This window comes from Triticum urartu, chromosome 1A (assembly GCF_056163025.1).
Source record: "Triticum urartu cultivar PI428250 chromosome 1A, HENAU_Tu73, whole genome shotgun sequence".
NCBI lineage: Eukaryota > Viridiplantae > Streptophyta > Magnoliopsida > Poales > Poaceae > Triticum > Triticum urartu.
The window spans coordinates 4,945,668-5,234,025 of NC_141873.1; the positions used below are offsets into that span (position 1 = coordinate 4,945,668).

At 45.4% G+C, this 288,358-nt stretch overlaps 8 protein-coding genes, 1 long non-coding RNA gene and 6 pseudogenes across 13 annotated transcripts; 9 read left to right on the forward strand and 6 right to left on the reverse strand.

Moving 5' to 3' along the window:
* Positions 1-764: 764 nt before the first annotated feature.
* Positions 765-2,980, forward strand: LOC147988181 (uncharacterized). The gene has a single exon (XM_087543382.1). It carries the CDS (start codon positions 801-803, stop codon positions 2,976-2,978), a length of 2,178 nt encoding a protein of 725 aa, XP_087399508.1. The 5' UTR covers positions 765-800; the 3' UTR covers positions 2,979-2,980.
* An 8-nt stretch (positions 2,981-2,988) lies between these two features.
* On the forward strand, positions 2,989-4,680 carry LOC125541438 (MDIS1-interacting receptor like kinase 2-like). The gene is made up of 2 exons (XM_048704855.2): positions 2,989-3,976; positions 4,070-4,680. Exons 1-2 carry the CDS (start codon positions 2,989-2,991, stop codon positions 4,354-4,356), a joined length of 1,275 nt encoding a protein of 424 aa, XP_048560812.2. The 3' UTR covers positions 4,357-4,680.
* Positions 4,681-15,702: 11,022 nt separating this feature from the next.
* On the reverse strand, positions 15,703-17,969 carry LOC147988182 (uncharacterized). The gene is made up of 3 exons (XR_015615880.1): positions 17,748-17,969; positions 17,410-17,645; positions 15,703-16,720 (listed from the first exon to the last, which is right to left on the reverse strand). It is a non-coding gene; the product is annotated as an uncharacterized LOC147988182 (long non-coding RNA).
* A 49,054-nt stretch (positions 17,970-67,023) lies between these two features.
* LOC125541456 (uncharacterized) lies at positions 67,024-81,233 on the forward strand. The gene is made up of 9 exons (XM_048704870.2): positions 67,024-67,225; positions 67,360-67,469; positions 67,688-67,870; positions 67,969-68,221; positions 68,425-68,647; positions 68,721-68,844; positions 77,525-77,728; positions 79,267-80,782; positions 80,901-81,233. Coding segments are annotated over exons 3-9 (2,484 nt in total). The 5' UTR covers positions 67,024-67,225; positions 67,360-67,469; positions 67,688-67,708; the 3' UTR covers positions 80,903-81,233.
* Positions 81,234-90,348: 9,115 nt separating this feature from the next.
* On the reverse strand, positions 90,349-92,833 carry LOC147988183 (uncharacterized; annotated as a pseudogene).
* Positions 92,834-105,889: 13,056 nt separating this feature from the next.
* LOC147988184 (disease resistance protein RGA5-like) lies at positions 105,890-226,149 on the reverse strand. Of its 5 annotated transcripts, XM_087543425.1 has the most exons (5): positions 225,067-226,145; positions 223,524-223,607; positions 223,352-223,409; positions 223,223-223,266; positions 105,890-105,979 (listed from the first exon to the last, which is right to left on the reverse strand). In XM_087543425.1, exons 1-2 carry the CDS (start codon positions 225,891-225,893, stop codon positions 223,583-223,585), a joined length of 852 nt encoding a protein of 283 aa, XP_087399551.1. In that variant the 5' UTR covers positions 225,894-226,145; the 3' UTR covers positions 105,890-105,979; positions 223,223-223,266; positions 223,352-223,409; positions 223,524-223,582. The 5 variants fall into 5 exon arrangements, with proteins under 5 accessions (XP_087399551.1, XP_087399550.1, XP_087399555.1 ...); XM_087543426.1 differs by lacking the exon at positions 105,890-105,979 and having other exon boundaries at positions 222,920-223,266; XM_087543424.1 differs by lacking the exons at positions 223,352-223,409; positions 223,524-223,607 and having other exon boundaries at positions 105,960-105,979; positions 225,067-226,149.
* On the reverse strand, positions 146,652-156,658 carry LOC147988185 (uncharacterized; annotated as a pseudogene).
* Positions 156,754-158,507, forward strand: LOC125540952 (disease resistance protein Pik-2-like). Its single transcript, XM_048704469.1, has one exon. The coding sequence runs from the start codon at positions 156,754-156,756 to the stop codon at positions 158,401-158,403; it is 1,650 nt and encodes a 549-aa protein (XP_048560426.1). The 3' UTR covers positions 158,404-158,507.
* LOC125541502 (disease resistance protein RGA5) lies at positions 163,616-173,811 on the reverse strand. Its single transcript, XM_048704898.2, has 5 exons — positions 173,034-173,811; positions 168,000-168,263; positions 167,598-167,686; positions 164,436-166,307; positions 163,616-164,344 (listed from the first exon to the last, which is right to left on the reverse strand). Exons 1-5 carry the CDS (start codon positions 173,594-173,596, stop codon positions 164,331-164,333), a joined length of 2,802 nt encoding a protein of 933 aa, XP_048560855.2. The 5' UTR covers positions 173,597-173,811; the 3' UTR covers positions 163,616-164,330.
* Positions 180,954-189,618, forward strand: LOC147988186 (uncharacterized). Its single transcript, XM_087542602.1, has 3 exons — positions 180,954-182,418; positions 189,013-189,527; positions 189,571-189,618. The coding sequence occupies exons 1-3, from the start codon at positions 181,479-181,481 to the stop codon at positions 189,616-189,618; spliced, it is 1,503 nt and encodes a 500-aa protein (XP_087398728.1). The 5' UTR covers positions 180,954-181,478.
* Positions 204,154-205,982, forward strand: LOC125529169 (AAA-ATPase At3g28580 pseudogene; annotated as a pseudogene).
* Positions 226,150-243,519: 17,370 nt separating the features above from the next.
* On the forward strand, positions 243,520-245,369 carry LOC125539000 (AAA-ATPase At3g28580 pseudogene; annotated as a pseudogene).
* A 745-nt stretch (positions 245,370-246,114) lies between these two features.
* LOC147988187 (uncharacterized) lies at positions 246,115-253,662 on the forward strand. Its single transcript, XM_087534202.1, has 2 exons — positions 246,115-246,468; positions 253,504-253,662. The coding sequence occupies exons 1-2, from the start codon at positions 246,124-246,126 to the stop codon at positions 253,660-253,662; spliced, it is 504 nt and encodes a 167-aa protein (XP_087390328.1). The 5' UTR covers positions 246,115-246,123.
* On the forward strand, positions 246,586-249,867 carry LOC147988188 (uncharacterized; annotated as a pseudogene).
* A 23,134-nt stretch (positions 253,663-276,796) lies between the features above and the next one.
* Positions 276,797-281,249, reverse strand: LOC125538941 (putative disease resistance protein RGA4; annotated as a pseudogene).
* Between the last annotated feature and the right edge of the window lie 7,109 nt (positions 281,250-288,358).

Below are 288,358 nucleotides of genomic sequence, written 5' to 3' on the forward strand. Positions count from 1 at the left end.
ACGCACATGAATGATAGCACCAGCAGATTCGACTCAATTGATGTGTGTTGAGTGTTGACTGACTTAGAGGACCTCAATATAAATAGAAGTTCCGTGTGCACCTCAATATAAATGCATGCCTTGCCTGATTGCAGGTCAAAGTCCTTCATGGACTCACCCGCAAAAAAAAAAAAGTCCTTCATGGACTGGCACCGGACGGACCAGACTCCCTGTGTTACAATCTCTGGTACATTAATTTGATTTCTAAACCTCAGCCTTTTAAAATCTATAAGCAACATATAATATGGTTTTGCCTATGTGAAAAATGTGATTGCTCATATGCCTCTTAGTTTAATAATAATATAATAGATACATTTTAATTTGTGGGCACATAAAACTATCGCAATAAACCTGATGATCGAGATTGTATCAATCATCTTTCCAAAAAAAATAATGAAGTACTGTGTGTACCATTCGGTGCTGGTGTGAAAAGGCAGGACTTCTGGTCTTGTTGTCATGTGTGTATGGAAAGGACCAAGACTTCAGCAAGGTTTATGGTCTGGTCTTCGCATTCATGCAGGCTGGCAGATCACCATTATTTGATGGGCCAATGATAGAGGGCTAAGCTAGCTAGCTATATTGGCAATTGCCATGCAACAGACTTGTGCAGCACAAGTGACGCCCACATGAATGATAGCACCAGCACCTTCGCCTCAATCGCTGTGTGTTGACTGACTTAGAGGGCCTCATGGACGACACATACCTAAATATAAATAGAGGTTCCATTTGCACCAAAGCCACATCCCAAAACCAAACACAACATGCAAACACTAGGCTGCAAAATGCGAGCTCTGTTGCATCTCTGCCTGCTGCTCCTGCCGTGCCTTCTTCTCCTCGAAGAAGCACAAGCGGCACGGCACGGAGGGATCTCACTAAGGTCCCAACAAATGGCCCTCCTCCACTGGAAAGCTACTCTTGCGAGCCCACTGCTGCAGATGAGCTCTTGGCAGGAGAACACCAGCCCCTGCAACTGGTCGGGCATAATGTGTACGGCTGTTCGCCATGGTCGCCATATGCCCTGGGTGGTGACCAACATCTCCCTGCCGGATGCTGGCATCCATGGCAAACTTGGTGAGCTCAACTTCTCGGCTCTTCCATTCCTCACATATATCGACCTTCATAACAATAGCCTCCATGGTGCACTACCCACTAGTATCAGCTCCCTGTCAGCACTTTTAGAACTCAACCTTAAGCAGAACCAGCTCGCAGGGAAAATTCCTTGTGAGATTGGTGACCTCAAAAGTCTCATGTTGCTTGATCTCTCATTTAACAAACTCACAGGACATATCCCTGCATCTCTGGGTAACCTAACAATGTTAACTCAACTTGGAATTCACCAAAACATGGTATCCGGTCTCATCCCTAAAGAGATTGGAAGGCTTGTCAACCTACAAGTTCTACAACTAAGCAACAGCAGCTTAAGCGGTTTCATACCGAAAACCATTGGTAATCTGACCCAACTAAATACTTTGTACCTATTTGGTAATCAACTCTCAGGGCCTATACCCCAAGAATTAGGTAGGCTAGTCCATATGCAAAGTCTTGAACTTAATTCAAATGATTTATCGGGTCCAATTCCAGTCTCCATAACCAATCTCACTAAGATGAACACACTTTTTCTCTATGATAATCAAATAACAGGTTCCATCCCCCCGACAATAGGAAATCTTAATATGTTGAATATACTTTGTCTCTATCGAAATCAAATAACTGGTTCAATACCCCCGGGACTAGGAAACCTCACTATGCTAAATAAGCTTTTTCTCTATACAAATCAAATCACAGGGTCGATGCCTTCAGAAGTGGGTGGCTTGCTAAATCTCCAAGGATTATACTTGTCCGAGAACCAAATATCTGGCTCTCTTCCTAACAGCTTAGGAAATATTACCAAGTTACTTGCATTATCCCTCTCTGATAATCAGATAACCGGTTTCATTCCCCAAGAGATTGGCAATCTGATGAACCTCAAGTATTTAGGCTTGTATCTTAACCAAATTTCGGGATCAATACCAAAAACTTTTGGGAAGTTGCAAAGCATCCAAGAACTGCAACTCTTTGAAAACAATCTATCAGGTTCTCTTCCTCAAGAAATAGGACATCTCACAAGCCTTATTAAACTTGGGTTGTCTAACAACTCACTTTCAGGAACTTTACCCGCAAAAATATGTTCGGGTGGTAGACTTCAGTTTGTCGGCATATCTTCTAATATGTTCAGTGGCCTAATTCCAAAGAGTTTAAAGACATGTACGAGTTTGGTTGAAATCGACCTTCAGTGGAACCAACTAACAGGAGATTTATCTCAGCATTTTGGTGTGTACCCACAACTAAAAGACATGCGCTTGACATCGAATAGATTCTCTGGGAAAATCTCACAAAATCTAGGTGCATGTACCCAATTAACGGTATTACGGCTAGCACAAAATATGATCACTGGTTCCATACCTCCAATCCTTTCTAAATTGTCCAGCCTAGAAGAACTAACACTCGATTCTAATCATCTTAATGGTGAGATTCCACCAGAAATTTGTACTTTAGCAAATCTATATATACTGAACTTATCATCAAACCGACTATCTGGACCCATACCCATAGAAATACAAAAGCTAAGCAACATAGGATACCTTGATATATCTGGGAACAGATTGGGTGGATTAATACCTGAGGAACTAGGGGGCTGCACGAAATTGCAATCCTTGAAGATCAACAACAACAACTTCAGTGGGAGTTTGCCCGGTGCGATTGGAAATTTAGCAGGCCTGCAAATCATGCTAGATGTGAGCAACAATAACCTCACTGGTGTGTTGCCACGACAACTCGGGAAGTTGGAGATGCTGGAATTTCTGAATTTATCACATAATCAGTTCAGTGGCAGCATCCCATCATCATTTGCAAGCATGGTCAGCCTTTCAACAAATCATGCTAGATGTGAGCAACAATAACCTCACTGGTATGTTGCCACGGCAACTCGGGAAGTTGGAGATGCTGGAATTTCTGAATTTATCACATAATCAGTTCAGTGGCAGCATCCCATCATCATTTGCAAGCATGGTCAGCCTTTCAACGGTCGATGTGTCCTACAACGAGTTGGAAGGACCAATCCCAATAGCAAGGCTCCTAAAAAATGCTTCAACAAGTTGGTTTCTTCCCAATAAAGGTCTATGTGGTAACCTCTCTGGCATGCCACCTTGTTATTCAACCCCAGTAGCTGCTCACAAGAAGGGGAAGATACTTGGTTTGCTTTTGCCAATTGTTCTTGTGATGGGTTTCAGCGTTGTTGCTGCAACTGTTGTCATAATAATACTTGCTCGTATGAAGAGAAAACCACAAGAAAGTGTTACCAATGAAGCAAGGGGCCTATTCTCTGTTTGGAATTTTGATGGAAGATTAGCATTTGACGATATTATAAGGGCAACCGAAGACTTTGATGATAAGTACATCATTGGAATAGGAGGATACGGCAAAGTCTACAAGGCACAACTCCATGACGGGCAGCTAGTTGCTGTCAAGAAGCTTCATCGGGACGAAGAAGAGTTGGATGATGAAAGAAGATTCCGTAGTGAAATGGAAATCTTAACACAGATCCGACAACGAAGCATTGTCAAAATGTATGGATTCTGCTCCCATCCAACGTATAAATTTCTAGTCTACGACTACATTCAGCAGGGAAGCCTCCACAGGACATTGGAAAATGAGGAGCTGGCAAAGGAATTGGATTGGCACAAGAGAATTACTGTTGCAAATGATGTGGCTCAAGCAGTATCTTATTTGCACCATGAATGCAGTCCGCCTATAATACATCGAGATATCACAAGCAATAACATCTTACTTGATACATCCTTGAAGGCTTTTGTCTCAGATTTTGGCACAGCAAGGATTCTTAAGCCCGATTCATCAAACTGGAGCGCACTAGCAGGAACATATGGGTACATTGCTCCTGGTATGTAGTAGTATATCTTTCCTTCTCACGTCAGATGCATTCATCTCTATCCACTTTATTTCTAATTCTAATGTTTAATTTGGTATTGTGCAGAAATGGTGTACACATCTGTTGTGACTGAGAAATGTGACGTCTATAGTTTTGGCGTGGTTGTGCTAGAGTTAGTGATGGGCAAGCATCCAATGGATCTATTAGATGGTATCTCAAGCGGGGAACAAGATGTGCTGGTGAAAGATATTCTAGACCAACGGCCGACAACACCAACAAGAACAGAAGAGGATAGCTTGGCTCTGCTCGTCAGCCTCGCCTTTTCTTGCTTGGAATCTTCTCCGCAAGCAAGACCAACCATGCGGGAGGCATACCAAGCACTCATCCAGTGATCCTCCTCTAGTCATTGTCCAGTGTGCTGAATGAATCTACCACCGTGTCATGTTAATTGTAGATTTCATTTTCCCCTTTTACATATGAAAGAATGATCAATGTGGTAGACAATGTTGTGTAATCGCCGTGTCATAGTGTGGACGACTCCACGAGTTTGTTCGTGCAAAGTCTGAGTCTTGTCATGTTGTGAGTTGTGCGCCCGCGTGATCCCCGAGTCGCGGGGTGGCACGACTCGCACAAGGCCATGTTTACCGTTCTCTTGTTCAAGTTTTTTATGTTCAAATAAGAGAAGAGAAAAGACGAGAAAAGCTACAGAAGTTTGATCAGCGCAAAGCACTTGTGCCCCTCTCTCAAATTTCCTTGCACGCGAGTTCGTGTCTTTGTCGATTCGGTGCTGAAATTTGAAGTTTGGATGGTCTAGCGTCAATCACGAGAGTAGGCGTGGCAAGACTGCGAAGGACGTCGCAAACCTTTGGTTCGAAAGTCAAGCAAAACTATTCAGTACGTTTTATTTCTGGTACGTTTCAGCTATGTGCAGTTGGCTTGCGGTGGTTTGTGATGTTTGTCTGTGAACTGACATGTTTTGAGTGGACCAGGCGTGTATGACCCTACTGTTGAATTTGACCATTAGTAGAACTAGTACGTAGTACCATGCATCCAGTGTGAGGGAATTCAGTAAAACTAATAACTAGTATTAATTCAGCGTGAGAAAAATCATTGCTACATATATGCTGCAGCTGGGACGTTGTTGGACTCTTAATTAGCAGCACAAGTAGTACTATCATGGTGGCAGTGCTCTTGGCTTTGATGACTGCTATTATTATTATTTTTAACGGTCACCGGGGGGGAGAGGATCCCCACCTGAATATATTGCTCAAAAAGCTGCCAAAGCCAAGAGCAACCCCTTAAGCTTTGGTTGATCCAGTTTATAAGGGAAACCAGCTTAAAAACCTAAACAAGTTGACCCGTTTATGAGGGAAACCGGGCCGAAAACCGTATAGGTAACAAGGTTACAGGAGATGAGGAAAAAAATTGCCACCCAGGAGAAGGCATGACCTAGCTAGCAGGCAGAAAGACCAACACCACAAGAGACACAGGTAGATGTGGGGTGCTGTCGAGGGATCACAATACCAAGACTCTGCAAACAACCTAACGCACCGCACCAGCGTGCGTACCGAGCCCCACGGCACAACAGAGTATCATCTATAATCAACGAGTGTCAAACCTTAACACGAACCTTGACTGGGAGATCCGCCATGGGCGGTCGAAACGATTAGCAGGTTGGGGAGGCGTCATTGCATCGTCATTGAGCAAAGGTGAATCAAGACAACACCAAGAGCACAAAGCTCGCCACAGCACAACGGCAACCATGGGAGGGTCTTGAGCATGCACAACAACAGGACAGTGACCACGTGAAGGACAGCCGAAGAGAAACACATGAAGAAGAAAGCACACCACCGTCGGCCCCAAGCTGGCCCAACCACCACCACCAAACGCACCACCCTCAACCACGCACAACAACATGAGCCGTTGTTTGGGCCTCCAAGGAGGTAGTGCTGTCAAAGACACAACACCATCGTCCGATCCAGCGAGCCTGAACTTAGGTTTTCACCCGGTGACAACAAAGCAAAGTACCATAGGTGCTGGAGCTCCACAGCGGTACCTCCTGCGAGGAAGACGATGTCCATAGACGTCGTTGCCGTTAGCATCAACATAGTCGAAGCAAGGTTCTCACCTGGAGTTTGAGCATATCCCTACAGCAAGACGGCCTGTACCACGCCGGAGCAGATCCACCCGGAACAGCTCGAAGACCACACCTCTGAAAGGTGTAGGACGCCATGGTGGCGCCATCGTGGTCGGCTCACACAAAGTGAGCAGGGATTTCTCCCAGAGCACCGCCGCACAGACTCGATTCAGCCTCACCACTACACAGCCAGAGCCGGCACAATTCCTCCAGCCCCCAAACGCGTCGGTCGGCCGGCACACCGCGGACTGGATCTGGGCAGGTGAGGCCCAAAATCGCCACCACCGGATACCACCCCTCACCGCAGAACTGAGCATCGTCGGCCGCCGGGATGACCAGCACGAGACGACGAGCGCGCGCAGGCCGCGCCTCCACAGGTCTCGGTGCCCACACCGTCGCCGCAGGCCACCAGCACCGGCGCAAGGAGGTGGTCGAGGGGGGAGTGCAATTTGGACATGCGGGAAGACGATGAAGAGGGAGACAAGTGTAGGACACAAAGAGACGGTAGAACGGCAACCGCAAAGCTGAGCGGCGGTGCCCCAGGAGCACCGCGCGCGAGCTCAGTGAGGCAAGCCGGCGCGACCGCACCAGGTCGCAGAACGCGGCCAGGAGGACGGGCCGCGGGAGTCGCCCGAGCCTTGAAGGCGCCACCAGTCGACTGCAGCGGAGCACCAACTCGTCACATCCGGCCGACACGCCACCCTCGTGGCCACAACCAGCCGTCGTCGTCCGAAGAGCTCACAGGGCCGTCGCCCCGGATCCAGACATCCGCTGGTCGCACGGGACTACCCGGATGGCCCCTTTCCGTTTCGGAACAGGGGGGGCCTCCACCACCGCGGCCTAAGTCGCCGCCAGCGGCGGCAAGGAGACGGCTGAGGGGGAGGGCCGCCGGCGGCGCTAGGTTTTGCGCCCCCGGGTCGCCCAGCTCAGGAGAGGGGGGCGGGGGGATTGGCGCTCGCTATTACTATTTATCCAGTGTTATATATATACATACATATATATATATATATATATATATATATATATATATATATATAACTGAACTGGATATTTCAGTGCTCTTTAAGTGTATTATTATTATGGTGATGTCTGTCAAGTTTCCGTTTTGCTGCTTTTTGGCTCTTGTTTGCACAATGAAGGATGCGCCACTCATTCTAATATGCTAAATCTGTTTTCTGGTTCTTGGCTCTTTGCTTGCACAATGATTCAATCAATGAATGTTCAGAATGCGAGTTTGCTAAATTGCATGGATTTTTGATTTCATCAAGCAGTTACTTCTCTGCTTTCTGATCTCTTGATGTCAAGCTTTCGGCGGCCTGCTGTAAAACATGAGAAATGGACATTCTAGTCATTGTTTCTGCTACTGTGAATCAACATAGGGGCTTATATTTTAGCAGTTTTCAAGAGGCCTTAGTGTAAAGTACCCTGATTTAGTCAACATGATGAGCTCTTCAGTGTATTTCTCGCTGATGGTATAGTTTTGAGGGAGATTTTACGGTACATTATAATACACCAGAGCACGTGTATTATATGGTCGATCTAACGAATGAGACTAACTTGGCCTTTTTAGAGCCCAAGGGTATTTTTGACCTAAATTTTTTTATACCTTTAATTGGCCCAATTAGGTCCAGGGGTATTCCCGTCCTAAATTTTTCGATTAAATTAGTTGCATTAACATTGCACTTCATTATAACACCAATCATCGCGCGTACTCATTTGAATTCCGGTTCTAGCGGGTCGTCCACTCTCCTCTTCTCGAGCCCTAACCTCCGGCGCCCTCGATCGCCGCCGATCGCCTCCGGCGCCCTCGATCGCCGCCGATCCCACTCGCCGTGTCACTCCTTCCTCCTGCTCCTACTCCCCCCTCCCCCCTCCATCGTAAGTCACCCGCCTCGGGTCGCGACGCCAGATCTTCCGACGAGCCACTAATCCCCTCCTTCCCGAGCCGACGCCACCTTCCCCGACCCGAGAGGGCACATCATCCTCAACGACGTGCATCAACTTTTTCACGCCAGATCTTCCCTGTAAGTGCCTAGCCATCTCAAAACTTGTCTGGTCCCTTCTGCATATAGTACCAATAGTGGTCGGATGTGATTAGGGTTTAGGATATGTCATGTGAGGTTTAGGGTTTATGGTTTCGGAAAGTTGTGACGAGATTTTGATTGAAAGGAAGTGTAAGTCGGATTTAGCTAGGACATATCGAAGGACTTAGTTAGGGTTATGTGGTAGGAGAAAGTTGTCAGCAGATTTGGATTCAAAGAAAGTTATTTTGGGTATATCTATACTTTTGAATTGAGTTTCGAGATATTCTGGATTTAGTTAGGAGTTAATTATTTTTGTATGGAGTTTGGAGTTATTTTGGATTTAGTTAGGAGATAATTTGGATTTAGTTAGGAGATAATTTTGGATTTAGTTAGGAGATAATTTTGAATGGAGTTTGGATATAATTGATCTATCAGGGTGGATCTATCAGGGCATTTGAAGGATTCGTGGAGTTTGGATTTAGTTAGGAGATCATCAGTTACAGCAAGTACAATCAATTAAATATTTCTGGATTTAGTCAGGGCATATTTTATACTTACTTACAACTTTTGAAGGACTGAGTTTGCTACATGAATCCGATATGAAAAATTAAATCAATTATTTAAGCAGAGTGGTGCATAATTATTATGTATGCTATCCATCCGTAACATTGACTATCTGTTTTCGTTGGCAGCACAACGACATGGATGATAAAGGCAATGATGGTGAATACTTGGGTGATACAGGAAGGATGACAAGGACATGGGTGATAGAGGCAACGAAGGCAAAGGCATGGATGATAGGGACAATGATTTTGTAGCCATGAACCCCAAAGGAATGGATCGTATGTGCATGGATGATAAGAATAATGAGGATGCAGGCAAGGATGGCGTAGACATGGATGATGTACACATGCAAGGTAAAGAAATTGATAATAAATGCATGGCTGGTTCAGATCTGAATGAGTATATGTAATACTTAGAGATTGTGAAGAAGACTTTCAGGACTGAGGAAGAAGCCTACATGTTCTACGTAGGCTATGCGAGAAAAAAAGGGTTTGGTGTTAAAAAGGATGATCTGAAGTACAGGGGTCCGGGTCCGAAACAAAATGCATACAGAAGGACATACAAGTTCTACAAACATGGATGGTAGGCCCTAAGCACTTTAACAGAGATGAAAGAAAAAGAACACCGAGGGGTCTTTCTCGGTGTGGGTGTCCCGCTCTTTTTCAGGTTGAGCTACAAGATAGCTGTGGCCTCTGTTTCGTCAAGAATTTTGTGGACAAGCATAATCATCTGTTTGTCCCTGCTGACCTGACTCCCTACTTATCGGCTCATCGTAGAAAGATTGACGCACAAAAGGCCGATGTCATCGAGTATGTTGTCGGTCGACTTCAAACACATCAAATTATGAATGTAATGGAGAAGAATGCCGGAGGTCCCGACAAGCTTGGATTTATAGATCGAGACCTATACAACCATGTTTCAATATAGAAGAAGCGCAAGATAGAAGGCAGTGACGCTAGATATTTGCTCACCTATATGATTGCATAGAAAAAAGCAGACCCATAATTCTTTTTCAAATACACAAAAGACAGCAAAGGCCATTTGAGGAACATATTCTGGGCTGATTCACAATCCCGGATTGACTTTGTTGCCTTTGGTGGTATCGTGGTGTTCGATAGTACATATCAGTCTAACAAGTACAGGCTTCCGTTTGTTCCATTTGTTGGTCTGAACCATCACTGCAGCACACTTTTGTTTGGGGTCGGTCTATTGTTAGACGAGACAATTGCATCATACCAGTGGCTTCTTCATGTATTTTTGGAGGCAATGTCCCAGACGCCACCCATTTCAGCAATCACCGATGGGGACGGTGGAATGGGTAAAGCAATAGCTACAGTCTGGAGCAGAACAGATCATCGTTTGTGCACGTGGCATATCGAGGAGAATATGGTGATGCACCTCGGCAAGAAAAAGCTTGAGGAATTTAGGGAATTCATTTACCGTCGTTGGGATGTTGATGAGTTTGAGAAAATATGGGAGGCTTATAAGGTTCGATTCAAAATAAAACCAACGGGGAAGAGGTCGTCATGGGTTAACAGGATGTACGAGCTGCGACACAAATGGGCTGGTGCATACACAAAGGGTAGATATTTCCTAGGCATGATGACTAATCAGAGGAGTGAGTCTCTCAACTCAAGGCTTTACGTGCACCTGAACATGAAGATGCAACTTGTTGATTTGTTGCAGCATGTTGAGCACTGTGTATCCATAATGTGTAAGAATGAAGCAGCATACGATACCCTTCACTAAGCTGAATGCACACCCTCTAGAGATTCCTGCCTCTTATATTAATACAACTATGATGTTTCCTCGGATAAAGCGTCAGATTGTCGAAGGAACAAATTGGCAGGTCGCAGACTGGGTAGCGTGTGATGCTTTGGTCGTGTTTGGAGTTTTGTGCAAAGTCTCATATGATAAAGTCCCATATGGCAGGGATGCTATAGAATTGCAAGGTAAGGATGGTAAGGACTCGGATGCTAAGGTTGTTTTAGTCCTTTAGTTGTTGTTTTCAATTATTTTTAGTTAGTTCTTTTTGTAGATTTTAACATGTTGTAGTATGCTTCTGTTAGACAACAGTAGATAAATTTTTATAATTAATTAATATTAATTTTGCTACTGTTTTGTATTAATATTTGTTTAGCCTTTAATAATAGTTGATAGAATTAGTTTTGATATGTTAAAAAGTAATTCTTTTTGCCACTTTAATAGAACGTGACTCTGGCTGGCACGGTGCTAGCAGATGTAGTCGACGGTAGGATTGGATGGACACCATCCCGGACTAAAGGGAATCTGCAATTTTCAAAATGTACCCCCCCCCCCCCCCCCCCGGTATCGCCATTTCAGTTTTGAAAAAACAAAATAAAATGATATAAACTTCAAAAATTACAATCATTCGAGATGTAGTTATGTTACTACATCTACTAGTTAGTAAAATTAAAAAACATAAATTTTGACATGTTTTGAAAAAAAGTGTTATGAAAAAGTAAAACGGCTATAACTTTTGCATACGATGTCGAAAAAAACGTATAATATATCAAAATGTTCAGCACGAAAACCCGGTTTCGATTTCGATGGCTGTCGGCCGTTTCGCAAATTTTTAGAATCCTCAAATTCTTAAAGGAAAAAAATTATCCTCAAATTTAAGTTCTTTTGAATTTTTGGTCAAACTACTTATTCAAGAAATATTAGTGTTACTAAATAATTATTGCTTTTTAGAATAATAGTTTCAAACTCAAACGGTGCTTCATGCTCAAGTTCAACTCCTAAGGGTTAATATGATTGACAGCTTACTATTGTCAGGAAAACAACAAGTGCAGACTTGCAAACTAGAGGGAATAGAACTTGGAAGTTAAGCGTGCTTAGGCTGGGGTAGTGAGATGATGGGTAACCAGCCAGGAAGTTAGACGATTTGGAATGAGTGGTCCATGCTTGAGCAGTGATGAAGGGTGATTAGAAATTAAATTGTCAAATAATTCAGAAATTAGAAAATCAGAAAAAATATCAAAAATATCAAAAAAATTCAGAAAAATCAAATTTCAAAAAAATTGTTACCAACCGAGACTAAAGGTGGAGCTCCAGACAGCAGCCATGTGGAGCTCCTTTACTCCCGGTTCGTAAGCCAACCGGGACTAAAGGTTTTAGGCTTTAGTCCTGACCCTTTAGTCCTGGTTCCAGAATCGGGACTAAAGGCCCTCTGAAACCGGGACTAAAGGCCCGTTTTCTACTAGTGTTAGTCCAGGGAAAGCCAACCTAGTTGTACGCTTCCCTTGGCCCAGTATGTGTCCCCGAGCGCAGGTAGTGCCCATGTTAATTCCCCCAATTGTATCTACATTTTCTATACTTGTAGTTAGCATCGTCCTTGATTAGTCATATTGGGAGCTTTGGCTGTTTTGCTCTGCTCCTCACTAGAAAAAGATACCATTGGAGATTAGACTTGTAGAAGTATTCTGCTGTGGTGTGAACCGAACCTAATCCACGTTACAAGCAGAGGTGCTCATGTAACGACACCGATTAGTACAAACTATTTTGAATGATCACACCAGGAAACCCCAATAGATAGAGAAACTGATAAACAAAGTACAAAATATTTAGGAAGATAAGAAGATAAGAAGATCTTCCTAAAAGCAGTGCAATTCTTACAAGGTTATTATTTCTTCAGACTGAAAATAACAGCGTTGTTCCCACATGGAGCGCACAATTCTTGCAGGATGACACAGCCCAACATCTAACTAGCTAGAGCGTATCATGGATTCAATCATTCAGATAGCAAGCGAAAGCACTAAGCAGGAGACAGGTACCGGGGAGAAGGAGACGCCGGCATCGTCTCCATCTCCTTTTTGCGCCTTGCGGCTCGTCTCGTTCCACGAGGATTCCACGAGTGATGCAACTAGCTAGTGTCAGTGTGTACGTACTATTTTACAGAGCTGCTAGTAGCTGGTTCACTATGTTGGTTTGATGTTTAGTATATCGAGCTAGTAGAAATCATGGCCAGCTGTTGACAAATTCAGTAAGTTAAACAGAGTAGTCTGCTGTAAACATACTCTTCTAGCTAGGTAGTCCAAGCTAGTGTCAATCAGGTGCAACGCGGAGACGTACGTGAACACATGGACGTCGGTCGTCTAGGCTCTACTGTCTATACTGAATTATTATTAGCAAATCATGCATGATGAAATCAATGTTCCTGAATTCTCCTGGTGCTGCTGCTGGACGACATCGTTGTCCAGCGAAAACGCAACTGCATTGGCAAGGCACTAACTGTGTTAGCATAATCTTGGGTATTCTAATTAGATAGGTTTCTATGCACGTACGTGTTGTGCTGGCGTTGCTCGCCAGTCCGGCTAGAGTTGATCTTTAGCCATGTCCTAGTTGTGTACGTAGGCATACATGCAGGTGTGTAGTTCGTAGTGTGTTAAGAAAGAATTAGTAAGAGAGTCCGGTCAGGATTTGTTTGACCGTGTCCATGTATGCTTTTGGAATCCAAAAGCAAGTACGTCTAGGGTGGTGGGTCGGTGCTGGTTTGCATATATATATATATATATATATATATATATATATATATATATATATATATATATGCACCAGACGTGGAGTTTGTAACACAGGTCGTGAGAAAAAGAGAAAAAGAAATAAAGATAAAAGAAGGGCACGACAAAGGCCCTTGGCTATAAAAGTTTTTTTTGCGCGTGTTTGTTGTACTGTGATGCGATTGATCCTGTGGGCGAAATTCCAACAAACTGGGTCAGGGAGCAGAAGCAATTTGCAGAACATGAATTTGCCATCTGCTACACGCAGAGCATTTGAATAGCTGAACCGAAGGAGAAATCCAATGGTGCCAAACGAGTACAAGAGTAAGAACCCAACTCAACAAATTCAGACTTTCAAAAACAAACAAAAAAAGTCAACAGATTCAGAAGCAGACCAACATCTGTGCAAGTTCAAACGCATTAACTGGAGAGATTTACAGGACGCCATACTCGAACACACAAGAGAGAAGATTGCATGATAATGGACCAAACTAAGAAAATAAATAACTTGGTCAATAATACTAGGACACACCTTCCTAACTAAATTAGGACAAAAAGAAAACAAGAACCAACAACATTATTATTTATCCGGACTGAAATAACAGCATTGTTTTCACATGGAGCCCACAATTATTAAAAGATGACACCGTCCAACATGTAACTAGAGCGTACCATGGATTCAAACTCCACGAGAAAGCACCCAGAAACAGGAGACAGGGACTCTCCATCTTGCCCGGGGAGAAGAGACACCGACATCCTGGCGACGGCGGCAGCCTCGTCGTCTCCGTCTCCTCTCGTTCACCCTGGGCGGGGGATTCTACGGGAATTGCGGGATCGGACGGCCTGGCGTGGGAATTTTCTGGATTTCGAGGAACTCAGAATTCAGTCGTATGGACGCTACTCCCATCTGAAATCCTTCAGAACAGCTCGAGGACATCAAGAAGGGAGGGATTAAACTGAGCTAAGCAGAAGAGACCAAGACCGTCATGCAGCGACCGGAGCTTGACTGCCACGAGATCGTTGTTGTCACGGTAAATAATAATCTGAGAATAATTGAAAAAAGAATGAGCATGTGTATTGTTTGGAGAAATAGAATTAAGATATATCATACAAAAGAAACTTGAGAGAAAGGACTCACGATCTATAAAGGTACGAAGGGTGACATTTTTTTTTTCCATGTTTCAACCATCGACAGCTCTTCATGAGCACACCCTGATGGATGGAGTTGGAGTGTCATTGATCACAAATGGCAACATTAAATGACTTTGCTGGATAATCTAAAACCTTGTAACATGATTGGGTTCTCAAGCTTATTTTGGTTGATTTATAAACATTCCCATAGTAGTCCCTTCATTTCCGAAAATTTGATTCTGAGCCCGAGCTCAGATGATCTCGATATCTCTCCCGTTCACTCGCATGTGGATCCGCGCCGTTCAGTGTATTCAACGGTGTATTCGGGATGTATCCATCCAGGAAAATGCGGTAAAGCTGGAGCATTTAATGTGATGGCAGTTGTTAGGAGTGCCAGACGTTAGGAGTGCACGGATGTCGTAACGGCCATCCCGCACGGCCCGTCATTATCATATTTCGATTGACTTATCCGCTCGCTCGGAGGTTTTTTTTAAGGCAAACTCGCTCGGAGCTAACAAACTGATATGCGGGCATCTATGTTGAGCGCCTACTCCAACGTGACAATCTGATTTATCGGCTTAATATCTATCCAAAGCCCAAAGAAGACCCGAACATAATTTTGTGCAAGTCTTTTCTTCTTAAGAGAAAAGTAAGTAAAACTGACTTTGCTAAAAATCCTCTAAAAATCTTTCTCAAAATGTACCGCTTACCATAGTTATCCAAACAACCACCTAGTTAGACTGAGATCAGTGGTATTGCATCCTCTCCAGTTCTCTTAAAATATTTTTGCTCCATCCGTTCGTAAGCATGATTGGCATGGTTTGCTATTTTCCCTCTTCAATGATACTCCGTAGCTCTTAAATGAACCATAAACATTTTTGAGGGCTCCTCTATTTAAATGATTTTCATAAGAATTTTGAAGGATTAGAATCTTCAGGAATTTTTCCTACGTCCGTTGTTTGATTCATATGACTAATTCTTTTTATAGATAATGGGCTTTTTGCGACCTCTTGGTGAATGGCACCTTTTCAACCGAGCCAAAGAATCTCCCAATTATGTTGTACACCTTACAAACTTACCAAGGTTGACTTTGTTTTTCCTTAGGGCTTGTTTGGTTATAGGGGAACAAATACTCCAGTGGAAAAAATCCACCCAGGGATTGAATCAGTCCCTTCCAACCACCTTAATCCCTGCCACCCCAAATTTTGTTTGGATAGGGAAAAGTAACATTTTCAGTGAGTCTATCCTCGTTTGCTTTAGACTAATGACACTTGTGTGGTCAAATGACATTTGACATAGAAACATGGTGGCTGGAAAACTATAAGCAAACGAAGACTATGCTGACAACGAAAACTTTAAGCACACACTCATTTTGTGCTGTTTTGCCATCCAAACTGATTGGCGTATAAGCATCCAAACTGATTGTCCGTGGTCCATATAGACCAAATATAAATTGAGAAAAAAGAGTGAAATAATTGCAAATAAAAATAAAAATACACTGATATCTGACAGGACAAAAATGTGGCCTAATGCGACAATACAACCATAGTTCATCGGCTGGAATGCAAGTCATAAAGCATTTCTACACACTGCAATTGCTCGAATGGGAAGCACCATGTGGCAGCACTGATCTCTTCTTTCATCCTCAGCTCATCCAAATCAGTAAAGTTACTATGAATTCATAAAGTTGGAAACAAAAAGGAAACACTGTACTGGAAGAGAAAATTTAGACAATTTGATAATTCCGCAACGGATTAGCGATATGTAAACAACAAGGGTGAATTGCCAATATTAAACTGGAAAGAAGTATGGGATTCTTCATGACTTGTTGAGGTTCAAGAATATGGCAAGCTAATAATGATTAGAGAGGGTGAATCTCGATCCAATTATCCAACATTAAGAAGCAGCAGATTACTCCTAGTTTGATCCACTCTCGTATCCATATTAACACTAAATGAAAAGTGAATTCCTAATTAAGATATAACAACAGCTGAGAAAGACAAAAAAAAAAGCCATCAAACTGTTCGTCGTCTTCCGTTGTACCCGGGAGGGCGGTGATACAAGAAAGAAGAAAACGACTGACGAGAAATCGAGAATCTGCTGAATCAAGTGCCAGGAAGGCTTCAGCTATTTACATCAGCAAGGCATTGTTAAGAGGGTTGTGTCTTGTTTATACTTTTCTTGAGCCGAACTAGTTTGCACTTGTGTATAGTTCAAAACTTCAAATTGACACAAAAAGAGAGAAAAGATGGAGGCCTTACCAGAGAGCAGGCGATAGTCGTCGTCGCCGGCTGCACCGCGTCTTTCCTCGTAGTCGCTATTCCTCACCACCTCTTGTGCCACCGCTGAATAGTCTTGTAGTTTAGTAACTTCTGAACTACAATGAGGATGAACCATTATTAAGAATGTTCCTGTTACAGATTTACCAATGCCAAATACACAATAAGAAGGAAATAAACGGAAAGACAAGGTTAGAGCTGTGTGAGATACAGAAGAAAAATAAGTTACATGCCACAACTGAGGTACAAAAATAGTTTCTTGACCCTTCAATACAATTTTGCTCAATGATTGTCTACTGAACTTGAATGTCTCCTGACATAGGCAGGCACCTAATAGTACAGTTTTGTTCAATGCAAGTGTCCCTTCAATGCAGAGCAGATCTTTCACGATGAAGCCAAATCTAACAGCTATCATCACTTGCTCATGCAAGAAGAAGCAACGACAAAGACATTGAACCACACAGATTTCACATGACCACACTTCTAGTTCAGCGCACGCTGCACACTAACAAGCCGTAACCTGAATTCACAAACAAACGCTCATCTAATTATGCACGCTCGAATTAGGGGGACAATAGTAATTTTGATGCGCAGGCTGAACTAAGCTTACATACAAGTAAATCACAACAATAACTAGAACAAACTAGCAATTCCGTTTTGTTTTCGTTCTACAATCATTAAGACAAGTAATAACTAGCACATCACATAGCACGTAGAACTGGAGGAAACCATCACAGCAGTTGCAAAAAACAAGAACAGCTTAACAAAGCAAGGATGCAGGGCGTACCTTTTTGCCTAAGCCGGAGCCTCGGGTTCACCCTGTCCGTTGATTGAGCAGACCTTGTCGCCATTGATTGCCTGCGGCTCCCCCCACGACTGCGCACCCAACAGTTTTGCCCGCAACCTGAGCCGCCATTTGAGTCCACCTGAGCAGTAGGGGCGACATCAGCTCGCGGGAGCACCGCCAGAGGGACCGTATCAGGATGATCTGCACTGTCCACGAACCCTTCACGGAGCGGAATCCTGCAAGTTAGGCAAGCAAGGGGCGCCGGCCTCAGCAATCAGTCATCGGGGCACACAAATCCTTGAATTCACTAGATCTCCAATCGGGCAGGATTCAATTACCTGTCCACTGCATCAAGCAGGAACTCGAGCCTTTAATACAAAAATAGTTTCTTGACCCTTCAATACAATTCGCTCACCGGCCGGGGCTCCCGAAGCTCGCCGTACCCCGCTGGATCTGGGCAAGCCTTCCGCGGCGGCGGCAGGCTTCGAGAACGACCTAGTCAGGAGGGTTTGGTGGCTGACCTCTCTCGAGCCGAACCGTACGCACATGACGTCCGGTAGGCGCCGCGGACGGCCGTCACATACTGGCGAACTGTTCCACGGCTCGGCAAAAAAAGTAAACGTTCTGGTCCGTGGCCCATGAAAATCGGCGCGTCGACGGACGCCCAGCCATACGTTTCGGCCCCACTCTCGCGCACTGTTTCACGCCGTATCCGCTATTTCCGCTGCTTTTGCGCAGACATGCCAGTGCATGTTTCCCGAATCACGAGAGCTGAACTGACGCCAGCGATTTCGGGAGCAGCTGGGCTCGAGCACCGAATCGCTGCGTCCCTTCATTTCAGTCTATTAACAAGCCTGAGCAAAATCAGGCCACAAGTTATCAAAAGGCCTGCACTACTCAAATTGACAAAATGTGGTCTGGCATGGCAGTCTTCTGCTAGAGTGAATCTGTTTATATTCTAGCTTCAGCTTCAGCGACAGTCACTGCATGCAGTTTCCATGGATTAGCCCAAAAACGAAGACAAGTGACGAATATGGCTTTGGCAATGTGCATGGTGTTATGTTGGCAATTCTGAAGAAAGGAGACCAACAGTAAATCATAGTACGTATATCTTCCCTGTGGTCAGATGTGTAGAAGTAGAATTCAGATGAGAAACGCACATTCTAGTTGCTTCTGCTGTGACCAATACTCCGTACGAGATGACAAGTTCGGAACACGTTTGTCACTGAATTCAGCTCTCTACTGTTCTTCAGAGATTATATATCCTATATCCTACTATTAATCTCTTTGCATAGTTTCATTAGGAGTTTAAGATGCCTTGTAGATTTACAAGGAAACGCAACAAACATTCTGGCTTCGCACAGGCGCGCACCACTGCTGCGAAGTTATTTGCTGAAGAAATCACACTGCCAGTGTTAACTGACGAAGCTGAACAAACTGAAGACACTGTCAAACCGAACCTTAATGAGCTTAGACACTTGCTAGATTCAATCTATATTCTCACGGAAGAAAATGCATGTAAACTCTGTAGCTAAGAAATTGTATGAGAGCCAAAGGAAAGGAGTACTTGCGTTGCGAGCCAATCTTGAAACTGTTACGGGGAAGTTGTAAAGGCTCGCACTCTAAAATAAGGAGAATCAGCTCAAGATAAAAGGGCTCGCACTCAATTGATCCGGGTCAACACTTCCCGTATCTGGTTTCGGCTTTATTTTGACTCCTTGTAGGGGCTCATGACAGTCTTGTAGGGGATCCAAAGGCTTTCGAGCAGTAGCGGCAGCGGGGCAGGAGAGTTGGTTGACGGATAAGAGGCCTTTGATATGATGTAGAAAACCCGTTGCATTGATTGTAGTCTACGGTGAATGATTCATGTAAGACTGTATTACCCTTTGCTGCCTCTTTTTTTTTTCTGTAATTACTGCCATGCATGTAAGATGTTGCTACTGTGCCTACGTATGTATATGTTGGACAGCTAGTTAATCTCACGATAAGACTTTCCCGAAGATGATGCTGGCACGCTTTAGGACTTGAGAAGGGAATGTGCAGCCAGCGCGAAGATGAAGATGCATGCATGGCTTACAACTTGAGACATAGTAAGCCAAACTGCTGATAGGCCAAACCGTCTTAGCTACTCTGCTTTTGTTTTTCTTATCCTCGGCGTGCGTGCTAGAACATTGGCAGATCATCTTTTGGCACATTGACAATCGGTTGTACTAATACTGAATTACTGATACATCCAGAATGCATGAACAAATGGTGAACTTGAACCATTCATTCAGGCAAACACTGACCAGGCTGTTCCAGCTCCATTGCTTGGCAGCTAAAATATCACAGGAGATTTCGGAGTGCGAGTAATTTTCATTTTTTTCAAAAAGGAGGATACCCTATGGGCTATGGCCTCTGCATCGAGAGATGCAGATAACCATCTTTATTAAAATATTCAACAGAGTCTTACGAAATAAATACATGAAACAGACCAAAGCCACTTTTCTTGAGCGCCGGCGGAGACCGGGTGTCGGCGGTCGAAAAAAGTGTCGATTGCCTATTGCCTAGAAAAGTGGAAATAGAGTTCGTTTTCAGTTCCAGAGCATCTGAAGGACAGGAGCGCAGTTTTTGGAGTCCTTGTGAAGAAAAGCAGACGAGCTGGAGGATAGACATACATCATACACATGGTCCTCACAAATTTGCACTCTGGAGTCAGCACCCTCTGTTGGGTTTACCCAGGGAAGAAGGGATAGCCCTCATACACAAGAGGTCGAAGAAGAGCACATACACACAATCTTTTGGCACGCACACAACTTGTGCCTTTTCTGTATTCCTTCTTCACTAGCCGAGTTAATTGCAAAAAACCATCACATTTGAGGCTTCGTTTGTAGAAAAATACCTGATCCCTAATTAGTTGCAAAAATCACCGCGTATCTAGTAAACATTTAGCAAATTGCACTGATCAAGTTATTTAGCCCAATTGATCATTTTCTGACAAATGGGGCCGGATTGTAAGAAGCTCACTTAGCAACAAATTTACACACACATCCCTCGATCTCAAACCAGAAAAGCAATCCAGCCCTTAGCCCTTGTTCCCGGCTGGTTACCGTCCGACGGCGCACGCGGACTAGCACCTGAGCACGGATGCTACGTGTTGCCTCCCTGCTGATGCTGAGTGCCGCCGCTGCTGCTCGCTGCGGGCTGCTGCTGCTGCGCGTCGCTGCGTGTTGCTCCTCGGCGCCGCAGTTCCCGGCCGGTGTTGCTGCCCGCGGCTGCTGCTGCGCGCCGCCGTAGGTCCTCACCGCTGCGGCTGCTCGCCGCTACTCCCCGTGGCTGCTGCTGCTCGCCGCCAAAGGTACTCCCCATGGCCGTCGCTGAGCAGTGTGGCTCCCAGGCGAGTCGGGGTCATAGACGGGGGCGCGGCCGTGTGGTCCATGGCTTGCCGGAGCTTCAAAGTGCGACACAGGCGCGCCGAGCAGGAGGCCGAGGCGCTATGCCGCGGGCGTGCCGAGCTGGAGGCCGTGGGGCTGTGTCGCGGGCGCGCCGACCTACTCGCGCTCACCGTCTGCCACCGCAACGCGCTCGGGGGTGGGCACGCCACGCTCGACTGGTCGCTCCTGCCCATCTCCCACCAGCTACACCTCCTCCTCGTCTCTGTGTCCGCCCTGCCGGGCTCACGCTCCCCGCCACGGCATCCCGACGGTCGGCAGGGTCAGGGCGCCGCCGTGTCGGCCAAGCTCGTGCTGCTTCGGCAATAGCGCTGCTCCAAGGGGGAGGGGCCAATTGCTTTTCTATTTCAGATATAGGGGTGTATGTGTTAATTGTTTGCTGAGTCAGCTCCTTACAGCCGGGTCCCACTTGTCAGAAAGTGATTAAACGGGCTAAATCGTTCGGTCAGTGTTTTCTGCAAAATGTTTACCAGAAAGACGGTGACTTTCGCAAAAAATTAGAGATCAGGTAGTTTTCCGCAAAACCCCAAATATGATGGTTTTCTGCTTTTAACTCCCACTAGCCAGTAGCATGGCCATGAGTAACAATCTCTTTGACACGGCCACACGATTCAGCCAGCGTCACACTTATCTCCCAATTACTCGGTCCACATCTAATCCACTATCGGCTATACAGCACGTTCGTGCAACGGAAATATGCGTATGTGCATGCTACTACCCTGATGGACGCTCGCACATGCATCCATTCTCTACTGACTTCCTCTCAACTAACTAACTCACTCTATCGACCAGCTTTGCACCATGTACGTGATCACAACTTGAAGTACACCACCTGCCACAGCTTGGACTAAATGCATGACAAACAAATAAACATGACACTTAGCAACAAGGTTAACTATAACACCCTCCAGCATGGCGCCGCGGAGGTTCGGCGATGGGCGCGTATTGGAGATGGACTCGCGCAGGATGAGGAAGCTGCCTGGCGTCATGGTGAAGTTGATGGCAGAGAAGCCTGGCAAGGTCTGTGCAGTAGTTCTGCTCTGAGGATGGACCGAGGGAAGGTGGAGGTGACGACCCTTGTAGCGTGCGGTGTTCACTAGGAGTGTGCCAGGCCGGTGTGGGACCCAACTCAGGTAGTGGCTTGGATGGGACACCCGGCTTTAGATGTTAGGCTTTGATGCGATGTCTGTTTGGTATTAGGCCTGGACATTCGGCGCGCCTTCATCAAGGGGATAGGAGTAGCAATAACGTTGCCAAGATGGTGGCTTCAGGCTTATTAATGTATCACCTGGTATGGTCTTTGTGAATAATTAATAATATGGCTGCATGCATCGTCCAGATACAGACGCCGGAGGTACATCATCCTTTTCTAAAAATAAAAAAAAATCAGTGTGAGGGAATTCACTAGTACCAATGTGTGGCTATTGCTGCACCTGGGGCGCTGTTGGATTATTACATGTGTGTGGATGAAGTAGCATAACTACATCGGGCACCCAGTTGTTAGAAAGGAGATCAATCAAATCCGGAGACACGAACTTCGGACGTGGCCTCAACCAAGGGTTTGCTACTAAGCTCCTTAATCTGGATGAGCAGGCATCATTACTTCGGCGACACTTCACTTTGGGCTCTCGTCAAGTTGTTCCTCATCAGGGTAAGCCTTTTCGTCAGACCCAGTAATTCCTCCACCGTCAAGGTTTTGATCAATTTCTTCCTCAACGACATCCACAGCTACATCCGGAGTCTCATGCATCTCAAAATGCGAGTCACCAATCTGCATCGAAATACCATCCATGTCAGCATAGCCAGCATATGTCTCTGAATTAAATTTGAATATATGAAATAACTACTAGTTTTGAACGTCTTGTTTGGCTGGCTAGGCAGGTTCCATTCCGGTATTTACCCAAGAGGCCCCTCCCGAGTCACCCCCGTGCGACGGCTGGGAGGCCCCCCAGATCCCGTCGCCCCGACTCCCCCTCTCGTCCTCCTCCTCCCTCGCTGTCGCTCGAGGGCGCAGCCAGGCAAAGCCTTGCTGTCGCCTGCGGCGACGAGGACTAGGTGCCCTCCCGCTCGTGAGGAGCTGGCGCGGGCCGGCGCCCTCTGGCCGGAGCGTGGCGTGTGGTTGGACGTCATGACGGGGGCTGGCGGCGCTCCGGCGATCCCATTCCTCATGGCAGGCGGCTTCAAGATCTGGGGCGCCACGGTCGCCAGGGATGGCGGCGGCGTGACCAGATCGGTGGCGGCACGACCGGATCGGGGCTCAGGCGTGAGCTTGGTCTCTGGGTCACGGTCGGCGCGATGGCGAGTGCGACACATCGGCATCTGGTCCTTGACAACCCGGGCAACTCCGGGGGAAACCCTAGATCTCCATGGGATCGAGCGATGGCGGTGCTCTTGCGCCGTAGTCCCTCTTCGGGGCATCGTTTTGGAGTTTGCTACGGTCTAAGGAACCAGCAAGGCCCGCGGCATACGCCTGGTGGTGCAACTGCCGATGAAAATTGCGCCGACTACGGTCATGGCGGACGATGGCGGCGTCTTTGATGTCGTGTCCTTGTCGAGGCATCGTTGTTGCAGTTGGCGTCATCAGGCTCGGGATGCTTCGGGGGAAACCCTAGATCTGGGTCTCCCAGATCGAACGATGATGGCGTTTAAATTCTATGGACCCTTCGAAGTTTTGGAGCGCATCGGCGAAGTGGCTTATCGCCTGCGCCTCCCTCCTGCCAGCAAAGTGCACCCTGTTTTCCATGTGTCACTTCTCAAGAAAGTGATTGCTCCACACAACCAGGTGCTTCCGCAGCTTCCCTCTCCGGATGATCAGTTTCAGGTGCCAGAACAAGTGTTGCAGCAGCGGATAATACGCCGAGGCTCTGATTCCGTGCTCCAAGTTTTAGTCAAGTGGAGTTCGTCCCCGCTGGATATGGCAACCTGGGAGGATAAGATCACTCTGCAGCAAAAGTTCCCTCGAGCGCCGGCTTGGGGTCAAGCCGGGTTTAACAGGGGAGGGATTGTCGGCGATCAAGAGGAGCGCCAAGGTGAAGTTCAACCTGAAGGCCGGCCCAAGAGGCAGCCTCGTCTACCCGCTCGGCTAGCTGGGCCTGAGTGGGCCTAACCAAGCGGTACTTATACCTTGAAGTAGAAGCACTTAGTCTCAGGCTTAGGACAGACTTGGACTTCTTCACTTGAGCAGCAACTTGCTTGCCGTTCTTCTTGAAGTTCCCCTTCTTCCCTTTGCCCTTTTTTTGAAACTAGTGGTCTTGTTAACCATCAACACTTGATGTTTTTTTTGATTTCTACCTTCATCGATTTCAGCATCACGAAGAGCTTGGGAATTACTTTCGTTATCCCTTGCATATTATAGTTCATCACGAAGTTCTACTAACTTGGTGATGGTGACTAGAGAATTCTGTCAATCACTATTTTATCTGGAAGATTAACTCCCACTTGATTCAAGCGATTTTAGTACCCAAACAATCTAAGCACATGCTCACTAGTTGAGCGATTCTCCTCCATCTTTTAGCTACAGAACTTGTTGGATACTCCATATCTCTCAACTCGGGTATTTGCTTGAAATATTAACTTCAACTCCTGGAACATCTCATATGGTCCATGACGTTCAAAACGTCTTTGAAGTCCCGATTCTAAGCCATTAAGCATGGTGCACTAAACTATCAAGTAGTCATCATATTGAGCTAGCCAAACGTTCATAACGTCTGCATCTGCTCCTGCAATAGGTCTGTCACCTAGTAGTGCATCAAGGACATAATTCTTCTGTGTAGCAATGAGGATAAACCTCAGATCACGGATCCAATCCGCATCATTGCTACTAACATCTTTCAACACAATTTTCTCTAGGAACATATCAAATTAAACACAGGGAAGCAACAACGCGAGCTATTGATCTACAACATAACTTGCAAAATACTACCAGGACTAAGCTCATGATATATTTAAGTTCAATTAATCATATTACTAAAGAACTCCCACTTAGATAGACATCCCTCTAATCCTCTAAGTGATTACGTGATCCAAATCAACTAAACCATGTCCGATCATCACGTGAGATGGAGTAGTTTCATTTGTGAACATCGCTATGTTGATCATATCTACTATATGATTCACGCTCGACCTTTCGGTCTCCGTGTTCCGAGGCCATATCTGTATATGCTTGGATCGTCAAGTATAACCTGAGTATTCCGCGTGTGCAACTGTTTTGCACCCGTTGTATTTGAACGTAGAGCCTATCACACCCGATCATCACGTGGTGTCTCAGCACGAAGAACTTTCGCAACGGCGCATACTCAGGGAGAACACTTCTTGATAATTAGTGAGAGATCATCTTAAAATGCTACCGTCAAACTAAGCAAAATAAGATGTATAAAAGATAAACATCATATGCAATCAAAATATGTGACATGATATGGCCATCATCATCTTGCTTCTTTGATCTCCATCTCCAAAGTACTGTCATGATCTATATCGTCACCGGCATGACACCATGATCTCCATCATCTTGATCTATATCAATGTGTCGTCACGTGGTCATCTCGCCAACACTTGCTCTTGCAACTATTGCTATCGCATAGCGATAAAGTAAAGCAATTATTGGGCGCTTGCATCTTATGCAATAGACAGACAACCATAAGGCTTTTGCCAGTTGCCGATAACTTCAACAAAATATGATCATCTCATACAACAACTTATATCTCATCACGTCTTGACCATATCACATCACAACATGCCCTGCAAAAACAAGTTAGACGTCCTCTACTTTGTTGTTGCAAGTTTTACGTGGCTGCTACTGGGCTTAGCAAGAACCGTTCTTATCTACGCGTCAAATCACAACGATAGTTTATCAAGTTGGTGATGTTTTAACCTTCGCAAGGACCGGGCGTAGCCACACTCGGTTCAACTAAAGTTGGAGAAACTGTCACCCGCAAGCCACCTATGTGCAAAGCACGTTGGGAGAACTGGTCTCGCGTAAGCGTACGCGTAATGTCGGTCCGAACCGCTTCATCCAACAATACCGCCGAACCAAAGTGTGACATGCTGGTAAGCAGTATGACTTATATCGCCCACAACTCACTTGTGTTCTACTCGTGCATATTACATCAACGCATAAAACCTGGCTCTGATACCACTGTTGGGTAACGTAGTAATTTCAAAAAAATTCCTACGCACACGCAAGATCATGGTGATGCATAGCAACGAGAGGGGAGAGTGTTGTCTACGTACCCTTGTAGACCGATAGCGGAAGCGTTATGACAACGCGGTTGATGTAGTCGTAAGTCTTCACGGCCCGACCGATCCAAGCACCGTTACTCCGGCACCTCCGAGTTCTTGACACACGTACAACTCGATGACGCACCCCGGGCTCCGATCCAGCAAAGCTTCGGGGAGGAGTTTCGTCAGCACGACGGCGTGGTGACGATCTTGATGTTTAACCGTCGCAGGGCTTCGCCTAAGCACCGCTACAATATGATCGAGGTGTAATATCGTGGAGGGGGCACCGCACACGGCTAGGGAACAATCACAAAGATCAACTTGTGTGTCTATGGGGTGCCCCCTGCCCCCGTATATAAAGGAGTGGAGGAGGGGAGGGCCGGCCCTCTCTATGGCGCGCCCTAGGGGAGTCCTACTCCCACCGGGAGTAGGATTCCCCCTTTCCTAGTCCAACTAGGAGTCCTTCCATGTAGTAGGAGTAGGAAACAAGAAAGGGGCGCAGCCCCTCCCCCTAGTCCAATTCGGACTAGGCCTTGGGGGGGCGCGCGGCCTGCCGTAGGCAGCCCCTCTCTCTTTCCCGTATGGCCCAATAAGGCCCAATACTTCTCCTCCCGTATTCCCGTAACTCCCCGGTACTCCGAAAAATACCCGAACCACTCGGAACCTTTCCGATGTCCGAATATAGTCGTCCAATATATCGATCTTTACGTCTCGACCATTTCGAGACTCCTCGTCATGTCCCCGATCTCATCCGGGACACCGAAATCCTTCGGTACATCAAAACTCATAAACTCATAATATAACTGTCATCGAAACCTTAAGCGTGCGGACCCTACGGGTTCGAGAACAATGTAGACATGACCGAGACACATCTCCGGTCAATAACCAATAGCGGGACCTGGATGCCCATATTGGCTCCTACATATTCTACGAAGATCTTTATCGGTCAGACCGCATAACAACATACGTTGTTCTCTTTGTCATCGGTATGTTACTTGCCCGAGATTCGATTGTCGGTATCCAATACCTAGTTCAATCTCGTTACCGGCAAGTCTCTTTACTCGTTTCGTAATACATTATCCCGCAACTAACTCATTAGTTGCAATGCTTGCAATGCTTAAGTGATGTGCATTACCGAGAGGGCCCAGAGATACCTCTCCGACGATCGAAGTGACAAATCCTAATCTCGAAATACGCCAACCCAACATGTACCTTTGGAGACACCTGTAGAGCACCTTTATAATCACCCAGTTACGTTGTGACGTTTGGTAGCACACAAAGTGTTCCTCTGGCACACGGGAGTTGCATAATCTCATAGTCATAGGAACATGTATAAGTCATGAAGAAAGCAATAGCAACATACTAAACGATCGGGTGCTAAGCTAATGGAATGGGTCATGTCAATCAGATCATTCACCTAATGATGTGATCCCGTTAATCAAATAACAACTCTTTGTCCATGGTTAGGAAACATAACCATCTTTGATTAACGAGCTAGTCAAGTAGAGGCATACTAGTGACACTCTGTTTGTCTATGTATTCACACATGTATTATGTTTCCAGTTAATACAATTCTAGCATGAATAATAAACATTTATCATGAAATAAGGAAATAAATAATAACTTTATTATTGCCTCTAGGGCATATTTCCTTCACATGGCTCCCGCACTTCCTTTTTGTTAAAACAATGATAAGCGCGCAATCGGTAGCCAACAGCCACGGGTCCAAACCAAATCTAGAAATCGGGATAAGCACAATCGGCAGCCGCCATCTGCTGCGGGCGACGGCCTGGGAAATCATATCGGCACATATCGGTAGGTCTGTTCGGTTGAATCAACAGGATCTGTAAAGAAAGATCAAAACAAGCCGCATCAAAATGGAATAGAACGAAGCCGGGTCACCACCACCACCGCGAGCTAGGCCCAAGAAAGGCAACGACAAGGCAGGGACCGACCGGGAGCACGGCCTGCACGACAGACACCGCCCGGTGCTTCGCTCGACGAACCCGCAACGGGAGAGGAGGTCGGTCCGACCCAACCCCTCGCCGGCTCAGGCGTCCTCTCCTCGCACCAAGGATCATCAGGGCATAAGGGGAGGGGGAGGAGCTCGCCGGTCGTGTACGGATGCAGAGGCGGCCATGGGCTGCAGCGACCGGGCGCACGAGGTGAGGGCGTCGCAGCAGCAGCTGTTGCAGGAGATAGTAAGGGGCCCAACGGAGGATGCGGGGAAGGGAGGCCGAAGTAGGCAACCGCGGCGGCAAGCAGCAGCGGTGGCGCTATGGCCATCCGGTGAGCAGAGGACGGGCACGGCAGCAACGCGCGACCCGTGCGAGAGGAGGGCGGTGGGCCACGGCAGGATGGGAAGGGACGGAGCTCGAGCATAGCAGGAGGTCGGAGGAGAAGGTCGGGCGAGGCCTAGCGCACCCCTCCTCGCTGCAGGTCATGGCGGCGGCGAGGAGTGTTGCTGCTGCAGATCAGCTCACGTTGAAGGTTGCTGCTGCTTCGTGGATGCGTGGACGCGCTCGGAGGATCTAATCCAGCTCCCACGCACTTGTGAGGACCGGTGCGCTGGGCGTCGGCCGCCTCTCTTGAGCTACACACGCGTCCACTTGGTCCCACACCACCGCCTAGGCCTATCTCCTCTTCTGGTCTAGTAGTTTCTTATCCACACGCTCTCCTCCATAGGTTCATGCGCCCGTGGTTCCAAACTTGCTGCACAGCTGGGGAATTAGCAGGTATTTGCTTAGCCACTTGAAAATACAGAAGCTCAGGTTTTACCCGGCACCGATTGTTTTAACCACCAATACCGAATAAAATACTCACGCCGTTTCTAAATATAAGTTTTTAAAGATTCCAGTATGGACTATATACAGAGCAAAATAAATGAATCTACACTCTAACGACAAGTTTGGTTCAGCTCCCGTAATGACCTTCTCAAGGACCGGGCGTAGCCACACTCGGTTCAACTAAAGTTGGAGAAACTGACACCCGCTAGTCACCTGTGTGCAAAGCCCGGCAGTAAAACCAGTCTTGCACGCGTAAGCGTACGCGTAATGTCGGTCTGGGCCGCTTCATCCAACAATACCGCCGAACCAAAGTGTGACATGCTGGTAAGCAGTATGACTTGTATCGCCCACAACTCACTTGTGTTCTACTCGTGCATATAATATCAACACATAAAACCAGGCTCAGATGCCACTGTTGGGGAACGTAGTAATTTAAAAAAAATCCTACGCACACACAAGATCATGGCGATGCATAGCAACGAGAGGGGAGAATGTTGTCTACGTACCCTCGTAGACCGTAAGCGGAAGCGTTAGCACAACGCGGTTGATGTAGTCGTACGTCTTCACGATCCAACCGATCAAGCACCGAACCCACGGCACCTCCGAGTTCAGCACACGTTCAACTCGATGACGTCCCTCGAACTCCGATCCAGCCGAGCTTTGAGGGAGAGTTCCGTTAGCACGACGGCGTGGTCAAGATGATGATGTTCTACCGACGCAGGGCTTCGCCTAAGCACCGCTACGATATTATTGAGGTGGATTATGGTGGAGGGGGGCACCGCACACGGCTAAGAGATCCAAGGGATCAATTGTTGTGTCTCTAGGGGGTGCCTCCCTCCCTGTATATAAAGGAGTGGAGGAGGGGGAGGGGGCCGGCTACCCTTGGAGCGCCCCATGAGGAGTCCTACTCCCACCGGGAGTAGGACTCCCCCCTTCCATCTTGGAGTAGGAGAGGAGAAGGAAGGAGAGAGAGGGGGAAAGGAAAGGGGGGGCGCCACCCCCTATCCTTGTCCAATTCGGACTTGGGGGGAAGGGGCGCGCGCCTGCCCCTTGGCCGCCTCTCCTCTTCCACCACTTGGGCCCATGAGGCCCAATAACCTCCGGGGGGTTCCGGGGGGTTCCGGTAACCCCCCGGTACTCCGATATATATCCGATAACCCCCGGAACCATTCCGGTGTTCGAGTATAGTCGTTAAATATATAAATCTTCATGTCTCGACCATTTCGAGAGTCCTCGTCATGTCCGTGATCCCATTCGGGACACTGAACTACCTTCGGTACATCAAAACACATAAACTCATAATATAACCGTCATCGCACTTTAGCGTGCGGACCCTACGGGTTCGAGAACTATGTAGACATGACCGAGACATGTCTCCGGTCAATAACCAATAGCGGAACCTGGATGCTCATATTGGCTCCCACATATTCTACGAAGATCTTTATAGGTCAAACCGCATAACAACATACGTTTTTCCCTTTGTCAACGGTATGTTACTTGCCCGAGATTCGATCGTCGGTATCTCAATACCTAGTTCAATCTTGTTACCGGCAAGTCTCTTTACTTGTTCTGTAATACATCATTCCGCAACTAACTCATTAGCCGCAATGCTTGCAAGGCTTATAGTGATGTGCATTACCGAGTGGGCCCAGAGATACCTCTCCGACAATCGGAGTGACAAATCATAATCTCGAAATATGCCAACCCAACAAGTACCTTCGGAGACACCTGTAGAGCACCTTTACAATCACCCAGTTACGTTGTGACGTCTGGTAGCACACAAAGTGTTCCTCCGGTAAACAGGAGTTGCTTAATCTCATAGTCATAGGAATAAGTCATGAACAAAGCAATAGCAACATACTAAACGATCAAGTGCTAAGCTAACGGAATGGGTAAAGTCAATCACATCATTCTCCTAATGATGTGGCCCCATTAGTCAAATGATAACTCTTTGTCCATGGCTAGGAAACATAACCATCTTTGATCAACGAGCTAGTCAAGTAGAGGCATACTTGTGACACTCTGTTTGTCTGTGTATTCACACATGTATCATGTTTCCGGTTAATACAATTCTAGCATGAATAATAAACATTTATCATGAAATAAGGAAATAAATAATAACTTTATTATTGCCTGTAGGGCATATTTCCTTCAGTCTCCCACTTGCACTAGAGTCAATAATCTAGTTCACATCGCCATGTGATTTAACATCAATAGTTCACATCACCATGTGATTAACACTCATAGTTCACATCATCATGTGACCAATACCCAAAGGGTTTACTAGAGTCAATAATCTAGTTCACATCTCTATGTGATTAACACCCATAGAGTACTAAGGTGTGATCATGTTTTGCTTGTGAGAGAAGTTTAGTCAACGGGTCTGCCACATTCGAAGCTACTCTAGATAAATGCTCCCACTTTCAATATGTATCCAGATTGAGACTCAGAGTCATCTAGATTGGTGTCAAACTTTGCATCGTCGTAACTTTTACAACAAACTCTTTATCACCTCCATAACCGAGAAATATTTCCTTAGTCTAAGGATAATTTTGACCAATGTCCAGTAATCTACTCCTAGATCACTATTGTAGTCCCTTGCCAAACTCAGGGCAGGGTATACAATAGATCTGGTACATAGCATAGCATACTTTATAGAACCTATGACTAAGGCCTAGGGAATGACTTTTCATTGTCCTTCTATTTTCTGCCGTGGTTGGGTTTTGAGTCTTACTCAACTTCACACCTAGCAACACAGGCAAGAACTCCTTCTTTGACTGTTCCATTTTGAACTACTTCAAAATCTTGTCAAGGTATGTACTCATTGAAAAAACTTATCAAGCGTCTTTATCTATCTCTATAGATCTTGATGCTCAATATGTAAGCAGCTTCACCAAGGTCTTTCTTTGAAAAACTTCTTTCAAATACTCCTTTATGCTTTTCAGAAAATTCTACATTATTTCCGATCAACAATATGTCATTCACATATACTTATCAGAAAGGCTGTAGTGCTCCCCCTCACTTTTGTAAATACAGGCTTCACCGTAAGTCTGTATTAAACTATATGCTTTGATCAACTTATCAAAGCGTATATTCCAACTCCGAGATGCTTGCACCAGTCCATAGATGGATCGCTGGAGCTTTGCACACTTTGTTAGCACCTTTAGGATCGAAAAATCCTTCTAGTTGCATCATATACAACTCTTCTTTTAAGAAATCCATTAAGGAATGCAGGTTTGACATCCATTTCCCAAATTTCATAAAATGCGGCAATTGCTAACATGATTCAGACAAACTTTTAAGCATCGATACAAGTGAGAAAATCTCATTGTATTCAACATCTTGAACTTGTCAAAAACATTTTTGCGACAATTCGAGCTTTGTAGATAGTAACACTACTATCAGTGTCTGTCTTCCTCTTGAAGATCCATTTATTCTCAATGGCTTGCCGATCATCGGGCAATTCCACCAAAGTCCATACTTTGTTTTCATATATGGACCCTATCTCAGATTTCATGGCCTCAAGCTATTTTGTGGAATCTGGGCTCATCATCGCTTCCTCATAGTCCACAGGTTCGTCATGGTTTAGTAACATGACTTCCAGAATAGGCTTATTGTACCACTCTGGTGCGGATCTTACTCTGGTTGACCTACGAGGTTCGGTAGTAACTTTATCTGAAGTTTCATGATCATCATGATTAACTTCCTCACTAATTCGTGCAGGCATCACTGGAACTGATTTCAGTGATGAGCTACTTTCCAATTCGAGAGAAGGTCCAATTACCTCATCAAGTTCTACTTTCCTCCCACTCACTTCTTTCGAGAGAAAGTCCTTCTCTAGAAAGGATCCATTCTCAGCAATGAATATCTTGCCTTTGGATCTGTGATAGAAGGTGTACCCAACAGTTTCTTTTGGGTATCCTATGAAGATTTACTTCTCTGATTTGGGTCCGAGCTTATCATGTTGAAACCTTTTCACATAAGCATCGCAGTCCCAAACTTCAAGAAACGACAACTTAGGTTTCTCGCCAAACCACAATTCCTACGGTGTCATCTCCACGGACTTAGATGGTGACCTATTTAACGTGAATGTAGCTGTCTCTAATGCATAACCCCAAAACGATAGTGGTAGATCGGTAAGAGATATCATAGATCGCACCATATCTAATAAAGTATGGTTTACGACGTTCGGACACACCATTACACTGTGGTCTTCCAGGTGGCGTGAGTAGTGAAACTATTTCACATTGTTTTAACTGAAGGACAAACTCGTAACTCAAATATTTTACCTCTGCGGTCATATCGTAGAAACTTTTATTTTCTTGTTATGATGATTCTCCACTTCACTTTGAAATTCTTTGAACTTTTCAAATGTTTCAGACTTGTGTTTCATCAAGTAGATATACCCATATCTGCTCAAATCATCTGTGAAGGTCAGAAAATAACGATACCCGCCGCGAGCCTCAACACTCGTCGGATCACATACATCAGTATGTATTATTTCCAATAAGTCAGTTGCTCGCTCCATTGTTCCGGAGGAGTTTTAGTCATCTTGCCCATGAGGCATGGTTCGCAAGCATCAAGTGATTCATAATCACGTGATTCCAAAAGCCCATCAGCATGGAGTTTCTTCATGCGCTTTACACCAATATGACCTAAACGGCAGTGCCAAAAATAAGTTGCACTATCATTATTAACTTTGCATCTTTTGGCTTTAATATTATGAATATGTGTATCACTACGATCGAGATCCAACAAACCATTTTCATTGGGTGTATGGCCATAGAAGGTTTTATTCATGTAAACAGAACAACAATTATTCTCTACTTTAAATGAATAACCGTATTGCAACAAACATGATCAAATCATATTCATGCTCAACGCAAACACCAAATAACATTTATTTAGGTTCAACACTAATCCCGAAAGTATAGGGAGTGTGCGATGATGATCATATCAATCTTGGAACTACTTCCAACACACATCGTCACTTCATCCATAACTAGTTTCTGTTCATTCTTCAACTCCCGTTTCGAGTTACTACTCTTAGCAACCGAACCAGTATCAAATACCGAGGGGTTGCTATAAACACTAGTAGAGTACACATCAATAACATGTATATCAAATATATATTGTTCACTTTGCCATCCTTCTTATCCGCCAAATACTTGGGGTAGTTCCGCTTCCAGTGACCAGTCCCTTTGCAGTAGAAGCACTCATTTTCAGTCTTGGGTCTAGCTTTTGGTTTCTTCGCTTGAGTAGCAACTTGCTTGCCGTTCTTCTTTGAAGTTCCCCTTCCTCCCTTTGCCCTTTTCTTGAATCTAGTGGTCTTGTCAACCATCAACTCTTGATGCTTTTCTTGATTTCTACCTTCGTCGATTTCAGCAACACGAAGAGCTTAAGAATCATTTCCGTTATCCCTTGCATATTATAGTTCATCACGAAGTTCTAGTAACTTGGTTATAGTGACTAGAGAACTTTGTCAATTACTATCTTATCTGGAAGATTAACTCCCACTTGATTCAAGCAATTGTAGTACTCAGACAATCTGAGCACATGCTCACTCGTTGAGCTATTCTCCTCCATCTTGTAGGCAAAGTACTGTCAGAGGTCTCATACCTCTCGACAAGGGCATGAGTATGAAATACCAATTTCAACTCTTGGAACATCTTATATGCTCCGTGGCATTCAATTTTTTTTTGAAGTCCCGCTTCTAAGCCGTAAAGCATGGTGCACTAAACTATCAAGTAGTCATCATACTAAGCTTTTGTCAAAACGTTCATAACATCTGTATCTTCTCTTGCAATAGTTCTGTCACCTAGCGGTGCATTAAGGACATAATACTTCTGTTCAGCAATGAGGTTAATCCTCAGATCATGGACCAAGTCCGTATCATTGCTACTAACATCTTTCAACTTAGTTTTCTCTAGGAACATATCAAAAACATAAACGAGGAGCAACAACGCGAGCTATTGATCTACAACATAGATATGCTAATACTATCAGGACTAAGTTCATGATAAATTAAAGTTCAATTAATCATATTACTTAAGAACTCCCACTTAGATAGAAATCCCTCTAATCATCTAAGTGGTCACGTGATCCATATCAACTAAACCATGTCCGATCATCACGTGAGATGGAGTAGTTTCAATGGTGAACATCACTATGTTGATCATATCTACTACATGATTCACGCTCGACCTTTTGGTCTCAGTGTTTCGAGGCCATATCTGCATATGCTAGGCTCGTCAAGTTTAACCTGAGTATTCCGCATGTGCAACTGTTTTGCACCCGTTGTATTTGAACGTATAGCCTATCACACCCGATCATCACGTGGTGTCTCAGCACGAAGAACTTTCTCAACGGTGCATACTCAGGGAGAACACTTATACCTTGAAATTTAGTGAGAGATCATCTTATAATGCTACCGTCGATCTAAGAAAAATAAGATGCATAAAAGATAAACATCACATGCAATCAATATAAGTGATATGATATGGCCATCATCATCTTGTGCTTGTGATCTCCATCTCCGAAGCACCGTCATGATCACCATCATCACCGGCGCGACACCTTCATCTCCATCGTAGCATCGTTGTCATCTCGCCAACTATTGCTTCTACGACTATCGCTACCGCTTAGTGATAAAGTAAAGCAATTACAGGGCGATTGCATTGCATACAATAAAGCGACTACCATATGGCTCCTGCCAATTGCCGATAACTCGGTTACAAAACATGATCATCTCATACAATAAAATATAGCATCATGCCTTGACCATATCACATCACAACATGCCCTGCAAAAACAAGTTAGACGTCCTCTACTTTGTTGTTGCAAGTTTTACGTGGCTGCTACGGGCTGAGCAAGAACCGTTCTTACCTACGCATCAAAACCACAACGATAGTTCGTCAAGTTAGTGCTGTTTTAACCTTCTCAAGGACCGGGCGTAGCCACACTCGGTTCAACTAAAGTTGGAGAAACTAACACCCGCTAGTCACCTGTGTGCAAAGCACGGTGGTAAAACCAGTCTCACGCAAGCGTATGCGTAATGTCGGTCCGGGCTGCTTCATCCAACAATACCGCCGAACCAAACTGTGACATGCTGGTAAGCAGTATGACTTGTATCGCCCACAACTCACTTGTGTTCTACTCGTGCATATAACATCAACGCATAAAACCAGGCTCGGATGCTACTGTTGGGGAACGTAGTAATTTCAAAAAAATTCCTACGCACACGCAAGATCATGGTGATGCATAGCAACGAGAGGGGAGAGTGTTGTCTACGTACCCTCGTAAACCGTAAGCGGAAGCGTTAGCACAACGTGGTTGATGTAGTCGTACGTCTTCACGATCCGACCGATCAAGCACCAAACGCATGACACCTCCGAGTTCAGCACACGTTTAACTCGATGACGTCCCTCGAACTCCGATCCAGCCGAGCTTTGAGGGAGAGTTCCGTCAGCACGATGGCGTGGTGATGATGATGATGTTCTACCGACGCAGGACTTCGCCTAAGCACCGCTACGATATTATCGAGGTGGATTATGGTGGAGGGGGGCACCGCACATGGCTAAGAGATCCAAGGGATCAATTGTTGTGTCTCTAGGGGGTGCCTCCCTCCCCGTATATAAAGGAGTGGAGGAGGGGGAGGGGGCCGGCTACCCTTGGCGCGCCCCATGAGGAGTCCTACTCCCACCGGGAGTAGGACTCCCCCCCTTCCATGTTGGAGTAGGAGAGGAGAGGGAAGGAGAGCGAGGGGGAAAGGAAAGGGGGGCGCCACCCCCCATCCTTGTCCAATTCGGACTTGGGGGGGAGGGGAGCGCGCGTGGCCCTTGGCCGCCTCTCCTCTTGCACCACTCGGGCCCATGAGGCCCAATAACCTCCCAGGGGGGGGGGGGTTCCGGTAACCCCCTGGTACTCCGGTATATATCCGATAACCCCCGGAACCATTTCGGTGTCCGAATATAGTCGTCCAATATATCAATCTTCATGTCTCGACCATTTCAAGACTCCTTGTCATGTCCGTGATCACATACGAGACTCCGAACTACCTTCGGTACATCAAAACACATAAACTCATAATATAACCGTCATCGAACTTTAAGCGTGCGGACCCTACGGGTTCGAGAACTATGTAGACATGACCGAGACACGCCTCCGGTCAATAACTAATATCGGAACCTGGACGCTCATATTGGCACCCACTTATTCTACGAAGATCTTTATCGGTCAAACCGCATAACAACATACGTTGTTCCCTTTGTCATCGGTATGTTACTTGCCCGAGATTCGATCGTCGGTACCTCAATACCTAGTTCAATCTCGTTACCGAGTGGGCCCAGAGATACCTCTCCGACAATCGGAGTGACAAATCCTAATCCCGAAATACACCAACCCAACAAGTCCCTTAGGAGAGACCTGTAGAGCACCTTTATAATCACCCAGTTACCTTGTGACGTGTGGTAGCACACAAAGTGTTCCTCCGGTAAACAGGAGTTGCATAGTGTCCGGTAAACGGGAGTTGCATAGTGTTCCTCCGGTGAACGGGAGTTGCATAATCTCATAGTCATAGGAACATGTATAATTCATGAAGAAAGCAATAGCAACATACTAAACGATCAAGTGCTAAGCTAATGGAATGGGTCAAGTCAATCACATCATTCTCCTAATGATGTGATCCCTTAATCAAATGACAACTCTTTGTCCATGTATAGGAAACATAACCATCTTTGATCAATGAGCTAGTCAAGTAGAGGCATACTAGTGACACTCTGTTTGTCTATGTATTCACACATGTATCATGTTTCCGGTTAATACAATTCTAGCATGAATAATAAACATTTATCATGAAATAAGGAAATAAATAATAACTTTATTATTGCCTCTATGGCATATTTTTTTTCACCCGTCTTATGAAGACTTGCATATTTTTGGGTGCCTTTACTATCCCAGCACTGCCGACACTGCTTCTCACAAGCTTGCACCTTGATCTGTCGCTTGCATCTTCATCGGCTACCCCTCTAACTCCAAGGGATATCGGTGCTATGATCCCGTCTCCCACCATGTGTTCACCTCCCGGCACGTTTACTTTGATGAGCATGTGTTTCCGTTTCACCAGGTACCCCCGGCTGTTCCCCCCGCCACCGGTGACGCGGGCTCCTCGACGCCTCTCCCAGGGCGCTCGCGCGCCTCTCTTGGCCCGCCCCTGGCTTTGAGGCGCGCCCCCGCATGCGGCGCCTCCTACAGCCACGACGCTGGCGCCCCCAGTGACCCCGACGTTGGCGCTCGCGGCCCCCTCCGCGCCCGCGGCCCTCGCGGCCCCCCAGCGCCCCCGGTGCCTGGGGCCCTCTCGGCGCCACCGGTGTCCGCGGCCCCCCCGGTGCCTGTGGCCGGTCCGGTCACCCGCGCCCGTACGGGCGTTTTTCGCCCGAGCTCGCGCTACGCCTCGGATGACTATGTCCATGCGGCGTCCACCTTTGAGCCGTCGCCGTTGCCGTCCTCCGTTCGAGCTGCTCTTCGTGACCCGCTCTAGATGGCTGCGATGCAAGAGGAGTTTGACGCCCTATTGCGCAACCGGACGTGGCAGCTTGTTCCCCGTCCTCGGCATGCCAACGTGATTACCGGTAAGTGGGTCCTTAAACACAAGCTCCGTCCTGATGTTACCCTTGATCGCTGTAAAGCGCGCTAGATCATTCGTGGCTTTCGACAGCGTGCTGGCATCGACTTCACCGACACCTTCGCTCGGTCGTCAAGCCTGACACGATACGCACGGTTCTCCACCTTGCGGTCTCCCGTGCTTGGCCGGTGCACCAGATGGATGTCTCCAATGCCTTCCTCCATGGTCACCTCGAGGAGCAGGTCTTCTACCAGCAGCCCACCAGGTTTGTTGACCCGGCGCTGCTCGACCACGTATGCCTGCTTTCGCGGTCCTTGTACGGACTCAAGCAGGCTCCGCGCGCTTGTTACCAGCGCATCGTAGCATTTCTCCACCAGCTTGGGTTCTGCTCTACCCGCTCGGACGCCTCGCTCTTCGTCTAATATCAGGGCTCTGACACAGCCTACTTGCTGCTCTATGTCGACGACATCATCCTGACGACATGTACGGCTGGTCTCCTCAGTCAGCTCACAGCTCGTCTTCACGCACTACTTCCTCAATGTCGAGGTGGTGCGCCGTCCCGATGGCTTCTTCCTTCATTAGAGGAAGTACGCTCATGAGCTCCTGGAGCGCGCCGGCATGCTTAACTGCAAGCCCGCCGCTACGCCTGTTCATACGAAGGCCAAGCTTTCTGCCACGGATGGTTCTCCTGCTTCGGATGCTGCTTTCTATCGGTCTATTATTGGTGCTCTCCAGTACCTCACCCTGACTTGACCGGAGATCCAGTATGCCGTGCAGCAGGTGTGTCTTCATATGCATGCTCCTCGAGACGTTCACTGGGCTGCCCTCAAGCGAATTCTCCGCTATATGTGTGGCACTATGGATCTTGGCGTCACGCTTCACGCCTCCGCCGACACCGCCCTCACCGCCTACTCCGATGCAGACTGGGCGGGCTGCCCTGACACTCGTCGCTCCACTTCGGGCTATTGTGTCTACCTTGGACTCTCACTTATCTCGTGGTCGTCCAAGCGGCAGCCTACGGTCTCTTGTTCCAGTGCTGAGGCTGAGTATCGTGCGGTGGCCAACGCCGTCGCCGAGTGTTCGTGGCTTCGCCAGCTGCTTCAGGAGCTCTCTTGCCCTGTTGACCGTGCCACGGTGGTCTACTGCGACAACGTCTCAGCGGTCTACCTCTCCGCTAACCCGGTGCATCATCGACGGACCAAGCATATTGAGTTGGATATTCATTTTGTTCGGGAACAGGTGGCCTTGGCCATATTGGTGTTTTACACGTCTGTACTTCCCAACAGTTTGCCGATATCATGACCAAGGGCCTGCCTACGGCGTCATTTGAGAAGTTCCGGTCCAGTCTTTGCGTCAGCCGCGGTGCCGCTTCGACTGCGGGGGGGGGGGGGGGGGGGGGTGTTGAGTATATGCGTTATGTGCATATTGTGTATTGGGCCCGCCTCCTAGTTCCTTGTATAATTGGGGTCCGTGACCCACCTTTGTACATCATAGCTCATATACGTGCCTATGCACGATGAGCAATACATCATGCAATCATTTTGTCTTGGGTATACGTATATCTTATAATTTCCCATATCCTAACCCATGGGTCACAGATACGAGCATATTGTAACATGTCTTCAAAGTAACCCAGGAAAATGATCAAAATGCTTGATTTCATTTTAATCTTGATCTGCCATAATAGTACCACAACAATGACAAGGTGGCGCGATAAACATGTCACAAGCGGGGGTTTATGACATGCAGCCGAGAAGAAATGTTAGGTGTCTGCACGTACGGTTGTGTGAAATTAATGGAAGAGTTGCGTGTACTTCACACCCCCTGTTAGTTCACATTACTTACGTCAACTGGCCTACACATTATGTACGGGAGCATCTATTCCACTAATATTTGAACCCCACCTATATGTTTAACTGTTGCTCACTCTATTATCTCGGGGAGCATCATCAACCCGCGACAAAACATAAAAGGGTAAATAATAAAAGAAAATAAGGAAAAATAAAAATATCACGGTTTAGTGCATTAAGGGCATCTCCAATGCCGACCCTCGAAGGGGGCAACAAGACACCACCCAGCACACAACACGACTATATATTACATCACCAAAGACTGCAGCAATGCGAGAAAACAAAGCTTCGACAACGACCATTCTTTTCTTCTTCAGCTCCCCAGCCTACGAACTTCATATCTCCACCCGTGCGAAGCTCTGTAAATCTTACTTGCTAAATGTTTTAGCAGTTTTGCCCCCAGCATCAGCGTCTCTCTTAGCTCCTCCTTTATCTGCAAAATCGAGCAGCCCATGATCCAATAGCATATCAGCTTAATCAGAATCAATGGATCATTATTCATGTAGTTGTGTAAAGTTTTTTTTTTCTTTTTTTTTTGCGGGGGATGTAGTTGTGTAAAGTTAACGAAGGACTTGTGCGTTCACGAGTTGGTCTAGAGTTGCGATCAATCATGACCAGCCATAATAGTACAATAGCATCGACATTGGGGTCACGAGGAGGCTACTCGATAAACATGTGGGAGCAGGGGGATTTATGACATACAGCTGAGGCGAAATGTTTGGTGGTCTGCACATGCATTTGTGTAAAGTTAACGAAAGACTTGTGCGTTAATGGTTCATGGTTTGGTCCTCCGGCCGCCCTGTCAGTTCACATTACTCACATCAACCGGGCCAACCCCACATGTGGCATGTACTCTGTACTCCATCCATTAATCTTTGATTTGAACCCAACCCATGTTTAACTGATGGGCACTCTATTGTCTCACCAGACAGGTTGACAGCCTCCTCGGACGTGTTCGTACAGCCATGCAATGAACTCCATTAGTTATTGAACCCCACAGGCCCCTTCATGTCCAAACTTCCCTATTCCAAGTCATGAACCCACCACGATGAGCAGGGCTAACACAGCGACCACAGCCAATAATAGAGTCTGTTTTGGCGCTATCTCATTATACCATCAGCAGTCAATCTAGTAGCCCATCCATATAATAGTTATCTATATTTACAAGTTTTAATGTCCAACGGGATCCTTCTGTTTATATGGTGAAAATACAATACGTTTATCTCTCTTTTTGTTTCTCATTTGGTTTGCCACGAATTTGATGTGGATATATATGTATTACCTTCCGCGCTGTGGCAACAGATGTATCATTAAAACAAGATACTGTATGGAAACAGTGAGATGCATCCAGCCACAAACAACTGGCGAATGCAACCATTCTTTAAGGCAAACCATGTGCCAGATACTGATGTAATTTACTTTGAAGCATCTTCAGGTCAATCTCATGCAGGTTGCTCAGGGATGCAACCAGAAGAAAACAAAAATCTTTAGCCATGATTCATGTTGAATATTCGCTGTCACAAAATATAGTAGTTTTGGGTTTTCAATTCCCTATATAGTTAATTTTTAATTTGGGTACCTCTGATAACTTTCCTGTATCCATAACCATGGGTCATGGATGTGAGTCTATTGTAACAAATCTTAGAAATTAGGCCAGGAAAATGACAAAAATGGCTTGATGTCAGATCAATCACGACCAAGCATAATAATACCACCACAATGGCAAGGGGGTCATGTTGGGGATACACATAATAGATAGGCCCACGAATGGTCGAAATATCATAAAACATGGGGTCCACACAACATGTGGGTCCAGATAAATTTTATACAAGCATACTATCCACTCGGACAAGCAGCATACCATCCACTCGACCGTACGACTCACTCGGATATACGAAGACCAGCAGACAACAAAGCAGTCGGCATCATTCTCATAGTGAGGGCTTGGTAGTGGGCTGGTATTATGACATTCATGCCCCACTTTGTAACATAGGAGGTGTGGGGGTGGCGCACTCTATATAAGCCACCCCCCACCACTAGACGAGGGGGTCTTTTTTCTTCCACCTCTCTCTCTCTCTCTTTTCACCATTAGTCTCAGGACTTAGCTGAGGCATGGGATCTGTTCCCTTCTCTCACACATTGTAATCTCCGGATACATACTCAGATAATACAAAGCCTCTCCGGAGCACGAGACGTAGGGCTGTTATCTCCACCGTGAGAGGCCCGAACTCGCTAAAACCACCGTGTTACCCATATGCATCTCGATAGATCATGCTCCGTTACCCTATACCTTATTATTGTCGCAATCGTTCCCACGACAGTTGGCGCCCACCGTGGGGCATGTCGTCTATCGAGCCATGATGCCGATGGTTTTTTCATTCATCTGTGTTTAATTTCCTGTTCATTCTGGTCGTATTGCTCGTCTTCGCAGCAAGTAACCAAAGCATCTCAAAAGAAGAGGAGAAGAAACATCTTCACTTGATGCTGCAGGCGTGCATATCCATTGCAAATGGATTGATCACGAGATTTCTTTCTATGCTATCCTCTTATGATCTAACAATCATCATGGATCTTAATGAATCTGTTGTTTTCCTCCCTATACGAGCAGGTGCTCATCGGGGTCAACAACGAAATCTTGCGATGAATAGATCAGACAAGAGACGGGGAAGGGAAAAGGGCGTCGACGCGCTGCGTCAAGGGTCGTCGCCATTGTCCTCGCGCACGGCCGCCAGCACGGTGGTCCGCGCCTCCTGCTTCCTCTTCTTCGTCGACCTCAGCCCACCGTCAGCCGGCTGCAGCGATCGCAAGCGCTCGACAGTCCCTCGGCGGCACGGACGCTCGGCTGTGGTCGTTGCGACGTGCGATGTGCAGCGGCCACCTCGTCTCCGCGAGACCGCGACGGCCTAACACCGCGTTGCAGCGGCGTTCCTCGTCAACCGCGCGGCGGCGATCACCGCGGTCGTTGCACGGACCAGACGCGGCACCCACGACCGATGCCATCCACGTCCTCGACCACAACGGGACGGGAGCCGCCGGGTCGACTCGCCGCCGCCTCGCATAAGAACGCCATCCCGCACTCCGATTTGTCGCGGGCTGTCTCACCTCGCGGTGGACACATGTCAAAGCCGCCACCGCCGTGGCTGACCAGGGGGCTCTCTGCGCCTCACCATTTATTTCCTTAATTCCTTATCAATTATTTCCTTAATTCCTTCCCATTAATTCCTTGCATGCAGGGGATAAATGGCCGTGGAAAAAGGAAACGTTCTTTACATGCATGAACGGTTTTAACTCTTACTTAATTAGCGTTAACACCACTTGCATGCAGGTTGATTCTGTGCGACATGGGCAACTCCGCCCACGCACTTTGGATCAGGCCCATCAGCAAGCGATAAAGCGACCCACCTCCAGTGGGCACATTGAAGGAAATATGCCCTAGAGGCAATAATAAAGTTATTATTTATTTCCTTATATCATGATAAATTTTTATTATTCATGATAGAATTGTATTAACCGGAAACATAATACATGTGTGAATACATAGACAAACTGAGTGTCATTAGTATGCCTCTACTTGACTAGCTCGTTAATCAAAGATGGTTATGTTTCCTAACCATGAACAAAGAGTTGTTATTTGATTAACGGGATCACATCATTAGGTGAATGATCTGATTGACATGACCCATTCCATTAGCTTAGCACCCGATCGTTTAGTATGTTGCTACTGCTTTCTTCATGACTTATACATGTTCCTATGACTATGAGATTATGCAACTCCCGTTTGCCGGAGGAACACTTTGTGTGCTACCAAACGTCACAACATAACTGGGTGATTATAAAGGAGCTCTACAGGTGTCTCCAAAGGTAGATGTTGGGTTGGCGTATTTCGAGAATAGGATTTGTCACTCCGATTGTCGGAGAGGTATCTCTGGGCCCTCTCGGTAATGCACATCACATAAGCCTTGCAAGCATTGCAACTAATGAGTTAGTTGCGAGATGATGTATTACGTAACGAGTAAAGAGACTTGCCGGTAACGAGATTGAACTAGGTATTGGATACCGACGATCGAATCTCGGGCTAGTAACATACCGATGACAAAGGGAACAACGTATGTTGTTATGCGGTCTGACCGATAAAGATCTTCGTAGAATATGTAGGAGCCAATATGGGCATCCAGGTCCAGCTGTTGGTTATTGACCGGAGATTTGTCTCAGTCATGTCTACATTGTTCTCGAACCGTAGGGTCCGCATGCTTAACGTTACGATGATAGTTATTATGAGTTTATGCATTTTGATGTACCGAAGTTAGTTCGGAGTCCCGGATGTGATCACGGACATGACGAGGAGTCTCGAAATGGTCGAGACATAAAGATTGATATATTGGATGACTATATTCGGACACCGGAAGCGTTCCGAAGAAGTTTCGGATAAAACCGGAGCACCGGGGGGTTAATGGGCCTCATGGGCCTAAAGTGAAGAAGAGGAAGGGGCTGCCAGGGCAGGCCACGCGCCCCCTCTCCCCCTAGTCCGAATTGGACAAGGAGGGAGGGGCGGCGCCCCCCCTTTCCTCCTCTCCTTCCACCTCTCCTACTTGGACAAGGAAAAGGGAGGGGAGTCCTACTCCCGGTAGGAGTAGGACTCCTCCTGCGCGCCTCCATAGGGCCGGCCGCACCCCCCCTTGGATCCTTTATATACGGAAGCAAGGGGGCACCCTAGGACACACAAGTTGATCCTCGTGATCGTTCCTTAGCCGTGTGCGGTGCCCCCTTCCACCATATTACACCTTGGTCATATCGTTGTAGTGCTTAGGCGAAGCCCTGCGTCGGTGGAACATCATCATCGTCACCACGCCGTTGTGCTGACGGAACTCATCCCCGAAGCTTTGCTGGATCGGAGCCCGGGGAGCGTCATCGAGTTGTACGTGTGCTAAGAACTCGGAGGTGCCGGAGTAACGGTGCTTGGATCGGTCGGATCGGGAAGACGTACGAATACTTCCTCTACGTTGCGTCAACGCTTCCGCGTCGGTCTACGAGGGTACGTAGACAACACTCTCCCCTCTCGTTGCTATGCATCACCATGATCTTGTGTGTGCGTAGGAAAATTTTGAAATTACTACGTTCCCCAACAGTGGTATCAGAGCCTAGGTTTTATGGTTTGATGTTATATGCACGAGTAGAACACAAGTGAGTTGTGGGCGATATAAGTCATAGTGCCTACCAGCATGTCATACTTTGGTTCGGCAGTATTGTTGGATGAAGCGGCCCGGACCGACATTACGCGTACGCTTACGCGAGACCGGTTCTCCCGACGTGCTTTGCACATAGGTGGCTTGCGGGTGACTGTTTCTCCAACTTTAGTTGAACCGAGTGTGGCTACGCCCGGTCCTTGCGAAGGTTAAAACGGCATCAACTTGACAAACTATCATTGTGGTTTTGATGCGTAGGTGAGATTGGTTCTTGCTTAAGCCCGTAGCAGCCACGTAAAACTTGCAACAACAAAGTAGAGGACGTCTAACTTGTTTTTGCAGGGCATGTTGTGACGTGATATGGTCAAGACATGATGCTAAATTTTATTGTATGAGATGATCATGTTTTGTAACCGAGTTATCGGCAACTGGCAGGAGCCATAGGGTTGTTGCTTTATTGTATGCAATGCAATCGCGATGTAATGCTTTACTTTATCACTAAGCGGTAGCGATAGTCGTGGAAGCATAAGATTGGCGAGACGACAACGATGCTACGATGGAGATCAAGGTGTCGCGCCGGTGACGATGATGATCATGACGGTGCTTCGGAGATGGAGATCACAGGCACAAGATGATGATGGCCATATCATATCACTTATATTGATTGCATGTGATGTTTATCTTTTATGCATCTTATCTTGCTTTGATTGATGGTAGCATTATAAGATGATCTCTCACTAATTATCAAGAAGTGTTCTCCTTGAATATGCACCGTTGCAAAAGTTTTTCGTGCTGAGACACCACGTGATGATCGGGTGTGATAGGCTCTACGTTCAAATACAACGGGTGCAAAACAGTTGCACACGCGGAATACTCAGGTTATACTTGACGAGCCAAGCATATACAGATATGGCCTCGGAACACGGAGACCGAAAGGTCGAGCGTGAATCATATAGTAGATATGATCAACATAGTGATGTTCACCAATGAAACTACTCCATCTCACGTGATGATCGGACATGGTTTAGTTGATTTGGATCACGTGATCACTTAGAGGATTAGAGGGATGTCTATCTAAGTGGGAGTTCTTAAATAATTTGATTAATTGGACTTAAATTTATCATGAACTTAGTACCTGATAGTATCTTGCTTGTTTATGTTTGATTGTAGGTAGATGGCTCGTGCTGTTGTTCCGTTGAATTTTAATGCGTTCCTTGAGAAAGCAAAGTTGAAAGATGATGGTAGCAATTACACGGACTGGGTCAATAACTTGAGGATTATCCTCATTGCTGCACAGAAGAATTACGTCCTGGAAGCACCGCTGGGTGCCAGGCCTGCTGCTGGAGCAACACCAGATGTTATGAACGTCTCGCAGAGCAAAGCTGATGACTACTCGATAGTTCAGTGTGCCATGCTTTACGGCTTAGAATCGGGATTTCAACGACGTTTTGAACGTCATGGAGCATATGAGATGTTCCAGGAGTTGAAGTTAATATTTCAAGCAAATGCCCGGATTGAGAGATATGAAGTCTCCAATAAGTTCTATAGCTGCAAGATGGAGGAGAACAGTTCTGTCAGTGAGCATATACTCAAAATGTCTGGGTATAATAATCACTTGATTCAGATGGGAGTTAATCTTCCAGATGATTGCGTCATTGACAGAATTCTCCAATCACTGCCACCAAGCTACAAGAGCTTCGTGATGAACTATAATATGCAAGGGATGAATAAAGACTATTCCCGAGCTCTTCGCAATGCTGAAAGCTGCGGAGGTAGAAATCAAAAAGGAGCATCAAGTGTTGATGGTCAACAAGACCACTAGTTTCAAGAAAAAGGGCAAAGGGAAGAAGAAGGGGGACTTCAAAAAGAACAGCAAGCAAGTTGCTGCTCAAGAGAAGAAACCCAAGTCTGGACCTAAGCCTGAAACTGAGTGCTTCTACTGCAAGCAGACTGGTCACTAGAAGCGGAACTGCCCCAAGTATTTGGCGGATAAGAAGGATGGCAAGGTGAACAAAGGTATATGTGATATACATGTTATTGATGTGTACCTTACTAATGCTCGCAGTAGCACCTGGGTATTTGATACTGGTTCTGTTGCTAATATTTGCAACTCGAAACAGGGACTACAAATTAAGCGAAGATTGGCTAAGGATGAGGTGACGATGCGCGTGGGAAATGGTTCCAAAGTCGATGTGATCGCGGTCGGCACGCTACCTCTACATCTACCTTCGGGATTAATATTAGACCTAAATAATTGTTATTTGGTGCCAGCGTTGAGCATGAATGTTATATCTGGATCTTGTTTGATGCGAGACGGTTATTCATTTAAATCAGAGAATAATGGTTGTTCTATTTATATGAGTAATATCTTTTATGGTCATGCACCCTTGAAGAGTGGTCTATTTTTGTTAAATCTCGATAGTAGTGACACACATATTCATAGTGTTGAAACCAAAAGATGCAGAGTTGATAATGATGGTGCAACTTATTTGTGGCACTGCCGTTTAGGTCATATCGGTATAAAGCGCATGAAGAAACTCCATACTGATGGACTTTTGGAACCACTTGATTATGAATCACTTGGTACTTGCGAACCATGCCTCATGGGCAAGATGACTAAAATACCGTTCTCCGGTACTATGGGGAGAGCAACAGTTTTGTTGGAAATCATACATACTGATGTATGTGGTCCGATGAATATTGAGGCTCGTGGCGGATATCGTTATTTTCTCACCTTCACAGATGACTTAAGCAGATATGGGTATATCTACTTAATGAAACATAAGTCTGAAACATTTGAAAAATTCAAAGAATTTCAGAGTGAAGTTGAAAATCATCGTAACAAGAAGATAAAGTTTCTACGATCTGATCGTGGAGGAGAATATTTGAGAACTCACGCCACCCGGAACACCACAGCGTAATGGCGTGTCCGAACGTCGTAATCATACTTTACTAGATATGGTACGATCTATGATGTCTCTTACTGATTTACCGCTATTGTTTTGGGGATACGCTCTAGAGACGGCCGCATTCACGTTAAATAGGGCACCTTCAAAATCCGTTGAGACGACGCCTTATGAACTGTGGTTTGGCAAGAAACCAAAGTTGTCATTTCTGAAAGTTTAGGGCTGCGATGCTTATGTGAAAAAACGTCAACCTGATAAGCTCGAACCCAAATCGGAGAAATGTGTCTTCATAGGATATCCAAAGGAAACTATTGGATACACCTTCTATCACAGATCCGAAGGCAAGACTTTTGTTGCTAAATTCGGAAACTTTCTGGAGAAGGAGTTTCTCTCGAAAGAAGTGAGTGGGAGGAAAGTAGAACTTGACGAGGTAACTGTACCTGCTCCCTTATTGGAAATTAGTACATCACAGAAAACTGTTTCTGCGACACCTACACCAATAAGTGAGGAAGCTAATGATAATGATCATGAAACTTCAGGACAAGACACTACTGAACCTCGTAGATCAACCAGAGTGAGATCCGCGCCAGAGTGGTACGGTAATCCTGTTCTGGAATTCATGCTACTAGATCATGATGAACCTACGAACTATGAAGAAGCGATGGTGAGCCCAGATTCCGCAAAATGGCTTGAAGCCATGAAATCTGAGATGGGATCCATGTATGAGAACAAAGTATGGACTTTGGTTGACTTGCCCGATGATCGGCAAACAATTGAGAATAAATGGATCTTCAAGAAGAAGACTGACGCTAACGGTAATATTACTGTCTACAAAGCTCGACTTGTCGCAAAAGGTTTTCGACAAGTTCAAGGGGTTGACTACGATGAGACCTTCTCACCCGTAGCGATGCTTAAGTCTGTCTGAATCATGTTAGCAATTGCTGCATTTTATGATTATGAAATTTGGCAGATGGATGTCAAAACTGCATTCCTGAATGGATTTCTGGAAGAAGAGTTGTATATGATGCAACCGGAAGGTTTTGTCGATCCAAAGGGAGCTAACAAAGTGTGCAAGCTTCAGCGATCCATTTATGGACTGGTGCAAGCATCTCGGAGTTGGAATAAACGTTTTGATAGTGTGATCAAAGCATTTGGTTTTATACAGACTTTCGGAGAAGCCTGTATTTACAAGAAAGTGAGTGGGAGCTCTGTAGCATTTCTGATATTATATGTGGATGACATATTACTGATTGGAAATGATATAGAATTTCTGGATAGCATAAAGGGATACTTGAATAAGAGTTTTTCAATGAAAGACCTCGGTGAAGCTGCTTACATATTAGGCATAAAGATCTATAGAGATAGATCAAGACGCTTAATTGGACTTTCACAAAGCACATACCTTGACAAAATTTTGAAAAAGTTCAAAATGGATCAAGCAAAGAAAGGGTTCTTGCCTGTGTTACAAGGTGTGAAGTTGAGTCAGACTCAATGCCCGACCACTGCAGAAGATAGAGAGAAAATGAAAGATGTTCCCTATGCTTCAGCCATAGGCTCTATCATGTATGCAATGCTGTGTACCAGACCTGATGTGTGCCTTGCTATAAGCTTAGCAGGGAGGTACCAAGTAATCCAGGAGTGGATCACTGGACAGCGGTCAAGAACATCCTGAAATACCTGAAAAGGACTAAGGATATGTTTCTCGTATATGGAGGTGACAAAGAGCTCATCATAAAAGGTTACGTTGATGCAAGCTTTGATACTGATCCGGACGATTCTAAATCAAAAACCGGATACGTGTTTACATTAAACGGTGGAGCTGTCAGTTGGTGCAGTTCTAAACAAAGCGTCGTAGCAGGATCTACATGTGAAGCAGAGTACATAGCTGCTTCGGAAGCAGCAAATGAAGGAGTCTGGATGAAGGAGTTCTTATCCGATCTAGGTGTCATACCTAATGCATCGGGTCCAATGAAAATCTTTTGTGACAATACTGGTGCAATTGCCTTGGCAAAGGAATCCAGATTTCACAAGAGAACCAAGCACATCAAGAGACGCTTCAATTCCATCCGGGTTCTAGTCCAGGTGGGAGACATAGAGATTTGCAAGATACATACGGATCTGAATGTGGCAGACCCATTGACTAAGCCTCTTCCACGAGCAAAACATGATCAGCACCAAGACTCCATGGGTGTTAGAATCATTACTATGTAAATCTAGATTATTGACTCTAGTGCAAGTGGGAGACTGAAGGAAATATGCCCTAGAGGCAATAATAAAGTTATTATTTATTTCCTTATATCATGATAAATGTTTATTAATCATGCTAGAATTGTATTAACCGGAAACATAATACATGTGTGAATACATAGACAAACTGAGTGTCACTAGTATGCCTCTACTTGACTAGCTCGTTAATCAAAGATGGTTATGTTTCCTAACCATGAACAAAGAGTTGTTATTTGATTAACGGGATCACATCATTAGGTGAATGATCTGATTGACATGACCCATTCCATTAGCTTAGCACCCGATCAATTAGTATGTTGCTATTGCTTTCTTCATGACTTATACATGTTCCTATGACTATGAGATTATGCAACTCCCGTTTGCCGGAGGAACACTTTGTGTGCTACCAAACGTCACAACGTAACTGGGTGATTATAAAGGAGCTCTACAGGTGTCTCCAAAGGTAGATGTTGGGTTGGCGTATTTCAAGAATAGGATTTGTCACTCCGATTATCGGAGAGGTATCTCTGGGCCCTCTCGGTAATGCACATCACATAAGCCTTGCAAGCATTGCAACTAATGAGTTAGTTGCGAGATGATGTATTACGTAACGAGTAAAGAGACTTGCCGGTAACGAGATTGAACTAGGTATTGGATACCGACGATCGAATCTCGGGCTAGTAACATACCGATGACAAAGGGAACAACGTATGTTGTTATGCGGTCTGACCGATAAAGATCTTCGTAGAATATGTAGGAGCCAATATGGGCATCCAGGTCCCGCTTTTGGTTATTGACCGGAGATTTGTCTCAATCATGTCTACATTGTTCTCGAACCGTAGGGTCCGCATGCTTAACGTTACGATGACAGTTATTATGAGTTTATGCATTTTGATGTACCGAAGTTAGTTCGGAGTCCCGGATGTGATCACGGACATGACGAGGAGTCTCGAAATGGTCGAGACATAAAGATTGATATATTGGATGACTATATTCGGACACCGGAAGCGTTCTGGAGAAGTTTCGGATAAAACCGGAGCACCGGGGGGTTACCGGAACCCCCCGAGGGGTTAATGGGCCTCATGGGCCTAAAGTGGAGAAGAGGAAGGGGCTGCCAGGGCAGGCCACGCACCCCCTCCCCCCCTAGTCCGAATTGGACAAGGAGGGAGGGGCGGCGCCCCCCCTTTCCTCCTCTCCTTCCACCTCTCCTACTTGGACAAGGAAAAGGGAGGGGAGTCCTACTCCCGGTAGGAGTAGGACTCCTCCTGCGCTCCTCCATAGGGCCGGCCGCACCCCCCCTTGGATCCTTTATATACGGAAGCAAGGGGGCACCCTAGGACACACAAGTTGATCCTCGTGATCGTTCCTTAGCCGTGTGCGGTGCCCCCTTCCACCATATTACACCTCGGTCATATCGTTGTAGTGCTTAGGCGAAGCCCTGCGTCGGTGGAACATCATCATCGTCACCACGCCGTTGTGCTGACGGAACTCATCCCCGAAGCTTTGCTGGATCGGAGCCCGGGGAGCGTCATCGAGCTGTACGTGTGCTAAGAACTCGGAGGTGCCGGAGTAACGGTGCTTGGATTGGTCGTATCGGGAAGACGTACGACTACTTCCTCTACGTTGCGTCAACGCTTCCGCGTCGGTCTACGAGGGTACGTAGACAACACTCTCCCCTCTTGTTGCTATGCATCACCATGATCTTGCGTGTGCGTAGGAAAATTTTGAAATTACTACGTTCCCCAACACACATCCACACCGAACATCACCAACACCTCCGAGCCCAGCACTCCGCATCGGCCTGCTCAGCCAGCTCCACACCGACTGGATCACAACCCAACTGTGGTTCACTAGGACCAGCAGATGTACTTGGACGAGGTGTCCACTCGGACGACGTTCACTCGGTCGTACAACCCCTGGGTCCACTCGGCCAGATCACCTTATTTTCACTCGACCGGCTAACAACCAGATCACCACTGGCCGCCCCACGCGTCGCCATCGGTTGGTCACCTCATCACCACTCGGCCGCCCCGCGCGTCGCCCATCGGTTGGTCACCTCATCGCCACTCGGCCGCCCCGCGCGTCGCCATCGGTTGGTCACCTCATCACCACACTGATTTTAACAGTTTTTTCTAAAATAATTGTTGTTGCTTATACTTGTAACCAAAATCCCCAAGTGGCGACTTAGCTGCGAATCTGTTTCGCCTAAGTTCAAGAAATCCTACCGAGTGATGAGTCAGCCTCTCACTCGGCGACTTAGCTGCGAATATGTTTCGCCTAAGTTCAAGAAATCCTACCGAGTGATGAGTCAGCCTCTCACTCGGCGACTTAGCTGCGAATCTGTTTCGCCTAAGTTCAAGAAATCCTACCGAGTGATGAGTCAGCCTCTCACTCGGGGGCTTAGCTGCGAATATGTTTTGCCTAAGTTTGAAAAAAATCCTACCGAGTGGAGAGCAAACCTCCCACTCGGGGGCTTAGCTGCAATACAGTACTCGCCTAATTTTGAAAAAATCCTACCGAGTGGAGAGCAAACCTCCCACTCGGGGGCTTAGCTGCAGTCCAGTACTCGCCTAAGTTTGAAAAAAAAATCCTACCGAGTGGAGAGCAAACCTCCCACGAGGGGGCTTAGCTGCAGTCCAGTACTCGCCTAAGTTTGAAAAAATCCTACTGAGTGGAGAGCAAACCTCCCACTCGGGGGCTTAGCTGCAGTCCAGTACTCGCCTAAGTTTGAAAAAATCCTACCGAGTGGAGAGCAAACCTCCCACTCGGGGGCTTAGCTGCAGTCCAGTACTCCCCTAAGTTTGAAAAAAATCCTACCGAGTGGAGAGCAAACCTCCCACTCGGGGGCTTAGCTGCAGTCCAGTACTCGCCAAAGTTTGAAAAAATCCTATGAGTGGAGAGCAAACCTCCCACTCGAGGGGCTTAGCTGCAGTCCAGTACTCGCCTAAGTTTGAAAAAAATCCTACCGAGTGGAGAGCAAACCTCCCACTCGGGGGCTTAGCTGCAGTCCAGTACTCGCCTAAGTTTGAAAAAATCCTACTGAGTGGAGAGCAAACCTCCCACTCGGGGGCTTAGCTGCAGTCCAGTACTCGCCTAAGTTTGAAAAAAATCCTACCGAGTGGAGAGAAAACCTCCCACTCGGGGGCTTAGCTGCAGTCTAGTACTCGCCTAAGTTTGAAAAAATCCTACTGAGTGAAGAGCAAACCTCCCACTCGGGGGCTTAGCTGCAGTCCAGTGCTCGCCTAAGTGTTTGAAATCCTACCGAGTGGAGAGCAAGCCTCCCACTCGGAGGCTTAGCTGCAGTCCAAGGACTCGCCTAAGTAGCCAAAATCCGACTGAGACAAGAGCAAACCTCTAACTCAAGGAGCTGCATCACAAGTATAATGTGCGCTCCATCCCTATCCGCAAGGACACCGAGACGAAGGTCGACTGTCACCATCGCCTCGTCACCACTCGGCCACTCGCACGCCTTCAGACAGCTAAGTCATTTTACATCCTGTTATTTCCGTCTTCCCGAGTGCCCCGTAATTCACACATCACGTTCACTCGGAGGCCACGCCACCGAGTGTACCTCTATGCTCGGCTGCTTATTTTCACATACTTGCTTAGTACTGGTTATGTGACTCCCGAGTCCAACTTCCATTTTTTCGCATACATCATTCACGAACACCATGTGTCGTTCTTCATTTCGAGTTTGCATCGGTCCTCCGGGGCTGCAACTTAGTCGAAACACTACACTTTTGTTTTATTTGGGCCATTATTCCAATGAGTTCGATCGGATCCGTCGCTTCGACAAGTTTGAACGGATCCTTCGCTCTTTCAAACTCTTGCTGGTTAACCAGCAAGCCCCTTGCACTCCCAGCGGTGTCTATGGGTGTTATTCACACAAACCATTTTAGCACACATCAAATTTCCTCGAGAAATTATTTCATTGGCTTGTGTCATTTTTTTACACAAGTTACACGATCATTCGACGGCCCTATGCGCCAACTTCATTGCTGCTCGGACTTGGTCACCATACTGGTCCCAGTACACCACAACACCGACCTTGTCGCTCTGTTGACTTCAAACACATCCGGTCAACCCCTCTGCAGAATCCTCTTCATCATATCAATAATATAGACCTCGTCAGGCATGAGACAGATATGTCCCTTTTATAGTCAAACTTCACACTTCACTCCTTTGCGAGTTTGCCTCTTTCGAGCATCACTCGGAAGCTTCTCCTCATCTTTACCCATGTCCGACTCGATGGATTGCAAATCATCCATTCAAAACTATATTTCCCGTATTCCGACATGTCCGTTGTTGAAGCCTGTAGTACGCTCGGGAGCTACGCCACACTCGGGGGCTGCAACTCATTTGGAATGACACTCTCCTGAGTGGTCGAGTGCTTCATCACCAGTTAGATCCTTCACTTCAACAAGCGCATTCGACCCACACTTTGACACGTTTTATAATCACCCAGACGCTCTGCGCGCCATATTCATTCCTACTCAGACTCAGTTGTCACGCCGGTCTTGTTGCGTCGCAACCACACTACATCAACCTCGTCGCTACATTAACTTCGAAAGCATCTGACCAACTCCTTCGAAGACAATTTCATCTACTTGGCTGGAAACGTAGTCCTTCACTCGGCCACCTCACGTATCTTCACTCAGTCGTCCCGCACGTCGCCACTCGGTTGCGCACGTCTTCACCACTTGGCCGCTCCGCGCGTCGCCTCTCGGTTGTACATGCCTTCGTCACACGGCCGCCCCGTGCGTCACCACTTGGCTGGACACGTAGTCCTTCACTCGGCCACCTCGCGCATCCTCACTCGGCCGCCCCGCGCGTCGCCACTCGGTTGTGCACATCTTCACCACTCGACTGCCCCGCGCGTCGTCACTCGGTTGTACACATCATCACCTATCGGCCACTCGCGCGCCTTCAGACAGCTAAGTCGTTTACACCCCCCCCCAGCACAGGAACGACTAAGTTACTCATATGATCAAACCTCATATCACACTCTGTAGCAAACTTACCTCTTTCGAGCATCACTCGGGGGCTACGCGCAGCCGTTGGCCATGCTGCCCTCAGGGGTTATGCCCATTCGATCAACCCATTGATCGCATCAGGAATATCTTTCTGACCATACATGCTCGTTCCGCCAAAAATCTATAATGGTAATACTGTCCACTCGGACGATCGCCCAAATCATTTCTTGAAGTCATCTTCAGACTACAAAAGGGTGAAAACGACGCTCCTCTACGGATACACTTGGCCCTTATCCTAGGCCCCAAGACGTCAGTTTCACAAACTTGGACTTAGAGATGGCATGTGCTGGTGTTCCCCCGGGATAATGAGTGGCATCTCTCCGGAGAGTCAGCCCACACACTAGCCTCGCCACTCGGGTTTCATGGCACGTCCATGTCAGACCACTAGTCTATCTCCTCCGGGAGACATACGAGTGCCACCAAGTTTTTCCTTGCAGTCAACATACCCCGATCAGTTGGGAAGCACGTCCACTCGGACAAATACCCCTTTCACGCAAAATCTAACGGTCAATATAAGAAGTATTACTGGAACGATCACTCCCTGGAATGTCCAGCTTTTTTCTACAATCAGCAGTTTCAAAGCCGAGTTCATTCACCGTGCCGAGAGCACGAAGATTCACCTGCTTGACCAAGTTCCAGGCTCAATTTATTCTGTGCCGAGTGCACGAAGATCAGTCCGACTGACTCAGCTCCAGGCTGAGCTTATTTACCATGTCAAGCGTCTGAAGATGCATCCGATTCACTCAATTTCATCCTAAAAGATATTTACCGTGTCGACTGCATGGAGGTTTACCAGGAGACTTAAACCCTCTGCCCGACTCATCTAGTCCGACAGAGGCTCGGGGACTACACCCAGTGGGTGCACTCAGCGTGCCCCCACTTGAAGAGAACTCAGAAAGAAACATTTTTGCTCGGTCAAGACCAGCTCCAGATCACTCAAGTATTACTCGACTTCCGAGTCGAGGAGAAACAAGCTAGACCAATACCATATTATCAAGTACTACTCGACCTCTGAGTCGGAGAGGAACAAGTTCAATCGGTACCGACCAAGAAGATTTTTACTTTTCTCAGACCCCCGCCGACTGCCCGCAGTCGACGGCGGTCTCGGGGACTACACCCAGTGGGTGCACTCAGCGTGCCCCCACTGGAGTAATCTCCACTCGATACGACCTGACCAGTCCGAGTGATGAACAACAAACAAACAAGTTCTAAAGGCTCCCATCGGCTACCAAAAAAAATTGCTATAAGGTGAGTTTAACGCTCCTCTGTGGAACTGTCTTGAGCCTTCTCCTAGGACTCAAAGCGTGAAACTCATAAGTTTGGATCAAGAACTGACTCGTATTGACGTTCCTCCGGGATACGAATGGCATCTCTCCGAGAGAACAGTCCATGCGTCAATCTTGTTGCCCGGATTTAATGACACATCCATACTCTGATCACAAGTTAACCTCTTCCGAGAGATGATCGAATGTCACCAAGTTGCTCCTCGCGGGCACTTACCCCAGATCAGTCAGGAAGCACAGTAGCAGAATCCATTGAGATTTTGTTCAAACCTTGGTTGTCTGAAAGCACGATGACAAGTACCGAGTATTTCCGTAATCACTCGGACCAAATTGTGCCTTTCACAAACTCGTTCTGCAAAATCGCAATCGATTCGGGGGCTAATGTTGGGGATACACATAATAGGTAGGCCCACGAATGGTCGAAATATCATAAAGCATGGGGTCCACACAACATGTGGGTCCAGATAAATTTTATACAGGCATACTATCCACTCGGACAAGCAGCATACCATCCACTCGACCGTACGACTCACTCAGATATACGAAGACCAGCAGACAACAAAGCAGTCGGCATCATTCTCATAGTGAGGGCTTGGTAGTGGGCTGGTATTATGATATTCATGCCCCACTTTGTAACATAGGAGGTGAGGGGTGGCACACTCTATATAAGCCACCCCCCACCACTAGACGAGGGGGTCTTTTTTCTTCCACCTCTCTCTCTCTCTTCACCATTAGTCTCAGGACTTAGCTGAGGCATGGGATCTGTTCCCTTCTCTCACACATTGTAATCTCCGGATACATACTCAGATAATACAAAGCCTCTCTGGAGCACGAGACGTAGGGCTGTTATCTCCACCATGAGAGGCCCGAACTCGCTAAAACCACCGTGTTACCCATATGCATCTCGATAGATCATGCTACGTTACCCTATACCTTATTATTGTCGGAATCGTACGTTCCCACGACAGGTCATTCAATGGCTACTCGATAAACATGTCACAAGCGAGGGTTAGTTTTACGGTGTCTGCACGTACAGCTGTGTGAAAACATTTTGAGTACTTTGCGTGGTTCACACGTTCAGTGTTTCATAGTGTGATGGGTGGCACGTACTCAATTAATCTTTGAGCCCCACCCATGTGTAAGGGCTGCTCACTCTAATATCTCACTGGCCAGCATCCTCAGCGACGTCCCACCGTCATATACTCGACTCCATTAATCTTTGGGTCCCACAGGTCGTTTCATGTCCAACTGCCCACAGTGAGGATGGTTAACACAGCGAGCATAACTAATAATGGAGTTAGCTAGTGGTTATATCTCATTGTCATATCATCTGCAGTCAATTAACTGAATAGCGGTCTTGCCATATGATAGTTAACCATACGTACAATATACTCTGTTGTTAATACCTTATACAAAGCCTGTTCCCCGTGTTGCAGCTTACTATAAATCTATAGCCTGCTTTTGTTTTATCTCCTTTCATCTATCTCCTGAACTTATCATTTTTTTCCAAAAGGGGATATACCCCCGGCATTTGCATCTGGGTGATGCATGCAGCCATCTATCTATCTATCTATCTATCTATCTATCTATCTATCTATACCTATACTAATTAGGCACTTTCTAAAAATTCCCACGTTAATTAGAAAATATGAGCCGTTTATCTGGGGGGACCGAGTTATTACAGTGTAGATTAACCCATACAATTCTTAAAAAATTTCACGTTAATTAGAAAATATGAGCCGTTTATCTGGTGGGACCGAGTTATTATGGTGTAGATTAACCCATACAATTCTTTCGTGGTTTTATAAGAAGAAAAAAAGCAATATGACCTCGACGTTAAATCTCACGTTTAGTCTGTTTTACCCCGTCCAAAAAAAACGTTTGATCTATTTTAGAAAGAAAGAAAAGCACCATATGTGCTTTTAGGGGAAAAAAACAACATGTGACCTTCACGTTTAATCTGTTTTAGAAAGAAAAAAAAAACACCACATGACCTCCACGTTGAATCTCACGTTTACTCTTTTTTCTCCAACAAACTCCATGTTCTCCACGTCCACGATTCAATCTATGGATAACTTCTAATATTTTAAAAGGTCAACTGCCAAATCCTAACTTCTAGGGCCCGAGCACACCACCTTCCCCTGAATCAGTTCGTTTTGCAGTGTGCTGGAGGTGTTTGATGTATTATTAAGTTGCTAAAACATGAATTCGTACAGAAGAGTTTTGCTATACAATTTGTTCAAGCATATAAAGTTATAGTACAACACTAGGCAATATATATGATATGTACTTTCGCGGTACCTTCCATGTAATATTTTTGAGTATATAGCATGTTTGTTACACATGTGAATTAAGTCTTTCATGTACTACGTATTAAAACTGCTTTTGTGTGCACCAACAACAGTGATATTTACGACCAGCGGAGGTGCTTTACTTGTAGGAGGTACAGTTTGCAGCTAAAATGCATAGTAATGGCAACCAAACGCTCCATGTACAGCCCAACAAATGTCAAGCTTCAAGTTGTGCCTTTCTTCTTCTTTCCTTCTACCTCCATCCTCTCATCTCCAAACAAGCTGCTTCAACCATGCATTTTTATGTTGTTAGCACACCACCTGAAACATGAAGTACAAATCTACTTATCGTACCCGCAAAAAATAACTCTACTTATCTTAATAACTTACCTCAGTTTGAGATGCAAGAGTTGTCCTAATCATTAAAAGTTTCTAAAAGAGTATCCTTCGGTTTCTTTGTTGCTTATTGACCAAAAGGTATGTACTGTTTTGTTTTTAGTTCATTTTTTTAGATACTTCATTAGATAGGATCATTTGAAGAGTTAGCTGGTATATATGTATATGTTATGGACCAACGCACACATCGTACATTCAAGCCCTTAAGATGATTCTCTAAAATGCATAGAGTTAGTTTCAGATTTTCTGAGAGTACATCTGACAGTGATCTGTATAACTGAAGATGAAAATAATCATTATGTGTAGAGAGCATTTTAAAATGTTGTGCAGTAAATCATTCAAAATAGAATTATGACTATTTGTAGCATATTGTAGTGAAGTAGTGCCACTTCCAAGTATCAAATGTACCATATGTTCAGATAACTTTTTTTTAGAATATATATATCATGCGTTCCAGGATCAACTTCGTACACACAAGTGAATTACTTCTGTTGTTCCAGTGTTTACATTGGAGAGAGACACGATAGAATCTACTAATCCAGTAAGGTTTTCGATGAGCTCTCCCCTTTGGTTATAAATTGATTTCCATTGCATAATTAGTAGAGATGTCATAGTGCTTTTCCTTATTTAAGAAACAATAATTTCCACTACATATTTTGTACAGAAATGTAGAGTGCTTACTGTTAGCAATATCGCCTTTTGTTGACAACAGAATTTTGAAAGCAAACTAAATAACATGTATTTTCTACTCAGAATGGTTCCTCCGGCGGATAAAGATGTGTACTGCATACTAAACGGAAGCAAATAATGTGAATGTTGTATGGCTTTTTATCTTCGGCGCTGTGGCAACAGATGTATCATTAATACAAGATACTGTATGGAAATAGTGAGATGCATCCAGCCACAAACAAATGGCGAATGCAACCATTCTTTAAGGCAAACCATGTGCCAGACACTGATGTAATTTACTTTGAAGCATCTTCAGGTCAATCTCAAGCAGGGTGCTCAGGGATGCTACCAGAAAAAAAAATCATTAGCCATGATTTCATGTTGATTATTAGCTGTCACAAAATATAGTAGTTCTAGGTTTTCAATTCCCTATATAGTTAATTTTTAATTTGGGTATCTCTGATAATTTTCCTGTATCCAAATCCATGGGTCACGGATAGAGTCGGCCAGGAAAATGACCAAAATGGCTTGATGTCGGATCAATCACGACCAGCCAAAATAGTAACACAACAATGACAAGGGGGTCATTCAATGGCTACTCGATAAACATGTCACAAGCGAGGGTTAGTTTTAGCGTGTCTGCACGTATAGCTGTTGTTAGAAGGGAGAGAGGGTTTGGCAGAATATATGTTTGATATTGCTTGAGCCTCGTGGGCTATATATATAGGAGTACATGATCAACTTGGAGTACAAGACAAGATGGAAGAATTCTTAGTCCATCCTATGTTTCCTAATTAATCACGATACTCAACATCCCCTCGCAGTCACAACGGTAGAGAGGTAGACGGCGAGACTGGAGAAGAATCCGAAGGTAGCCGACGGACATCCCCCCCTGCACATTCGTAACGGCCGATGCATCGCGGAAGTCGTGGCTGGAGTGGAAACCGACGAGGTTGCTCAAACAAGCACTACTAGGGAAAACCCTAGCAGTAGCGCGTGTTTAAAGCCTATCAGTAGCGCGGGGTGCAGCGCTACTAGTAAGGCGCTACAGCTAAAGGTTAGCAGTAGCGTAGGTTGGACCACGCTACTGCTATATCGACTTAGTAGCAGCGCTTTGTACTATGAGCGCTACTGGTAATTAGTAGTAGCGCTTCTCCTAGCACGCGCTAATACTATTATTCCATATTTTTTTTTATTTCATGTTGTATTCATACATCTTTATACAAGTTTTCATACCGCAGCAATTTAGAGAATGATTTTACATCATAATGAGTTATTACATCACTGGGAGAAAGAACCGTGGACTAGTTTCAAGAGGATGGACATCCACTACTTGAAACTAATCCGCGGTTCTTTTACCCAATGATATAATATATCATCTTCATCATCATCATATCATGAACAACTTATCATCATAATACATCATTGTCATATAACACCTCCTCATGATCATCGTTTTCATCAATGAGACATCACATACAAGTTGGTCACTAGACATAATCACAACTACTCATCATCATCAACTCTCATAAACATATTGTACCTCATAGGACCTACTACATTCTCTTAGGACCTACTATATTATCTTAGGTAAATTAGCATAAAACAAGATAGCCCCTGACTCTCCATTATGGAGAATGGAGATTATCCTGTCTCCAATTCTTTCCTTTCGCACAATGTTGCTTCCAAGAACCTCCTTACGACTGTCCATACATTTTTCCATTCTTTGATTATCATGTGTTCACCAGTTTTAAAAATCCGGTATGGACAGGTGAGATTCGTAGGACGACCTGGCTGTATCTTCAAAACATCAAGGCGACCATTCTGATACATCAAATGAGGCACACAATCCATCAGGATTTTCTGTTGAAAAACATAGTAATAACTTCGTAGTTAGCAATGTAGTTTAGTTTTAGAAGTATGCAAAAGATGCACGGATGTTGTAATAGTAAAAAATCTTACCAGGATATCTCCATGGAAGTTATCGTGGTTCAACACGTGCACTAGTGGCACGTATTGACCATAATTTGGAGGAGTTCGATAAAAGGCATTGTAATTCTCAAGATCAGTACAATATGCGACCAGATGACTTTTCTCCTGATAAGTTAACTCAGAGTCATCGGTGTAGTTGGTTCTGTGTACCATCTTCTGCACATTCTTTGAAGAATGTAAGTAAGCTATCAATGGAAATAAGCTGTCAACTATTTTGAAATAAACAATATAAATTACTTAATAACTATGTTTGAGGAACTCACATAGTGGTATAATTGGAAGCGTATCAACAAGGACCCAAATGTCCAAATTGTCTTGGTCGATGTCAGGATCACCAAGATCCATGGTGACAAACATACCCTCTTGAAAATCATACATCTTGCAAAGTGTTTCCCAACCCAGGCAACCAAAATGGGATACGCTCTCAGAATTGTATAGATTTACCTCAAAATCCATACCATGATGGTCCTTAGGATAATTTTCTTTGTTTCATTCCTCTCGTGATCTTCAAAACCCATCCTATCCAAGACATAGCGTCTTGCATGGCATGGGATAAACTAGTCGAATTGTAAAAGACGAAAATTACACGTTGAAGTAGTAGAAGTCGAGCTTAATTACGAAAAAAACACTTTGCGTCGTAGCTTACCGTATCACAATCGAAGGCCTCCTCGAGCTTAATGCTGAAGCGCCGACCTTCGTCCAGGTGAGGCCTGTAACAGAAGCCCCAGGTGTCGCTGCACCAGGAGCACTCCCCGGGACCTTCTTCGTTCGACGACATTTCCTATGTTCATAATTCAAAGATTAAACTTGTACTATTAAAACTCTCAGCTTGTTCGTTATTCATCACGGGTTGACTATCGGTTTGTCTAGTCTTTTCTTGAAAACTCTCAGCTCACGTGGTGTATATATTCGACCGTCGGTGATGGTAGCTCCTCCTTTCGTTCCCGAGTGCATTACACCAAATTGTCTAGCACATGGGAACGAAGGAGAAGCTACCCCCACGACAACAGTCGCGGTAATTCGTCCTCTCATATATGGTGGAGACTCTCCCTCACTGATTCCTCTCTGTCATTTGCGACCGTCGGTGATGGTCATTACTCCTCCTTCCCCTAGTGCATAGCAAAGGTCTAGCACCCGGAGAAGAAGGAAAAACGACCCCCACGACAACAGTCGGGATTGTTCGGCCTCGACATACTTAAAGTCAACCCGAAATATCGTTTAATTATCTTTCTAGAAAATCCAGGCCACTCGATATTTCATACATATTCTAGCACAAGTTATGCCAAAATTGACGGAAAATTCCGGCATGACCTTTGCTAAAACAGGACATATCGAGCGCCTGAAATTTGCCGGAACGGAAATTAATCAACACTCCGGCAAAACATAGGCCACTCGGAGGTGTAACCTGAACATGACAGGCCACTTGGGCAACCACATATCCTATTTGAGCAAGACAAGATATACATGTTTTTATCTACATCATATCTTATAGGACTCATATTGACATGGAGATTTGGCTGGTCTCACCTCGAGGTCGGAGGGGGTCGGTGACGGGGACGATGGCGGGGATGATGGAGGGGCTCCTTGATTTCTCCAAAAACAAAAACCCTATAAGTTATCACTAATACATCCCGAATAGTATCATACATATAACATCACTAATACAACTAAAACCCTAGCGAACGATGGGTATCGACAACGAGGATGCGGGATATGCATCGTCGACGTCGATGCGGGAATAATTGTTTAAACTAAAAAATTAACAACAAATGTGACATGTTCAACTAGTTCTATTAATTCAACTAGTTCTTACTAAATATAAACTTACTATAAATATAAATAAACTAGTTCTTTCTAAAAATAAACTAGTTCAAGTAGTTATATTAATTTTCTTACTAAAAATACATTAGTTCTATTAATTCAACTAGTTCTTACTAAAACTAAACTAGTTCAACTAGTTTATTAATTTACTTACTAATTATTTTAAACACTTACTAAAAACAGTAAAAAAAACTACATTATACAATAGTAAAAAACTACAGTGAAAAACAGAAAGAAAAAAAGATGGAGGGAGGAGGGGAAGGGAGGAGAAAGGATAGAGGAGGAGGGGGAGGAGGCCGGTGGGATCGGAGGAGGGAGGGGGCGGGGGGAGGAGGGGAGGGGTCGGCCGGAGGAGGAGGAGGGAGGGGGCGGGGGGTGGAGGGGGAGGGGGCGGCCAGAGGAGGAGGAGGAGGGGGCGGCCGGAGGAGGAGGAGGGAGAGGGGCGGTGGGAGGAGGGCGGCCGGAGGAGGAGGGGAAGGAGGGAGGGGAGGAGGGAGTACCTCGGCGAGGAGCAGCGCGGCGGCGGTGGACGACGTACGGGTTCGGCGCGGGCGAGAGCGAGTGAGAGGGAGTGAGTTTGAGAGGGTGAACCGCTCCAGGATAAGGTAAGTAAGTAGTAGCGCGTTTCAGAGAAACGCGGTACTGCTACGGGCCGTAGCAGTAGCGCTGGTTAGTGGTACGCCTACTGCTAAGTGGGGCTAGCCATCTGCGCCCAGTACAAATATAGCAGCAGCGCGGTTTTGCAGAAGGCGCTACTACTAAAGTAGTAGCAGCAGCGCGGTCTATTTAAAAACGCTACTACTAAGTAGCAGTAGCGCCCTGTTTTGTCCAGCGCTACTGCTAAGATGCTGTGTATAAGGTTTTCCCTAGTAGTGAAGGCGGCTGCACTTTGTGCCGATGTCGATGTACCCGAGAGCATAGGGTGGTGTAGCCGTGATCGAGTTAGCCGTGCGAAGAACGTCGCGGTCGGTGTCCAACAAATTGCTGTGGCTCCGTGAAAGAAGAGCAGCGGTGGCGGCCTGAGGAGGCGGCGGCGGCTAGGGAAGGAGCGCGGCGTCGGTGCTCGAAGTAGGCGAGGAAGAACCCGACAGTATGACGAAGAACGGCGCAGACGGCGACACATATCACGTCGAAGTCCACGCGCGGGGACGACGGAGTGGACCGCGCGCCGCGACGCTATGGCCCGAAGGGGCGACGCAGCGGCAGCGCGTGGGTCAGGGCGACGACGGGGAAGACCTTAGGGTGGTTGCAGGGACCGCGAGCCACGCACGCTACAGCCCGACGGGGCGACGCAGCGGAAGCGCGAGGGTCGGTGCAGCCTCGGAGATGGCCTGGAGCGGACAACCTTGGGGCGGCTGTTGACGGCGGGCCGCGGCACTACGGCCCAAAGGGGCGACGCAGCGGTAGCGCGCAGGTTGGTGCAACCATGGGGATGACTTTGAGGCGGCGGTGGGGACCACATACCGAGGCACTACGGCCCGAAGGGGCGACAGATTGGCGGCGTGGATCGGTGCAGCCACGAGGAGAACCACAGGGTCTCGGCGCTGTGGCCCGATGGGGCGACGCAGCGGCATCCCGTTGCTCGATCGATGGAGGGGCGCACTGAACTCGGGGACAGGGCGGTGACGCCCGGCGCAGAGCGACGGGCGGGCAGATGCACGGATGGCGGCCGTGACGGGCTGCCGCGTCGCGCGAGGCCGCCGGTTTGTGGAGCATGCTGGGCAGTTGCGCTGGTGTCAGAGTAGAGACGCGCGGGTGTCGACGGTGGCGGCGGGCGATGCAAACCCATCTTAGATTGGAAAACCAAAAAGTAAACGCCGGTCAAAGCGACCGACGGGAGAGAGAAAACCCGAAACAAGAGATCGGGAAAAAGACTCTCTAGGGCAGCCGGTCAACACTGTCGGCGGACGACCCCAGGTACGGGAGGCTCGTCCCCCGTCGGCAGTCATGGAGGCCGACCGCCCCAGGGGCGGCGCGCGGGCGAAAGCTGCGGGCGGCGGCTAGGGTTGGATCAGTTAGGCTGATACCATGTTAGAAGGGAGAGAGGGTTTGATGGAATATATGTTTGATATTGCTTGAGCCTCGTGGGCTATATATATAGGAGTACATGATCAACTTAAGCTGAAAGAATTCCTAGTCTATCGTATGTTTTCTAATTAATCATGATACTCAACAGCTGTGTGAAAACATTTTGAATACTTTGCGTGGTTCACACGCTCAGTGTTTCATATACGTGTGATGGGTGGCACGCGTACTCCATTGATCTTTTAGCCCCACCCATGTTTAACAGCTGCTCACTCTAATATCTCACCGGCCAGCCTCTTCAGCGACGTCCCCACTATCATGTACTCCTCCATTAATCTTTGGGGCCCACAGGTCGTTTCATGTCCAACTCCCCACAGCGAGCATAACTAATAATGGAGTGAGCTAGTGGTCATATCTCATTGTCATATCATCTGCAGTCAATTAACTGAATATATGATGTTGTGTTTGTAATCATTTCCTTCTAAAAAAACGAATGGTGAGCTCATACATAGCATTGGCAGACTGGACCCCTTTAAAAAAAGAAAAGTAAAAAGAATGACATTGGCCTCCTTGCCTTGCATCAACTGTGTAGTGAAAATGGTTGTGTGCACCACAATGATGTAGAGGTCAACGGTCTTAACCTTCCTTTTGAGAAAACAACTATAGTGAAAATAATTGTGTGCTTCACAACTATAGTTTTGAACACAACTTCCTTTTGAACACAACGGTCTTAACCTTCCTTCACAATGATGTACAGTTGTTTTTTTAGAGGGAAACTAGTTAGGACATAGGACGCATCATTTTTCTTCTTTGCCATTAAGGTGAGTTCAAGTGATGAGGTTGACTCGGTGTAGGAAATGTTGTACATGTTGAGAGCAAATATAATGAGGTGACTCCTCACCACCATCGATCGCCATAAGCCCAGGAGCTCTATACTCCAACCATTACAACAGCTATAGCTCGCAATACCATTTGTGGGCAGCATCGCCGGGTAGAGGAAGAAGAGAAGCGGAGCAGCAGCAACATTGATCAGAGGAAGCTGCAGCACAGAGCCAACAAGGAAAAGCGAAGTCTTCCATAGCAACGTACGGGTACCTCGGTAGTAGCAAGAGCAGTAGCGGCGAGCTTGCTCTTAAATAAAATCTCACTTATTAGTGAAGTGTTCACTTGGTAGTCGTTTCATAATATAAGTCCCCTGTGTTCTCTCTCACATGGACAGGATTTAGATCTCACCATCCCTCTATGGAAGCCTTCCTTGTCAGCTTAAGAAATCATCCGTCGTCCTAGTCTGGAAGAAATCATTTCAAGCTTGGGCCTCCGCCTTGGCAGGTAATCACAAAAAATTCCTTGACCCAGAACTTCTTCAGATGTAATTTGTCCTGGCTGCCTACGCTCTGTCACCTTAGGGAGGTGGTTTTTGTGTTTTTTTTTCTGAACGAAACTGCAACTTCCTCTGATTTGAGAACTCATATATGCTGTCAAGCAAACAACTTTTCCTATGGAAAAAACATAAGGGTCACAAATAATGCCCTTGCTCTTGTTTCAAGGGTACCGTGCCATAACTGCAAATGGAATGCCGATCTATTATCACACCAAGGGACCTGGAGTGCATGCTATGTGATGAAACGGCAGAGCCCAAGCCGCTGCCACTGTCACTTCTGAAAGAAATCACAAATGATTTCTCTCCTCAGAAGCAAATTGGCTATGGTGGGTTTGCGGAGGTTTATGAGGTACAGTAACTCTGACTCTGAGCTGCCCTGTGATTTGATCAAACTTTATCTGGAAACTGAAGTTGTTGCTGACAAGACAAGGCATCTTCTCCATGTAGGGTATTCTAGAGAATAGGTCCGTGGCGGTGAAAAGGATGTCAAATACGCATGAGTATGAGAAGGAGTACGTTCGAGAAGTTGAATGCCTCATGAAGGTGAAGCACAAAAATGTAGTGCGGTTTCTGGGATATTGTGCTGACACACAAGGCAGTATGTTAAAGTACAAAGGAAAATTGGTCATGGCCGATGTACGACAAAGGTTGCTTTGCTTCGAGTTTGTTCCCAAAGGAAGTCTTCGTGAGTATATCACGGGTAGGATCATGTGGCGCAAAGTTTCTTTTATCCTTTATATTCATCGTTAAATTTCATACGGTTCAGTATCCCACATATTTATTCTCACTATGTCATATGCTATCTTCTTTTAGATAAGCACCACATACCATCGATAGATTTGAATATTATAGACTTGAAGTATGTCAAATAATACTCGGCTTACTTTATCCTCTCCTTCGTAGATACATCTTGCGGACTTCAGTGGAGAGACCGCTATCAAATTATATTGGGAATTTGTCAGGGGTTACATTATCTTCATCAAAATAATATTGTCCACTTAGATCTAAAGCCAGAGAATATATTGATGGATAATAATTTGGTACCAAAAATTACCGATTTCAGTCTATCAAGGTGCTTTCGTCCAATGCAAAGCCAGACTTTTACTGTAAACATATGCGGAACATTGTAAGTTTGCTAAGCCTCTTGAAAGTTCCACATTTTTGTTCCGTTACTCAACGCACGCGTGTCTATTATGCAGGAGATATTCTGCACCAGAATGTGGTAACGGTGAAATCACACACCAGCTTGATATCTATAGTCTTGGTATAATAATCATGGAGGTACTCACAGGAGAGAACTGGTATCAGTATGATGTTGACATGGTAAGCAGGATTTAGGTTCTCTTTTAAATATAAAGGATGTACTTCAAAACCAATACACTACTTTCTTCTCTTTTTAGATGCAACATAATTTCACTCGCTTTCATTTTTACTAATAAATCTGCCATGGAACATATAGCTTAACTGAAAGACTTCGATTTTATACAACATGAAAAATATATGAAACTTGGATTTCAACATCTAGTAGATGGAGGTCACCTTCATGTGTAGTTTTAAAAACCGAGGCGGTGACTAAACCATTGAGCCTCTACATTCAGGTTTTCACCGATTAGGCTGCCGGTTCACCGGTCCATTTTATGGTTTTATCATAAAACATTTATAATTGGTATGTAGTATATGCTAATTTTGTACTGAAAATGGCTAAAGCCTTGTTTCCTCATAATAGACATCAAAATGACCCTGACATAGTGGTTATTGGCATGGGTACAGCTGGTCACCCAATTGCAGGGTTTGAATCCCACTTTTCCAAATATATTTTTCGGGATTCATCTGGTTCAACCTGCCAAGTTTATTGTCCGATTCTGCAGAAAACTGCCCGGTTCACCTCGTTTCACCCATCTGATGGTGGAAACGGTCCGTGAAGCTTAAATGAACATATGGGGCCCCTGGTTTCTTCTCTTTTCCAATCAAACCGATGGGCCGATCCAGTTTTACACTATGCCTACAACTCAACCACACTTTGTGAAGGGGTGATTCAACCTTTTTTCAAGAAGGACAAAAGACATGTTGAACTACATCTGAAGTATTATCACGTTGAACCAAACCAAATCACGATTTTAGCTGTAAAATTAGTGCAGTTTGGAGTATTCAGAAAATATAGTTCAACATGTGAATAAAATGTCGGGAAACGTCGCATGGAAAATAAGAAATTTGTATGCACACTCAAGATCTATCCATGGAGATGCATAGCTACGATAGGAGGAGAGCATCTTCATACCCTTGAAGATCGCTAAGCGCAAGCGTTTATCAACGCGGTTGATGTAGTCGTACCCCTTAACGATCCGTCCCGATCAAGTACCGAATCTACAGCACCTCCGTGTTCAGCACACGTTCAGCTCGATGACGTCCTCGCCTTCTCGATCCAGCAAGAGAGGCAAAGTAGTAGATGAGTTTCGGCAGCACGACGGCGTGGAGACGGTGTTGGTGAAGAACAATCTCCACAGGGCTTCGCCAAGCACAACATAAACTATGACGGAGGATAAACTAGAGGGGACGGGGTTGCCAGCACACGGCTTGGTGATTCTTGATGTGTTCCAGGTGCTAGCCCTGCCCCTCTATTTATATGTTGAGCCCTGGGGTCGTAACTTGGAGAAAGATCCTCCTCAAAGTCGGTTTTTCCCGCAAGGAAGAGTCCTTCTCGGACTTCCAGGACCCGACGCCACAGTCCTTGGCATCTAGCCCAGACGCCATGGGCCTCGGCGTCTGGCCCAGGGCCAGATGCCAGGGTCTCCAGCGTTTGGCCCCCTGGCCTCCGCAAAACTCCTTTTGTACCGACCTAAAGCCCCATGTGCCTTACCCCTTGGCCTAACCATATCATCCTATATATCAATCTTTACCTCCGGACCATTCCGGAGCTCCTCGTCATGTCCGTGATCTCATCCAGGATTCCGAACAACATTCGGTCACCAACATACATAACTCATATAACACTATTTTTCAACGGACGTTCAGCATGTGGACCCTACGGGTTTGAGAACTATGTAGACATGACCGAGACACCTCTCAGGTCAATAACCAATAGCGGAACCTGGATGCTCATCTTGGCTCCTACATATTCTACGAAGATCTTTATCAGTCGAACCTTATGACAACATACGTAATTCCCTTTGTCCATCCGTATGTTACTTGCCCGAGATTCGATCGTCGGTATCTCCATCCCTAGCTCAATTTCGTTACCGGCAAGTCTTTTTACTCGTTCCGTAATACATCATCTCATAACTAACTCATTTGTCATTTGCTTGCAAGGCTTCTTATGATGTGTATTACCGAGAGGGCCCATAGACACCTCTCCGATACTCGGAGTGATAAATCTTAATCTTGATCTATGCAAACTCAACAAACACCTTCGGAGATATTTGTAGAGCATCTTTATGATCACCCAGTTACATTGTGACGCTTGATAGCACACAAGGTATTCCTCCGGTATTCAGGAGTTACATAATTTCATAGTCGAAGGAATATGTAATTGACATGAAGAAAGCAATAGCATGGACTGAACGGTCAATATGCTACACTAACGGATGGGTCTTGTCCATCATATCATTCTCCTAATGATGTGATCCCGTTATCAAATGACAACACATGTCTATGGTTAGATAACCTTAACCATCTTTGATCAACGAGCTAGTCTAGTAAAGGCTCACTAGGGACACGGTTTTTGTTTATATATCCACACATGTATTTTCGTTTCCAATCAATACAATTCTAGCATGAATAATAAACCTTTATCATGAATAAGGAAATACAATTAACAACTTTATTATTGCCTCTAGGGCATATTTCCTTCAGTCTCTCACTTTCACTAGAGTTAATAATCAAGTTCTCATTGCCATGTGATTACCACCCACAGTGCACATCGCCATGTGACTAACACCCAAAGAGTTTACTAGAGTCAATAATCTAGTTCACATCCCCATGTGATTAACACCCAAAGAGTACTAAGGTGTGATCATATTTTTCTTGTGAGAGAAATTTAGTCAACGGGTCTATCACATTCAGATCTGTATGTATTTTGCAAATTTCTATGTTTACAAGGCTATGCATGGAGCTACTCAAGATAATTGCTCTCACTTTCAATATGTATCCAGATTGAGACTCAGAGTCATTTGAACCGGCGTCAAAGCTTGCATCGACGTAACCCTTTACAACGAACTCTATATCACCTCCATAACCGAGAAATATCTCCTTAGTTCTCTTAGGTAACCAAGGATAATTTTGACCGCTGTCCAGTGATCTACTCCTGGATCACTATTGTAATCGCTTGCCAAACTCATGGCAAGTTACACAACAGGTTTGCTACACAGCATGACATACTTTATTGAACCTATGGCTAAGGCATAGGGAATGAATTTCATTCTCTCTCTATCTTTTGCCGTGGTCGGGTTTCGAGTCTTACTTCACACCTTGTAACATAGGTAAGAACCCTTTCTTTGACTGATTCATTTTGAACTTTTTCAAAACTTTGTCAAGGTATGTGCTTTGTGAAAGTCCTATCAAGCGTCTCGATCTATCCCTATAGATCTTGATGCCCAATACATAAACACCTTCACCGCGGTCTTTCATTGAAAAGAATCCTTTTATGCTATCCAGAAATTCTATATCATTTTCAATCAACAATATGCCATTCACATATAATATCAAAAATGCTCCAGAGCTCCCACTCACTTTCTTGTAAATGCAGGCTTCACTTTAAGTCTGTATAAAACCATATTCTTTGATCACCTCATCAAAGCGTATATTCCAACTCCGAGATGCTTGCACGAGTCCATAGATGGATCGCTAGAGCTTGCACACTTTGTCGGCACCTTTAGGATCGACAAAACCTTCTGATTGCATCATATACAACTCTTCCTTAAGAAACCTGTTAAGGAATGTTGTTTTTGACATCCATCTGCCAGATTTCATAATCATAAAATGCGGCAATTGCTAACATGATTCGGACAGACTTAAGCATCGCTACGGGTGAGAAAGTCTCATTGTAGTCACCCCCTTGAACTTAACGAAAACCTTTTGCAACAAGTCGAGCTTTGTAGATAGTAACATTACCATCAGCGTTGGTCTTCTTCTTGAAGATCCATTTATTCTCTATGGCTTGCCGATCATTGAGAAAATCCACCAAAGTCCACGCTTTGTTATCATACATGGATCCTATCTCCGATTTCATGGCCTTAAGCCATTTTATCGAAATCTGGGTTCATCATAGCTTCTTTACAGTTCGTAGGTCCGACATGGTCTAATAACAAAACTTCCAGGACAGGATTACCATTCCACCCTGGTGCGGATCGCGCTTTGGTCGACCTACTAGGTTCAGTAGTAACTTGATCTGAAGTTTCATGATCATCATCATTTTCTTCCTCTCTAGTTGGTGTAGGCATCACGTGAACGGCTTTCTGTGATGTGCTACTTTCCAATTCGAGAGAAGGTACAACTACCTCATCATGTTCTACTTTCCTCTCACTCACTTCTTTCGGAAGAAACTCCTTCTCTAGAAAAGACTCATTCTCAGCAACAAAGATCTTATCTTCGGATCTGTGGTAGAAGGTATACCCAATAGTTTCTTTTGGGTATCCTATGAAGACGCACTTCTTTGCTTTGGGTTCGAGCTTATTAGGCTGAAGCCTTTTTGACATAAGCGTCGCATCCCCAAATTTTAAGAAACAATAGCTTAGGTTTCTTGCCAACCCATAGTTCATACAGTGTCGTCCCAACGAATTTAAACGGTGCCTTATTTAACTTGAATGCGGCTGTCTCTAATGCATGATCCCAAAATGATAGTGGTAAATCGGTAAGAGACATCATAGAACGCACCATATCTAATAAAGTATGGTTACGATGTTCGAACACACCATTAAGTTGTGGTGTTCCAAGTGGCATGAGTTGTGAAACAATTCCACATTGTTTTAAATGAAGGTCATACTCGTAACTCAAATATTCGCCTCTGCGATCAGATCATAGAAACTTATTTTCTTGTTACGATGATTCTTCACTTCACTCTGAAATTCTTTGAACTTTTCAAATGTTTCAGACTTGTGTTTCATCATGTAGATATACCCATATCTACTCAAATCATCTGTGAAGGTTAGAAAATAACGATACCCGCCATGTGCTTCAACACTCATCGGACTGCATACATCGGTATGTATTATTTCTAATAAGTCATTAGCTCGCCCCATTGTTCTGGAGAACGGAGTTTAGTTATCTTGCCCATGAGGCATGGTTCGCAAGTATCAAATGATTCATAATCAAGTGATTCCAAAAGTCCATCCGCATGGAGTTTCTTCATGCGCTCCAATATAATCTAAACGGCAGTGCCATAAGTATGTTGCACTATCATTATCAACTTTGCATCTTTTGGCATCAATATCATGAACATGTGTATCACTACGATCGAGATTTCAATAAACCATTTACATTGGGTTTATGACCATAGGAGGTTTTATTTATGTAAACAGAACATCAATTATTCTCTGACTTAAATGAATAAACGTATTGCAATAAACATGATCTAATCATATTCATGCTCAATGCGAACACCAAATAACATTTATTTAGGTTCAACAGTAATCCCGAAGGTAGGGGGAGTGTGCGATGGTGATCATATCAATCTTGGAAACACTTCCAACACACATCGTCACCTCGCCCTTTACTAGTCTCCGTCTATTCTACAACTCCTATTTCAAGTTACAAATATGAGCAACGGAACCAGTATCAAATACCCAGGCGCTACTACGAGTACTACTAAGGAACACATCAATAACATGTATATCAAATATACCTTTGTTCACTTTGTCATCCTTCTTATCCGCCAAGTATTTGTGGCAGTTCCGCTTCTAGTGACCATTCCCATTACAGTAGAAGCATTTGGTTTCAGGCTTAGGTCCAGCTTTGGGCTTCTTCATAGGAGTGGCAACTTGCTTGCCATTTTTCTTGAAGTTCCTTTTCTTTTCCTTGCCCTTTTCTTGAAACTAGTGGTCTTGTTAACCATCAACACTTGATGCTCTTTCTTGGTTTCTACCTCCCCCGATTTCAGCATCGTGAAGAGCTCGAGAATCGTTTTCGTCATCCCTTGCATATTATAATTCATCACGAAGTTCTAGTAGCTTGGTGGTAGTGATTAGAGAACTCTGTCAATCACTATCTTATCTGGAAGATTAACTCCCACTTGATTCAAGCGATTATAGTACCCAGACATTCTGTGCACATGCTCACTGGCCGAACTATTCTCCTTCATCTTGTAGGAAAAGTACTTGTCAGAGGTCCCATACCTCTCGACACGGGCATGAGTCCAAAATACCAATTTCAGCTCTTAGAACATCTCATATGCTCCGTGGCGTTCAAAACATTTTTAAAATCCCGATTCTAAGCCGTAAAGCATGGTGCACTAAACTATTAAGTAGTCATCATATCTAGCTTGACAAACGTTCATAATGTCTGCATCTGCTCCTGCAATAGGTCTGTCACCTAGCGGTGCATCAAGGACATAATTCTTCTGTGCAGCAATGAGGATAATCCTTATATCACGGACCCAGTCCGCATTATTGCTACCATCATCTTTCAACTTACTTTTCTCTCGGAACATATCAAAAATAGGGGAGCTATACTGCGAGCTATTGATCTACAACATAGATATGCAAAAACTATCAAGACTAAGTTCATGACAAATTTAAGTTAAATTAATCAAATTACTAATGAACTTCCACTTAAATTAACATCCACCAAGTTATCCAGGTGATACATGATCCAAATCAACTAACTCATATCCGATCATCTCGTGAGATGGGGTAGTTCTCAATGGTGAACATCTCTATGTTCATCATATCTATATGACTGACGTTCGACCTTTCGGTCTCAAGTGTTCCGAGACCATGTCTGTACATGCTAGGCTCGTCAAGTTTAACACAAGTATTCTGCATGTGCAAAACTGTTTTACACCCATTGTATGTGAACGTAGAGTCTATCACACCCGATCATCACGAGGTGCTCCAAAACGACGAACTTTAGCAACGGTGCATACTCAGGGAGAACACTTTTATTTTGAAATTTAGTGAAGGGATCATCTTATAATGCTACTGTCGTTCTAGGAAAAATAAGATGCATAAAAGATAAACATCACATGCAATCAAAATATGTGACATGATATGGCCATCGTCATCTTGTGCTTCTGATCTTCATCTCCAAAGCATCGTCATGATCTACATCGTCACCAGCTCGAAACCTTGATCTCCATTGTTATGTCGGTGTCGTCTTGCCAACTATCGCATCGGAAACAAAAATGCTACACCCACGTAGACTTACTGTCACATATTAACCTCTCCACCGCCCCCTGAATTCAACTGTGTGGGCCCCCTTCCTTAATTTCCTCCAACAAAATAATGCCACCTGGCCCATTACGTTAATCACGTAGGACTGCCTACGTAGGTGTAGCATTTCTCGCATCGGAACCCCAGCTAAGCCTGCCGCCGGCCATGGATGATAGGAGCAGGGAGCTCCGCCGCCGCCCGCGTCCGTTGTGCTCCCTGACATCGAAGGAATCCCGTGCCACCGCCCACGTCCCTCGCGCTTGCCGGGATCCAAGGAAGCCCAGTTAACCTTGTTGTATATGTCTAGTCTCATGTTTATTTTGTATTGCGTGGTATCGTTGCCATAGACTTGCATTAGTAGTGTGTTAAGTACTTGTGGCTGCATGCATTGCGACATGGCGCAGCGGCTTGATCGACAAGCACAGAGATATAGAAAGTGCGCGTGAGAGGATCGGCAAGCCAGGAGGCGAGTGCATGGGTGCATTACTAGATTAGTTAGCCTTAGTCAATAGCCGAGTGCAAGCATGCAAGTATTCTTGCGAGCGTTTGCTGGTAGTTTTGGCCAGGTCGTGTGGCCGTTGATGAGAGGCCGCACAAGTAGTTATTGATGAGTGAAAATAGGATCAAGCAGATGTGGGCTTCAACGTGTGCGTGCGTGTGTGACTTAGTGTCCGAATGAGACGGCTGGGTTGTGTGTGCGTGTGTGCTACTTAAGGTGTTGTAAGCATGTATCATTGGTCAAGACTCAGGAGAAATACAGAGGACGAAAAGGTTGGGCTGTGAGAGGCAGCCGGCCATCAAATTTCTTGTGTTCTTCTGTCTATTCCGTGAGCTGTGAGAGGCGGCTAGAGGAAGAAGAAGGTGCTGCGGGAGGCAGCGCCGACACTACCCACCGGCGGTTCATGGACGTCGGTGACCCCTGTGATATGGTGCACCGGTTGCTGGGAGACGCAGCTGGGCGTGGTTGCTCATTTGTGGCGAGTGCTACGTGTCGCGGGGTAGACGGGACGCCAGTCGACGGCACGCGACGGGGCTCGCCAGATGCGGTGCTCCAGCGCTAGCGCGTGCATGCTAAGGTTGGTGATCCGCCCACATCACGGTGACCTCAAGCCCGGCAGCGCTCGGCATCCGGCCGCGTGTGCCTCACCAGCAGCAGATGGCGCCTGACCCACAGCGCCATGCCGCGTTTCGACGGCGTCTGGCTGCACCTCGCTTCCTCTGTGCCACACCCCTGGGACACCCTCCATGCACGATGCAGCAGTAGCGGTCAGTGGTAGGCCGGCCCTCACGCCGGAGCATGCGGTCGAACTCCCGAATGCATACAACCTGTTCAATATAATGAGAAAGAGAGGAGAGGGAAGAAGAAAGAGTCAACCTGCACACATGACATTTTTTGCCAAGTCAGATCCAGTGAGTGGGACACACCTGTCGGAAACGTGTTCAAATGACTCTAATCCACCAATCAGTGGTTTATGCAAAATTATTACCCGATGTTTCTTTGCCAAAAAATTGTAAAACCGTTCTTTCCGCAAAGGCGTCCGGTGAGTTCTTGCAATTAACTCTACCTGATGGGATTTGTATACATTAATTTTGTGTTGCAAAAGATGTCTCTTGTTTTCATAATACACTAATTCAATTCGCAGGTAGTACAAAGTTGGAGCGCCATAATGGAGAAACTAGAGAGGGATGTACAACTGGAACAGGTACGAGTATGTGCTGAGATAGCAATGAAGTGCAGGGAGAGCAACCCGGCAAGGAGACCAGATTCACAACATATAATCAGTGCGCTTGATGGAAGAGAAACTATAGATGGATATATTGAAAGTAGCGTGATTACTTCACAGCAGGTAAAATAACTCGCATGGAATCCATGGCATACCTCCCACCAAACTTAATCTTGAAACTTTGTGTGCATACATCTCCATTTGCTCTTTTATCGCTCCAAGCAGCCAGTAGGTGAAGTGAAATAGACTTAATTGGTTATTTGAACAGGTAAAAAATGCTATAACTGAGCGGTACCATGATTCGCCTAATGCACTAGGGAGAGAAAACCTCTAATCCCCTCATGATCGCTAACACTTTGAAAAAAACATTTTTATTAGGCGAAAGAAATAGAAGCACTAGAATAAATTAATGGTGTTAGATTCACCATGATTTTTATTAATAATATAATAAAATATATTTTTTGTACCAACGTATTTATGTGAAAAGATCTATTCACGAACTTATTGAATACATCATTACTGCCTCCAATAACAATTCGGCGGCATCTATAGAACGAGCTAGGGAACCTCAATAGCTAATAATAAAATTAACAATGGCGGCTTCATGACGAACCTATCTATTTTTTATGGCGAGATGTTTGAAATAATATAATGTTAATGTATTTATGTTTCGAGCATTTTTGAGACGCTCCTACTTGCCTCTCTTATGGCAATGTATATAGTTCACCACGTGATTTTTTTTATTGGATATGCACATACATCTGCAACCATTGGATGACGAAGTGATGGACATGATCCATTGACAGCTGACATATTTACAAAAAATCTTGTATTTAATTAAAATCAACCTGCACCTCTGTTTGTGGTGATTTTTCTAAACTACGGTTCACATATAAAACCAAGATTTATCAAGTTCAACTTGTTTCTTTTTTGTGAAATTCAGTTTCATCAAGTGTTGGATATGAAACTTAATGTTGAAACTCATTTAAGTTTTATCAAATTATAGATGAGATAACACCCGGGTTGATTTTCTGAAATGAACTATGGGTGAATATTTATAATAAATAAACGATTGTTTTTATAACAATAACAGCAACCAAGAACCCAAAGAGCTAAAGTGTGTGCAGATTTTCATACCATACAAAGTTATTCCTGCAAATATGCTATATGGCAACTTATGCATGAATCTTGCGGGACACTTTTCCATCCAATGGCCCAAAACCTCTTGCCCTCGGTGCATAGATTTGGCCGGTGCCAATGATATATTATCTACCTCATATGAGGTAAAAATAACTATTTTATTTGGGCCGTCTATTGATCATGGGTATATTTACAACATAAACATTCTATAAGATTGAAATGTTTCATGAAAGTTCTTTTTATACAACATAGATTTTTTTCTTTTCGGTTCAAAATAGTTCATATTTTCATGAAAGTTTGCACCCATGAAATGAGTGCAAATTTGTATCTATGTAAAACTTATTCGTTTTTGGACTCTCGGTTATTCCTGAAGCATGTGCTTTTCAGAACATTTGGTTGGACACATATTTTAAATACTAAAGCCATGCAGGTGCTCAAAATTAAATTATATATCTATGTTCCGTAGACAAATATCACTATACTATTAATCCAAAGTGCTAATTCCATGTTATTATCTGCAGTTTAATCCGGAAATATTCAATGCCACTATGGGTGCTCTCTGGTTGAGGTATCAACAACTTAATCCAGATCTCCAGCGAAGCTTCAAATATTGCAGTATTTTCCCCAAGAGATCCAAGTTAAGAAGGGATGTGTTAGTTCGCTTGTGGATAGCACAAGGGTTTATAAAGACCAGTGCAACAGAGGACATGGAAGATGTAGCTGAGAGTTATTTTCAAGAGTTAGTGTCATGCTCATTTCTGCAACAAGGAGGAGAATGGTATGATACTTGGTTTACAATTCCTGACCTGTTGCATAATTTATTAGACAAGATGAGTGGAACGGACTGCTTCAGAATAGAGAATGCAAGGAGTCAAAGAGGAGAAGGGTGGAAAGGAGACGTTCCCCAAGACGTCTGCCATCTTCTTGTAGAGAATTATGATGGAGCATTGATTACTGAGAAGATCCTTGGATTGAAAAATTTACAGACACTCATAATTTATGTTGTTGAAAGGGGTACTACAGTTGAGGAAAAAGTCATTGACAGTATATGCAAGAGGCTACATAAATTGCGGGTATTGGCTGTTGCTTTCAGCCGGGAACATCTTCCAATCATACAACCCAATAAGTTCCTGGTACCAGAATCCATTAGTCATTTAAAGGACCTATGCTATCTTGCCTTTAGGACATTTGAATGCACCGTGATTTTACCAAGCACACTAACTAATACACTTCACCATATCCAGCTGCTAGACTTTGGCAATCATGGCCATTGCGAAATTTGGGAATTTACCCTTGATAACCTTATCAACCTGCGGTACATAATCTGTGAGAACTTGGAATGTCCTAACATAGGCAGGCTGATCTCACTCCAAACTTTACCAAGCAGCAGGTTCACAATAAGGAACGAAAAAGGTTATGAGATAAAGCAGTTGAGGGACCTAAACAAGCTTCGATCCAGTTTGGAAATTTATGGCCTTGAAAATGTTAAAAGCAAGGAGGAAGCTGTTGAAGCCAATCTAGCTGCCAAGGATCGGCTGAAGCAACTGAAGTTGGAATGGGGTGATGATGGTACAAGGTGCAGTTCAGAAGTTGAAGCAGAGGTACATGAGGGCCTGTGCCCTCCCGTAAGTCTTGAAGAACTTATTATCTCAGGCTATCAAAGCTCGAGAAACCCAGATTGGATGGTGGGTAAACAGAAAGGTGGCCCAAAGAACCTGCAAAAACTTGTGTTGTTTGGATGGAGCCAACCGGGATCTTGTCCTGAACTTGAGGCGTTCGTTCATCTTCGTGTTCTCTGGCTTGGTCACTGCAGGTGGGACACATTACCAGGAAATATTGAGCACCTCACATCCCTCAAGGAACTGGAAATCGAAGGGTGCCTGAATATCCGATCGCTTCCAACACTGCCCCGATCTCTTGAGAAGTTTTGTGTTGCATACTGCAGTGGTGAGTTCACGAAGTCGTGTCAAACAGTCAGACATCCAAATTGGCAGAAGATCAAGCACACCCCCGATCAAAGATTTGAAGACCCAGCATGTAAGACTGCAATCCCGTTTTCTGCATTCTTTTTTTTTTGTATCAGGAAAAATGGGCTGTCTCATGAGGATCTGCTACTAACTTTTGTTATGTTTCGTCATCCATTTGCTATCCTCAGAAGAAAATTCTAGTGAGATTGTCCCGCAAAAAAAGAGAAGAAAGAAGAGAAGGTTGGCTAGGAATCACAGGTCGGTGAATCAGTGAAGGAATGTGGAGCTATAAGGAAAACTTATTGCCAGGCCAGCCAGCCGGATGTGTGAGAGTTGTTCTTTCTTTCCTTGTGCTTTTTTGCTTGTGCACTGCATTTTTCAGAGTGAAACAGACGCCATATACTGTTTAATCTGACTATTTCTGAGTGTGAGAGATTTCAGTAAAACTATTCACTACTATTTCTGATCTGTAATAATGTGGGCAATACCGTTTAATTTGATTGGTGAATGCTATTTAATCAGTGCACTGTGTAATGCATGCCAAGGAGTTGGATAATTCAGTCCTGTCTTGCTTATCTGTCAGCAAAAGCCAAGCTTTTATTTTTGTTTGCTGGCTCCTTGTTACATCTTTCGATTGGTGCTTGTACGTAATTCCCATTTTGAATTCAGCATGATGAAAATATCATTGGCACTACCAGCTGAAACTGGAGCTTCTGCCCGCCGCCGATGGAGATTCAAAACTAAAGCCTGGGTGGGAACTGTCTAACCTTGGTGGAAATGTATCTTCATCGACCGTTTTTCATTTGTTTATCATTTCTTGGCAATGTGAAGAAATCCATCGATAATCCTCACAAAATGGTTAGAACAACTTTCTCCTCAATTTCCCCACCTGAGTTTCCTACTGGAATTAGGCCAAGTTTAGATGTATTTTAGATCAGATTGAGGAGAGGGATTACGACAACATCATCGCAACTTCTTGGTAGCCTGCAATTTGACTGTGATATTTTTGCCTTGTTTTTTTTTTTTTGAAATGGTCACCGGGGGGGAAAGGCTCCCCACCTGAATATATTTCAAAAGGTAGCAGATGTTACAAGGTTCACAGATGGTTCGAGGAGAGGAACTCACGCCACAAGCCGGCGTGGCCTTTTAAGGAGTCAGTCTTGTGAAACCACAACAAGGTTCTTATGTCTATGTTTCCTTTTTGATGAGCAACACAGCACAGAACACTGAAGCTGCCTATGCGGACTCATGGGCCGACGCCTAGTGTTTCAACAACAAATAATATTAAGACACTAGTAGAAAATGGGCCTATTGTCCCGATTCGTAAGGGCCTTTTGTCCCGGTTCCAGAACCGGGACTAAAGGGTCGTTACTACTGCCCTGACCCTTTAGTCCCGGTTCTAACCAGAACCGGGACAGATGGGCCTCCACGTGGCCTGTGCGCTGAGCCTAGGCAGGAGGGCCTTTGGTCCCGATTGGTGGCATCAACCGGGACCAATAGGCCTCCACGCGTCAGCATTTCTGTGGCTGGGGTTTTTGTTTTTGTTTTTGAGGGGGGGGGGGGGTTGGGGGGTTTTGGGGGGTTAATTTAGGTATTTCATATATTGTGTTAGATAGCTAATTAATAGAGAGAAGTGTCCTCTCTTATATCCGTGCTTGGTCGACGCTACGTACGTACTATACATACATATAGAGAGGACTAGACACGCTAGCTAGCTAGTAAGCAAACGAAGGAAACAGAAGATCGTCATGAACATATATGCATACAGAGAGAAGTGATATCGACCACCTCTCCTTCTCCGAGAGATTGGTCGAACAACAAGTTCTCGTATATCTATCGTCCGACACTACCGGCTACATATATACAAATAATTATCTCTTACAAATATAATCTCCTACATTATGGACGCATGGTCCACATAGTATTCTCCGTCTTCAGCGATCACGTGGTCAAGAAAGAATGCCGCCAATTCCTCTTGAATTGCTCGCATGCGATCTGGTGCTAGGAGTTCATTCCGCATCCGAAACATCTAATTTGAAGAAGGGGGTCAATACATATATATATGAATGAATGAAACTCAACACAAATGATGGTAATAAAATAAAATTGTGAATATTGTTATTTACGCACTTCATATTGTTCGTCAGAGTACCCGCCCCGCTCGCAGGTCGTGTGGCGGATGGACTCGCAGACATAGTATCCACAGAAATCATTCCCTTATTCCTGCCACAACCACTTTACAAGAAATAGAGGTCAATCAAACTGATAAGTAAGAATGCCAAATGGTATTGATGAAACTAGCGCTTGAATCACTAGGAGATGCGCGGAACATGCTACTATAGTACTTACTTTCGGGTGTCTAAATTGCAGATCCTTCGGCAGTCCCGAAGCTTTTCTCGTGAATTTTCTCCAAACTCCGCCGGACAAAGAAAACAATTACTTGATATCAGGAAATGAACAACGTTGCTGATGGTGGATAATGATCGATTTAACTTACTTCTGGAGGATTTCAGTCATGCCCGCATACTCCTGGGGATCTTTTCGTCTAGAGTCCAAGACAGTTACTACTCCCTGCTCAAGCCTAATCTCTAGGAGAATATAGTGGAAACTGCGCACGCAGGCATAACTCATCAATTACATTACTATAACCTGGACTAATATATAAGGGAAACCGAATATGCACAAGACAGGTAACACTCACTTGAAGTTGTAAGGAAAGAGTATTATATCTTTGTGTTCATTTCTTTTGAATGATCGTAGCAAGTTGGCCTCGGTTTCTTCGGGCCTTTTGTCAACCTCAGTTGCATCTATAAGATATGTGTTAACGAACCCAATATCGCCGATTTGTCTTTTCTTCAATTCGGCGATCTTCAATCTGCATAATATAGTGAGGATAATTATAAATACATGCAATGAAAGAAATTCCAATATCATCTTCTCCTCCTCAAGCGCTTTGCATCCATCTTGATCTTTTGATCATCGACGACATCCGCAACATGCAACTCCAATATCATCTTCTCCTCCTCAATTTTTTTTATTTTTTCCTTCAACAAATTGTTTTCTTCTTCAACTAAATTTAACCTCTCGACAATAGGGTCGGTTGGAATTTCCGGTTCACATACATCCTAGATATATAAAATCTATGTCACGTTGGTCCGCATAATTTTCATAAACAATAAATGAACCAATAGTTATAAAGATAATATATATACCACATCCGAATCATAGACAAGACGAGGGCCGACGGGGGCGGATACCAAAACCATCGCACTATATAAGATGCAATAATAAAAGTAAGAAAATTATACAAGTATCTATCTAAACATACAAGTAACAATATTTTTCCTTTCAGAAAGAAGATAAGAACAAGAGGCTCACCACGGTGGTGTCGGTGATGAGATCGGTGCGGGTGATCGACGGCGGTGAAGACGGGGGTGAGGCATGACGGACCGCTAAATCTAGACAAATCTCGAGGAAAATGGAGTTTTGAGGTTGAGCTTCGAGAGGAGAAAGCTTAACTACTGTGGCTCGGGCATTTCATCGAACACCTCATGTGCATAGGAGGTGAGCTAGAGCACCACAAACCCCTCCCCTCGCCGGCCAGAGAAAAACAGAGCACTGGAGTGCTCTGCTCGCGGGCGAGGGTATATATAGGCACCTCATTGGTCCCGGTTGGTGGCATGAACCGGGACTAAAGGGGAGCCTTTGGTCCTGATTCAAGCCACCAACCGGGACCAATGGTGGTGGGCCAGGAGCGAGGCCCATTGGTCCCGGTTCGTCCCACCAACCGGGACCAAAAGGTCCAGACGAACCGGGACCAATGGCCCACGTGGCCCGGCCGGCCCCCTGGGCTCACGAACCGGGTCCAATGCCCCCATTGGTCCCGATTCTAGACTGAACCGGGACTAATGGGCTGACCCGGCCTGGACCGTTGCCCCCTTTTCTACTAGTGAGAGAACATAATCCTTTACATAGGAAACAGTACGCTAGACAGACACCAAAAAGTGCAAGAAAAATGCTAGATAAATTGCGACAGTAAATCTCAGCACGCCACTGATGACTTCTTGAGCTGATTTGTGATGACTTCTTGAAAGTATTTGATGGAAGAAAACCCAGAAAATAAATAGCCACTCGTTCATTTCAAGGAGAACTCCTCCTGCCCTTGTACGTTTGAGGGCGAATTATGAAAAAAGAAGACCTCAAAACAATTGCGTTTCCAGGTGAATTACGAAAACACCTCAATTAAAGTTCGCCTATTTGAGGACTTTCTCCCAAAATGCCTCTAAAATTTTGCATTTCAAGCATTGTGTAGAAAAATACCTCTGGAGAACTCCTCCACATCTGTTCTACTTCTACCCTTGCACACACAATTTCCACCCTTCAAGCATTTTAACGAATCTCTCACAAATCCTTTGACCTTCTTTCCAAGCTCCAAAACCTGAAAATTTGCAGATTAGGGCCCTTTTGGGAGGAAATATGCTAGAAATATGACATCTAAAAAAATAGAATTGTGTTGGCCATATTAGAAATACTTCAACAATAGTAAGCCGGAACAACATTTTAATTCAATCTTTCCGTGTAGATTAAACAAAATCATACCAGTTAGGTCAAAGGAAGTAGTGAGGAAACCAGAAAATTTTAGGAAACTTTCAGAAAGCCATAACATGCTCAGGACCTTTTAATCGAAGACTAGTCCATGAGCATACAGGCCCAATTTTGTTGAAACTAGACTATAAATAGTTGGCCAAACCTGCCTGCCCTCTCTCGCATGAGCAAGATCACTGTCATTGGGCTTTGATTTTGTTCTGCTTTGTCCAGCCATGACCTATCCAAGAGGCCTCCTCCTTGTCATCCCCACATATCTAATCTGCTCCATGTTTCTGGCCACCTACACCCTTCGCATTGGTGACGCCGCGCTATCTTTTGTCTACAACTTCTCCACCACGAGTCTCTGGGACCAAGAGCAACTCAAATTCATGGGTGGCTCCTATACCGGCAACGACCGAATTGCTCTAACAGATGATATTGCTAATCTCACCGGACGGGTGGCACACAACCAATCTGTGCGTCTGTCGGATGATCTCACCGAGAAGCGGGCCAGCTTTGAAAGGACCTTCTGCTTCGCCATCGGAGGCAAAAGGAGCAATTCACCGGGCGATGGCCTGGCGTTCTACATCGGCCCTTTCCCGCCGAGCCTGCCGTCAGACTCGCGTGGTGGCTATCTCGGGCTCTTCAACAACCCAGCGAACGACAAATCATCACCGCAAACCATTGGTGTGGAGTTTGACACATGCTGGAACAAATGGGATCCGAAGAAGGTGGACGGCACTAATGCCAATGACCACATCGGCATCGATATCAACAACATCAAGTCGAACTAGACTACAGATTTACCAAATTTGAGTCTCTATGGCAACATGTGGGTAAGCATCACATACGACGGAGACTCCAAAATGATGAAGGTGATCGTTCAAATCCTGGATTTCATTTACGAACTCAATACAACACTTGATCTCAAGGATGATGCCGACCTGCCACAAGAGGTGGCCATCGGATTATCCGCAGCCACCGGACCCCTGTACGAGTCGCACCATCTTCTCTCTTGGTCATTCCACTCAACAGGTACATGCTTTACACATACATGTGTATTGCTCTTAAATTGGTCCAGTTAAATCCTTACGGAAGTAGATACTGGGTCAGGGTTGCAGTCAAAATTTGATGAATTCCGTTAAACAGCATTTTAGTAAAAATCTGATCTTTTTTGTCACTGATTCTTGTTCCTTTTTCAAGTATGTGCCATGAATAGTTAACACTGTACTTTTTTTTCCTCTTCTAATAGATCCATCTCCTCCTAAGAAAAAGCTATGGGTGACATTGGTATCTGTCGCGGCAAGCGTTATATTAGCTGGTTCAGTAGCTGCCCTTCTGATCTGTATTATGCAGATCAGACACAGATCCATGCCAGGGACCGGTGAAATAGTCTTGCCAGGTAATTACATACTATCATCTTAATTAATCTATTATTGAAGACATATTTGGAAGGTGCTATTCAGACCCATTGCCTTGTTTCATGGGGAAAATGAAGTTGCAAGGAAACTCTCCTACTCTGAGCTGGTGGCAGCGACGGATGACTTCCCCTTGGAGAGGAAGATCGGCGCGGGTAGCTTTGGCGAAGTGTACAGAGGAACCTTTCCAGGCCTGCGGGACGTGGCTGTGAAGAAGCTGACGGGGACGCCGGAGGCAAGCTGGAAGGACTACGAAACCGAGATCAAGACCCTGGGACAGCTGAGCCACAGGAACCTTGTGAAGCTCATCGGCTGGTGGAATGAACGTGTCGGCTACTACTGGTGTACGAACTGGTACCGAATGGCAACCTTGACGGCCACCTTCATGGCGATGGGAAGACGCTGTCATGGCTTCAAAGGTACAACATCCTTCTTGGCATTGCATCTGCCATAGATTACCTCCACATCCGGTATGATGCCAACACTAGTGCAGAACCGGGCAATAGCACCAGTTCGTAAGGCCCTTTAGTGCCGGTTTAGGAACCGGCGCTAAAGTTTCGGCACTAAAGGCCCCCCCCCCCCTTAGTATCGGTTCAGCACGAACCGGTGCTAAAGTGAAACCACGTGGCACGAGCCAGCTCCGGGGGCCGGGAGCCCTTTAGTACCGGTTGGTAACACCAACCGGTACTAAAATGTTTGGGGGGTTTTGGTTTTATGATTTCTTTTTCATTTAATTTTGTGTTTTCTATTTTAATTCTTTTTCGTTTGCTGGTATTTTACGGTACTACACATTGTACATGTTATGCATATATATATATATATACTATTTGGAATAGTATTTCACTATTCACAGTAATATTTAATTCAATATGATTACCTTCACATTTTAACTTGATTATGTATTTGTTGCAGGATCTATTCTGGGCTGGCAAGGCCAACAATTCGTCCGACGGTGTGCGCAGAGGTGTAAAATCCTACTCAGTACTCACCATATTTATCATTATGTTATATCAGATGTAGCTAATTACGTTCTCTTAGCAGTTTTAATTACAAATTTATGGGGTAAATTCCTATCGTCTTCCCAGGCAGTTCCACCCGAAGGGAACACTTCTCTACGGCCACAAGGTTCTCATTCAAACGCCACTCTGAACTACACAGAGAACTACACAGGCAGAGGTTTCTCCTATAGGATCCCTAGCATAAGAACTCATCCCATAAATTCATAAATAAAAGCACTAAGTGAAACCAAGAAACTACATCATTTCAACAACATAATTTACATATGGTTTTCCCTTTCGGGAGGCCCCGAAGGGATTACACACAACTAGGAAATTACCTTCAAACTCTTGGCGAACTAAGCGCCTTCTTGGCTATTCTACTAGCAGTGGTGGTGGCTAAACTACGAATGAAGTGGTGCTCTGGTGGAGAGTCTTGATGCTCTGAGTGCTTCGTGCTCTCTCGTCTTTTGTGTTTTGTTCTTGAGCCCAGCGTCTCCTTATATAGCCGCGAGGAACGCCTTCAGGAGCCTTCCTTCACTTATTTTACACATGATAGCATGCACGCGTGTCCCTCTAGGGTACATGCGTGTCCTTCTAATAATATAGAAAAGTACACCATAGTATGCACGCGTGTCCTACTAGGGTACATGCGTGTCCTTCTAATAATATAGAAAAGTGTGAGAGAGTGCCGACAAACTTCAATCTTCAGGAAACTCTGCTTTCTTCACGTGGCATTGTCTCTCGGTGAATAATTGACTGGCCTCTGTGTACCAGTCTTTGCTCCTCGGCTATACGGATCATCATGCGATTAGCCTTGAGAGCTTCTTCTGCCTTCAAGAATCCATGTGCCAGTGTATGCGTACACACATGCCAAGGCTGCTTAAATATTCAGCATTGCTTTATTTATTTTTAATTTAACTTGCTTAAATATTCAACATTGCTTATTATTTTTTTCATTTTTTTTCATTTTTTTTCCGGGGGGACTTCCCTGCCCATATAATTGATAATACCTTATCAATATTTAAAGGATCTATTATGGGAATTTCTATCAATATTCGGGTCGGGTATAGGTCCTCCGCGCCCGAATAATTGATAGCAATATCAATATATGCGGTTTGGGCTTTATTCAGGCCGCTGCCCATGCCCTGCTATGTCAACATGATCATCATCATTTAACAGATTGAAATCATATTTTTCATCACATTCTTTCTTTATTTCTTCAAATTTTACATCCATTTCTTGCTTTAATTCTTTTAATATTTCCTCCTTTAATTCTTTCTTTATTATCTTCGAAAATTCTTCAAACCTTTTATCCATTTCTTGATCTATGTATTCACTAGAAGACATTCTTGATATGTCTTATATTTTGGAGGCTCTTCCTTCTTTATATTTTTAGAGCTTGATGCCTCCCCCTTTGTGGGAGTTGGTAAAGCAGGTATGCCTCTTTTCATTTGGATATAGTCTTTAGCCTTTGGATCAATATAATAATCTGGTCCTAATACCTTTCTTGCCCAAAGTAAGGCATCATCTATATTATAATATCTTTTGAATGTTAAATCTTGTCCTTTCTTTTTGCATCTAATTTTTCAATCATTATATTTTCCCATTCCAAATATATACCGGGTTTACTTCCATCAAATATAAGATATAGTGTTTCACCTTTTGGTATTTCGGTCTTTTCTGGCTTTGGCAATTTTTTGTTTAGTTCGCTAAAATATTCTGCCAAGCTATGAGGACTTCTACTTTCTCTTATAGCTTTTAACTTTAATAACTCTTCAATATGCATTTTGAATTCTTCAATATCCTTTGGAGTAGCTTCTATTGGTCCTGACTTAATTATATAATCTGGATTTATGATATTTATTTTGCAAACTATAGAGTTCTTATCCCAATGTTTCATTGGTATTTCTCCGATAATTTGTATGCTTTCTAGTCTTTGCACAATCTTATCTATATCCTTTTTATATTTTATATCTCTATACCAATTTGGAGAGAATGATTGTAACCCAATGCATTCTGTACATGTATTTTCTATATGGTATTCTTCTATGGTCTCACTAAGTTCTTCGTCTTTACAGAATTCAAGGGGATCCAGACTTGCGCTATATTCATCATCTAAATTAGATATTTCTACATTTTGCAAGGACTTTCTTTGTTTTCTTACTTCAGATATGTATGGAACATTATCTTGATAAGGGATAAATGTTACACCTTCTTCATGTATGATTGTGGTTTGTAAAGATTGTTGTAAAAATCTTAACCCTATTATCACGTCATCATTTATTACTGACAAATCTCTTATTGTAATTTCATCTATTATATATTTTGTGTCATTTATGTAAGCTTCAATATTATATGCTAGCTGATTATGTATCTTCTTTATTCCTGACATATCGGTAGATACTTCAGCTTTATTATCATCTATAGTTTCAACTATTTCGGGACATCTCATAAAATATTTATCATGGATGATGTTCTTAGTGCAACCAGTATCTAATAGTGCCAGTATTTTATATGAAATATCTGGCTTAAGAACAATCCTGACTGGGATCTTTATTCCTAACACTTCTTTGAATGGTAATCGAACAATATATTTATTCCCAAAGCTAGTAATTGCATCTTTCATTTGTAACTCATCGAACAATATATTTATTCCCAATATATTTATCTCCCTTTTTATCCCTTACTGTTACCATTTGCTCTTTCATTTCCGTGATTTCAGCAACATTATTGTCTTGCTTATTACTATTTTGTAACTCATCTTTAAGTGTTTCTAGTTCCGCTTCTAGCTTATTTATTCTATTTTCTAAATTTCTAACCCTACTGGATAATATTCGTTCTTCTGGTTCTAATTCTATTTCTTGTCTCCACTTCTGATTATTGGCTCTTAGACATGAGGCACATGCTTGTTTTAAACACAAGCTACATGTGAACCTATTATCTTGGCTTGGGTAATATATACAGAAAGCACATTTTATGTTATAATCACCTTTTCCTCTAATCCAACCATGTTCACAATCTACTTGGTTCATCATTTCAATTTTTAAACCGGCTAATTCATCTATCAGGTCTATTTCATCTTCACTTGATTCATATTCTGGAGCCTCATTTTCTATTTCATCTGTCTCTATAATTGAATATATTGACTCATCGTCTTTTATTTCATCATCACATACTAATATATTCTCATTAACGCTATCTATAATTAATACTCTCTCTTGTTCTTCATATTTGCTAGAGTATCTTTTCTGGTCTTTATTAGGACAAGTTCTACTTAGGTGATCAGGAGAGTTACATATGAAACACCTGCATGTTTTATCATATGTTTTCTTAGGATTATATCTCCTTACATTTCTTTTATGCAAGAATGGGGCTCTATTGTCTGACCTTCTTAAGAAATATCTTTTCTTTGTTCTAAAATTTCTATTATCTCTCCTTTGTGGTTTATAGTGTTTGTTTTTTCTATGCCTTTCTTCTCCATATGTTAGTGGTATTTGGACAATGTTATTGCAAAAATTGTAATCGGATTTCTTCATAGATCTTTGGGCTTGAATGCTAGTACACACCTTTCTTAATTGTTTGAAAACAAATTTTATAGCTTGGGATATATTTACCACATTTCCTCCTGTTTCTTGTTTATACTCCTCAAATATTATGGAACCTAGAGGATCAGGAAACTTATTAAAATATCTTTCTACTACACCTACATTAAAACCTTGTTTAGCAGTAGTAGCATTATACAAATAATGTTGTGAAAATTCTTTTATACCTTTCCAGCTTGTTAATGTTAATTTTTTTTATTTCTCTTAACCTTTCATTTTGTAATGAGGTATGTCCTAATTCTGGATCTTCTGCTATGATCATATTTGAAATAACATTCGCAAAATTATTAGGGTTACCTCCTGCCCTTTTTAATTCTTCATATTGACTAGGGTATGACTCTACCCATTGTTCCCATAGAACTTTTACAGATTCTCCTAAGAATGTTTCAAGATATGTTAGCATATCTTCTACCTTAGTGCCTATATTATACTAATTTTGTATATATTTTTGCACTATTAAACCTTTCCATATGCTGATTATATTTGGCCAATCTATTGGATCATGAGCTGCTAGGTTTAATATAGCGCCATCATTCTTATAATTCTGAAATTGCACTGGTTTTTCAAAATCTCTTCTTTTAGTACCCATATATCTATATTGCCCTGGGATATATGTAGGTTGATAGTCATCTTTTTCTGGAGGCCATTGTCCAGCTGATCTGGTAGGTCTTTCTCTTTCTCCTTCTCTGTTTACAGACAATTCTCCATATCCTCTTCTCCTTTTACCACTATTTTGTACTTCCATGGCTTCCATTGCATTGTCTAAATTATGAAGTCCCACATCATCTAGTGAGTTGTAGAAATCACTATTTTGTTCTGAATCATCATATCTTTCATCTTCTAACCACATTTCTTTTATTAATTCTTCCTCCTCCTCATAACTTTCTAATAATAACTTATTATTGATATCCCATTGCTCTTCTTCACTAATAACTTCTTCATTTTGAAAAATATTCTTATCCTTATCCTTATTATTATTATTATTATTATCATTATTAATGATAGCATTTTTATTAATAATAGCATTTGCTTTTCTTTCTGCGGATGCTATAATTTTATCTTCCATGGTTAAACTACTAGTGGCAAACTTTTTATCATTTTTTAGTTTCTTCAACCTTGCAATTTCTCTAATGATAAATAGTTCTCTTTCTCTAATTTTAGGCCAATCCTTTGTCATAGAATGACTATATTCCCATTCAATATGCTTTAGTTTCTTTTCCCAATGAATTACTTCATCATCTAAATCAGCCTTTTCCATGCATTCAGATATACCTTTATTTTTCTCATCATTAATTTCTGATTCTGACATAAAAGATTCAGAGTCTTCTATTGATGCAGCTTTATAGTTCATAAATCGAATGCTGCTACTTCCTTCACAATTTTGATAGCTTATGTAGTTTTCAGGTTGCTTTAATTCTTTTTTCTCTATTAATTCACCTATCTTCCATTCTTCTCCAGCTCTTTCTTCAGAACCAATTTTAAGAGGATTCATAAACTTTATACCTTTTGATTGCATACTATCAATTACGTCATTCACATTTACTCTATATCTGGAGCTACTTCTATTAGTGAGCCTTCCTATAAATTCTATGCTTACTAGCAAATTTGTTCCTTTAAAATCTTCATAACCTTTAGTTTGGAAACCAAAACTCATTTTTTCAATAAATTGTTTTACGGGCATCATTAGGTCTGGAGCTATATAGGTTATTAATCTATTTTCATTCATGTCTCCTTCCAAAAATCCTAATGCTGCTTCGTCTACAGATTCCCATCTTCTGTCTAATAAGGTTATCAAAACCTTCGCACCTAATTTCTTCCTTGTCATACCTTTGACTCCTATGATATACATGCCTTGATGAATATATTTGTAACCACAATATTTTAATTCATTTTCAATATTTTTGCTTACAATTCTTAAATCTACTGGGTGTGTTAACACACTTAATTCTACTTCTCGAGATATTCTGTATAGACCACTCTTACTTTCAAACATACCCATGTGATATACTTGTTGTGGTTTTATTTTTCTTAGGGTATCTTTCTGATATCTTTCTAGATCCCTTTGTATATCTATAACTTCTTCAATACTATCAATATCATCAGCTTTGCATGATAATCTATGCTTCATGGCCAGAGGTCTTGAATCTTGCCTTACTAATTGGAGAGTTTTGTCTCTTCTAAGGAAGCCTTTAGATACATCCATTTTTCTGAATTAATATTTCTGGTAGAGGAAACTATTCCAGATGATGATAGCACAATTTCTTTGTTGCTTTGAACACTTTTTAGCTTATCTAATACTTGAATTAATAGTTGGATGATTGTGTTATTTTGTCTTATTATTACTTTGGAATCTTCTTTTGGGGAGTCGTGATCGGAGAATCCGACAGGAGGTGACAGGTATTTTGCTACTTCGTTTAATGCTTGAATATATTCAGTCATATAATTATGAGATAATCAAAGTTTTAACCTCTTGCACCAACTTTTTTATTTCAAGTATATCTTGTCTTGATTCAGTGCGTGGGAGTGACTCTTTGCCTTTACTTAAGTAACAGCCTATTGATAGCACTTCTTCTTTAATATAATCGTTATTCTTGCAAACTGTATTCTGTCTTGCTTTTGCTTCCTCTAGCTTATGTAAAGCTAGATCAATTTTATTATTCAACCCTGAATACTTATCAGCAAGCTTTTGGTATTCTTTGAATAAACTTTCAAATTTTTGGTCTAAATTATCTTGTCTTTTCCCCCAAGATATGTAAAAGTTATATATCAAATCGACGACTGTATTTAACTGACTATGAGATGTATGCCAGATATGCTCTTCAAAGGGATTTACTCTACACCTTAAATTTAGATTTTCTTTAGTATTTATTACTTTACCTGCGCTAACTTCTAAGTTTAAATATTTTAACCTTTCAATGATTAAACGCTGGACCTGATACCAACAATATAGGGATATTTAAATTCTATCATTAATTAATCAACCTTATTTAGCTTAATATGTGATTAGGTTAATTTGGTATTAGGTGAAGGTGGTAGACAGGTATGCTTTTATCTTGAATAGAATTCACTATTCACTAGGTAGGGCACTATTCACACTAGTGCTCCACTATTGAATACACTATTTGGAATAGTATTTCACTATTCACAGCAATATTTAATTCAATATGATTACCTTCACGTTTTAACTTGATTATGTATTTATTGCAGGATCTATTCTGGGCTGGCGAGGCCAACAATTCGTCCGACGGTGTGCGCAGAGGTGTAAAATCCTACTCAGTACTCACCATATTTATCATTATGTTGTATCAGATGTAGCTAATTACGTTCTCTTAGCAGTTTTAATTACAAATTTATGGGGTAAATTCCTATCGTCTTCCCAGGCAGTTCCACCCGAAGGGAACACTTCCCTACGGCCACAAGGTTCTCATTCAAACGCCACTCTGGGCTACACAGAGAACTACACACGCAGAGGTTTCTCCTATAGGATCCCTAGCATAAGAACTCGTCCCATAAATTCTTAAATAAAAGCACTAAGTGAAACCAAGAAACTACATCATTTCAACAACATAATTTACATATGGTTTTCCCTTTCGGGAGGCCCCGAAGGGATTACACACAACTAGGAAATTACCTTCAAACTCTTGGCGAACTAAGCGCCTTCTTGGCTATTCTACTAGCAGTGGTGGTTGCTAAACTATGAATGAAGTGGTGCTCTGGTGGAGAGTCTTGATGCTCTGAGTGGTTCGTGCTCTCCCGTCTCTTGTGTTTTGTTCTTGAGCCCAGCGTCTCCTTATATAGCCGCGAGGAACGCCTTCAGGAGCCTTCCTTCACTTATTTTACACATGATAGCATGCACGCGTGTCCCTCTAGGGTACATGCGTGCCCTTCTAATAATATAGAAAAGTACACCATAGTATGCACGCGTGTCCTACTAGGGTACATGCGTGTCCTTCTAATAATATAGAAAAGTGCGAAAGAGTGCCGACAAACTTCAATCTTCAGGAAACTCTGCTTTCTTCACGTGGCATTGTCTCTCGGTGAATAATTGGCTGGCCACTGTGTACCAGTCTTTGCTCCTCGGCTATACAGATCATCATGCGATTAGCCTTCAGAGCTTCTTCTGCCTTCAAGAATCCATGTGCCAGTGTATGCGTACACACATGCCAAGGCTACTTAAATATTCAGCATTGCTTTATTAATTTTTAATTTAACTTGCTTAAATATTCAACATTGCTTATTCTTTTTTTTTCATTTTTTCAGGGGGTCTTCCCTGCCCATATAATTGATAATACCTTATCAATATTTAAAGGATCTATTATGGGAATTTCTATCAATATTCGGGTCGGGTATATGTCCTCCGCGCCCGAATAATTGATAGCAATTCCCATAATAGATCCTTTAAATATTGATAAGGTATTATCAATTATATGGGCAGGGAAGTAGAAGCAATCATATATATATCATCAATGTCTCACACACCACTATATTAATTTACACATACACACATGTATAGCTATATACAATTTCTCCTACATATGCATGTTGCCTTCGGAGCCAGTGCCATTAGCCTAATTGGTGCCTTCGGAGCACGATGATAATTGGAAGTGGTTCATGACCTGGTCGATGGGGGCGGAGCGGGTAATAGTATTCTCCCTTCGGATTTATGACCTGGTCGAGCAAAAATCCCGCTATTTCCTCTTGAAGTGCTTCTACGTGCTCCGTTTCTAGGAGCTTGTCCCGCACCTCTTTGAACTGTTAAGAAGGAGATCAATATGCATGTGTATTAGTTGTGTGACTAGATATCGATAATGGTATAAAAATTGTGAATAGTGTTCTGACAAGCGTACCCATTCCTGTCTTTGAGATCTGCTCCTTTCGGACGCAATCATGCGAATGTTCTCGCAAACGCAGAATGCACACATATCAGTCCCCTGCGCCTGCTTCAGGGCCTTTATTACGAGAATGGAATTTAATTTGATCAGATAATAATTAATCAAGCATGATAATTAAAGAGATGGCAGCTAGCTAGCTAGTACTGCTTAATTACTTACCTTGGGTCGAAACCATTTCAGCTGTGGTTTCCATTCGCCTTCCGTGACGCTGATGAACCTTGCCCAAGCCCTGCCCGCCGACAAAGAAAATGAATAAAGGGGTTATTAAATAGTTCATATCATGAAATGACAAACTAAATAGGCCGAGATATATAGTTAATAATGATTGAAATTACCTGTTGACTATCCCAAACAAGATGTTATAGTCACTATTTGCTTTGAGTAGCGAGTCCAGTATTTCAACTGTTCCGGCGTCAACTTTAATGATACACAAGATCCAGTGAAATCTGCATGCACACACGTTTGCATATCTTAATTAAGCGGGCATATGTAAGAAAAAACATGTAGCTAGCTAGTAGGCAAAAACAGAGAATTTGTAGTACAAGAAAGTGTGACTCACTGGAAGTTGTAAGGAAGTAGTATATCTTCATTGTATTTGAGGCGCTTCAAGAACTCTAGCATGCTGTCCTCTACCTCTTTTTCATGATGCTTGTTTATTTTCCATGTGTATTCATTAACGGTGTTTGGGTCAATGAACCCAATGCCATAGCGTCCACCTTTTCTCATTTCATACATCTTCATCCTGCATAATACCACAGAAAAGAATATAGTGAGGATAATTACACGTAATGATTGATCAAAAGGATCACTACAACTAGCTTGAGACTTAAATTACAGAAAGAAATCACTTACAGACAATAGCAACTGACGATAGATTTGTCGAGTGCGTCTTGATTGTATAACCGAAACAGTTCAGAATACTCAACGGCCACAGCTTTCTCATGGTAGTAATCATCCTTCTTGACATACACCATGAGGGACTCTCGATCGGATCTCTTGGTAATGTCCATGTACCATTGATGCAATTCATACATTCTCGTTGGGAGCTTCTTGACATCTTCTGGCTCGACCAAAGGTTGGCCCCGGACATATTTCCATTTTATTTCCTCCTCTTTAAGCACAGGCATGTCCTCGATCTCGAGGAGTTGTCCAACAGTGATTTTGAGAGCTTCAGCCTGCATTATATGCTCCTGGTTTATTACCACATCGCCCACCTCGGGAACGTAAACTGTTTGGCCACAATAATATTGGGCATGCGTACTGTCACGTGTTGTTGGCGGCACAACAAGCGGGGGGATCGATTGCGCCGTCTGTCCTCCCAGCTGGGCAACGGTTTTCCTGCATTTTTTGACAGCTGCTTGTTGTTTGCTCGAGCTCGAGCTCGCCTCCTTCTGTAGACGTTGTCGATGTAACTTCTTGATGTGGCGCTCATAGTCTGTGTCAACAGGCTTAGGAGCTGGTGGTTCAGCCATACGAACGAAGTGGTCAAGAACTTCCACAGGCACTTTCTCCCTTGGCGGCGGTGGCGGTTTCGGTCCAAAATGGGCGTCGAGTTCTGCCCGCACTATGGCATTGGTTTGGTCCTCGGTCCTGTCGTAAGCCCTCACAGGAAGAGGAGTAGTGAGGTTTGGACCATATTTATATCGCTTGCCTCCGCCTGTACTTCCTGTACTATGACCTCGACTCGTACCGCTACGCACCATAGCTGCGGGGTGTCTCTTCTGCGATTGCTGAGGCGGCGGAGACGGCTGACGGGGCTGAGTTGGACGAGGAGGAGTGGCTTGAAGCTGTGCCGGACTTGGAGGAGGAGTGGCCTGAGGTTGTGCCGGACTTGGAGGAGGAGTGGACGTCTGACACTGTGTCGGACTTGGAGGAGGAGTGGCCTGACACTTTGCCAGACTTGGAGGAGGAGGAGTAGCGTCACGCGTTGGTGGACTTGGAGCGGGAGTCTGCTGACTCGGTGGCGGACTTCGACGAGGAGTCGGGTGACGCGGTGTCGGTGGCCTTCGAAAGATGATGCAATCCTTTCTCCATAGGATGACATGATGTATGGCCTCTCCCAATGTGTGCTCGTCGTCACCTCCAGGAATGTCAAGCTGTAGCTCCGAATAGGTGTCCACCACCTCATCAACCAAGACACGAGCATAGCCCACTGGAATCGGGTTGCAATGGAAGGTTGCCTCAGGGGAATTTGAAAAAGCAACGGCGTCCGCCACCTTCATGGATATGTTCTTCATTTTGATGTGTAGCTCGCAGTTAGTGTTCTCTGTGATGTCATCCACGGGGGTATCTATCCAGCACTGCGTCTCCCGGGGCGGAACCCACGCTGCTTCTCGGCATGGATGGGGCGGTGCTATCCAATGCTGGATCATCCGCTAGCTGCTGCAGCTGCTGAGACCTTTGCTGGCTAAGTGAGTCGATCTGCTCCTGCTGCCGCTGGAATTTAACTGCCAATTCCGCTTGACTTGCTTCTAGGCCTTGAAGGCGTTCATAGTCCCGCTTCTTTCTCGCACGGGTTCTGTAGTCGGCGTTCCAGTCCGAAAACCTCTCATACCATGGAATAGCGCCCTTGCCTCGTGTTCTTCCCGGGTGTTCAGGATTTCCCAGGGCACGCGTAAGCTCGTCGTTCTCTCTGTTGGGCTGGAACACCCCCGATCGAGCCTCTTCTATTGCAACAAGTATCGCATCGTCGGCTCCGTTCAGACATGCCTTCGTCGAAACATTGCCTGTCTTCGGGTCCAACTCCCCCCCATGCGCATAGAACCAAGTCCTGCACCTGGGGGGCCAGCTCTTAGTAACCAGAGTGACACTTGCATCCTCCATCTCTTTCTCAGACTTATCCCACTTAGGCATCGCCACCGCGTAGCCACCTGGCCCCAGCTTATGGAACTTATCCTTTTTTTCGGCATTCTTCTTGTTTATTCTCGACCGTTCCTTAGCTAATTCTGAATCCTTGAATTTCACGAAATCGTCCCAATGAGCACTTTGATTCTCTAGTATCCCCTCGAATACTGGAGTCTTCCTTCCTCCCTTGACGTACTTCTCCCACGTCGTTCTCTCGTGGTTCTTGAATGCAACCGCCATCTTCCTAAAAGCAGCGTCCTTGACTTTCTGCACATCTGCTTCTGTGAAATGATTTGGTAGGGTGAAATGTTCCATGAGAGTATCCCAAAGCAGTTTTTTTTATTATCGTCGACAAAAGTAACATTTGGACGTGGCTTTGCTGGCTTTCTCCATTCTTGAAGGGAGATCGGGAGTTGGTCCTTCACAAGAACTCCGCACTGACGAACGAACTTGTCCGCAATCTTCTTAGGCGCTAATGGTTCGCCATTAGGTTTGAATGCCTCGATATTGTACTTTACGCCCTCCTTCAACTTTTTGTTCGGGCCTCGTTTCGTCCTTTTGCCTGAAGATTTGCTCGATCCGGATGGCTGAAAGAAGAAAGATCGATTCGTTAATATATCTTCAACTCATTTAAAACATGCGATGATCACCAGATTCCTGCTTATATAAATATATATACCTCGCCGGTGTTTGTTGTTTCAGGATCAACATGTTCTTCGTCGTAGTTCATGACTTCATCTTCTCGGTCGTCGCGATCGAATATCATATCACCCTCTCCGGTGTTGTTTAGAAATTCGGAGCCGTCAAAATCTTCTTCATTCTGATCATCATCTGGCCCGCGTATGATATCGAACATGGTCTGTTCTCTCTCTCTGTCGGTATTGTCCGCCATAGCTTTTATTTAACTATGCCAAAAGAAATATAAAACAATTTAGTATAGTCTCGAATAATAGATATAATCTCGAATACATCGTCTCAAATAATAGATATAATCTCGAATACATCGTCTCGAATAATAGATATAATCTCGAATACATCGTCTTGAATAATAGATATAATCTCGAATACATCGTCTCGAATAATAGATTTAATCTCGAATACATCGTCTCGAATAATATATAATATTGAATAGTACATCACTGGCTAGGCGGTGGACACCCAAAGAGAAGGAACCCTCACAGGATCATAGCTGAAGTGAGATCCCTGAAGAAACTGCCAGGTATTGGAGAACCTGCCGCCCTCTAACGCAACCATGTAGCGATGGACGTGCTCGTCCTCCTCCCTGACACGACGACGTACCACCTCCGGCGGGGCCGGCTCCCTCCGCACCGAAACTGGCCCACGCGAACGCCACCAAACGAGATCAGGGTCGACGACGGGACCCGGGGCCGGGTTCCTCATCAAGCGGTGCGCCCCTCCAGGCAGCACCTCCCAGTGCCAGCCCGGCGGAGCCCAGTCCCGGACATGGGTCAGCTGGACGTCGTCGCGGACGTGTCGACGGCGAGGATGCAGGCCGGGCATCGTCGACAACAAATACTAGCTATATGCCCGCAAAAAGTAACATTTTTTTAATGATTGGATTTTGATAACTAAAATTTCTAACATTTCTATATAACACTAATTATGCTATCATTGCATATGTCAAAATTCTATATGCTATTTCATACTAATTAAGCATCTAACACTAAAAACAGAAAACACAACTTTTATACATCCATTAAAAAACTGAAAAACAACATTATATAAAAAAATTTCCATACTAATTAAACACTAATTATATCCATCTAACATGCATTCATACGTATATACTAGTGAAAAAATAATAATCTAAAAAATCTAAACTAATTAAACATACAAAATACGTATATACTAATATATACATGCATTAATTCATACATATGTACGTGTGTGTGTGTGTGTTCATCATGCTTGTGTGTGTGTATGGGCTCGGGGAGGGGCGGCGCCCATGGTGGCCACCGGGGGCGAGGGAGAGGGGTTAGAGGGGGAGAGCTCACAGCGGGGTGACGGCGACGACCGGGGGCGGTGACGGGCCGGGGCGTGACGCGGGGGCGGCGACGCGGGGACGGCGCGACGGGGACGGGCCCGGGGCGGCGACGGAGACGAGGGCGGCGACGGGGACGGGGGCGGCGACGGGGACGGGGCCGGCGACGGGGACGGGGCCGGCGACGGGGACGGGGCGGCGACGGCGACGGCGTCGATCGATCGGGGCGCGCGGGCGGTGCTTCAATGGGGAAACAGAGGAAGAAACAGAGGGAGAATGAAATTTTCGTAAGTGTTGTATATATGGAAGGCACCTTTAGTACCGGTTGGAGCCACCAACCGGTACTAAAGGCCTGTTTTGGCCAGGCCAAGCGGCGGGAACCGCACCCCCTTTAGTACCGGTTGGTGGCTCCAACCGGTACTAAAGGCCCCCCTTTAGTACCAGTTGGAGCCACCAACCGGTACTAAAGGGTGTGCGCTGCCAGGCGAGGGGCACAAAAGTTTAGTCCCACCTCGCTAGCCGAGGGGCACTCGCACCTGCTTATAAGCCCCGCCGTCGCTGCTGTCTCGAGCTCCTCTCTTAAGCAGGCCTTCTGGGCCTACCTCTTCTGGGATGCCCTGTTGGGCCTACTGGGCTAGCGGGCCTGCATCCTGGCCCAACTTGAATTTGGGTTTCTAGTCGTATGCAGGCCGCTGTGGCCCAGTAGGTGGGCTTTTTTTCTTAATTGTTTTTTGCTTTATTTATTTTTGTGAATAACTTAACTTTGAAAATAGATTTTTCAGTGATTCTTTTTTCTTATGTTTAATATTAGTGTGTTTTATCATTATATTCAATTTGGTAATGCTTAGGTTATTTAAAAAATGAAATGCCTTTGTAATGGATGAGTTTTCGTCCGAAACCCTGATACTTCGAAACAGATTGTCCATTTTGTACACGAAGTGCATCCAGTTTTTGCGGTAACCCTCTCTACTTTTTTGCATATGCTATCTGGGTGAAATTATGATACCATGCCAACTTTCATCCTTTTCTGAGTTCATTTGAAATGCTTTTCAATTTCAGGGTCATTTAGCTGAAAAAATCAGTAAATGCATGAAAGAATTTGCTTGCACATAAAATTTCTTTGCGTTTCAAATGCCAAAACACATAACTAGCTACCCTAACTATTACAGAGATTCCCTCCTGGGTGTGAAACACAGAAGAAAGTGATGATAGTTAAGCCGATCACATCCCAGATCTTTGGGTGTGAAACTTTTTCTTCGCGTGTGTCCCTTTGCGTCGTAGCCATGGAAAATCTTCATCATTTAATGGGATGCTCGGGTCAATATTCACTGTGAATGGAGCAATTTCATCAAACTTTTCATAATATTCTGACTTGTCTGTCTTGTCATCCACTCCCACGATGTTTCTCTTCCCAGAAAGAACTATGTGCCGCTTTGGCTCATCGTACGATGCATTCGCTTCCTTATCTTTTCTTTTTCTTGGGTTAGTAGACATGTCCTTCACATAGAAAACCTGTGCCACATCATTGGCTAGGACGAATGGTTCGTCTGCATACGCAAGATTGTTGAGATCAACTGTTGTCATTCCATACTGCGGGTCTTCCGTTACCCCGCCTCGTGTCATATTGACCCATTTGCACCGAAACAAAGGGACCTTCAAACCACGTCGATAGTCAAGTTCCCATATGTCCTGTATATAACCATAATATGTTTCCTTTCCCGTCTTGGTTTCTGCATCAAAGCGGACACCACTGTTTTGGTTGGTGCTCGTCTTATCTTGGGCGATCGTGTAAAATGTATTACCATTTATCTCGTACCCTTTGAAAGTCATCATAATCGAAGATGGTAATTGGGACAGCAAGTACAGGTTATCTTCAATAGAGGTGTCATGCATGGTACGTGCTTGCAACCAGCTGGCGAAACTCCTGGTTTGTTCACGTGTAATCCAGTCATCAGACCGCTCCGGGTGTTTGGAGCATAGCAAATTCTTGTGTTCATCCATATACGGAGCCACCAAGGCGGAATTCTGTAGAACTGTGTAGTGTGCTTCAGTGAGAGAATGTCCGTCCATACATATTATTTGTTCCCCTCCTAGCGTGCCTTTTCCATCCAGTCTGCCCTTATGCCGCGATTCAGGAACACCAATCGGCTTAAGGTCAGGAATAAAGTCAATACAAAACTCAATGACCTCCTCATTTTGACGGCCCTTGGAGATGCTTCCTTCTGGCCTAGCACGGTTATGAACATATCTCTTGAAGACTCCCATGAACCTCTCAAAGGGGAACATATTGTGTAGAAATACAGGACCCAAAACGTTAATCTCTTCGCATAAGTGAACTAGGACGTGCGTCATGATGTTGAAGAAGGATGGTGGGAACACCAACTCGAAACTGACAAGACATTGCACCAAATCATTCTGTAACCTTGGTATTTCTGGATCGATTACCTTCTGAGAGGTTGCATTGAGAAATGCACATAGCTTCACAATGGCTAATCGAACGTTTTCCGGTAGAAGCCCCCTCAATGCAACCGGAAGCAGTTGCGTCATAATCACGTGGCAGTCATGAGACTTTAGGTTCTGGAACTTTTTCTCTGCCATGTTTATTATTCCCTTTATATTCGACGAGAAGCCAGACGGTACCTTAATACTGAGCAGGCATTCAAAGAAGATTTCCTTCTCTTCTTTGGTAAGAGTGTAGCTTGCATGACCCTGATGTATGCCGTCTTTTCCGTGCATACGTTGCTGGTCCTCCCGTGCCTCAGGTGTATCTTTTGTCTTCCCATAGACGCCCAAGAAGCCAAGCAGGGTCACACAAAGATTTTTCGTCACGTGCATCACGTCGATTGAGGAGCGGACCTCTAGGTCTTTCCAATAGGGCAGGTCCCAAAATATAGATTTCTTCTTCCACATGGGTGCGCGTCCGTCAGCGTCATTCGGAACAGGTTGTCCAACTGGACCCTTTCCAAAGACCACCTTCAAATCCTTGACCATATCATGTACATCAGCACCAGTACGGTGGCGAGGCTTCGTCCGGTGATCCGCCTCACCTTTGAAATGCTTGCCTTTCTTTCTTACGGGATGCCTGCTCGGAAGAAATCGACGATGTCCCAGGTACACATTCTTATTAGCCAAATATATACTGTCGGTATCGTCCAAACAGTGCGTGCATGCGCGGTATCCCTTGTTTGTCTACCCTGAAAGGTTACTGAGAGCAGGCCAATCATTGATGGTCACGAACAGCAACGCCTTTAGGTCAAATTCTTCCCCCATGTGCTCATCCCACACACGTACACCTGTTCCATTCCACAGTTGTAAGAGTTCTTCAACTAATGGCCTTAGGTACACATCAATGTCATTGCCAGGTTGCTTAGGGCCTTGGATGAGCACTGGAATCATAATGAACTTCCGCTTCATGCACAACCAAGGAGGAAGGTTATACAAACATAGAGTCACAGGCCAGGTGCTATGGTTGCTGCTCTGCTCCCCAAAATGATTAATGCCATCTGTGCTTAGATCAAACCATACGCTCCTTGCGTCACCTGCAAACTCCTTCCCGTACTTTCTTTCGATTTTTCTCCACTGTGACCCGTCAGCGGGTACTCGCAACTTTCCGTCTTTCTTACGGTCTTCTCTGTGCCATCGCATCGCCTTGGCATGCTCTTTGTTTTGGAACAAACGTTTCAACCGTGGTATTATAGGAGCATACCACATCACCTTGGCAGGAATCTTCTTCCTGGGGCGCCGGCCCTCGACATCACCAGGGTCATCGCGGCTGATCTTATAGCGCAATGCACCACATACCGGGCAAGCGTTCAAATCCTCGTACTCACCGCGGTAGAGGATGCAATCATTAGGGCATGCATGTATCTTCTGCACCTCTAACCCTAGAGGGCAGCGTTATTTGCTTTGTACGTACTCTCGGGCAATTCGTTGTCCTTTGGAAGCATATCCTTTATCATTACCAGCAACTTTCCAAATCCCTTGTCAGGTACACCATTCTCTGCCTTCCATTGCAGCAATTCCAGTGTGGTGCCCAGCTTTTTCTTGTCACCTACGCAATTCGGGTACAACAATTTTTTGTGATCCTCTAACATGCGCTGCAACTTCTTCTTCTCCAAATCACTTGCGCAGTTTCTCTTTGCATCGGCAATGGCCCGACCTAGATCATCAACGGGCTCATCTGATGCCTCTTCTTCAGCTTCTTCCCGCATTGCCGGCTCAGCTTCTTCCCGCATTACCGGCTCAGCTTCTTCCCCCATTGTTGTATCATCGTATTCAGAGAACCCATGGCCAGGATAGCTGTCGTCATCCTCTTCTTCTTCATTGTCTTCCATCATAACCCCTTTTTCTCCGTGCTTGGTCCAAACATTATAATGGGGCATGAAACCGGACTTAAACAGGTGGACGTGAATGGTTCTTGACGTAGAGTAATTGTGACCATTCTTAAAGCGAGCACATGGACAAGGCATAAAACCATCCACCCGCTTGTTTGCCTCAGCCGCAAGCAGAAAAGTATGCACGCCCTCAACGAACTGGGGAGAGCATCGGTCATCATACATCCATTGCCGGCTCATCTTCATTACACAACACCGAATAGACCAAATTAATACAAGTTCATACATAAAGTTCATACAACACTTAAATGCAACAAACAAATAACTCTCTAGCTAAAGCATTTAAATGCAACAACAAATAGATCAAGATCGCAACTAAGGTAACAATGGATCCAACAGCATAATGATACCAAGCCTCACTATCGATGGCATATTTTCTAATCTTTCTAATCTTCAAGCGCATTTTCTCCATCTTGATCTTGTGATCATCGACGACATTGGCAACATGCAACTCCAATTCCATCTTCTCCCCCTCAATTCTTTTCAATTTTTCTTTCAAGTACTCGTTTTCTCTTTCAACTAAATTTAACCTCTCGACAATAGGGTCGGTTGGAATTTCTGGTTCAACTACCTCCTACATACAAATATCTATGTCAACTTGATGGGCATAATTTGTCATAAACACGAAATGCAACTAGTTTTAAAAGAGAATATATATACCACATCCGAATCATAACAAGGACGAGGGCTGACGGGGACGGATATCAAAACCATGGCACTATATGTATAACAAACAACGTACGGGTAAGACAATTATACGAGTAACTATATATCCAAATCGCAAAAACATCAATTTTTATATAAAATTTCATGAACAAGAGGCTCACCACAAGGTGGTGCCGGCGACGGGACGGTGCGGGCGATCGACGGTGGTTACGACGGAGATTTAGAAGGCACTAAGTAAACCACACCTACATATGCAAACTAAGTGTTATTTTTGACCTCAAATTGCATATAAATCAAATACTAGCACACATATATATCCTCCCAAATTACTAAACTCACAAATTAATCACTATATAAAGCATTGCAAGAGCTAATCTAGCAATGAGAGATGAAAGGACAAAGTTGCTAACCTTTGTGATAATTTCAATGGATGGGGGCCTTCAAATCTTGACAAATTTTGGGCAAAATGTGTGATGATCTCGAGAGGAAGAGGGGAAGAACAGAGAGGAGAGGGGAAAGGGGAAGAACAGAGCGAGCTCGGGTGGACGAAGGGTTTATGTAGGACGACCTTTAGTACCGGTTCGTTCCAAGAACCGGTACTAAAGGGGCTGGAGGGGCCCCAGTCTGACAACATCCTGCCACCACTCTCATTAGTACCTGTTCGTGGCACGAACCGGTGCTAAAGGTTCGCCACGAACCGGTACTAATGAAAGCGGCCCGGCTAGGCGTTGGAACCGGCACTAATGTATACATTAGTGCCGGCTCAAATACAAACCGGCACTAATGTGCTTCACGTTTGACCCTTTTTCTACTAGTGCAAGAGGTATATACTGCACCGAGACATCAAGCCAAGCAACGTGATGTTGGATGAGGACTTTGATCCCAAGCTTGGTGATTTCATACTTGTGCGGCAGCTCAGCCGGCAACCGGCTCCAGGCACCCCTGGAACTGGAACAAGAGTCATTGGGAGCATGGACTACATAGATCCCATGTATATAGAGACTGGTAACCTGATCCCGGCCTCAGACGTATATAGTGTTGGGGTGCTACTTATGGAGGAAGCCACGGGCAAGAGGCAGGCCGTCTCATGTGGAATTGAAGGCCACCGGAATACCCTCGTTGATGCTGTCAGAAGGTACTACAACAGGGATGCCATCCTTGAGATGGTGGATGACCATCTGAGAGGCGAGTTCGGGCAATGCACTAGTAGAAAAAGGGTCATTAGACCCGGTTCGTGAGGGCCTTTTGTCCCGGTTTTTGAATCGGGACTAAAGGGTCGGTACTAATGCCCTAGCCCATTAGTCCCGGTTCAAACAAGAACCGGGACAGATGGGCCTCCACGTGGCCGGTGCGCCGAGCCCAGGCAGGAGGGCCTTTGGTCCCGGTTGGTGGCATCAACCGGGACCAAAAGGCATCCACGCGTCAGCATTTCTGTGGCTGGGGTTTTTGTTTTTTTAAGGGGGGGGGGGGGGGTTGGGGGTTTTGGGGGGTTAATTTAGGTGTTTCATATATTGTGTTAGATAACTAAGTAATAGAGAAAAGTGTCACCTCTTATGTCCGTGCTTGGTCGACGCTACATACTATACATACGTATAGAGAGGACTAGACACGCTAGCTAGCTAGTAAGCAAACGAAGGAAACAGAAGATCGTCATCAACATATATATGCATAGAGAGAGTAGTGATATCAACCACCTCTCCTTCTCCGAGAGATTGGTCAAACAACAAGTTCTCGTATATCTATCCGACACTACCGGCTACATATATACAATAATTATCTCTTACAAATATAATCTCCTATCATACGGATGCATGGTCCACATAGTATTCTCCGTCTTCAGCGATCAAGTGGTCAAGAAAGAATGCCACCAATTCCTCTTGAATTGCTCGCATGCGATCTGGTGCTAGGAGTTCATCCCGCATCCGAAACATCTAATTTGAAGAAGGGGGTCAATACATATATATATGAATGAATGAAACTCAACACAAATGATGGTAATAAAATAAAATTGTGAATATTGTTATTTACGCACTTCATATTGTTCGTCAGAGTAGCCCCGCTCACAGGTCGTGTGGCGGATGGACTCGCAAATGTAGTATCCACAGAAATCATTCCCTTGCTCCTGCCACAACCACTTTACAAGAAATAGAGGTCAATCAAACTCGCGGATGGACTCGCAAGAATGCCAAATGGTATTGATGAAACTAGCGCTTGAATCACTAGGAGATGCGCGGGACATGCTAGTATAGTACTTACTTTCGGGTGTCTAAATTCCAGCTTCTTCGGCAGTCCCGAAGCTTTTTTGGTGAATTTTCTCCAAACCCTGCCAGACAAAGAAAACAATTACTTGATATCAGAAATGAACAAAGTTGCTGATATGGTGGATAATGATCGATTTAACTTACTTCTCGAGCATTTGAGTCATGTCCGCATACTCCTGGGGATCTTTTCGTTTCGAGTCTAAGATAGTTACTACTCCCTGTTCAAGCTTAATCTCTAGGAGAATATAGTGGAACCTACGCACGCATGCATAACTCATCAATTACATTACTATAACCTTGACTAATATATAAGGGAAACCGAATATGCACAAGACAGTAACACTCACTTGAAGTTGTAAGGAAAGAGTATTATATCTTTGTTTTCATTTATTACCAACGATCGTAGCAAGTTGGCCTCGGTATCTGCGGCATGAAATTTAACCTCAGTTGCATCTATGAGATTTGTGTTAATGAACCCAATATCACCGACTTGTCTTTTCTTCAATTCGACGATCTTCAATCTGCATAATATAGTGAGGATAATTATAAATACATGCAATGAAAGAGCTGAGCTATATAGAGAGACTTAATGACAGAAGTAGTACTACTTACAGACAGTAGCAGGTAACCCTTGCTTTATCGAGGGCCAATTGATTGAAAAACTGAAAGAACTCCTCAAATGGAACATGCAACAGTTCCATTCCAACGAGGTCATGCTCCTTTTTAACTCTCACATACAAAGTATTCCTCCCCCCAGACTCTCTGCAGGTTTCCAAGTACCAATCATGCAATCTTCGCATCATCGTTAATAGAGATCTTTCATCTTTGACGAGAGGCTTCCCGTACTCGTATCTTTGTATCTTTGTATCATCGGGCAGGTAATCTCCAAGATTGCTATAACCGGGCACCATCCTCGGATCATTAGCGACGATGTCGCTAGACACCTTGAGCGGGGGGCACGATTGGTCCGCTTGTTCGCCGAGTCAGGCAATTTGTTTCCCAGCTCGTTGTTCTGCTAACCTTTGATCACTTCTAGTACTTCCCGACTGCTTCGCTTCTTTAAATGACTTTTCAATAATGCGGTCATAGTTGTCTTTCGGCGGAGACTTTGGTGGTTTCTTCAGGGCAGCCAGAGTTCGCTTCGCTTTCACTGGATCTATCTTCTCCTCCGGAGGTGGATGTCTCTGTGCTTTCAACCCTTGAAACCAGTCCTTCACTTCGGCTTTAGCGATCTTCGCGTTCTCCTCTGGTGTCATCTCGTATGGTTACTTCTCTGGAGTCTTCAGAGAAGGACCGAATCTGTATGTCCTCCCACCTCTAGCTGTATTGCTAGACGCCGGCAGAGCAGACGGAGCGGCTGTCTTCTTTCCTTGCTTACACGGCGGAGAAGAAGGACTATGACGCGCCGGAGCAGCCGGAGCGGCGGCGGGTCTCTTCTGCCCTTGCTGACGAGGCGGAGAAGGAGGAGGCTGGCTTCTCGGGCGCGCCGGCACAGGCGGAGAAGGAGGCGGAGTGCCGCCACGCGCCGGAGAAGGAGCCGGCCGAGTGCCCTGATCGTCACTCGCCGGAGGAGGAGGCGGTGGAGGAGGCGGAGTGCCCTGACTCGCCGGAGGAGGACGAGGAGGCGGTGGCATCCAGTTCAGAAGGTTGATGAGGTCCTTCCGCCATAGGCATGGAGTCTTCAGAGAAGAACCCAGCCGAGTCTCCCCTTCACCGGTAGGGTGGTCAAGCTGGAGGTCCTCAAATCCCTTCGTTATTTCATCCACCATCACCCTAGCATATCCTTCTGGAATCGGCCAACAGTTAAAAGTTGCGCCGGGTTTAGTAGGAAAAACAGAGCCAACAGCCGCCTTGACCTTCATATTAATCCATTGCGTCATAAGGTGGCAATTTTGAGACTCCGTGATAGCATCCACGGGATAGCTGGCAGGAGCCGTCAGCACATGCTCCGGCTGAAGCAGCTCGGTGGAAGCCACGTTGCTTCTCCGCTAAGATGGCGGGGTAGCTTCGGGGGAAGCTTCGGCAGTTCATTTGCTGCGATTTGCTTCTCGTTCCTCTATCGCTTGTACCCTTGAATGCAGCGCCTGCAGTTGGGTCTGCTACACTTTCTTCCTCCTCTCCTGGCATTTGTAACCGCCTCCGTTTGGAAAACCAGCCCTCCACGGAACGGAGCCTGGCGTGCCTCGTGTTCGTCCAACGTGCTCAGGATTCCCGAGGGCCATTGTGAGCTCGTCGTTCTCTCTGTCTGGAATGAACGTCCCTTCCCGCGCTGCATCGATATAGTGCTGAAGCCTCTTGACTGGTATTTTCATTTGCTCGTCCGTCCAAAGGCACTTCCCTGTTATAGGGTTCAAGGTTCTGCCAGCCCCGAAGAACCAAGTCTGGAAACGGTCTGGCCAGTTCATTGTCTCTGGTTCGACCCTTTATCAAGCAGATCATTCTCATCCTTGGCCCACTTAGGCCGGGCTTTGAGGTAGCCACCTGACCCCGTGCGATGGTGATGCTTCTTCTTCGCAGCATTTTGCTTGTTTGTCGCCGACATCTTCTTACTCTTTTCCGATGTCTTGTGGGCCACAAATGCGGGCCAGTGATCTCTGATCTTCTCATATTTGCCCTTGAATTCTGGTGTCTCTTTTTTGTCGACAAACCTATTCAGGTCTTTCTTCCACCTCCTGAATAGGTCTGCCATCTTCATAAGAGCAAAAGACTTGATTAATTCCTCTTTAACTGGCTTCTCCGGATCATCCTCTGGTGGTAGGGTGAAATTTGACTTCAGCTCAGTCCAAAGATCATTTTTTGCATATCATTGACATAAGACACCTCAGGGTCTTCTGTAGCCGGCTTTAACCATTGCTGGATGCTGATCGGGATCTTGTCCCTAACCAGAACCCCGCACTGAGCAACAAATGCGTTCTTTGTCCGGATGGGTTCAATCGGTTGGCCGTTGCGTGCGATTTCTATGATCTCAAACCTTTCATCCGAGCTCAACTTTTTCTTTGGGCCTTGTCTCCTTACTGAAGTTGTGCTCGATCCGGAGGGTTAGAAAAAAGAACAAAGACGAGAGTTAATTAATATGTGTACATACCAAAACAATGAATGCATCAATTAACTAGTCAGCACAGGCTTAACTAATATATATACCTGGCCGGACTCGGTTCGGTCACCGGAGGCGTCATCACGGTCTCCTTCTTGCACCGGCATTGGCTCACCGGAGCCGTCCTCACGGTCTCCTTCTTGCACCGGCATTGGGTCACCGGAGCCATCATAATCATAGCCTGCTTCTTCACCCTCTCCTTCCAGACCATCAGTCTCGTTGAGAAACGAGAAGACGGCATCACTTCCTTGTGCAATTATGTCCCCCAACAACGCTTCTTGTGCTTCGTCTCGGGGGTGTCCATAGTTTCTACAAATATTTACAACATGGCAATTATTATTCAAACATGACAGATGGATATATTAGTGGCAAACGTAGAACTAGCTAGCTAATCACACTAAGGAATCATATTAATTAGTGGCCTCGACGCTGCTTCTCTAGGGTTTCGAGTGGCCTCGACACTGCTTCTCTAGGGTTTCGGGTGGCCTCGAGAACGCTTCAAGGAGGGGGTAATATCGACAACGAAGAGATACATACACGGAAAATAATGTTATCGGGGAGGGGGTATATCGACCCCCACACGTGTTGAAGTTATCGGGGAGGGGGGTATATCGACCCCCCCACGTGTTGAAGTTATCGGGGAGGGGGTATATCGACCCCCCCACCACGTGTTGAAAGTTATCGGGAGGGGGTATATCGACCCCCCCCCTCATGTTGAAGTTATCGGGAGGGGGTATATCGACCCCCCGGCACCCACGTGTTGAAATTATCGGGAGTTTATATCGACACGACATAAGTACATGGGAAAATAATATTATCGGGGAGGGGGTACGTATATCGACCCCCCCCCTCGTGTTGAAGTTATCGGGAGGGGTATATCGACGACGACAGACCCGATAAAACATAAGAAAACGAAGAAGAAATAAAAATAGGAGAAGAAGAAAGGAATAGCTAGTGGAGAAGATCGAAGAAAAAAAGAAGAAAAAAAAGAGGAGAAGAAGAAAGAGGAGAAGAAGAAAAAATAGAATATATTCTATTTTCTCTTCTTCTCCTCTATTCCTTTCTTCTTCTTCTCCTCTTCTTTTTCTTATTTTTTCTTCTTCTTATTTATTTCTCCTCTTCTTCCTCTCCTCTTCTTCTTTCTTCCCTCTTCTTATTTTCTTCTTTCCTATCCTTCTTTTTCTAAAATTGTAACTTTTGCATATATAAAACTTCTCTAAAATTGTAACTTTCTATATATGAACAAAAAACTTTCTATGAACAAAAAAACATTTTTAACATATATATTTAGCAAATTCTAGCCACATACACATATACACATATACATCCCGATAAAAAAAAGAGGAAGAAGAAGAAAAAAAGAGAAGAAAGAATAGAGGAGAAGAACTCCTCTATTCTTTCTTCTCCAATTTTCTTTCTTCTTCCTCTTGTTTTTTATCCTCTTCTTCCTCTCATGTTCGACGACCCTCGACGAGAGAGTAAGTGTTCCCGAGTGAACCGGAGGGGGACATTGGTCATATCGGATTCGTCATATTTTCTAAGAATATTCTATATACATACATCCATCGATATCATTCCATACATACATACACATCTACATTATATATGAACAAAAAAATATCAAAATTCATCATACATACATCTACAGTATATATGAACAAAAATTATAAACTTTCTCCCCAACTCATACATACATACATCTACATCATATCAATATTTTGCAAATTAAGGAGCAGGGAAGGAAGGAAGGGGGGAGGATGGGGCGGTAGCTACCTCTCCCGGAGGGATCGGAGAGGAGACGCGGGCGGCCGGCGTCGGGGGCGACGGCGACGAGGACGGGCTCGGTGTCGGCGAGGGCGAGAGCGACGGCGGGGCGCGCTCCGGGGCGGCGGACGGGCTCGGGGGTGCTCGGGGGCGGCTGACGGGCGGCCGGCGACGACGGCGAGGCAGGGCGCGCTCGGGGGCGGGGCAGGGGCAACGGTGACGACGGGGAGGCGCAGAGGGTGCTCGGGGGCGGCGGATGGGCTCGGCGGTGCAGGGGGTGCTCGAGGGCGGCGGACTGGCGGCCGGCGACGACGGCGAGGCAGGGCGTGCTCGGGGGCGGGGCAGGGGCAACGGCGGCGACGGCGAGGCGCGTAGAGGGGCAGCCTGGCGGCGGCGTCGGGGCGGGATCGAAGTACTGAACCAAAATTTTCACAAGTGCTGTATATATAGACCGAGCATTGGTCCCGGTTCATGGCTCAAATTTGAATAGTTTAAATTTGAATTTTTTAAAATTTGTGTGAATCACAAGTTTGTGATTAACTTTACTAAAAAATGAACACAGATGCACCTATAGAGAAGATTCAACCTAAATTCATAATCAATTTCTATGAATTTCAGAGAAATTCATTATGAATTTATGTCAAATTCCCTGTATAGGGGCATCTATTTTCACTTTGAGAGGAGCTCAACAAGGCAGAGAGGACGGGCTTATAAACCGGTGTGGGCGCCCTTCGGTTGGCGAGGTGGGACTAAACTCTGGGTGCAACGAGGACCAACCCTTTAGTCACGGTTTGTGGCACAAACCGGGACTAATGGTCATGGGCCAGGGGCGAGCCCTATTTTTTCCCCACTTTTTTGTTTTGTTTTTTGCATTATTTATTTTGTTTTGTTTTTTGCTTTATTTTTTAATTATTTTTTGCTTTTAGTTTTAGAAAAATTATAAACTTTATGTTAGTGCCATTAGTTTTCAAATTTGAATAGTTAAAATTTGAATTCTTTGAAATTTGTGTGAATCACAAGTTTGTGATTAACTTTAGTAAAGCATAAGACATTAAAGCATTTCAAATGAACTCTGAAAAGTTGAAAGTTGGCATCGTATCATAACTTCACACACATAGCTTGGGTCAATGGTATCATACTTGTCTGTTACAAAGTTGGCATGGTATCATCATAATAGTTGCGGAAGAAAGTCTTTACTTTTTCTTCGCTTGTGTCATTTGCTTATTGCGCCGTAACCATGGATAATCTTCATCGTTTATCAGGATGCTTGGGTCAGCCTTGACTTCGAAGGGAGGAATTTCATGAAACTTTTCATAATCTTCAGACATGTCTGTCTTGCCCTCCACTCCCACGATGTCCCTTTTTCCTGAAAGAATTATGTGGCGCTTTGGCTCATCGTATGATGTATTCGCTTCCTTATCTTTTCTTTTTCTCGGTCTGGTAGACATGTCCTTCACATAGATAACCTGTGCCACATCATTGGCTAGGACGAACGGTTCGCCAGTGTGCCCAAGATTTTTCAGATCCACTGTTGTCATTCCGTACTGTGGGTCTACCTGTACCCTGCCTCCTGATAGATTGACCCATTTGCACTTAAACAAAGGGACCTTAAAATCATGTCCGTAGTCAAGTTCCCATATGTCCACTATGTAACCATAATATGTGTCCTTTCCCCTCTCGGTTGTTGCATCAAAGCGGACACCGCTGTTTTGGTTGGAGCTCTTTTGATCTTGGTCAATCGTGTAAAATGTATTCCCATTTATCTCGTATCCTTTGTAAATCAATACAGTCAATGATGGTCCCCTGGACAACAAGTATAGCTCATCACAAACAATGTTGTCACCTCTGAGACGTGTTTCCAACCAACTGCTGAAAGTCCTGATGTGTTCACATGTAATCTAGTCGTCGCACTGCTCCGGGTGTTTGGAGCGCAGACTGTTCTTGTGTTCATCGACATACGGGATCACCAAGGTAGAGTTATGTAGAATTGTATAGTGTGCTTGAGACCAAGCATATCCGTCCCTGCTTATTATTGAGTCCCTTTCAAGCGTGCCTTTTCCAGTCAATCTCCCCTCATACCGCGATTTAGGGAGACCTATCTTATTAAGGCCAGGAATGAAGTCAACACAAAACCCGATGACATCCTCTGTTTGATGGCCCATGGAGATGCTTCCTTCTGGCCTAGCATGGTTATGGAAATATTTCTTTAGGACTCCATGAACCTCTTAAAGGGGAACATATTGTGTAGATGAACTAGGACGTGTGTCATGATATTGAAGAAGGATGGTGGGAACACCAGCTCGAAACTGACAAGACATTGCGCCACATCACTCCTTAGCCTTGGTACGATTTCTGGATCGATCACCTTCTGAGAGATTGCATTGAGGAATGCACATAGCTTCACAATGGCTAATCGGACGTTTTCCGGTAGAAGCCCCCTCAATGCAACCAGAAGCAGTTGCGTCATAATCACGTGGCAGTCATGAGACTTTAGGTTCTAGAAATTTTTCTCTGGCATATTTATTATTCCCTTTATATTCGACGAGAAGCCAGTCGGGACCTTCATACTGAGCAGGCATTCAAAGAAGATTTCTTTCTCTTCTTTCGTAAGAGCGTAGCTGGCAGGACCTTCATACTGCTTCGGAGGCATGCCGTCTTTTTCGTGCAAACGTTGCAGGTCCTCCCGTGCCTCAGGTGTATCTTTTGTCTTTCCATACACGCCCAAGAAGCCTAGCAGGTTCACGCAAAGGTTCTTCGTCACGTGCATCACGTCGATTGAAGAGCGGACCTCTAGGTCTTTCCAGTAGGGTAGGTCCCAAAATATAGATTTCTTCTTCGACATGGGTGCGTGTCCCTCAGCGTCATTCGGAACAGCTAGTGCGCCGGGACCCTTTCCAAAGATTACGTGTAAATCATTGACCATAGAAAGTACGTGATCACCGGTACGCATGGCGGGCTTCTTCCGGTGATCTGCCTCGCCTTTGAAATGCTTGCCTTTCTTTCGACATTGATGGTTGGTCGAAAGAAATCGACGATGGCCCAGGTAGACATTCTTCCTGCATTTGTCCAGGTATATACTTTGAGTGTCATCTAAACAGTGCGTGCATGCGTGGTATCCTTTGTTTGTCTGTCCTGAAAGGTTACTGAGAGCGGGCCAATCATTGATGGTCACGAATAGCAATGCCTTTAGGTTAAATTCCTCCTGTCTGTGCTCATCCCACGTACGTACACCGTTTCCGTTCCACATACATAGAGTCACGGGCCAGGTGCTATGATTGCTGCTCTGCTCCCCGAAAGGATTAATGCCATCCGCGCTTAAAGCAAACCATACGTTCCTTGGGTCCTTTGCAAACTCCTCCCAGTACTTTCTCTCGATTTTTATCCACTGCGACCCGTTAGCGGGTGCTCTCAACTTCCCGTCTTTCTTACGGTCCTCACTGTGCCATCGCATCAACTTGGCATGCTCTCCATTTCTGAACAGACGTTTCAACCGTGGTATTATAGGAGCATACCACATCACCTTCGCAGGAACCCTCTTCCTGGGGGGCTCGCCGTCAACATCACCAGGGTCATCTCGTCTGATCTTATACTGCAATGCACCGCATACCGGGCATGCGTTCAAATCTTTGTATGCACCGCGATAGAGGATGCAGTCATTAGGGCATGCATGTATCTTCTGCACCTCCAATCCTAGAGGGCATACGACCTTCTTTGCTGCGTATGTACTGTCGGGCAATTCATTATCCTTTGGAAGCTTATTCTTCAATATTTTCAGTAGATTCTCAAATCCTTTGTCAGCCACAGCATTCTCTGCCTTCCACTGCAGCAATTCCAGTACAGTACCGAGCTTTGTGTTGCCATCTTCGCAATTGGGGTACAACCCTTTTTTTGATCCTCTAACATGCGATCGAACTTCAGCTTCTCCTTTTGACTTTCGCATTGCGTCCTTGCATCGACAATGACCTGGCGAAGATCATCATCATCGGGCACATTGTCTGGTTCCTCTTGATCTTTAGCAGCTTCACCCGTTGCAGCATCACCGTATTAAGGGGGCACATAGTTGTCATCGTACTCTTCTTCTTCACCTCGTCCATCATAACCCCTATTTCTCCGTGCCTCGTCCAAACATTATAGTGTGGCATGAAACCCTTGTAAAGCAGGTGGGAGTGAAGGATTTTCCGGTTAGAGTAAGACATCGTATTCCCACATTTAGTGCATGGACCACACATAAAACCATTCTGCTTGTTTGCCTCAGCCGCATCGAGAAACTCATGCACGCCCTTAATGTACTCGGAGGTGTGTCTGTCACCGTACATCCATTGCCGGTTCATCTGCATGCATTATATACAATTAAGTGTGTCAAAAACCATTACAGAACATCATGAATAGATAATTAAGTGACCAAATTAATACAAGTTCATCATCACATTAAAACCAAAGTACATACATAGTTCTCATCTAACAACATATAGCTCTCCAGAGCATCTAATTAACTTTCACCATACACTGAAACTATGTAAAACATTTCAATGCGAAAACAAATGCGATCATAATCGCAACCAAGGTAACAATTGATCCAACGGCATAATGATACCAAGCCTCGGTATGAATGGCATATTTTCTAATCTTTCTAATCTTCAACCGCATTGCATCCATCTTGATCTTGTGATCATCGACGATATCCGCAACATGCAACTCCAATATCATCTTCTCCTCCTCAATTTTTTTTATTTTTTCCTTGAAGAAATTGTTTTCTTCTTCAACTAAATTTAACCTCTCGACAATAGGGTCGGTTGGAATTTCCGGTTCAACCACCTCCTAGATAAATAAAATCTATGTCACGTTGGTCGGCATAATTGTCATAAACAATAAATGAACCAAATAGTTATAAAAAGATAATATATACCACATCCGAATCATAGACAGGACGAGGGCCGACGGGGGTGGATACCAAAACCATCGCACTATATAAGATGCAATAATATAAAAGTAAGAAAATAATACAAGTATCTATGTAAACATACAAGTAAGAATATTTTTTCCTTTCAGAAAGAAAATAAGAACAAGAGGCTCACCACGGTGGTGCTGGCGATGAGCTCGGCACGGGTGATCGACTGCGGTGAAGACGGGGACGGGGCGTGACGGACCGCTAAACCTATACAAATATTGACGAAAATGGAGCTTGGAGGTCGAGCTTGGAGAGGAGAAAGCTTAAGTAGTGTGGCTCGGGCATTCCATCGAACACGTTGTGTGCATAGGAGGTTAGCTAGAGCACCACCAAGCCCTCTCCCCCTCGGCCAGAAAAAACAGAGCAGTGTGCTCTGCTCTTATGCGAGGGGGTATATATAGGCACCTCATTGGTCCCGGTTGGTGGCATGAACCGGGACTAAAGGGGAGACTTTGGTCCCGGTTCAAGCCACCAACCAGGACCAATGGTGGTGGGCCAGGAGCGAGGCCCATTGGTCTCGGTTCGTCCCACCAACCGGGACCAAAAGGTCCAGACGAACCGGGACCAATGGCCCACGTGGCCCGGCCGGCCCCCTAGGCTCACGAACTGGGTCCAATGCCCCCATTGGTCCCGGTTCTGGACTGAACCGGGACTAATGGACTGACCCGACCTGGACCTTTGCCCCGTTTTCTACTAGTGATGGCAGATGGAGTGTGTCTTGCTCACTGGCCTCCTGTGTGTCCAGATGAATCAACAAGAGCGTCCTTCGATCAAAGATGTCATCGACCTGCTCTCCAAGCGAGAGCAATATCCGCTACCTCAGATTCTTGAATGAATTTAGGATTTGTCGCTTTAGTTTCCCCAATAGACAGTCCTAGTATTGTTACGCAATTTGTTCGGCTTGTTACTCCTATTTGGATTTTATTTTTCTCTCTTAGTAAAATAAGGACAACCCAATAAATGTATTGCTAATATTTGGTTTCCATGGGCTTGGTTATAGGCGGGATGATATTTTACCATTATATAAAACAATTTTGTTTGACTACATACACACTATTTCAATTGTCAGGCTCACTACAACTCGTATTTTGTACATATTATTCCAGCGTATATGGAGATGATAATAGTTCTTCTTGAGTATGGGCACATCTACAATTGTTAAGAAGATTTTTTTTGAAAGCTTGGGACAGTGGGGGCAGCCCCCCACTGACTTTTGTATTACTATTCAAGACACAAGATTACATGGGATAGAAATTACATGGGGGCAGAAGGAGTTAAGATATCCCTATACATCAATGGTACAAGGCTATGCTGCTACAACAGGTCAACTACTTGATCAACAAAAGGCACCAAGGCCTGTTTGATTCTGTGTCTCATCATACCGAAATCCAATTTGAATCTCTTGGCCCACCCCTCGACGGTCGGCGCCATATTTCTGAACAGTTTGTTGTTGCGTTCCTTCCAAATGCTCCAAGAGGCTATAATGAAGACTTCATGAACATTGGTCTGCCCCACGTGGTTTTAGCTGCATGCAAAAGTTGCACCCGGTAGCCATGCAGAGGCCACGTGATCCCCGGCTTTCCCCAACATGTGCTACTAAAATCACAGTGAAAGAACAAGTGTTCAACTGTTTCTTCGGGTGGCGATCACACAGCAGGCAGGCATAGTTGTCATCTCTCAACTTCATATGTTTTCTCTTGAGCAAACCTTGGGTGTTCGGCCTATCCGCAAGGAGCAGCCACACAAAAACCTTCCATTTGTTGGTGCACTTTGATTTCCAGATCCATTTGAATGCATCATCCGCTTCCATGCCCCGAAAACAATGAAGATAGAATTTGCTGGAGGCGAACTCCTCCGATCCCCAAATCAGGCGCCAGGCATCGTGCACCTCCGCGAGCTCCATTGAGGCCAGGGAGGCTTGAAGATCATCCAGCTCTTCTCTAGCTTGGACCGAGAGCGGGAGATGGAAATTTTGGCTGAGCGTAGGCGACGTCAGGAGCATTTTGACAGATACATCCTCATGCCTGGTGAAGGAGAATAGGCGGGGGTGACTATTGTTGGAAATATGCCCTAGAGGCAATAATAAAAGCATTATTATTATATTTCCTTGTTCATGATAATTGTCTTTATTCATGCTATAATTGTGTTATCCGGAAATCGTAATACATGTGTGAATAATGGACACCAACATGTCCCTAGTAAGCCTCTAGTTGACTAGCTCGTTGATCAACAGATAGTCATGGTTTCCTGACTATGGACATTGGATGTTATTGATAATGAGATCACATCATTAGGAGAATGATGTGATGGACAAGACCCAATCCTAAACATAGCACAAGATCGTATAGTTCGTTTGCTAGAGTTTTTCCAATGTCAAGTATCTTTTCCTTAGACCATGAGATCGTGTGACTCACGGATACCGTAGGAGTGCTTTGGGCATACCAAACGTCACAACGTAACTGGGTGACTATAAAGGTAGACTACGGGTATCTCCGAAAGTGTCTGTTGGGTTGACACGGATCAAGACTGGAATTTGTCACTCCGTATGGCGGAGAGGTATCACTGGGCCCACTTGGTAATGCATCATCATTATGAGCTCAAAGTGACCAAGTTTCTGGTCACGGGATCATGCATTACGGTACGAGTAAAGTGACTTGCTGGTAACGAGATTGAACGAGGTATTGGGATACCGACGATCGAATCTCGGGCAAGTAACATACCGACTGACAAAGGGAATTGTATATGGGGTTACTTGAATCCTCGACATCGTGGTTCATCCGATGAAATCATCGAGGAGCATGTGGGAGCCAACATGGGTATCCAGATCCCGCTGTTGGTTATTGACCGCAGAGTCGTCTCGGTCATTTCTACATGTCTCCCGAACCCGTAGGGTCTACACACTTAAGGTTCGGTGACACTAGGGTTGTTAAGATATGTATATGCAGTAACCCGAATGTTGTTTGGAGTCCCGGATTTGATCCCGGACATCACGAGGAGTTTCGGAATAGTCCGGAGGTAAAGAATTATATATAGGAAGTGCTGTTTCGGCCATCGGGACAAGTTTCAGGGTCACCGGTATTGTACCGGGACCACCGGAAGGGTCCCGGGGGTCCACCGGGTGGGGCCACCCATCCCGGAGGGCCCCATGGGCCAAAGTGGGGAGGGGAACCAGCCCATGGTGGGCTGGTGCACCCCCCTAGGCCCACCCCATGCGCCTAGGGTTGGAACCCTAGGGGTGGGGGGGGGCGCCCCACCTTGCCTTGGGGGCCACTCCAGCCCTGGCCGCCGCCCCCCCAGGAGATCCAATCTCCTAGGGCCGGCACCCCTCCTAGGGGAGCCTATATATATGAGGGGGAGGGAGGGGGCAGCCGCACCTTGAGTCTTGGCGCCTCCCTCTCCCCTGCTACACCTCTCCCTCTCGTAGTATACGGCGAAGCCCTGCTACTGTGATGCCCTGCATCCACCACCACGCCGTCGTGCTGCTGGATCTTCAACAACCTCTCCTTCCCCCTTGCTGGATCAAGAAGGAGGAGACGTCACGCTAACCGTACGTGTGTTGAACGCGGAGGTGCCGTCCGTTCGGCGCTAGGATCTCCGGTGATTTGGATCACGTTGAGTACGACTACCTCATCCCCGTTCTTTGAATGCTTCCGCTCGCGATCTACAAAGGTATGTAGATGCATCCGATCACTCGTTGCTAGATGAACTCATAGATGGATCTTGGTGAAACCGTAGGAAAATTTTTGTTTTCTGCAACGTTCACCAACAGTGGCATCATGAGCTAGGTCTATGCGTAGTTCTTCTTGCGCGAGTAGAACACAATTTGTTGTGGGCGTAGATGTTGTCAACTTTCGTGCCACTACTAGTCTTATCTTGCTTCAGCGGTATTGTGGGATGAAGCGGCCCGGACCAACCTTACACGTACGCTTACGTGAGACCGGTTCCACCGACTAACATGCACTAGTTGCATAAGGTGGCTGGCGGGTGTCTGTCTCTCCCACTTTAGTTGGAGCGGATTCAATGAAAAGGGTCCTTATGAAGGATAAATAGAAGTTGACAAATCACGTTGTGGCTTTCACGTAGGTAAGAAAACGTTCTTGCTAGAACCCTATTTCAGCCACGTAAAACTTGCAACAACAATTAGAGGGCGTCTAACTTGTTTTTGCAGCAAGTGCTTTGTGATATGATATGGCCAAAGTTGTGATGAATGATGAATGATATATATGTGATGTATGAGATGTTCATGCTATTGTAATAGGAATCACGACTTGCATGTCGATGAGTATGACAACCGGCAGGAGCCATAGGAGTTGTCTTTATTTTTTGTATGACCCGCGTGTCATTGAGAAACGCCATGTAAATTACTTTACTTTATTGCTAAACGCGTTAGCCATAGTAGTAGAAGTAATAGTTGGCGAGCAACTTCATGGAGACACGATGATGGAGATCATGGTGTCAAGCCGGTGACAAGATGATCATGGAGCCCCAAGATGGAGATCAAACGAGCTATGTGATATTGGCCATATCATGTCACTATTATTATTTGATTGCATGTGATGTTTATCATGTTTTGCATCTTGTTTACTTAGAACGACGGTAGTAAATAAGATGATCCCTCATAATAATTTCAAGAAAGTGTTCCCCCTAACTGTGCACCGTTGCGATAGTTTGTTGTTTCGAAGCACCACGTGATGATCGGGTGTGATAGATTCTAACGTACACATACAACGGGTGTAAGACATATTTACACATGCAAACACTTAGGTTGACTTGACGAGCCTAGCATGTACAGACATGGCCTCGGAACACAGAAGACCGAAAGGTCGAGCATGAGTCGTATAGAAGATACGATCAACATGAAGATGTTCACCGATGTTGGCTAGTCCGTCTCATGTGATGATGGGACACGGCCTAGTTGACTCGGATCATGTTATACTTAGATGACTAGAAGAGGGATGTCTATCTAAGTGGGAGTTCATTGAATAATTTGATTAGATGAACTTAATTGTCATGAACTTAGTCTAAAATCTTTGCAATATGTCTTGTAGATCAAATGGCCAACGTTGTCCTCAACTTCAACGCGTTCCTAGAGAAAACCAAGCTGAAAGACGATGGTAGCAACTATACGGACTGGGTCCGGAACCTGAGGATCATCCTCATAGCTGCCAAGAAAGAATATGTCCTACTAGCACCGCTAGGTGACCCACCCGTCCCACAGAACCAAGACGTTATGAACGCTTGGCAGACACGTGCTGATGACTACTCCCTCGTTCAGTGCGGCATGCTTTACAGCTTAGAGCCGGGGCTCCAAAAGCGTTTTGAGAGACATGGAGCATATGAGATGTTCGAAGAGCTGAAAATGGTTTTCCAAGCTCATGCCCGGGTCGAGAGATATGAGGTCTCCGACAAGTTCTTCAGCTGTAAGATGGAGGAAAATAGTTCTGTCAGTGAGCACATACTCACTATGTCTGGGTTGCATAACCGCTTGACTCAGCTGGGAGTTAATCTTCCGGATGACGCGGTCATTGACAGAATCCTCCAGTCACTTCCACCAAGCTACAAGAGCTTTGTGATGAACTTTAATATGCAGGGGATGGAAAAGACCATTCCTGAGTTATTTTCAATGCTGAAATCAGCGTAGGTAGAAGTCAAGAAGGAACATCAAGTGTTGATGGTGAATAAAACCACTAAGTTCAAGAAGGGCAAGGGTAAAAAGAACTTCAATAAGGACGGCAAGGAAGTTGCCGCGCCCGGCAAGCAAGCTGCCGGGAAGAAGCCAAAGAATGGACCCAAGCCCGAGACTGAGTGCTTTTATTGCAAGGGAAGTGGTCACTGGAAGCGGAACTGCCCCAAATACTTAGCGGACAAGAAGGCCGGCAAAACAAAAGGTATATGTGATATACATGTAATTGATGTGTACCTTACTAGTACTCGTAGTAGCTCCTGGGTATTTGATACCGGTGCGGTTGCTCACATTTGTAACTCAAAGCAGGAGCTGCGGAATAAGCGGAGACTGGCGAAGGACGAGGTGACGATGCGCGTCGGGAATGGTTCCAAGGTCGATGTGATCGCCGTCGGCACGCTACCTCTACATTTACCTACGGGATTAGTTTTAAACCTCAATAATTGTTATTTAGTGCCAGCTTTGAGCATGAACATTGTATCGGGATCTCGTTTAATTCGAGATGGCTACTCATTTAAATCCGAGAATAAAGGTTGTTCTATTTATACGAGAGATATGTTTTATGGTCATGCTCCGATGGTGAATGGTTTATTCTTAATGAATCTCGAGCGTAATGCTACACATGTTCATAGTGTGAATACCAAAATATGTAAGGTTGATAATGATAGTCCCACATACTTGTGGCACTGCCGCCTTGGTCACATAGGTGTCAAACGCATGAAGAAGCTCCATGCAGATGGACTTTTAGAGTCTCTTGATTATGAATCATTTGACACGTGCGAACCATGCCTCATGGGTAAAATGACCAAGACTCCGTTCTCAGGAACAATGGAGCGAGCAACCAACTTATTGGAAATCATACATACTGATGTGTGCGGTCCAATGAGTGTTGAGGCTCGCGGTGGCTATCGTTATGTTCTCACCCTCACTGATGACTTGAGTAGATATGGGTATGTCTACTTAATGAAACACAAGTCTGAAACCTTTGAAAAGTTCAAGGAATTTCAGAGTGAGGTTGAGAATCAACGTGACAGAAAAATCCAAGTTTTTGCGATCGGATCATGGAGGAGAATACTTGAGTCACGAATTTGGCACGCACTTAAGAAAATGTGGAATAGTTTCACAACTCACGCCGCCTGGAACACCTCAGCGTAATGGTGTGTCCGAACATCGTAATTGCACTCTATTAGATATGGTGCGATCTATGATGTCTCTTACCGATTTACCGCTATCTTTTGGGGCTATGCTTTAGAGACTGCCGCATTCACTTTAAATAGGGCTCCGTCGAAATCCGTTGAGACGACACCGTATGAATTATGGTTTGGGAAGAAACCTAAGCTGTCGTTTCTAAAAGTTTGGGGATGCGATGCTTATGTCAAGAAACTTCAACCTGAAAAGCTCGAACCCAAGTCGGAAAAATGCGTCTTCATAGGATACCCTAAAGAAACTATTGGGTATACCTTCTACCTCAGATCCGAAGGCAAGATCTTTGTTGCCAAGAATGGATCCTTTGTACAGAAAGAGTTTCTCTCAAAAGAAGTAAGTGGGAGGAAAGTAGAACTTGATGAAGTATTACCTCTTGAACCGGAAAATGGCGCAACTCAAGAAAATGTTCCTGAGGTGCCTGCACCGACTAGAGAGGAAGTTAATGATAATGATCAAGATACTTCTGATCAAGCTCCTACTGAAATTCGAAGGTCCACAAGGACACGTTCCGCACCAGAGTGGTACGGCAACCCTGTCTTGGAAATCATGTTGTTAGACAACGGTGAACCTTCGAACTATGAAGAAGCGATGGCGGGCCCGGATTCCGACAAATGGCTAGAAGCCATGAAATCCGAGATAGGATCCATGTATGAAAACGAAGTATGGACTTTGACTGACTTGCCCGATGATCGGCGAGCCATAGAAAATAAATGGATCTTTAAGAAGAAGACAGACGCGGATGGTAATGTGACCATCTATAAAGCTCGGCTTGTCGCTAAGGGTTATCGACAAGTTCAAGGGGTTGACTACGATGAGACTTTCTCACCGGTAGCGAAGCTAAAGTCCGTCCGAATCATGTTAGCAATTGCCGCATTCTACGATTATGAGATATGGCAAATGGACGTCAAAACGGCATTCCTTAATGGTTTCCTTAAGGAATAATTGTATATGATGCAACCGGAAGGTTTTGTCGATCCTAAGAATGCTGACAAGGTGTGCAAGCTCCAACGCTCAATTTATGGGCTGGTGCAAGAATCTGGAGTTGGAACATTCGCTTTGATGAGATGATCAAAGCGTTTGGGTTTACACAGACTTATGGAGAAGCCTGCGTTTACAAGAAAGTGAGTGGGAGCTCTGTAGCATTTCTCATATTATATGTAGATGACATACTTTTTATGGGAAATGATATAGAACTCTTGGACAGCATTAAGGCCTACTTGAATAAGAGTTTTTCAATGAAGGACCTTGGAGAAGCTGCTTATATATTAGGCATCAAGATCTATAGAGATAGATCGAGACGCCTCATAGGTCTTTCACAAAGCACATACCTTGATAAGATATTGAAGAAGTTCAATATGGATCAGTCTAAGAAGGGGTTCTTACCTGTGTTACAAGGTGTGAAATTGAGCTCAGCTCAATGTCCGACCACGGCAGAAGATATAGAAGAGATGAGTGTCATCCCCTATGCCTCAGCCATAGGTTCTATTATGTATGCCATGCTGTGTACTAGACCTGATGTAAACCTTGCCGTAAGTTTGGTAAGAAGGTACCAAAGTAATCCCGGCAAGGAACACTGGACAGCGGTCAAGAATATCCTGAAGTACCTGAAAAGGACTAAGGTAATGTTTCTCGTTTATGGAGGTGACGAAGAGCTCGTCGTAAAGGGTTACGTCGACGCTAGCTTCGACACAGATCTGGATGACTCAAAGTCACAAACCTGATACGTGTATATTTTGAATGGAGGGGCAGTAAGCTGGTGCAGTTGCAAGCAAAGTGTCGTGGCGGGATCTACATGTGAAGCGGAGTACATGACAGCCTCGGAGGCAGCACATGAAGCGATTTGGGTGAAGGAGTTCATCACCGACCTAGGAGTCATACCCAATGCGTCGGGGCCAATCAAACTCTTCTGTGACAACACTGGAGCTATTGCACTTGCCAAGGAGCCCAGGTTTCACAAGAAGACAAGGCACATCAAGCGTCGCTTCAACTCCATTCGTGAAAATGTTCAAGATGGAGACATAGATATTTGTAAAGTACACACGGACCTGAATGTAGCAGATCCGTTGACTAAACCTCTCCCTAGAGGAAAACATGATCAACACCAGAATTCCATGGGTGTTCGATTCATCACAATGTAACTAGATTATTGACTCTAGTGCAAGTGGGAGACTGTTGGAAATATGCCCTAGAGGCAATAATAAAAGCATTATTATTATATTTCCTTGTTCATGATAATTGTCTTTATTCATGCTATAATTGTGTTATCCGGAAATCGTAATACATGTGTGAATAATGGACACCAACATGTCCCTAGTAAGCCTCTAGTTGACTAGCTCGTTGATCAACAGATAGTCATGGTTTCTTGACTATGGACATTGGATGTTATTGATAACGAGATCACATCATTAGGAGAATGATGTGATGGACAAGACCCAATCCTAAACATAGCACAAGATCGTATAGTTCGTTTGCTAGAGTTTTTCCAATGTCAAATATCTTTTCCTTAGACCATGAGATCGTGTAACTCACGGATACCGTAGGAGTGCTTTGGGTATACCAAACGTCACAACGTAACTAGGTGACTATAAAGGTAGACTACGGGTATCTCCGAAAGTGTCTGTTGGGTTGACACGGATCAAGACTGGGATTTGTCACTCCGTATGACGGAGAGGTATCACTGGGCCCACTCGGTAATGCATCATCATTATGAGCTCAAAGTGACCAAGTGTCTGGTCACGGGATCATGCATTACGGTACGAGTAAAGTGACTTGCCGGTAACGAGATTGAACGGGGTATTGGGATACCGACGATCGAATCTCGGGCAAGTAACATACCGACTGACAAAGGGAATTGTATACGGGTTTACTTGAATCCTCGACATCGTGGTTCATCCGATGAGATCATCGAGGAGCATGTGGGAGCCAACATGGGTATCCAGATCCCGCTATTGGTTATTGACCGCAGAGTCGTCTCGGTCATGTCTGCATGTCTCCCGAACCCATAGGGTCTACACACTTAAGGTTCGGTGACGCTAGGGTTGTTAAGATATGTATATGCAGTAACCCGAATGTTGTTCGGAGTCCCGAATGAGATCCCGGACGTCACGAGGAGTTTCGGAATAGTCCGGAGGTAAAGAATTATATATAGGACGTGCTGTTTCGGCCATCGGGACAAGTTTCGGGGTCACCGATATTGTACCGGGACCACCGGAAGGGTCCCGGGGGTCCACCGGGTGGGGCCACCCATCCCGGAGGGCCCCATGGGCCAAAGTGGGGAGGGGAACCAGCCCATGGTGGGCTGGTGCGCCCCCCTAGGCCCATCCCATGCGCCTAGGGTTGGAACCCTAGGGGTGGGGGGGGGCGCCCCACCTTGCCTTGGGGGCCACTCCAGCCCTGGCCGCCGCCCCCCTAGGAGATCCAATCTCCTAGGGCCGGCGCCCCCCCCCCCCGTAGGGGACCCTATATATATGAGGGGGAGGGAGGGGGCAGCCGCACCTTGAGTCTTGGCGCCTCCCTCTCCCCTGCTACACCTCTCCCTCTCGTAGTATACGGCGAAGCCCTGCTACTGTGACGCCCTGCATCCACCACCACGCCGTCGTGCTGCTAGATCTTCATCAACCTCTCCTTCCCCCTTGCTATATCAAGAAGGAGGAGACGTCACGCTGACCGTACGTGTGTTGAACGCGGAGGTGCCGTCAGTTCGGCGCTAGGATCTCCGGTGATTTGGATCACGTCGAGTACGACTACCTCATCCCCGTTCTTTGAACGCTTCCGCTCGCGATCTACAAAGGTATGTAGATGCATCCGATCACTCGTTGCTAGATGAACTCATAGATGGATCTTGGTGAAACCGTAGGAAAATTTTTGTTTTCTGCAACGTTCCCCAACAACTATCAGCCAGAATGTCACCGTGCCAGGCATCTTTCCAGAACAAAGTTGAGCTCCCATCCCCCACCTCAACCGAAGTGATTGCCTGTAGGTTGGCGCCAGATTCATGACGTCCTTCCACCAGAACGATCCACACGGACCAGAAGCATGCGGGACCAGGCCTTCATAGTACGTGTTCCACACAAGATCAACCCATGGGATGTCCATGTGGTTATAGAATTTGTGTAGCTGTTTGAGCAGTAGGCCCTGATTTTGGATCTTCAGGTCGAGCACCCCGAGCCCACCCTTGTTCTTTGGCCTGCAAACTAGCTCCCAGGCTGCCAGAGAGACGGATTTCAGACCATGATCCATGTTCTTTGCCCAAAGACAGTAATGCCGCAATTTATCCAAATGCTTAAGTATTTTCGGGGGGATCCTGATGGAGCACATCGCATAGATTGCCAGGGAGGTAATCACCGAGTTCACTAGTGTAAGCTTCGAGCCAAGGTCAAGCAGAGAGGCTGCGGTGGAGAGTTTGCGCTCAACCGACGACACCAGCGGCATGAGGTCTACGACAGTCGGCCTGGCCGTTCCCATGGGCAACCTTAGGTATGAAAATGGCATGGATCCAACGGCGCAACCAAAGACCTGCGCTAAACGTGCGGTGGTGTCCGTGGCGGTGTTGACTGTAATGAGAGTTGATTTCTGAAAATTTATGTGCAGCCCCACCGATGACGCATAGTCTTGCAGGGTGGACTTGATGGTTTTAGCTTGGCTTTCCTCAGCGGGCAACACAAGGACTGTGTCGTCGGCGTACTGTATCACAGGATAATTCTCATCCCTAGATGGGATTGGCAGATGGAGATTACCCGCTCTATAAGAGTCATTAATGGCAGCTTGCAGTAGATCTGCAGCGAGCACAAAGATAAGTGAAGACAGCAGGTCTCCTTGGTGCACCCCACGCAAGCAAAAGAATTGTCTGCCCGGTGTCCCGTTGAGTAAAACAGAGGGTTTAGCCATCGCGAATAAGCATTTGATCCATCCAAGCCATCGATCGTCAAAACCCATGCACTTCATAATTTCCATCATCGGGGCATGTGCAATCGTGTCGAACGCTTTAGCGAAATCCAGCTTTAAAATCGCAATATCACGCCCCGAGGCTTGACACTGATGAACGAATTCGTACACCCACGCAACGCAATCTTGAATCGAGCGGCCTTTCAGAAATCCATACTGATTTCTATGTACAATCTTGAGGACAACTCATTGCAAACGGTTAGCGAGGAGCTTGGTCAAGATTTTAAGGCAGCAGTTCAGTAGGGTGATTGGTCGATAGTCGTTAGCAGTTTCTGGCGACTTAATTTTAGGGATGAAAGTTATAAAACCTGTACTCAGGCTCTCAAGGTCCAGAGTACCTGCATGAAACTCCGAGCACAGTCGATAGAAATCACCTCTAATGATGTGCCAGCATGATTTGATGAAACTACCACTGAAACCGTCCGGGCCTGGAGCACGATCGGCAGGCATCTCTTTGATCACCTCGTCAATTTCCTTATGGGTGAAAGGGGCAGACAGAGCTTGGAGGCCTTCTACCTTCTTGATGATCCGAGCCAAGTCAAATTTCATGTGGGTCTGGTGGGAGCACCCAAGTCTTTCCTTAAACGCCTGAAAAAGCATAGCCTCCTTGCCTACATGATCGTGTATGACCGAGTCGTCCGGCAGTTTGAGAGATGCAATGCTGTTTCTACGGTACCGTTTAGTGGCCACCCTGTGAAAGAATTTCGTGTTACCATCTCCAAATTTGAAATTTCTGACCGTGCAACGCTTCATCCAGTAAGCTTTCTTGCAATCCAACAAGTGGAGAAGATGTTGTCTCAGGATCACTCTGAAGTTGGACTCAGGAGTGGACAATCGCCTTTTCTCCTCTAGGCCATCAATCTCCAGGAGGGTTTTGTTGCAATTGTCAATGAGCATCGATAGTTTGGAGTTTTGCTTGCTCCACTGCTTGAGGTCGTACCGAAGTGTTTTGAGTTTCTTGCATAGCACTGCGGCTGCATTTGGGGCATAGCAACGTTTGCCTCATGATCGTTTGACAACATCAAAAAACCCCGGTAGCTTGATCCAAAAGTCTTCAAATGAAAAAAAATTCGACTTGGGTATTTTGGATTGGATGCTGACATAGCAAGGCACGTGATCGGACGTGGGTTTACCCAAGGGCATAACGACAGTGTTAGGATACTTCAAGGCCCAATTAACAGAAGTAAGATGCCAGTCAAGTTGTTCTAGCAACGGATCCATTTGCATATTACTCCAGGTGAAAGAACGACCCTTGATCGGCAGCTCAACTAATGACTGCCTTCTGATGAACTCATTAAAGAGTAACATATCGTTGGCGTCAACCCCTCCCCTGTTTCGGTTGTCTGGCGCACAGATAAAATTAAAGTCACCGAGAATGAGCCAATCTTGAGAGTTGGGCATATCAAGGTCAAACAACCAAGTGGTGACAATCGCCCGATTAGGATCTACACACGGTCCATAGATATTAACTAACGTCCACGAATCGTTTTACTGCGTCGAAGTGAGCCTAACACCGAGCGCAAATTTTTCAGAGAAAATTGGAACACCAGTAAAAACCGAACTCATCCAGATAGTAATAAGACCACCTGAATTCCCAACAGAGGGCACAAATTCAAACATATCAAATTTTTTCGGACAGAACTTCTTAACAAAAGAAGCATCAAAAGAGTCGCGCTTAGTTTCTTGTAGACAGACCACTGAACACCCACTAATATCTATAGCATTATGGATCGCCAACTGTTTCTTTTCAGAGTTGATTCCGCGAATGTTCCAGCAAAGAACATTCCACTCCTTATTTTGCGACATCCTCCTAGTGCAGCGTCGGATCAGCCTCCCCTTGATCTCCCTCAAGGAGCTTCTGAGAACGCAGATCATCAGGTGGAATCCCACAGAGAGTAGTGCCAACAAATTGCAGCTGTGGGATAGAAATCGGGGGAGGTACCTGGTCACCTGTCGCGGGAGTGGCACTGGTCAGCAGGTTGGCGCAAGGAGCCGTTGCCTTGGAAGAGCAGATAACAGAGGGCGCGCCCCGCTGCTTGACCCTGGACTGCCCCTTCTTTCATGTCAGTGCACTGTGGAATTCTGAAACCATCATATTTTGTAGAGCGAGAGCTGCGGCGCAGGGAAGTAGTATCAATAGGGGCCTTTTCCGCCGCGACCATCCTACGAAGATACTGATTAGTTGACTCAGCAGCAGGCAGGGCAGGCACTGAAGTAGCAGGAGCTTCTACAAAAGTTTCAGACACCACATCATCCCCAATAGATGCAGAAGAGAGCTGTGGAGCATACCGATCCCAGATCTCCAGCGGGATGAAGACAGGCATATCAAAGCAAACACTCAAAGGACGGCCACGGCCAATGCTCACAACACATCTGCCTCTGGTAACTGCCTGAGTAACAGCTATATAGAAGGCGAGAGGGTTTATCGGTAGGCACCCATGGCACAGAGTAGAAACAGAGGAGACTTCAGGTCCCTCAATGCAGCGAGTGAACCGGCCCAGAGAGATCACCCAGAGAAATTGCAGGAAAGAGAAATCTTCCTCAACTCCCACCCTCATCATGTGAGATGTGCCCATAGCTCGAACAAAATGTGCTCCAGGCACTTCCCTGCCATGAATCAGAGCATCTGCAGCTTCCTCAACTTCAGAGTATACAGACCATTCACTCTGCGGATCATCGGAGATGTTACTTTCCTGCTCCACTCCATCCATGAGAGAGGGGCCAGTATATTGGAACAAGGTGCGAAAGATGAATCCTCTATATGGCGGGGGTGCTACCGGCCAAACACCCCACCCATCGTTCTGCTGCTGTTGAAGAGGAGCTTGTTGTTCCCAGGCCGCATCTATTTGTTGTTGCATCATCTGCTGGTGATCAAGCAACCACTGCTGCGCTGCTGTCAGATAGGGCAACTCATAGGGATGTGGAGAAGCATTCATGGGAGGAGCCTCGTCCTCATTACCAACCAGTTTAAGGAGAACATTTCTGCCATTGAGAACATACACCGGAACGGACCAGGATCTGCCCATGCCCGGCAAGGTGCCAATGCGTTTGATCACCAAGCTGTGTGGAACTTGTGCAATGTTGCTGATAAGTACTCTGATAAGGACCCTCTCCTTATTCTGACCCGGCTTGTGCCAAAGATCTAACTTGCCAAAACAAGAAACAGCCTTGTTGATGTAATGGTCCGTCTGATAATCCATTGGGAAAGCTAGAAACAGAACCCAAGCTACATACTGAAAAGGGCATTGACGCATATTTTCTCCTTCATCATGGGGCACAAAGGAGAAAGTCATGTCATCATCGAGAGGATCTAACTGGTGCAGGCTTTCCTGAATGAACTGATCCCTGAGCGCTACATCCGCAAAAGCTACCATGCCAACTCCGATAGGATACACAAAAGCATCAGGCACCTCTAGGTGAAAATCCTCAATCATGATGCGCACTACTTCATTCAGAACCATCTGCTTCTGATGATCAGGGACCGGCGGGGTGGCAGTGACCAGGGCGTACCTTTCATGGCTGAGCGGCGGATCATCCACCACGATCATATTGCGCGCAAGACGATGGTCCGGCCCCCGCTTGATCTGGGCTCCCATCGGTACGAACTGGAAGGGGCGGGCCAGGAAGTTGGCCATGGCGGTGGATGGGACGACAGTGCTCGCTTCTGCAGTCGTCGGAGATGACGAGCAGGAAAAGAGTTTCCTTGCTTCTCGTTGGTCGGCTGGGGTGGCAGAATAGGGAAGTGGCGAGGGGCCGGAAGCGGAGACGTCAAGCCAATGGCAATATGGGAAAGGGCCAAATTTCCTGGTGTCTTTTTTGGTCGCCAAATCTGTTTGATTTTTGGGAAGGGCGGATTCCGCTTACGTGTCCTGCGCCGTGGATTTGTGGTGGGGATACGCTGCCTCTACAGCTTCTTCTTGCGCCAAAATAAACGGAGGCACAGACGATCCGAGCAGTCAGGTGGGTCATGGCCCAGGAACGAGCACCGTGCACAGCATAGAAGTCCAGGGCAAGATGCCCGACGGTGGGCCGGATTATTACATATGGTGCAGGCCATCACGGGCTGGGCAAGAGGTATTTTCACGCAAAAACACGCCCTCTCAAAATTATGGCAAGAGGCACATAATTTGGCTTTACATTGATCCACTCTATGATTCGGTGCCCAGCACCTAGAGCAGCGCCCCAAGAGATTATGGATGACTTCCGAAGATGGCAAGTCATTTAAATCATAGATTTGTTGGATGTTTGCCTCCTCATAATGAGCCTGCCGCAAATCCAAGATACGCTCCAAAACAACAAAAGGAATGTTCCTCCATTTACTCTCTTTACGATCCTTGCCAACAAAGCTTTTGGAAAGAAAATTATTTTCCACCGCAGAAAAAGGAATTGCCAAACTGCCAAACTGCACTGTTGCATGGATCGGAGGTTCGTCGGAGCAAGGATCGTTGCAATCATCCACCGTATGTCCGGCAACATCCTCAAAGGAGCTCAACAAATTTGTAGAAATGTGTTTAGAGAGACCAAATTTCGCCAATTCAGTGGTAGAAGAAAAATCCTTTGAAGCACTTTTCTCAAGAAAACCTAGATTGGTGCGAATGGCTTTAGGATCCCGAGTCCATAACTCATTAATTTCCTGTGACGTGCTCCAACAATCAGACCCATCATATGGGGCACTCCAAGGCTGCTTAAACAACCCAAAATGGCAGACAAAGTCTGGCCAAATTCTATCCCTTAGGGCATAGATAAAATGTCCCACTTTGTTGGAGGCCACTAAGAAGCGAAAATTCTTGGCACCAATGTGTGTCACATTAAAACCAGAAGCAAGGCCACCAATACAACATTGCAAGGCCAAACCAACCGAAGCACAAGAGAGGGGGAAAGAGGCTGAGGAAAAGGTGACCACCAAGAAGGATTCCTTGGAGGTAGGGGAAGGAGAGAAGTGCACTGTGGATCTGAAACGCCTACGAACCTGGTTCTCGACCTTGAGGCCGGGGTTAAAGTCCCAATGAAGAAGACCATCCATGGTTCAAGCACAGAGATCATGATCGCCGTAGGAGAGGTAGAACGCCGGCGGTGGTGGTGGTGGTGGTGGCGGCGGTGGTGGTGGTGGGAGGGGTGGGAGGGGTGGGGTGGGTGGGAGCCATCTCCACGGTCTGGAGGACCACGGGCATTTCGCGTGTCTGGATTTCACAGGAGGTGGGAGTTTTCGCGCGCGTTGTTAAGAAGTTGCTCCCCACTTCTCCCCATTCTCTGATCATGCACATTGTCCACGTCAGCAGATTGCCACATCAGTGTTGACATGAGTCGATCATTTTCATTTTTTGTCTAACCACTAATTAATCTCCTACTTTTGAGTGCCTACTCAAATGCACATGCACGTACAGTTCAGCAACAAGAATAGACGCTTAGTTCCGACCGTGAGAGCCGAGCAACCTCTCTCTTAATAGTTCAGTTTCTTTTCTTAAACATAAACACCAATGGTTCAGTTCATAATCGTAAGAGCTAGCCGGACAACCTCTCGCCTTAAAAATCCTCTCGATCTCCCACATAAAAAAAATGAAATTATTTCACGGAACCAACGCTCCATAAAAAGAGGTCACCTTTTCCCCTAAAGAAAATTCCTTATTTAACACTATTTTAAATTTTGTTTCCTTATTTGACACTGAAAAACTTTTTCTTCTTTATCTAACAACGAGTCTAAATTTTATGCCTTTTATGACACTTTTGTCCATTTTAAATATAAATAACACCTGAAAAGACCATTTTGCCCATCATGTGCTATGTGTGTGTGCGGGACACATACACACACGCGCGCGCACACATATCAACACATTGGCAGCAGCACACACACCTAGCAAAAGAATCCACTTCTCTCCACAGCAGAATCTGGCGACCTTAGGCCATCTCGACTTGAAGTCCACTCTTGCACGTCCTCAGGCCTTCCTCGCCTTGTACTCCTCTCTATGCGGTTGGGCCGCCGTTCTACTGCAGGCCACCAAGATCGTCAAGGAAGGCATAGCCGATTTGGTGTGTGCATGTCGTTGCTCTACTCCTCTGCTCCTCCGGCAAACACTGCACTCTGCCTAGCCTCCATGGCTCCATCTCTTTGGGCGTTGGCACACGAGCTGGGTGGCCATCCCATCGCCGGCCGCCTAGACTCCCTGATCGTTGATGAATGCACAACGCCACAACCAATGGGACCTCTGTGCACTATTGCTCTGCTCTGCAGCTGTCGGCGGTGGCGACGAGCGTGGCTGGGTCAACAAAGACGACTTCCACAAGGGCTCCACCCACGAGGATGGCACATCATCTATCAGCGAGGGCCGGCGCAATTTCATTCAACAATGAGGTAATGAATCTACAGTTGACATTTAGCAATAATATTCATGTCTAATGGCATGATGTGCAAGAAGGGGTTGCCAAAATCATCACACACCATGTTATATATGTACGAGTGATGCCTCCTTTTCTTGCACCTGGGTATGATTTATTTTGGTGGCAGATTGAATTTTGTTCAACCCAAATTAAACCTTCACTTAACTATCTTTGCTGCAGTTTTTTTTCTCTTTATACTCACTAAGGTGCAGTCCTTTTCCTTTGAATTTGATAACTATTACTTCATCTCCTAAATATAAGTCCTTTTAGAGATTCCACTATAGAGACTACATTCGGATGTATATAGACACCTTTTAGAATATAGTTTCACTCATTTTGCTCCGTATGCTATAGTGGAATCTCTAAGAGGACTGTTATTTAGGAACGGAGGGAGTAGTATACAAGTTGCAATTTACTCCATCCAACATGTTACTGTAAAAGTGCTCCTCCCAGTAGGTCATTATGTAACTACAAAAATTTTAAGCCAGCTCTTTATATGTATTTACAGAGTCTATAATATATGGAAGCATCGAAATTAAATATGTGCCCATCCTAAATATGTTGAAATTTTGCATACTGTTTTTCTTCCAATTAACAGAGTCATCAAATGATTCACTGAGGTAGCCAAATACATTACTTTTGTATAAGACATATACACGCTTCCTTTTTCTTTGTTAATAGTTAGACATATTATTGTTATATGTACTAAATGATCTTGATTTTTCATTTGTCCACACTATTTCTTGGCTGCTGCATCTTTTCCATTTGGAGAAGGAATGGTAAATTACTATTGCACCCTATTCTTTCTTTGATGATTTTTCTTACACTTATATATACCTAGCAGAGTGTGGCAATATATGTCAGTAGTTCGTCGTTGTGTTTCTTATGGAGTATATGCATCCGCTCTGGATTCAGTGCTCCATGCTCTCAATTTTAAAGGATGGTTTCCTATTAATGTTTGCATCTTACAATATTTGTATCCGTCATTGGTTTCAGAACTGAAAGTAATATTAGTTTGCATCCATGCAGCAAAGAAAAGAAATTTTCATTTGGATAATAGTTATGTCTGATGCAGCAAAGGTGACCCATTCATTATTGTCTGTGAGACTCCATAATTGAAGTGAGGTTCTAAGTTTCTAAATGAAATTTCTGTTTGTTTACAGTTAACAGAAAAGTTTCACGTTGATGGGAATGATTCTTAATATGGGGTGCCAGGGATCAGGAATTCTGGTAGCGAGCCACATTTTACAAGCATTCAAACAACTTTTTTTATCCAGATGATTGGTGTTTCCTCTCTCTGAGACTTACTATGCATGGGAATCTTTTTGTGCTTGCGGCAATATACAAGGCATGGAGTAAATGGGTTTCTATACATCATTCAATGTTACTCAAAATATTATATATAGAATCTTTTGCATGTAATTTTATAAATAGTTGCCTATGCATTCCCGCAGCAACGTGCGGGGTATTATCTAGTTATAAGGTATTGCAACGTAGACAAATCTGCCTATGATGAGGTGTTTAGTGCGGGGTATTATCTAGTTATAAGGGATTCTGTGAGCAAACAACTTATGGGAACAATAATCAACTTGCATAGGAAGGGGAAACAAGTGCAACTTCAAAATTTTCAATACATAGAGAGGAAACTTGAGATATTGCAATATGTAAAAGCACATGTTCCTCTCTCATAATAATTTTCAGTAGCATCATGAATGAATTCAACAATATAACCAGCACCTAAAGCATTCTTTTCATGATCTACTAGCATAGAAATTTTACTACTCTCCACATAAGCAAAATTCTTCTCAATCGGAATGGTAGTGGGAGCAAACTCAACAAAATAACTATCATGTGATTGAAAATTAAGATCAAGATGACAAGTTTCATGGTTATTATTATTCTTTATAGCATACGTGTCATCACAATAATCATCATAGATAGGAGGCATTCTTTCATTATAATAAATTTGCACATCAAAACTTGGGGGACTAAACATATCATCTTCATCAAACATAGCTTCCCCAAGCTTGTGGCTTTGCATATCATTAGCATCATGAATATTCAAAGTATTCGTACTAACAACATTGCAATCATGCTCATCATTCAAAGATTTAGTGCCAAACATTTTAGAGATTTCTTCTTCTAGTACTTGAGCACAATTATCCTTTCCATCATACTCACGAAAGATATTAAAAAGATGAAGCGTATGGGACAAACTGAATTCCATTTTTTTGGTAGTTTTCTTTTATAAACTAAACTAGTGCTAAAACAAGAAACAAAAAGATTCGATTGCAATATCTAAAGATATACCTTCAAGCACTCACCTCCCCGGCAACGGCGCCAGAAAAGAGCTTAGTTGACGGGGTGTGAGTGCCGCTTACCTAGCCTCCCCGGCAACGGCGCCAGGAAAGAGCTTGATGTCTACTACGCAACCTTCTCCTTGTAGACGTTGTTGGGCCTCCAAGTGCAGAGGTTTGTAGGACAGTAGCAAATTTCCCTCAAGTGGATGACCTAAGGTTTATCAATCCGTGGGAGGCGTAGGATGAAGATGGTCTCTCTCAAGCAACCTTGCAACCAAATAGCAAAGAGTCTCTTGTGTCCCCAACACACCCAATACAATGGTAAATTGTATAGGTGCACTAGTTCGGCGAAGAGATGATGATACAGGTGCAATATGGATGGTAGATATAGGTTTTTCTAATCTGAAAATATAAAAACAGCAAGGTAACGAACGGTAAAAGTGAGCGTCAATGGTATTGCAATGATAGAAAACAAGGCCTAGGGTTCATACCTTCACTAGTGCAAGTTCTCGCAACAATAATAACATAATTGGATCACATAACTATCCCTCAACATGAAACAAAGAGTCACTCCAAAGTCGCTAATAGCGGAGAACAAACGAAGAGATTATGGTAGGGTACGAAACCACCTCAAAGTTATTCTTTCCAATCAATCCGTTGGGCTATTCCTATAAGTGTCACAAACAGCCCTAGAGCCCGTACTAGAATAACACCTTAAGATACAAATCAATCAAAACCCTAATGTCACCTAGATACTGCAATGTCACCTCAAGTATCCATGGGCATGATTATACGATATGCATCACACAATCTCAATTCATCTATTCAAACCAACACATAGAACCTCAAAGAGTGCCCCAAAGTTTCTACCGGAGAATCACGACGAAAACGTGTGCCAACCCCTATGCATAGGTTCATGGGCGGAACCCGCAAGTTGATCACCAAAACATACATCAAGTGAATCACGTGATATCTCATTGTCACCACAGATACGCACAGCAAGACATACATCAAGTGTTCTCAAATCTTTAAAGACTCAATCCGATAAGATAACTTCAAAGGGGAAACTCAATCCATTACAAGAGAGTAGAGGGGGAGAAGAAACATAAGATCCAACTATAATAGCAAAGCTCGTGATACATCAAGATCGTGCCAAATCAAGAACACGAGAGAGAGATCAAACACATAGCTACTGGTACATACCCTCAGCCCCGAGGGTGAACTACTCCCTCCTCGTCATGAAGAGCGCCGGGATGATGAAGATGGCCACCGGTGAGGGTTCCCCCCTCCGGCATGGTGCCGGAACAGGGTCCCGATTGACTTTTCATGGCTCTGGAGGTGTGCGGCGGCGGAACTCCCGATCTATCTTCTGTTTTGGAAGTTTTAGGATATGTGTGTATATATGGGTGCAGGAAGTACGTCGGTGGACCTCCGGGGTGCTCACGAGGCAGGGGGCGCGCCCTAGGGGGGGGGCGCCCCCCACCCTCGTGGGCAGCCCGGGAATCCCCTGACGTGCATTCCAAGTCTATGAGGTTGCTTTCCTTCCAAAAATAACTTCTTCAGTTGATTTCGTTCCGTTTCGACTCCGTTTGATATTCCTTTTTCTCGAAATACTGAAATAGGCAAAAAAACAGCAAATCTGGGCTGGGCCTTCGGTTAATAGGTTAGTCCCAAAAGTAATATAAAAGTGGATAATAAAGCCCAATATTGCCCAAAACAGTAGATAACATAGCATGGAGCAATCAAAAATTATAGATACGTTAGAGACGTATCAGACGCTTTTTGATATTCCCTTTGTATTAATATACGTCTTATATTTTGAGATAGAGGGAGTGTTTTTAAGCAAATGTAAACAACCATATGAAACTATGAGACTTGAGATGTAACCGAACAACCGGCTGTGATAAGCCGAAAATAGGCAGACTTGGGCCATCTACATGCTTCACAAACACGGTGAAAACTAGTTGAAATGAATTGTATAGCCTGACGAGGAACTCTGAGAAATTTCTTTCTTTCAGACCTCCTGGCCTGCTGCTCCTCGAGTTCCTTGGTTCTGTACACCACCTTCACCCCCAAGAGCACAGCATAAAAATGATATTCAGACCATGCATAGTCGAATTGGCATTAGATTTCTTGAAATCTCAGGCACAACACTGATGGCATCTTGATTGGATCCACCGCCTCCAGGTGGACCACCAGCCATCATAGGTTCTGCAGTGATGAAGAACTTGCAGCTTATACACGTCTTATTTTTCAGTACACAGTAAGCAAGTTGGTTTCTATTGCTTCCTGAATTTTTCGTATATTGTAATTTGCATGTGCTGATGATTGTTGTAATATGTCATCTGTGACACAGCAGTCGATGCAGCAATAAAACCAAACAAAATAAATTAGGTAAACACAGCAGCGTCAGATCGGGTGACGTAGAGGACATTCTTTTTTAAAATGGAGGAGGACCCTCGGCCTCTGCATCTGGACGATGCATGCAGCCATTTTATTAATTATTCACATAAGACCTTACAAAGTCATACAACAGTAAGTCGAAGCCACCGTTTAGGCAACAAAAGTGTCGCTACTCCTATCCAAATGATGAAGGGGTGCTGATAGTCTGGGCCTAATACCAAACAGACCTCGCAGCCATACCTAACATCTAAGACCTGAGGTCCCAACCAGGACGTCTGCCAGGTATGGGCACCCGCAAGTCCGGCGAGCTCCTCAACCAAGATGCCTGCCGGGTATGAGGCCGCCGCAGCCACCTGCCACCAATCCATCTTCAGAGTTGTAGTGCTGCATGAACCTTGCCCGGTCTAGCTGCCGCCGACGACACCACGACGCCAGACAGCGCCGACCTCCTGCGCGAGTCCATCATCGCACATCAGACGCCTAATCTCCAGAGCGCCGTGCCATCGAGATCCGACACCATCAATGTGTGTGATGAAGCACCGCCAACAATAAACAGGCGAATGCAGGCCTGTCAACGTGATTTTCAAGAGAAACTTTTACCCTTTTAGTCAAACGCCAACAATAAATCATGTTTTGTCATTTATCAAACTGGGCTGTAAACTTTGCTCTCAACTTGCTATTATAGGATACAAATTCCAGTAAACAAGAAAAACAGCAGATAAAAATAAACATGATTGTGCCCTCCTCCGCCGCCACCCGCGAGGCATTGAGGAGGGCTTCAGATCTCCGCCGCCGCACCCCCCTCGTCCTCCCTCCTCCACCCTCGCCGCCGCCAAGGGGCGCAGCCGGGTGAAGCCCGATCGTCGCTGGTGGCGGCGGGGCTCCTTCGTCCCCCGCGCGTGGGGTGTGGCGAAGGTTAGATCTTGCGGGCGGGGTGCAGTGCTCGATGCCGGGTGTGGCGGTGCTCTAGAGCAGGCCTACGATGGTGGTGTGGCGCCGGGTGGCGTCGGTCGTGGCCAAGGGTCACTTCTCCGCCTTACCCTACCCCAGGTCGGTGCGGTCACGGCCCTTCTTGAGGCAGGTTGGCCGTCGGCGGTTCTGGAGGTGGTTCGGGTCGCGGATCTGGGCAAATTCATGGCCTTTGGCGGCTTCGGGTTGGTCTCATGGCAGGGTGGGGCGGTGGCCCTGGCGGTGGGAGTCGCATTGGTCGTGGGCGGATTGCGCGACTCGGATGCCGGCAGGCAACCATGGCCGCTCGGGCGGCATGGCTGTGGGTGTTGGCGGACCGGGGTGTCGGCGGAGGAGTTGAAGCACCGGGGTACATCACCTACCCGGTCTGTGCACTGGTCGATGGAGACGACGTCCGTGGACGTCGTGTTCCTCCTTGTAGGCTTCGTCGTGGTGCTTCCACTCCTTCCATATTACTCCGGGTGAAAACTTAATCTTCGGGTTGGACGGTGGCTACGTTCGTGGTCGTTCCCTTCCTGGAGGCACCATCTTGGAGTCCTCGGTCTAGCGTGTCCGTCGCACATCCTCCTGGATGATCCTCCTCGTGGTGGTGGTCTCCGTTGGCTCTAAGCGGATCTGTTTTGCTCATCTTTTAGGTGCTTTGTAGTCATTGAGGTTGTGTGTCGATGCCCGGCATTCATATATCTTGCCTTGGGTGTGTGTGGCGTGCGTTTGTATCGGATGCTTCGATGTTGTGTTGGTGCTTTATATAGTATAAAGCAGGGAAATCCTTTTTTGTTAATGAGAAAAACAGAACTTTTCCGCTTCAAAGGTGCAGATCTCAATGCGAGTCAATGATGCCGATTTGGGTGACCCCAGAATCACTACACACACACACACAAACACAAACGTACATCGGTATGTGAGTGCACTGAGTGATGACCAGCTGCTCTCAAATTCAGTAACTAAAACATAGTAGTCTGATGTACTAACAGAGTGCTTGTGTACGCCACGCATGCACAAGCACTAATAGAGTGTTAATCAGGTGCAACAAAAACAGGTACATAAACACATGGACGTCGTCCAGCAGCAGCAGCAGGATAATTCAGGAACATTGATTTCATCATTCATTATTTATTAATAATAATTCAGTAAAGACAGTAGAGCCTAGATGAGCGGCGTCCATGTGTTCATGTACCTGTTTGTGTTGCACCTGATTGACACTCTGTTAGTGCTTGTGCATGCCTCCGCTAGTGCTTGGTGGTCCGTCCATGCCTCTGTTTCGATTGCTGAATTTGAGAGCGGCTAGTAGAGTGTGTTTACAGCAGACTACTATGTTTCTCTTAAAAATCACGTTGACATGCCTGCATTTGCCTGTTTATTTTGCTTGTCGGAATGTCCTCTGCGTCGCCCGCTCTGACGCTGCTGTCTTTACCTATTTTTTTTCGAAAAACCTATTTATTTGCTTGGTTGTATTGTTGCATGGCCCGCCCTGCCACTGAGTTTGGCCCATCTTTTGAACGTAGTACTTATCCTGCGTCTGTTGCATTTGCTACACTGAGCCTGAAGCCGTGCCGCTGTGTGAATGCGTGATTCAAACTTAGAGAGCAAAGACAGTTAGGATGTTCTTCGGTTTGAAAAGACTTTGTTAACACATCATTGCAGCAACAGGGTTCAAACACCTCAACAGACTGGGGCCTAATGGAGCACACAGAGACGGAAATCAATACTGGGGCCTATAGATTTTGCTATAAATGGTTGGTGCATCATGTAATATTCAACACTACAGTAATACAATGTGCCAGAAAAAGGAGATATATGACCGCAACTTGGGTCCATTAACTTGGGTCCACCAACAGTCTTCCCGTACAAGCAAAATAGAAGGCATACAAATCCTTGTCTCCTCCTCTTGCATTTATTGGTTTTTTCTTTTGAGATTTTCTTGTGTTTCTTGGATGGGAGGCCAAACCAGAGCTGGCCAAATGGGCCCCCACCCCACTAAACGTGCCCGACACGGCCCACAGAGGCCTGTTTATAAACGGGTCGTGCCCAGACACAACACACTAGTTAAACTTGCCCGCCTGTGACCCATTTATCCTTCATGGGCCACATGCTTTTCGGCCAATTTGGACTATTTTTGCGCCTATATATGAAAACTATTATGGAATAAAAAATAAGTAAACGGAATGGGCTGGGCTGGGCCTGGCATCGCGGCCCAGGCAAGGATTTAGGCATGCAGCAACTGGGCACTGCCCATTCAGCCACGTGCCGGGCCGGACCCATGACGAGCCTGGCACGCATGCTAATGGGCCGGCATGCCATGCACGGCCCAGGTGGCCAGCTCTAGGCCAAACTAGCCACACGATCCATACTAGGCTGGGGAAGAGGTCGGGAAAAATAAAAAGAAATGAGCGGGAAGTGATTCCGACTGATTAGTGGACATGAGTAACCATTTCACCGGCACACGAAGCGTCCAGGACGGAGAGCGGGCAGGTGCGGGCCCACCTCAATTCAAGGGTATTCAGCTGAATACCCATTATTTTTGCCAATGTACTAGGTGTATATCATACGTATGTATAAGAAAGAACGAAATTTATGCAATAACGTGCTACGGAACAAATTCAGCACAAAAATGGGGGCTAGCCCAGCTTGCTATTCTCCTTCACCATGGGCCCAAAAGGACATTGGCCCATGGGCCTAGAATGCTTTAGGCTGCAATCGTGCGCATGCATCTATGGCTGCTTCAGTTTTACCTTGCCAGGCAGCCGACGTTCCCAAAATTCTGTTCACAAGGAAGCCGCCAGGCAGCCGGCTGATTGCAAGTTCGCACGCTGGCATGGCGGCAAGCACTGGTGGGCGGTGCAACGTGGCGCACCATCACGATATAATCCTCGCTCCCTCTGATACTGATCCTTGCACGCATCGGTCTTCAATATTGAAGCCCTAGGTTCAACTAGCAGTAAGTATTTTTCTCTTCATAAAAAATAGAAGTGTTCATGTGGCCTAATACACTACGACTATTAAAATTGGGATCTGGGGTTGCTCCTCATGTTGATTCTTAGTTGAACTAAATTTATCTTGCTAATTAGACGTTGGATATTGATTTCTCTCTGTGACTCTGTATCTCATGCTGCTTAGCTTTAAAAAATATATTTTTAAGAAGCTAAGAAGAAAGATGGGGCGAACTTACATGAAGGATTGCTTGGTTACATTTATCAATAGAGATTTTTTCTTGCAAGTTAAGGAAAAGGACATCATAACTCATTTTCAAAGCATCAAAGGACCGGAAAGTTATCCAGTATTTTGTAAGTTTTTTTTATCATTTTTTATTTTCTATCTCAATATATCTTAGATGTTGCCACCTCGATATGTTGAACAAATAGTATTTCTATATGGTGTACAATTTGAAGTTATGATCAATTATGTGTAAATTTATTATATTAGGCTATATCTCTATGTATTGTCCAATTTGTATAATTGGTACTAGAATCAATTATATATACCAAACAAGGCTTTAGCTCTCAGAAAACTGCCTTTGAAATTTTGAATGCAAACTCCTGAAATCCTGGGCCCACCCCTGAGAGCGGGCACTTTGCTGTAGAGTTTTGCCTGAATTCCATTTCTTGTAATCTCCTTCTGTCTCCTATCAACACAAAATGACGGCACATCAACATTAATCGATCATGTACGCAATATGCTAATAATTTTGGGCTGTACAGAATAGAATGCAAACTCCTGAAATCCTGGGCCCACCCCTGAGAGCGGGCACTTTGCTGTAGAGTTTTGCCTGAATTCCATTTCTTGTAATCTCCTTCTGTCTCCTATCAACACAAAATGACGGCACATCGACATTAATCGATCATGTACGCAATATGCTAATAATTTTGGGCTGTACAGAATAGAATGCAAACTCCTGAAATCCTGGGCCCACCCCTGAGAGCGGGCACTTTGCTGTAGAGTTTTGCCTGAATTCCATTTCTTAATCTCCTTCTGTCTCCTATCAACACAAAATGACGGCACATCGACATTAATCGATCATGTACGCAATATGCTAATAATTTTGGGCTGTACAGAATAGAATGCAAACTCCTGAAATCCTGGGCCCACCCCTGAGAGCGGGCACTTTGCTGTAGAGTTTTGCCTGAATTCCATTTCTTGTAATCTCCTTCTGTCTCCTATCAACACAAAATGACGGCACATCGACATTAATCGATCATGTACGCAATATGCTAATAACTTTGGGCTGTATAGAATAGAATGCAAACTCCTGAAATCCTGAGCCCACCCCTGAGAGCGGGCACTTTGCTGTAGAGTTTTGCCTGAATTCCATTTCTTGTAATCTCCTTCTGTCTCCTATCAACACAAAATGACGGCACATCGACATTAATCGATCATGTACGCAATATGCTAATAATTTTGGGCTGTACAGAATAGACTGCAAAGATTTGGCAAAGAAACCTTCCCTTTTCCATTATCTTTTTACTAAGGGTTGGTAAATAGTTTGGCACCTCAGCTCTTTCAGCGTTTGTTTTTGTTTTAACAGTGAAATATTTTTAGATGATCTTGTCTGATCGATTTGCTACTAATAAGTTTGGGCCGTACAGAATACTTCAAGATTTGGCAAGCAACGCCCCCTTCTCCCATTCTCTTTTACAAAGGTTGGTAAACAGTTTTGGCACCTCAGCTGTTTCTGCTTTTGTTTTAAGAGTGAAATATTTTGAGATGATCTTGTCCAACAGAAACAAGTTGCTGAAACATAGGCAGAAATCCATGAACGTAAGAAACTCATCTGCACAAACATCATTCGTTTGAACCAACTTGCTGAAAGATATATAAGCAGAAACCCAATGTTGGAACTAATCTTGTTATTAGTGCTAGGTTTAAATTATTATAATTTGTAAGTCATGCAGGTAGTAGTAGCTGCGGGAGTGTGCATGCATGGAGATGTGTCCGTGTGTGTGCATGAAAGCTACAATAGTACTTTGTGTTCACCGAGTCAAATGCATGCGTTGGCTAGTTAGTTAGCTAGCAGAGTTGCCAGCCCGCATGACCAGGCCATGTGGCCGTTGTGAGCATGCCACAAGTGGTGTATGTGGGCATGCATGGCGTGGTAATTAGTTAGTGCATGTAGCTAGTTGGTTAGTGGCCAAGTGTGTCGGCCAAGTTAGTGCGTGAGTACATGGGTTAGTGGGTGAGTGTGGCCGGGTGTGGCGGCTGGCTTGGCAAGTCAGCCAGTCCCTTGTGTATATAAGTGTTGCATTCAGTTAATGAGAAAGATTAAGGCCGAGAGGGCTGAGGCAACAATGTAGCCACGGTGTGCATCAGGGAGGTGTCTACTGGCAAAGCCATGTGTTCTTCTTCCTTGGTGCTTGTGTGTGTGACGCCCTCGATTTAATCGTACACTAATCATGCACGCAAAAGTGTACGATCAAGATCAGGGACTCACGGAAAGATATCACAACATAACTCTAAAAACATAAATAAGTCATACAAGCATCATAATACAAGACAGGGGCCTCGAGGGCTCGAATACAAGTGCTCGATCATAGACGAGTCAGCGAAAGCAACAATATCCGAGTACAGACATAAGTTAAACAAGTCTGCTTTAAGAAGGCTAGCACAAACTGGGATACAGATCGAAAGAGGCACATGCCTCCTGCCTGGGATCCTCCTAACTACTCCTGGTCGTCGTCAGCGGGCTGCACGTAGTAGTAGGCACCTCCGGTGTAGTAGGGGTCGTCGTCAACGGTGGCGTCTGAATCCTGGGCTCCAACATCTGGTTGCGACAACCAGGTAGAAGGGATAGGGGGGAAAGAAGGAGAAAGCAACCGTGAGTACTCATCCAAAGTACTCGCAAGCAAGGAACTACACTACATATGCATGGGTATATGTGTAAAGGGCCATATCGGTGGACTGAACTGCAGAATGCCAGAATAAGAGGGGGATAACTAATCTTGTCGAAGACTACGCTTCTGGAAGCCTCCGTCTTGCAGCATGTATAAGAGAGTAGACTGAAGTCCTCCAAGTAGCATCGCATAGCATAATCCTACCCGGCGATCCCCTCCTCGTCACCCTGTTAGAGAGCGATCACCGGGTTATATCTGGCACTTGGAAGGGTGTGTTTTATTAAGTATCCGGGTCTAATTGTCATAAGGTCAAGGTACAACTCCAAGTCGTCCTGTTACCGAAGATCACGACTATTCGAATAGATAAACTTCCCTGCAGGGGTGCACCACATAACCCAACACGCTCGATCCCATTTGGCTGGACACACTTTACGGGGTCATGCCCGGCCGCGGAAGATCAACACGTCGCAGCCCCACCTAGGCACAACAGAGAGGTCAGCACGCCGGTCTAAATCCTATGCGCGCAGGGGTCTGGGCCCATTGCCCATTGCACACCTGCACGTTGCGTACACGGCCGGAGAGCAGACCTAGCAACCTCCATTACAAAGGAAGTCACGTTACGCGGTCCAACCCGGCGCGCGCCGCTCAGTAGCTGACGTCATGAAGACTTCGGTTGATACCATGACGTCGAGTGCCCATAACTTTCCCACGTAGTTGGTTAGTGCGTATAGACCAAATGGCCAGACTCAGATCAAATACCAAGAACTCGTTAAGCGTGTTAAGTATCCGCGAACACCGACCAGGGCCAGGCCCACCTCTCTCCTAGGTGGTCTCAACCTGCCCTGTCGCTCCGCCTCAAAGTAACAGTCGGGGGCCATCGGGAACCCAGGCCCACCTCTACCGGGATGGAGCCACCTGCCCCTTCAGCCCCCATCTCCAAACAGTATCACAAGTAAAGTAACAATATAAAGTATATAGTATATGCCCGAGATCACCTCCCGAAGTGATCACGGCCCAGTAGTATAGCATGGCAGACGGACAAGAGTGTAGGGCCACTGATGGAACACTAGCATCCTATACTAAGCAGTAGGATAGCATGTAAGGGTAACAACTGTAGCAACAATGATAGGCTATGCAGCAGAATAGGATTAACCGAAAGCAATAACCGGCGATTTATTTCCAACGTGAGTTAACGGGAACTGAACAAGCCCACCTCACGGACTTGCTAGCACTTATCGCGCCGGTGGCGCTATCCTCGCACGAGGACACAGTGACTTGGTCCCTTACCCCCTCCGGCAAGTTCTCCGTCAAGTCGCTGTACAGGAAACTATGCCAGGGCCAGTTCTCCCAAGTGCCGAAAGGATTATGGAATGCGCGACTCCCGCTTAAGATTAAGGTGTTCTTTTGGCAACTGTTTTGTAACAGATTTCCCACCTCGGCCAACGTTGCCAAGCGCAATGGCCCGTCGTCCGGCCTCCGTGCGATTTGCAACGTCTCGGAAGATGCGAATCACGTGTTTCTTTGCTGTCCATTAGCTCGTTTCGCTTGGAGTGCGGTTCGTGCCGCAGCCAACACCACATGGAACCCGTGTTCGACCTCTGATCTCGTGACCATTGTTGACTCTGTTCAAGGAGGCAACATACGCGTTCTTTGGAGCTGTGTGGGAGCTTTGGCCATGTAACCTACTTAGCTTGTTGCGTGCTGCTTTTGGCCTGCCCGATAACTCTCCAGACTATGCGCTTGCTTGGGCCGGAGCCTCCGTGCTCGTGTTTGAGATCTAAGACTCTGTTTGTTACGCTTCCTAGTTGTGGGCTTTATTAATTTAAAGCCGGACGCGCCCAGCGTCTTCGTTCTAAAAAAAACAACCAGGTCCGAGCTTATGTGTCCATCCTTTTATCTAGTTATTTATGTATCTTGATAGGTCATCTGCTATTAATATGGAAAGGTAAAAGCAATCTGCGGTGTGTTTTTGATGCCATGATATACACATGAGCAAGCAAGGCAATGAAATTCTGTGTAATTTGTATAAGATAACAAAAATTAAGTATCCTAAGTAAATAAGATGTATAACAAGTCTACTTACTTTTTGAAAAGGGTTCACATACAGTGATTCAGTGAGGTTTCCAAGACAACATGCTATAGTGTATGACCTCGGAAAATCTTCTAAGCGGCATCTTGAAAAATCTTCATAGTTAATTTTTATATACATTGACACCATTGTCCTTGAAGAAACACTCACAACTTTCCACCATACAGGTTGCAATGAAAGTAACATGGCAGTCAAATATTTGTACGTATATCAATCAAATGTAATAAATTCAGTGAAGAGAACATATACTTCTGCGTCTTCAACTTTGTTGACATGCAGCATGGTCAAGATACTCACAAATTCAGAAATGTCTCTGTGCTCAATCCGCTTCCTCAATGGCTCAGTGTCCAGAAAGGACAGAAACACATCATCAGTGTATTGGTGTGTGTATCCATGTACTTTCTTCATCTGCATGTGTTCTCATAGAAAGTGCAGCAAGTAATTCTTCATTTAACTGCCAAAGGAGCAATAATTAGACATTTGTCATCAATCAAAATGAAGTATATTATCATGATATCCAAGCATGTTTTTGTTCTTCGTATTTTCTCCCTCAATAACTGAGAAAATGAAGAATTAGAATGATGTTGCACATGTACAAGGAACATAAGTATGTAAAAAAAGTGACAAAACAGGAATGCTAAAATGAATATAACCATAATATTTGAAAGAGATTAAAATAGAAATACGGGAGCCATCATGCTCAAAGCATAGGTTTTTGAAACTTCAGCATTTTGGTTGTTACCACAACTTCTGAACTTGCATATGATACAACCAGAGTAGTACTCTACATGTGGAAGCACACCCTGCACTGTAATTGCGTGTGTGGTTAACTCAGGTTGGAGCACGCTAAAAGATCAGCCATGAACCAGGCAATTAAGGTTCATAGCTCGAAACGTAGGTGCAGACAAATGGACTGTTGGCTCACGAACGCGTCCGTCTTGGGGATAAGTATAGATCCAAGACGCAGGCTGCCACGAAGGAGGAAGCGCGGCGCAGCGCGTGCGCTGGGGGGGGGGGGGGGGGTGAGGGGGGGGATCCATGTAGGAAATAATATTTGGAGGTGATCAGGTGAACTAAAATAAATGACAGAGATGAACTAGACATTGAAATATACAACTTAATTCATTTGACGGGAGCTATCTAATGCGTTGTTTGGTGGGTGCATATTCTGAAGAGCTGACCATAGGGGAATAACCAGAGCTGAGGTGCTGCCCAGGAAACGATGCTGGCGTCCGGCATACAGGAGAGAGGGTGTCTACTGAAGTCGTCCATGGAGTTTTTTTTTTTTTTTTTGCGAGTGTCCATGGAGTTTCTATTCCTCGGCCAGCATTGAAGTTGACGCCTACTGAAGTTGACGTCTTGTTGGCACCTTGAGACGAGATTTCTTAAATACGCTGGTTATTATGCAGTTATTTTTTCCATCGTCATATTGATTCCTTTCGAGTAGTAGCGGCAGCCATCTAGATCTATATTTTGGGCAATCAAATGCATGAGATTTCTGTCCGTCTTGATTTTTTAAGTAAGAAAACGGTGGATTAGGAGGTGACCGATGAGGCTGATAGTATTCACTGGAGATTAATTATGAATGTCACCTCTCAGTGAAATCTATGTATTTGGACCTAATTAATACTATCTGATTCCGAAATCAATACATATTAAGAGATTAGGGTCCCGTTAAGAATCAAAGTCTTGATGTGGTTTGTTCACAAAGAGGTGGTTCCATAAGAATAACTTGGCAAAACGTAATTGTGAGGGTAGTTAAAGGTGTAGCTTTTGTGATCAAGATGAAACCATCAAACACCTCTTTCTCAATTGTCCGCTGGCCAAACTATTATGGAGTTCAGTTCATAAGAGAGCATGTTGTTTGTTGTGATAACCACTTTTCTTGAAGTGATGAGATTCCCATTTATTCACGCAATTTGAGCAACAAAAATTCTTACAAGTATTCATGCCATGAGTAGTAAAAAAACTTTAACATGATAAATATATCGTTTCGGTGTCCTCTGCTCTGGCTTAAAATTCTACTATCCTCTGCGCTGATTTGGGAATATAAACAGCAGCGCGGTTTCATTGATCATCTTCACTGTCAGTAAACAAACGGACTTATCATGTGGACTAGTAGCAACTAGTGGGTCTTATCTAAACATAGACTAGCAGAGCCAGTTAAATTGACTAGTGCCAAATATAATCTCAGATTTGGGGAAAAACTCAAGGAGAGGGCACAACACGCATAGCACGGCCGGCCGGAGCAGCAGCAATCAACGCACGGTGACGGCGCACGGTCCAATTTCATTGTTCTTTTTTTGATGATATTGAAATCACCTCCAACTAAAATTGGAAACTGTTCTGACCCACAGATTCGAATAAGGTCCGTCAGAAATTTCGCTTTAAGCTCGGGCTGTGCGGCACCATACACTGCCACCAAAGCCCAGTTAAAACCATCTATCCTAGACCTTACTCGAAACTTCACCGCGAAGTCGCCCATCACTACACTTCAGACTTCAAGCGAATCGCATCTCACACCTAGTAAGATACCACCCGATCTTCCTCGCGGAGGGAGGCAATGCCAATCAAAATCAATACCACCCACCAGAGAAGAGAGAAACTGGGGTGCAAAGTTATCTCTACCCGTCTCCGATAAAGCAACAAAATCTAACCTCTGCTCTAAAGCTGCCTCAGCAAGAAATCTTCTTTTAGCCAAGTCCTTCAGACCTCTGCTATTCCAAAAAATTCCTCTCATAATTCATCATGGAATTTTTTAGTGGTTCGAATCCTAGCACTCCTACGAACTGCGGAATCGGGATAGATCTTCCGTTTCCACTTACGCTTAGGTTTACTAGGCTGTGTCGCCCGGTCCTCATAACCGAGTTCACAAATAATACTATCATCATTCTCTAGGGGTACATCATCTTCCTCAGAGTCATGATTGGGGGGTGCTAAATCCGCACACAGATTATCGAGCACTCTGACCCCCAACGCATCAATCTCATCATCCTTCATTGGTTTAACCGCTGCAAGATTACGAATAGTCTCTAAGGCACGTTCCGCCTCCAAATCTAATAGATCATTCACCGAATTGGTAATCTCACTATCCGTAGCACCTAGTGAAACTCCTAATTGGTTTGCATTATTTATAATCTCCTCATTAGAAAAATGCAATAAGGAATTAGATAAGTTGACGGACATACCGGAAGACAAAGCAGCCTCCTGAAGCTTGGCCGCCCTCATAGCGCACCGCTGCTGCATATCATCCACCTCAGGGTTGTCGAGGATGCGAGCACTCATCCGTCTCCCCTCGGCGATAGGGTACGGGATCCCGCCAAACGCGACAACCCCCTCCCTAATAAAACCTGGCATAGAGTCCCTCAAAGGGTCTACCGGGGTTATCAGAGAAGGCGTCTGCGGGCTCCCGATCCCCTCAGACGGGAGTCCCACACTAGGGACCCCGGCCATGGGTAGGAGCGAAGAGGAGATGACGGGGACCGCCTGCCCGCGCCCTCCTCCGACCCCAGCCGCCGGCTCAGACGGATGAGCCATCGGCGAGGGAGAAACGGTCCTCCTGATCGTCGTGGGCGAAGGAGGAGCCAAGGCCTCCTGCCCCAGCACCCCCCCAACGCAGCTGCTGCCGCGGTGGTTACCGCCACCGTCGGAGTAGCAGGAGCCGAGGCCGCCTGCCTTGGGCTCCCGCTCGCAGCACCGGCCGACCCACACGGGGCCAGCGTCACCGACGCCACCGAGATCGGGATGGGGATGGGAGAAGGCGAGGCTACCTGCCCCGGACCTCCTCCCCCACAACCCATCTCGCCCGTAGTCGCCGACACCAGAGTCGCGTCCACGTGAGGAGCCAGGACAAGAGAAGCACCCTCCGGACTCCTCTCCGTAGATCCAACCAAATACCTTGCCGGCCGTCGAGCAAACAATCCAGCATCCCCCTCGAACTCCAACGGGGGGAGCGTGTGCTCAAGAGAATCATCAGAATCTACCCGGTCACTCCATAGTCTGGGAGGTGCCGAGGCTGGCTCAAAGGACCCAAAATGCAGAGTAGTCATGGGCACCGCTGGTGATGCTGCGGGCTCAACCCCGGTCCCATCCCCAGGCAACTGAGAGGCTGGGTGAGAACCATTAGACCCCTCGCGCGTGGGCTCATCTGACGGTGCCCCCTTGGCCCCGGCATTGCCATCACTGTCGTGCATGTCAACATCGTTACCATTAACCGCATCAGCAAATAAATCAGTGTCCTCAAACTCGATCTCTAGCGGGAACACCTCTCCCCTGTAGGTCCAGTTGACCTTATCAGTCACAAACTCAATATCCAGAACACTCACTAAAAGCCGGGCCACCCCATGGGCACGTGTGAAAGCCATATCCACTTTTTCTGTCTTCCCAACCATGATGCCCATACTAGCCACCATGCGAGCGTCCTGCAGAGGCTTAGATGGAGCCCCTATAAACCGCAACCAGACCTGCGTAAGCGGCTTTCCCTTAGGCTCAACCTGCTTCCACTCGTGGAACTCCAGGATACACTTAGTACCGGGGACTCTACACAAGCCAAAGCTCAACAATCTCTGCAAATCATCCACAGTTGGGAAATCAACCTTAAAAGCCCTGTCCTCGATAAGCACCAATTCCCATCTAAAATCCCCGGGAGCCAGCTCCTGAAGCCTCCTCACAATCTGTGCCTCAGTCACCTCGCCCTGGGTTGCTTTCACAATCCCGGTAGTCAAGCTTAGGGTATCCTCCGTGACCTCTCTCGCTGCCGGGGACTCAAAAAACACGAGCTCAGCACAATAGACTCCATAAATATTCAGCGTCGGAGGCAGGTCACGCAACAACAGGCACTCCCCCGAGTCATGTTCGGGCTTGCCACACGACTCGCACAGCTGGGCCACACACTCAGCAATAAAGTGGCCCTTCTCACCGCAACGGTAACAAATCATCCTCTCCTTCTTACGTGCATATTTGGACGCCCTCTCGGCATCAGACCTGTCGGTAGCCTCATCCACCATCCCAGCCTCAGGAACCTCGACACTGGCCAAGGAGTTCACCACCTCCATCGCCTGGGAAGGAAGCTCAGTGGAAATATGGTCAGACTCCACTGTAGACGCCACAGGATCAACTGCCCTGGGCGGGGGCGGTCGGCGAAATCTCCCACGGCCCCCACCCCGACCACCACGATGGCCACGAAAGCCTCCTCTCTGACGGTGATCCCGGCCGAGGCCCCCTCAACAAAACCACCTGCCGGGCCGAGAAACGGTCTCTCAGCAGACCCGTCACTCTGCTAGGCATAGCCACGACCGCCTCCCGTGGATGAGGAACCACGATGCTGTCCATCTCCATACGCATCATAACCATCGTCCCCCCACTGACCTCGGGGCGGATCAAAGGACTCTCTAGTATTCAAACTCTGTCTCGTCTGCAACGGTCCCAAACGATTCTGAGCAGGCCGCGCGACGTAGTGAGGCGGAGGCGCGGCACGAGGCTGACTACCGATAGGCGTTGGCATAGCCCCTGTGGCTGCACCACCCCGACCCGCCGCTGCCGCGCCCGGCGCCGGTGGCCGAGTCCCGCCCCGACCCGCGGCCGGCTGCACTACGGTAGCCACGCCCGGCGCCAGGGGCCGAGTCCCGCCCCGACCCGCAGCCGGCTGCACGATAGCCACGCCTGGCGCCGGAGGCCGCGGCCCGCCCCTACCGGCCGTAGTCAGCAGCGGCACATGCCCCGGCGGCTGAGTGCCCAGGTGGCCAGCGCCGCGACCCAGAGTGTCAGGCGCCACACCACCACCCGCCGGCGGCCTCTGACCAATTGGCACCAGAGCACCATGCCCGGCACCCGCAGCCGGCGGCGGCGCAGCCCCACCCCGACCTGCTGGAACCGACACGGTGGATTTTTTGGCAGGCGGCGCCGCAGCCCCGCGGCCAGCCATGGCCTTGAGAGGTGGGATTCTCTTCGCCCGACCAAAACCGCACGCCGGGAAGCCAGGAGTCCCGTGCCTAGGAACCCTAGCAGCAGCAGCCGACGACGCAGTAGCGGAAGAAAGATCGATCGCTGCGTACGTGCATGGGGGATCGCTACGAGAAGGACTCGGGTCCGGTCTAGCCTGGGCCACATACCCAGCCAACCCTGGCCCATCCCCTCGCGGCCCCGACTGCCACCAAGTCGGCCCACTGCAGCCCACCAGATGATTCAAACGCATCGCTCGCATCTCAGCGATCTGGGTCGTCGCCGCGGACGCCACGGCCGCCGCGGACGCCGGGCGAACGCCCATTCGCTTCATGTTCTTCCTTTTCTTAACAGTAATCCACGAATCCGGCCTAATCATGTCGAAAAGTGTAAGATTTGGAAGACTCACCTTAGGGAGGGGACCCTTCCAAGGTCTGAGCGCCGTCGCCGCCATTCTCCGATGAACTACGCGTCGGATCATCTCTTTCTTTTCGCCCGCGTGAAGTCCGATTCGTGCCGGATCGTCCGATGGCAAAACACGGTCGATCGTCGTTGCCACTTCATCTTCATTGTAACCTGAATGAAAAAACTCACAAATGAGATCTGACGGCGTCGGTGACGGTGGAGAAGCCGCCGGGGTCGCATCCCCATCGTCGTCCGCCTCGTCGTCGTCGGATTCGGCTAGGGCCCAAAACCGGCTGCCGACGCGCCGGCGATCACCGGCGGCAATGGACGGTGCCATCACGGACGTGCGCGCAGGCGCCCGCCCTGTCGCCTTCAACTGCTAGGTGCCTGTTATGGATATAGCTGCTCAAAGCACATACCCTAGCTTTACTAATGTATGGCCTTTTGGTATTCCCTCGCAGGTACTTCATTCTCATTGATGACATATGGGATAAATCTGTGTGGAAGAATATTAGATGTGCTCTGATTGAGAATGAATGTGGTAGTAGAGTAATTGCAACAACTCGCATTCTGGATGTTGCCAAAGAAGTTGGTGGTGTTTATCATCTTAAACCTCTTTCTACTAGTGACTCAAGAAAGTTATTCTACCAAAGAATATTTGGAACTGAGGACAAGCGCCCACATATTCAGTTGACTAAAGTAAGTGAGAACATTTTGCAGAAATGTGGTGGAGTACCATTGGCTATCATTACACTGGCTAGTAAAAAGGAACATCAAAATGCATATACGTATTGGTACAAGGTGTACCAATCTATGGGTTCTGGACTTGAAAATAACCCTGACCTGAAGGACATGAGAAGGATACTATATTTGAGTTACCATGACCTACCACCAAACCTTAAGGCTTGTTTACTGTATCTCAGTTTGTATCCAGAGGATTATAAGATTAAGACCAAAGAGTTGATATGGAAATGGATAGGTGAAGGAATGGCTCGTGAAGAGCAGGGAAAGAGCTTGTATGAAGTAGGAGAGGAGTATGTTGCTGAGCTTATTAACAAAAGCTTGATCCAACCGATGCATATCAAATTTGCAGATAAGGCGAGCTCTTGTCGTGTGCACGATATGCTGCTTGACCTTATCACTTCCTTGTCAAATGAGGAGAACTTTCTCGCAACATTGGGTGGTCACCAGCCAATTTCACTTCCAAGCAAGGTCCGTCGACTGTCTCTCCAAACCAGTATCGAAGAGGATGTCAAACAAATGCCAACCCTGAGCAGCTTGTCCCATGTGAGATCACTTACTGTGTTCAGTAAAGACCTCAGTTTGTTGTCAGAACTTTCAGGTTTTCTTGTCCTACGTGCATTGGATTTAAGTGGTTGTGAGGAAGTGGGCAATCATCATATAAAGGACATTTGCAATTTATTTCACCTGAGGTATCTGAGTTTAAAAGGGACATCTATCACTGAGATCCCGAAAGAGATGAACAATCTACAACTTCTGCAACTGCTAGACATAAGGTCCACCAAAATGAAAAAATTGCCATCAACCTTTGTTCAGCTAAGACAATTGGTTTTCGTTGACATGTGTGATAGGATGGTCTCAACATTGCTTCTAAAAGCAATGTCCACCATGCCCTCCCTCTCTTCCCTTGCAATTGGATTAAGTGAACCAAGAGAGGAAGACCTCCGAATACATGGGAGCATGCCGTCTCTGCGTGACCTTTACATATATGTACTGTTAGAGAGAAAAGGCGCAGATAAAAGGTTAGTCATTGACAATGGTTGTCCCTTCCAGTCTCTGACAAGGTTCAGTATAAAGAGTTGCAACGCCATTGAGTTCATGTTTGCACAAGGAACCTCGCAAAAGCTCCAAATCCTGGAGTTAGAATTTTATGTTGAGAACACAAAAGACAAATTCGGTGATTTTCAGTTTGGTCTGGAGAACCTCTCTTCACTTGACCATGTCTATGTGGTTGCCCGTGGTGGTAGTAGTGATGGTGAGCTGATCGGTGCATTCCAGAAAGTGCTCGATATTAATCCCAACAAGCCCACACTGACGGTGAAGGAGGTAACTCCGCGCTGATTCACCCTTGCAAGCAACAGGCTTAGTTTTTTTACCCGCAAAAAAAAAGTTCAATGCGTTAGTAACTTAATTAGATTGTCTGCTTTTTACTACACTAGATAATACCCCGCGCGTTGCTGCGGGACATTTCAGATTTTATGGGTATATTAAAAACACATAGATAGGATGTAGGAAAAGCATCCAATGGAATATCCATATTTACATTTGAAATGTTGAAAAAAATACAATTTAATTTGTACAAACACGATGAGATTTAGCACCACTGTGGAAGCATTGAAATAATCCTAGTACACTCGGTTGGCCTATAATGACTTCAACGTAGGCATTTTTTTCACCTAAATGCAAATATTCAAACACGTGTATCAAGTCTTAAGCACTGAAAAAATAAAATGGACATAAAAAAACTATGGCCATCTAATAGTAGAACCTAAAGCACACATGCAACCTAGTTAATAGTCTCATCAAGCGATGCCAGCTCAAATATATGTTCCAGATATCAAAGGCTTGATGAATAACATGCGTACGTACATACATATTTTCAGGTATGTTGTTGCCTGAAAGTTCTATATTCTACTGTGAAGTCATCATGTCGATTCAATACCCAAATAGATGGTTCATGCGTGTGCATGCATGAGAGAGAGAGAGAGAATATGTATGTACGTATGAGGGAGAGAGAGACAGAGAGATGCAGGATTGTAGTTGCACGTAGTACGTTTCACCTGTTTTACTGTTTATTCCTTCCAATCAGCACCTTACATAAAATAAAACAAAACAAAGGGAGATGACAATGATCCATCGCTTCGAATCAAAGTTGTTTCATCTGTTCATTCCTTCCAACAATAATAAAGAAAACAAAATGAAGAGGGAATCAGAGCTTGTTGTTTCATGATTGCTGGCAGTTCCTGAATTAGAGAGGATTGTGGATGAGAAAGACTGACCGTACTTGCAGAGTTGCAGGTTGCAGCGCGAAATGACGCGGGTGGAGACAGAACAAATCCGCCTTCTAGAAAATGCTTCCTACCACGTACAAATCAGATCTTGCAACTGAAACTACATCATCATCGCTCAGATTTGAGGAAATAGAGAGGAAGGAGAGACCACACCTTTTGGTGGGATGACAATGGTGGGAGATGTGGCTCGCCTGGATCTCTGGTTGACACCGGGGCACGGGGCGGCACGGCAGGAGCACGCGGGTATTTGGTGGCGACCCCCATGAACTCTGGCCTGGCAGAGGCACCACAGCATCGGCACCACCATCGCTGCTGACGGTGAGGTGCGTATGGTAGCTTCGCAAAACTGATGAGGAAAGTATTGATTTGTTTGGGATGAAACTGGGCGGAGGAGACAAAGAACAGTGGGAAATAAGGAGGAGATGAAAAGCGTCGTTGACTGATAAAGTGGGAGGATACTAATGAAGTAGTCCATCTGTAATCTGTTACTCTTTGCTCAGTGGAGAAGATGAAGAGAATCCGTGGACTGCGTTAGAATACGAAAAGAGTTGTGGAAAATTAAGAGAATCCGTGGACTGCGGTAGAATACGAAAAGAGTTGTGGAAAATTAATCGCTTCAGTGGGGAGAAATTGGGAAGACGTCAGACTGACACGTGCTACGTTTTGTTTTCCATGGGCTTCCAGGTCGTTCACCAAACTAAAAGCAGCCACCTGGAACGTCCAAAACGTCCGTGTAGCACTGGAGGGCCGCTGGCCCGTCGCCCTTTTCAGTTGATAGTAACTAAAAGCTGATGTGGACGTGCTATCGATTTTCCCTTTCTCAGCGTGGGAAGGTTGTGCTTAGCTCTCTTAATTGAAAAAAGTGGTCTTGAGTGGGACTGCATGAGGTATGATGTGGCTAGATGCGATTGGATGATGACGTGGCTATGCTGCATGTTGAGATAAATCAAGTAGTGGGGGTGAACTTCTTAAGTATATAGGATTTGGTTACTTTGACACTTCAAATAGTAGTTCAGTCCGCGCAGCTTCATAGGCCAGTGACTTTAAAATGTGAAAATTTTCATTTAATTTAGTTTTACTCATTGCATTTTTATTTGACAATAACATAGTTTATAATAATTTATGTAAGTTGTACTGCGCTGCTGTAACCTTATAAAATAGTCTATAATAATGTGTGTAAGTTGTACTGCTGTAATATTGTAACCTTATGATTAGCCAGTCTATATTTCCTCTTTGTTCCACAGTATACAAAATCCTTCATGGCACGAATGATCTGGAGGATGAAAGTGTTGAAGGCAAGGTATAAATGTAAGCATTCGATTTAAGTGAATTATTGTGTTATTTGGCAGCAGGGGTTGTAAAACCATGAATACAAGCTCTTAAAATTGTGTCTATTATGTCGTAATTCTTATAAGAGTGGTAGATGTATAGTAAATATCTGATTAGGATGTCGTAAATGCTTGGATTGTAAACTGTTGCAGAAAAATATCACAAATTTTCGTACAAATTGCTGTAAACCTAGGGGTTTGTAGAGTAAGTTATTCTATTCATAGCGTGGCTGTTGGATGAATTATTATAGAATTCAAAATGATCATTCATAAGAACTTTGATATTTCTGACAAATTTCAGAAATGGTAGATATAAATTAGACATCGAAAGATACAACTTAATTCGTTTGGACGGGAGCTATCTAATGCGTTTTTGGTGGGTGCAGCTAAAAGAGCAGGAGAGCTGTCCATTGAGGAATAACCAGAGCTGAGGTGCTGCCCACGAAACGATGCTGGCGTCTTGGCTCTGTTTGTCTGAACATCTTCCCATAAGGATCAGTTGGTTTCATCGGCAGCTCTGCTTCTGACTCCATGAGGCGTATGTTCACGCTCTACTTGCTCCAGTTACTAGTTGCTTGTCTTCAACAGCAAGACCGTTCCAAAGCATTCCCTGGTCAAATAAGAAACGAAACCTTGTAATAGTGTGCCTTTTGTTTCGGGCGACAGGTTTCTTTCAAGTTTCAATCATTGACAGCTGTTCATCAGCACACCCTGATGGATGGAGTGGCATTGACCACAAATGGCAACATCAAATCAGTTTGCTGGAGATTCTGAAACCTTGTAACATGATTGGCTTCTCAAGCTTATTTTGGTTGATTAATAAACATTCCCATAGTAGTCGCTTCGCTTCAGTCTATTAACTAGCCTGAGCAAAATCACGCCACAAGTTATCAAAACGGCTGCACTAGTTAGAAATGCTAACATTATTTTATCCGTTCGATTATTTTGGTTCGTTTATCAACTAGTCAGAAACGCGTTTAAACGAGTCGAATCGGGCTCTTTTCAGACTTGGTAATTTTTAGTCAAGGATTAGTGAGAAAATTGTAGTTTTTAGCACAAATTTATAAAGTGGTAGTTTGTAGGCACGGTTCCACGAATTGTGATAGTTTTTTGTTAAATACTCATTTTAATCAGATTGACAAAATGTGGTCTGGCATGGCAGTCTTCTGCTAGAGTGAATCTGTTTATATTCTAGCTTCCGCAGCAACAGTTACTGCATGCAATTTCTGTGGATTAGCACAAAGACCCAAGACAAGTGACGAATATGGCTTTGGCAAGGTGTTGTGTTGGCAATTCTGAACTAACTGTAAACACTAGGCAGATTCAACCTACATTTTCGCTGAGAATAAAATGCATGTAAACTCGGTAGTCAAGCAATTGTATGACAGCCAAAGCAAAGGAAAATGCATGTAAACTGTCATCTATGTAAGGAGAAGATGATAAACGAACATTTTGATCCTGCTTGTATCGTTGGTTCTGCTACTGTGTTCAATACTCCGTATGAGGTAATAAGTTTTAAATAGCGGGCCGTGACAAATAGCGGCCGAAGCGTTACCATCCTCCAAACACTACAGCACGCTGAGGTAGCGTGCTATTTAGAATTATAATATTAACTCATACCAAACCAAATCCTAAGAACCGACAGTGCATCACCCAATGGTCCAATACTAGTACAATATCATTAGGAAGAACCGAAGAATATATGGTCTTATTATTAGTCACCACCACCATTGACTAGCAGAACACTAGTCTCACATCAAGATTCTGAGTTTGGACGGCAACTCCAGCATTGAATTGCTGTTGCTTGACATGCCCCGGAAGCAGGTTGACATATGCTCGACAGTGGTTATCAACTTGAAATGGTTCACACATGCTGGTCTGCTATTATGTGGCTGTGAAGTTTAGTATGAGTAGTACTGACCTGTAATCTATATCGGGCTGGAAGAAATCACGGCAGAAAAAAAAAGGAAACATCATAAAAATAATAGGTGATGATCAGCTGTTTATAAATTATTACTCCTCCGAGTTCTGTCAGCACGTTATTTGGAACGTGGCTTAACGGGATAGAGTCCGAAATAGCGAGACACATTCGCGTAGGAGTATGTGCTTTATTGTGGGCAGTCTGGAACTGCAGAAATGATTTGGTTTTTAACAGAAAAACAAATATTCATTTTTTTGCAAGTTATCTTCTGAGCCACTGCGTTGATCCGTATGTGGTCGCTACTCACTCCAATGGAGGCCAGTGAGCGTTTGGTTACTGGATCTATCCGTTGGAAGATGGTAGCACGGGATATATTCAACCGGTTTGAATGGCGGTCAGGTAGGATAGGCAATTAGTTTACCTGTCTTTCTTATGCCTGCCGGTTGTGGCTTTTTGTGGCTAGTTTGTTTCTGGCCCTTTGGCTCTTTGTGAGCTTTTCTTTATTTTATTTTGAGACTTTAAGACCTTGTCGAACTTATTTGCTTATTTATTTAAGTTGGCCGTATGCATCGTTCTGATGCAGAGGCCGGGGAGTCCCTCCTTTTCGAAAAAAAAAACTGTTCATAAATTCAGTAAGTAAAACAGAGTAGGTACAAGTGTCAACCAGGCGTAGCACAAACATATACGTAAACAGATGGATGTCGGTCGTCTAGGCTGTATTGTCTGTACTGAATATTTTTTTTCGAAAAAGGGAGACTCCCCGGCCTCTGCGTCTGTACTGAAATATTATTAGCAAATCATGCATGATGAAATCAATGTTCCTGAATTGTTCAAGATTACACAGTCCAACAATTCTTACATGCAGCGCACCATGCTCCGAGACAGGGACTCTCCAGAAGACAAGAAGAGGTGACGGGCGTGTTTGGCGCACTGTTTTGGATACCGAGCGAAATTCCGAGATCTCGCGCGGTTACCGCCCTCCCTCGAGAACTACGCATACCGAGCAAAAAATCTCGAATAATTTGAAAATTTTGAATTCAAACGCTCACAGCAGAGTTAAATACAGGTCATCTCTTATCCAACCGTAGAGCTACTTGCGGCCTAGTGGTAAAGCCAACCTTTTGTAAGCTGCTAGACGCGGGTTCTTTTTGAGGATGCAAAAGTTAAAAAACACTACTAAATTGTGGGGCGAACAAGGTTCGAACTTGGGACTTCTGCACAGATGGTAGCTGCTGCCGAATAGCCACTAGGCCAAAGAAGAGTTAGTGATATTTTGGACAGATAAACCTATCTATATCTACTTCAAAAAAAATTGAATTCAAAATTTGATTTGAAATTTCGTGCGAAATTTTTCCGGAATTTCGTGGTTACCGTGGTAACCGCAAATTCCGGTGCCCCACGAGAAAAAAGGTTCACTCGGGATCCAAAACCTTGGTTTGGCGAGCTCGCCTGGGAGGGGCGTGCTTGGCGGACGGAGGCACTGGCTTATACGCGTGTTGGCAAGAACCCCGGGGGCAGGAGGGGAAGTAAGCCAGCTTGCCAGGGGAGAAGGATACGCCGGCATCATGGCAGCGGTGGCCTCGTCTCGTCTTGTCCCCGTCTTGTTCTTGCGGCGTGCACCTTGTCTCGTTCTGCGAGGTCCAGCTCGAGGGAGGTGGATTCTGCAGGACTTGCGCGATCGGGGTGGCCTGGTTCGGCGAAGAAGACAACCAACAATCCTCCTCGCCATTATAGATAACGAGCTGAGAAAAAAAAAGGAATGAGCATGTATATTGTTTGCGGAAATGCAATTAAGCCAAAATATACAGAAGAAACCTGGGAGAAAGGACTCACTTGATTGATAGGTTTGAAGAGTGGGACGGTTGGGATGGGTGTCCACTGCATGCCTCAGCACAGCGTCCGCTTCCTCGTTGCACTTATCTGAAGTGCTGCCTTTCTCAACCCAAAGGCAAACCGTGACTTGCTGGAGGGAAGGGAGGTGCCCCATGCCGACAGACAGGTCACCACCGGCAATATCTGACGCTCGGGCTGTGAAGTGCATGATTTCAAGCCTTGGCATAGCTCCACGTGGAAACATGGATGGCACCGCGTGAAAATTGAAGAAGCGGCACTCTCTCAGACATGGGAATGCATTAGCGCCAACGACGAACGTTTCGACATGAGTGGGCTGAGCTTGGCTGGTCCACAGCCAGAGAGAACGAAGAGCAGGAAGCTTCCCGAGGATCTGAATGTCAACTTCTGGCTGCAACCTGTCCACTGAAATTCCCATGGAGGAGAGGAGGGGAAACGATGATGAATTAACCCACCTAGGCAATCTGGTGGTGCATCTAATAAACCAAAGGTATCGAAGCTGTGGGGTGGGCACCCAACCATCCCTGCTGACATCAGACCTTGCATTCCCTACACCGTAAATTGTCAGACGCTGCATTTTCCGCAGCTTGCCCAGAGACACCACGAAAGAATTACACATGCTCTCATCGTTCCCATTCCAAAAAAGATAGAGCACTCTCAGCTCGACCAGTTGCCCTAGCTCTTTCACATCCACCAATTTTCCTTTCAGCTCTTCTAAGGACGTCAGGTTCCCGATCCCAGCTGGCAACACTGAATTGGCTACATCTAGGAACATCAAACGTCTTAGACGGACAACACTTGACAGAATCACTGCTACACTTGATCCATTATCTGCTAAGTCGAGTGTCTCCAAAAACTGTAGTTTTCCTATTTCCACAGGGAGCTCACGAACATGAGTTCTTCTTAGCCCCAGATACCTTAGGTGTAATAAATTCTTAATATACCTGAGATCAACATCGTCGGGGTTTCTCCCAAAATCACAACCTTCTAAATCCAATACACGTAAAACTTGAAAGCATGAAATATTCTGGATTAGATCAATATCTGCTTTAAAGAGAACAACAGACCTCACTTGTGGCATACTTGTGGCATCAACCAGATTGGTGCTGGGCTCTGACATGCTATTTTGAAAAGATAATCTGCGACTCTTTCTGTGTGAAATAGATTTGCTTTGCTGTGTACCACTACCATCTAATATTGTAGCAAAGTTTTGTTCACTGGACAGGGAACACAACAGATCAAGCACCATATCATGCACGCGACAAGCTTCAACCTTGCCTGCAGCATTAACATGTACAGGTTGAATCAAGTTTCTATTTGCGAGCTCGTTGAAGTAACTCTCTCCGAGCTCAAATAATGCAGTTCCTTGTTTTCCACCTTGCACAAACCCTTCGGCTATCCACATCCATATTAACCAGTCTCTCCTTATCTCAAAATCCTCTGGAAATATACTGAGATATAACAAACAAGTCTTCAAATGGGAAGGTAAATCGTAATAACTAAAGGACAATATTCTCTGCATGTCCTTCCCACTACCACCTTCTGCAAGTCCACGACCAATAGAACCAAGTATGTTGTCCCAATGATACTTTGGCTTTATGTGTTGATCTCGACCATTGCTAGCTAAAATACTAGCAATAGTGATGATGGCTAGTGGTACTCCACCACATTTCTTTAAGATTGCCTTAGATAATGACTCCAATTCAGCAGGACACTTACTTCCTTGAGGAAATATTCTTTTGTAGAAGAGTCTTTCGGAGTCATCCTCAGTAAGAGGTTTCATCTGATATATTATATCGTCACCAGAAAAGCAACATGCTCTAGAGATACTGCCTATGCGGGTGGTAGTAATTAGAGTGAATTCCAGTTTTTACCCCCTATTTTGACATTTTTGACACTACTTACCCCATTTAGCAAAATTTCATCCATTTTACCCCATTTAACAAAAATTCTGCCACGATTTACCCTGTTTAAAATTTCATGAGTGTTCTGGCAGACAGGTCCCAATTGTGAAGTCTAGCTGGCATGCCACATCGATGGTTTTTTCCTGCTTATTTTTCTCTCTCGTGAACCAGTCCTCACGGCTTCTCCCGACCGGACCGGCCTAATGGAGGTCACTTGCGTCTCGTCCAACTCATAATGCCTGAGTCGACCACGCTCCTTACTCACGCCTAATAGATTGCATCGCCCGTCCAGGCTTCTGCCCTCACGTACCCGTCAGGCTCGCTCGAACTTATGGTTAGGGATTGTCAGGCAACGGCAGCGGCGTGATTTCATACCTCCTCGAGCGGCGTTATATATGGTCGTGACATCAAGGCAAGAAATGACCCCGTGGAATCCGGCTCCGTCAATCTCGCCGACGTCTGGGCGCGACATCAAGGCAAGAAATGACCCCATGTAATCCGGCTCCATCAAGCTCGCCGATGTCGGCGTGGGCGCGTCCATGTACATGCCCCCATCAGGTTGTGCTCGGTTGCAGATCTATGGGGGCCGCTCGTCCAACAAATCAGCGAGGTTGATGAACAAGCAAGCCCTCACGTCGTACCCCATTCCACATGATTTTGACCATCTCCATCATATGTGTATTATGAAGTTTTCCTGACTCATGCATTGGCCGGTGAGGGTGTTTGATTCAGACAGAATTAAAATGCTTATTAGAAGATCACGTGTATACATATCACCCATCTATAACTGACGTACATTGATTTAAAGTTTTTTCACCATTTTGAATATTGTTGAAATCCTTTTTTTCTTTGTTTGCAGCGTGTGTGTGATTCGAAGGAAGGCGAACAATGTGTGCTATGAATATTGGAGGCCAGAGTGGTGCGGCCCAACTTATGCCTTGTGCGTTGGACGCGAGCGACCTGCTCTAGCGATCATATCAGGCCAGCCCAGTCGAGCGAAGCTGCGAGGACTGGTTCAACATGGAGAAAAATAGGTAGGTAAAAACTGTTGATGGGGCATGCTAGGTGGACCTAACAATTGGGACCTGCTCATCAGAATGCTCGCAAAATTTTAAAATGGGTAAATTGTGGCAAAACTTTTGCTAAATGGGGTAAAATGGATGAAACCCTGCTAAATAGGGTAATTAGTGTCAAAAACATCAAAATAGAGGGTAAAAACCAGAATTCACTCTAGTAATTACTCGACTACCGAGACAGTTGTCGGAGAAAGCACACTTGATAAATTCCCATGCTTCTTCATCCCATATGTCATCAATTACAATGAGGTACCTGTAATATTTTTGAGCATTAGTTTGAAAATCAACCAACATAACTAGGTCTATATATGTTTTGTCCAGAAGTCAGCAACAAATTGATTAAGAGGTGGTATTGCTATCTCAAATTGTTTTAAAGAAAAGATTAATCTGTCAAAAACATATACTGTGCATAATTGGACGCTGCATATAGAACACAAAAGTCACGCATAATAAGCGTCCACTTAATAAAACCAAAATAAATCTTCTTTGGGACACGATATTCACTAGCTAGCATTGCTTGCTCTCCTGGGAAGAATAATGATAATCATTTGCTGCTAGGTACGTACCTCTTGTCCTGAAGAAACTTCCTCAATTCATCGAGGAGTTGTTCATGATCCCTCGCAACTTCATTGATGGTTGTGTACATGCTCTTGTCAAGTTCATGTAAGATCTTCTTGAAAATCTTGGTCATGTCAGGATTCCGAGACACGGAAACAAAAGCTACACTATCAAACTGCACTTTGATCTTGTCGTACACAGCTTTGGCGAGAGTTGTCTTGCCCAGTCCTCCAGATCCAACTATAGACATGGTCCTTAATTGGCCCTTGGACCTCTGATTGCCGTCACACAGCTTCTTGATCAGCTCATCTCTTAAGTGATCTATCCCAACGAGCTCTGTGACATGTTTGTACACCGCCTTCAGGCGAGGGTCAACGGCATCACCATTACCGTTGGCGTGCTCCTCAATCATATACCTTTGGCGCAGGTCGCCCAACTCCTTGGCGAGCCACTGAGCTTCTTCAATGGCATCTGAGATATGATGAAGAGCCTTACCCTTGTTAAATAGTTTGGTGGCCCTTTTGAGGAACTTCTTGACTCTGTTCTTCATGTTGGTGGAGCCACGGTCATGACCGACGTCCTCCACGCGCACAATAAAAGTGTCCACCGCGTCCTCCATATGATAGGAGAGCTCCCTCACTTTGCCCGCCCAGATGAGGACCTGCTCGTCAAACTGCTCCGGTGGCTTGGTGCCGATCTTGCGTAGAACGGCGTGCATCATCTCCAACTCTGTGATCAGAGACTTGACGCTTTTCCTCACGCGTTTCTCTTGGCTGTACTCGTCCAAGAGTAGGCTGCCGAGCTTGTTGATCAAGGGGGTCATGGCCCCTGCCGCGACATCCATGGCTTGGATGAGGAGGGGTGTGTTTTCTTGCTGTGGTGGTCTGGTGGAGGAGTTGGTGCTAATGCTAGAGCTGAAGAAACGGGGGAGATGATGGGTTGATTGATAAGAAGGGATCCAGCTACAGATGGATGGTGGTGGTGCAGCAGTCCATGTGCGAGTGACCCCTCCACCTTGCTGTGCTATCGGTTTCCCATTGCATCCAATGCTTTGTTAAAAGTGCAAGGAGATAAGATTCGGAGCCAGATGCTTTGTTTGCTAAAAGCCCCAAGGAGATAAAGATGCTTTGTTAAAAGCCGCCGGTGCTGTCTCCTCTCTCGCTAGTCGCTACACTTAGGGCATCTCCAGCCGCGCCTCCAGGAAGGCCTCCCCAGGCGTTTTTCTTGCGCCGGCGCCGAAAAATCGGCCCAGTCGCGCCCCAGGAGCCCGATTTTCGCCGTCCTGGGCCGAAAACAGCGCCGGCGGACCTAGGCCGAACCCGGCGCGCTGGGGGCGCCGGGCGAACTTTTTTGGCGCGAAAAAGCCGCGGGCCCGCCGCGTCAGCGACACGGCTCTCTTCTCGCCCCTTCGTCGTCCTCATCGCCTTGTTTCCCGCGGCGAATCAATGCCAAAGCTGCCGCGCTGCCGCGCCGGTCAGCCTGCGCCATTGATGCCTCACGGGCGGCGCAGTGAAGGCCGGACGACGCGCGTCCCTCGCCCTCCCTCGCCCTCCACGCGTACACACGGCGGCCACGCGTACGGGCGGCATCTCGGCCTATATAAGACGCGCACCAGCGTGCTCGGCGATCACACTCTCTCGCCGTCGTCGTTCCTCCCTCTCCTCTCTCTCGCCGTCGTCGTTCCTCCCTCTCCTCTCTCTCGCCGTCGTCGTTCCTCCCTCTCCTCTCTCTCGCCGTCTCCACCCATGGCCGAGCGCTTCCCTGGTGACGGCGCGGCGGCGAACGGCTTCGGCCGCCACCATCTCCACGAAGACGAGGCTCGCCTCCTTTACGAGGCCGGGTACCCGGTCCCATCGGACATGCGGGTGCCCGGCGCGTGGAGGATCAGCGCCGGCGGCGTGCTGGTGCCACCACCACCCACCGGGGTGGCGTGGCATGCGGAGATCACACGCATCCGCGCGTCCCTGCCGCGGGCGGCGAGGGAGGGGCCACGGTACGTCCCCGACAGCCCGCTCTGGGAGCCCTACTTCCGCCGCCGTCACGCCGAGCAGCTCGAGGCCACCAACGGCATCGTGCCCTCCGGCAGGCTCAACTCCAATGGCCAGCGCCGGTGGTGGGGCGTGCCCGGGCGCACGTTGGAGGCCGTCCTCGAGTACATCGAGGACGGCAACACGCCGCGCCTCAAGTACCCCGATCCCCCGTCCTTCTCACGCCGCCGGGGAAGCTCCTGGACCCCGAGGCGCATGGAGACTGGGGGGTCCTCCTCGTCGTCCGGCGGCTCGCCCTGCCTCCGCCCCGTCAAGCCGGAGCCCCAGGGCACGCCGGTCAGTGCCCGCACGCGCAGCTCCGGCGTCCGCATCGGCGCCAACGCCTCCCCACCCACCGGCCGCTTCGTCCTCGTCAAGCCCAAGCCGGAGCGCGGCCTCCCCGCGGAGTACGAGGAGATAGCCCGGCGCGGCATCTCCGACGAGGACGCCCTGCGGTGGGCGCGGGACGACTACCTCCGCGACGAGATGGTCCGGCAGCGCCGGGCCCTGGAGGAGATCGCCGCCCGCAAGCGTGGCGCGAGGACGAGCACGGCATCGTGGTCCTCGACAGCGACGACGACGACGACGCCCCCGGACCGTCCAACCCGCCGCGCCAACCGGGGGAGGGATGCAGCAGGGACGGCGGAGGCGCAGGCGGGGCCGACGACGACGACGACGACGACGGCGGCAACTACACGCGGTTCTACCGCCTCCTCGGCATGTAAACCGCGTGGGCGGGCGGCGAGGGAGACGGCGGGGGTAGCCCGCGGAAGTTTTTTTCTTCTTTTGTAAAATATGTTTAAGTTTGAACGAACTCGCCGATGTTTGCGTTAAATTTCAGTCGTGTTTGCGCCGTATTTGAATTTTAGAAAAAACGTGGGCGCCGCGACTGGGGGGGCATCACGCCCCCAGTGCACGGTTTAGCGCCGGCGCGCCCCAGGGGGCGATTTTTTGCCCCTCCTGGGGGGCCAACGGCTGGAGATGCCCTTAGGGCATCTCCACCGTCCCACCAGGAAGGCCCCCCAAGCACTTTTTTTAGCGCCGGCAGCAAAAAATGCTTCCAGTCAGGCCCCCACGACCACGTTTTTCGCCGGATTTGGCTAAAGTTACGGCCGGCGCGCGCAAGTGAAACCCAGGAAAGCGGGAGGCAGCTGGGGGCACCGGCGCGATACTTTCTCTGCCAAAGGCCCACTGCCAGCGTCTCTAAATCTCTCTCTCCTTTTCCTGGCTTGGCCCACCATGTGATGCATGCAAAAAAAAGCTCTCTCCCGCATGCCCGCCTCGCTCCTCTGCTCTCTCTCCTCTGTCCTCTGCTGCTCGCTCCGGCGATCCTAGACGCCCTCTACCGGCGAGCCGGCCCCGTCTCCCCTCGCTGGCCTCGCCTACATCTCCCCGGAGGAGCCGCAAGCGGCCGGCTCCGTCTCCCGTCACCGGCCTCGCCCGCATCTCCCCGGAGGAGCCGCAAGCGGCCGGCCCCGTCGCCCGTCGTTGGCCCCCCGTCGCGCCTCCCCGGAGCAGCCGCGTCGTGCTGCTACGGCTCGTCTCCGAGCGTAGCTAGCGGCTAGGCGGACTACTGGGAGCTCGCAGAGCATGACGGGCAGCTCGACATCGAGCCGTTCTTCGTTCATGGCGGACGGCAGAGCCGATGGTTGCGGCCAGCTAGCTAGAGGAGGAGACGGAGCTCAGGAGGGGAGGCAGGAGCGGCGGTGCTCACCAGAGGAGCTCAAGGGGGCTCGGCGAGGAGCTCAGTAGCAGTAGCCGGCCTTGTGGCCGCGGCTGCTGCTGCTCGTCTTCCCGTCTCCCCCCTGCTCGAGCGAGGCTGCTGCTCGTTGAGGGAGCGCGCCGCGCGGAGTCGCGCAGGGCTGCGAGGGCGGGGAGGGGAGAGAGGACAGGACGCGGCTGCGCGCGCCGTGGCGTTGAGGCGGGCGGAGATGTGGGAGCGAGCACGGCAAGGTGGTGGTCGCGCAGGGAGGCGGGAGAGAGCGAGAGGGAGGAGAGAGCGAGAGCGAGCGAACGGCGGCTTCGGCCATGGCGTCCAGGGAGCGAGTCAGAGAGCAGGGGGAGAATGAGGTGTCGCCATGCATGCGAGCAGGCAGGAGGCGTGGCGCGCTCGGGGCCGGTTGGGGAGGACGACGGCTGGGAAAGTTCTCGATCCCATGCCAAATATTTCACTGGGCCAACCCCAAGAAGCAAAAAAAATGCCGGCTGGGGAGCACAACGGCTGGAGATGCTCTTAGTCTCACATAATCCATAAACAAAGACAAGGATGCAATGGGTTAGTTAATTAGCACAAGTGAAAACGTACGAAAGTCTTATGTGTTAATTAGCAGTGACTTTAAATATCATGTACAATAACTTGACGCAAAGTCTGTTTAAAGAACTATACGTTCGAGAGGCGTTGTTGTATTGAATTATAATTATTTACTTAAGTGAAAGCAGGAGATGAAGAATACGGGATAAGGATACAACAAGCACAGATAGCACGTGTAAAGAATCAATCAATACTTCAATAGTACATGATCAGAAATTTTGGGAGAAGTGTTGAGGTAGAAGTTTCACGCCAATGTTTTCGATAAAATCCTGTCTTTTTATTATTCATTAAAGTGTTTTAGGTTAATTATATTTTTCAAAGAGAACATATCTAAAATGATTAAAATGAACTTAAATATTATTTGGATTTTCATATGCCTACCTTAAGACGAGGTATGTCGTCCAGCTACACTCGAGTCTGCAATGCATGCTAGATAGTAGCCACGTTGCAAATCTAGCCAGGCTTGCATTTCCGACTATGATGCAACGGGAGAAAATATATATAGGTAAGTATCGCTCATCTTGTATATTAAAATTTAAGTCAGGATTCCGAGAATCTTGGTCAAGTCAGGATTCCGAGACACGGAAACAAAAGCTACACTGTCAAACTGCACTTTGATTTTGTCATACACTGCTTTGGCGAGAGTTATCTTGCCCAACCCGCCAAATCCAACAATAGACATGTTCCTTAAGTGGTCATCGGACCTTTGATCACAGTCACACAGCTTCTTGATCAGCTCATCTCTTATGTGATCTATCCCAACAAGCTCTGTGACATCTTTGTACACCGCCTTCAGGCGAGGGTCAATGGCATCACCAGTACCCTTGGCTTGCGCGTCAATCATATACCTTTGGCGCAGGTCACCCAACTCCCTGGAGAGCCGCTGAGCTTCTTCAATGTCATCGGAGATCTGATGAAGAGCCTTTCCCTTGCTAAACAGTTTGGTGGCCCTTTTGAGGAACTTCTTGACTCTGTTCTTCATGTTGGTGGAGCCACGGTCATGGCCATGGTCCTCCACGCGGACGATGAAATTGTCGACGGCGTCCTCCATATGGTAGGAGAGGTCCCTCACTTTGCCGGCCCAGATGAGGACCTGCTCGTCGAACTGCTCCGGCGGCTTGGCGCCGATCTTGCGTAGAACGGCGTGCATCATCTCCAACTCCGTGATGAGAGATTTGATGCCGGTCCTCACGCGTTTCTCCAGCTTGTACTCGTCACCGAGTAGGCCGCCGAGCTTCTTGATCAAGGGGATCATGGCGGCCTCCATGGCTTGGACAAGGAGGGGTGTGTTTTCCTGCGGTGGCGGAGGAGTTGTGCTTGTTGGTTCTAATGCTAGAGCTGAAGAAACGGAGGAGATGGTGGATTGATGGGGATCCAGCTACAAATGGATGGTGGTGGTGCAACACTCCATGTGCTATGAGCCGTCAATCCCTTACGTGGGTTAACAGTGCCAATGAGATAAGATTTGGAGCAGCGTGGTCCATCCTCGCACATCACATGTGCATGGTTTTCTAACTAAAGTTTCAAACTGTGCTGGAGTGACTTTTCTTCACGATTAGGTGTGTGTAATTAGAATATGCGTTGTATGTGTAATTAGACTTTTCTAGGTTTGCTTGCCATCACAAAATGATGGCCATCCATATCTGATCATGAATGCTTGGTCTGATTTAGAAGATAAGACTGGTCTTTTTTTTTACAGGAGAGAAAATTCTTCAAATATTTTTTTTCCACGTGGTGCTGATTTTTTTTGGAAGATATATGATGCTGATAGGAGCCTCTCTACCGTACCCTTGGATGCTACTTCCTCGAGTCAAGTGGTACCCTGGTGAGTGGTGACCACCGTGTCACATGTCATGTTCTACATGAATTCATCTTGGTAAGTAATCCTAGTGGATTTTTTTTCTCTTTCTTTCTTTTTCGAGAAGGAGGGTTAAACCTACTGACATTGGCATCTATGGATGCATGCAACCATAAAATTGCTAAGATGTATGTGAGGCGACACCATGGAAGTCATGAACAAGCAGCATAAATTAGAAGACTTGGTAAATTCTACACTTACCGCAATGAGTCACACATATTCCATAGGCAATAGAGTCATGCAATAATGGAAGGTTCTATTGCAAAAGTGGTTTCGCTATTTGATTCCATATTCGTGGTTCGTCGACTCTAGGGGCATGCCAACTTTTCTCCATGTGCTTGCCACCACAAATGAAGGAGGCCACTCATACATGAATGATCTGTCAGATTCACAACGTAAGACTCATCCACGCTGAAGCGATGGCAACAGTGAGCGTCGCCAACAGCGTGGAAGTTTCCCAATAATTCTAGCTAGGTGATGTGGTCCTACAATTGTCACTGGAATTAGGCTAATCATGAAATGGAGATGTATACAGATTGATATACGAATTATGGATTTTTTTTATTCTTTTGAGAAATATCTATCCAAATATTTGAACTCGAGAAGGATAACGAAATAACCGTTCGTGGTGGTGTGTTCGAGGGAAGGTAAATAATCTGAAACATAAGGGCTGTCAGCAGCTGGACTTATCGATCGTCAAGAGATCCATGGCCATGGCCGGCAGCAGCAACTTCGTTGAGTGAGCCTTGTTCCATAGCAGAACCCAGTTTGTTGCATGGGTTTCGGTTCATTTCAGTTCCAAGACTTGCCTCGAAGTCTAAACCTACTGCTACCGGTCAGTACATGTTTCTAGTCCATAAGCAATAGACCATTTCAACAATAACTGAAGCTTCTATTGTAGAATGCGATTTTGCCATTTGATTCCCTGTCCGCAGTCCTCGACTCTAGATGCATCCCGACTTCTCTCCATCTGCTTGCACCCATAGAGTGACGGAGGCCGTCCATACATGATCATGAATCCTTGGTCCGATTGAGGCGATAAGATTCACCCCCCATGAGACGACGATGGCAAGTAAAAGCATATCAACAGTCACCGGTCGTCCGCGGGTCAGCCAATAATTCTAGCTAGATACATTGGTCCTACAAATAATTCACGTACTATTTCCAAGCATCCAATGTTCCTATACAAAAGAAGAAAACTGTCCATCTGCTTGCACCCATATATAGAGTGACGGAGGCCGTCCATACATGATCATGAATCCTTGGTCCGATTGAGGCGATAAGATTCACCCCCCCCCCCCCCCCCCCCATGAGACGACGATGGCAAGTAAAAGCATATCAACAGTCACCAGTCGTGCGCGGGTCAGCCAATAATTCTAGCTAGATACATTGGTCCTACAAACAATTCACGTACTATTTCCAAGCATCCAATGATCCTATACAAAAGAAGAAAACTGTCCACATATTTTTTTTCCACATGATGCTGATTTTTTTGGAAGACATATGGATCTGATAGGAGCAGCTCAACCGCACCCTCGGTTGCTACTTTCTTGAGTGAAGTGGTACCATGGTGAGTGGTGACCACCACGTCACATGTCCTGTTCGACGTCAATTTGTCTTGATAGTTTTTGAGCCGAAACCGTAGAACAATCGTTCTATGGTATTTTCAATATTAATAAATAAAACAAAGTACAAAGTACAATTACAAAGGCTAAATCAGCCAGACTAAAGTGTATGAACCAACACCAGTTTTGGGAAACATGTGAGAATTTAGAGATTCTGTATTATCCAACTGGTCAAATCGGCTTTCTTCTGCTTTGCTCGAAGTCTAGTAGTTTCAAGTCCTTCTCCCGCAAAAAAAAAAGTCCTTCTCTGAGATAATGCTTCCAAGTTCCATAGTGCATCGGTGCCTTTCTGATAATTTTGTCATTCCTGGTCATCCAGATGCTCCAACAGCCCATAATTACCACTTCCTTAGCAATCTCCTTTGGATTTTCACTAAGAGTGAACATGACCTCATCATAGGTCAATGTACCTCTCTATTTATACGGAACAATCCTATCCCAGCAGTACCCAGCAAACTGGCAGTCCCAGAATAGATGAATGCTTGTTGGTCGATGTACCTCTATGTTTATTGGTCTTGATAAGTAGCTCTAGTTGATGTTTTTCATTCATTAATTATTTCTTTGTTTTTCTGAGAAGCAGGATTACACCTCTTGGTTTTTTCAACTATGGATGCATGCAACTATATATTCCCTCCGTTTTGACATATAAGTCTTTCTAAAGATTTCAACAAGTGAATATATACGGAGTAAAATGAGTGAATTTACACTCTAAAATATGTCTACATACATATGTACGTTGTTGTCTATTTGAAATGTCTAAACAGACTTATATTTAGGAACGAAGGGGGTAAATTATTGAAAGAGCTGCGAGGCAACAAGGTCAAAGTTGCCAACAAACAAAATAAATTAGAAGACTGATAAATTCTAAATGTACTGCTACCAGTCAGCACAAATTGCAGTCATCGGCAATAGATTGAAGGTTCCGTTTGCAGTCATCGGCTCTAGAGGCAGCTCGACTTCTCTCGATCTGCTTGCACTACCTGCCATACAAGGACATTGATGGTCTCAAAATGAGTCAGATGCATTCCCACGCGACCTATCACGGTACAACTAGATTGTTCGTGGTGCTTCTACTACTCAAATTAAATGGGTCATCGCAAAATGAGTTTGATGCATTCCTACGGCACCTATCAGAGAAATTGCAATAGTGGGCTATAAGCCCGCTTACATGACAGGTTTACTTATGTGGAGGAGAGAAAGAAGAAATTTTTTGAAGGAGTGAGCTTTTATGAAAGAGCCATGCTCTACGCGTGCTCCTAGGCAAAAGCATTTAATGAGAGAAAAAGAGATAGAGAGAAAGTGAAAAGGAAATGTGAGCTTATAGCCAATCTTATAGCCCACTCTATTGTATGACCAATTAACAATGCTAACTGTTGGTTATATGACATGTCCATATAGTCAGCAGCTGGCTATACTATTAATCATGCTCTCAAGCTACAACTAGATTAGTCATGATGCTTCTACTACTCCACGTAATGGGTGTTTTCAAAATGAGCCATGGCACCTCGATTGATTGTGGTGCTTGTACCACTCCAATTAATTAGTGGTCTCAAAATGAGCCATATGTGTTCACATGGTACCTATCAAGCCACAACTGGATTGATGGTGGTGCTCCAATCCCGCTGGATCTATCGATGGACCGGGCCCCAATCATAGAACGCTATGTTCACCTGTTCAGGGGGCCAATCACCAAATATGGTGATCCAAGTTATCATGGTGCTGACATGAGCAAGGATGACGTCATGAAGATCGGTTGTCATAGAGGAGCTTCACTGCGTAAACATTAGACTGTCATAGATGAAGCTTCTCCTTCTTCCTAAATGACAGTGGTGGTCTGGATTGCGTTCCTCCTGGCCCACGGACGCCATGTCGATAGGGCATAAGAAATTACATGCATCATCGTTTTATTCAAAACAGAAATTTCATGTGGTATTATTTGGTAGTCATGCGAAAGGATTCATGACCTGTAGGGTGGTCCAAAGGTTGTCTGGCAGACTAAAAAATAAAAGGATTCATGACGTTGGTACTTCATTTCGGCGCATGAGGGTCACTTGTGTTGCAAAGCTAACCCTCCATGTCACGTCTTCCCGTCATCTCTATATGCTATGTTTATTGTTGGATCCTCAACTTGTAGTGTTTTGATGCATGGGTAAAGTAGTCATTTGCGCAATATGCGGTCTTGTCAAAGGGAAGAACAGGATCCATATTACAAGTGACATCCTCAATTAGCGTATCTATGCAGTCCTGTAGATGTGCCATACTACATGTGTTGATACACCCAAAGAACCAGATCCGCTACGGTGCTTTGACGTGTCAGCTATTAAATGTGATATCACAGGGTTCTGTCATTTACATTGTGCGCTCTCAGGTTATACCGTAGCCCAAGGTGTCTACACGGAGGCACCAGACTTCAGTTGGTAGCTAGGTTGCTTTATGATAGCTGTCCATTGATTTCTGATGTGACATGACATGATTTCTGATGGGCCACATTGGGTACCACTAGTAGAAACAGGCCTTTAGTCCCGGTTTCAGAGGGCCTTTAGTCCCGATTCTGAAACCGGGAAAAAACAAACAGGACTAATGCCCAAAACCTTTAGTCCCGGTTGACTTACGAACCGGGCCTAAAGGAGCTCCACGTGGCCGCTGTCTGGAGCTCTATCTTTAGTCCCGGTTGGTAACATTTTTTTCAAATTTTGTTTTTTGATTTTTTTTTGAAAAAGACATTTTGATTTTTTTTGATTTTTTGATTTTTGAATTATTTGACAATTTAATCTCTAATCACCCCTCACAACTGCTCAAGTATGGACCACTCATTACAAATCGTCTAACTTCCCGGTTGGCCACCCATGCTCTCACTACCCCAGCCTAAGCACGCTTAACTTTCAAGTTCTATTCCCCTAGTTTCCAAGTCTGTACTTGTTGTTTTGCTGACAATAGTAAGCTGTCAATCCTATTAACCCTTAGGAGTTGAACTTGAGCATGAAGCACCGTTTGAGTTTGAAACTATTATTCTAGAAAACAATATTTATTTAGTAACACTAATATTTCTTAAATAAGTAGTTTGACCATAGTTTGACACAGTTTGATCAGAGGTTGACCAAAAATTCAAAATAACTTAAATTTGAGGATAACTTTTTCCTTTCAGAATTTGAGGATTCTAAAAATTTGCAAAACAGCTTACGGACATCGAAATCGGAACCAGGTTTTCGTGCCGAACATTTTGATATATTATACTTTTTTTCAACATAGTATGCGAAAGTTATAGTCGTTTTAATTTTTCATAACACTTTTTTGTAAAACATGACGAAATCTATGTTTTTAAATTTTCCTAACTAGTAGATGTAGTAACATAATTACATGTCGAAGGATTTTTTAATTTTTGAAGTTTTATCTTTTTCTTTTATTTTTTTCAAAACTGAAATGACGATACGAGGGGGGGGGGGGGGGGCTAGAGTTTGAAATTGCAGGACCCCTTTTAGTCCGGGATGGTGTCCATCCAATCCTACCGTCGACTACATCTGCTAGTTGTTGGACATATGCCCTAGAGGCAATCATGTATGATGATATTTCCTGTGTTTATGAATAAAGATAGCCTTTGGACATTATCAATTGTAAGTGCATCTAGTGCCCCTTAGTGATTTTGGTGTATTGAAGACTTATAGGTTAAGGATCTAATGAGTTTATGAGTGTACACAGGTCTATAAGTCTATGAGGAGTTTGATATTTACAGAGAAAGTCGACCCCTAAAAATGAAGTTCTTCAAGTGAAGACTTTGATATTCTGAAGACTTTCTGAAGACTTTGAAAGTGAAGAAATTGGTGTGACCTTGAAGACTTGGTATTCATTCGAGGAACATGAAGCGTGAAGACTTTTGTTTTCGTAGTTTCATTTTCTCTTTCTTGAGTCATAGGAAACACCGTACTGTTAAAGGGGATCGAGGAAATACTAAGGAGAAATTTCCGTGTGATGCTCAACTCAAATCCTACACCTACCAATCCCTTTGAGTGAAGCCATTGAAAATCTCATACAGTTCAGTCAATTTCTTCTGTGACAGAGACGCAGTTCTTCTGGTCACTGAGGACTTTGCTTTGACTGAGGAGTTAGGAATTCGCCAGTGTGGATTGCCTACACTGTGAGGAACATGATAGCCCTGAGGAATTTGAGAGTCAAATTTCCGACAGTTGCTGTGCTGCGCGCCAGCTGTCCCAAAATATCTTATCCACCTAACGGTCATATCATTGAAGGGCATTTATGTCTTATCATGTCGGGCTGCTCCCTAGGCTATAAATAGCCGCCCCCTACAACCACTAGCTGGTTGGCTGCTCCGAGAGAACTTGACACTTTTCATTTGAGAGCAACCCATCCTCTGAGGACTTTGAGTGAAAATCATCAAGTGAGGAAAATCCAAACCCAAACCCAAAGTGATTGAGCATCACTGAAGAGATTGATCCTGCGTGGATCCGACACTTGTTACCTTTGAAGACTGTGCTTCTTCCAGATGGTTAGGCGTCATGGTCTAGAGCATCCAAGAGGAATTGTGGATCGCCGAGTGACCGAGTTTGTCAAGGTTCGGAAGTCACCTGAAGACTTACCACGAGTGATTGGACGAGGACTGTGTGTCCAGGACTAGGTGTCCTCGAGTTTAAATACTCAGCCGCTCCAACCAGATGTACAACTGAGACAACAGTTGGAACTGGTCTACCAAATCATTGTCTTCACCAAGCTTACTGGTTCTATTTCCTCAACACTTTCATTTCCTCATTACTGTGTTGTGAGTCTGTTCATATCTGTGTTTGAAGACTTTGACTGAAGACTTTCTCAATTTCCTCAGTTCAATTTCTTCAGTCTGTTTGTCTTCATCTTGTGCTATCCTGTGTTTACGCTTTCTGTACTCTGTGTTTGTCTTCATTTCATCATGATGATCATGCATGCATTTTGCTATGTTTACTTCTGAGTACTTTTTCCGCTGCTAGTAGTTCTTCGCTAAGGAATTTCCTCACTAGCAAATTCCTTAGTGAAGAATTTCATAAAAATCGCCTATTCACCCCCCTCTAGTCGATATAACGCACTTTCAATTGGTATCAGAGCAAGGTACTCCCTTGTTCTGTGTGATTTTGGTTTAACCGCCTGGAGTTTTAGTTATGTCGACCGCAGGTATGATCAAGGTCTCTGCTGGGTGTCCTACCTTTGATGGGACGGACTACCCCTACTGGAAGAACAAGATGCGCATGCATCTTGAGGCAATTGATAACGATCTCTAGTACGTTGTGGAAAATGGTGTTCCCTCCGTCTCACCCTCACTGAACGCTACCGATGTGAAGAGGTTCAAGCAACTTCATTCCCAAGCGAAGAATATCATATGTGGCCATCTGAGTAAAGGTCAGTATGGTAGAGTGAGTGCTTTGGAAACTGCTAAGCTTATCTGGGATAGGCTGTCCAAAGTCAATGAAGGAGTTTCAACTCAGCGTGACTCTCGAGTTGATGTTCTTCGCAATCTCTTCAACCGCTTCAAAAGACTCGACAATGAAAATGTTCAGCAAACCTTCGATCGCCTCACTGACATCTCAAATGAGCTTCAAGCACTTGGTGCCACTGACATCACCGACCATGAGGTGGTGAAGAAATTGCTGAGATCGCTTGATTCCTCATTTCATACTCTGGCACTGATGATACAAGAGCGTGCTGATTACAAGTCACTTGACCCCGCTGATATCCTCGAGAGGCTAAACACTCATGAGTTCCAGCTTGCTGAAAAGAGAGATCTCTATGGTTCGAGCTGTGGCAGATCACGTGCACTGATGGCCAAGGCAGTATCAGAATCTGAAGATGAAGACTCTGGTAGCAGCCTTGGTGATCCTGAAGAACTGAGTCATGATCTAGCACTGCTTGTGAAGAAATTCCAGAAGTTCTCAAGACGTGGTCGCTTTGGAAAACCCTCAAGGAGCAATGATTCCTCATCCAGTGACTACAAGAAGAGGCTTTGTCACAAGTGCAAGAAACCAGGACATTACATTCAAGATTGTCCTCAGTGGGAAAAGGAATCAAAGAAGAAGAAATACAAGGATTACAGTTCTGATGATGCGAAGAAAAAGAAAAAGTCCTCAAAATCTTCATCATCAAAATCCTCAAAGTCTTCATCTCACAAGAAGAGCAGCTCCAAGAAGGCTCGGGCATTCATTGGCAAGGAAATATACTCTGAAGCTGAATCTGAGGAAAATGAAGCAGAAGAGGAATCTGATGATTCTGAGTCTGGTGTGGCAAGCCTAGCCCTCGCTACTGCATTCGTCAGCAAGTCTATCTTCAACTCTGAAGAAAATGATCTCACCAACAAGACTGATGAAGGCAACGATGACTACGCTCCCACCTATTGCTTCATGGCAAAGGGTGCCAAGGTACCTAAATACACCTCCTCTGAATCTAGTGAGGATGAATCTGATGAAAATCTTAAGCCTAGCTATTCTAAACTTGCTAAGATTGCTGTGCAACAACAAAAGGCTTTTGAAAAGGTTCAAATCATGCTAGACAAAAGTGATGATATGTTGGGTGAAGAAATGGATCGCACTAAAGCCTTAACTGAAAATCTTCAGAGACTTCAGACCAGGTTTGGTAACCTTCAAGGTCATCATAACACTCTCTTATCTGATCATGAGAAGCTTTCTTATGAATATCTTCAAAAGAAGCAAGATCTTGAGAAGCTAAGAGTGAGTTATGAAGATCTTCAGAAGGAGCGCGATTCATTACTTGCTCAACAAATCAGCGCTGCTCAGGAAGAATTCATTCCTCCATGTTTGAAATGCATTGAACGAGAATCTGATAATTCTTCACCTGAATGTTCAAATGCTTCTAATGTTACAAAGTCTTCACCTGCCTCTGCTATCACTAATTCCTCATCTGAGGACATTGCTAGTATCACTGACGATGTAGGACTGAAGGAATTGTACATGACAGGCATGTACAAGAGCCTCAAAGGGCATCAGACTCTTTGTGATGTGCTTAAAAAGCAGATCCTCAACAGGAACCCTAGGAAAGAGGGTATTGCCTTTGAGAGGAAACTTAATGCTGATGGTACATATTGGAAGCCTGAGCAGTACCCCAAAACCTCATGGGTTGCTGCAAAGGGACCTCTAGTTGACCCATCTAATTTATCTGGCTATACATGTGAATCTTCTCATTCTTCTGATGAGTCATTTGACTCCAACTATAATCTGTTCAAAAATCAGAATTGTGAAGTATTTGCTAGATATGTTGGCACTAACTGCAGGAACGGCTCCCCTATGAAGAAAATCTGGGTTCCCAAAAGGTGCCTTGAAAGTCTTCAGGTGAATGTCATCATGACACCACCTGTGAAGAATAGGAACCCCAGATCAAATTCCTCACATGGATCAAAGTCCTCATATGAACACCGTCGTGCTAACAACTCTGTTTCGCAGGGAAGAGCCAAGGGCTATGAATATGAGCATTATTCTTCTAATCATTATGTTCATAAGTCCTCGAAGAATTTCTCTGCTTATTCATATGCTTACCCTAACCCCTCTTATGTGAAACGAAATGGTTTGGCTGCTATGCCACCATTCTCTTATGGAGCTCGCAGAGTGATGAACTCTTTGCCACCCCTTCGGATGTGGGTGGTGAAGAAAAAGAACTAATCTCTTATGCAGGGTCAGGTCTCCAGACGTACTGTAACATCTGAAGAATTTGCTGGAGACCTGACAAAGTGCCTGAAAGGACGCAGGCTAACCATGATGAAATGAACTTTCATTTCACACGTCCTCCCTCTGCTTTATCTGTCTTACTGCTTGATGAAATTGATCTGATGAATTGATATCATATTCTTCAGTGCTGAAGTATATGAGTTCGTAAGTTGCACTAATTCATCTGCAGGATGATCAACCCAAAGCCACTGAGTGGGTCCTTGATAGTGGATGTACAAATCACATGACTGGTGACCGAAATCTGTTGATGGATGCTCCCTTGTCATCATCACATCTGAAGCATATCATCTTCGCTGACAAGAGAAAAAGTCAGGTACCGGGTCTAGGTAAAGTTGCTATCACCAAGGATCGACACATGGACAAAGTCATGCTTGTTGAATCCTTAGGATACAACCTTATGTCTGTCTCAATGCTTTGTGATCTTGATATGGTTGTTGTCTTTGGCAAGTATCGTTGTGTTGTGATTATGGAAGCTGACAAATCCAAAGTCTTCGAAGGCTTTAGGAAAGGAGACTTGTATATTGTTGATTTCTCTGCAGATTCACAACCCGCCGTGTGCCTACTTGCAAAAGCTTCAGAAGGATGGCTATGGCATTGACGACTTGGTCATGCAGGCATGAGGAATTTGAACACGCTTGCAAAGAAGAAGCATGTCATTGGCATTGAGAATGTCAAATTCCTCAAGGATCACTTATGCGGTGCCTGTGAAGCTGGAAAGATGACCAAGGCCAAGCATCCAGCAAAGACTATCATGACCACTACTCGTCCATTCGAATTGCTTCACATGGATCTCTTCGGTCCTAATCACTATTCCTCTTTTTCAAATGAAGCATCTCAATATGGCTTTGTTATTTTTGATGATTACTCTCGTTACACATGGGTACACCTTGTCTCATACAAAACTGAAGTGCAGGAAGTCTTCAAATGATTTTCCTCGAGGGCTTCAACCAACTTTGGTGTGAAGATCAAGCACATCAGAAGTGACAATGGCACTGAGTTCAAGAATTTGGGTCTCGATGACTATCTTGATGAACTTGGTATTACTCATGAGTTATCTGCTCCTTATTCTCCTCAACAGAATGGCGTCGTGGAGCGCAAAAACAGGACTCTTGCTGAGATGGCTCGCACTATGCTCGATGAGTACAAAACCCCTCGTCGTTTCTGGGTTGATGTAATTAATACTGTGTGCCATATCATCAACAGAGTATATCTTCACAAATTCTTCAAGAAGACTGCCTATGAACTCCTCACTGACAAGAAACCCAATGTGAGTTATTTCAAAGTCTTCAGTGCTAAATGCTGGATTAGAGATCCTCATCACAACTCTAAATTTGCACCGAAAGCACATGAAGGTTTTATGCTTGGTTACGGAAAGGACTCGCACACCTACAGAGTCTTCAACAATGTTCTTCACAAGATTGTTGAAACTGTAGATGTGCGGTTCGATGAAACTAATGGCTGGCAAAGAGAGCACCTACCTTCTGTGTTAGATGAACCAGCACCTGAGGATTCTATCAAGCACAAGGCTACTGAAGATGTCATTCCTACTGAAGAATCTGCTGAAGAATTCATTCCAGAACGTGAAGAACATCGAGCTGATGCATCTAAGGAAAATGCTGAGGAAATTGATGCTGAAGAAAATGCTGATCAAATTCCTCAACGACAACCAGCTCATCCTCGCATTGCAAGAGAAGTGCAAGTGGAGAAGATCATCGATGACATTCGAGCACCAGGTCCTCTCACCCGCTCAAAAGCTTCACATCTATCTAACTTTTGTGGGCACTTTGCTTTTGTCTCTATCACAGAGCCCGCTAAGGTAGATGAAGCATTTCTGGAGCCTGAGTGGATTCAGGCCATGCAAGAAGAATTACATCAATTCAAGCTCAACAACGTCTGGGAACTGGTCAATCATCCCAATCCTCACAAGCATAACATCATTGGCACAAAGTAGGTCTACCGCAACAAGCAAGATGAAAATGGTGTTGTGGTGAGGAATAAGGCACGACTAGTAGCTCAAGGCTACACACAGGTTGAAGGAGTTGATTTCGATGAAACTTTTGCACCTGTTGCTAGACTTGAGGCTATTCGCATATTGCTTGCTTATGCTAACCATCATGATATCAACTTATATCAAATGGATGTGAAAAGTGCATTCCTCAATGGTAAGCTTGAGGAAGAAGTATATGTTGCTCAACCCCCAGGTTTTGATGATCCAAAACATCCTAACAAAGTCTTCAGACTTAACAAGGCCCTCTATGGCCTCAAGCAGGCCCCACGGGCGTGGTATGATACATTGAAGGGATTCTTCATGAAGAAAGGCTTCACACCCGGTTCACTCGATCCCACTCTCTTTACTAAATCTTATGATGGTGAACTGTTTGTGTGCCAAATATATGTTGATGATATCATCTTTGGCTGTACTGACCAACGTTATAGTGATGAATTTGCCTATATGATGAGTGAAGAATATCAAATGTCTATGATGGGAGAGTTGAAATTCTTCTTAGGTCTTCAAATTCGTCAATAACGCGATGGCATATTCATATCTCAGGAGAAATACCTCAAGGATGTCCTGAAGAAATTCAGCATGCAAGATTGCAAAGGCATCAAAATTCCTATGCCCACAAATGGTCAACTATGCACCGATGAAAATGGTATTGACTTCGATCATAAGGTATACCGCTCCATGATTGGCTCTCTATTGTACTTATGTGCATCTAGGCCAGATATAATGCTTAGTGTTTGCATGTGTGCCCGATTTCAAGCTGCACCGAAGGAATCACACCATAAGGCTGTGAAGCATATTCTTCGATATCTAGCTCACACACCAACACTAGGATTATGGTATACCAAGGGCTCGGATTTTGATCTCATTGGATATTCTGATTCTGACTATGCTGGTGACTGTGTGGATCGCAAGTCAACATCTGGCACTTGTCATTTCCTCGGACGATCCTTGGTCTGTTGGTCCTCGAAGAAACAGAACTGCGTATCACTATCTACTGCTGAAGCTGAGTATATTGCTACTGGTTCTTGCTGTGCTCAACTGCTATGGATGAAGCAAACACTCAAGGACTATGGCGTCAACGTGAAGAATGTGCCTCTCCTCTGTGACAATGAGAGTGCCATCAAGATTGCTCACAACCCAGTTCAGCACTCGAAGACAAAGCACATTCAGATTCGTCATCATTTTCTTCGTGATCATGTGTTGAAGGGCGACATTTCTATTGAGCATGTGAAGACTGAAGAACAGTTGGCTGATATCTTCACTAAGCCCTTGGATGAGAAGAGATTTAGCAAGTTGCGGTGTGAGCTAAATATCTTAGAGTCTTCGAATGTACTTTGAAAAGGCACTCATCCTAACACTTTTGCAAAATTGATGACTTAGATGTGCAACACATGAAGAAATGTTTTTCTTCAATCAATGAAGAATAACACTCTAAGTGTGAAGAAATCAATGAAGAATTTGATTCTCAGAACCCTACGACAATTGTACGCGGTGTCTGAAATCATCATTCTTATACGGTGGGTCACGCCACCACAAAAGTTGAAATTCTTCAATTTGAGTTTTTCTTCAACTTTTGAAATTCCTCAGTTGTTCAAATTCTTCAACTTGCAAAATCTTCACTTGTGCCGTCATTTTTCTTCATTGGCTACATATATATATATATATATATATGAGTTTATGTCCTCTACAACATTCACTTATATCTATTTCTTCAAGTTGGTTTTTCTGCTAAGTGAATGTGATCGGACCCTTCCCCCTCTATGCTATACTCAATCCAATCTATTCACAAATTCTTCATGTGCGTTCTATTTGAAACTCATTCAAAATCTTCATTGTGTCCTTGTCAGCTGAAGAAATTGCGAACGAAACATTAAAACTAATCTTATCCAAATTTTCGGTTTTGCCGCTCAAACCGTTCCGCATCTCACGATGCATTATTTTATCCACCCACGATGTAACACGATCTCCACTACACAGTACGTGGGTGACACATGTCGTGAGAAGGAGAAAGGGCAGGGGCACGTTCGTCCTAAATCTTCGGGCGAACAGTTTTTCACTGCCTCTATAAATACCCCTCGCCCCTTCCTCACTTCTTTTACTCCGCTCGAGCTTCCCAATCCCTAGCGCCGCCGCTACTCCATCGTCGCCGGTGAGGAAGAGCTTCACTGCCTCGACCTCGTCGCCGTCGTACTCGCGCCGACCGCGGAAATCTTCACCTCCGCCGCCGCCGTAGACGTCTTCCTCCGCCGAGTTAGGGCGTGGAAGATCTACATCGACGAACCTCACTGTTTCATCTCACTGTTTGTCATGTCCTTCGTTCAGGGTAATTAAAAGTTACTTTTACTGCCCTCTTTGATTCGAAATTTTTCTACAAAATCATCAAAGGTGTTTTATTATTCAAATCCTCACACACAAAACACCTCACATGTTATCTGTTCTTGATTCATTTCCCTAAGCATCTTTTTCTTCAAGATTCCTCAATTGTGTGGATCTTCGATCTATACAACTCTAGAACCTAAGATATAGCGCGCTTAGTGAAATTCTTCAAGACGCATCTGGTCAAATTCCTCAAACTTGTTCTTTTTGAAAAACCCTCTGAGAACGCATATGACCTCTCCAAATTCCTCGCAACTATACTCTGTTCACAGGTACACATGTCCGCTGCTGAATCATTAGGTTCTCATCAACTTAACTCGTTTGCAGCGTTCCTCGAAGAAAAACTACATACTTCTTCAGAGAACTCAATTATTCAAATTCCTCAACTGAAGAAAATGGCTGACGGTAAAAGGCCGCAGAAAGGAGGAAAGAAGCCTGAGGTCATGACTGCTTTTGAAATCCCTGAGGACATCTATAAAGATTACTGCACGCCTGATGAAGCCAAGTTTGGCAAGGAAGATAAAAATCAGCGCAAGGTGCGCATTCAAAGGATTGAACGGAGATGGGCACGTGAATGGAGGGAGTACAGTTATGTCACTCCAAAGTACATGAAGAAATTCGCACTGAATCCTCCATGCCCAAGAGCCCCATTGGCACCTGGCCAAGAAGCTGATCCCACTAGCATCAAACGCGGTGAGGATTTTCCTGATGAATGGGCCAAGCGCCAAGCCAAATTGGCAAGACAAGCCAGAGAAGCAGTGAGGAAATTTAAGGAAGATTCTGCTGCTGCTGCTGCCACTGAGGCCTCTGTCAAGCCGAGGAAATCAATGCTCAAGAAGCCCGCTCGTAAGCCGAGTGCTTCACCATCAATGCCCTCACGGCCAAGCTCCTCAGCAATGCCCTCATGGCCAAGCTCCTCAGCAATGCCCTCACGGCCTGAAAGTTCAAAATCTTCAAGACCAATTCCTCATGCTGCTCCTGCTCCTCCAAAGTCATCAGCACCTCCTCCAAAGTCCTCAGAAGTTCCGTCAAAGTCCTCAGCACCTGTGCATCTTGCCACGTGTCAAAGGACTGCAGGCATCTCTATTGCCTCTGGTGTCTCAGCAAGTTCCTCAGCTGCACCAAGTTCCTTAGCTGGACCCTCTCTGCTGAAGAAAAAGGCTACTGCTGGACGCGGTACTTGCCCAAGTCCTCAGAAGAAGCAGGTAGTCTTCAATGTACCATCTGACGAAGATGAAGCTGATGAAGAAGAACTTGCAGAAATCATCAGGGACCGACAAGAACGGGCTGCTAAAGCCAAAGGCACACCTGTGCCACTGCTGCTGGATCCAAGGGCGATCCTCGATTACATTGATCTCTGGCATAAGGATCCCAACACACCTATGCCTGATTTCAAACTGACACCTGGTCAAAGTCACATGCTGACTCACTTCATCCAAGAGGAGAAGTGGAAATATGATAGGGCCAGAGAGATCAAGAAATCGCAGTACAGGAAAGAGAAGCAGCTGAAGAAAAATGTTGTCAAGATGACGCCTGATGAACTTGTCAAGATGCAGGCTGAAATCAAAGCCCTCAGCGACAACTTTGACTCCTACTATGCTGATTGGAAGGGAGCCAAAGTCAGATTTGTAAAACTGACTGAGAAGTTCACAAGTGTTGCAGCCCCAATGCAACAAGATGTTCCTCGAGCTGAAGCCTCTGCTCAGCTGACTGAAGAACACGCCAGCACCGCTGATGACATTCCGGCTGCAGAAGAAAATGTTAGTTCCAGGGCTGATGACTCCATTCCAGCCATTGAAGAATTTGCCAGGGCATCCACTAGTGGTGCGCCTGAAGAAACTGAAGAAATCAGGGCAACTGCATCAGTTGCGCCTGAGGAAAATCAACCAGATTCCTCAGCTCCACCTGCGCCTACACCAACTCCTATCCTTCCATCTGCATCAGATGTGAAGAAGACCAAGGCTGCAGAGCGAGCTACAATGAAGAAAAGGAAAGCATCAAGTGCTTCAGAATCTTCAGCACCAAAGAAGATGAAGCCCATGACCAACTCGTTTGAAAATCCTATTGATGCTGTTCCGATCTCAACCATGTCATCAAGGGACCTTGTTCCTTTTGGTGAAGTATATGTGATCCCAAGCGGATCAGATGAAGAAACTCAATCTGTTGCTTCGTCAGAGCAGATTGATGAAGAAATTGAAGTGGATACAATCCCTTCAACTCCAGTTGTCTCATCACCAATGCCTCAGTTTACTGCTGAAGAGGCTGGTGTTGAAGAAATTGATGATGAAGATGTGGACATTGGAAGCACAACTCCAGGTGGTGAATGATGACTTTTAGGAAAGTCAGCATCCCAATTCTCCACTCTGCACCCCACTGCAGCAAATCCCTCACTCTCCTGCACCAACTGTTCAATTGGGCTCTGAAGAAACTCATCCCACTACTTCTGTGCATGAAGAAATTCCAGCCACTAGTGCTGAAGAAACTGCTGCTGCTGATGAAAAGGTGACTGTACCTGAGGAAGAACCAGAAATTCCTCAGCCTTAAGAACCTGAGATCGCGATTCCTGAGGTAGTGATGCAACTCACTGAGACTCCTCTGCCCAAGCCAAACGATCCGTTCTCAAGGAAACAAAAGTTCAAGGCTGAAGACTTCTTTGGCGAGCACGTGTTCTTCACAGAGTATAATCCATATGACTCTGCTCGTATAAGGAAGATGCGCTTCTGGATCGCAAGTCAAGCCAACTTCTATTCCTTAGTACTTTTCAACAAAGACAAAGTCTTCGATCATGCTCATATTCCTCACGTGGATATGGAGTCCATGCCGTGCTTCACGCCAGTCCTCAGTGTTCTTCACGACGCTGGGCTGCTCAACTTTTGCACTGACATATGCGATTGGAATGAAGAACTCATTCTTCAGTTCTACGCAACGCTGCATATCACTGGCAACTCTGAAGATGTGAATTCATGGGTTCTGGACTGGATGACAGAGAACACTCACTACAAGGCGCCAGCATCTGAATTGCTTCGTGCCCTTCCTCTTAGTCCTCCCCTTGAAGATGCACGTTGTGTTTACAACGAACCTGAGCTTTCAAATCACTACATGCAAGTGCTGATGAAGCCTTTGAAGCCAGGGCAGTTCCCACGAACCAAATTCCTCTTCAAGGAATTACTGTATGTACCTCACACCGTCTATCGCATTCTGATGAAGACTATGAGTCCTATCAAAGGCCACGATTCAAATGATGAAGAAGTCATTGGCATCATGAAGAACATGCTTTTCAATATCATTCATGGCGTTCCCGTCAACTTCCATGATTTCTTCATGAGGACTCTGGCAAACATTGCTATGTCACCATTTGAGCTGATGCCTTATGCGCCATGGATTATGAGATCCATCAGGACAAGGTCTTCACTCAATTACAAGGCTGAAACTCTGAACCACTGCAGCTACTTGCCTCCCATTGAAGTCCTCAAAAGGACATTTTCCTCAGCTGACGAAAGGGCAAGGCTACTGCTGTGATAGATGAAGGCATTCGTCCATTGGATGGTCAATTTCGCAAAGCTGCATCTTATTCCACCAATGATGACTCTGCCACACATGACACTGCCGCCAACAATGCCAAGCCAAATCCTCAAGCCACAGCACCCAGGGTGATGACTGATCGTGAGTTACTCCTCAGTCTTCATCAAAAGGTTGATCGTAATCACAAATGGGTCAAGCGTCAGTTTGGTTCAATTCTTCACAACATGACTGCCACACACAATGCAGTGAAGAAAAACCACTACTACCTTCATGAAACCCTCAACCGCACCTGGGCTGTTCTGTCTCAAGTATACAGCGCTGATGATTTGAAGAATATGGGTCTCCAAGAAGAATTTGACTGGTCTGTTCCTCCACCGAAGAAATACAAGAAGGTCAAAGTTCCTTCCTTGGTGGCCAGCTCCTATTCTTCATCGAGCGACACTGATGAACATGAAGACTTGGACGACACTGCGGCAGGCCCTACTACAACGACCGACCCCAACAACGCTGGCGCTCCTTCATCAACTTGATTATCTTCAGGGGCGTTAGTCCTCAGTTTCGATCCTTTTGGTCATTCGATGACAAAGGGGGAGAAATCTGAGTTAGTCTTCAAGCGGGTCTATAATAAAGGGAATTTTTTTGCTAAGTTACAACTCTCGCTCTTCTGAAACTTTTATTGGATCGAGTTGTAATCTTAAACCCGATGGTGCCTTGATACTTTTGATGCACTGTGCACTGTGCACTGTGCTCTGATACTTTTGATGTGCTAATCTGCATGCTTATTCCTCGTTCATATTATTGCATGCATGCTGAATTACATCAGGCACCATATTTATTCATGCATTTCAAATTCTTCATATTATATATCAAATGCGTGTATGAATTACAAGATATAGGGGGAGATCTCCATGATTCAACTCTTCAAGTGTGCATTGCTTCAAAAGCAAATTCCTCACTATGCACAACTTCAGGGGGAGTTCTTCTATATCCTGCAATCAAATTCCTCAATATCAGTATTTACACTTCATATGTTTATTCCCGTTGAAAACTTAACCTATGTTGTCATCAATCACCAAAATGGGGGAGATTGTAAGTGCATCTAGTGCCCCTTAGTGATTTTGGTGTATTGAAGACTTATAGGTTAAGGATCTAATGAGTTTATGAGTGTACACAGGTCTATAAGTCTATGAGGAGTTTGATATTTACAGAGAAAGTCGACCCCTAAAAATGAAGTTCTTCAAGTGAAGACTTTGATATTCTGAAGACTTTGAAAGTGAAGAAATTGGTGTGACCTTGAAGACTTGGTATTCATTCGAGGAACATGAAGTGTGAATACTTTTGTTTTCGTAGTTCCATTTTCTCTTTCTTGAGTCATAGGAAACACCGTACTGTTAAAGGGGGTCGAGGAAATACTAAGGAGAAATTTCCATGTGATGCTCAACTCAAATCCTACACCTACCAATCCCTTTGAGTGAAGCCATTGAAATCTCATACAGTTCAGTCAATTTCTTCTGTGACAGAGACGCAGTTCTTCTGGTCACTGAGGACTTTGCTCTGACAGAGGAGTTAGGAATTCGCCAGTGCGGATTGCCTACACTGTGAGGAACATGATAGCCCTGAGGAATTTGAGAGTCAAATTTCCGACCGTTGCTGTGCTGCGCGCCAGCTGTCCCAAAATATCTTATCCACCTAACGGTCATATCATTGAAGGGCATTTATGTCTTATCATGTCGGGCTGCTCCCTAGGCTATAAATAGCCGCCCCCTACAACCACTAGCTGGTTGGCTGCTCCGAGAGAACTTGACACTTGTCATTTGAGAGCAACCCATCCTCCGAGGACTTTGAGTGAAAATCATCAAGTGAGGAAAATCCAAACCCAAACCCAAACACCTACAAACCCAAAGTGATTGAGCATCACTGAAGAGATTGATCCTGCGTGGATCCGATGCTTGTTACCTTTGAAGACTGTGCTTCTTCCAGATGGTTAGGCGTCATGGTCTAGAGCATCCAAGAGGAATTGTGGATCGCCGAGTGACCGAGTTTGTCAAGGTTCGGAAGTCACCTAAAGACTTACAATGAGTGATTGGACGAGGACTGTGTGTCCTTAGTTCAAGGAGAATACGGTGAGGACTGTGTGTCCGGGACTAGGTGTCCTCGAGTTTAAATACTCAGCCGCTCCAACCAGATGTACAACTGAGACAGCAGTTGGAACTGGTCTACCAAATCATTGTCTTCACCAAGCTTACTGGTTCTATTTCCTCAACACTTTCATTTCCTCATTACTGTGTTGTGAGTCTGTTCATATCTGTGTTTGAAGACTTTGACTGAAGACTTTCTCAATTTCCTCAGTTCAATTTCTTCAGACTGTTTGTCTTCATCTTGTGCTATCCTATGTTTACGCTTTTTGTACTCTGTGTTTGTCTTCATTTCATCATGATGATCATGCATGTATTCTGCTATGTTTACTTCTGAGTACTTATTCCGCTGCTAGTAGTTCTTCGCTAAGGAATTTCCTCACTAGCAAATTCCTCAGTGAAGAATTTCATAAAAATCGCCTATTCACCCCCCCTCTAGTCGATATAACGCACTTTCATCAATGATGTGTATCAGCAAGTATGTGACTTGTTTGTGGCACTATGCATTGTATGATGACTGTGCTAAAAGGCCCTAGTCGAAAGGGCCATGTGGACGCGCAGCCGGCTAGACTAGCATATGACACGGTCGATGGCTTGGTCTCACTAGCCATGGAGCATTGGATGCTCACCGGTTAATATGGACTCAAAAGGATCTGGTCGGATTCGACGTAGTCGAATCAGAGTCGAGATAAGGTCCGAGTCGGACAAACCCAACTATGAGACACAACGATATGTCATCTGTGAGTCTCTAGTACAACATACGTTCTATGTCCTAAGACCTGAGCTGGCGCATGTACTCGGGATGGTGACAGACCTGCTTTGGGCCGACCAAATGCTACTCCGTGGCTGGGTAGTTTCAAAGGTAGGTTTCAGGCTTGTCCAGACCGATGCTGTGAGATATGGTTGAGCAAGATGGGATTTGCTGCTTCGATCAGGAGAGATATACTTTGGGCCCCTCGTGTGATCCGACCAGGATAAACATGGGCATGTGACAAGGATTATGAGATTCCGGTTTATGGTCGGGATCACTGGAACGTGAAAGAAGTCGGGCTAGCACAAGTATGACAGACTCGCCTTGAGCCCGACAACATATATTGTGTGGCAAAAGGAACGGAAGTGTGATGTACAGGTTCGCCAACCGGCTTCATTGTCTGCTTGGTGGTCGACACGCCTTGCTAGAGGCCGCTACCAGCCGAGCAGGTCGGAGGTGATCCAACCTGCGACCAAGCCAAGTTGAATCTAAGGGGTCACGCGCTTAAGGAAAGGAACCTGTGAGGCCAGATCGGACTCCACGAGTTAGATATCATCCTACTCAGACTCGGATCCGGTCAAACAGATTTTGGGCTTTAGGGTCCATGCGAGGCCCAAGTGTTGAGCCGCGACGGACACCTATATAAAGTGGAGGTGCGGCACACTCATTTGGTTGATCGCTTCGGCGGTGTCACTAGGGTTTTCATGTGTTGCGAATAGCCCCCTCCACTCGTCGCCGACTGTGTGATCGGACCTAGCAGTCCGCCGTACGGTGTTCCTCCTGCACGCGCGGATACCGTTAGAGGCGGTACACTTGCGCCGCTCCGGTGAACCTGTACGAGGGATTCGACAACCGACTATTCAAGGGAGATCAGACGAGGAGGAGATGAACCACGCGGACGCTCTGCCTAACTCTTCTTCCGCTGCACGGCACTGCGTGCCTAGTGGTAACGATATGTGATCCATCTCCCGTAGCATGTTCCTGTTGTTATGCCTGTAGAAAAAATTTAATTTGCAGTCGACACACCCTACCGTATAACCCAACACTAGCACCGTCCCAGTCAGAGTCACAACTAAGGTTAACTAAGGCAGAGTCACATTCTGTTAAAGTGGTAAAAGGAATTACTTTTTAATATATCAAAACTAATTCTATCAACTATTATTAAAGGCTAAACAACTATTAATACAAAACAGTAACAAATTTAATATTAGTTAATTATAAAAAATTATCTACTGTTGTCTAACAGAAGCATAGTATAACATATTAAAATCTACAGAATGAACTAACTAAAAATAATTGAAAACAACAATTAAAGGACTAAAACAGCTATATAAGCAAAACAATATTGTTCTAATTAAAATCCTAATTTAAATTATTATAAAAATAAGCAAATTAATCTTACTGTGACAACAATCTGACATGTGACTCGGAGCAAAAAGAATTAAATTAAAAACTATTTTTAAACACAAATTATCCACAATCTAGGGTTTGAAGCAAATTTGAATAAATTCGTATTTAAATCGTTCGAATTAGAAAACTAATGGCACAGACAGAAACTACACAAAATTGTGAATCTAAAGCAAAAAGAATCACTCAAAAACATAAAATATCCTAAAAGATATAAGCAATTTAAAGTAGAAACTAAAAACAGAAAACAATGGGGAAAACAAAAAACAATTTTCAGAACCCCTTTAATCTTGGTTGGTGGCTCCAACCGGGATTAAAGGTGTAACCTTTAGTCCCGGTCAGAGCCACCAAACGGGACTAAAGCCTCAACCCCTATAGTCCCGGTTGGTGGCTCGAACCGGTATTAAAGGTTACAGGGCATCGCACCCTTTAGTCCTGGTTGGTGTTTCAAACCGGGACAAAAGGTCCCATTTGAACCGGGACTAATGCCTGCCCGACGCACTAGCCGCTCGAACCGGAACTAATGCTCACATTAGTCCCGGTTTGTAATGCAACCGGGAGTAATGTGTAGATTGAGCTTCGACCAAAGCCCTGTTTTCTACCGGTGTACAAGAGTGTTAGATAAAATGAGAATCAACGAGACCCGAGAGACGCAGATGTTTATATGCGAACCCTTGTGGGAAAAAGTCACGGACGCATGAAGGCGCAATCACTATGACGGAGGAGTATTACTAGCACGAGACGACATGACGTCCTTAGGTGCGACTACATAGGGTATATATGATGGGCCATACATAAGAGTCATTGGATGACAAGTAAATGAGTCATACTCGTACGTGTCGACGTCAACGCAACGCCCAGACCATTTGTACTACGTCTAGTCCAAAATGGTACTAGAATTTGGATCACAACTTACCAATCTCCACCTTAAGGCAAATTTCGTCCAGTAGTAGAAGAAATTAAATAACTGCATCCAAATCAGCATAAACACCTTGTGTGTTAAAGTCCATAGGACTACTGAGAAATAGCAGACCGGGCAAAGCTCAAACTTATTGTTTTGAACTGGCTTTGTCATCATATGAACGGGATTATCATGAGTACTTATCTTGCAAAACTTTAAATCAACTTCAGCAACAACATCTCGAATATAGTGATATCTGACATCAAGGTGCTTTGTTCTCTCATGATACATTGTTCTTTGTAAGACATATGGCACTTTGACTGTCAGAAAATACGATAGGGCAAGATTAATCTCCACAAAGCTCAGCATACAAACCCCTCAACTAGATATCTTCTTTGTATGCCTCGGAAATCGCCATATACTCAGCATCAGTAGTGGAACAAGCCGGAATAAACTGCAAAGTTTCTCTCCAACTCACAGCACAACAATCAATGGTGAAAACATAACCTGTTAGCGATCTTCTCTTATCCAAATCACCAGTAAAATCAGAATCAACAAACCAAAAAGTCCATCTCCAGTTTTCCCAACCTGTAAATAAGCATTAGAACTACCTCGTAGGTATCTGAAAATCCACTGATCTTCTTTACAATGCTCTTTTCCAGGATTAGCCATGTATCTACTCACAACACTCAACGCATACGATAAATCCGGACGAGAACAAACCATGGCATACATAAGTGAACCAACTGCACTCGAATAGAAAACTCCAGACATGTAGTCAATATCAGCATCTGATTTAGGACACTAGGATGATGATAGTTTGAAGTGTCCAGCTAACGGAGTACTCACCGGCTTGGCATTATGCATATTAAAATGTCGAAGAACTTTATCAATATATCCCTTCTGACTTAGATATACTTTTCCAGATGGTCTATATATGGATATTTCCGTGTCAAGTATTTTCTTTGTTGTATCCAAATCCTTCGACTCAAATGCATTACTCAATTGCTTCTTTCTTTCATTAATCTCTGGCGCAACAATTATCATATCATGAACATAAAGAGTAAATATAGGTCTGAACCATTGAGAGTTCTCAAATAAACACATATATCATAATAAGACCTTTTGAATCCTTGAGAGAGCATAAAAGTGTCAAATCTCATGTGCCACTGCCTAGGAGATTGCTTCGTATCATAACAAGATTTTTCTTTAACTCACAGACAAGCTTTTCTTTTCCAATAATAACAACACCTTCAAGTTGTTCCATATAAAAAATCTCGTACAACACCTTCAGGTTGTTCCGTATATAAATGTTTACTTACCAAAGGCGCTTCACTCCCCAGCAAGGACACCAGAAAAGAGTCTTGATGAACCAAAAGTATAGGGGATCTATCGTAGTCATTTCGATAAGTAAGAGTGTCGAACCAACCGAGGAGCAGAAGGAAATGACAAGTGGTTTTCAGTAAGGTATTCTCTGCAAGCACTGAAATTATCGGTAACAGATATTTTTGTGATGAGGTAATTCGTGACTAGTAACAAGTAAAAAAGTAACTAAGGTGCAACAAGGTGGCCCAATCCTTTTTATAGGAAAGGACAAACCTGGAAAAACTCTTATATAAAGCAAAGTGCTCCCGAGGACACATGGGAATTATTGTCAAGCTAGTTTTCATCATGCTCATATGATTCGCGTTTGTTACTTTGATAATTTGATATGTGGGTGGACCGGTGCTTGGGTACTGCCCTTCCTTGGACAAGCATCCCACTTATGATTAACCCCTCTCGCAAGCATCCACAACTACGAAAGAAGATTTAAGGTAAACCTAACCATAGCATGAAACATATGGATCCAAATCAGCCCCTTACGAAGCAACATATAAACTAGGGTTTAAGCTCTTGTTACTCTAGCAACCCATCATCTACTTATTACTTCCCAATGCCTTCCCCTAGGCCCAAGTCATGGTGAAGTGTCATGTAGTCGACGTTCACATAACACCACTAGAGGAGAGACAACATACATCTCATCAAAATATCAAACGAATACCAAATTCACACGATTACTTATAACAAGACTTCTTCCATGTCCTCAAGAACAAACGTAACTACTCACAAATCATATTCATGTTCATAATCAGAGGGGTATAAATTTGCATTAAGGATCTGAACATATGATCTTCCACCGAATAAACCAACTAGCATCAACTACAAGGAGTAATCAACACTACTAGCAACCCACAAGTACCAATCTGAGGTTTTGAGACAAGGATCGGATACCAGAGATGAACTAGGGTTTGAGAGGAGATGGTGCTGGTGAAGATGTTGATGGAGATTGACCCCATCTCGCTGAGAGGATCAATGGTGATGACGATTTAGCCCTCTCGGAGGGATGTTTCTGATGACCCACAAGTATAGGGGATCTATCGTAGTCCTTTCGATAAGTAAGAGTGTCGAACCCAACGGGGAGCAGAAGGAAATGACAAGCGGTTTTCAGTAAGGTATTCTCTGCAAGCACTGAAATTATAGGTAACAGATAGTTTTGTGATAAAATAATTTGTAACGGGTAACAAGAAATGAAAGTAAATAAAGTGCAGCAAGGTGGACCAATCCTTTTTGTAGCAAAGGACAAGCCTGGACAATTTCTTATAATGAGAAAAGCGCTCCCGAGGACACATGGGAATTATTGTCAAGCTAGTTTTCATCACACTCATATGATTCGCGTTCGGTACTTTGATAATTTGATATGTGGGTGGACCGGTGCTTGGGTACTGCCCTTTCTTGGATAAGCATCCCACTTATGATTAACCCCTATTGCAAGCATCCGCAACTACAAAATAAGTATTAAGGTAAACCTAACCATAGCATGAAACTAGTGGATCCAAATCAGCCCCTTACGAAGCAACGCATGTCCTCAGGAATTCACATGACTACTAATAGCAAGACTTCACCCATGTCCTCAGGAACAAACGTAACTACTCACAAAGCATATTCATGTTCATGATCAGAGGAGTATTAATATGCATTAAGGATCTGAACATATGATCTTCCACCAAGTAAACCAATTAGAATCAACTACAAGGAGCAAGGAGTAATCAACAGTACTATCAACCCACAGGTACCAATTTGTGGTTTTGATGCAAGTTTGGATACAAGAGATGAGCTAGGGTTTTGAGAGAAGATGGTGCTGCTGAAGATGTTGATGGAGATTGACCCCCTCCCGATGAGAGGATCGTTGATGATGACGATGGTGATGATTTCCCCATCCCGTAGGGAAGTTTCCCCTGCAGAACAACTCCGCCAGAGCCCTAGATTGGTTCCGCCAAGGTTCCGCCTCGTGGCGGCGGAGTTTTGTCCCGTAAGCTTGCTTATGATTTTTTCCAGGCTGAAAGCCTTCATATAGCAGAAGATGGGCATCGGAGGGCCAACAGGGGGCCCAAGAGACAGGGGGCGCGCCCAGTAGGGAGTACTAGATAACAATTTCATATATAGTCAACATGCATCCTCAAGCGGTACTAGGTGATATCGACCACGATCATCATATGTAGTTCTAGATGATATCGACGACGATCATCATATGTAGTTCTAGATGATATCAACGACGATCATCATATGTAGTTCTAGATGATATAGCCACACACACATATGTAGTTCTAGATGATATCGAAGACGATCATCATCCTCAAGCCTGGGCGGTTGGTGTTCGTGATAGTAATTAGGATGGCCTGTCCAACATGAAGATTCTTGCCATCGAGGAATCTCTTCCACCCAACCGAGTTTGAGTGTGTGCGACCGTCCGTGTCCACGCGGTAAGTACAGGTCGTGACGGAGCCCCTCGCTGTTAGGCGTAGTCTAGCTGAGCCTTCTTCATCTGGCTCGATACCATAACTCACAGATAGGCTCTTTCCCAATTTCTGAATAAGAAAAACATATCAATTAATAAATAACCTCGCACATACTCTTGCAAATAAGTATATATGTATTATCTACACTATTAATAGTTCCTTAGATTCTACACTAATAAGCATGTGATCAAACTCTAAACTAAAGCATACCATCGACTAGATTCCATACAACATATCATTGGACTCTACACTAAGCATATCATCGGGTAATTTGCATTTGTAAGTATAACATACCATATCATGTCGATCGACCATGGTATTTGTCAGGCGGGTCACGAATGGCACCCCGACAAAGTTAGCATGTGGTGGAATTATGTCCCATAGGTTGCACACCTCCTCCTCTCTCAGCCTCATTCTTGGAGCTACGATGGCTTCATGAAGTGGGTCCTCATCATCTTCATCGAGTGGGTCCTCATTATCTTCATCATCTTCGTCATCTTCATCATCTTCCACCAGGTTGATATAAATGATAGCCAGTTTGGGTATTTCTGCTCTGAAGTAGAAGGTGATCAACTCACCATCAGTAAGATGCACGCGGGCGAGGAAACGGGCCCATCCATCTCCTCCAATCTTCGAAATATTACGTCCTTTCTTGACCACCATAGTGTACGGCCCCCCAGGGGTCTCAAATGTCACAGTGTCTCCTGTCAGCTTGTTGAATTTCAACCTCACATTCCATGTAATGATCTGTGTAAAGGAAGTAAAATGACACAATGCAGTAATGCCAACACTAAAAATAAAATAGTTGGTACATTTCATATAATTTCTTACCGTCGCATGACAAAAACTCGGCTGGAAGTAGATGCTGAAAAGCTTGCCAGTTGCAAGGCTGCTAGCGCACCTTGACTTGCACAATCGACATGGTGGTGGTGGTGGTGGTGGTGGTGGCGCCATTTTCCTAAAGCAATATGAGCAAAGGATTAATGATGCACTTCACATGAAAGAAAAACTGTAGCATGTGATTTTTTGGTTCTTCTTCAGTTATATTTTCATACCTTACTAACACCTTCTACAATAGAACCAACAGAAAAATGCCAAATCTTCCGCGAGAAGCAATTTGACTCTTCTTCCGCGAGAAGCAATTTGATGGACAATTATAATTCTAAGATCTAGCTAGGTGGTGCCAAATCTTCAGAGCTATCAACTAGCATACTAAATCAACTAAATCAAAATGTTCTATAAGTCAACTAAATCAACTAGCCTATTAAATCAACTTGCCTACTAAATCCACTAAATCAAAATGTTCTATAAATCAACTAAATCAACTAGCCTACTAGATCAACTTGCCTACTAAATCAACAAAATCAAAATGTTCTAAATCAACTAGCCTACTAAATCAACTAAATCATATGAACTAAATCAAAATGTTGCATATGAACTAGCCTACTAAATCAAATTTTAGTAGGAAGGAGGGGTTGTGGATGGAGGAGGGAGGAGGGAGAAGGAGGGGCGGCTGTAGGAGGGAGGAGAGAGTAGGACGGAGGAGGAAGGGCGGAGCAAGGAGGGGCTGGCAGGCGGTGAGTCGAGGGAGGACGGAGGAGGAGGGCGGTACCGAGTCCAGCGAGGAGGAGGAGGTGACGGCGGCGCAGAGGGAGGAGGGGTAGGCGACGGCAGCCAGCGGGGGAGGACCGCCGCGGGGGTTGAGGGGGAGATCGAGTGAGTGTGAGTGTGAGTGTGGATCGGATAGAGCGTGGGTGGTGGGAGTAGCTAGTTTTAGCAGTAGCGCGGTGTAGGTAAAGACGCTACTGCTAAACTACCTAGCAGTAGCGCCCTTCTAGTTAACGCGCTGCTGCTATAACTAGCTTCGCGGTGGGTTCGTGGGAATTATAGCAGTAGCGTGGCTTAGTGGAGGCCCGCTACTGCTACTTTTATTTCAGCAACGAGCGCCTTATTTCAAAACTCGCTGCTAGTAAGATCCTGTGTATAGGCTTTTCCTTAGTAGTGTCCGTTAAGATAGTAACGTTTGCAACCACGACAGGCACATCCTCACAAATACCGACAGGTATAGCGGTTGATTTATCGGCCATTTGCAAAGATATTTTAGTAGGTGTCAACTTATTCAATTCAAGTCTACGATATAAAGAGAGAGGCATAACACTAACACCGACTCCAAGATCACATAAAGAGGTTTTAACATAGTTTCTTTTAATGGAGCATGGTATAGTTGGTACTCATGTATCTCCAAGTTTCTTTGGTATTCCACCCTTAAAAATATAATTAGCAAGTATGGCAGAAATTTCAGTTTCCGGAATCTTTCTTTTATATGTAACAATATCTTTCATGTATTTAGCATAAGGATTCATTTTAAGCATATCAGTAAAATGCATACATAAAAAGATAGGTCTAATCATTTCAGCAAAGTGCTCAAAATCCTCATCATCCTTTTTCATGGATGGTTTAGTAGGAAAAGGCAAGGGTTTCTGAACCCATTGTTCTCTTTCTTTACCGTGCTTCATAGCAACGAAGTCTATCTTATCATAACGTTGATTCTTTGATTGTGGGTTATCAAGATCAAGAGCAGGTTCAATCTCTACATCATTGTTATTACTAGGTTGAGCATCAGCATGAACATCATTATTAACATTATCCCTGGGTTCATGTTCATCATCAGATTGTGTTTCAGCATCAGAAATAGAAATATCATTGGAATTTTCAGTTGTGTCAACAACAGGTTCACTAGAAGCATGAAAGTCCTATCATTTTTCTTTTTCTTCTTAGAAGGACTAGGTGCAACAACATTATTTCTCTGAGAATCTTGCTCAATCCTCTTAGGGTGGCCCTCAGGATACAAAGGTTCCTGAGTCATTTTACCCCCTCTAGTCATAACTTTAACAACATTATCATTTCTTTATCATTTAATTCATTGAGCAAACCAGTTTGAGTTATTCTACTTGAGTGTTAACCATAGAAGCATGTTTACTAATGAGTTTAAGTTCACCCTTAACTCTAGACATATAATCACTCCTACTATAGCTAGCTGTAAGCTTGTGTTCCACTTCTCTTTTCTCTCCTCCACCTAGGCATAAATTTGGAGTGGCATCTCTTATAGCCTGCCTACGTCACTATGTTGTACTTGTTCTTAGGCGGATGGTGCGAGAGGTCACTGCTGCTACGTGTCGAGTAGAGGTTGGAGGACAGGGCATGAGGTCCCAGTAGTCGGCGTCGTCTTGAACGTGATTCCTATCTGGTTGGTCGCCAGCAGGCGACACTCACACAGGTACGACGCAACGTGGCGAGCAGGGGTAATTGAGGTCCAGGGTAGGCTTGAATGGGAGGTCCTTCGCCGGTCGGCAGCGTTCACACATTCACAACGGAGAGCTCGCACCTGTCCAGCTGAGCAGGGGCTGGGGATGGTATGGCTTGTGGCCCTAGACTGGCGGAGTCGCTTTCAGTGCCATGTGATTCTTCGCCCTCGCCGGCAGGTGGCATTCGTGGCGCTGGGCGACAGCGGGTGGAAAAGACGGAGTCCGATTAGCATCCGAATTCAGTACTCTGGGGAACCTACTACGACCGGTGGTCACGGTTCAGAGGGGCTCCAATCTGCAACAGCTTGCTAGAGCAGCGCCAAGCCAGGGCTCTATATATATGTTTTGACATATCAGCCGATCAATGCAACAGCAGCGCTAATGTCGAGCTAGGTAGCTACCTTTGTTTTGGTTTCATCAATTTAGAGCTAGCTGTTGCTTCCAAAACTTATCTAGCAAGCCAAACTACCCAACCCGGCCATGGTGTCCAAGGACGTGTGGGCCGGGGATGGATCAGCTCTGGCGTTCTTAGCTGGCCTCATCACCTTGGCAATGAACCATCACAGGTTCAAACTGTTTATCAACAAGGCCACCGCTTTCTTTACGTCAACCGTACATATCACCATCCCCGAGTACACCGCCAACCGTTTCGAACGCAGCGAGTTGTTCGTTGCGATTGAGGCCTACATCTCCCGCCATTGTACCGATGGGGCGCACAAGCTCAAGGCCGAGCTCGGCAGTGGCGAACGGGAACCCCATTTCTTTGTTGACGACGAACAGGAGATCATCGACACCTTCCAAGGCACCAAACTCTGGTGGTTCGCCTACACGGAGCGCCTACGTTCCAGAGTCTTCATCCGACACCCTAGTGATGAGGAGCGCCGCTTCTACCGAGTTTCATTCCATTGCAGCTTCCGCAACAAATTCAAAGATTCATATCTGCCCCACGTCCTTGGAGAGGGCCGCACCGTCATCGCCAACAACCGTCAGCGCCGCCTCTTCACCAACAGCACAGATGGAAAGAATTGCTGGAGCCACGTGGCGTTCCAGCACCCGGCGACGTTCGATACGCTTGCCATGGACCCCACGGAGAAGCAGGCCGTCATCAACGACCTCAATGCCTTCCGACAAGGAAAGGGCTACTACGACAAGGTCGGCAAGGCATGGAAGCGTGGGTAACTGCTCTTTGGCCCCCCCGGCACTGGAAAGTCCACGATGATCGCCGCCATATCCAACCACCTTGAGTATGATATCTACGACCTCGAGCTCACGGCGGTCAATGACAACACAGAGCTCCGGAAGCTCTTCATTCAGACGAAGGGAAAGTCCATCATCGTCATCGAGGACATTGACCGCTCCGTCGACTTTACCAGCAAATGCAAGCGCAGGGACAAGAAGTCCGGCGATGAGAGCGATAACACAGAGCTCCGGAAGCTCTTCATTCAGAAGAAAGAGAGAGGGGAGGACGCCGACGGCACCAAGCTGACCCTTTGTGGGATGCTCAACTTCATTGACGGGCTGTGGTCGGCGTGCGGCAGCGAGCGTATCATCATCTTCACCACCAACAACATGGACAAGCTGGACCCAGCGCTGATCCGGCCAGGCAGGATGGACAAGCATATCGAGATGTCTTATTGTCGCTTCGAGGCCTTCAAGGTGCTGGCCAAGAACTACCTGGACATCACCATCACCGCCCACCATTTCTTCGAGCTGTTCACAGAGATAGGTAAGCTGCTGCAGGAGGTGGACATGTCCCCGGCGGAGGTTGCCGGGCACCTGATGCGCACGGAGGAGGAGGATGCTGACGCATGCCTCAAGCGCACGGAGGAGGAGTATGCTGACGCGCGGCTCAAGCGTCTCGTGGAGGCTCTGAAAAAACGCCAGGTCAACGCGGCCACGGATAAAGCGACAGCGAAGGAAGAAATTGTCCATACAGATGTTGGAGGCAGCCGAAGCTAAATAAAGGCGGACATACAAGAAGAAGAATGGAAGGACGAGGCCGGCCGCGTGTTAGCACATCGCAGTACGTGTTTTGAAAGTGTGTTGCGCATCGCCAGGTGCTCAAAATTTAAACTTGATGCATTTAATTTCTTCTCGTTCAGGCTGTAGTTGGTGTTTGTATGTGTGATCTACTCAAAACTTGTGCAACCTAGCCATGCATTTACGCGCGGTAATACTCCTCATGTCTTATTATTGGGAAATTTGATTAAAGATATAATTTTCTTTGAATTTTATACTATGCCTTGTACCCTCATCCGTTTCATTTTAGCTGTCATTAATCATGCTGTCTACTCCAAGTGACGGAAACTACATCATGGTGCATAGGATGCCGGAGATTTGAGCAAGGCCATGTGTCTGTTTGAAAGATGCTAAGACAAAGTTAGCTAGCTTGGATTACCGGCAGGCGGAACAAGCACATATTTTCACAGCAGCACACATCATCTACATGATATATGTATAAATAACTCCAGAAAAGAAGAATGAGAGCATAAGTAGAATGAGAGCATATCATCAATCCCAGCACAAGGAGAAAACAGCTTTCATATTGTTTTTTTTTTGGTAAATGAAAATCTATATCTATATCTATACCTACTAATAAAAAGGTTATCACTTCTTCCCACCGAATTTCCGTCCGTAGCTTCGTCCGTCCGCCAAAAGTTTCATAGGTTGTTATAGTTTTACGTGAGTTGGACTTCTCCCCGAACATCCTGAGTTTTAGTTTTACCTGATTTTTTGTGAGACCCGTTGGCTGTTTGGGCCTCAGCCCACCAAACTCAGCCCAGGCAAAACAAATGCAGTCCAGTGGAGGTGGAAAAAATAATGATGCAACTATAGGGAGTCAAACTCCCGACCTCCTGTTCATTGTATAAGGAGGTGTCCAACTGATCAAGCTTACTTTCATGGATTGAAGAAAGGTTGGTCGGTATTAGATAGTCCCACTTCGCTTTCTTAAGCAAAATCTCAGCAATTTATATACATCTATGAGTTGATACTAATAAGCCGTCCAGAGAATCAATAAGAAATGTGTCAGCTTCTCCATGCGGAGAAAAATATGGAATATAACTGGAGAGATGGCTTGAGAGAGCGTCATGGTAGGAAGGAGTCAGAGAAGAAGAAGGAACTGGCCGCCTCTTCATGGGAAGTGTTAGAATAAATCCGAGGCATACCGTCGATCATCCTAGGACCAAGCAATCATACGAGCACGACACCAAGATTTGTTAACGAGGTTCACCGATATGGCTACATCCCCGGGGCCTGACTATGAGTGCTCCTCCTCATGATACCGCTACAATACCGCACCCGGTCGCCCTGGACACCGGCACATGCCGCCGGCTTCTCCCGCGTTCCGGTGCTATGAGAGGCCTAGAATACAAGTGTCCTACTAGGAGACAACTCCATATCCTATCTAAACACAATACTACTCAGAGTCCAACTGTAACCTACTTTGTAGACAATATTCGACACAACTCTAACAAACTCCACCTTGGCGAATATTCTTCACCATCTTGAATTCGTCAATGCGTCAAACTTCCATGTACATTGGACTTGAGCTTATTCCATGAGCACCGCTGCTACTCCAAGACTCCATGTGACTCCATCTGCAACTTGTAGTCCCTTCTTTTCTTGACCACAGTCAACACTCGAGCAAAATTAAGTTCCTTGTTACTCTGGTTTGTGCTTCCAACTTTCAGAGTATCAGTCCAACGCCATCACACACTGATCACTGACCTGCGTGAAAATGAACAACTCACATATTGGGTGTCACACATAAGAGTTACCTGAACTCAACATCACCGCTTCTTTCTTGACCCCCTGTGTGAAACTTGAAGGAATTTCATCATTGCTTGTAGTCATTCCAAGTCAAATTCGCAGTTGTCTCACCACATGTATGACCACCAGAGCCTTGGTCCGTCTCCATGCCCCCATGCGTACCGCACGCCTCGCCGCCATTATCGCGTCGAGCCTCCGCTGTCCCGGTCGAGTCTCAAGGGTCGCGAACCCACACCACTCAACCCCCACTGCAGAGTACCATCGATCATCACCGACCGATGACGAGTTTCACGCTTCCATCAGACCACTGGGCTCCAGTCCGAACTACGTTTCACTCGCTTTGCCCGCTGAATAGGCTTCGACTCTCTGTCGACTTACGCCGTAGCCCCTCAATCAGCACTGAGTGAAGTCTTCCAGACTCCAGCTCCACCTTCAACATGACCCCATGGTACATGATCAGTCCACCCCGCGCCTCATCGAATTCAAGCTCTGTGTATACACCACCTTGAATCAATCGCGCGCCATAGTCTTGTCAAAGCCTCACAAGCCTCGGGCCTGCGCCACGTGTTTCCATGCCCCAGAAGTCGTTCACTATCAGCTTCACGCTCGTATGTCATTGTCGCCGATCCCACCACCGTCTTCTGTACCAACCGACTTGCGTCGATCCGTCAGACTAACAAGTCTAACCCAGCCGAACTTCCCGAACTGCAACCATCTGCAACTCCTCACAGTCTACATCCTTCGCCTGGCTTGACATCCCACAACGCCTTCAAGCATTCACTATTGTGCCAACAATTTTTCATCCTTGTCTGCCATTACCCAAGGTTTCCAGTTCCATTGAACTTCCCCACCTCAAACCTGGTACCCGTTGGCGCCATGGTTCTTTGTACGGCTAACCCGTGAAAAAATATCTGAGCACTCTTCCTGTGATCCCCAGGTACACTGCTTATACTAGTAGCAAATCCAACGATAGCTTCTGGTCTTCACGTGAGGTCACTCTCTGACTCAATTTTCAATGCTAGCTTTGCTTGCCCATGTCCTTGCCTTTCAACGATGGATGCTTTTATGCCTTGATGTTGCACGTCCGCGGTCTCGTCCACTAGGATAACTCCTCTCCTGGGACTCGGTCCCTTTTTTCCTAAACAAATCTCGCGTCCAGCTTTTGCGGCTCTGCGCACCTTTTGCCTCCGGCTGCATCGCGCGTCTCGCCAGGCGCCAGACATACCACGAACCAGTAGCTTCTCTGCACCAGCCAATCTCCAGCCACAGGCCGCTACTCGCTCGCCACGCCTTGAGAACTTCTGCCGATTGCATGTTTGCACCATCACCGCATCCGATCTCGGCGAGATCTCCTGAACGCTCAAGACCTGCTGCCACCGCTTCTGATTGCCTTCTTCGATCTCTTGTATAACGCACCGCGAACAACGATAATCCATCCTCTAAACCAATGATCCCAGCCTCCGAACAACCTAGCTCATGATACCACTTGTTAGAATAAATTCGAGCCATATCATCGATCATCCTAGGGCCAAGCAATCACACGGGCACGACACCGAGATTTGTTAACAAGGTTCACCGATATGGCTACATCCCCGGGGCCTGAATATGGGCGCTCCTCCCATGATACCGCTACAATACCGCACCCGGTCGCCCTGGACACCGGCACATGCCGCCGGCTTCCCCTGCGTTCCGGTGCTATTATGTTGACATAGTTTACATCGTGTGTCTACCACCGCTATATATGAGAGGCCTAGGATACAAGTGTCCTACTAGGACACGACTCCATATCCTATCTAAACACAATACTACACAGAGTCCAACTGTAAGCAGGGAGGAGTTCAGGTCAATGGAGCACGCTGCGCTGCATACGCGTGTAGGAGGTGTCCATGGCCTCAGTACGCTGAAGGAAGCCGAATGGAGGGCAGAAAACGGGGAGGCAGTTGTAGCCCGACGATGCAGCAGCAGGAGAGTTCGGCAGCGCCATTGGCCACGGGCTCGGTCGAGCTCGGGAGAGGGGTGCGGCGGCCGGCCTCGCTGAGAGGGATCGGACGGCTGTGCTCGAGGGGCTGATAGAGAGGGAGAGGATGGTGATAGATGGAGGTACAAGGAGCAAGGGTTTCGAAGGATATAAGCCGTTACCTCTTCGATCGCACGCAGGAAGAAGGGAAGAGAAAGAGAGGTAGCAGCGATCGGATCCACCACGTCCGTCGCCTCATCCTACGTACTCCCTCCTTCCATCTATATAGGGCCTAATGCGTTTTTCAAGGCTAACTTTGACCAAATATTAGAGCGATAATATATGACATGCAACTTACACAAAGCACACCGTTATATTCGTGCGTGAAAGGAGCTTTCAATGATATAATTTTCACATTGTGCATGTCATGTATTATTAATCTTGTCAATAGTCAAAGGCGATTTTAAAAAACGCATTAGGCCCTATATAGATGGAAGGAGGGAGTAAATTTTTTATTGAGTAACACATAAACGTATTTTTAGCAAATCAAATCATTCTACGTAAACGATGTGGACTAGCAGCGTATACTAGCCAGATGGGCTTCTGTGTCGGCCAAACGGGCCTTTGGCCTGATAAGAAGGAGGTGGAAAGGCTCACGGAAAAAAAGCAAAAGAAAGAGGGTAAAACTGGCCGCATTTTATAAGAGGAATATAAGCTTTTGAGCTGCAATATTAGTTAGGAAAAAATGAATGTACATGCCAAGATGTTCGGTGCTGATAGTTTTGTTTGTTTGTTTGTTTGTTTCTATATATATGTTGATCAGGCCTACTCCTCTTATTAATATTTGTTTAGGTAAGTCGAACATATAGATCACAATGATTGTAGTGTATGTATTAACTCAAATTTTGTCTGGTCTGTTATACACTTCATTGCTAATTTAACCCGATTTAATTTGTAACCATGGCAACAATGCTTAGTTGTTTACTTAAAATGGTTCTGAACCTGAGATGCAGAAGTCAGTAGGATGCATGTTCTTAACTTTTGCATTGAGATTCAGACTATACCATGGTTGAAATTGCTAAGCGTGATATTTATGTATGATGTTTCCGGAAATATCTAAGAGGATATGGAAAAATGTTGATTGTCAAGGACGGGAATACATACACTCTTAGCCAAACTATGGTCACAAAGTACCTTTGATCCATAGTATTTTTTCATCGGAGACTTTTGTCCAGCATTGGTCGTGACTAAAGTAGATTTATGTTGTTTGGGTGAAAAGAGACTTCAGGGTGGTCAAGGTGCCTCGGTTTAATTTGGAAATGAGAAAGTTGCAATCAGTTGATATTTTTTTCCATAGTAATGGGCATTCAACTACATATCTCTTTATGTAGACAAATGCAGATGTAGATACATTAACAAATGGATAATTAGGTTTTGGTTAAGACGAATCTTGATAGCATGACATATGTGAGTGTTCTCTCATGACAACGCACGTACCCACGAGCTAAACATGGAAGATTTTCTCTCCCATTGTAACGCACGGGCATTTTTGCTAGTAAAAATAAAAGAGAAACCACAAGTTAATATCATTGGAGGCCTGTAAATATGGTTTGTTTGGTTTGTTATTACCTCGTTGTTTCCTTCGGCGCTCTTTGCTGCGTCGCCTTCTTCATCCTCAACTTTTCCAGTTTCTCCCTCTCCATCTTCTGCAGAATAAATATAGTAGGTAAACACACTTCAGTTTGGTTTAGTCCAGACTTTTTTTCCACTTGCTTCAGATGAACCATGGAAATAACACAAATCTTCACCAACTCTTAGATTCACAACATCACCTACAAAAGAAGGCTAAACCGGCAGTGCACTTACTTGTATGTAGACGTTTTCGGCGGTGCGCTCCTCCTCGCTGAGCACCCTCCGGGAGATCCTTGCTGCGGCATCTCTTATACTAGGCACCCGCAGACCTTGAGCTTCTTGCTCTCTGCCCAAGACGACAGCGTTGAATTGCGGATGAACTCACGGCACACACTGAACTATTTATAGGTCTAGGGTGGGTCTATCAGTGCTTTGAAGCTGGTACCCGATCCTTCTATTGAAGATGAGAAGGAATGAATGACAGGCTCTCGAAGTTACCTAATAAAAGTGTGTTGGAGTTGTGTCGAATATAGTGTACGAGGTAGGTTACAGTTGGACTTGTAGTTGTATTGTGTTTAGATAGGATATAGAGTCGTGTCCTAATAGGACACTTGTATCCTAGGCCTCTCTTATATAGCGGGGGTAGACACACGATGTAACCCATGCCAACATAATAGCACAGGCTCGCAAGGGGGAGCCGGCGGCATGTGCCGGCCCCCAGGTGGCCGGTGTGCGGTATTGTGACGGTGTCACGGGGAGGAGCGTCCGTATTCAGGCCCCGGGGATGTAGCCATATCGGTGAACCTCGTTAACAAATCTCGGTGTCGTGCTCGTGTGATTGCTTGGTCCTCGGAGGATCGACGGTATGCCTCGGATTTATTCTAACAAGTGGTATCATGAGCTAGGTTGTTCGGAGGTTATGGATTGTTGATCCAAAGAAAATATCAAGTCTGAGATGCAGCCGGCTGCGGCGTGGCGCTCGACGAGATTGGAAAACAAGCAATCGGAAAGCTGGCGGAGTTCTCGACGGGATCGGATTGATAGACGGGAGGCGAAAGCATCGGCGGCAGCAGACGTGCGGCGATTGATCGTGTGGATCCATCGGGCGAGCGTACAGGCGGCGGCACTGAGCTAGGCAAGCGTCAAATCGATACGATCTCGGCGAGTTGGGATGCGTGGGACTTGTGCGAGCGGCCGGGGAGCAGCTAGTCCAGGCAAGGCCCAGGGCGTTCACGCGAGGCAAAGGCCCAGCGGGCTGTGGAGCAGCCGGCTCGGTCGTGGTGCGTGGCCGAGCACAGGTGCGGCGGAGCTGGCTCGATGATGTTGTCCCACGCCACGCAGGAACTCATGAGCTTGCCGGAGATTTGTTTGAAGACAAAAAAAAAGGGAGACCGAGTCTCCATAGTACTGACACGGACAGGCAGGCAAATCAATCGGTGAAAGAAATCCATCAAGGAATATGTGCATCCATCGGAATTGCCAAGTGCTTGGACAAGGCAATTAGCCAGCATCTGGGTTGAGTGCCATGGAGCTACACACGTGAAGACAAGAATAATTTTTGGTTGGAATTTGCTAGATGTACACGGACTGCAGGGCGTTGCGTCTGGTAGCAGCTTGGTTATTTTTTCATGGGTCAGCCGTACAAAGAATCATGGTGCCAACGGGTATTAGGTTTGAGGTGGAGAAGTTCGATGGACTAAAAACCTTGGGTTATGGCAGGCAATGGATGAAAAATTTGTTGGCACAACAGGGATGCTTGAGGGCGTTGCGGCAAGTCATGCCAGCTAAGATGGAATTATGTGTGATGGATGGAAATTCGCGGAAGATGATTTGGGAGCCTCGAGCGTGTCATACAGTCGAACGAGTTCGGATGGGTCGGACTAGGCAATCTGATGGATCGACGTGAGTCGGTTGGTACAGAAGATGGTGGTGGATCAGCGATGACGACATAGGAGCGTGATGCTGATGGTGACCGACTTCTGGACGTGGAAACACGTGGTGCACATGCCCGAGGCTTGTGCGGCTTCGACAAGACTATGGCGCGGGATTGATTCAAGGTGATGTATACACGGAGCTTGAAGTCGATGAGGCGCAGGGATGGATTGATCATCTACCATGGAGTCATGTTGAAGGTGGAGCTGGATTGAGGGGCTACGGCGTAAGTCGACGGGACCGAAGCCTATTCAGCAGGCGGGAAAAAGCGAGTGACATGCAGTTCGGACTGGAGCCCAGTGGTCTGATGGAAGTGTGAAACTCGTCATCGGTCGGTGATGATCGATGGTACTCTGCAGTGGGGGTTGAGTGGTGTGGGTTCGCTACCCTTGAGACTCGACTGGGACAGCGGAGGCTCGACGCGGTAATAGCGGCGAGGCGTGCGGTATGCACGGGACATGGAGACGGGCCAGGGCTCTGGTGGTCATACATGTGGTGAGACAACTGCAAATTTGACTCGGGATGACTACAAGCAACGGTGAAATTCCTTCAAGTTTCAGACAGGCTGTCAAGAAAGGAGCGGTGATGTTGAGTTCAGGTAACTCTTATGTGTGACACCCAATATGTGAGTTGTTCACTTTCACGTAGGTCGATGATCAGTGTGTGATGGCGTTGGACTGATACTCTGGAAGTTGGGAGCACAAACTAGAGTAATGTGGAATTTAACTTTGCTCGAGTGTTGACTGTGGTCAAGGAAAAGAAGGGACTACAAGTTGCGGGTGGAGTCATATGGAGTCTTTGGAGTAGCAGCGGTGCTCACGGGATAAGCTCAAGTCCAATGTACATGGAAATTTGACGCATTGACGAATTCAGGGTGGTGGAGTATATTCGCCAAGGTGGAGTTTGTTGGAGTTGTGTCGACTATAGTGTACGAGGTAGGTTACAGTTGGACTTGTAGTTGTATTGTGTTTAGATAGGATATGGAGTCGTGTCCTAATAGGACACTTGTATCCTAGGCCTCTCTTATATAGCGGGGGTAGACATGCGATGTAACACATGCCAACATAATAGCACAGGCTCGCAAGGGGGAGCCGGCGGCATGTGCCGGCGCCCGGGTGGCCGGTGTGCGGTATTGTGACGGTGTCATGGGGAGGAGCACCCGTATTCAGGCCCCGGGGATGTAGCCATATCGGTGAACCTCGTTAACAAATCTCGGTGTCGTGCTCGTGTGATTGTTTGGTCCTCGGATGATCGACGGTATTGCCTCGGATTTATTCTAACAGACAATAGCAACTGACGATAGATTTGTCGAGTGCGTCTTGATTGTATAACTGAAATAGTTCAGAATACTCAACGGTCCCAGGTTTCTCATGGTAGTAATGATCCTTGTTGACTTGCACCATGAGGGACTGTCGATCGGATATCTTGGTAATGTCCATGTACCATTGATGCAATTCATACATTCTCGTTGGGAGCTTCTTGACATCTTCTGGCTTGACCAAAGGTTGGCCCCGGACATATTTCTATTTTATTTCCTCCTCTGTAAGCACTGGCATGTCCTCGATCTCGAGGAGTTGTCCAACAGTGATCTTGAGTTCTTCAGCCTGCGTTATATGCTGCTGGGTTATTACCACATCGCCCACCTGGGGAACGTAAACTGTTTGCCCACAATAATATTGGCCGCGCGTACTGTCACATGTTGTTGGCGGCACAACAAGCGGAGGGATCGGTTGCGCCCACTGTTCTCCCAGCTGGGCAACGGTTCTCCCGCATTTTTTGACAGCTGCTTGTTGTTTGCTTGAGCTCGAGCTCGCCTCCTTCTGTAGACGTTGTCGATGTAACTTCTTGATGTGGTGCTCATAGTCTGTGTCAACAGGCTTAGGAGCTGGTGGTTAAGCCATACGAACGAAGTGGTCAAGAACTTCCACAGGCACTTTCTCCCTTGGCGGCGGTGGCGGTTTCGGTCCAAAATGGGCGTCGACTTCTGCCCGCACTATGGCATTGGTTTGCTCCTTGGTCCTGTCGTAAGCCCTCTCAGGAAGAGGAGTACTGAGATTTGGACCATATTTATATCGCTTGCCTCCGCCTGTACTTCCTGTACTATGACCTCGACTGGTACCGCTACACACCATAGCTGCGGGGTGTCTCTTCTGCGATTGCTGAGGCGGCGGAGACGGCTGACGGGGCTGAGTTGGACGAGGAGGAGTGGCCTGAAGCTGTGCCGGACTTGGAGGAGGTGTGGCCTGACACTTTGCCGGACTTGGAGGAGGAGTGGACGTCTGACGCTGTGTCGGACTTGGAGGAGGAGTGGCCTGACACTTTGCCGGACTTGGAGGAGGAGGAGTGGCCTCACGCGTTGGTGGACTTGGAGCGGGAGTCTGCTGACTCGGTGGCGGACTTCGACGAGGAGTCGGGTGACGCGGTGTCGGTGGCCTTCGAAAGATGATGCAATCCTTTCTCCATAGGATGACATGATGTATGGCCTCTCCCAATGTGTTATCGTCGTCACCTCCAGGAATGTCAAGTTGTAGCTCCGAATATGGGTCCACCACCTCATTAACCAAGACACGAGCATAGCCCGCTGGAATTGGGTTGCAATGGAAGGTTGCCTCGGGGGAATTTGAAAAAGCAACGGCGTCCGCCACCTTCATGGATATCTTCTTCATTTTGAAGTCTAGCTCGCAGTTAGTGTTCTCCGTGATGTCATCCACGGGGTATCTATCCAGCACTGCGTCGCCTGGGGCGGAACCCACGCTGCTTCTCGGCATGGATGGGGCGCTGCTATACAATGCTGGATCATCCGCTAGCTGCTGCAGTTGCTGAGATCCCCTTTGCTAGCTAAGTGAGTCGATCTGCTCCTGCTGCTGCTGGAATTTAACTGCCAATTCCGCTTGACTTGCTTCTAGGCCTTGAAGGCGTTCATAGTCCCGCTTCCTATGCTCCTCCTCCATCTTCCTCTTCTTCTCCTCCGCAATCTTCTTTCTCGCACGGGTTCTGTAGTCGGCATTCCAGTTATCTCTGTTGGGCTTGCCTCGTGTTCTTCTCGGGTGTTCAGGATTTCCCAGGGCACGCGTAAGCTCGTCGTTCTCTCTGTTGGGCTGGCACACCCCCGATCGAGCCTCTTCTATTGCAACAAGTATCGCATCGTCGGCTCCGTTCAGACATGCCTTCGTCGAAACATTGCCTGTCTTCGGGTCCAACTCCCCCCATGCGCATAGAACCAAGTCCTGCACCTGGGGGGCCAGCTCTTAGTAACCGGAGTGACACCTGCATCCTCCATCTCTTTCTCAAACTTATCCCACTTAGGCATCGCCACCGCGTAGCCACCTGGCCCCAGCTTATGGAACTTATCCTTTTTTTCGGCATTCTTCTTGTTTATTCTCGACCGTTCCTTAGCTAATTCTGAATCCTTGAATTTCACGAAATCGTCCCAATGAGCACTTTGATTCTCTAGTATCCCCTCGAATACTGGAGTCTTCCTTCCTCCCTTGACGTACTTCTCCCACGTCGTTCTCTTGTGGTTCTTGAATGCAACCGCCATCTTCCTAAAAGCAGCGTGCTTGACTTTCTGCACATCTGCTTCTGTGAAATGATCTGGTAGGGTGAAATGTTCCATGAGAGTATCCCAATGCAGTTTTTTTTATTCTCGTCGACAAAAGTAACATTTGGACGTGGCTTTGCTAGCTTTCTCCATTCTTGAAGGGAGATTGGGAGTTGGTCCTTCACAAGAACTCCGCATTGACGAACGAACTTGTCCGCAATCTTCTTAGGTGCTAATGGTTCGCCATTTGGTTTGAATGCCTCGATATTGTACTTTACGCCCTCCTTCAACTTTTTGTTCGGGCCTCATTACGTCCTTTTGCCTGAAGATTTGCTCGATCCGGATGGCTGAAAGAAGAAAGATCGATTCGTTAATATATCTTCAACTCATTTAAAACATGCAATGATCACCAGATTCCTGCTTATATAAATATATATACCTCACCGGGTTTGTTGTTTCAGGATCAACATGTTCTTCGTCATCGTCATAATCGTAGTTCATGACTTCATCAATTCGGTCGTCGCGATCGAATATCATATCACCCTCTCTGGTGTTGTTTAGAAATTCGGAGCCGTCATAATCTTCTTCGTTCTGATCATCATCTGGCCCGCGTATCATATCGAACATGGTCTGCTCTCTCTCTCTCTCTGTCGGTATTGTCCGCCATAGCTTTTATTTAACTATGCCAAAAGAAATATAAAACAATTTAGTATAATCTCGAATAATAGATATAATCTCGAATACATCGTCTCGAATAATAGATATAATCTCGAATACATCGTCTCGAATAATAGATTTAATCTCGAATACATCATCTCGAATAATATATAATATTGAATAGTACATCACTGGCTAGGTAGCTAATTAAAGATCGAATACTACAGAAGAATCTAGGACACTCGCGGTTCCTGCGGCGCGGGCGGTGGACACCCAAAGAGAAGGAACCCTCACAGGATCATAGCTGAAGTGAGATCCCTGAAGAAACTGCCAGGTATTGGAGAACCTGCCGTCCTCTAACGCAACCATGTAGCGATGGACGTGCTCGTCCTCCTCCCTGACACGACGATGTACCACCTCCGGCGGGGCCGGCTCCCTCCGCACCGAAACTGGCCCACGCGAACGCCACCAAACGAGATCAGGGTCCACGACGGGACCCGGGGCCGGGTTCCTCATCAAGCGGCGCGCCCCTCCAGGCAGCACCTCCCAGTGCCAGCCCGGCGGAGCCCAGTCCCGGACATGGGTCAGCTGGACGTCGTCGCGGACGTGTCGACGGCGAGGATGCGGGCCGGGCATCGTCGACAACAAATACTAGCTATATGCCCGCAAAAAGTAACATTTTTTTAATGATTGGATTTTGATAACTAAAATTTCTAACATTTCTATAACATTTCTAACAATGCTATATATAACTAACATTTCTATAACATTTCTAATATTTCTATAACTAAAAAAAGAAAAATTTCTAACTTTTTTATAACTATTCCTATAACTAAAAAACAGAAAAATTTATAACAATTCTAACTTTTTTATAACTATTTCTATAACTAAAAAACAGAAATATTTCTAACAATTCTAACATTTCTAACTATTCTAACTATTCTAACAATTCTAACATTTCTAACTATTTCTAAAAAACAGAAAAATGTCTAACAATTTCTAAAAAACAGAAAAATCTATAACTAAAAATGTATGTGTGTGTGTGTGCGCGCTCACCGGCCGGCGAGGCGAGAGGCGACGGGGGGCGCGCGGCGACGGGGACGGCGACGGGCACGGCGACGACGGGGCGGCGACGACGGGGATGGGGACGTACGGGCCGGGGCGGCGACGACGACGGGTACGGTGACGACGCGGCCAGGACGGGCCGGGACGGGGCGGCGGTGACGACGGGGACGGGACGACGGGGTGGCGACGACGGGGACGGGGCGGCGACGGGGGCGGCGACGGGCCGGGGCGGCGACGAGGGATATGGAGACGGCGGGGGCGGCGGGCAACGGTGCAGAGGAGAAGAAGCAGAGGGAGAGATGAGAAACTGACAAAATTTTGAAGTGTTTTCTTATATAGAACCCACCTTTAGTACCGGTTGGAGCCACCAACCGGTACTAAAGGTCTGTTTTCGCTAGCCCAAGCGGCGGGAAGCGACCCCCTTTAGTACCGGTTGGTGGCTCCAACCGGTACTAAAGGACCCTCCTTTAGTACCGGTTAGTGCCACGACCCGGTACTAAAGGGTGTGTGCTGCCAGGCGAGGGGCACAAAAGTTTAGTCCCACCTCGCTAGCCAAGGGGCACTCGCACCTGCTTATAAGCCCCGCCGTCGCTGCTGTCTCGAGCTCCTCTGTTAAGCAGGCCTTCTGGGCCTACCTCTTCTGCGATGCCCTGTTGGGCCTACTGGGCTAGCGGGCCTGCATCCTGGCCCAACTTGAATTTGGGTTTCTAGTCGTATGCAGGCCGCTGTGGCCCAGTAGGTGGGCTTTTTTTTCTTATTTTTTTTGCTTTAATTATTTTTGTGAATAACTTAACTTTGAAAATAGATTTTTTAGTGATTCTTTTTTCTTATGTTTAATATTAGTGTGTTTTATCATTATATTCAATCTGGTAATGCTTAGGTTATTTAAAAAATGAAATGCCTTTGTAACGGATGAGTTTTCGTCCGAAACCCTAATACTTCGAAACAGATTGTCCATTTTGTACACGAAGTGCATCCAGTTTTTGCGGTAACCCTCTCTACTTTTTTGCACATGCTAAGTGGGTGAAATTATGATACCATGCCAACTTTCAACCTTTTCTGAGTTCATTTGAAATGCTTTTCAATTTCAGGGTCACTTAGCTGAAAAAATCAGTAAATGCATGAAAGAATTTGCTTGCACATAAAATTTCTTCGCGTTTCAAATGCCAAAACACATAACTAGCTACCCTAACTATTACAGAGATTCCCTCCTGGGTGTGAAACACAGAAGAAAGTGATGATAGTTAAGCCGATCACATCCCAGATCTTTGGGTGTGAAACTTTTTCTTCGCGTGTGTCCCTTTGCGCCATAGCCATTGAAAATCTTCATCATTTAACGGGATGCTCGGGTCAATATTCACTGTGAATGGAGCAATTTCATCAAACTTTTCATAATCTTCTGACTTGTCTGTCTTGTCATCCACTCCCACGATGTTTCTCTTCCCAGAAAGAACTATGTGCCGCTTTGGCTCATCGTACGATGCATTCGCTTCCTTATCTTTTCTTTTTCTTGGCTTGGTAGACATGTCCTTCACATAGAAAACCTGTGCCACATCATTGGCTAGGACGAATGGTTCATCTGCATACGCAAGATTTTTGAGATCCGTACTGCGGGTCTTCCGTTACCCCGCCTCGTATCATATTGGCCCATTTGCACCGAAACAAAGGGACCTTCAAACCACGTCGATAGTCAAGTTCCCATATGTCCTGTATATAACCATAATATGTTTCCTTTCCCGTCTTGGTTTCTGCATCAAAGCGGACACCACTATTTTGGTTGGTGCTCTTCTTATCTTGGGCGATCGTGTAAAATGTATTACCATTTATCTCGTACCCTTTGAAAGTCATTATATTCAAAGATGGTAACTGGGACAGCAAGTACAGGTCATCTTCAATAGAGGTGTCATGCATGGTACGTGCTTGCAACCAGCTGGCGAAACTCCTGGTTTGTTCACGTGTAATCCAGTCATCAGACCGCTCCGGGTGTTTGGAGCGTAGCAAATTCTTGTGTTCATCCATATACGGAGCCACCAAGGCGGAATTCTGTAGAACTGTGTAGTGTGCTTCAGTGAGAGAATGTCCGTCCATACATATTATTTGTTCCCCTCCTAGCGTGCCTTTTCCATCCAGTCTGCCCTTATGCCATGATTCAGGAACACCAATCCGCTTAAGGTCAGAAATAAAGTCAATACAAAACTCAATGACCTCCTCATTTTGACGGCCCTTGGAGATGCTTCCTTCTGGCCTAGCACGGTTATGAACATATTTCTTGAAGACTCCCATGAACCTCTCAAAGGGAAACATATTGTGTAGAAATACAGGACCCAAAACGTTAATCTCTTCGCATAGGTGAACTAGGACGTGCGTCATGATGTTGAAGAAGGATGGTGGGAACACCAACTCGAAACTGACAAGACATTGCACCAAATCATTCTGTAACCTTGGTATGATTTCTGGATCGATTACCTTCTGAGAGGTTGCATTGAGAAATGCACATAGCTTCACAATGGCTAATCGAACGTTTTCCGGTAGAAGCCCCCTCAATGCAACCGGAAGCAGTTGCGTCATAATCACATGGCAGTCATGAGACTTTAGGTTCTGGAACTTTTTCTCTGCCATGTTTATTATTCCCTTTATATTCGACGAGAAGCCAGACAGTACCTTAATACTGAGCAGGCATTCAAAGAAGATTTCCTTCTCTTCTTTGGTAAGAGCGTAGCTTGCATGACCCTGATGTATGCCGTCTTTTCCGTGCATACGTTGCTGGTCCTCCCGTGCCTCAGGTGTATCTTTTGTCTTCCCATACACGCCCAAGAAGCCAAGCAGGGTCACACAAACATTCTTCGTCACGTGCATCACGTCGATTGCGGAGCGGACCTCGAGGTCTTTCCAATAGGGCAGGTCCCAAAATATAGATTTCTTCTTCCACATGGGTGCGCGTCCGTCAGCGTCATTCGGAACAGGTTGTCCACCAGGACCGTTTCCAAAGACCACCTTCAAATCCTTGACCATATCATGTACATCAGCACCAGTACGGTGGCGAGGCTTCGTCCGGTGATCCGCCTCACCTTTGAAATGCTTGCCTTTCTTTCTTACGGGATGCTTGCTCGGAAGAAATCGACGATGTCCCATGTACACATTCTTATTAGCCAAATTTATACTGTCGGTATCATCCAAATAGTGCGTGCATGCGCGGTATCCCTTGTTTGTCTGTCCTGAAAGGTTACTGAGAGCAGGCCAATCATTGATGGTCCCGAACAGCAACGCCTTCAGGTCAAATTCTTCCCCCATGTGCTCATCCCACGCGCGTACACCTGTTCCATTCCACAGTTGTAAGAGTTCTTCAACTAATGGCCTTAGGTACACATCAATGTCGTTGCCGGGTTGCTTAGGGCCTTGGATGAGCACTGGCATCATAATGAACTTCCGCTTCATGCACAACCAAGGAGGAAGGTTATACAAACATAGAGTCACAGGCCAGGTGCTATGGTTGCTGCTCTGCTCCCCAAAAGGATGAATGCCATCTACGCTTAGACCAAACCATACGCTCCTTGCGTCATCTGCAAACTCCTTCCTGTACTTTCTTTCGATTTTTCTCCACTGCGACCCGTCAGTAGGTACTCTCAACTTTCCGTCTTTCTTACGGTCTTCTCTGTGCCATCGCATCACCTTGGCATGCTCTTTGTTTTGGAACAAACGTTTCAACCGTGGTATTATAGGAGCATACCACATCACCTTGGCAGGAATCTTCTTCCTGGGGCGCCGGCCCTCGACATCACCAGGGTCATCGCGGCTGATCTTATAGCGCAATGCACCACATACCGGGCAAGCGTTCAAATCCTCGTACTCACCGCGGTAGAGGATGCAATCATTAGGGCATGCATGTATCTTCTGCACCTCTAACCCTAGAGGGCAGACAGCCTTCTTTGCTTCGTACGTACTCTCGGGCAATTCGTTGTCCTTTGGAAGCATATCCTTTATCATTACCAGCAACTTTCCAAATCCCTTGTCAGATACACCATTCTCTGCCTTTCATTGCAGCAATTCCAGTGTGGTGCCCAGCTTTTTCTTGTCACCTACGCAATTCGGGTACAACAATTTTTTGTGATCCTCTAACATGCGCTGCAACTTCTTCTTCTCCAAATCACTTGCGCAGTTTCTCTTTGCATCGGCAATGGCCCGACCTAGATCATCAACGGGCTCATCTGATGCCTCTTCTTCAGCTTCTTCCCGCATTGCTGGCTCAGCTTCTTCCCGCATTACCGGCTCAGCTTCTTCCCCCATTGTTGTATCATCCTATTCAGGGAACCCATGGCCAGGATAGCTGTCGTCGTCCTCTTCTTCTTCATTGTCTTCCATCATAACCCTGTTTCTCCGTGCTTGGTCCAAACATTATAGTGGGGCATGAAACCGGACTCAAACAGGTGGACGTGAATGGTTCTTGACGTAGAGTAATTGTGACCATTCTTACAGCCAGCACATGGACAAGGCATAAAACCATCCGCCCGCTTGTTTGCCTCAGCCGCAATCAGAAAAGTATGCACGCCCTCAACGAACTGGGGAGAGCATCGGTCATCGTACATCCATTGCCGGCTCATCTTCATTACACAACACCGAATAGACCAAATTAATACAAGTTCATACATAAAGTTCATACAACACTTAAATGCAACAAACAAATAACTCTCTAGCTAAAGCATATAAATGCAACAACAAATGCGATCAAGATCGCAACTAAGGTAACAATGGATCCAACAGCATAATGATACCAAGCCTCACTATCGATGGCATATTTTCTAATCTTTCTGATCTTCAAGCGCATTTTCTCCATCTTGATCTTGTGATCATCGACGACATCGGCAACATGCAACTCCAGTTCCATCTTCTCCCCCTAAATTTAACCTCTCGACAATAGGGTCGGTTGGAATTTCCGGTTCACATACCTCCTAGAAAAAATTTCTATGTCAACTTGATGGGCATAATTTGTCATAAACACGAAATGCAACTAGTTTTAAAAGAGAATATATATACCACATCCGAATCATAACAAGGACGAGGGCCGACGGGGACGGATATCAAAACCATGGCACTATATGTATAACAAACAACGTACGGGTAAGATAATTATACGAGTAACTAGCTATATATACAAATCACACAAACATCAATTTTTATATAAAATTTCATGAACAAAGAGGCTCACCACAAGGTGGTGCCGGCGACGGGATGGTGCGGGCGATCGACGGTGGTTACGACGGAGATTTAGAAGGCACTAAGTAAACCACACCTACATATGCAAACTAAGTGTTATATTTGACCTCAAATTGCATATAAATCAAATACTAGCACATATATATATTTCCTCCCAAATTACTAAACTCACAAATTAATCACTATATAAAGCATTGCAAGAGTAAATCTAGCAATGAGAGATGAAAGGACAAAGTTGCTAACCTTTGTGATCATTTCAATGGATGGGGGCCTTCAAATCTTGACAAAATTTGGGCAAAATGTGTGATGAGCTCGAGAGGAAGAGGGGAAGAACAGAGAGGAGAGGGGAAAGGGGAAGAACAGAGCGAGCTCGGGTGGACGAAGGGTTTATGTAGGACGACCTTTAGTACCGGTTCGTGCCAAGAACCGGTACTAAAGGTGCTGGAGGGGGCCCAGACTGACAACATCCTGCCACCACTCTCATTAGTACCGGTTCGTGGCACGAACCGGTGCTAAAGGTTCGCCACGAACCGGTACTAATGAAAGCGGCCCGGCTAGCCGTTGGAACCAGCACTAATGTATACATTAGTGCCGGCTCAAATACAAACCGGCACTAATGTGCTTCACGTTTGACCCTTTTTCTACTAGTGAGTATATAGGATTTCAAGAGGGAACGGGTCCGGATTATGAAGGGAGTCTGGGATCCATTCTCCCTTGGCCTTGAAACTTTTTCTGCACTCAGCAAAGGCCTTGGCATGACACATGCCAAGCCCTGGCCTTTTTAGGGCTCGTCTACTATATTCTGAACATTAATTGCATTTCTAGGGTTTTAATGCTGGAAATTCAAGATCTGAACTACCACCACATGAAATCATATGCAGAAACCAGTTGAAAATTCCTATATGTGCCCATGCCTAGGCCTTGTGCGGCCAAAGGAGACGGATGCCCCATCTCCGAGGGGCCAAGGTTAGCCCACTGACACATGGTATGTTGCCATTTAAATCAATGGAAATTTCTGTGAGGCCAAAAAATCACAAACTAGGCATGGCATCATCATATTTATCATTCAGGGCACAATAATTTTTTAGAGAATTTTGTAGAAGCCCTCTTGGAGACAACGTATAAACGACATAGGGTTTGCCGAGCACCCTTGAAATGACTCTCGGCAAAACCCGCTATGCTGACCAAGGGTGTGCCGAGTGCTGGACACCGAGTGTTGCACTAGGCAAAGCATCTGCTGAGTGCATATCTTCCTAGGTGCTCAACATATAATGGTTTCCCTATACTGGAGTGCTTACCAAATAAAATCCTATAATTTATTTGTGCAGGTAAATCACAGGCAAGATTTTAGGGCAGGTAAATCACACGCTAACGTCCATGTGATGGGTAATTATCTAGTAAAACACAAAAGTAAGGCTTAATAGCAGCATCAATTTAACAAAACCAAAATCAAACTTATTTGGGACATGTAACTAACTAGCATTACGGACTCTCCTGAAAAGAGTAATGATAATCATCTGGTGCTGCGTACATACCTCTTATCCCGAAGAAGCGTTCTCAATTCATCGAGAAGCTGTTCATAATCCCTAGCAGCTTCGTTGATGGTTGCATACTTGGTTTTGTCAAGTTCATATAAGACCTTCTTGAAAATCTTGGTCATGTTAGGATTCCGAGACACAGAAACAAAAGCTACACTATCAAACTGCACTTTGATCTTGTCATACATTGCTTTGGCCAGAGTTGTCTTGCCCAGCCCGCTAAATCCAACAATAGACATGTTCCTTAAGTGGTCATCGGACCTCTGATCACTGTCACACAGCTTCTTGATCAGCTCATCTCTTATGTGATCTATCCCAACAAGCTCTGTGACATCTTTGTACACCGCCTTCAGGCGAGGGTCAATGGCATCACCAGTACCCTTGGCTTGCGCGTCAATCATATACCTTTGGCGCAGGTCACCCAACTCCCTGGAGAGCCGCTGAGCTTCTTCAATGTCATCGGAGATCTGATGAAGAGCCTTTCCCTTGCTAAACAGTTTGGTGGCCCTTTTGAGGAACTTCTTGACTCTGTTCTTCATGTTGGTGGAGCCACGGTCATGGCCATGGTCCTCCACGCGGACGATGAAATTGTCGACGGCGTCCTCCATATGGTAGGAGAGGTCCCTCACTTTGCCGGCCCAGATGAGGACCTGCTCGTCGAACTGCTCCGGCGGCTTGGCACCGATCTTGCGTAGAACGGCGTGCATCATCTCCAACTCCGTGATGAGAGATTTGATGCCGGTCCTCACGCGTTTCTCCAGCTTGTACTCGTCACCGAGTAGGCCGCCGAGCTTCTTGATCAAGGGGATCATGGCGGCCTCCATGGCTTGGACGAGGAGGGGTGTGTTTTCCTGCGGTGGCGGAGGAGTTGTGCTTGTTGGTTCTAATGCTAGAGCTGGAGAAACGGAGGAGATGGTGGATTGATGGGGATCCAGCTACAAATGGATGGTGGTGGTGCAACACTCCATGTGCTATGAGCCGTCAATCCCTTACGTGGGTTAACAGTGCCAATGAGATAAGATTTGGAGCAGCGTGGTCCATCCTCGCACATCACATGTGCATGGTTTTCTAACTAAAGTTTCAAACTGTGCTGGAGTGACTTTTCTTCACGATTAGGTGTGTGTAATTAGAATATGCGTTGTATGTGTAATTAGACTTTTCTAGGTTTGCTTGCCATCACAAAATGATGGCCATCCATATCTGATCATGAATGCTTGGTCTGATTTAGAAGATAAGACTGGTCTTTTTTTTACAGGAGAGAAAATTCTTCAAATATTTTTTTTCCACGTGGTGCTTATTTTTTTGGAAGATATATGATGCTGATAGGAGCCTCTCTACCGTACCCTTGGATGCTACTTCCTCGAGTCAAGTGGTACCCTGGTGAGTGGTGACCACCGTGTCACATGTCATGTTCTACATGAATTCATCTTGGTAAGTAATCCTAGTGGATTTTTTTTCTCTTTCTTTCTTTTTCGAGAAGGAGGGTTAAACCTACTGACATTGGCATCTATGGATGCATGCAACCATAAAATTGCTAAGATGTATGTGAGGCGACACCATGGAAGTCATGAACAAGCAGCATAAATTAGAAGACTTGGTAAATTCTACACTTACCGCGATGAGTCACACATATTCATAGGCAATAGAGTCATGCAATAATGGAAGGTTCTATTGCAAAAGTGGTTTCGCTATTTGATTCCATATTCGTGGTTCATCGACTCTAGGGGCATGCCAACTTTTCTCCATGTGCTTGCCACCACAAATGAAGGAGGCCACTCATACATGAATGATCTGTCAGATTCACAACGTAAGACTCATCCACGCTGAAGCGATGGCAACAGTGAGCGTCGCCAACAGCGTGGAAGTTTCCCAATAATTCTAGCTAGGTGATGTGGTCCTACAATTGTCACTGGAATTAGGCTAATCATGAAATGGAGATGTATACAGATTGATATACGAATTATGGATTTTTTTATTCTTTTGAGAAATATCTATCCAAATATTTGAACTCGAGAAGGATAACGAAATAACCGTTCGTGGTGGTGTGTTCGAGGGAAGGTAAATAATCTGAAACATAAGGGCTGTCAGCAGCTGGACTTATCGATCGTCAAGAGATCCATGGCCATGGCCGGCAGCAGCAACTTCGTTGAGTGAGCCTTGTTCCATAGCAGAACCCAGTTTGTTGCACGGGTTTCGGTTCATTTCAGTTCCAAGACTTGCCTCGAAGTCTAAACCTACTGCTACCGGTCAGTACATGTTTCTAGTCCATAAGCAATAGACCATTTCAACAATAACTGAAGCTTCTATTGTAGAATGCGATTTTGCCATTTGATTCCCTGTCCGCAGTCCTCGACTCTAGATGCATCCCGACTTCTCTCCATCTGCTTGCACCCATAGAGTGACGGAGGCCGTCCATACATGATCATGAATCCTTGGTCCGATTGAGGCGATAAGATTCACCCCCCATGAGACGACGATGGCAAGTAAAAGCATATCAACAGTCACCAGTCGTCCGCGGGTCAGCCAATAATTCTAGCTAGATACATTGGTCCTACAAATAATTCACGTACTATTTCCAAGCATCCAATGTTCCTATACAAAAGAAGAAAACTGTCCATCTTCTTGCACCCATATATAGAGTGACGGAGGCCGTCCATACATGATCATGAATCCTTGGTCCGATTGAGGCGATAAGATTCACCCCCCCCCCCCCCCCCCCCATGAGACGACGATGGCAAGTAAAAGCATATCAACAGTCACCAGTCGTGCGCGGGTCAGCCAATAATTCTAGCTAGATACATTGGTCCTACAAACAATTCACGTACTATTTCCAAGCATCCAATGATCCTATACAAAAGAAGAAAACTGTCCACATATTTTTTTCCACATGATGCTAATTTTTTTGGAAGACATATGGATCTGATAGGAGCAGCTCAACCGCACCCTCGGTTGCTACTTTCTTGAGTGAAGTGGTACCATGGTGAGTGGTGACCACCACGTCACATGTCCTGTTCGACGTCAATTTGTCTTGATAGTTTTTGAGCCGAAACCGTAGAACAATCGTTCTATGGTATTTTCAATATTAATAAATAAAACAAAGTACAAAGTACAATTACAAAGGCTAAATCAGCCAGACTAAAGTGTATGAACCAACACCAGTTTTGGGAAACATGTGAGAATTTAGAGATTCTGTATTATCCAACTGGTCAAATCGGCTTTCTTCTGCTTTGCTCGAAGTCTAGTAGTTTCAAGTCCTTCTCCCGCAAAAAAAAAGTCCTTCTCTGAGATAATGCTTCCAAGTTCCATAGTGCATCGGTGCCTTTCTGATAATTTTGTCATTCCTGGTCATCCAGATGCTCCAACAGCCCATAATCACCACTTCCTTAGCAATCTCCTTTGGATTTTCACTAAGAGTGAACATGACCTCATCATAGGTCAATGTACCTCTCTATTTATACGGAACAATCCTATCCCAGCAGTACCCAGCAAACTGGCAGTCACAGAATAGATGAATGCTTGTTGGTCGATGTACCTCTATGTTTATTGGTCTTGATAAGTAGCTCTAGTTGATGTTTTTCATTCATTAATTATTTCTTTGTTTTTCTGAGAAGCAGGGTTACACCTCTTGGTTTTTTCAACTATGGATGCATGCAACTATATATTCCCTCCGTTTTGACATATAAGTCTTTCTAAAGATTTCAACAAGTGAATATATACGGAGTAAAATGAGTGAATTTACACTCTAAAATATGTCTACATACATATGTACGTTGTCGTCTATTTGAAATGTCTAAACAGACTTATATTTAGGAACGAAGGGGGTAAATTATTAAAAGAGCTGCGAGGCAACAAGGTCAAAGTTGTCAACAAACAAAATAAGTTAGAAGACTGATAAATTCTACATGTAGTGCTACCAGTCAGCACAAATTGCAGTCATCGGCAATAGATTGAAGGTTCCGTTTGCAGTCATCGGCTCTAGAGGCAGCTCGACTTCTCTCGATCTGCTTGCACTACCTGCCATACAAGGAAATTGATGGTCTCAAAATGAGTCAGATGCATTCCCACACGACCTATCACGGTACAACTAGATTGTTCGTGGTGCTTCTACTACTCAAATTAAATGGGTCATCGCAAAATAAGTTTGATGCATTCCTACGACACCTATCAGAGAAATTGCAATAGTGGGCTATAAGCCCGCTTACATGACAGGTTTACTTCTGTGGAGGAGAGAAAGAAGAAAAAAAATTGAAGGAGTGAGCTTTTATGAAAGCGCCATGCTCTACGCGTGCTCCTAGGCAAAAGCATTTAATGAGAGAAAAAGAGATAGAGAGAAAGTGAAAAGGAAATGTGAGCTTATAGCCAATCTTATAGCCCACTCTATTGTATGACCAATTAACAATGCTAACTGTTGGTTATATGACATGTCCATATAGTCAGCAGCTGGCTATACTATTAACCATGCTCTCAAGCTACAACTAGATTAATGATGATGCTTCTACTACTCCAAGTAATGGGTGTTTTCAAAATGAGCCATGGCACCTCGATTGATTGTGGTGCTTGTACCACTCCAATTAATTAGTGGTCTCAAAATGAGCCATATGTGTTCACATGGTACCTATCAAGCCACAACTGGATTGATGGTGGTGCTCCAATCCCGCTGGATCTATCGATGGACCGGGCCCCAATCATAGAACGCTATGTTCACCTGTTCAGGGGGCCAATCACCAAATATGGTGATCCAAGTTATCATGGTGCTGACATGAGCAAGGATGACGTCATGAAGATCGGTTGTCATAGAGGAGCTTCACTGCGTAAACATTAGACTGTCATAGATGAAGCTTCTCCTTCTTCCTAAATGACAGTGGTGGTCTGGATTGCGTTCCTCCTGGCCCACGGACGCCATGTCGATAGGGCATAAGAAATTACATGCATCATCGTTTTATTCAAAACAGAAATTTCATGTGGTATTATTTGGTAGTCATGCGAAAGGATTCATGACCTGCAGGGTGGTCCAAAGGTTGTCTGGCAGACTAAAAAATAAAAGGATTCATGACGTTGGTACTTCATTTCGGCGCATGAGGGTCACTTGTGTTGCAAAGCTAACCCTCCATGTCACATCTTCCCGTCATCTCTATATGCTATGTTTATTGTTGGATCCTCAACTTGTAGTGTTTTGATGCATGCGTAAAGTAGTCATTTGCGCAATATGCGGTCTTGTCAAAGGGAAGAACAGGATCCATATTACAAGTGACATCCTCAATTAGCCTATCTATGCAGTCCTGTAGATGTGCCATACTACATGTGTTGATACACCCAGAGAACCAGATCCTCTACGGTGCTTTGACGTGTCAGCTATTAAATGTGATATCACAGGGTTCTGTCATTTACATTGTGCGCTCTCAGGTTATACCGTAGCCCAAGGTGTCTACACGGAGGCACCAGACTTTAGTTGGTAGCTAGGTTGCTTTATGATAGCTGTCCATTGATTTTTGATGTGACATGACATGATTTCTGATGGGCCACATTGGGTACCACTAGTAGAAACGGGCCTTTAGTCCCGGTTTAAGAGGGCCTTTAGTCCCGATTCTGAAACCGGGAAAAAACAAACGGGACTAATGCCCAAAACCTTTAGTCCCGGTTGACTTACGAACCGGGCCTAAAGGAGCTCCACGTGGCCGCTGTCTGGAGCTCTATTTTTAGTCCCGGTTGGTAACATTTTTTTCAAATTTTGTTTTTTATTTTTTTTGAAGAAGACATTTTGATTTTTTTTTATTTTTTTATTTTTAAATTATTTGACAATTTAATCTCTAATCACCCCTCACAACTGCTCAAGTATGGACCACTCATTACAAATCGTCTAACTTCCCGGTTGGCCACCCATTCTCTCACTACCCCAGCCTAAGCACATTTAGCTTTCGAGTTCTATTCCCCTAGTTTCCAAGTCTGTACTTGTTGTTTTGCTGACAATAGTAAGCTGTCAATCCTATTAACCCTTAGGAGTTGAACTTGAGCATGAAGCACCGTTTGAGTTTGAAACTATTATTCTAGAAAATAATATTTATTTAGTAACACTAATATTTCTTAAATAAGTAGTTTGACCATAGTTTGACACAGTTTGATCAGAGGTTGACCAAAAATTCAAAATAACTTAAATTTGAGGATAACTTTTTCCTTTCAGAATTTGAGGATTCTAAAAATTTGCAAAACAGCCTACGGACATCGAAATCGGAACCAGGTTTTTGTGCCGAACATTTTGATATATTATACTTTTTTCAACATAGTATGCGAAAGTTATAGTCGTTTTAATTTTTCATAACACTTTTTTGTAAAACATGACGAAATCTATGTTTTTAAATTTTCCTAACTAGTAGATGTAGTAACATAATTACATGCCGAAGGATTTTTTAATTTTTGAAGTTTTATCTTTTTCTTTTATTTTGTTCAAAACTGAAATGATGATACGAGGGGGGGGGGGGACTAGAGTTTGAAACTGCAGGACCCCTTTTAGTCCGGGATGGTGTCCATCCAATCCTACCGCCGACTACATCTGCTAGTTGTTGGACATATGCCCTAGAGGCAATCATGTATGATGATATTTCCCGTGTTTATGAATAAAGATAGCCTTTGGACATTATCAATTGTAAGTGCATCTACTGCCCCTTAGTGATTTTGTTGTATTGAAGACTTATAGGTTAAGGATCTAATGCGTTTATGAGTGTACACAGGTCTATAAGTCTATGAGGAGTTTGATATTTACAGAGAAAGTCGACCCCTAAAAATGAAGTTCTTCAAGTGAAGACTTTGATATTCTGAAGACTTTCTGAAGACTTTGAAAGTGAAGAAATTGGTGTGACCTTGAAGACTTGGTATTCATTCGAAGAACATGAAGCATGAAGACTTTTGTTTTCGTAGTTTCATTTTCTCTTTCTTGAGTCATAGGAAACACCGTACTGTTAAAGGGGGTCGAGGAAATACTAAGGAGAAATTTCCATGTGATGCTCAACTCAAATCCTACACCTACCAATCCCTTCGAGTGAAGCCATTGGAAATCTCATACAGTTCAGTCAATTTCTTCTGTGACAGAGACGCAGTTCTTCTGGTCACTGAGGACTTTGCTCTGACAGAGGAGTTAGGAATTCGCCAATGCGGATTGCCTACACTGTGAGGAACATGATAGCCCTGAGGAATTTGAGAGTCAAATTTCCGACCGTTGCTGTGCTGCGCGCCAGCTGTCCCAAAATATCTTATCCACCTAACGGTCATATCATTGACGGGCATTTATGTCTTATCATGTCGGGCTGCTCCCTAGGCTATAAATAGCCGCCCCCTACAACCACTAGCTGGTTGGCTGCTCCGAGAGAACTTGACACTTGTCATTTGAGAGCAACCCATCCTCTGAGGACTTTGAGTGAAAATCATCAAGTGAGGAAAATCCAAACCCAAACGCAAACACCTACAAACCCAAAGTGATTGAGCATCACTGAAGAGATTGATCCTGCATGGATCCGACGCTTGTTACCTTTGAAGACTGTGCTTCTTCCAGACGGTTAGGCGTTATGGTCTAGAGCATCCAAGAGGAATTGTGGATCGCCGAGTGACCGGGTTTGTCAAGGTTCGGAAGTCACCTGAAGACTTACCACGAGTGATTGGACGAGGACTGTGTGTCCTTAGTTCAAGGAGAATACGGTGAGGACTGTGTGTCCGGGACTAGGTGTCCTCGAGTTTAAAGACTCAGCCGCTCCAACCAGATGTACAACTGAGACAGCAGTTGGAACTGGTCTACCAAATCATTGTCTTCACCAAGCTTACCGGTTCTATTTCCTCAACACTTTCATTTCCTCATTACTGTGTTGTGAGTCTGTTCATATCTGTATTTGAAGACTTTGACTGAAGACTTTCTCAATTTCCTCAGTTCAATTTCTTCAGTCTGTTTGTCTTCATCTTGTGCTATCCTGTGTTTACGCTTTCTGCACTCTGTGTTTGTCTTCATTTCATCATGATGATCATGCATGTATTCTGCTATGTTTACTTCTGAGTACTTATTCCGCTGCTAGTAGTTCTTCGCTAAGGAATTTCCTCACTAGCAAATTCCTCAGTGAAGAATTTCATAAAAATTGCCTATTCACCCCCCTCTAGTCGATATAACGCACTTTCATCAATGATGTGTATCAGCAAGTACGTGACTTGTTTGTGGGACTATGCATTGTATGATGACTGTGCTAAAAGTCCCTAGTCGAAAGGGCCGTCTGGACGCGCAGCCGGCGAGACTAGCATATGACACGGTCGATGGCTTGGTCTCACTAGCCATGGAGCATTGGATGCTCACCGGATAATATGGACTCGAAAGGATCTGGTTGGATTCGACGTAGTCGAATCAGAGTCGAGATAAGGTCCGAGTCTGACAAACCCAACTATGAGACACAGCGACATGTCATCTGTGAGTCTCTAGTACAACATACGTTCTATGTCCTAGGACCTGAGCTGGCGCATGTACTCGGGATGGTGACAGACCTGCTTTGGGCCGACCAAATGCTACTCCGTGGCTGGGTAGTTTCAAAGGTAGGTTTCAGGATTGTCCAGACCGATGCTGTGAGATATGGTTGAGCAAGATGGGATTTGCCGCTTCGATCAGGAGAGATATACTTTGGGCCCCTCGTGTGATCCGACCAGGATAAACATGGGCATGTGACAAGGATTATGAGATTCCGGTTTATGGTCGGGATCACTAGAACGTGAAAGAAGTCGGGCTAGCACAAGTATGACAGACTCGCCTTGAGCCCGACATCATATATTGTGTGGCAAAAGGAACGGAAGTGTGATGTACAGGTTCGCCAACCGGCTTCATTGTCTGCTTGGTGGTCGACACGCCTTGCTAGAGGCCGCTACCAGTCGAGAAGGTCGGAGGTGATCGAACCTGCGACCAAGCCAAGTTGAATCTAAGGGGTCACGCGCTTAAGGAAAGGAACCTGTGAGGCCAGATCGGACTCCACGAGTTAGATATCATCCTACTCGGACTCGGATCCGGTCGAACAGATTTTGGGCTTTAGGGTCCATGCGAGGCCGAAGTGTTGAGCCCGCGACGGACACCTATATAAAGTGGAGGTGCGGCACACTCATTTGGTTGATCGCTTCGGCGGTGTCACTAGGGTTTTCATGTGTTGCGAATAGCCCCCTCCACTCGTCGCCGACTATGTGATCGGACCTAGCAGTCCGCCGTACTGTGTTCCTCCTGGACGCGCGGATACCGTTAGAGGCGGTGCACTTGCGCCGCTCCGGTGAACTTGTACGAGGGATTCAACAACCGACTGTTCAAGGGAGATCAGACGAGGAGGAGATGAACCACACGGACGCTCTGCCTAACTCTTCTTCCGCTGCACGGCACTGCGTGCCTAGTGGTAACGATATGTGATCCATCTCCCGTAGCATGTTTCTGTTGTTATGCGCGTAGAAAAAATTTAATTTGCAGTCGACGCACCCTACCGTATAACCCAACACTAGCACCGTCCCAGTCAGAGTCACAACTAAGGTTAACTAAGGCAGAGTCACAATCTGTTAAAGTGGTAAAAGGAATTACTTTTTAATATATCAAAACTAATTCTATCAACTATTATTAAAGGCTAAACAACTATTAATACAAAACAGTAACAAATTTAATATTAGGTAATTATAAAAAATTATCTACTGTTGTCTAACAGAAGCACAGTATAACATATTAAAATCTACAGAATGAACTAACTAAAAATAATTGAAAACAACAATTAAAGGACTAAAACAGCTATATAAGCAAAACAATATTGTTCTAATTAAAATTCTAATTTAAATTATTATAAAAATAAGCCAATTAATCTTACTGTGACAACAATCTGACATGTGACTCGGAGCAAAAAGAATTAAATTAAAAACTATTTTGAAACACAAATTATCCACAATCTAGGGTTTGAAGCAAATTTGAATAAATTCGTATTTAAATCATTTGAATTAGAAAACTAATGGCACAGACAGAAACTACACAAAATTATGAATCTAATGCAAAAAGAATCACTCAAAAACATAAAATATCCTAAAAGATATAAGCAATTTAAAATAGAAACTAAAAACAGAAAACAATGGGAAAAACAAAAAACAATTTTTAGAACCCGTTTAATCTTGGTTGGTGGCTCCAACCGGGATTAAAGGTGTAACCTTTAGTCCCGGTCAGAGCCACCAACCGGGACTAAAGCCTCAACCCCTATAGTCCCGGTTGATGGCTCGAACCGGTATTAAAGGTTACAGGGCATCGCACCCTTTAGTCCTGGTTGGTGTTTCAAACCGGGACAAAAGGTCCCATTTGAACCGGGACTAATGCCTGCCCGGCGCACTAGCTGCTCGAACCAGAACTAATGCTCACATTAGTCCCGGTTTGTAATGCAACCGGGACTAATGTGTAGATTGAGCTTCGACCAAAGCCCTGTTTTCTACCGGTGTACAAGAGTGTTAGATAAAATGAGAATCAACGAGACCCGAGAGACGCAGATGTTTATATGCGAACCCTTGTGGGAAAAAGTCACGGACGCATGAAGGCGCAATCAGTATGACGGAGGAGTATTACTAGCACGAGACGACATGACGTCTTTAGGTGCGACTACATAGGGTATATATGATGGGCCATACATAAGAGTCATTGGATGATAAGTAAATGAGTCATACTCGTACGTGTCGACGTCAACGCAACGCCCAGACCATTTGTACTACGTCTAGTCCAAAATGGTACTAGAATTTGGATCACAACTTACCAATCTCCACCTTAAGGCAAATTTCGTCCAGTAGTAGAAGAAATTAAATAACTGCATCCAAATTAGCATAAACACCTTGTGTGTTAAAGTCCATAGGACTACTGAGAAATAGCAGACCGGGCAAAGCTCAAACTTATTGTTTTGAACTGGATTTGTCATCATATGAGCGCGATTATCATGAGTACTTATCTTGCAAAACTTTAAATCAACTTCAGCAACAACATCTCGAATATAGTGATATCTGACATCAAGGTGCTTTGTTCTCTCATGATACATTGTTCTTTGTAAGACATATGGCACTTTGACTGTCAGAAAATACGATAGGGCAAGATTAATCTCCACAAAGCTCAGCATACAAACCCCTCAACTAGATATCTTCTTTGTATGCCTCGGAAATCGCCATATACTCAGCATCAGTAGTGGAACAAGCTAGAATAAACTGCAAAGTTTCTCTCCAACTCACAGCACAACAATCAATGGTGAAAACATAACCTGTTAGCGATCTTCTCTTATCCAAATCACCAGTAAAATCAGAATCAAAAAACCAAAAAGTCCATCTCCAGTTTTCCCAACCTGTAAATAAGCATTAGAACTACCTCGTAGGTATCTGAAAATCCACTGATCTTCTTTACAATGCTCTTTTCCAGGATTAGCCATGTATCTACTCACAACACTCAACGCATACAATAAATCTGGACGAGAACAAACCATGGCATACATAAGTGAACCAACTGCACTCGAATAGAAAACTCCAGACATGTAGTCAATATCAGCATCTGATTTAGGACACTAGGATGATGATAGTTTGAAGTGTCCAGCTAACGGAGTACTCACCGACTTGGCATTATGCATATTAAAATGTCGAAGAACTTTATCAATATATCCCTTCTGACTTAGATATACTTTTCCAGATGGTCTATATATGGATATTTTCGTGTCAAGTATTTTCTTTGCTGTACCCAAATCCTTCAACTCAAATGCATTACTCAATTGCTTCTTTATTTCATTAATCTCCGGCGCAACAATTATCATATCATGAACATAAAGAGTGAATATAGGTCTGAACCATTGAGAGTTTTCAAATAAACACATCTATCATAATAAGACCTTTTGAATCCTTGAGAGAGCATAAAAGTGTCAAATCTCATGTGCCACTGCCTAGGAGATTGCTTCGTACCATAACAAGATTTTTCTTTAACTCACAAACAAGCTTTTCTTTTCCAGTAATAACAACACCTTCAGGTTGTTCCATATAAAAAATCTTGTACAACACCTTCAGGTTGTTCCGTATATAAATGTTTACTTATCAAAGGCGCTTCACTCCCCAGCAACGACACCAGAAAAGAGTCTTGATGAACCAAAAGTATAGGGGATCTATCATAGTCATTTCGATAAGTAAGAGTGTCGAACCCAACGAGGAGCAGAACGAAATGACAAGTGGTTTTCAGTAAGGTATTCTCTGCAAGCACTGAAATTATCGGTAACAGATATTTTTGTGATGAGGTAATTTGTAACTAGTAACAAGTAAAAAAAGTAACTAAGGTGCAGCAAGGTGGCCCAATCCTTTTTATAGGAAAGGACAAACCTGGAAAAACTCTTATATAAAGCAAAGTGCTCCCGAGGACACATGGGAATTATTGTCAAGCTAGTTTTCATCATGCTCATATGATTCGCGTTTGTTACTTTGATAATTTGATATGTGGGTGGACCGGTGCTTGGGTACTTCCCTTCCTTGGACAAGCATCCCAATTATGATTAACCCCTCTCGCAAGCATCCACAACTACGAAAGAAGATTTAAGGTAAACCTAACCATAGCATGAAACATATGGATCCAAATCAGCCCCTTACGAAGCAACACATAAACTAGGGTTTAAGCTCTTGTCACTCTAGCAACCCATCATCTACTTATTACTTCCCAATGCCTTCCCCTAGGCCCAAGTCATGGTGAAGTGTCATGTAGTCGACGTTCACATAACACCACTAGAGGAGAGATAACATACATCTCATCAAAATATCAAACGAATACCAAATTCACACGATTACTTATAACAAGACTTCTTCCATGTCCTCAAGAACAAACGTAACTACTCACAAATCATATTCATGTTCATAATCAAAGGGGTATAAATATGCATTAAGGATCTGAACATATGATCTTCCACCGAATAAACCAGCTAGCATCAACTACAAGGAGTAATCAACACTACTAGCAACCCACAAGTACCAATCTGAGGTTTTGAGACAAGGATCGGATACCAAAGATGAACTAGGGTTTGAGAGGAGATGGTGCTGGTGAAGATGTTGATGGAGATTGACCCCATCTCGCTGAGAGGATCAATGGTGATGACGATTTAGCCCTCTCGGAGGGATGTTTCTGATGACCCACAAGTATAGGGGATCTATCTAGTCCTTTCGATAAGTAAGAGTGTCGAACCCAACGGGGAGCAGAAGGAAATGACAAGCGGTTTTCAGTAAGGTATTCTCTGCAAGCACTGAAATTGTAGGTAACAGATAGTTTTGTGATAAGATAATTTGTAACAGGTAACAAGCAATGAAAGTAAATAAAGTGCAGCAAGGTGGACCAATCCTTTTTGCAGCAAAGGACAAGCCTGGACAATTTCTTATAATGAGAAAAGCGCTCCCGAGGTCACATGGGAATTATCGTCAAGCTAGTTTTCATCACGCTCATATGATTCGCGTTCGGTACTTTGATAATTTGATATGTGGGTGGACCGGTGCTTGGGTACTGCCCTTTCTTGGATAAGCATCCCACTTATGATTAACCCCTATTGCAAGCATCCGCAACTACAAAATAAGTATTAAGGTAAACCTAACCATAGCATGAAACTAGTGGATCCAAATCAGCCCCTTACGAAGCAACGCATAAACTAGGGTTTAAGCTTCTGTCACTCTAGCAACCCATCATCTACTTATTACTTCACAATGCCTTCCTCTAGGAACAAATAATGGTGAAGTGTCATGTAGCCGATGTTCACATAACACCACTAGAGGAGAGACAACACACATCTCATCAAAATATCGAACGAATACCAAATTCACATGACTACTAATAGCAAGACTTCACCCATGTCCTCAGGAACAAACGTAACTACTCACAAAGCATATTCATGTTCATGATCAGAGGAGTATTAATATGCATTAAGGATCTGAACATATGATCTTCCACCAAGTAAACCAATTAGAATCAACTACAAGGAGCAAGGAGTAATCAACAGTACTATCAACCCACAGGTACCAATTTGTGGTTTTGATGCAAGTTTGGATACAAGAGATGAGCTAGGGTTTTGAGAGAAGATGGTGCTGCTGAAGATGTTGATGGAGATTGACCCCCTCCCGATGAGAGGATCATTGATGATGACGATGGTGATGATTTCCCCATCCCGGGGGGAAGTTTCCCCTGCAGAACAACTCCGCCAGAGCCCTAGATTGGTTCCGCCAAGGTTCCGCCTCGTGGCGGCGGAGTTTCGTCCCGTAAGCTTGCTTATGATTTTTTCCAGGCTGAAAGCCTTCATATAGCAGATGATGGGCATCGGAGGGCCAACAGGGGGCCCAAGAGACAGGGGGCGCGCCCAGTAGGGAGTACTAGATAACAATTTCATATATAGTCAACATGCATCCTCAAGCGGTACTAGGTGATATCGACCACGATCATCATATGTAGTTCTAGATGATATCGACGACGATCATCATATGTAGTTCTAGATGATATCAACGACGATCATCATATGTAGTTCTAGATGATATAGCCACACACACATATGTAGTTCTAGATGATATCGAAGACGATCATCATCCTCAAGCCTGGGCGGTTGGTGTTCGTGATAGTAATTAGGATGGCCTGTCCAACATGAAGATTCTTGCCATCGAGGAATCTCTTCCACCCAACCGAGTTTGAGTGTGTGCGACCGTCCGTGTCCACGCGGTAAGTACAGGTCGTGACGGAGCCCCTCGCTGTAAGGCGTAGTCTAGCTGAGCCTTCTTCATCTGGCTCGATACCATAACTCACAGATAGGCTCTTTCCCAATTTCTGAATAAGAAAAACATATCAATTAATAAATAGCCTCGCACATACTCTTGCAAATAAGTATATATGTATTATCTACACTATTAATAGTTCCTTAGGTTCTACACTAATAAGCATGTGATCAAACTCTAAAATAAAGCATACCATCGACTAGATTCCATACAACATATCATTGGACTCTACACTAAGCATATCATCGGGTAATTTGCATTTGTAAGTATAACATACCATATCATGTCGATCGACCATGGTATTTGTCAGGCGGGTCACGAATGGCACCCTGACAAAGTTAGCACGTGGTGGAATTATGTCCCATAGGTTGCACACCTCCTCCTCTCTCAGCCTCATTCTTGGAGCTACGATGGCTTCATGAAGTGGGTCCTCATCATCTTCATCGAGTGGGTCCTCATTATCTTCATCATCTTCATCATCTTCATCATCTTCCACCAGGTTGATATAAATGATAGCCAGTTTGGGTCTTTCTGCTCTGAAGTAGAAGGTGATCAACTCACCATCAGTAAGACACATGCGGGCGAGGAAACGGGCCCATCCATCTCCTCCAATCTTCGAAATATTGCGTCCTTTCTCGACCACCATAGTGTACGGCCCCCCAGGGGTCTCAAATGTCACAGTGTCTCCTGTCAGCTTGTTGAATTTCAACCTCACATTCCATGTAATGATCTGTGTAAAGGAAGTAAAATGACAGAATGCAGTAATGCCAACACTAAAAATAAAGTAGTTGGTACATTTCATATAATTTCTTACCATCGCATGACAAAAACTCGGCTGGAAGTAGATGCCGAACAGCTTGCCAATTGCAAGGCTGCTGGCGCACCTTGACTTGCACAATCGACATGGTGGTGGTGGTGGTGGTGGTGGTGGCGCCATTTTCCTAAAGCAATATGAGCAAAGGATTAACGATCCACTTCACATGAAAGAAAAACAGTAGCATGTGATTTTTTGGTTCTTCTTCAGTTATATTTTCATACCTTACTAACACCTTCTACAATAGAACCAACAGAAAAATGCCAAATCTTCCGGGAGAAGCAATTTGATTCTTCTTCCGCGAGAAGCAATTTGATGGACAATTATAATTCTAAGATCTAGCTAGGTGGTGCCAAATCTTCAGAGCTATCAACTAGCATACTAAATCAACTAAATCAAAATGTTCTATAAGTCAACTAAATCAACTAGCCTATTAAATCAACTTGCCTACTAAATCCACTAAATCAAAATGTTCTATAAATCAACTAAGTCAACTAGCCTACTAGATCAACTTGCCTACTAAATCAACAAAATCAAAATGTTCTAAATCAACTAGCCTACTAAATCAACTAAATCATATGAACTAAATCAAAATGTTGCATATGAACTAGCCTACTAAATCAAATTTTAGTAGGAAGGAGGGGTTGTGGGTGGAGGAGGGAGGAGGGAGAAGGAGGGGCGGCTGTAGGAGGGAGGACAGAGTAGGACGGAGGAGGAAGGGCGGAGCAAGGAGGGGCCGGCAGGCGGCGAGTCGAGGGAGGACGGAGGAGGAGGGCGGTACCGAGTCAAGCGAGGAGGAGGAGGTGACGGCGGCGCAGAGGGAGGAGGGGTAGGCGACGGCGGCCAGCGGGGAAGGACCGACGCGGGGGGTTGAGGGGGAGATCGAGTAGTGTGAGTGTGAGTGTGGATCGGATAGAGCGTGGGTGGGGGCAGTAGCTAGTTTTAGCGTGGGTGGGGGCAGTAGCTAGTTTTAGCAGTAGCGCGGTGTAGGTAAAGACGCTACTGCTAAACTACCTAGCAGTAGCGCCCTTCTAGTTAACGCGCTGCTGCTATAACTAGCTTCGCGGCGGGTTCGTGGGAATTATAGCAGTAGCGTGGCTTAGTGGAGGCCCGCTACTGCTACTTTTATTTCAGCAACGAGCGCCTTATTTCAAAACTCGCTGCTAGTAAGATCCTGTGTATAGGCTTTTCCCTAGTAGTGTCCGTTAAGATAGTAACGTTTGCAACCACGACAGGCACATCCTCACAAATACCGACAGGTATAGCGGTTGATTTATCGGCCATTTGCAAAGATATTTTAGTAGGTGTCAACATATTCAATTCAAGTCTACGATATAAAGAGAGAGGCATAACACTAACACCGGCTCCAAGATCACATAAAGAGGTTTTAACATAGTTTCTTTTAATGGAGCATGGTATAGTTAATACTCATGTATCTCCAAGTTTCTTTGGTATTCCACCCTTAAAAATATAATTAGCAAGTATGGCAGAAATTTCAGCTTCCGGAATCTTTCTTTTATATGTAACAATATCTTTCATGTATTTAGCATAAGAATTCATTTTAAGCATATCAGTGAAATGCATACGTAAAAAGATAGGTCTAATCATTTCAGCAAAGTGCTTAAAATCCTCATCATCCTTTTTCATGGATGGTTTTTTAGGAAAAGGCAAGGGTTTCTGAACCCATTGTTCTCTTTCTTTACCGTGCTTCATAGCAACGAAGTCTATCTTATCATAACGTTGATTCTTTGATTGTGGGTTATCAAGATCAAGAGCAGGTTCAATCTCTACATCATTGTTATTACTAGGTTGAGCATCAGCATGAACATCATTATTAACATTATCCCTGGGTTCATGTTCATCATCAGATTGTGTTTCAGCATCAGAAATAGAAATATCATTGGAATTTTCAGTTGTGTCAACAACAGGTTCACTAGAAGCATGAAAGTCCTATCATTTTTCTTTTTCTTCTTAGAAGGACTAGGTGCAACAACATTATTTCTCTGAGAATCTTGCTCAATCCTCTTAGGGTGGCCCTCAGGATACAAAGGTTCCTGAGTCATTTTACCCCCTCTAGTCATAACTTTAACAACATTATCATTTCTTTATCATTTAATTCATTGAGCAAACCAGTTTGAGTTATTCTACTTGAGTGTTAACCATAGAAGCATGTTTACTAATGAGTTTAAGTTCACCCTTAACTCTAGACATATAATCACTCCTACTATAGCTAGCTGTAAGCTTGTGTTCCGCTTCTCTTTTCTCTCCTCCACCTAGGCATAAATTTGGAGTGGCATCTCTTATAGCCTGCCTACGTCACTATGTTGTACTTGTTCTTAGGCGGATGGTGCGAGAGGTCACTGCTGCTACGTGTCGAGTAGAGGTTGGAGGACAGGGCATGAGGTCCCAGTAGTCGGCGTCGTCTTGAACGTGATTCCTATCTGGTTGGTCGCCAGCAGGCGACACTCACACAGGTACGACGCAACGTGGCGAGCAGGGGTAATTGAGGTCCAGGGTAGGCTTGAATGGGAGGTCCTTCGCCGGTCGGCAGCGTTCACACATTCACAACGGAGAGCTCGCACCTGTCCAGCTGAGCAGGGGCTGGGGATGGTATGGCTTGTGGCCCTAGACTGGCGGAGTCGCTTTCAGTGCCATGTGATTCTTCGCCCTCACCGGCAGGTGGCATTCGTGGCGCTGGGTGACAGCGGGTGGAAAAGACGGAGTCCGATTAGCATCCGAATTCAGTACTCTGGGGAACCTACTACGACCGGTGGTCACGGTTCAGAGGGGCTCCAATCTGCAACAGCTTGCTAGAGCAGCGCCAAGCCAGGGCTCTATATATATGTTTTGACATATCAGCCGATCAATGCAACAGCAGCGCTAATGTCGAGCTAGGTAGCTACCTTTGTTTTGGTTTCATCAATTTAGAGCTAGCTGTTGCTTCCAAAACTTATCTAGCAAGCCAAACTACCCAACCCGGCCATGGTGTCCAAGGACGTGTGGGCCGGGGTTGGATCAGCTCTGGCGTTCTTAGCTGGCCTCATCACCTTGGCAATGAACCATCACAGGTTCAAACTGTTTATCAACAAGGCCACCGCTTTCTTTACGTCAACCGTACATATCACCATCCCCGAGTACACCGCCAACCGTTTCGAACGCAGCGAGTTGTTCGTTGCGATTGAGGCCTACATCTCCCGCCATTGTACCGATGGGGCGCACAAGCTCAAGGCCGAGCTCGGCAGTGGCGAACGGGAACCCCATTTCTTTGTTGACGACGAACAGGAGATCATCGACACCTTCCAAGGCACCAAACTCTGGTGGTTCGCCTACACGGAGCGCCTACGTTCCAGCGTCTTCATCCGACACCCTGGTGATGAGGAGCGCCGCTTCTACCGAGTTTCATTCCATTGCAGCTTCCGCAACAAATTCAAAGATTCATATCTGCCCCACGTCCTTGGAGAGGGCCGCACCGTCATCGCCAACAACCGCCAGCGCCGCCTCTTCACCAACAGCACAGATGGAAAGAATTGCTGGAGCCACGTGGCGTTCCAGCACCCGGCGACGTTCGATACGCTTGCCATGGACCCCACGGAGAAGCAGGCCGTCATCAACGACCTCAATGCCTTCCGACAAGGAAAGGGCTACTACGACAAGGTCGGCAAGGCATGGAAGCGTGGGTACCTGCTCTTTGGCCCCCCCGCACCGGAAAGTCCACGATGATCGCCGCCATATCCAACCACCTTGAGTATGATATCTACGACCTCGAGCTCACGGCGGTCAATGACAACACAGAGCTCCGGAAGCTCTTCATTCAGACGAAGGGAAAGTCCATCATCGTCATCGAGGACATTGACCGCTCCGTCGACTTTACCAGCAAATGCAAGCGCAGGGACAAGAAGTCCGGCGATGAGAGCGATAACACAGAGCTCCGGAAGCTCTTCATTCAGAAGAAAGAGAGAGGGGAGGACGCCGACGGCACCAAGCTGACCCTTTCTGGGATGCTCAACTTCATTGACGGGCTGTGGTCAGCGTGCGGCGGCGAGCGTATCATCATCTTCACCACCAACAACATGGACAAGCTGGACCCAGCGCTGATTCGACCAGGCAGGATGGACAAGCATATCGAGATGTCTTATTGTCGCTTCGAGGCCTTCAAGGTGCTGGCCAAGAACTACCTGGACATCACCATCACCGCCCACCATTTCTTCGAGCTGTTCACAGAGATAGGTAAGCTGCTGCAGGAGGTGGACATGTCCCCGGCGGAGGTTGCCGGGCACCTGATGCGCACGGAGGAGGAGGATGCTGACGCATGCCTCAAGCGCACGGAGGAGGAGTATGCTGACGCGCGGCTCAAGCGTCTCGTGGAGGCTCTGAAAAAACGCCAGGTCAACGTGGCCACGGATAAAGCGACAGCGAAGGAAGAAATTGTCCATACAGATGTTGGAGGCAGCCGAAGCTAAATAAAGGCGGACATACAAGAAGAAGAATGGAAGGACGAGGCCGGCCGCGTGTTAGCACATCGCAGTACGTGTTTTGAAAGTGTGTTGCGCATCGCCAGGTGCTCAAAATTTAAACTTGATGCATTTAATTTCTTCTCGTTCAGGCTGTAGTTGGTGTTTGTATGTGTGATCTACTCAAAACTTGTGCAACCTAGCCATGCATTTACGCGCGGTAATACTCCTCATGTCTTATTATTGGGAAATTTGATTAAAGATATAATTTTCTTTGAATTTTATACTATGCCTTGTACCCTCTCCGTTTCATTTTAGCTGTCATTAATCATGCTGTCTACTCCAAGTGCATATTGTTGGCGCAGCCCCCTCTCTCTCTGAACGAAGGTAAAATAAGCACTTTTTACTGGCGACCAAACGCCTCCGCTTTCCTGTTATATATATGCACGCGTACCACGCATAACAAACGGATTATAAAGCCGGCTTTGTAGCTAGCCTAGGCAGCGCAGTACCCACGCAAGATGTGTTCACCCAGCGCACGAACGCCTGATGACTCGGTTTCCCTCAACGTGCGCCGCTGCTCATCCGCGGGACCTCCGCACCATCGCGCATACTCAGCGCCCGCTGCAACTACCCATTGCTACACGACCTAGCACTACTGTGATGGACTCGACGCGAGCAAACTCACACACCACCACACACACACACGTACACACGCAGCTGCGCCCCGCACGTCCTCCGCGCACCCGACGCGCCCGACCGCATCAGACGCCGTGGCTTATTCCAACACATAGGATGCCGGAGACTTGAGCAGTGCCATGTGTCTGTTTGGTGCAAAGCTTCCAGCTGCTATCTCAACTTGTTTATTGCTAGGATGCACTACGGACCACGACTTGGGCGGTGTTGCGCAACACATCATGGATAGGTTTTGGGATAATATATGCAGTAGCTACTCATGTGAGGGTTCTACCGGGTAACCAAGAGATGGGGTCTAGCGACTGGGTGACTGGGCGGGCGACCATGCGCCCGACCGCGGCTAAGTCGTCCAGCGCCGGCGATCAACGGCGGGTCGGCGGCCGGTTCTGGGCGCTCGCCGAGACCGACGACGACGACGAGGATGAGGATGGGGAGGCAGCGCCGGTGGAGTCGCCGCCGTCTCCCTCTCCTTCGGATCTTATTTGTGAGTTTTTCCATTCAAGTTATAGCGAAGAGGAGGTGGCCACTACGATCGATCGGGTTCTACCACCGGACGATCCGGCACGTATAGGTCTTCACGTGGGCGAGAAGATCGAGATGATCCGGCGCGTTGTTCATCGGAAGACGGCGGCGTCGGCGATCCGGCCTTGGAAAGGGCCCATTCCTAAGGTGAGTCTTCCAAATCTTACATTATTTGATATGATTAGGCCGGAATCTTGGATCACGGTGAAGAAGCGGAAGAGTGGGAGGCGGCACGCCGGTCGGCAGGCGTCAGCGGTGCCCGTCATGGCAGAGGCGGCGACCGAGATCTCGACCGCGAGGGCGGTCCGTTTGAATCAGCTGCTGGATGCGGCTGGGCCGGTTCGGACGGATTCGGGCCTGAGTGAAGTTGGGCCGGTGTCAGATGGGTATGAGGCCCATGCTGATCGAGGTCACTCTTCTGCCCCTTTCGGTATCGATGCCCCATGCACGTACGAGGGCGAGCGTGTTTTGTGTCCTGCGCCGTCGCCTCTTCTGTCTAGGGTTCGCAAGCTTGGGACGCGTGGTTTCCCGATTTGCGGAGCTAGTCGGGCAAGGAGGATTCCTCCACTCCGGGATATGGCCGGCCGTGGGGCTGCTCCGCCGCCTGCTGGGAAGCCCACCGGTGCGGTGGGAAGGGGCGGGGCAATTCCGCCGCCGGCGGCGGGGCCTGGGCGAGGTGCTCTGGGGCCGCCCGGACAGAGGCCGCCGGCGGGCGGTGGTGGCGCACCAGGTCTTCCGGGCCGGGGTGCTTCTTATCAAGGCATCCGGCCACCGGGGCAACAGCTCCCTGCTGCTGGGCGGGGCGGGTCGTGCTGGCATGCGGCCACCGGCGCCGGGCGTGGCCGGGGTGGCTCCGGCTGGTCGTGGTGGTACTGCCCTTGGGGTGGTGCAGACTCCCTCTGGTGGTCCGCCTCGCGCCGCACCTCCGCCCCACTACGTCGCAAGGCCGCCTCAAAACCGCGCGGGTCCATCACAGACGAGGACGAACTCTAGTAACAGAGACCCCAAGGATCCGCCCCGAGGCCATTGGGGGGATGATGGGTATGATGTGTATGGTGAAGGTCAGCACCGAGGATCCTCTTCCACAGGAGGAGGTCGTGGATATGCCTGACAAAGTGACGGGTCTGCTGAGAGACCGTTTCTCGGCCCGGCAGGTGGTTTTGTCGAGGGGGCCTCCGGCCCGGATCACCATCGGAGAGGAGGCTTTCGTGGCCATCGTTGTGGTCGGGGTGGGGGCCGTGGGAGATTTCGTCGACCGCCCCCACCCAGGGCAGTTGACCCTGCGGCGTCTACTGTCGAGTCCGACCATATTTCCACTGAGCTTCCTTCCCAGGTGATGGAGGTGGTGACTGCCTTGGCCAGTGTTGACGTTCCTGAGGCTGGGACGGTGGATGAGGTTACCGACAGGTCTGATGTCGAGAGGGCGTAAGAAGGAGAGGATGATTTGTTACCGTTGTGGTGAGAAAGGACACTTCATTGCTGAGTGCATGGCCCAGCTGTGTGAGTCGTGTGGCAAGCCTGCACATGACTCGGGGGAGTGCCCGCTGTTGCGTGACCTGCCTCCGTCGCTTAATATTTATGGAGTCTATTGTGCTAAGCTCATGTTTTTTGAGTCCCCGGCTGCGAGAGAGGTCCCGGAGGAAACCTTGAGCTTAACTACCGGGATTGTGAAAGCGACACAGGGCGAAGTGACTGAGGCACAGATTGTGAGGAGGCTTCAGGAGCTGGCTCCCGGGGATTTTCGATGGGAATTGGTGCTTCTGGAGGACAGGATTTTTAAGGTTGATTTCCCAACTGTGGATGATTTGCAGAGATTGTTGAGCTTTGGCTTGTGTAGAGTCCCCGGTACTAAGTGTATCCTAGAGTTTCACGAGTGGAAGCAGGTTGAGCCTAAGGGAAAGCCGCTTACGCAGGTCTGCTTACGGTTTATAGGGGCTCCATCTAAGCCTCTACAGGATGCTCGAGTGGTGGCTAGTATGGGCATCATGGTTGGGAGGATAGAAAAAGTGGATATGCCTTTCACACGTGCTCATGGGGTGGCCCGGATTTTAGTGAGTGTGCTGGATATTGAGTTCGTGCCTGATAAGGTCAACTGGACCTATAGGGGAGAGGTGTTCCCGCTAGAGATCGAGTTTGAGGACACTGATTTATTTGCTGATGCGGTTAATGGTAACGATGTTGACATGCACGACAGTGATGGCAATGCGGGGGCCAAGGGGGCACCGTCAGATGAGCCCACGCGAGAGGGGTCTAACGGTTATCAACCAGCTGCTCAGTTGCCTGGGGATGGCGCCGGGGCTGAGCCCGCAGCATCACCAGTGGTGCCCATGGCTACTCTGCGTTTTGGGTCCTTTGAGCCAGCCTCGGCACCTCCTAGACTTTGGAGTGACCGGGTAGAGTCTGATGAGTATCTTGAGCACACGCTCCCTCCGTTGGAGTTCGAGGGGGATGCTATATTTTTTGCTGAACGGTCGGCAAGGACTTTGGTTGGAGCTTCGGAGGGGACGCCGGAGGGTGCTTCTCTGGTCCTGGCGCCTCACGTGGACGCGACTACGGTGTCGGCGACTGTGGGCAAGATGGGTCGTGGGGGAGGGGGTTCGTGGCAGGTGGCCTCGCCTTCTCCCATCCCCATCCCGATCTCGGTGGCGTCGGTGACGCCGGCCCCGAGGGGGTCGGCCTGTGCTGGGAGCGGGAGCCTGAGGCAGGTGGCCTCGGCTCATGCTGCTCTGGTGGTGGCGGTAACCACCACGGCAGCAGCTGCGGTGGGGGGAGCTGGGTCAGGAGGCCCTGGTTCCTCCTTCTTCCCCAACGATCAGGAGGACCGCTTCTCCTTCGCCGTTGGCTCACCCGTCTGAGCCGGCGAGTGGAGTGGGAGGAGGGCGCGGGCAGGCGGCCCCCGCCATCCCCTCTTCGCTCATACCCAGGGCCAGGGTCCTCGGTGTGGGGCATCCGTCTGAGGGGCTCGGGAGCCTGCAGACGCCTTCTCTGGTAACCTCGGTAGACCCTTTGAGGGACTCTGTGCCAGGTTTTACTAGGGAGGAGGTTGTCGCATTCGGCGGGATCCCGGACCCTATCTCGGAGGGGAGACGGATGAGTGCGCGCATCCTTGACATCCCGGAGGTGGATGATATGCAGCAGCGGTGCGCTATGAGGGCGGCCAAGCTTCAGGAGGCTGCATTATCTTCTGGTATGTCCGTTAACTTATCTAATTCCTTATTGCATTTTTCTAATGAGGACATTATAAATAATGCAAACCAATTAGGAGTTTCACTAGGTGCTACGGACAGTGAGATTACCAATTCGGTTAATGATCTATTAGATTTGGAGGCGGAACATGCCTTAGAGACTATTCGTAATCTTGTAGCAGTTAAACCAATGAATGATGATGAGATTGATGCGTTAGGGGTTAGAGTGCTTGATAATCTGTGTGCGGATCTAGTACCCCCCAATCATGACTCTGAGGAAGATGATGAGATTGATGCGTTAGGGGTTAGAGTGCTCGATAATCTGTGTGCTGGTCTAGTACCCCCCAATCATGACCCCTAGAGAATGAAGCTAGTAATATATGTGATCCCGGTTATGAGGACCGGGCGATAGAGCCTAGTAAACCAAAGCGAAAGTGGAAACAGAAGATCTATCCAGATTTCGCAGTTCGTAGGAGTGCTAGGATTCGAACCACTAAAAAATTCCATGATGAAATATGAGAGGAATCTTTTGGAATAGCAGAGGTCTGAAGGACTTGGCTAAAAGAAGATTCCTAGCTGAGGCAGCTTTAGAGCAGAGGTTAGATTTTGTTGCTCTATCGGAGACTAGTAGAGATAACTTTGCGCCCCAGTTTCTTTCTTCTCTTGTGGGTGGTATTGATTTCGATTGGCATTACCTCCCTCCGCGAGGAAGATCGGGTGGTATCTTACTAGGTGTGAGATGTGATTCGCTTGAAGTCCGAAGTGTGGTGATGGGCGACTTCGCGGTAAAGTTTCGAGTCAGGTCTAGGATAGATGGTTTAAACTAGGCTTTGGTGGAGGTTTATGGTGCCGCACAGCCCGAGCTTAAAGCGGAGTTTCTCGCGGACCTTGTTCGAATCTGTGGGTCAGAACAGCTTCCAATTTTAGTTGGAGGTGATTTCAATATCATCAGGAGGAGAGAGGAGAAGAATAATGATAACTTTGACAGCAGATGTCGTTTATGTTCAATACCATTATTGAAAGCTTGGATCTGAGAGAGATAGAGCTTTCTGGTAGAAAGTTTACCTGGGCTAATGCTCTGCCAAACCCAACATATGAAAAACTTGATCGAGTTCTTGCAAGTGTGGAGTGGGAACAAAAGTTCCCTCTGGTTACGGTGCAAGCTCTTTCGAGGGGAATATCCGATCACACCCCCTTGTTCGTCGACACAGGGGAGCCGAACCACGTGGGTAACAAGAACACCTTCTCTTTCGAGATGTCATGGTTTGAACGTGAGGGGTTCTTGGACTTGATTGCTAGGGAATGGGATAGACGTGCAGAAGGCAAGACTGCGATAGAGCGTTGGCAGAATAAGATTAGGCATTTGAGAAGCTTCCTACGGGGTTGGGATAAGCACCTCAGTGGTGTGTATAAGATTGAAAAGGATAGACTCCTTACTCTTATACAGGCCCTAGACATAAAGGCCGAATCCACTATTTTATCGCCAGCTGAGCTTCAGGTTAAAAATGAGGCGGAGAAGAGGTTGAAAGAACTGCTCCGCGAAGAAGAATTGAAGTGGGCTTTGCGTGCTAAAGTCCGCAAAGTGGTCCAAGGGGACGCGAATACTCAATTCTTTCATTTGATCGCTAATGGCAAGCACAGAAAGAAGCGTATCTTCCAGCTTGAGCAAGACGAGGGCACTATTTTAGGTCAGGATAACCTAAAAACATATATTACCGACTATTATAAGCAGTTATTTGGACCTCTGGAGGATAATTGTGTGTCCCTCGATGAGTCCAGGACTGAGGATGTGCCTCAGCTATCTGCTGTCGATAATGATATTCTGGTTGCCCCGTTCTCGGAGAAGGAGGTGTTTGATGCTATTGCACAGATGAAAAATAATAAGGCTCCCGGACCGGGTGGATTCCCGACAGAGTTCTATAAAAAGTGCTGGCATATTATTAAGGGGGATTTACTACCTATGTTCCATGATCTGTTCTCTGGACAGCTTCAATTATTTCACTTGAATTTTGGGACTGTCACACTGCTTCCCAAGAAAACGGATGCTGTGAGAATTGAGCAATTCAGGCCGATTTGTCTCCTCAATGTTAGTTTCAAAATTTTCACCAAGGTCGGGACTAACAGGCTCACACAGATTGCGCATTCTGTGGTGCAACAGTCCCAAACTGCTTTCATGTCGGACAGAAATATCCTTGAAGGGATGGTCGTCCTGCATGAAACACTCCATGAAATCCATTCCAAAAAATTAGATGGAGTAATTTTTAAGGTGGATTTCGAGAAAGCGTACGATAAGGTCAAATGGCCATTCCTCCAACAGTCATTGCGTATGAAAGGTTTTGATGAAGCCTGGCGCCGACAGGTTGAATCATTTACGCAAAAAGGTAGTGTGGGAATTAAAGTTAATGATGACATAGGTCATTACTTCCAGACACATAAAGGCCTAAGACAAGGAGATCCGATGTCCCCTATCTTGTTTAACATTGTGGTGGATATGTTAGCAATTTTGATAGGAAGGGCTAAGGAAAATGGTCAAGTAGGTGGATTGGTACCTCATCTCATTGATGGAGGTGTATCCATCCTTCAGTATGCTGATGATACAATCATCTTTATGGAGCATGACTTGGCCAAGGCGAGAAATATGAAGCTTGTGTTATGCCTATTTGAACAATTGACCAGGTTAAAGATTAAATTTCATAAGAGCGAGCTGTGGAAGTGAGTTGGAAGAGCCAAAGACGAACAGGATGCTTATAGGCAATTGTTTGGGTCTGAGTTGGGAGAGTTACCCTTTTCTTACCTTGGTATTCCAATCCACCATCGTAGGCTGACAAACAGAGAGTGGAAGTGCATCGAGGACCGATTCTAGAAGAAATTGAGTTGCTGGAAGGGTAAGCTCATGTCATACGGAGGCTGATTAATCCTGATTAATTCGGTGCTCACGAGTATGCCAATGTTTCTCCTATCGTTCTTTGAGGTCCCAGTTGGTGTTAGGAAGAGACTGGACTTCTATCGATCGCGTTTCTTTTGGCAGGGTCAGGAGCTTAAAAGAAAATATCGGCTTGCTAAATGGGATATCATCCGTAGACCGAAAGACCAAGGGGGTCTAGGTATTGAGAATCTAGAAGTTAAGAATAAATGCCTTCTTAGCAAGTGGCTGTGGAAGCTCTCACCGAAGAGTGATGCTATGTGGGCTCAAATCCTTCGCAGCAAGTACCTCCACCGATTCACCTTTCTGGAAAGGTCTGATGAAAGTCAAACAGTCCCTGTTTAATAGGACGAAGTTTGTTATTGGAAACGGCATGAGTACACGTTTCTGGGAGGATACTTGGCTCGGCGAGACACCCTTGGCCATCCAATATCCGTCTTTGTACCATATTGTTCAACGACGTGAGGTGTTCGTCGCATCGGTCTTTCGATCTATCCCCCTTAATATTAGTTCAGACGAGCGCTAGCGGGCAATCGTTGGGAAGAATGGCTCCGTCTAGTTAGGAGATTGATGGAGGTCCAGCTTTCACAACAACCCGATGAATTACGCTGGAAATTTACTAAGTCTGGAGTATTCACTGTTAAATCAATGTATATTGATGTTATTAATTCGAACTCCATTCCTACGTCCAAGCATGTTTGGGATGTCAAAGTTCCTTTGAAAATAAAAGTGTTTATGTGGTTTGTCCATAAACAAGTGATTTTAACAAAGGACAACTTGATAAAGCGTAATTGGACATGACCTACTAGGTGTAGTTTCTGCGATCGGGATGAGACTATCAAACACCTCTTTTTTGATTGCCCGTTGGCCAAGGTTCTTTGGCAGACGGTCCACATTGCTTTTAATATCAATCCACCGAATTCTGTTAACGCGTTATTTGGGACATGACTTAATGGGATTGAGCCTGACTTAGCGAGACATATTCGGGTTGGAGATTGTGCTTTGCTGTGCACTATCTGGACTTGCAGAAATGATTTGGTTTTTAATAGAATATCATGTATCCATTTTTTGCAGGTCATATTCCGAACTACGGCACTGATCCGTTCGTGGTCGCCACTCACCCAGACTGAGGCCAGGGAGCATTTGGTTACTGGGTCTTTCCGCTGGGAGATGGTAGCTCGGGATATCTTCAACCGGTTTGGATGGCGGTCATGTAATAGGATAGGCATATAGTTTACCTATCTAGTTTTAGCCAGCCGGTTGTGGCGTCTGTTCATGGCTAGTGGGTGTTTCTAGCCTTCTTTGGCTCTGTGTGAGCTTTTTTCCTTTTTTTCTTATTACTTTTGGAGACATTGGAACCATGTTGGCACTGCGTTATTTGGTTAATAAGATGGTCGTATGCATCTTTCTGATGCAGAGGCCGGGGAATTCCTCCTTTTCAAAAAAAAGGTAACCTCCTTATCGTGAATGCATTATTTAGACAACTTAACAACACTTCACATGACAATTAAAAATAAAAAGGTTGATCTGAATCTTACATTCTTAAGAAGTTAATCCCCACTATAGCAATTCTCTCTACATGCACACTGTCCACATCACCATATTTGCCACATCAGTCTTCAGTTCCAAACACCAACCAATCATCTGCTTTGTCTCTCTCTCAGCGCACTTGCTGTGCCACCTCAGCAATTTTCTATCTACCCAGACCGCATGCAAAAGTCATCAATATAGGATCGCTAAATTGACTACAGGCAGCCTTCAATATAGGATCGCATGCAAATACTCTGTAGCTATTAACACGGAAGGAAGATGGGGAAACAGATTTAATTATGATGGGAGTATTAACACGGTGGGAGGACGGTTAAAGCTATTTGACCTTTCATCCCGACCAATGACCTGGGGTGTTATCTTCTGACCTTCCATCCTGGAAGTTCCTTCATCTCCCTCACCGAATAAATCTCCACCGGTTCGCTCGAAAAATCGCCAGGATTCTTTCTCACCTTCCTTCTCTCTCTCTCTCTCTCTCTCTCTCTCTCTCTGCAGAAGGTCAGAATACTGCCCGTGGTGGCGGCGAACCCTTATTGGCGCCGGCGCGTCTCGACTGTGCTCCTCTCACCTTCACCACCACGCAGCAGGCAACGGTGGTCCAGCTGAGTGCAACCTGTGATGGCGCTCCCATCCCGTGTGCATCACTCCCACTGCCGAACCAATTGTTCACCTTATATGAATCCAGGTAGACGCCTTCAAGGATGACGAGGCTATGAGCCCGCGATGCTAGGTGAGTTCTGTCTAGCCCTGATGATGAAATCAGCGGTCACCAGCTTTTGCCTTGGCAAGATCCATAGCCTTGATGCCTCAGTGAGTCCATTCTCTCTTCAATTCCTTCCATCAGAATATAGACAATATTATTATTTCCTAATGAATTTCTTCTATTACTTTATTCCTATTATCCCCAGTCATGTTTTGCTATTCTACTCTGTCCTCATTGCAAGATTTGATCTAAAATTTGTTGCTGATGTGGAATCATGAGCATTTGACGTTTGATAAGGTTACAGATCCTGTTGTTGTTTCTGAACAGGTTCTGTTCAAACAATTTAGCATGAGATTCTGGATTTGCGCCATCTCTTCATTGTTATTTTGGACGACGTAGACATGAAATAGCAATGATTGTAGTTTTTTCCCAGGACTAAAAGGACCAAGAATCCAGAACATTACTCATTTCATAATTATACTTGATATTGTCAAGTTTACATGTCAGACCATCAGAGTTATTCGTCAGAGCATGCTTGCCATTTACTAATGAGAAGTGAAACGGAGATTACTAATCAGAAGTTCAAAGGAGATTATGGCTGGCAGTATAGGGCGATATAGAAATTTTGTTTAACTATAGTCAATTTGCCTCAGGACATATGATCGGTAATTATTCATCATTACACTTATATTATTGTGATATGATTATGAAAGTATGAGTTGGACGCCAGCAATTTATTAGGTATCTAAATTTTCAATACCATCATATTATATAACTCCATAGGTTTACACTTATTTTCTTAACATCATGTGTTACAAATTCCCGCCGCAATGCGCGGGGCATCATCTAGTTAAAAATAGTGTTGGTGCATACCTTATCTTCATGAACATCAACATGTGAACGTACCATATTACATCAGATGTGCTCCTTCATGTGAACCAAAATGCATCCGTGACAGCAGCCATGTAGGACTTCGACACCGCTGGTCCGCTAAATCCCCTTCACGGTTCAATTTTCTTCCAATCCGGCCCTTCTCCTCCTTGCTTTGCATCCACACCCTCCACCTCCGTCTCTGCCTCTGTACCCCTCCCGCAGCCACACAGGCGTTGCCGGACGTCCACAACCATCACATACACGTCTCCTCACCTTTTACGACGCCGCGTCCACCCTAGAGCAGTCTGTTGCCAGGTACAGTACGCCATTGACATTAATTTCGAACGCCATGTTGTTTTTTCATAGTACAAAGGATGAAGGGGTACTTGACGATGGAGGATGAGCTGTTGTGTGATGCGTGGTTGGCCGTATCGGCATGATTCATTTCACGCCTTACGACATGCACATCATCCAAGAATGCAATGTGAGGTCGTTATTGTATCGATGGTATGCCATCCAGACCATCATCACCAAGTTTTGTCATGCAGTTGCTCTGCTGGATGCAAGGTGGCCATTGCGCCCGCAAAGAGGGAGATCGTAAGTTTTGCTTCTTCTTGCTCAAATGGTTGATGGAATCACTCACTCAATGTTGCTCTACACACTGTATAGCCCGTACATGCTGCTGTGGTGTTAGACAAAGCTGAAGGGCAGTATGTGCGGGATGACATGATCCATTCTTGAAAAACTTATTAAATATCTGGTTAATCTCATTGAATTTGCACTATGTTGTACTAGACTTATTTGCATGATATGTATGGATGACTTGTGTTATTTTCTGTCTGAACTTTGATAAATATCATCCAGATTGCATGAGTTTCGTCTGATTAGTTGACCAGTTTTGAAATGCATGCGGATGATGTTGGATGGCCGACTCCCACATCCATGTCCCCTAACAAACACTTATAGCAATTTCGCATTCACCAGTACTACAGTGTTAACTGTTGTCACAATTGACTAAAGTAGAATTTAATGATCGCCAATTTTGAATACCATCACGGCTTCACGGTTTTATTTACCACCAAAAATGGGTCGTAATCTGTAGCAGGGCACTGAGCTCGCATGCCCAAAGCAGCCTGCCTATCCGCTCTCTCCATGGTGCGGTCCTCGAAGAGGCGGGACCCATGAAGGTGTGGTGGAATGTGTGGAAGTCAGAAGCGAACCGTGGCTCCTTGTATATCAATGGCATAGTGACCGAATGATCTGCCATAACAATATATGGAACTGCAGAAATAATATGGTTTTTAACAGACAAACTCCCATATAGTATGTAGGTATGTGGTGTCATGAACGCACCGGGCGCATGGGCATATAGCGAGTAGACATACTCCCTCCATCCTAAAAAAAGTGTACTTTCAACTTTGTTGAAAAGTCAAGTTTTTTTATGTTTGACCATATTTATACAATAATACATCAACATTTATGCCATCAAATTATTAACATTAGATTCATGATAAAATATATGTTCCTCATATACCTATTTGGTTTCACAAACATTAATATGCTTTTGCACAAACTCGGCCAATTTTGAGATAGTTTGACCCTCCAACAAAGTTAAGAATATTCTCCTTTAATGACAGAGGGAGTAGGTTTCCATATATCTATTGTGACAATCATAATAGTAATTCTCTTCTTTGGTCTTTGCACTACAACTTATCATTCAACAAAAGGAAATTTTTAAAAAAGGGAATTTGAAACGCCAATTAATGAATCGGAACCATAGGATTAATGCCCAACAATCTTTTTCCTAATAATAAACCACGGATTGACTCCGTGCGTTCACCGTCATAATACTATTCTTCCCTTGAATTTACGCTTTCAGTTTTTTTCACCTACTAGTAAGCTTGCATGTGCGGCGCACGTCTTGCATTATACTCTAGTTTTAATTTAGTTTTAGGTATTTACAAACATGAAAGAATAAAAAACATGTTTATATTTTTATCTAAATAATTACAAATGATGGTGGCTGTTTTGCTTGGATCTATTCTATGCCAACAGTTCAGAACAATTTACAATTTACCATGGATGCCCAGGAACGGTCTTAAATATACAAACTTACGCACAAATAATTCTACTATCAAGTCCAATCATACAGGGTAATAATAGGGATGTGAAGAAGAGATTATCCATCATTAATGATAATGTTATCGGTAGTATACATGTTCTTTGATGTGTTCATCTTTTGAGCCAATAAGTCTAGCAATGCAAGCGAAGACACAAAGAAAACTTGGAAACTGTCAGGAACTGGTGCGCATGGCAACAAGGGAGGACATGTGTGCATGGCAACACTGCATAGCAGGAGGTACAATTGCATCATATTATGCTAGTACATCAAATGTGCATCTTCACAGTACAATATTTCTTCCACGTTGGAAAACAACCTGACTTTTTTTTCGTGAAACATACTTATAATACAACTATAAATACTACTCCCTCCATTTACTTATACAAGACCATTATGGAATATACATTTTGCATCTATACAAGGTCACCAACAATAATCGAGGCAAAATTAATGATATTTTCTCGTACTAATAAACTATTTAATACTTGCATGCATGCAGCCATAATGACAGTCAGCTACTTCCACCATCCAGTTTTCTTGCATGCATATGGCGTATTAATGATCCCAGTAAACGAAAAGAAAAGCTAACTTGAAAAGCACACATTAAATTTTACATTGGTACCTGTAAACTAAGTTTGTGGCCTTGTATATAAAAATGGAGGGAGTAACAAAGGTTAGTGAAAACATGCCTTGCGGGAATTTTCTTTCTTTCCTATGATAGTGTGACAAGTAAGCCTCCATGACTCCGGTTTCTGACCAAGCCAATGAGCTGCAAAGAGTAGAGTTAATTGAAAACTTTACAATAAAATCATCAAGCAGCAGTCTTTGTGGGTAAATAGTGTTACAGTGCAAAATAGTGTTATATCACGAGGTTGCAATACCTGCATGAGACCAATATAAGACCTCCAGTACAAATTAGTGGCAAATCAATAAAAAATCTGTATAAGTATGAGAGAAAATTAAAAGAGCATCTAAGCATATGTGTGCAGGTCACATACCAAGAATAGGCATAATTAGCACGCACAAGCATCAGGAAAATCCGCTAGTTCTTCAATAAACAGAAAGAAAGCCACCTCCATCCTCTATCACCTCCAACCAATATTAATGGAATCAATAGAGAAATCAGCATATAGAGATGGGAGGTGCTGGCGGCGTCGGGAGTCCCGGTGGGAGAGAGGCGGCGCATCGCTGTTTCAAAATGAGTCAATGAGACAATAAAGCTGCAGACTTTAACAGATTAAACAATCAAAATGGTTTAAGATACAAGGTTCGTGACTTCCACAAAAAGAACTCTTTTGGGATTGTAAGATGCATCAGCTCAAATTAGGAACTATCATCCCCACAGTTTCCAGTAAAAAGGAAATGATAGGAGACCTAGTAATTCACATTTGCTTCACCTTCAAACCTTGAGCATGTTGCAATTGTTTCAACGACTGCCTGTAATCTGGAAATTGTAGGTAAAAGCCAGAAAAGTCACACTGCAATCTTCAATCGCAAATGGAAATAATATCACTGAAATAAAGAAGCAAGATCAACCGATATTGACTCGACTGGAACCTAAAATAAAGAAGCTCCTATCTAATGAAACATGGACATCAAACCTCAGTATTCTTGAATAGTGGAGCATTGGGCTCAGTTGTTCAGCCATCTCAGTCTCCCCCATCCTCATGGCTAGCATAATTAGACCTTAACACAGTGCCAAATGGAAGTCATTTGATTTTTGAGAAATGAAATCATTCTCTCCATTCACTAAGTTTCACAGTTCAATCCAGGAATCAACTATTTTCATGTGGCGATCTATTAAGGCAGAAACACATCATCAATCACGATCTCAGGGATCTACATACACTTATATGTTCGTTTTATCAAATAAAAAAAGATAAAATTGGTCCTTCCCGAGCTTATACACGACCAAGTTTAGATCAAAGACCGTGTATACCTTTTAGATGGAGGATTCAGAGGAAGGAATTCTCTGTAGAGCCCTCCTCGCGTACGCATGGTGCTAGACATCTCTCTGTCGAGGGAGCATAGCAGGGAGAAGAGGCACTGGGGCGCAGAACGGAGGACTCGAGGCGCGGCGCGGCAGGCCCGGGAAGCGTGACATGGCGGGAGGGACCTTAAACAGGAGTGCAGGCGCGCTGGGGGCGGCACAGGAGCAGCGGCGGGCCGGGGGCACGATGGCGGCGCGGTGGGCGGCATGCTGCGCGCGGCACGGCACGAGGCCGGGGGCGTGGCGACTCCTGCTCCCTGGGCGGCGCGGCGGGCGGGGAGCGAGGGCAGGGATGGTGCCTATCTGAGGGTGCGTGATTATAGGGGATGCATTGCATGATTATATGAGGGTGAGTAATTTTGAACAAATTCCTTTCTTTTCTCGTGCGATTACGGGCGATGCGGTTGCGGAAGGGAGGCCTGAAGGTTTCTCTGCGGTGCGGTGGAGTACGGTCAGTCAATCCAAATTATTAAGTACACACGGGAGAATAGATTAGGCTAACCATTAAATTAAGTTTAGTGGACCTAATCAGATGGTGATAATGCGTCCGTGTACATTTTATGGGGTGTTTTTAGAGAAGATCATGTTTGATCTTTTATTAGTTTTTTTTGAGACACTGATTTTTTTTTGTTAGTTTTTTTTTGAGACAATCACGCGAAGCTTTATTATATCGTCACCACATTTACAGGGATGGAGGGAAGATTCCCCGGATGACCTAGCCATACATGACGGCCCGGACCCAATCGTAAAGCATGCTTCGCTAGATTGTGAGCCTTGAAATTCGAGCTCCTACTTTCATAAACTATATTACAAGAGATAAAAGCAGTAACACCTAATTTAATCTCCTGGATGATTGCACCATAACTTGATCTGCTTCCTTCCTTGATTTCATGCACCACATTCCTGCAATCTGAAGCTATATGAATCCTTTGATTGTTTAGATCTGTTGAGAGGGCTATGCCTTCCCTAACCGCCGTGGCCACCAACGTTGCTGGATCACTCACAGAAGGAATGACAACCAAAGAAACCCCCTCAAAACTTCCATCCCTTCTTCGACTAATAGCAGCTACAGCCCCATATCTGCTGGTGCGACTAACGGCGGCGTCAACATTAACCTTTGCATGGTTCTCTGGTGGTGACACCCATGCCCTACCTACTGGAGGAGCCCTTGCTGTACCCAGCTCTGGATGTGTGTCCAGTTTCTCTAATTCTGCCAAGTAAGAATTGATAAAGCCATTGATTGCATGCGGGCTTTGGAAGATACCTTCATGGAGAGCTTTTCGCCTGGCACTCCAGATTGCCCATAGAGAAACTGTCAGCCGAATGAACTCGTCCATATCAAGTTTTTCGCTCATACTGAAGATCCAGCTCCTTGCATTGTCATCTTGATTGATGCTAATCTGTTCAAGAACAGAATCGGAGGACAGGGCCCATGTACACCGAGACATAGGGCAACTCAAGAGGGCATGGCGCCAACTATCGTGTGCTCCGCATAACATACACGCCGGCGAGGTGGCCATATTCCTGTGATGAAGTAGCTCTCGTGATGGTATGCAGTGCTGTGCTAAACGCCACATGAAAAGCTTCAGTTTTGCCGGAACATGCAGCCTCCACAAATCATTCCAGCCTCCCTGGTTCATAATCGCATGTGATGTACTTTCCCTTTCTTCTAGCCATGCTTCCCTTTCCGTCTTGATCCTCACAATCATTCTGTACGCTGAACGAGCACTGAATATACCTCTTCTTTCTTCGTGCCAAGCCCAACAATAATGAACTCTCCTGTGACAAAGAGGAATCTTGAGTATTGCTTCCGCATCAAAGGGCGTAAACACCGCCCGAATGACTCCTTCCCTCCAGCTTGCTGTACTGCTATCGATAAGCTCTGCCACTCGCACTAGAGGGTTTTGGATCAGAGACGTGATCGGGCGCTTGACGCTGTCCCGTGGTAACCAGTTTTGCTCCCATATCAATGTTGATTCCCCATCTCCAATCCTTTTAATGATCCCCTGAGACAGAACGTCACGCCCGTCAAGTATAGCTGGCCAAATCTGAGAAGGGTGTGAACCCAACTCAGCTTCTAGTATATCTGATTCTGGGAAGTAAGCAGCTTTCAAAATTTGAGCACTTAAAGATTCAGGCTCGGTTAGCACTCTCCACGCCTGTCTAGCAAGCAGAACAAGATTGAAAATCTACATGTCTCAAAAACCCAAACCTCCCACATGTTTTGGGCAAACCATTATATCCATTGCTACCCAGCACGGCTTTCGTCTGCCTCTTTTACTCCCCCACCAAAACTGGCGTATGATGGAGGTAATTTTGTCACACAAACCTCTAGGCAATCTAAAGCATGACATGGAGTAAACTGGAATTGCCTGTGCCACTGACTTAATTAAAACCTCCTTGTCACCAACTGACAGCAATTTCTCCATCCATCCTTTCACTTGTCCCATACTCTATCCACCAGGTATTTGAAAGTACCGTTTTTTGAGTGTCCCACCTCAGTAGGCATACCCAAATAGCGGTCTGTCAAAGACTCATTCTGCACTTGCAAGATGTTTCTTATGCTATCTCGCAATGGTTGGCTACATCCCTTGCTAAAGAAAATTGACGATTTCTCATGATTTATTATTTGACCCGAAGCCCCACAATAAGATCCCAGTAGGTTTGACACCGTATTTGCCCCCTCCACACTAGTCTTGAAGAGCAGTAGGCTATCATCTGCAAAAAGAAGGTGATTAATGGGTGGCGTTGTAGGAGCCACCTTCACACCGACCAAATCTGATGACTGAGAACTGGGGATTTCAGGAGGCATGAAAGGCCCTCTGCTGCAATCAAGAAGAGGTAGGGGGAGATTGGGTATCCCTGTCTGATTCCCCTTGTAGGCTTAAAATTGTCAAGTTTCTCTCCATTGAACAGAACTAAAATGGAAACCGAAGACACCATACCCATTACGGTGTTAATCCATTGCTGCTCAAAACCCAATTTGCTCATGATGGCTTGCAGGTAGGACTATTCTAATCTATCATAAGCTTTCATCATATCCAACTTCACCGCACAGAAATTATTCCTTTTGGACTTGGTCCTCTTCATGAAGTGTAAACACTCGTATGCACAAATTATGTTATCTGTGATTAACCTCCCCGGAACAAAGGCAGATTGCTCCCTTGAAATAATATCCGGTAGGATGAGCTTCAATCTGTTGGCCAGCACTTTGGAGGCGATCTTATATAACACATTACACAAGCTTATGGGCCTGAACTGTGACAAGAGAGAGGGGTTAGTAACCTTTGGAATAAGAACCAAAACTGTATCATTTATGCTCTCAGGGCTATCTTCCCCCCTGGAAAGCCATCAGGCCCAGGTGCCTTTGTGGGGAACATCTGAAACAGCGCTGCTTTAACCTCATCGTTAGTATAAGGTGCACAAAGATTAGCATTCATACCAGCTGTTACCTTCCTCGGAACATGTTGTAGAACAGCCTCCATGTCATGTACTCCTTCTGATCTGTACAAATCTTGATAAAACTCAAATGCCAAAGCTTTCAGTTCAGCCGGGTCCTCAACTAGCACCCCCAATGAATTCTGTAGCGCTCTAATCATGTTCTTCTTCCACCTTAGACTAGCCCGCAAATGGAAGAATCTCGTGTTTTTATCACCCGCCGCTAGCCATTTAAGCTCTTGTTGTTAATTTTGAGCTTCTCGTTAATTTTGAGCTGCGCATGGTTCGGCCCCATCCTCGCGGGATCATCTCGCAGCCTTTTAAGCTCTTGTTGCAACGTTTTTATCTCTTTGCGAACACTCCCAAAAGTATCACGGCTCCATGCTTCAAGATTCTGAGACATAGCCGCTAACTTCTGTCTCATATCTTCGACGGTCATGCATGGTGGGCCAGCCCATCCATTACTTACCGTGTCCTTCAATTCCTCATGCGTCTCCCACATCATTTCATAGCGAAAACCCCGTTTCGCTGGTGTTTGGTGCGGTCCGTCCCAATGTAGTAGGATCGGACTATGATCAGATGTAGACGCTTCCAAGTGATCCAAGTGAGCCAATGGAAACATAGTAGTCCACTGTGCATTAGAGAGCGCCCTTTCCAACCTGCATCTGGTGTAAGAGCCCCCTACTACCTTCTTTTCAAAAGTCCAAAAGTGGCCTCTGTAACCAATATCCAGCAACCCGCACACATCCGTAGCTTCCCGAAAGGCTTGCATCTGAGCATTGCTACGTCTCCCAACTACTTCATGTTCCTCCAAGTGCAGAACTTCATTGAAGTCCCCAATGCATAGCCACGGCAAATCACTAGATGTGCTGATGTTTTTCATAACATCCCACGCTTGATGCCTAAGGTGGGTATGGGCTTCACCGTATACACATGTCATGCGCCACATCTCCTTTCCCGGCTCGTCCACAGAGACATCAAGGTGATACACAGAGTAACCCAACACTTCAATCTTTATTTCTTTATTCCAAAACAAACCGATACCTCCACTTCTACCCTGGCTATCGACTGCATAAGCACAATCAAAGCCTAAAGTTCCTGATAAAGCTTCTACCCTACCTCTATCTATTTGAGTTTCAATGATACATAGGAGGGTAGGGGTAAACTTCTTCGCAAGATTGCGAATTTCATGAACCGTCGCGGCATTACCCGCTCCGCGACAGTTCCACACCAAAGCACTCATTGTCCCCGGCGGCGCCCCTCGAGGGAGCCCGCCAAAGGGTTTTTTGGGATAGTGGCACCATCTTTTTCTGAAGTCTTGTTGCGTTTTGGGTCTCTCTTCGGGGGAGGGCTCAAAGGAGTAGCACCATGTGGTATGATTGCCATCTGATTACCATCTGAGCTAGTCACATCTCCATCCATGCCTCTGACGATCTCCTTTGGTGCACTCTCTGTCATGATCGCCCTCTTTCTGTTGCTTTCCTCCATAACCGCATCCCTCTATGTTTCCTCAGCGCCACCATCCTCATCCGTATACTCATCACCATAATGCTCATTGTCCCTCTCGTAGGTCTTTGCTCGACCGCCTGACCGGCCGCCAAGGCGACCTCCCCTGCGTCCTCTGCCTTCTCCTGGACCTCTCCCAGATCGCATGTACCAAGTAGCACGCAGTTCTTTGAAGACCAAAGCAGAAGGAGGGTGTATACCATTGCCGTGCTCCTTGAATAGGTGCCCCAACATGCCACACACGGCGCACCAGTCCGGCAGCCTTTCATACTTAACTCTGTAGATTTGACGCTTGCCATCTCTAATCATCGACACAACATTCTTCAGTGGTTTATCAACCTTGATGCGAACCCACACACGATAGAAATTCCCCGTAAAGTCCTGAGACGACTGTTCGATGTGCAGAACCTCACCCACTTTTGATGCGAGAGGGCCGACGAGATGTGCATATAGGTCCGGCAGATCATGTATCTGAACCCAGATATCGATATAGTCAAGCTTGATCAACGGCGGTTTCGTCACCCCGTCATATGGCACCAGGATCACTGCATCTCCTCTAAAATTCCAAGGACCATCGTTCATGACCATCTCCCAGTCCCCCAAACATGAGAATTGCACCGTGTACAGATTATCCTCTAGAGGCCGGAACTTCGATTCCTGTGCAATGTCCCAAGCAGCTCTCATATTGCGATAGAACCAGGTCCTACTGTAGGTTTTCTTGGTGTTCACCCTAGCTAGGGCAACCCACCTCGCCGCCTCCTGTGGCGCCTCCTTCTCATCAAAAACAACGTCGTCCAGATCCTCCTCACGCAGCCCCAACTCCTTCATCATTGCTTCAACATCACTAACCGCAGATGAGCCAGAGGCCCCGGTCGAATCCATAGAGAACACTAACCCGATGTAGAAGATCGGGCCTTTTGGTGGAAACCCTAGAACCGCGACGCGGCCAGGGACACAGACCAGGAGCGGGTAGCGATCCCAGTGATCGCCCCTTGATCGCTCCACAGACGTGCTCTGGTTTGATCGGCGAGAGGGAAGCGAAGATCTCGACGGCGGCGGAGATCGCCACCGGGAGGACCCAAACCCTAACTAGAGGGAAAACATGGAGCTGGAGCGGCGGGCCTATCTCTAAAAGCACTGATCTTTTATTAGTGGTAGAGATATTATTTCTACATCGCACATTGCTCTGTTGGGCCTCAGACTGGCTGCATCCTGGGCTGCGTCCGTGGCCCGGAAGAAGGCCGACAAGCCAACGATGAATTAAAAAAAATTGATGGGGACACGAGTCGAACCTGGGTTGGGAGTAACGTTTCAGAAACCAAATGAGCTAGCCAATGTTGTTTAGCAAAAGCAACCTCTTATAGCTTTGTACCTTCTGTTCGCATGTCCTCCGCTGAGTTTGCCCGTCCGTTTCTTCGTCCGTCTACCAGATTTCATTGCCCGTGAAGCCTCTGTCACCCACGAATCAAAATACAAATACTACTCGATTCGAGATCCTATTCTTGCTCGGACGGTTGTCATCGGGAACCTTCTCCCCCTCATATAATTGTTGTCCCCTGGACGTTGCACGATTAAGTTAGACAATCGATTCGATGATGATCATCTTAAGTGCTTCACATAATCGATCGCAAGTCAGGTCCCCCACATCCGACCGATCGGAAGAGCGAGGCCGGCGAGGAAGGAAGGGCAATGCAATGTTCTCGGCTGGCCACATCAAGGAGGCGCCGGGCCACTTCTGCGATGCCATCGTGCTTGCCTATGCCTCGCTCCACTGGTACAAGGTGCTCGCAACGAAGACCGTCTCGCTCAAGTTCGACTGGGCCAATGGCTACGTACTACCGCCTCGAAAGCAATCGAAGGAGAAGCACGGGTTTGACCTTGAGGGTGGTCGATGATACATGCCACCACATGTTGGCGAATGGGCCAATGGCAGCGCCGACCGCAAAGGGGGGCCACGGGGATGGCGTCTCCTTCTCTCCACCCTCCATAGTACCGGTGCCTGCAGTCCTGCACTGACCCTCGCGTGTCGCGGGAAACTGAGTAGCAGCTGGCCACTGAAGTTGTCAAGGTCGCAGGCTCATGGAGACTACGCCCCACCAGGTCGTCCTGGCCGCTTTGGAAAGAAGAAGAGGCTCGACAACGTGGTCGAAGGGGAGGGAGATATGGCTGGAGACAGAATAAGGTAGATGAGAGCTGATCCGTGGCTGCTGAAGGAGTTGGTCACGGCGGCGTCGACGGCGACACAAGTGTGGTGAGTTTCACTGGTCATCAAGTCTAGAAGATTCCCTGCAAGTCGAGACTCGGGACATGTGTGGTTTTCGTCCATCGCTAATTTTTGAATCCTCCTTCTGTTCAGGATTAGCCATGCAAGTCGAGACATGCTGGATCCTAAGAGACTCACAAAGTCCTTCTAGCTGACTAAATCCGGCCATATATCATACTATACCTGAACATGATCATGCAGTGATTAATAATCCAACAAAGAATCTTATATCAGGGAGCTTGTTCACAAGAGAAGCTTGAAAACATCAAACAAGCCCTTGAGAGATGAGATGTGCAGACCAAATTACCTAATTTTGAAGCAGACCATGGGGCACAGGTATGTTATGGGGATCGACTAGAGTGTTTGTAAATTTCAGTTGTACATGCACAATATGGTATATCACCCAACCGTTTGCATGGGTTTCTAACATTCTTTGAAACAGGAGACATCAGGCAATCAATTCTTTAGTCTGTTTCCGCTAATGAACATGTTCAGTGCTCCTAGCCTAATATTGACGGGTCTAATATTTCGGTAGGCTAAGTCAGCAGATGACAACACATACGTCAATGGACGAGGAATTTTCGTTACTTGATAACCTATCCGGATTTGCATACCATCTGATACTAATGGTTGAAACACATTTTTTTGGTATGGTATATTCATAGTATCATAATTTTGTTTATAGTTTTAGTTTAGTGCCATTTCTTGTTCTTTGATAAATGGAGATTATCGTTATCTTGTATTTTGCTTCTTTGCTTTATGATGTTTTAGTTCAAGAATGCACATGGGTAACCTATCTAAGAACAATGGCACACTGTGAACAAAGGACTCAGAGATATGCAACTGAATCAATTGATGGATTTAGCTGCCATCATACTTTGTGCCTATTTGGGTTATTCTGCAAAAGAGATTCTACACACAGCCTAACATTTTTTGCGAGAATAAAGACATGACAAATTTGGCTTGTTCTTTGTAAAAATAATAATTAAGTTTGATCTCAATTTAAATGTGTTGTGGTTTTTAGCAGCAGGGTGCGGCATACTTTTTTCTCCCGTTGCAACGCACGGGCATATGTGCTAGTAGGTTGAAATTTACAATTCCGGAGCCTGCTCTGTCCTAGTGGTTTGTCCACTGTAGCCATCTTAAAAGTGAAGCTGAACAAAAAGTTCTGACCCCTACTAGCTAGGAAAATAGAAGGCCTGGCAGGCAACATCCTCGATTATATATATCAAGGATTTAGTAGGGTTTGTAGTCGGCAAGTTCAAATGTACCAAAATATTGTAACTTAAATTTAAATATTCCACTAACTCGATATCGTCAACATCTGCTGACCATCGTCAACATCGTCAACATCGGCTGCGGGACCACCCTGGCCATCCCATCGTTCCCGCTACTTTCCATCTATGCCGCATCCAAACTCTATATATACCACCTAGTACAACTCTACTGTTTTTTTTTTGAAAGATCCGCTTTTTGCTGGCTTCATTGATTTAGCAGAGAACTCTTCTTTCGTTTTCACCTGACATATCTGTGATATACCACGACATTTTCTGAGTTCAATCAACAGAGAGAGATAATTTACAGAGTACATTTCAGATACGTTGCTCAGTACTCCAGAAGCCTTCACGTTGAGTACAAGGGCAAAGGTATCGATGTACAATGTCAGGTTCGTACTTTTTTAAAAGAAAGAAGGATAACCCCCGGCCTCTGCCTCAGGATCATGCATGCAACCATATATTATTAATAGAACAAAATCCAATAGCCGAACATCATCGACCCGGCAAAAAGCAAAAAAAAAAAAACCCTGAGGCCATATACCTCCGGACAGTAACTACCCCAGATAACCACTAACCCTATGATACAAGACACGATATAAACAAAAAATACACAACTCCTACGCTATCCTTCAAGAAGGAAACACCGCACGTGCGCCGATGATGGCGAGTTCACCACAAGGTTGAACTTCGGATTCGCATCCCTAAAGCAAAGCTTCAAACCACCACCTTCAGCAAGGACACGCCGCAAGCGCGCGACAACATAGCCCGATCAGAGATATTGTGTTTCCACCGAAGTGCATAAACTCGTCGTTGAAGCTGTCTGCACCAACCGCCTTTATCCGTATACCGACGCCTCGAGAGTTGGATACCTCTAGAGGAGACAACGGAAGACAAAGACGTCCCATACCGCCTTCCTCCTGCTACTGTCGCACCACCTTTGATCCAACAGCAACAGGCTAAACTTGACACCTCCGCCAGAGCCGCCATGCATCACCTGCCGGTAGCAGGCATGACTTGACGTCTCCGTATAAGACGTCGTGCGTAGCATCCGCCAGTTGCACATCCACCGGTGGCTTCACCTGTCGACGATAGGCAATGCCCTACAACTCCGAGAGAGGCTCATGGGTCACATGACGAGCTGTATCAAACCCGATCTGTTGATGGAGTGGACGTCCCATACCACCAGCAGCCTTAGAAGGACTCTGAGATCCGGACTCTGAGTCGCCCACAGGACCTTGGAGTCCGCCATTGTTGATGCAGAGGGGCCGCCGCCCCGATTCCGGGCGCTACATGGAGTACCCACCGTCGCGCCAGCCGGTGTCGTTGCGCATACAACGGCAACCGCCGCCGCGATCCCGTATCAAGGGCCATCGACGTCGGAGAAAGCTCCGGCCGACGAGCCCAGACACGGGATCCCAAGATCCGCTGCCACCGGCACTGCCACAAGGACCCACCACCTGGCCCGTCATCCCCGGCGGAGGGGACGCTGCCACCACCATGATCGGATCTGGGTCATCCATCGTCATCGCCACCGCAAGACCGGATCCAAGCTGAACGCCGCAGCCGCCGCCACGGGCCACGCCCAACCCCACCTCCATCTTCTAGCCCCGTCCAGCTGACCGGCACGCCGCATCCAACCGATCCACCCGCGCCGCCAAGCGCTGCTGCCGGGATCTGCCGTGCCGCCGTGCCATGGATATAGCAATACGTCATGGCTAAAGCCGTCGTCCCACACCGCCGGCATCATGCGAGGAGAAGGGGATCCCTGCCGCCGCCTAAGCCGACCAGATCGGCGGCGCACGCAGGCGGCGGCAAGGGAGGGATCTGGAGGCGGCGGAGTAGGAGCGGCGGCTGGGATTCGCCCCCTCGGTCGCTCGTGGGAGCAACGCGAGACGTGGGGCCTACTATAATATTAGAATGAAAATGCATATGGGCATTCAATGTTTGTTTCTACGTGTTCCTTAGAACCATCCGCCCAAATCTATCATTACTACTGAATGTTTCAAAAATGTAATACGTGCCCATTCCTATTTAAGGGTCTTGTTGAATCCTAGTAATACAAAGCGAGTTGCATATGAACAAGTCAATCCAAAAGACAAGCACGGTTGTGTAGATAAAATAGCAATTCGATTTCAAAATCTACAAACATTTGTCTGCCATTACCATCTAAAGCTTTGCTATGTATATCATGATGGATCGATTTAGACGCAACACAATCATCCTGAAGTGGATCAAAATTAATACCAATGCATGTGTCGTGCAACTGCAGCCGCCGTTGTCCGTGGAGACCAACATGACGTTGGGGGTGGCGGCATCCCGCAAGCGACGAAGCCTCTTGTCCCGTCTAATCATGCTGACATCGGACGAGTATGCCAGAGCGGCGGTGTGCTGGATCGGGCATGACCCACTCTGCATGCCTAACCCGAGCCACCGGCTCCAGTGGTGCATCTGCTATGTTGTGCCCGACTGGGTGCTCGATGAGTTGTGCCTCCGGGTGAACCTATGGCTTAGAGTTCGTTTCCAGCGCCTCAGCATCGTCACCTATCCTAAGTCTCTCTTGTCTTTCTCGTGGTGTTTGAATTCATGGTACGCTCTAGCTAGTTAGTTGTTGGACGATGTCATCTTGTAAGAATTCTGCCCTCCATGTGGGAACAGCGCTGCTATTTCCATCACAAGAAATAATGATGTTGTGGATTCTTGTTTTATTTTTGTCTTAATTTTGTTAGGAAGGTGTTCGTATCTTTCTAGTTTGGTCTATTATCATGCAATCTTCTCTCTTGTGCGTTCGAGTATGGCGTTCTGTAAATCTCTTCATTTAATATATTTTTTCTAAAAAAAGATCTCTTCAGTTAATGCTTTTGAACTTGCACATATGTTGATCTGCTTCTGAATTTGTTGAGTTGAGTTCTTACTCTTGTAGTTTGGCACCGTTGGATTTCTCCTTCTGCTGTTTCCATTCCAATGCTCTGGGTTGCAGCAGATAGCAAATTCAAATTCCAGGAATTGCTTTTGCTCCCTGAACTAGTTAGTGCCTTGCAAATGCAGTTGCGATTTCGCTGGACAACGACGTCGTCCAGCAGCAGCACCAGGAGAATTCAGGAGCATTGATTTCGTCATGCATGATTTTCTAATACTAATTCAGTACAGACAGTGGAGCCTGAATGACCGACGTCCATGTGTTTATGTACTCCCTCCGTGTCAAAAATGGTCTTACATTTTGGGACAGAGGGAGCACTACCTAGCTAGCAGAGTATGTTTATAGCAGAGCAGACTACTCTGTTTTACTTACTGAATTTGTGAACAACTGATCATCACTCTGTTGTCATGTGCACGCCTGCCTTTGTGGTTGATTATTTAAGATGTTGTGATGTGTTAGGCAAACTGGACTGAAGAAAAATATAAATAACTAAAGAGTGTTAGTAGTAACACCCAGCCATGATTGTAGCTTTGCAAATCTGTCTCGAATGTCGTCATTGTCAAGCATTTCTTTATCTTTTCTTGGTGAAAATCTGTCTCGAATGTTCAAACAAATCATCATTATTCACAAGTTGTACGGTTTGGCTTCTAAAAAAAACGAGTGTATGCAGTATTAAGTTAAGGACCGTCATATTTGGCACACGTGTGGTGGATAGCAAAACTACCACACCCCTCCTTCCTCCCATATAAATACATGCATATGTGCATGCATTAGGATGCATCGATTAGGGTGACTAACTCTACTTCTACGTCCATCCCTCTCCCTAATTACATATGTCCATGTACTAGAGGACAAAAAAGCTGATGTCATACTAGATTCTCTCTTATTTCAAAAATTCAAAATGTTTTGTAGCTCAAACCGTTGGTCCGATGCAAAAACTGTTTTCACGTAAAAGATTCCTTACGACGAGATCTTCAAAACTAGATCCCATGTTGGTATGTTTTGACGATTTTTTTTTCTGGTCAAAAGTTACCATGCGTTGTCTACATAAATTGCCACGCCCAGTCTAAGCAAGTTATCATAGTATTTCCGCATAAGTTACCGGTGGTATAAAAAGGGTTTTCCCACCTTTCTCTATGTGTAGATGCATGTTTGCACTAGAGGACAAAAACTAATGTCTTCATACACTTCCCTATTTTGAAAATTCAAAATGTTTTGTAACTCTAGTAGTAGGTCCAATGCAAAATCGTTTTCACATAAATGATTTGACACAATGATAATCTTCAAAACTAGACCCCACGTTGGTATGTTCCGATGAATTTTGTCCGGGACAAAAGTGACCATGCATGGGCTACATAAGTTACCACGCCAGTTCTATGCAAGTTACCATGCTATTTTCACATAAGTTACCGAGGTTATATTTTTTAACAACATTTCCCCCTTTGGTAAGAGTTATCGTGATGTTTGTACGTAAGTTATGCGTCAAAAGTTATCATGCATGGGATACATAAAGTTACCCACGCGTGTCGTATGCAACTTATCGTGCTACTTCGCATAAGTTACCAGGGGTATGTTTTTTTAACAACTACCCATTTTCCCTTGGTCAAATTTACCGCAGTTTGTATGTGAGTTACTAGGTATGCGGTTCGTGCATTATCGTGCTATTTTCACATAAATTACCGCCGGGGGGTTATGTTTTTCAACGACTTTTTCCCCTAGTCAAAGTCATCATAGTGTTTCCACGTAAATTATTGGTGTTTCATATATTACCGTGCTATTTTCACATAAGTTACTAGGATTATGTTTTCAACAACATTTTCCCTCCTGGTCAAAGTAACCATGATGTTTGTATGCAAGTTGTCGGGTATGCAGTTCGTATATTATCGTGATATTTTCACATAGGTTACAGGGGGGTATTTCTCTGAATGCCCCCCCCCCACCTCGGTTCAAAGCTACCGTGATGTTTGTATGCAAGTTATCGGATATGTGGTTCATATATTATCGTGCTATTTTCACATAAGTTATCGGGTTATGTTTTTCAACAACTTTTTAACACCCTTGATCAAAGTTGCCGCGTTGTTTGTATATAAGTCATCAGGTATGCAGATCGTATATTACCGTGCTATTTTCACATAAATTACCGGGGTTATGTTTTCAATAACTTTTTTCTGTGGTCAAAAGTTACTGTGTATTTGTATGTGAGTTATCAGCTCTCTTGTGCGTATATTACCAATTTACATATAATTAGTGCATAAATTATCATCATATTTACACAAAAGTTACTGATGATGTTTGTATATAATTTATCGGGAATGCGGTGCGTAAATTATCATGCTATTTACACAAAAGTTATCGGACGTTTTTTCTTTAGAAAAAAGTCAGGTAAAATTAACCATGGTGTTGCAAGTTATCAGGTATGCAATGCATAAATTATCATGATATACAGATAAAAGTTACCGAGTATGCTTCAACAACTTTAAGGAAACATTTATTTCTAGGTCCATAAAGTTATCTGGCCGGGGCTATGTAAGTTAACACATTTGCGATATGTAAGTTACCATGTTGTTTATGCAAGTCTTACTTACAGTTTTGGCCGATTATCTTACAATCTATAAAAGCGCAGATAAGATTGAAGCAAACATGAGATGAGATGCATCTCAAACATAAGAGAGAAAAACTCTCAAACAGACAAGTTACTTCTGGCAAAACAAGTACACAAATCACCACAGCTAGATTCGACGACAAGATAAAAAAAGACAACACACCACCACCCCGGATCAACAGCTGCTGATCTCTGTGTCCTAACAAGCAAAATCAACTCCAAGATAGAGAATAATGCATGGAAAACATCTCAAGAGAAATCTAACCATATTCCTCAAACTTTCTGCAAAAAATCACCTACAGACCCAACGCAATCCTAATTACCTCCAACAGTTGAACTGTGCCAGCCTTCTCCTTAAATAGTTGACGTGCAGCTCTGAATAATTCCATTTTCTGCTCTGAACAGTAGCTCTGATTCGATGCAGCTCGACGGGAGAAAAATCCACAACGGCGAGCCAGACAGCCGACGGACTGGTGAGGCGGGGTCGGTCGCAGCCGTCAGATGGAGCTGCGTTTTCGGCGGCAGCGAGCACCGGATCAAGCCGGTCTTCAGGGAGTCGCCGGAGGTCGCGGCCATCTGGGCGATGGGGGTACAGCAGAGGAGCTCGTTTCAGAGGGGATAGCAGCGAGAAGAAATAGATTAGAGAGGAGGAAGGAGGAAGGAAGATGGAGGGCATGAAAAGGAGCAGAGGGGGCGACGGCGGCGACGGCTCGTTGGAGGAGAAGGCAGCGACGCTGAACGGCGAAGACGGGCGGCGCGTTTGGTGCTCGGGAGCTCCTCCCCTTGAGGCGAGGCATGCTCGAGCGCTGCAGGGGACGGCGTATCGGTACAGGGCATCGCTCAGGGGAGATTTGGATCGAACGACAACAAGAGGGTGTGGCAGTTTTGCAATCTGCCACACAGTTGCCAGATACATATTTCGATTGAACAAATATAGATTTTCACATTTAGACCACATATCATCTAGATTTTTGGCAAAATATTTTCTTTGTGTTTTCAACACAAACAGTTTCTCTGTAGAAGTCTGGCAGATCATCACATCAAAAAAAATATCATTCATCCAACCATTGCACAACCATCAACTCCACATGAGAACAATACAAAAATAGGGCAGAGTTCAGATCACACTGCACAAGTTTATTCATAAAACCCGACTGGAGATCATTTCTGATCTCATCATGACTCAATAACACAAACTTTCATAGTACACTAAGATGGATTGCAAGATAGGAGAGCATGATCTACTGCAGTAATGCACACACGCTAGTGAAATAATCGGAAATTGGGATCTAACAAACGCTTGGTACTTCCAGTTGGGCTGATGTTGTCTGGCATCTGACACACTTGACGCAGCACAATCGGGCGAGAGATCCGCCTCCAGCGATCGATCGAAACGAGCGAACAGCAAAGCCACTGAAGCTACGCGCTGTTGAATCTCTTGATCTTTTCGTCTGGCGGACATGGACGCCACAACTGGCCGGTTAGGGCTCCTTGCTTGTGTCTTCTCCGTCTCAGGAGGGCAGGACCAGGCATCCAGGCGAGAATATCCTTTCTAGGTCTCTCTTTTTTGCTGGTCCTTTCTAGGTCTCATTTGTTCTTCAGTTTTCCTGGATTACTTGCATCAGCTCTCAATGAGGAACGGTAGCCCACAGCCGGCAGGCAGGATCTGAAGGCAAGGAAAGTATTTTAGTGTTTGTATAACATGACATCAGATTTTATAGGTCTCGTTTGTAATAGAACTTAAGTAGAGGACTAAAAAAACTTACTAGACCCGGTGTTATAAGTATTTTCCATGTAATAGGAAAGTATTTTAAAGTTTGTAATAGGACATCGGATTTTGCCGGCCCAGCACTGGTCTGATCTCCGACGAAGCACTGCCCGACAACACAGGCCTTGGCCCTTTGATGACCTGTTACATCCACCAACACAACAACTTCAGAGTCTACAAGCAATGCTCGTCGTTGTCTAGGGACACGCACACATGCACGCACGCATGCACCAACACATGGACAGTGCATAGTGAACTTGAACAAACACGTGAAAAGATTGACATTAACATGTGAGACTAAGCTAGGTCCAACATATTGCCCATTTCAACATGGCAATCGGCGGACGTACTTCCGAAAAAGGAAAAAGGCAAGCAAGCACGCTTGCTTCTCAACGCCTCCACCGGTAGGGTTATCCAGTCTCACGGGCAACCACATAATGAAATACTAACCGTATTATTAGAACTCTCAATTCGTTGTTGTCCAAGCTATGTCCGCACGCATTCAATTTGGATGCTCGTGCCTTTGTCCACCGCAGCATATGGGTAGTTCGGGACTCACCGTACAAGGCGCGTTACAGACGGAGAGGCAGCCAAAGGACACAATTATATACTATATACCAAAACAAAAGGAGAAAGTACAAGCATAACCCTACTAACGGCCGGATTTGGATATTCATACCTACTTGATCTACATCTATCTATCCCTAATAATAAAGACAGTTTTGCTAAAGCACATCTAGATGTGCTATAAGTATTGGACATCTAAGTCCTATGTCATTGATCTTATGTTGAGATTCGTGTAGATATTTTCTTTTTCTTTTTTCTCTTTCTCTCTATGCTTAACTCACTCACTTAGATGTGCAATAACTACAGCACATCTAGATGTGCCCTAGACACACCCAAAAATATTTATGATGTATAGAAAAAATGTACAATGTGTATGAATTTTTTTTTGATATATGTTGAATTTGTTTTTGTGAAAACTGAAGAAAGAAAAGAAAAGAAAAAGGAATAAATGGAAAACTGAAAAAGAAAAACCAATGAAAACCAGAGAAGAAAATAAGAAAACCCGAGGAACCCCGATACTGCAATAGTGATAAAAACTCGCGCTCAGCTACGGTGTTGCGCAGACCCAATACCCGCTGTGCTCTAGGCGATTCATGTATGAGAAGAAAAGAATAAGAATCAGTATGAGTGACACATAGCTCGCGCAGCGTATCACATACGGAAGTAGGGAAACGAAACTAGTCAATGAGGATGGCACACAAGAGATGGAAATTCCAATTGTACCTAACAAATCGCATATACACAAACTGCTGGTCTCAACTGAGACTTCTGCATCTAGTAACTGTAGCTGCTGAAGGTACAAAATTAGGAAGGAAGGCACTAACTTGAGCAAGCACAACAAATGGAGCTGCCGGTCATTTACTGTAGTGATGAGCCACCACATTTGCTTTCTCTCAGAAATGAACAGGAAGATCACTTGCACTGCCATCTGAGCTGAGCTCCAAATGGCATCACATTAAATAGACTGGTAGTAATAAACTAGACAGCACATTAACCAATTCTCTGGCATACATACATAGGACACCGAATAAATCATACTAGCTGCGGTGCTGGCAAACATTACTATGAATAATGAAATGGCTTTTATACTGGTGAATTCATGTTGTCCCGCACCCAAACATTCACAGTCTCCAACCTGCTATCTCTTGAAAGCCTTCTCACGTAATCCCTTCTGGAATTAAAGTTTTTTTATGCAATCCCATAAGAGTCGTCTGATTCTTCTTTTGAGGCTAGCAAATGGATGGTCAAACATAACCAGATTTAGTACCAGATCGTCAAGTACAGAGGCCTTTTTTGCTCAGATATACTATCAATGGGAAAAACAAGGCAACAGTGGAGATTACAGTCTTTAAAAAGAGCAGCAATGTGAATTACAGTCTTACTTGCTTGGTGTTCAAGTTCTTTCTCGGGGATGTGCTCAACCTTTTGCCAGTTTGGATGTCCCACTGTCTGACAGGACTTCAAGAACTCATCATTGCAGGTATAAAGGGAAAACTCCTCAAGAGACTGCGGCAATGTTGGGAGAGACCGAATATTCTGGCAGATATAGATCATCAGATTCTTGAGTGATGTGAGGTGCTCCATATTGCCTGGTAAGGCGTCCCAGCTGCAGTCCACAAGCATGAGCACTCGAAGATGAGGGAAAGCCTCAAGTTCAGGACACAAAAAGAGAAGCAAAGCGCTTGCAGGCCACCGTTCTGCTCACTCAGCATCCAATCTGGGTACCTCGAGCCTCTGTAGGCCAAGATGTGCAGTGTTTCAAGTCCCACGGGAGGGCACAGGCCACAGGCCCTCAAGTACCTCTGCCTCAATTTCTGGACTGCACCTTGTACCGTAACCACCACCCCATGATAGTTCCAGATTAGTGAGCCGTTCCTTGGCAGCTAGGTTGGCTTCAAGAGCTTCCTCCTTGCTTTCAACATTTTCGAGGCCATGGATCGACAGGCTGCCACGAAACATGTTTAGGTCCCTCAGCCTGCCAATGTTCGGAAATTCCATGCCCGAGCAGAATATGTGCCCTAGGTTTATAGGATCAGCAAAGGTAAATTCCAAAAGTTTGCCATCACCAAAATCCAACACCTGGATATGGTGAAGTTTAGTCAGTGTCCTTGGTAAAATTACCGTGCAATGGAGCTCCATCCTGAAAGAAAAATAGCGTAGGTGCTTCAACAGACTAATTGATTCGGGGACCGAGAATTTATCATCTTCCCTGATTTCACCATCTTCCCAACTGAAAGCAACGGCAAGAACTCGCAATTTCGGAAACATCTTGCATATACTCTCAATGACTTTTTCCTCAACTCGTGTACCATCTTCAACAACATAAATTATGAGAGTGCGTAAATTTTCCAGCTCAAGGATCTTCTCAGTGATCAATTTTGCATCATAGTTCCGAACAAAAAGATGGCGGACATCTCGAGGGACATCTCCTTTCCAGCCTTGTCTCTGGCTCCTTCCATTCTCAATTCTGAAGTAATCACTTCCAGTTACCTTGTCTATTAAATCCTTCTGGTTGCAGAAACGAGCATGACAGTAACTCATTAATGTAGCGCTCTGCTTCATCTTCCACGTCATTTGTTGCATTATTGGTCTTTACAAACCCATGCGCTGTCCACAGGTGAACTAAGTCATCCCTTCTCAACTTGTATCTTCTGGGGAAAATATTGCAGTATTCTAAGCATGGCCTGATGTCCGGATTAAGCCGTTGGTAGCTCCACCAAAGAGCATCCATGGTGTCATTCATCATGTCATTGCTTGCCGTAGTTTTCCAAAAACTGTTATCTCAGTTTGCCCCAAGCCATCCGGCAACTATTACTCCTGCAATAGGTGATTTGTGTAGCTTTTTTGCGATCACTCTACCAGCTTTTTTAAATTCTTCTTCATCAGCAACACTTATACCACCAAGTGCATAATGCATAAACATCTTTAGGTATTGATTCTCATCCAAGTCAGGCATTTCAATAGGCTCATGATCACATAGAGCTGTAGCTGCAACTTTTGTTCGTGCTGTCACCAAGATTTTGCTTCCTTTCAACCCCACATTGAGTGGATAGATTAGTTCCTCCAGCTGCGGGTCATTCTTGCTCTTCACCCAGAGATCATCAAGTATCAATAAGAAACGTTTGTCGTGCAATTCTTTCTTCAACTTCTCTTCGAGATCCTCATGATCTGAAACACTGCAGTGTCGATCTGCTGTAATATCCTTCAGCATTTCATGAAATATATCATCAACACTGAAATTCCCAGACACATGAATGCACATGGTGGTGTCAAAAAGTTTCTCCTTGCATTCCTTCTTTATGTAATCTCGAATATATTGTGCAAAGGTAGTCTTCCCGGACCCTGCAACACCATATATACCAATCACCGAGTAACACATACTAGTACTCGTGCTTGGTGCATCATCCTGTGGTATCTCACGGAGCCGTGCCATGACAGAATCACGCAACCCCTCTCGACCAAATACCTTCCGGTTGCTAGCAGTTCTAATCTTACTCCTGTTCTCGTTGGCAATATGATCTGGTGTGCTGTTGCTTGCTACAGACAAGAGTGACTTCTTCACTTCACTGATGGTGTTTTCTACCTTCTCTATTTTGTTCTTCAATTTTCGTCTTGAGATAGCAGTAAGGGCAAAATCTAATGCGGTAGCATTCTCCTGCAAGAGGCAATATCTCAAATGAGCATTCTCACATATCTATTCTCTCTGATGCATAACAAATGGGACATTGCTGCTGGAACAAAAATGGGAAAATGTATATGCAGAAAAATACAAAAATCATTGATAAAACAAAACTGACCATGATGGAAACATTAACCGGCTACTAGTGACTACTCCCTCCGTCCCATAATATAGGACGTTTTTCAACACTGGTGTTGTGTCAAAAAACGTCCTACATTATGGGACGGAGGGAGTACATAGTACAGCTTTGGAATCAATGCTGCATACAAACAAGAGAAGGAAAAATATGATATTGGTAACTAATATTGTTTATTACATTCCAAATCTGGAAATTGAGACCTATCCCTTTTCAATGTAAATTCAGGTGTAGAAAAACTTAAGTGTTGTGCACACATCATAGTATCACGGCGCAAATCAACAATTTTATTACTACATACTTAAACTGAGACGGACCTATGGGACATGATTGGCCATTGCATTGTAGAATGTAGACCAACCGTAATTAGTAATTGCGTGTGCTCATCTATCACATATATTCCCATTTATGTTGAAATACAAGTCTGTCTGTAGCATGGGGCATTTTATTTTCTTTTTTGACCTTGATGATGTGAAATTATAGAATTAGTATTACGTTGACTGCCATGTTAGAAATTTAGACAGATATATACATATGAGATGACTGTTGTCCACAGAGCACAAATATGTGATTCAATTTTGAACACTCGCTAACAGAAAAAAAAAATCAAAAAATGAATTATTTTTTACACGTGTACATAAATCTTTTTACATGTGCAGAGAGTGCATAAGAAAGAAACAAGGAGTCGAAGGAGATGAAATTGACGAGTGTACCTGGTAACTTGTGATGCCAACCACGTTGTATGACCAGTTTCTGTAGAAGCAGGCAGCCTCAAACACATGAACAAACCAGCTGTATAGTGATTTACAACAATTCCCGAAGAAGTCGAGCGAGGTGCACAAACAAGAGAGCCATGGCCCCGAGGAATCTGAGACTGTAGTCGCCGGATCAGGCTCGACGGAGGCTGCAGCACCAGTAGCCACCGGAACCATCTCACTGCCAGAGGCCACATCACTGATAGGATAGCCAGCTCGTTGGAGGAGATGACGGGCGGCCCGGACCGTGTCCACCCGGGTGAAGTTGCTTTTGCAGAGGGCAATGCACGTGGTCACAGCATGGCAGAGGCGGTGCGGAAACCTGTTGCGGTACAACTCGATCTCGTGATGATCATCCAAGATGTGTTCCGCTTCCTCCCGGGCGTGCCGCAGCAGGGCCGCCATCTTGTCCAGCGCAGCCACTTCAGATTTCGGTTTCTTTCCTCTCTGCATCATCCTCTGCTCATCTACGGCCTCCAGCGTGTTCTTCAGCTCCAGGCTGATGCGGATTTCCAGCTCAAGGAGCTTCTGCGACGCGTCGAAGCCGAGGTAGCAGAGGATCTTGGGCGCAAGCGAGCCGATGATGGGCGCCAGTAGCCAGCCCAGCACGGTCATGGTCCAGCCAACCGAGGCAACATCCCAGCTGGAAGCCATGGATTCTTCTTGTCCAGGAAGGTGGAATTTTGCTGGGAACAGAGTGAATTGGGGAATATTATTATTTTCTTGGCTACAGGCGGAAAAAACAGAGGCAAGAGAAGTGGCGTTAATTAGCTAGTACATAGATGACGAGGAAGATATCTTTACCGGGTGGTCGATGTCGCCGTCCTCCGCGGTGGAGGGGTGTCGCCGGTGCCGGTCCGGGCGCCTGGCTGGGTTAGGCGCTCGGGGGATTTTTTTTTTTTTTGCTTTGCCTAGGCGGTGAGACTGAGAAGTAGGAAGGAGCTACAGCTTTGCTGAGGAGGAAAGGGCTCCCGAGCCACGGGCTTCGAGCAGCGGTGGAAGGCGGCTGGAGCTGGGGTTCGCCGGTGGCGGTGCGGGCGGCTGGGGTTTTTTGACTATCCGGAGCTGGGGGAAGAAGAATGCGCGTGGGGGAGCTGGGAAAAGAGGAGGCCGCTCGCCTTGTGAAGGCGGGGGATGCTTTTCTTTTCAGAAATTCATTTCTAACACACATGACACTGCAAAAGAAGGCTTTTTCTAGAAATAATAATAATCGAAAACACTATGTATATGCCTCAAAAACTACTGGGTTTTTTTACATATACATGCGTACACATATGTGGCTACGTATGAAAATTCATATATAAATATATATTATTTATATGTGTACCACAATAAGAGCATCTACAGCCGGACCCCCTATTTCATCTCTAAACGTGTGCAACGTCCGCGTAGCCAGTGCCTGGTCAAAAAAGGTTGATCCAACCGGACCCTTTACTTAGTCCCTATACGTCTGAACTGATCGGCGCCCCTCAAATCGGGACCAAGTATGAGGGCGACCTAACGCGGCCGGCGGATGGCGGGAAGCTTCTCTGTTGTTGCATAAGTCAGATCAATTCTCGTTGTCTGAACATGGTGGCCTGACACTGGATTTCATTTCTTCATTGATGATTGTTTATCCAGTGTCAAGTTCATCTCGTTCATATATGTTGATGGCCCTACTACAATGAAAGAGATTTTTAAATTATCATCGAATTTTATTTTATTCGGCACATTGTGATTCAAAAAGAGCCGTGCAAGCATTAATGTTTCGTTTGTGAAGAAGATATACCATGCCTATTTAGTATTCTCTATGATAAGCAAAGAAGATTAACAGTGACAGTCTATCTCCTTAACAAAGGGCACGATGATGATTGAACCTTATCACTTCTGGATGATCCGGCTATTTAAGCCGATCGACTAGCTCTTCATGCGGCGAGATGGGACCAAACATCCAAAACCCGCCGGCTCAATATGGATGTGAAAATCTTAAGTATGAGCAATTTATTCGATGTTTCATGACAGCCCTGACCGACAAACACAGACTAAAACATCCAACATGATTGATGTGCATGCGTTTGCATGTATTAGCTGTTTTGGAAATAGGCTTATGGTTGCATATGGTAAAATTTGAGACCCGCCCGGTCATAGTCCACAGGCGCGTTAGCGGACGTCCGCGGGCACGTAAGTCACAAATTTGTCTTTTGTGCGTAATCTAAAACCCACTGCATTGTTTAATAAAATTCTATAGATATCTAGAGGGCATCTATATGTATATGTAAAAAATGTTTTTTTAATAAACACTTGGATGTGTCTTTCTGTTTTTTTAATACACGAAGTCCCTAGAGAGTTTGAGACCTAAATTGCCTCACCCCATGATACTGGATCGATGTACAATGATGTTTTCCTTCCCCGTCCGGTCATAAGTATAGGGTAGGGCAAACTCTTCCCCACCATGCTATGTCGGCAAACCCGTGGATTCACCTCCTCTGTGCCTGCCGTTCCGGTGGCCAGTGGCAGAGAAGCGACTCCCGGTGCCTCGGCTCCTACTAGTGTTTAGGTTAAGACTTTTCTTTTAATCCTCGCATGGATGACTCTTGGACGAATGGCGCGATTCTTCTTTAAGTTGGTCTTTTGGGCTTCAATCCTTCTCGAGTTTGTTTGTCTGAATGAATCGACAGAGCTCTGGGAGAGATTCCTATCATCTCCTTGGGGCAGCGAGGTTAGAATGTCTTGCCGTGTGTGCGTTATTGAAAGGATCAGTATGGTCGACTAGGGGGGGGGGGAGGGGGGGGGAGGGGGGGGGGAAGAGGGGACTAATTTTTTTAAACTTTTCCAATTTAAAGGGAAACAATAAGAATATAGGTTATACAGATATGCAACTAGGTGGTCAACCTATATGTCAAGCTCAACAACACAAGACAAGGTACCGAAGATCCAAAGTAAAGCAAGCTTGCAACAAGTAAGTGAAGTAAAGAATAAAGCGCAAGTGAAGATGTAGTTTCCGGCTTTCTAGATGAAGCACTCTACGAGTATTCTACCAAGGAAGGAACTATCATAGAGAAACATAGAAAGTTTGACAAATTTACAGTGGTACGCTTCGGCCGGAAAACTCACCTCTGTTGCTTGCAGCAACTATAAAACAATGATGTAGATACCTACTATGTCATCCACCACATGCAGCAGTACATGCGGGAGGGAGAATTTATTCTGCGCTCCGGCCATTCAAACCACGCTCGAACTCGCTAATTACAGAAGTGACCACGTCCCCACCAAAGTTTCACCTGATGGTAAAAGACTCTAGTACATTACCATGTGTGACAATGACTTTTACTATCCGGACCCACAAGTCCCTTCAACTAGTAAAATTGACTAGTAAATTACTATATATCACACTGTTGTTACTATCGCTCTAGCATGTGGTAAAATTGATCAACAATTACATATTTTGAACAATTAGATCTTGGTTATAATTTTCTCACCGTGCGTACATGTAACATTATGATTACTTTGAAATCAATTTTACTAGAGAGGTCACGTATTTACTACATGCTATCTGAGATTTTATTAACAATTTCCATGCATCTATAGTAAACATATTACTATTTTTGTGGGTATAGTAAAGAGATTAGTAATTGTACTACATGTTATTCTTCTGATTATTTTGCCAGGAATGTGTAGTAAGGTGGTTAACATGCTTTACTAACACTAGTAGAAAACAGGGCTATGGTCACGGGGCAATATTCACATTAGTTCCGGTTCAGTCATGAACCGGGACTAATGTGAGCATTGGTCCCGGTTCGTGCGGCTAAGGCATTAGTCACGGTTCACTCGGGCCCTTTAGTCCCGGTTTAAGACATGAACCGGGACTAAAGAATGCGATGACCTTTAGTCCCAGTTCGTGCCTCAAACCGGGACTAAAGATTAGACCTTTAGTCCCGGTTTGAGGCACGAACCGGGACTAATGGGGTTGAGACCTTTAGTCCCGGTTCGTGCCACGAACCGGTACTAAAGGTCCCATTTTCAAACTCTACCCCCCCTCCCCTGTGGATCGCCTTTTCAGTTTAAAAAAAATAAAAGAAAATAATAGAAATGTCAAAAAATAAAAGAAAATAAGTTTCTCATGTGATATGTGGTCTAGTTGTTGGGAAAATTTGCAAATATGAATTTTGACTTTATTTGCAAAATCTCTCTGAAATTTGTAAAAATGGGCATAACTTTTGCATACTAACTCGGATGAAAAAGTTTTTTATATGAAAAATCATCTACTCGACAAGTTACATCCGAATTTAACCGGGGGAACCCCGTTAAACATTTGCAAAATCCTCAAAAACCTAATAGAAAAAAAGTTACGGGGCTTTTAAGATCTAGAGTGGTAAAAATTGAAAAATATTCAAACAGTGGGCAAACTGTGGTCAAACAATGGTCAAACTAATTATTCTAGAATATTAGTGTTACTAAATAATTATTTTAGTTATTTTAATTTTGGTCAAATCTGGTCAAACTGTGGTCAAACAATGGTCAAACTAATTATTCAAAAAATATTAGTGTTACTAAATAATTATTGTTTTTTAAAACAATAGTTTCAAACTCAAACAGTGAAATGTGTCACTTCATGCTCAAGCAAAATTCCTGAAGGTTAATAGGATTGGCATCTTACTATTGTCAGGAAAACAACAAGTGCAGACTTGGAGCGAGGGAGAATAGAACCCGGAAGTTAAGCGTGCTCAGGCTGGGGGAGTGGGAGGATGGATGACCGTTCGGGAAGTTAGATGATTTGGAATGATGAGGGGTGATTAGAGGATAAATTCAGAAGTGATGAGGGGTAGTGATTACAGACTAGAGGTTAAAATAATTCAGAAATTTGAAAATCAAAAAAAAATTCAAAAAAAAATTTCAAAAAAAAAATTTCAGAAAAAAAATCATAAAATTTCCTTTAGTCCCGGTTGGTGTTACCAACCGGGACTAAAGATGGAGCTCCACGTGGCCGCGCCCTTTAGTTCCGGTTCTGGATTGAACCGGGACTAAAGGGTCAGGGCATTAGTACCGACACTTTAGTCCCGGTTCAGGAACCGAGACTATAGGCCCTTTTTCTACCAGTGTAAATGTTTCATGGGGTGTTACGGCAAACTTCATGACCAGACATCTGTAGTACAAATGTGCATCTATAGTAAAGAGATTACTAGTTTTACTACAGGTTTACTATCGATTGATTCCCTGGGAACGTATAGTAAATAGGTTAACATGTGTTACTACATTTCACATGGGATCTTACCATAGACTTTGTGACTAGGCTTGTGTAGTAAAAAGGTTACCATGCTTTACTACTAGTTGCCTACGAATTTACGATCAAGTGGGAGACCAAGGCACCAGGTGCGTGCACGTTGGTTGCTTGGTTGGGTGCGCACTTTCGGCCGGAGCGCAGAATTAGCATTGTACGCGCAGGCACAGTTTAGCGCCACCGTATAGGAAAAAGCAAACCTATGCAACAATCTTGTAGGGGTGGCAATCATAACCACATGTTCTGCTTGGGATCCGGTCCAGATCTTCCCCCTCTTATCATTTCTAACATTTTAGGTGGATCAAATTTATTTCCTCTTTAGACAAAGTTGGACCACGTCTGCATGTGCATAGCCACTAGGCCCAGCCCGTAGGCTGGCATGCCTGCACCGTGTCAGACCTCGGCCCATGATCGAAGGGTTCCCAACTGATGGGAGGTTCACCAGACGTCTGATGGTGCCTAGCACAGGAAAGGTTCGTGCATTTGGGGAGGCTGATTGCAACCCAGCAAAAAATTACGATCGGTTTACTGCTAAAAAATTGACTCCGTGCAAATGGGTAGGCTGACTCTGCAAGATTCAGTAGTTGACGTATCTGTAGAACCTATATGCTTACCAGTGCTAAAAGAAGCAAAATGATACCCCCTAGTGATTGTCTCATGCCAATAGAAGCCCATCGATTGGGAGACTCAAGCTTCATGAGGCACTAATTGGCTTGGTGCTGGGAGCTATATAGACCCTAGATTAAGTTGTAAATATTATTACTAACCACTGAATCCTAGTCAGTACCACTCCAGTCAATAAGCGTACTATGATCGTCCAGAGCAAGAGTAAATACATCAAACTATCATCAATAACAGCTAGCTTTTGCACACAAGGATAGCTACGTTCCAAGATACACGTAGTGTGGTAACGCAAGTCAACACTCCACGGCGAATAGTGGCGAGGCAAAATCAGAACATGGGGTAGCGAGCTGTGAAAATAGCAGATCCAAAAATGGCAAGAAACAAGGACAAAAAACAATGGGGTAGCAGACACCCCACTTCGTCTAGTGTTAGGGCTACCACAGGTTCTCCTAGGGCAGCTGCCGCTCCATGCCATTCTTCTGCTTCGCTTCTGCCTGTTGGTCTGGCGTTTTCCTACGATGACAAAGCTTTGATCCATACGGATCAGTCGTCATCAGAATCGCTCTGAGTTAATCCCTGAAAAATCGCTTTGATCCATACGGGTCAGTCGTCGTCAGAATCGCTCTAAGTTAATCCCCGAAAACTCTTCGTCATGAGCCATGGCCACGCCGTCCCGAACTCCACCTTCACTCCTCACGTGAGGGCACCTCAAAGGAAACGCGAGCGGCGACCTTGGCAAACACGGATCCACCTTCTCTCCCTCTCACAAATTGATTGGTTCCTCGGTTAATCTTGCTCGCCATTTTTTTTGCACTTCTGGATTACGTGATTTTTTGAACTTTCCTTGTATTCAGTTTGATCTCGCGGTTATCATGGACACTGAGAGGCCCTCTGTGATTTTCTATTTGCGAGTTTGGGGAGCCGCTTGCCTCGACCTGTACCGTGGTTCGGTAATGGTTTTTGGTTGCATATTGATCTATTTGTCTGAACTTCTTGTATATCTCTGAACTTTTTTTATCTATTCGTGACCTTAGAGCCAAAAACTTTTGTTCAATCTTTTCAATGCATTCCTCCTGGGCGCACATGTATCAAATGGTTGTGCTCGTGTGCCTAATTTTTTGGATGCTGATTAGTCTATAAACACACACGTCTCTGGCCGAATTTGTTTTTTTTGGTTGCAGGTTGAGGGACATACCATGCGGCTGTCGCGCTTGGAGACTTCATTTATCTGTCCTCTGTCCGTGAGCATTCTTAGTTTGTATTCCCTTCATTTCTAAATATAAGTCTTTGTGAGATTTCACTATAAATACATATAGAGAAAGTGAGTGAATCAACACCTAAAGTGTATCTATATACATTCATATTTGGTTCATAATGAAATCTCTACAAAAACCTGTATTTAGGAACGGAGGGAGTACATGATCTTGCAAGTCACATTTGATTACATACTGGATTTAAATAGCTTTCGGTTGGAGCTTCTGATGATGAGTTCTTTGGCTATATGCACACTACTACTTGTACCAAAGTGACTTCTTGGAGTTGAGTTCCACCCTTGGTTACACTTGGCTATTATGTATTCCCTCTGTCCCATAATTTGTCCCATAATGTAACACGTTTTTTGACACTACACAAAAACCGTCTTACATTACATTATGGGGCAGAGGGAGTAGTTACGTTGTTTGAAACTTTTTTTATACTATAAGAGCATGCGGCCGGGTATAGCAAGTCTTGCTCCCTATACGTCAATGTGACCGGTCACCCCTCAAATGCACGCATCCACAGTTGGATACTTCATATTCGGTACCCCAAATCCACGCTATCCATGCAACATGATGAACGAAACTACATAGATAACAAAACAAAGCAAAAAACAAAACATAGATCAACGAAATTATATAGGGGAA

Bases quoted from the DNA above. Each gene is read 5' to 3' on its own strand.
- LOC125541456 (XM_048704870.2), top strand. From the start codon at position 67,709: ATGGAATGCCGATCTATTATCACACCAAGGGACCTGGAGTGCATGCTA. The intron at 67,871-67,968 runs GTACAGTAACTC...TTCTCCATGTAG, and splicing joins GGTTTGCGGAGGTTTATGAG to GGTATTCTAGAGAATAGGTC. The intron at 68,222-68,424 runs GTAGGATCATGT...TCTCCTTCGTAG, and splicing joins TCTTCGTGAGTATATCACGG to ATACATCTTGCGGACTTCAG.
- LOC125540952 (XM_048704469.1), top strand. From the start codon at position 156,754: ATGTATGGCCTTTTGGTATTCCCTCGCAGGTACTTCATTCTCATTGAT.
- LOC147988181 (XM_087543382.1), top strand. From the start codon at position 801: ATGCAAACACTAGGCTGCAAAATGCGAGCTCTGTTGCATCTCTGCCTG.
- LOC125541438 (XM_048704855.2), top strand. From the start codon at position 2,989: ATGTTGCCACGGCAACTCGGGAAGTTGGAGATGCTGGAATTTCTGAAT. The intron at 3,977-4,069 runs GTATGTAGTAGT...GGTATTGTGCAG, and splicing joins ATATGGGTACATTGCTCCTG to AAATGGTGTACACATCTGTT.
- LOC147988184 (XM_087543424.1), bottom strand. From the start codon at position 225,893: ATGGAGGCCGCCATGATCCCCTTGATCAAGAAGCTCGGCGGCCTACTC. The intron at 223,267-225,066 runs GTATGTACGCAG...AATTTTTTCTAG, and splicing joins ACGCTTCTTCGGGATAAGAG to GAGGTATGTGAACCGGAAAT.
- LOC147988187 (XM_087534202.1), top strand. From the start codon at position 246,124: ATGCGCCCGACCGCGGCTAAGTCGTCCAGCGCCGGCGATCAACGGCGG. The intron at 246,469-253,503 runs GTGAGTCTTCCA...CATTTTTTGCAG, and splicing joins GGAAAGGGCCCATTCCTAAG to GTCATATTCCGAACTACGGC.
- LOC125541502 (XM_048704898.2), bottom strand. From the start codon at position 173,596: ATGGAGGCCGCCATGATCCCCTTGATCAAGAAGCTCGGCGGCCTACTC. The intron at 167,687-167,999 runs GTACGTACCTAG...AAAATATTACAG, and splicing joins AAGTTTCTTCAGGACAAGAG to GTACCTCATTGTAATTGATG. The intron at 166,308-167,597 runs TAATTACTAGAG...TGGAATTCACTC, and splicing joins CAACTGTCTCGGTAGTCGAG to TAATTACTACCACCCGCATA.
- LOC147988186 (XM_087542602.1), top strand. From the start codon at position 181,479: ATGATACAAGAGCGTGCTGATTACAAGTCACTTGACCCCGCTGATATC. The intron at 182,419-189,012 runs GTAACCTTCAAG...CTGGTGTCTCAG, and splicing joins GAGACTTCAGACCAGGTTTG to CAAGTTCCTCAGCTGCACCA. The intron at 189,528-189,570 runs GTCAGATTTGTA...CAAGTGTTGCAG, and splicing joins CTGATTGGAAGGGAGCCAAA to CCCCAATGCAACAAGATGTT.